At 37.8% G+C, this 209,087-nt stretch overlaps 2 protein-coding genes across 9 annotated transcripts; one reads left to right on the top strand and one right to left on the bottom strand.

Annotated features, from left to right (window-relative positions):
* Positions 1–65,362: 65,362 nt before the first annotated feature.
* NFAT5 (nuclear factor of activated T cells 5) lies at positions 65,363–182,757 on the top strand. Of its 8 annotated transcripts, none has more exons than XM_070500408.1 (16): positions 65,370–65,778; positions 67,519–67,572; positions 125,734–125,859; positions 139,194–139,255; positions 139,697–140,255; positions 144,741–144,933; positions 146,928–147,118; positions 150,019–150,191; positions 158,573–158,707; positions 158,833–158,885; positions 164,843–164,975; positions 169,514–169,594; positions 175,668–175,816; positions 176,846–179,345; positions 180,001–180,244; positions 180,676–182,757. In XM_070500408.1, the coding sequence occupies exons 5-15, from the start codon at positions 139,726–139,728 to the stop codon at positions 180,234–180,236; spliced, it is 4,374 nt and encodes a 1,457-aa protein (XP_070356509.1). In that variant the 5' UTR covers positions 65,370–65,778; positions 67,519–67,572; positions 125,734–125,859; positions 139,194–139,255; positions 139,697–139,725; the 3' UTR covers positions 180,237–180,244; positions 180,676–182,757. The 8 variants fall into 8 exon arrangements, with proteins under 8 accessions (XP_044617198.1, XP_044617199.1, XP_044617200.1 ...); XM_070500410.1 differs by having other exon boundaries at positions 65,408–65,778; positions 67,519–67,603; XM_044761263.2 differs by lacking the exon at positions 139,194–139,255 and having other exon boundaries at positions 65,363–65,778.
* A 9,820-nt stretch (positions 182,758–192,577) lies between these two features.
* NQO1 (NAD(P)H quinone dehydrogenase 1) lies at positions 192,578–208,784 on the bottom strand. The gene is made up of 6 exons (XM_014858475.3): positions 208,374–208,784; positions 202,822–202,986; positions 202,603–202,733; positions 195,381–195,494; positions 194,352–194,453; positions 192,578–193,458 (listed from the first exon to the last, which is right to left on the bottom strand). Exons 1-6 carry the CDS (start codon positions 208,378–208,380, stop codon positions 193,153–193,155), a joined length of 825 nt encoding a protein of 274 aa, XP_014713961.3. The 5' UTR covers positions 208,381–208,784; the 3' UTR covers positions 192,578–193,152.
* Between the last annotated feature and the right edge of the window lie 303 nt (positions 208,785–209,087).

The raw sequence follows: 209,087 nt of genomic DNA on the forward strand, positions 1-209,087 counted from the left end.
TCTGAGCAAGAGTTGCAGGAAGGAGGGAGCCACCGATGCCTCAGTCCACTCCCCATCTCCTAGTTGGGGGCGTCGGAACTTGGGCAACACAGGCCCCGTCAGCCTCCTCAGGCCTAGAGGAGGGGGGAGAAGACTGGAGAGTGGCTCCAGGGAAGCAAAGGGAGACTATCGATCCTCATGGACTTTACGTTTTGAGTGAGAAGACACACAGAAAAATAATTACAGAATGTGATAAACAGGCTGACATGAAAGAGGGCATCTTGGTGTCTGGGTGGGTGGGTGGAGGGGCACTTTAGATTTGGTGCCCGGGAAGGTCTTTCCACGGAGGACGTGCTGTTTAGCTGGGACCTAAAGGATAAGCCTGTAGGTGATGAAGGTGCCAGTTTCTGAGAAGGGAAAGCCTGGAGGAGAATCAGAGTTGGGGGAGGAAATCGTGAATTCCCTCTGGGACATATTAAAGACGGAACACATACAAACATTGAAAAATAACAACTCAAGGCTGAGTGAGAATCCACGGGGCCCAGAGGCTGAGCAGCAGAGACGACGGCTGCGGGCTGACACCCAGGGCCTGCCTCTTGGAAGCCGGGACGTGTGTGGACTGCGTCCTCCCTGGAGGTTATACCAAGTGCTGGCACAGCACACTGGCTCCGGGCCACCTGCCTGCTCACGGGTCTCCTTCCAGCCTTTAGTGGCCTTCTGCCACGTCCCAGGTCCTCCCCTTACAAAGGCAACAAGGGCCAGGGGAAGGGAGTGTCCTTTCTGAACACCAGATGTGACACATAGCCTTAAATAGGCAGGAGCTCCAATCCCATAGCTGCGGTGGCCACAGGGAGAAACGTGGGCTTGCCAACCATGAAGGGTCCCAAATCTTCTTAGAAAAGCCCCCAGCCTCATGATTAACACTGTGGTGCCCCGGAGCACCCCAAGGGACAAGCAGGCCCCGCATCCTGGCTGGGGCCAAATCAAGAAAGCAGGAGAGAACATCGAGTCTGCGACCAGCACGTTCTTCCTCAGCCGATGGGTCTTGTGACATCAGCCAGAGCCCACCTTCGGGTGTTTCTGGCCCATACAACTTGGCATATCTCTCTATTTTCTTCCATGGAGGTCTCTCCCCTCTGGCTCGCTGCCCAGCCAGTTGCCCAAAGGCTGGAAAACAAAGGCCCGCTGCCTTCCCTGGAGACCTGGGCTTAAGGGATGGGCCCTGGGCAGGCTGGGCGGATGCTCTGTTGATTTTTTTTCAAGTGCAGAGAATGTGACAGCCAATTCCTGTTGGAAACGGCCTTTGTTTTCTTTGGAGCACAAAGCACTTTTCCTTTCTCGTGATTGTTTCGGTTCAGGTCATGTTTAGGATGGAGATGATTCGCTAACCTAATTGCATGCCTTCCAGATCCGTGGGGCACAGATCCTCTCGCAACCTTGATAAAAACTGTGGCCCCTCTCGCTGAAGCATACATACATACACTGCACACGAATACCCCCAAGTGAAACGTTTGGTATTGACCCCAGCAGGTTAAGATGCCCGGGGTTAAGGAGAGTGAGCCCTTCCTCCCCTCCGCCCCGCAGCTTTCTTTCCAGTCTGCATCTTAAAATTCCCTTTCTTTAGCACTTCTCAGGGGCCAGCTTTTCTTGCCTGGCTCCTGCCTGAATTAATCCCATGTGTCTAGCCCGCTGAGGAACCGGGCCCCTCGCTGGCTTCGGGCTGCCTCTGGCTTGAAGGCTCCAGTCCAGTGGCGCTCCAGTTTGTCAGGCAGCAGAATATTCTAGTGGCATTCGTAAAACTTTAGTCTCATCTGTGCCTCTTTACTGGCCCCCCAAAGGGGCGAGGCAGCAAGAGTCTCAGCAGATTCTAGAAGAGGTGGCACAGCTTCGGAGGAGACCAGGGAGACAGGCGTTGCCCAGTTTTGTTAAATTCCAGGAGCGAGTCACTTTGCCAAAAATGCCAAAAATAAAAGGACTGTCTAGACACTTACATATTGGAAGCTCTAGCATGAAGAGAGACCATCCTGAAGATTATTAATTTATGCTTAAACGGTGAAACAATGGGGCTCATTTATTTAACAAACATGTATTGTGTACCTGCCATGTGCCCGGCAGGCTTCTAGGCACTAGGGGTACAGGGTGAGTAAGACAGACAAGGTCCCAGAGAATTTTAGGCAGTGTCAAGTGCAAGGAAGAATGGGGTGAAGAGACAGGTGTGATGGTGGTGGGGACATGATCAGAGAAGATCCCGGTGGGAAGATGGCATTGGAGCTGAAACCTGAATACCGAAAAGGAAGCGTCCATTTGGAGGAGGAGAGCTCCGGGGGGGGGGGGGGGTGGGGGGGGGGGGGGGGGTGGGGGGGGCGGGGAGGGGAACAGCTGTTGCAAAGGCCCTGAGGCTGGAACAAACTGGCCTGCTTGAGGAAAAGAAAAACACGCATGGCTAGTGCAGGCGGAGTCAGGGAGGGGGCCGGTGGGAGATGAGATGAGAGCGGTCGGCAGCGGATGGATCACACAGATCAAGGCGGGCTTTGCAGGAAAGACAGCAGAGGGTGTGGAGCGGGGGTCTCGTGTGATCGGATCTGCATTTTTAGAACTGGCCTCTGTGGAGAGAAGCGTGTTCTGGGAGAGCAAGAAGGGACGTGGGGGCTGGTGCGAGGCTGATCAGTGGTCCAGGTGAGTGGGCGATGGTGGCGCGCACCTCTGGGTGGTGGTACAGGTGGAGAGTCAAGGACCGTTTTCCAGACGAACACACTTGGTGCATAATATGTTACCATGCACGGCGGTTAAGACCACATGGAAACTTTGGTTTACTACGTTTTAGAAAGGCCAAAATGATGGTGCTCTTGCCAGTCCAAGGTTTCCTGTTTGCTCCCTTCCAGAAAAAACAATGACAAAAATACAAATTCCCCTTAAGAGAAAGTTGCTTGGCTTTCGCTGTCTCCACAGAATGTTAATCTCCTTGGCAGGCAGGAGAAGGGAAGGAGAGCCGATATGTATTAAGTGCCAACTGCATACCTTGATCTCATCTAATTCCACAATAACCCTGCAAGACTCCTGTTATTAGCCTCCTTTTTTTTTTTTTTGAGATGAGGAAACTCAAGTTCAGAGAGGTTAGGTAAATTGCCCAAGGTCACATAACTAACAAGTGACAGAGCAGGGATCCAAACCCTGATTCCAATTCTTTCCACATCCTCCCTGGCTGGCAAGACCAGGTGAGTGTGTTGAGAAGCCTTATTGACCCTGAGGCTCCCAGGGTTTTAGCTACTCCCTGGATGAAAACTGGTCTCGTGAGGGGTCTGCTGACTTTTCCAGATCATGGGGGTGTGCTGGGTGCAGTGATGTTTAAGAGTAGCATTTTAAGATGTTCCCTAATGGTCAGAAGATTTAATGAGGCCAAAGAATCTACTGGAGAAAGGAGTTTGGGTCTTGAGATAAACAGGCTTATTAACTGGCACTAAATCAATCGGAGTGAAATCAATTAGGGCCACCTGGAAGGGAGAACCTACCCCGCCCCCCCATCTGTCTTGACTCTTGAAATGAGAAATGGATGGTGGCTACTGGTATATCCTGGAGACAGGATCCTAACGACAAAGAAATTCTGTGCTGAAAATCCTGCTGCCCCTACTGCCTCACGGCCAGTTGGTTGGTGGGAGAGTCTGGAGGGTTCTAGAGGCCTCCAGTGTTTCCAGCAAGACCCCTGGCCCATGGCTCCAGCAGCCTCAGGATGTGTGTGTCCCCCAGGACTCCTCCAGGTCTTGGGCCTTTCAGAGTGACCCAGAAGGGAGTGGGCCTTACAGGTTCCACCTGGCCTCACTGCCCAGGATTGTCACAGAGAAAGGCTGGGGCAACATTCCCTGTGACTGTACGTAGGAAAAGCCAGCCCATCACACCCAGGGTCACACCCAGATGACAAAGAGGAACATGACACTGTGTTCCTCTTTGGTGCTTTCAGCTCTCAGATGGGTGTGCACACCTCCCACCAGACTGCCCACTCCATGGGGGGAGGACTGTCTTCTGTTTCGCCTCTCATTATTATTTTTTTTTGCCATACTTGAACGGATTAACTGAGATTGGCTTATGGAGATGGTCTGCGTCCTCCAGGATTTGACATCTCAGCTGGAGTTATAAGCCCATAAAGAGGAAACTGAGGCATTAAGAACAGTACGTTTTGGGATCAGATAGATTCCAGTGAAGAGAGTGAGGCCTTGGTTTCCTTGTCTGTAGAATGAGGGGACGAGGCACACGCGGAAGGTAGCTGTAAGGATTAACTGGGATTGTGGATGTAAGTGCTTGGCCGGCGTCCCGGCGCTTAACAGCCCTCAAAGCGAGTATGAAACACTTCTGCAACTACCACCAGTGCCTTGCATGGTACTTTGTGTTTCGATGAGAGCATATCATTCTCTTGACTGTGATGCACATCACAGCCCTATAATGTGTGTGTATACGTATCTTTAAAATAACTGAAATGTAAATTTTATGCAATAATAGCCTTACTATGTGTGATGAACTCTGATAGTTTCTATTCAATTTTGTTGAAAAAAATGCTGAAGGGGCACAGGGGAACTTTTTGGGGTGATGACTGTGTTCTATACTTTGATTAGGGTGGTGGCGTGGGTGTCTTTGTCAAAAATCGTTGAACTCTACGTTAAAACGAGTTCATTTTATTACATGTAAATTAGATCTCAATAGATTTGTAACCCTCTAAATTAATTTTTTATTGAGATACAATTCACATTCCATAAATTCACCCTTTTAAAGTGTACAAATCAGTGATTTTTAGTATATTCACAGAGCAACCATCACTACTCTCCAATTCCAGGGCATTTTCATCACTTCGAAAGGAAACTCTTTACCCATTAGCAGTCACTTCCCATCCCCCTAGTCCTAGTGCCGGGCAGCCACTAATTTACTCTCTGCTTCTATGCATTTGCTGGTTCTAGTTCTGTGGGGCCGAGAGAAGAGCCTTTGAAGCTAGACCAGTTCCTGGGCCTCTCCGGGAGGGGGCATACTCACCCCCAAGGAGTGGGGTTTCTCTAGTTGGTTCACCGTAGTGAATTCCAGGAGCATCAGAGACACTTGTAGGTGACTCACACCCTATGTCCCCACTTCTTCCTACACCCATTTCAGGCCCACCCCATCCTTTGGAAATGCTCCTTACTCACTCACTCACTCACTCCCCTGCTTGTGGAAGATGGACAATGATGCACCCAATAAAGGAGTCACGTATGGGCTCTCCAAGGTCAATGTGGCAAACCCATCACACACGTGCAGAGTAAATAGGGTTCAGGAATGTGTCCAGCAAGGTGGGGACTGGAAATGGATTTAGAACTGAGACAGGACAAGAGGAGTAAGTGAAGAGGTTGTTACTGGCTGCCTGGAGAAGGAGAGAGGGACCTGGAGGTGACTCATGCCACATGTCCCTGCCTCTTTCCTACATCAAGCTCCCCCCAGTCCTCTGGAAATGCTCCTTACTCACTTCACCCCCTACTGCCTTGGAAAGGTGTGGACAAGGAGACACCTGAGGAAGGGAGAAGGCAAGAAGTAAAGGACCTGCCTCTGCAAGGCCGGGAGGCAAGTGCCTCCCCCGGACCTCCACAGCTGGCTAATGACTGGCGGCGGTGGGTGAGATTGACCTAGACTGCAGTCGTCTGGAAACAGGTCTGATATGGAGGCTTGCAAAAGAGACCTGGAGGTGTTAGCAAGGGCCGCCTGGAGAGGCAAGAGAAAAAAGTCCTGCAGCTTTAGAAGCCTTCTTTTTCTAGCTCTCATCAACAGAAAGGAGGTAGGACTCTCGTGATGCCCAAGGAATGAATTCACACCCACAAGATAAAATGTCCAGAAGTGTTAAGGTGTGCAGCAGAGCATGGGTACCTCCGAGCCTGTTTATGTAACAAAGATATTGTGTGTGGTTGTCCGTAAAAGACCAAGTCTGGAAGGATTCTCACTAACCTGCCAATAATAACCTTCAGGAAAAGGAATTTCACTGTCTCCTATTAGATTTTTTTTTTTTATAATTGTATGCTATTTGTGTAATTTTTAAAAGATATATTTTTAATTTATTTTTAAATCTATTTGTAAATAGGTAATACAATCACACGGAAAATCTCCCTCCCATCCTTGTCCTTATCTGCAGGGACACCCCGTCCCCATGCCATAGTTCCTAATTTCTTATGTATCCTTCCAGAATTTCTTTACGCATATGTAAGTAAGTTTGTATAGAGATTCTTAATAAATTCTTTTTTGAGCTCTGTCTCTAGGAAGGAAATAGAATTTAAACCCAATGACTCTTTTTCTCTTTTTTAAAGGTTATTTAATTATTTATTTTAGATTTAAAAATTTTTCCTTCCTCTCTCCAAAGCCCCCCAGCACATAGTTATACAACTATTTTAGTCATGGGTCCTTCTAGTTGTGGCATGTGGGATGCCGCCTCAGCATGGCTTGATGAGTGGTGCTAGGTCCGCACCCAGGATCCAAATTGGTGAAACCCTGGGCCGCTGAAGTGGAGCGTGGGAACTCAAGCATGGGGCCGGCCCCACCCAATGACTCTTAAGGGCCCTGAAGACTTCCCATAATCAAACATACCTACAGTTGGCTAGCGGGCGTGAGTACAGCCCCTAAAAGGGGGGTGGGCTTTTAAACAGGAATTTTGTAAAACAATAACTGATAAACGCTCAATTATAAAGGGGCCAAGAAATGCAGTAAAAGGAAAATCACTGCAAATCTCTCTACCCGAAAATAACAATGATTAACATCAATTGAACATTATTCTGGACCAGTGATGGCCAACAGAACTTTCTGGGATGATGGAAACATTTTCTGCACTATTATAGTAACCACTAACTACATATGCCTTTTGAGTGCAGAAATGTGGCCAGTGTAACGGAGGACCTGAATTGTTTATTTTACTTTAATTAATTTTAACTTTAATATAGCCAGCCACATGTGTCTAGTGCCCGCTGTGAGGGACAGCACATCTTCTGTGCATATGTGTGAGTGGAGGGATGTGATGAGAGGCTGGGCATACAGGCCATTTGGGCATCCTAAGTGTGATTACTAATTGACCTAGGAATTCTTCTAGGGATTATCCTAAAGAAATGGTTATGAATTTGCTCAAAATCTGTCTCCGAGAGTATTTATTAACATAAAAAACTGGAACGTTGTAGGAAAATATTTACTGACATGGGAATATGTTCACAACTGTCCATTAAGTGAAAGGCAGATTACAAAGCAGGATGATTTCATTAAAATATAAATATAAATAGCCTGGAAAGATATGTGTCAAACTGCTCAGTGCCTGGCAGGCACTCAATAAAAATGTATTAAATAATGAGTAAATGTTAATAAGAGTTAGCACTGGGCGGTGAAATCGACTCATTTTATATTCTGCTCCCTTATTTATGTTTTCTAACTTTCTATGGTGGACACATATACCTTTGTAATAAGAAAAAACATTTATTGGAAAAAGAAGTACAGTTGCTGGGTCATAATATGTCACAGCTGGAAGGGACTTTGGAGACAAAGGCACACGTGGCTGGTTAATGGCAGCCACCCAGATTCCCGACTACACACAAACATCTTCCGGAGCCAAGGAGAAAAGATCGCTGGATTGTCTCCTGTTCTGGATTATCCATGGCCAGGACAAACTCTCTCAGTGTGGCAATTCAGGAGTGGATTTAGGGAGGGAAAAACAGAGGGTATTAATGTTCCTTGACAAGGTACAAAACATCACGAAAAATCTCACTAGCAGACTACAGGCATTGTAGTCTTTGCTCTCGCTGGGCTGCCTCCGAGAGTTGTGGCCTCCAATGTGACTCCAGTGGAAGTGCCCTGTGTGACTCCCTGTCCAGCCAGCATGTGGGAGAGCAGCCTCTGTCCCTTGCGGGAGGAAGTCTCCTGGGTGTCCCCTCATTTTGACTCTTCTTCAAAGCCTGTCCTTTTTCAAAATTCTTGACTGAATCACTAAGTTTCTACCTCAGATGTCCATTCTTTTTATCCCGCCTTTGCTGCTGGCGTTCATGCTCAACTTTGGAACTTTATTACGTGAACTGCACCTTATTATTTGAAATGATTATCGCCACCTCACAGCTCTTGGTTCCACAACTCAGGTCATTTTTCCACACTTCTTTTGCTCTAGTGGATACAGAAACATATAAAACGGTGATTATCCAAGAGAATGAGAACACATACCCACGAAAAGACTCGTACAAAAATGTGCACAGCTGCTTTATTCATAATAGCCAAAACAAGTACCAACCCAAATGCCCATCAAGAGGAGAACCGATAAACAAATTGTGGCACGTGCATTCAATGGAATCCTGCTCAGCAATAGAAAGGGATGAAATACTGATATGCACGGCACTTTGAGTGAACCTCAAATACATTATACTCAATGAAAGAAGCCAGAAAAAAAAAAAAAGAGTGCAAACTGTATAATTCCATTTATATGAAGTTTTAGAACAGGCAAAACTAACCTAAGGTGAAAAAAATTGGAACAGAGGTTGACCCTGGAGAGATGGCTGGAGGGTCGTGGATGAGAAAGGGCAGGACAGTGGGAGAAGGACTTACTCTACATCACGAAGGGGATGTGTGTTACACAGCTGTACCCACTTATTAAAATTATGTAGCCTAAGATTTGCACATTTTAATACATGTGACTTTTACCTGAAAAAAAAGGGGGAAGAGGTTGTAAGAAACTGTTAATGGAATAGAGTCGGAGTGGGCAGTGTGTAGAGGTCTAGACGAAACAAGAATGCCAGAGGGTTGGTCATTGCTGGCACTGGGAATTGGGTACATAATTCTCTTTGTATGTGTTTGAAATTTTCCACAATGAAAAGCTCTTAAAAAATATGAAACATTATCTGTCTATATTGTAGCTAGGGTCCCAGCAGGTAATTTGAGGAAAGTTTAATAAAAGGATCATTTATAACGGTGTATTTAGTGTAGAGAAACCACAAAGGCTGCACATAATGACTTCCTTCCAAAGAGTACAGTATGGAAAAGGTGGGGAGGGGTTAGAAAGAGTAACTCTACAGACAGGAAAGCGGACACAACCTCAGCCAGGTGGCCAAGGTCAACATCAACAGTCATAAGTCATGTTGATAGCATGTATCCTTGATATGATTGATGAAAATCACACTTTAACTCTGTGATCTTTCTCCCCCAAACCTATAACATCAGTCTAATCATGAGAAAAACATCAAATTCCAATAGAGGGCATCTTATAATGTACCAGAACAGTACTCCTCAAAACTGTCAAGGTCGTGCATCAAAGGACACAACCAACAGAGTGAAAAGACAACCTACAGAATGGGAGAGAATATTTGTAAATCATTTATCTGATAAGAGGTTAATATCTGGAATATATAAAGAATTCCTTTAACTCAACAACAAAAAAACAATCTGATTAAAACATGGACAAAGGACTTGAATAGACATTTCTCCAAAGAAGATATGTAAATGGCCAATAAGCACATGGAAAGATGTTCAACATCACTAATCATCAGAGAAATGCAAATCCAAACCACAATAAGATACCACCTCATACCCACTGGAATGACTATTATCAAAAAATCCAAAAATTTACAAGTGTTGGCAAGGATGTGGAAAACTGGAACTCTTTCACACTGTTGGTGGGAATGTAAAATGGTACAGCTACTATGGAAAACACAATGGCAGTTCCCCAGTTACTGTATGATCCAGCAATTCCACTTCTGGGTATATCTCCAAAAGAACTGAAAGCAGGGACTCTCAGAGATATTTGTACACCCGTGTTCACAACAGCCAAAAGGTGGAAGCAACCCAAGTGTCTCTTGAGGGATGAATGAATAAACAAAAAGTGGAAAATACATACAATAACATATTATTCAACCTTGAAAAGGAAGGAAATTCTGACACATGCTACAACATGGGTGAACCTTGAGGACATTATGTTAAGTGAAATAAGTCAGTCACAAAAAGACAAATGCTGTATGATTCCACATATCTGAGGTATCTAAAGTCGTCAAATTCACAGAAACAGAAAGCGGCTGGAGAGGGAAAAAGGGGAGTTGTTTAATGAGTGTAGAGTTTCAGTTTTGCAAGATGAAAACATTCTGGAGAGCTGTTGCACAACAATGTGAATGTACTTAACACTACTGACTATACACTTAAAAATGGTTAAGATGGTAAGTTTTATGTATATTTTACCATAATTGAAAATATTAACCCCCCAAATGGTTGAGATGGTAAATTCTATGTTGTGCATATTTTACCACAATTTATAAAACTGTCAGGATCATCAAAAACAAGGGAAGTCTGAGAAACCGTCACAGCCAAGAGGAGCCTAAGGAGATATGATGACTAAATGTAACATAGTATCCTGGATGGGAGATCCTGGAACACAAAAAGGACATTAGCTAAACTAAGGAAATCTGAATAAACGGTGGATGTCAGTTAATAATGACATATCAACATTCATGCATTAATTGTAACAATAGGGGAAACTGATAATGGGGTATATAAAACTCTGTATTTCTGTGTGTGTGCCTTTCGACCATCTTCACCCATTTTGCCCACCCCCACCTCCACCTCTGGCAGCCACCAATCTGTTCTCTGAATCTACGAGTTCGGTTTTGTTTGTTTCTTTTCTTATATTCCACATGTGAATGAGGTCATATATTATTTGTCTTTTGGTATTTCATGAAGAAATAGAAGATCCAAACAGACCGATTATTAGTAAGGAGACTGAATCAGTAATCAAAACCCTCCAACAAACAAAAGTCCAGGACCAGAGAGCTTCACTGGTGAATTCTACCAAACGTTTAAAGAAGAATTGATACCAGTCCTTCTAAAATTCTTCCAAAAAATAGAAGAGGAGGGAACACTTCCAAACACATTTTACGAGGCCAGCATTACTCTGATACCAAAACCAGACAGGGACACCACAAGAAAAGAAAATTACAGGCCAATATCCCTGATGAACATAGATGCAAAAATCCTCAACAAAATATTAGCAAACCAAATTCAACAAGGCATTAAAAGAATCATAGATCATGATCAAGTGGGAAGATCCCAGGCAGGCAAGGATGGTTCAACATAGGCAAATCAATCAATGTGATACACCACATTCATGAAACGAAGGATAAAAGTCATATTATCATTTCAATAGATGCAGAAAAAGCATTTGGCAAAATTTGTCATCCATTTATGATAAACACTCTGAACACAGTGGGTATAGAGGGAATGTAGCTCAACATAATAAAGGCCATATGTGACAAGCCCACAGCTAACATCATACTTAATGGTGAAAAGCTAAAAGCTTTTCCTCTAAGATCAGGAACAACACAAGGAAGCCCACTCTCACTGCTTTTATTCAACAGGGTATTGGAAGTCCTAGATAGAGCAATTAGGAAACTCTCTGTATTATCTGCATAATTTTTCTGTAGATCTAAAACCATTCTACAAAATAAGGTCTATTAAAAAAATAATAATATAGGCTCTGACCTCTAGGAATGTAATGGCTGAGGGCATGAACTTTGAGTTGGTCTCTTGGGTTCAAATGGCTCCACCGTGTCCTGGCAGAGGGCCGATGAGGGAGTGCAGTAACCTCTTGGCAGGACAATTTCTTCTTCTTCCAAAAAGTGGGAGTAATACTAGGACCTACCTCATGGGGGCGCTGTGAAGACTAAATTAGATGGTCTGTACAGAGTGCTCAGCACCACCGCTGGCTCATTGTTTAGATGCTGCTATTCCTATAAGAGTTATAGAAATCAAAGCGGATAGATAACACAGTGGTTGAGAGCGTGCATCTTGGAACCAGGTAGTCTGGATTCAAATCCTGGTTCCTCCAGTGTTGATTTATAAAATTGTGGGCCAGTCACTCGAACTGAGCCTCAGTGTCCTTAGCTATTAAAATAGGATGAATAAAGCCCACCCACAAGGCTGGCTGGGCAGACAGAATGAGCTCACGCATGCAAAGCCCCAGCACAGTGCGTGCACAGGGTAGACTTCTTCTGTGGCAGCTCCAGGAGGAAAGCAGATGTGCAGTAAGAATCCGGGGGAGGGGCCAAGAAAAGGGGCCTGCTCTGGCTTCTGGGCTGAGGCTGCCGATGGGCCTGCTTCACAGTCCTCCAAGGTCCCATGTGACCTCCTCCCCCACCCTGTGAGGTCTTCCCAGGTCCCCAGCGTTGGAACAAAGCCTCCATCTGCTGTTCTGCCACTGTTCTCTGTCTGAACTCTGATTAGGCTCTTATCTCGGCAGCTTTGCCCTGCTTGGCTGCCTGTCACATTCAATTCCATTCCAGGGCTTTCATCCTGCCCTGCCCCCATGTCCCTGAGTGAGGTTCTGGGACCTGAGGCCTGGTCTGTATCGCCCTTGGTTCCCACAATCCTGAGCACCCTGTCTGGAGCCCAGCAACTTCTCGGATCATGGCAGCTGAAGAGAATAAAATTATTCAGAAGCTAGCTCCTGGGCTGGATGTAGTTGATTTCAAGGCACTGAGAAACACTGGCATGATGGCCCCTTCAAAACTGCCTTCTCTCTCTGGATTCCCTCTAGCCCCGAATACTACCATTAGAACTCCATTGCTTTGGCCTCAGCCAAATTGGGATCTTATACCCGAAAAAATGCAACATTCTCTATCAGTCATAGCCTCGCAGGAAATAGAAGGCACACTCAGAAGGGTTTAACTGAAAAATAAGATAAAATAAGGAAATTAGTGACAGGACTATTTACAGTGATGTGGGCAGGATTAAAGGAACCAGCAGGGATGGTGAAGCACCCTGGGACTTGTGAGCCAGCCCGCTGTTAGCACCCTGGGGTGGAAGGGCCCAAGGAAGCCCAGTGAGAACTGAGCTGTGGAAGAGCCACCGAGAGGGAGATGGAGGCTGAAGAGATGCAGCCACTGCCCAGAGGCTGCCACCAGGATGAAGTATCTCCATCTTCCTCTCCTCTTGGCCTCAGATCTCCTGGCAGCACCCCCCACTGGCCAGACCCAAACTGAAGCCAGAGGGTAAGGGGGCCTGGGTGATGTGGTTCCCAGGGCTCAGCCTCCCAGGAACAGAGAGGGATAGAAGATGGATCTGGGGTGGGGGCAGGGGCGCAAACCGAGAACAATAAGCCTTCAGAGGTGACATATTGTAGTCTTAGCCATCATGTACGATTCAGTGCAAATAAAGCGTCAGATCCTTCAAGAAGGAGGAGAGGGGAAGGAGACTAGGGACCAGGGTCCTGAGAGTTAGAAAGAAAAGAGTCACTGACCGGTGCCTCCCTCCTCCTCTCTCCTCAAGACAAACCCTGCCTGTTTCCAGTGGTGCCTCTGGAATTTCCATGTGGATGGCAATCTGGGTGGATGGGAAACCACCGTGGTGTAGCAAGCAGTGGGACTTTACCTAGGTTTGAGTAGCTCGGGTGGTGCTGATGAAGTTATGGGGGCATTCAGTCTCTCCCCCATCTCTCCTACACAACGCTTTGTCATGACGGGACTTCTTGGAGCCTCAAAGATGCTGAAGCGCACCATGATCCTGAGCTCTGGGAGATGTAACCTGTGATCTGGGAGACGTCCTTGACCACTGGAAACCCCTCACCAAGCCCCCAGGGACCAGTGGGAACTCTAGGGGTTTGGTAGATTGTCATCAAATCTGGGTTTGGGAAGAAGAGGGAAAATGAGATCAGTGGCAAAGGCTGCTTTAGGGGCAGAAGAGGAGCACAGGGCCAGAGGAAGGGAGTCCTTCTGTGGAATGAGGCTCTCTTGGGCCGGGAAGGGCTGAATTGTCAAGGGCCTTGCTACTCAAAGTGGGATCCAGGGACCAGGAGTATCAGCATCACCAGCAAGCTTGTTGGAAACGAGGAGTCTCGGGCCACAGCCCATACCTACTGGATCAGGATTTGCATTTTCTCAAGATCTCTGGGTGATTCTCATGCATCAGATAGTTTGAGAAGCAGTGTTCTTGTCCACCTCGCTCAGGTGAGCCTGCCTGCTCATTTCCCCTCAGTACACCTGTGCTTTTTTCCCTCGGGGCCTTTTGCATTCAGAAAGTCATGCAACAAACGCTGAGTGACTAGTCCATGCCTAGCACTACAGGTAGAGAAATTAATAGCAGACAGAGAAGCAAATAGGAAACTTCCCCAGTGTGGGAAATGCTAAAATAAGGATGCTGTGTGGGGGGTGCCTATGGGCGGACTGAAGAAGGTCCCCCAACCTGTGGTGGGAGGAGTGGTTGGGGAACACACCTTGGAGCTGTGCACCTGCAATTTGCCCAAATTTCTTTTGCCGATCCCACCCTGCTCCTGACGTCAGCACTGCTTACTCAGCCTAAAATCCTCCGTCTCTGATTATCTCACTATTTGTGTGCTCAGGTTGCATTTTGTTATCTGAATTGTGCTCCTCTCGCTTCCTCCCATTATAACACTTAGTAGGCCTTGAATTCTAAATATGAGAGGATGAATGAATGAATGATATGGCACAGAGTATAAGTACACTAGGTAACAGTGAGACCCACTCCATTTTCCTATCCTCTGTCAACCAGCTTTGCAGACCCCCTTGTCCATCTCTTCCTGTCTGTATATGATTTTTGAAATATGACTGTTTATTTCCTCAATTATGGGTTCTTTAGAAGCAGCACGTAGAGCAAGCTGGGAGGCCTTGCATAAAGAAGTATGTTAAAAGCACAGATTCAAGTCGGACACCGAGGTTCAAATCCTGGCTCCTTTGTTGACTAGGTCAGTGACTTTGGGCGTGTTACTTTACCTCTCTGTGCCTCAGTTTCCTCATCGGCCAAGTGGGGATAAGAGGACCATGTTCACAGGGTGACTGGGGGTTTACATGAGTTGTTATCTGTAAGGTGCCTAGGACAGTGCTGGCACTTGGTAAGCGCTGTGAAAATGGTTGCTATCCTTGAGAACTTGCTATGTGCTGGGCCAATGATTCCTTTGCCTGGACTCAGGTAACCAGGAAAGCCAAGAACAGCCTCTGCAAATGGCGAACAGCGGGAGGCTGATCTTTCCCACATCAGAGAGTCCAAGCTAGAGGAGAAAGGTCTTTGTCCCCAGCAGGTGGCCACTGGGCTGTGGGCTTGCCTGGGACCATCACAGTCCAGTAACCACTTTCACGGGAACTAGAAAGACCTTCTTCTCCTTTTGTCCCCATTGAGGGCTTTGTGATTGCTTCTCTCGTCAGGGATCTCCCTGACCTCCTCCTCTTTGAAGCCCCTGGGGCTGGTGGCCTTTCCACTTCCTCTCACTGCTGACTGGAAGTCAGTGGATTGACTCCGGCAGGCAGATGGTGATACCCAGGCTTGGCTGGCATTGAAGCTATTTTGTGGAGCTCATATTTAGTGAGTTCGGAAGGCTGAAGGGCCAAAGTGTTTAACTTAGGCATCCTCTGGGCCTCGGTTAGATCTAGTGGAATAGGAATCAGAATGTGCATCTTTCTATCTGAGACAAAGTAGCGTCATGGGAAGGGAGCTTCTTACTCAAGGCCAATTCAAAGAAATTTGGCTAATTCTGTAGCTCTGAGATGTTCTTGGAAACTTGGGAGATTTTGCAGCATGGCTTTCTCGCCAGGTTGCCTCTGATCTGGAGGGAATAGAAGAGGTTTCTGCCTCCTGGCCCTGGGCCCAACTCAGCAGAAGGATGCACTCACTCTTGGGGAGCAAGGGGGCAAACAGTGCCACTGGCCAGCCTGGGACCTCATGGAGGAGCCACTGAGATGGCCGCCAGACCAGAGGTCAGGGGTGGAGCAAGTTAAGACTGCCACTTTCAGGGGCTAACTGTGGGATCACTAGGATAGTGCAAAGTTTCGGTAATGTTGGGGTTCCTAACAACCACCAGGAGATGTTGTCGTCTCAGCCAGTTGTCACCTCCAGCCCTTAGACGTAGTGCTGGATTGGTCATGTGAGTAGTTGGCACCCACCTACCCTCGACTCCTATTTACCATCCCATATTCTGTGAAGGAGCAATGACACCACAGTCTATCCTGTCCTTCATGGAAGACTCTCAGGAGTTTCTTTTCTTTCTAAAAATTTTTATTTTGAAATAATTTCAAATTTACAAAAAGCTGCAGACACAGTATAAAGAATTCCCATATACCCTTCACCCAGATCCACTGTTCACATTTTGCTGCGTTTGTTCTCTTTATTCTCATATATATGTGTTTATATATATAATATAATATATAAATATTTATATATAAATTTATAAAATATATATTTTATAATATGTTAAATATATTTCTATAATTTCGATAATATACAAATATATTAAATAAATTATATTTTATGTATTTATATAAATATTATACATAATATATAAAATATATTTATAATATATATAACATATATAAACACACATATGTGTGTATGCATATGTATATACAGAATTTTTTCTGAATCATTTGAAAGTAAGTTGTAGACACATTTACCCCTTAATACTTCAGTGTGTATTTCCTAAGAACAAATATGTTTTGTTATGTAACCACAAAATAATCATAAAATTCAGAAAAGTTAACATTCATCCACTATTATTACCTAATCTACAGTTCATATTCCAATTTTGCAGATTTCCAATGATATATTTTATAGCTATTTTTCCCTTGGCCAGGATCTAATCCAGGCTAAGCATTACATTTTGCCGTCAGGTGTCTTTAGCTGTCTTTAATCTAGAATTGTTCCTCAGTCTTTCTTTGTTGTTCATGTCCTCGGGACTTTTCTAGATGAAAATAAATCTGAAAGCATTCTCATGGCTGTGACTTCTCTAAATGCTAACTCAAAAAAAAAAAATCCTTTTCAGTTCCTTGCCTTTGAAGCCTCAAGACAGGTGGGTTTGACAACAGTCTATTTTGGTCATGCCTGGGCATATTGGCTTATCCATCTACATCAGTCTCAAATGATTCTCGGATTTGCTCTTGGGTACACAGTAGATACTTAATAAGTACTTGCTGATTTGCCAGGAGAGAAAGTGGATTTGACGACTGGATTAAATAACTCAAATGACATTCCAGGAAAGTTTTGCTGATGTAGATAGAGAGACAAAGCATTGGCTCTTCCAGAGGTGAATACCAAGGGCATCAATCCAAGGGCAGCGGGCAGGCTTGGAGTTCTTGATCTTATTTCTATTACATAGTGCACTAAGGCTCTCCTCAGATTCCCCGGCAGGACAGTCAGGAAGCTCCACTGCAGGTTGTTAAATCCACCAAGTGAGGGAGAAAATCATGGTGCTCTGAGATCCTACAAACTCTGACACATATTATTTGGCCTCCTGCCTGGGGTCTGTAAATTTGGATCATCTCAACAGGAACAACAGAGAATAGAGCTTTGAAGTCAACCTATCCATGGTAGGCAGCCTCCGGGATGGTCTCCAACCTTGCCTCCCCTCCCGCATAAATCAGGACTGGCCTATGTGAACAATAGGATATGGTGAAAGAGACAGTGTCTGACTCCTGAGGCTAAGTCCAAAAGATAATGCAGCTTCCACCTTGGTCTCTTGCCTAGCTTGTTTTAGAGAAAGCCAGCTACTTTGAGGACGCTCAGGCATCTGTGTGGGGAAGCCCATATGGAGAGGAACTGAGGCCCCCAGCCAACAGCCTGCACTAACTTGCCAGCTGTGAGTGATCCATCTTAGAAATGGATCCTCCAATCAACGTGATACACCACATCAACAAACTGAGGAATAAAAACCACATGATCATCTCAATAGATGCAGAGAAAGCATTTGACAAAATCCAACAGCCATTTATGATAAAAACTCTGAACAAAATGGGCATAGAAGGAAACTACCTCAACATAATAAAGGCCATATATGACAAACCCATAGCCAACATCATACTCAATGGGCAAAAACTGAGCGCCATCCCCCTGAAAACAGGAACGAGACAAGGATGCCCTCTGTCACCACTCTTATTTAACATAGTACTGGAGGTCCTGGCCAGAGCAATCAGGCAAGGAAAAGGAATAAAAGGAATCCAAATAGGGAGGGAAGAAGTGAAACTCTCGCTGTTTGCAGACGACATGATCTTATATATAGAAAACCCCAAAGAATCCATTGGAAAACTCTTAGAAGTAATCAGCAACTACAGCAAAGTTGCAGGGTACAAAATCAATTTGCATAAATCAGTAGCATTTCTATATTCTAACAACGAGCTAACAGAAAAAGAACTCAAGAACACAATACCATTCACAATCGCAACAAAAAGAATAAAATACCTCGGGGTAAATTTAACTAAGGAAGTGAAGGACCTATATAATGAAAATTACAAGGCCTTTCTGAGAGAACTGGATGACGACATAAGGAGATGGAAAGACATTCCATGTATATGGATTGGAAGAATAAACATAGTTAAAATGTCCGTTCTACCTAAAGCAATCTACAGATTCAACGCCATCCCAATCAGAATCCCAATGACATTCTTTACAGAATTAGAACAAAGAATCCTAAAATTCATATGGGGCAACAAAAGACCCCAAATTGCTAAAGCAATCCTGAGAAAAAAGAACAAAATGGGAGGCATCACAATCCCTGACTCCAAAACATACTACAAAGCTACAGTAATCAAAACAGCATGGTACTGGTACAAAAACAGGTGCACAGATCAATGGAACAGAATTGAAAGCCCAGAAAGAAAACCACACATCTATGGACAGCTAATCTTCCACAAAGGAGCTGAGGGCATACAATGGAGAAAAGAAAGTCTTTTCAACAAATGGTGCTGGGAAAACTGGAAAGCCACATGTAAAAGAATGAAAATTGACCATTCTTTTTCACCATTCACCAAAATAAACTCAAAATGGATCAAAGACCTAAAGGTGAGACCTGAAACCATAAGACTTCTAGAAGAAAACGCAGGCAGTACACTCTTTGACATCAGTATTAAAAGGATCTTTTCGGACACCATGTCTTCTCAGAGAAGGGAAACAATAGAAAGAATAAACAAATGGGACTTCATCAGATTAAAGAGCTTCTTCAAGGCAAATGAAAACAGGATTGAAACTAAAAAACAACCCAGTAACTGGGAAAAAATATTTGCAAGTCATATATCTGACAAAGGCTTAATCTCCATAATATATAAAGAACTCTCACAACTCAACAACAAAAAATCAAACAACCCAATCAAAGAATGGGCTGGAGACATGAATAGACATTTCTCCAAAGAAGATATACGGATGGCCAATAGGTACATGAAAAGATGCTCATCATCACTGATCATCAGGGAAATGCAAATCAAAACTACACTAAGATATCACCTTACACCCATTAGAATGACAAAAATATCTAAAACTAATAGTAACAAATGTTGGAGAGGTTGTGGAGAAAAAGGAACCCTCATACACTGCTGGTGGGAATGCAAACTGGTGCAGCCGCTATGGAAAACAGTATGGAGATTCCTCAAAAAATTAAAAGTAGAACTACCATATGATCCAGCCATTCCACTACTGGGTGTATATCCAAAGAGCTTGAAGTCAGCAATCCCAAAAGTCCTATGTACCCCAATGTTCATTGCAGCATTATTTACAATAGCCAAGACATGGAAGCAACCTAAGTGCCCATCAACAGATGAATGGATAAAGAAGATATATACAACGGAATACTACTCAGCTGTAAAACAGAACAAAATCATTCCATTTGCAATAACATGGATGGACCTTGAGGGAATTATGTTAAATGAAATAAGCCAGCGAGAGAAGGATAATCTGTGTATGACTCCACTCATATGAGGAATTTAAAAATGTGGACTAAGAGAACAGTTTAGTGGATACCAGGGGAAAGGTGGGGTGGGGGTGGGCACAAAGGGTGAAGTGGTGCACCTACAATACGAATGACAAACATTAATGTACAACTGAAATTTCACAAGATTGTAACCTATCGTTAACTCAATAAAAAAAAAAAAAGAAATGGATCCTCCAGGGGTCAGCCCAGTGGCATAGCAGTTAAATTCGCATACTCCACTTTGGCAGCCCAAGGTTCACAGTTTGGATCCTGGGTACAGACCTACACATTGCTCATCAAGCCATGCTGTGGTGGTGTCCTGTATACCAAATAGAGGAGATTGGCACAGATGTTAGCTCAATGACAATCTTCCTCAGGGAAAAAGAGGAAGATTGGCAACAGATGTTAGCTCAGGACCAATCTTCCTCACCAAAAAAAAGAAATGGATCCCCCAGCTCCAGCCATGCCTTCAGATGACTGCCATGTTGACCAGCATCTCACTGAAACCTCATGAAAGACCTGGAGGAGGAACTTCGTATTCAAGGTGCTCCCAAATTCCTGACCCACAAAATGTGAGAGATAAGAAATTATTATTGTTGGGGCTGGCCCCGTGGCCGAGTGGTTAAGTTCATGCACTCCACTTTGGTGGCCCAGGGTTTCGCCAGTTTGGATCCTGGGAGCGGACATGGCACCACTCATCAACCTATGTTGAGGCAGTGTCCCACATGCCACAACTGGAAGGACTCACAACTACAAATACACAACTATGTATCGGCGGGCTTTGGGGAGAAAAAGGAAAAATAAAATCTTGAAAAAAAATGAAATGATTATTGTTATTTTAAGCCATGAAGCTTTGGGGTAATTTTCTATGCAGGAGTAGATAATTGATACATCACTCCATTGAAAAGTACAAAGAAGCATATGACCTAGCTATTCTGCTCCTAGATATATACCCAAGAGAATTGAAAACATATGTCCAAACAAAAGCTTGTACACCACGTTTATTACAGCATTATTCACAAGAGCCAAAAAGTGGAAACAACCCAAATGTCGACCAACTGATGAATGAATAAATGAAATGTGGTATATCCATACAATGGAATATTATTCAGCCATGAAAAGTAATGAAGTACTGGTTCATGCTACAACAGGAAAGACCCTTGAAAACATTAGGCTAGGTTTAAGAAGCCAGACACAAAAGACCACATATTGTATGATTCCATTTATATGAAATGTCCAGAAGAGGGAAGTCTATAGAGACAGAAAGTGGTTGCCTAGGGCTGTGGGGCATGGGAGAATGAGAGGTGGCTGCTAACAGATACAGGGGTTCTTTTTAGAGCAGTGTTGAAAATGTTCTAAAACTGATTGTGGTGAAGGTTGCACCACACCGTGAATATACTAAGAGCCATTGAGCTGTATGCTTTAAATGGGTAAATTGCATGGTATGTGAATTATATCTCAATAAAGCTGTTATAAAAAATTATAAAGAGACAAACCATCCTGGCGACCTCATGGGGGTTTAGCTCCTGTTCTTTTTGATGAAGATATTAGTGTGTCTTTCACCAGTGCCTGGAGAAGGTCCTAAGAGACTTACCTGGCTACAAGGTGGGAAAAAATTGCTGGAATTGAAAGAAGGAGCAATGGGAATGATCTGTTAAAATAATTAAAGAATAATTCTAGGGGCCAGCCCTGTGTCTGAATTGTTAGGTTCACGTGCTCCATTTCAGCGGCCCAGGGTTTCGCTGGGTTGGATCCTGGGTGCAGACATGGCACTGCTCATCAGGCCATGCTGAGGCAGCGTCCCACATGCCACAACTAGAAGGACCCACAACTAAAATATACAACTATGTATGGGGAGTTTTGGGGAGAAAAAGCAGGAAAAAAAAGAAGATTGGCAACAGTTGTTAGCTCAGGTACCAATCTTTAAAAAAAAAAAAAAAGGAATAATTCTAACCTGCCAAATGCTGTACAATCAGAATCACAAATCATAATCCCAGCAAGATTAGATTTGGGAAAGGAAATTAATAATAGAGCCTGGATTCCTAATTAAGTCCTGGTGAGAATGTCATGTTTCCACCCTTTGAGAATGCCAGTCAGCCATTGTCAAGAGCAGTCTTCCTCCTCCACCTGCTGGAGCTTTAGCCCAGATGTGAAGCCCAGATTTTTTGTCAATCCAGATCACTGATGTTTTAGCCCAGAGCGTCTACTCTGAGCTCTCTGAAGTTACAGAATAGAAGTGGTCACTGCCTCCCTTTTGGCATATGCCTATGAATATGTTGGGCTACAAAAAGTTTGTAATCATTATTTTTTCAAACAAAATCTGGCTCTACTTATTCACATCTCCTTTTTCAAAATGTTCTTTAGAAATAGTTTTTTATTTTTCAAAATTAGCATTTATAGAGGCCAGCCTGGTGGTGTAGTGGTTGTATTTGCGCACTCTGTGTCGGCAGCTGGGGTTCACAGGTTCAGATCCTGGGCGTGGACCTACACACTGCTCATCAAGCCATGCTGTGGTGGCATCCCACATACAAAAAATAGAGGAAGGTTGGCATGGATGTTAGCTCAGGGCCAATCTTCCTCACCAAAAAAAAAAAGAAAGAAAGAAAGAAAAGAACTTATCATTTATAATTTTAGAGATCAAGGATAATCAAGATGACCTGTAATTATTTAGCATAAATAAAAGGAGGGTGCAATTAAGGTGGGGTTTTTAAAAAAATGATATAGTATTTAAGGTAAATCTGTCGATCATTTTACAGATGAGGAAAGTGAGACATTTAGTGACTTGCTCAAATTGATACGGGTAATACATACCATAATTGAGATTCTCAATCTAGAGTCCTAGTGTTACTGTTACTCAGTGTTGTTCTACCCACGTGCAATGGGATTGAATACAAGGGATTAAATATCTTATGAATGGCACCCATGCTGACTATACTCTACCACAAAGTATCAGACCTGAGATTTAATTACGCCACCCCATTGAAGCCTTGAATGCATAACAAATACACTCATGTGTGTTATAACCAATGTAACAAGATATATTCAAATTCTTGTATTTCTCAGCCTCAATGTTTATGTTCAAATGAAGAAATTTAAGATCATCTTAATTGATGAACTTGTACTCTGGGATCCAGAAGTCTGTTAGAATCCCTATTTATAAAACTGCTGAATAAACGGTGCCAAGAACTTACCCAAATCCCTCATTTGGCTGTTATTAGTGTCACCAGTAGGCTTTTTATTTTTATGTATGAAAAAATGCCTTGTTGTCATAAAAGTACGCTGAGGGATTTCTTTTGCTGGGATGGAAGTGAGGCAAGGAAGATTTTAAAGAGGTTATTAGTGATGTTCAGGGCTGGCACAGGGTCAGGCAAGTGCAAAATTTAAGGGAGTGCCCAAAACCACAGAAATCAAGATAAATGTGATTTTAATGGAATATTAAAAAAAATCAAAATTAATGCAAAAAAATCCCTGATGAACAAAACAGCAACATTTTAAGTAAAAGCAGGACCCAGCAGGGCTGGGATCAGGAGGTGGCAAGTGATGTGAGTTATGCCAGTGCAGAGTCAGATTCTGTCTGATTTAAAATTTTGATATTCATCATAGATTTTTTTGCGCTAATTTTATTTTTTAGAAAAACGTTGTAGTAAAATATTATTTATCTTGATTGCTGGATTTTTGGGCACCATTTTAAATGTTGCACTTGAGATGAGTGCCTCTCGTGCCTCACCCTAGCCCAGGCCCTGCAGATTGGCAGGAATCTTTCCAAGGAAAGAAAAGGTCCCAGACCACCCGCCCCAGACGTGCCTGGCTCTAGTGAGCTGAGCAACACGTGCGTCAGGAACAGGTCTTTCCCTGGTATCACAGATGGTGAGAGGAAGCTTTTTCAACTCTTTCTGTTACGACATGTTTACCTGATCATGGGACACATCCTGCAGCCTCTGCCCGGTGAGCAACTTTCCAGCAACTGACCCCACAGACCAATGGGAGAGGGGTCTTTCTGCCAAATCTTCACATTCCTAGGCAAAAAGCAAGATTTCTGAAAGTCCTAATGAAGACCCAAAGGATTGAAAGTACACATCATGCATTTAATAATATGTTTCAAATTGAATTCAATGTCTCTTCTGTGTAACCTGAATGTCCCCAGATGCTCCATGTTTCTGAGGTCACTTTTCCTCTAACCTCCAAGTGAGAGGTTTGAGCATCTCTGCATGAACCTTGGGATACTCCAGAGTGGGGAGAAGGACAGTTTCCCTGTCTCTGTCCTGCCCTGCTCTCAACTTCTGCTGCCGCGATTCTCTGTCACTGCTGGACTTCTCGCCCCTGCGGCTGTGGTCCTCTCTGGGCAACGCTTTTTGCCCTACACAGACACTTCTCTCCCTGTGCTCCCCAAGGCACCAACAAGGCGTTTTTGTGAAACAGGCTTTTCCTGAAGTTTTGTGGGAAACAGGGAAGGGCACTACCGCATAGTCCATGACAGGAAACTATTTAAAATTCAATAAAGACATTTTTGGATAAACGAAACCTAAAAGAATTCATCGCCAGCAGATCTGCACTGTAAAAAATGCTAAAGGAACGTTTTTCAGGTGAAAGGAAATGATACCAGACAGAAACTTGGATCTTCAGGAACGATGAAGAGCACTAGAAACAGTAAATGTAAGAATAAATATAAGAAAGCATTTTTGAAAATACTTCATTTCTTTAAAATACTTATGAATATTGAAAGCAAAAATTTTAATACTGTATTGCGAGGTTTACAACTTATTAGATGTAACACATAAAACATATTTTACCTGAAGTGGCACAATATTAATTCTAAATAGATTGTGAAATGTTAAGGATATATATTATAATTTCTACAGTGACCACTTTAAAAAATTGCAAAGAAGTATAACAAAAGGGCTGATAGATAAATGAAGGAAGATTTCTAAGAAAATATTCAATTAACCCAAAAGAAGGCAGGAGAGGGAGAAAAGAGGAACAAAAAAACAGGGGACAAAGAGAAAACAAACAGTAAAATGGTAAAATGACCTACATTCAACCATATCAATAATTACATTAAGAGTTAGTAGTCTAAAACACTTCAATTAAAAGACAGAAGTTGTCAGGATGGATAAAAAAATCATGACGCAACCACACTCTATCTACAAGAGACACACAAAAGCAGTTGATAGGAAATGAATGGAAAAAGATGTATCATGCAAGCAGCAAGCATAAGAAAGTTGACGTGGCTAAATTAATATGAAATAAAGTAGACTTTGAGATAGAGACTGTTATCAGAGATAAAGAGGGAAATCTCTTAATAATAAATATCACCAGGAAAGTGTAACAATCATACATAACAGAGTTTCAAAATACTTGAAGAAAAATTGACATAATTCAAGGGGGAAATACAGAAATCCACTACCATAGTTGGACATTTTAACACCCTTCTCTCAGCAATTATAAAGCAACTAGGCAAGAAATCAGTAAAGACTTAGAAGATTTGAACAATACCATCAGCCATCTTGATCTGATTGATATCTACAGAGCAATCTACCCAACAGAATACACATTATCTTCAAGTTCAAGTGCCCCTGATATATTCACCAAGGTAGATAAGATGCTGAGCCATAAAACAAGTCCCAATAAATTTAAAAGGGCTAAAATCATACAGAGAATTTTATCTGACCACAGTGGAATTAAATTACAAGTCAGTAACAATAATATACGTAGAAAAACCCAAATACTTGGAAGTTAAACAGTACAGATCTAAATAATTAGTCCAAGAAATCTCAGAGAATATTATAAAATATTTGGAACTGAATGAGTATAAAAATAAAACACACCAAACTTTGTGAGATGAAACAAAACAGTTCTTAGAGAGATATTTATAGCTTTAAAACCTAATACTAGAAAAAGAGGCTTAGGTTTCACTTTCAGAAGCCAGAAAAAGGAGAGCAAAGTAAACCTAAAGTAAATGATAGGGAGGAAATAATAAAGAGAAGAACAGAAATTATAAAATTGAAAGCAGATAAAAATAAATAAGTTTAACAAAGCCAAAAGTTGGTTATTTGAAAAGATCAACAAAATTGATTAATCCCCAGCTAGACTGACCCCTTTTCCCGTCTCTCCCCCAGATAAAAAGAGCCAAGAGACAAATTACCAATATAAGGAATAAAAGAAGGGATATCACTACAGATGCTAAAGACGTTAAAAGGCTAATAAGAGAATGTCATAACTTTATACTAATAAACTGGACAATGTGGATGAAATGGACAAATTCCTTGAAAACTACATCTTATCAAATGGACATAAGATAAATGAGAAAATCTGAATGTCCCTTTAGCTAGTAAATAAATTGAGTTCATTATCAAACACTTTCCTGCAAAGGAAACTCCAGGCTGAGATGGTTTACTGGTAAATTCTACCACATGTTTAAGAAAAACTATTACCAATGTTACAAAAATTCTTTCAGAAAATACACGTGAAAAGAATGCTTTCCACTTTGTTTTGTGAGGCCAGTATAACCCTGATGCCAAAACTTGAGAAGACATTAGAAAAGAAAGAAGAAAGAAAGAGAGAGGGAGACAGGGAGGGGGGAAGGGAGGGAAGGAGGGAGGAAGGAAGAAAGTTACAAATCAATGTCCTTTATAAACATAGATGCGAAAATCCATAACAAAGTATTAGCAAATAAAATCTGGCAATATAGAAAAAGGATAATACATCATAACCTGCGGATTTGTCTCAGGAATGCAAGGCTGGTCTAACACTTGAAAATCAATGTAATTTACCATATGAACAGAAAAGGGAGAAAAAAACACATAGGATCATCTTAAGTAGAAAAAATTTGACAAAATTTCAGTGTCTATTCATGACAAAAACTCTCAGTGTATTAGGAAGAGAAAAGAACTTCCACAGTCTGAAAAAGGGCATCTATGAAAAATCTAGAGCTAACATCATATTCAATGTTGAAAAATTGAATGCTTTCCCCTTAAAACTGGGAACAAGGCAAGTAGGTCTACTCCCCGCCTTTGTATTCAACGTTGTATTGGAGATCCTAGTCAGTACAATAAGACAAGAAACATAAAAACTCTAAAGGAAGAAGTAAAACTTCTATTTGCAGATGACATGATTTCTACATAGAAATACTAAGGAATCTACAACAGAGGTAACACTAAATCAAATTAGCAATTTCATAGGACACAGGGTTAGCATTTTTAAAATGAGTTGTGTTTTTATATACTAGCAGCAAACAATTGGAAAATGAAATCTAAAAAACCAATTCTATTTACAATAGTATCAAAAAATACAAAATGCTTAGAATAAGTTTAACAAAAGACAAGTTCTGTACACTGAAAACTGTAAATTAACGCTGAGAGGAATTCAAGAAGACCTAATAAATGGAGAGATATACCTTGTCATGGATTGGACGACTCAATATTGTTAAGATGTCAGTTCTACTCATATTGATATATAGATTCAACAAAGTCTCCTTCACAATCCTAGCAGACTTCTTAAAGTGACAAGCTGATTCTAAAATTTACGTGAAGGAGATAGGGTTTTCAAAGCAATCCTGAAAGAAAAGAAGAGGAAGAGGAGGAGGAGGAGGAAAAGAAGGAGGAGAAAGAAAGAAGAAAGTTAGAAGAACTCATATTTACTACTGACTTCAAGACTTACTGTAAAGCTACAGTAATCAAGACAGTGTGATTCTTTGTTGTTTTTTTTTTAATTTGAGGAAGATTAGCCCTGAGCTAACTGCTGCCAATCCTCCTCTTTTTGCTGAGGAAGACTGGCCCTGAGCTAATATCTGTGCCCATCTTCCTCTACTTTATATGTGGGACGCCTGCCACAACATGGCCTGTCAAGTGGTGCCATGTTCGTACCTGGGATCCAAACCAGCGAACCCCAGGACGCCAAAGCGGAACATGTGCATTTAACCACTGCGCCACTGGGCTGGCCCCAAGACAGTGTGATTCTATCATAAGGATCAACACATAGGTTAATGGAAGAGAATAAAGAGTTCAGAAATTCACTTATACAGTCATTTAATTTTTGACAAAGTTACAAAGCAACACAATGGGGAAAGGAAAGTCAACAAATGATGCTGGAACAACTGGATATCCATACAAAAAAAAAAGAACCTCAATCTTTATCTTTTACTATATACAAAAATTGAGATGGATCCTAGACCTAAATGTAGACATTAAAACTGTAAAGCTTCTATAGGAAAACCTAGGAGAATATCTTCATGATTTGGTGATAAGCAACGCTATTTTTAGACATTCAGGAAAATGAGTACACAGGCTATAGGCTGGGAGACATTATTTGTAAAGAAAGCCCTTAACTGACAAAGGACTGGTATTTGGGACTTAGAAAGAACGCCTATAACTCAAGAGCAAAAAAACCCCAAACAACCCAATAAAAAATGGCAAAAAGTTGAACAGATACTTCACAAAGGAAGATAGATGAATGGCCAGTAAGCATTTGAAAACGTGCTCAGTATCATTAGTTATCAGAGAAAAGCAAATTAAAACCACAATGAGTTTCCACTATATACCCACCAGAATAGCTTAAATTAAAAAGAGTGACAACACCAAATGTTGGCAAGGGTATGGAACAATATTAAGTTCCCTGCCTTGTTGGTGGGAGTGTAAAATCATACAACCACTTTGAAATGAAAGTCTGTCAGTTTCACACGAAACTAAACATGCCCCTGTGACCCAGTAATTTTGGTTTTAGATATTTACCCAAGAGAAATGAAAGCATGTCCACAAAAAGGCTAGTAGAAGAATAGTAGTAGCATTTTTTATTATAAAGCCCCAAACTGGAAACATCCCAGATGTCAGTCAACAGGAGGACAGATAAACAAATTGTGGTATATTCATGCAATGAAAAGAAACAAACTACTTATTCATGCAACACCATGAATGAATTTCAAAAACATTATGCTGAGTGAAAGAGGCCTTAGATAAAAGAGTACATACTGTATGATTGCATTCATATGAAGTCCTAAAGCAGGCAAAACTGATCTATGGGGGCCAGCCGGTGGCGCAGCGGTTAAGTGCACATGTTCCACTTCGGCGGCCTGGGGTTCCTTGGTTGGGATCCCGGGTACGGACATGGCACCGCTTGGCAAGCCATGCTGTGGCAGGCGTCCCACATAGAAAGTAGAGGAAGATGGGCACAGATGTTAGCTCAGGGCCAGTCTTCCTCAGCAAAAAGAGAAGGATTGGCAGCAGATGTTAGCTCAGGGCTAATCTTTCTTAAAAAAAAAAACAACCCAAAAAATTAATCTATGGTAAAAAAAAAAGAGAGAGAACAGAATGGTTGTGGGGGGAAATTGACTGGGAAGGGACATGAGGGAGCTTTCTGGATGATAATAACGTTTTATTTTTTGATAGGTTTGGGTTACATAGTATATGCATTTCTCAAACTCATTGAATGACACTGTTAATGTGCATACGTTTCACTTTATGTAAATTTTCCCTCAAAGAAAAATCCGTAAATAAATAGTAAACTTTTTTCAATGATAAGTATTCCGAAATATTTTGGGGTGAAATGTAATGCTAGGGAACGTGCAATTTACTTTGACATGCATGCAAAGGGGGAAAAAAGATGGATTTACGGATGGGTAGAGGGATGGTAAGAGATAAAACAAATATAATAAAAGGTCAATTTAGAATATAAGTGGTTTACATATAGATGTTCAATATACAATTATTTCAACTTTTCTTTATGTTTGAAATTTTCCAAAATAAACTGTTGGGGAAAAAAGTGAACACTACAAGTATCCAGATATGCTTGTAGCAGCACTGTTTGTGATAGCCCCCAAATGGCAACAACTTACACGTCCATCACCAGTAGAAGGGATAGGGGCCAGCGGCGTGGCTGAGTGGTTAAGTTCTCGCACTCAGCTTCGGCGGCCCAGGGTTTCACCGGTTTGGTTCGTATCCTGGGTGTGGACCTAGTGCTGCTCATCAAGCAGTGCTGAGGCGGCGTCCCACATAGCAGAACTAGAAGGACCTACAACTAGCATATACAACTACATATTGGGGGTCTTTGGGGAGAAGAAGGAAAAAAAAAAACCAGTAGAAGGGATAAATCAATTGTATTATAATCATATAATGGAATAGTCTATAGCAATGAGAATGAAAAATCTATGACTACGCAGCAATGTGGATGAACCTCACAAACACAATGTTGAATGAAAGAAGTCGGATACTAAAAGGCACGACCCATTTACATAATGTACAAAAAACAGGCAGAACTAGTCCCTGCTGTTCAAAGTCAGGATAGTGATTGATTGCCCCTGGGTGGAGTCATGTTTGGAAGAGAACCTGACAGGAGTCCTGGGGTACTTGACTTGAGTGCTGCTTATATGGGTATGTGAAAATTCATCAAGGGGTACACATTTCTCTCTTTATCTGTTATTACTTCAATAAAAAGTTCAAAAAATATTAATGTTAGACCTCAGTGTTCTTAAAACTGGTTTCTCAGCCCAGCTCCACCCCTAGGAATTCTTTGCCAGCCATCTTTCCCTCATCTCTCTTCTCACAGTTCCCAGGCTCTGACACACCTGTCTCCCTTACCTGCCAGGGAAAAACTCACTGCAGAGGAATTTCCTTCTCAACCGATACCCTGGTCCAGGTTTCAGCACTGATCCAACTGGAAAGGCTCATTAATGACTTTACCTAAACCAAGGAGCCATGCAGCCTCAAGATAAATTCCTTTACTTCTTGACAACAACAACAAAAATTGCTGCATTTTTTTAAAAGCAAAATCTGTCTTCCTTTTACATAGGTGTCTGCATCTTTCCCTTCTACCACCATGAGTTTATCCCTTCCCTTCTTTTCTCTTTAAAGAGGTGGCAGTAGCTTACTCCTTTCACCAAATCTGGGAAGCAATGACTTGAATAAGAGATTGTCCTGGTGCTTCAGCTCAGGCCCAAGGCTCCCTTGGCTGGTAAGTCAACCCACAGACTCCAGCAAAGTAGGGGGTGAGGGGTGGGGATGCGGTAGGGGTGGACGACTAGAGGAAGAGGAGGAGTGGCATGGTGAGGGGAGGGGAGTAGGGTACAAAAGAACAATGGGGCCCAATCCCTGCTCTTCCCAACCTTGCGATTGGGTGAGAAATCTAGATGAATACACATCTAAAGGAAACAAGAGAACTATTTAATTAAGCTTTTCTTCTTTTTATCTGATGGGTCACTTTTCAGTCCTCTTGTTACCTGCCCAGTCAGAAACATTTGACCCAGTTGATGTTTCCCTCTTCCTTGAGACTCTCTTCTGGGTTTCTTCTTACCTCACTGTCTGTTTCTTCTTGGTCTTCTCCTGCTGGTTCCCCCTCATCTCTTTGACCTCTAAATGTTGGAGTACTCCAGGAAATGGTCCTTTCACCTTATCCCTTTAGCTGCTTTCACTCTCTTCATGATTTCACTCAATTTTGTGGCTCAGAAAATACCGTCCACACCCTAATGACTTCCACATTTGTGTTCCAGCCAGATCTCTCCCTTGAACTCCAGAACTGTCTGTTTAACCACCTACTCACCGTCACCTAGATCTCTAGTAGACATCTTAGATTTATCATGTCCAATACGGAGCTCCGGATAGCCCTCCGCCAAACCTCTTCCTCCCACAGTTATCTCAGTAAATGGCAACTCCATTCTTCCAAATGCTCAGGCCCAAAACCTGGGTGTCATTCCTGACTCCTCTGTTTCTCTCATCTCCCACCTCCAATCTGTCAGGATATCCTTTTGACTTAACTTCAACAAGTTATGCATTGCTTATGACAGGGGTACTTCCTGAGAAATGCATCGTTAGCTAATTTTGTCATTGTGGGAACACCACAGAGTATACTTAAAGAAACCTAGATGGTATAGTCAACTGTACACCTAGGCTATATGGTACTAATCTTTCGGGACCACTCTTGTATATGTGGCCCGTTGTTGACTGAAACGTTGTTATGCCACACATGACTGTGCACTGAGAATCTCAGCATTCTCACTTCCTTCACTCCCTCTCTCCAAGCCACCACCGTTTCTCACTTGGATGACCAATAGCCTCCCAATCTTGTCCCCCTTCAGCCTGCTCTCAACACAACAACGAGAGTGATGCTATTATAATGCTAGTCTGCTCAAAAATCCCCAGTGCTTCCCATTTCACTCAGAACAAACAGCAACGTCCTTACAATGGCCGGCAAGGCACCACACAGTCTGGCCTCCTCTCCTGACCTCTCCCACCTCACTTCCAGCTGCTCTTGCCCTCACTTTCTATTCCAGCCATACTGGCCTCCTTGCCATTCCTTGAAAACACCAGGCATGCTCCTGCCTCTGTGCCTTTGCAGTTGCCCTCCTTTCTATATCAAATGCCCTTCCCCCTACATGGTGCATTCTCATGTCTATTAGATCTGAAGTCTAGTATCACCTTCTCCATGAGGCCTGCCCTGGCCCCTTGCCTAAAACTGTACATTTTCTCACATATTCTCAGTCTCTTTTCTCTGCCTTATTTCTCTCTTTAGCACTTATTGCCATGTAGTATACATAGATTTTCATGTATTTATATTCTTTAGTGTCTGTCTCCCTCCACGAGAATGTGAAGTCCATGAGGGCAGAGACTTTCATCTGTCTTGTTCACTGCTGAGTCTCCTAGAACAGGACCTGGCATATATGGCTGTGAATACTTGCTGCAGGAATGAATGATTATTTCAGAATGGCCTAAGAGGTGATAACAGATCAGAGGAAGTGTGTCAGCTAAGGGAAGGTGAGAGAGGGCTGCAGGTATCTGGAAGGAGAAGGAATGTTCTTCAGTCTTTGGAGAATGGGGAGTCCTTGGAAAAGTGAGAAGAAAGAGGACCATAACATAGTGATGAAGAGTACTGGCTTTGGAGTCAGCTGGCTTGAGTCCAAGTCCTGGCTCGGTCATTTACTAGCTGTGGTCAAGCCACCAAATTTCTCTGGGACTCAGTTTCCATATCTGTAAAATAGAGATGACCATTGCACCTAACTCATAGGGTTTTTTTTTTAGAATCTAATGAAATAACATATAAATAATGTTTAGCAAGGGCAGAGTACTTAGGAAGACTTTGCTCAAAAAGTGCTAGTTATTGCAGCGCTTAGAATACCTACAAACTGAGACTTCACGTCAGAGGCATTGTGGAGCGTCTCAAACAGCAGACTAAGAGATGGAATTAGTTGGTCTTGACTCAGGAGTAACAGCCCAAATGGGTACAACAGCTTCTTTCTCAGAACTCTCAGTCCCTGGACTCAACCAGCTGGGTGGAACCGAATTCCTGTCCTGCATTAGTTAAGGTGGCCCTGCTCAGAAGCAAAGAGGGAATCAGAATCAGGCACAAATGTGGCATCAGGCCTCCGCTGCGGACCCAGCAGCTCCCAGCCGCCTGTCGCTGATGCAATCAGAGCAAAGAGAAATGATTCACTTCGATCCTGCCATCGCCCTCAGGATTTTGGCCAAGTGCAGGTTTTGGGGTTGGTTGGTGGATTATTTTTTCCCTTCCTGAGTTGAAAGAGTAACTTTGTGTTTCAAAAAGGCACTTTCTTTATGCAGAGAAATCCTGTGGTGAGGGCTTGCTGGACCTGGTGTGGGATGAACCACCTTTGCTTATGTCTGGGGAGAGAATGAAATCTGGTGCCCCTATTTTTTTTCCCTCCCACCCAGTAAAGACGCAGAGCTGAAAGATGTCTTTCAGAAGGGCTGGAGACAAGGGAGGTGACTGGTAGGTAAAAGGACAAAGGACACTGCACAGGAGGCTGCCGGAGAAGTGGCTTCTTGTTTGGTAGCGTGGGTTTGTGGCGAGGAGGTCTGTGAAGCCCTCCCCCAGAGCACCCGGGACTGAACAGACAAATAAAACCTCTATTTGTTCATCTCTACCCTGGATTTAGATGGTGCTTTATGGCCGGGGTTACTGGGATCAGCTGAAACCCAGGCTGATGTTTATTCCTGGGATTGCAAAGACGGACAAATACCTCTCTGTCCTTCCATTTTCCGGGCCAAGAGGGCAGGAGACACTTTTAATCAAGCAGGCAGGCAGTGAAGAATGATTTTTCAGGTGCCCAGTGTGTCCTCAATGCTGAGCCACATAAATATAAATAGAAAAGGCACAAAATTCAGGCTCCAGCCCTAAACAGCACCTAAAATCCAGTTAGCAAAAGGTAGCTTGGTGGGCAAAACAAATGCAAGAGAAACCCTTAACATACAGTGGTGTGAGGGTCTCAGAATTAGTCTTAGGAGAGGTAAGAGAGGAGAGAGATGACTGGGAGTCAGGCGCTCTTGGGGAAGGGTTGGTGGAGAAAGTTCCTAAGACCATAAGCAACATGGTGACGGAAAACCTATTTGTTCTGTTGTCTGCTGTCGCCTGGCACTTAGCATAATGTCTGACACGGAGTGGGCATTCGGTAACTATTTGGGGAATGAATGAAGAAGGAGGGGGCTGATATTAGAAGGATAATTAGGTGAAGAAGACGGAGGAGGACATTCCAGCCTGAGGAAAGGCCCAGAGAATTGAGTCGGATGTCTTGGTGAGACTGGTTTAACCACAGCGAAGGGTGTGTAGTGAGGAGTAGTGGGAAATGAGGTTAGAGATGGGGCCAGATGACAGAGGGCTGGAAAGCCAGGCAGAGAAATTTAGAGATGAATGTTCCTTTATTCCTTCATCGAGCTTTGATGGAATGCTGACCATGTGCTAGGCGCAGGGAAGGTGGTGGAAAAATAAAGATGAATAAAAAGATATCACCATCTGTTGGGAACAGGATGAATATCTGCACTTTGTTGTAGTTACTATGAGAAAGATGGTATAGACAAAATATTTTGATGTTCTATTCTCAGTTTGTTTGGTTGCAAGAAACTGAGGCCATGTCAAACTTGCTCAAATTAATTGAGAATCTATTGAAAGGGGTCCCAGATGTTCAAGGCAAGGAAGTAGAGTTCAAGAGGGACACGAGGGGCTCGACCTGCTAAATCAGGCTGGTTCTCCTACCTTCCTCTCCCCAGCCAGTGCCTCGTAGATGGTCTCTCACCTCTGCCCCTTTCTCTATGTACACTTCACTCTCCTGCTTCATCCCTCTCTGACTAAGATTTTACTTGGTGCAAGTTTGACACCTCAACATGGCAGTACCCTCCCCCTCCAGGGCCAGCCATCCTTGGCTGCTCTCTGAGCCTTTTAGGTCAGAATATCAAGGAAAAAGATGCTGATTGGCTCAGTTCAGCCTATAGATGGATATCCCTGGGTCAGGTGATTACTCAGAACCAATTAGCTGTGGTCAGGAGGCAAATCATGTGATTAAAATATGGCTGTCTAAGACTACCAAGAATTTCAGATAAAGGACAATTCCAAATAAAGGGTGTGGGGTGGGAGGCAATAACAGATAAGCCTAATTCCTACAGGTTAACCATGCAGGGAGCAAATCTATTCGCGTGGTGGGGGTGGCATAGGGAGAAGGCTATCAGACTTAAGCAAGGCTTGACTTAAAGTTCTGATTTAGCCCCAGGGGTAAAAAAAGACATCCCTGCTGCGGATGAAAGCAGCATTTTAGAGCAATTAGACTGGCCCGTAGGAGGAATTAGAAAAGTCAAGAAACTGAAGGGACACAGACGATCACGAAAACTTTTGCCTAATCCAGAATGTAACTGTTTGGAGATAATGATTTAAAAAAAAAAAAGTAGACTAAATCATTTTAGGGCAGAGTCCTGCTTCTCATTTATTACTATAACCCTGGCCTCATAGTCAGGCTCAGAATAGAAGTTCACTACCCATTTGTTGGACTGAATTGAATTGTCCTAAAACCCAGACAAACAACGTACATATTGCTATTTGTATTCTGTTAGAGACAGAACCAGGACCAGGAACACAAAACAAAACAAACCAAAATATGATTTTTCTGATTCCTGATGCAGGCTCAGCTCACTGGCTGCAGACTTGGTGAGAAGCAAAAATGCCCCAGAAGGAGAGTCTGGGCCGAGCTGCCTGGCAGAAAACTAGATGAACAGATAGCACTGTGCCCAGTGGCTCAGAGGCAGATCAAAGCCAGCTTCCCCAGCACAGGCAGCAAGCATGGCAGGAATCCGGGGGGCCTCTCACCCAGTGCCCACCTCAACGCTCACATACTGAAAGCCACAACTTTAGCGGTCACACCTTTGAACACCGCCAGCACACAGGTGTTTGTGACAAATCTTTTATAGTCTAGTATGTAGCTCTCTACAGATTAGCAGCTGTGATAGCACTGGGCCATGTGATTTCTGGCCAGACCACATGGGTTCACAGCCCAGGTCTGCCGCTTGGGCAAGTAGCTTAACTATTTAACTACTTTGTGTCTCGGTTTCCTCATTTGTAAAACACAGATAATAAATTCCCTTAGAGGGTCGATGAGAAGATTAAATGAGATAATATATTCAAAGCAATGAAAACGGTGCCCAGCTCATAGTAAGCAATCACGATTACCATTATTGGTACCAAAAAACCAGACTGCAGAGAAAAGCTTCCCATCTGGAGGGCCCTGGAGATCATTTAAACTCACAGAGAGCAACCTGTTGGGAGCTATGATTTGGGCCTGCTGAACACCTGTCCCTCCTTTCTTTTGGGCAAAGACCCCTAATTGGTCCAGGAACAGCCATAGGACTAAGGGATTTCCTGGATGTGAAACTTTCACTGCAAACCAGGAGGAGTTGGTCACCCTATGTGAGCCCAAACAGAACTCATGTGAGGCCTCTGGCTCACACCCATGGTCTCATTTGACCCTGAAACAATCGAGGGAGGTAGCTAAGCAAGGTACATATGTCCTCCAGATCCCCATCTGCGCAATGCAAGGAGGCAGATCCTGTCGTTATTCTCGCTTTACAGACACCCACAAGCTCCTACAATGAGTGTGAGGGGGACAATCCGTTTATTCCACAACCCAATGGTACATTCCCTTAGCTCCCTGTGCAGGCGCAGCCTCATGTGATCAATAAGATTCAGGCCTCTCCCTCCTGCTTCCAACAGCTTCTCCATGGCCGTAGAATCTCATCTCTGCTTGGAGAGGGCAGGGCCCTCTGGGCAGCCAGGAGATAAGGAGTTTTTCCCTTAATCCCTCTTCTTTTGGTTGAAAGAAAGGGTACATTTGCAATCACATTCCATATAGTGAACTTGGACCTGGTCCATGTTTATAAATGTGGAACTTGTCTGCTGGCTTGGTACCTGTCTCCGCTATGAGGAAAAACGAAGGGGACCAACATTTGCTGACAGCCTCCTGGGTGCGGGGTCCCATGCTGTGCACTCCTATAACCCTCGTAATGCCCAACAAACTTCTGAGAGAAGGACTGGAGTCCCAGGCTCGTGCCCTTTCCGGGCCACCACCCTGCCAATCCAGGCATGCCAAGAGGGCATTTGGAATTGCCAGGTTGTCATTGCTCAAAGGGAGGGGCATGCGGCTCAGAATAGAGTGAAATAATAAGAGTTACAAATAGGCTCCCTCTGCATGCTGCTCGCCAGGTGTTGGTGGCTCTGTGGGTGGGTTACAGGGAGAGACAGGTCCACCCCCTCATGAAATCGTTCTCTGATGAGATGATACATGTTAAGTGAACTATAAACCTTTAAGAGCACATTCCATTCCCACTCATAAACATTAGGAATCAGTCCCTTTGGGAAAGCTGGTATTCTCAAGGCAATAGACCATGTTACTAGCCTAGTGGGGCCCCTGCTAGGATTTCCTCTAACCAGAAGTCTGAATTCTTGTAAAGGAGCCAAAATTAGAAAGAAAGTGAGGTTTGTGTTTTATTAATACTTTTAACCCTTGCACCTTGGGTTTCTCTGACCCCTTTTAACAGAGTGGCAGAAAGACAGTATCACATTGTGGTTACTAGCAGGATGGTTTTTTTGGTTAGATCTGAGTTCAAGTCCCAGCTCTGCCACTTCTCTAATGGGTGATGTGAGAGACAGGCTACTAACCTCTCTGGCCCTCAGATTTCCCCTCTGGGAATGAGGTTAACGAGACCGGGTCACGGGGCTATTGTAAGGATTAAAAAGGAAATGACACACACTCTCCATATGACCCAGCAATCCCACTCCTATATATTCACCCAAGAGAAATGAAAACGTCTGTTCACACAGAAGCCTGTATGTGTTATAGAAGTTCTATTCATAATTGCCCCAAACTGCAAACAACCCAAATGTCCTTCAACGGATGAATGGATAAACAAGCTGTGGTACATCCATCCGACAGAATACGCCTCACCAGTGACAGGGAATAAACTATTGACACACATACAACAATGACAGCGATGAATACAACAATGACAGCGATGAATCCCACGTGCCTTCTGCTGAGTGAAAGACATCAGACACAAAAGATTACATGTTGCATGATTCCACTTATATGACATTCCGGAAAAGGCAAAACTATAAGGACAGAGAACATATCAGGGGCTGGAGATGGGAGTGTAGATGGGGTTGCCAGGGGCTGCAGGTAGAGGATGACTACGTAGGGGCATGAAAGAATTTTTTAGGGGGCGCTGGAACTCTCCTGTATCTTGATTGTGGTAGTGACTACATGACTGGAGGCATTTGTCAAAACTCACAGAACTGTCCACTAAAAAGGGTGAATTTTCCAGTACGTGAGTTATGCCTCATTTAAACCTGACTTTAAAAAAACGTGAAAGCAAAGGAAAGGGCCTCACTTAGCGCCCCCAGGAAGAAAATACCTACAGACTCCTTTTCACTAAAGTGTTAGTAACAATGTGTTCTTCTCTCCAGCATTTTTACTTTTGGAAAAAGAGCCTGCAGGGGAGCCAAGTCATTAAGTTCGCGCCCTCTGCTTCCACAGCCTGGGGTTCACCAGTTCGGATCCCGGGCATGGAGATACGCACCGCTCATCAAGCCGTGCTGTGGCAGGTGTCCCACATAGAAGAACTAGGATGTACAATTGTGCACTGGGGCTTTGGGGAGAAAAAGAAAAAGAGGAAGATTGGCAACAGATGTTAGCTCTGGGCCAATCTTCCTCACCAGAAAAAGCATATTTAAAAAAAAAAAAAGAGCCTGCAACTTTTGTGGAAAAAGAAGAGTGGCAGTGTGTGTGTGCGCGCGCGTGTGTGTGTGTGTGTGTTTATTTGTGTATGTATAAAGAAACTCTGAAAAGCGACACAAGAAACTAATAACAGCAGTGACAGTGGGGGTTGGGTAGGAACTGGGCAGACAGGGGAACTGGAAGGGGAGACTTTTCAATATAACACGTGTGTGTGTATGTAATACTCTCACGTGGTTAAAAAGTATATAATGTATATAACGTTATGTATATTTACATATATAGATTATATGTATATACATATGTATGTATGTATATATAAATTGTATATATATATATACTTAATTTTTTATCCATAGGAATATATCACCTATAAAAATATTAAATTACAAAAAAAATCAAAAAGGCTCAAAAGAAAGGGAAATGCTGAATTCCTAGACATGACTCTCCGCTGGTGGAATCTGTGAGGGGGTGGCATTCTGTGCTGCCATGTCACATGAGCATCTGCTTACTCGGCCTTGGTGCCACCCACCCTGCTAATAAACCGAAGGCAAGACTTGGCTCCTTGAGTAGATGGGCTCCTGTTCTCAGGATTGAGGAGAATGGAGAACACCCACTTCCTCCCTCAGATATCTCTCCCATGTGCCTCCCAATGGCAGAAATTCCTTCTAGTCTTTCAGCTCACAATGGGAGTAGGACTTCACCTACAGATGCTCCCTGAAGGAGTAAGTACTATAGGCCTATAGTCACACTTGGGTGTAAATGTCTGCTAGACTCTTTCCTGGAGACATATTTTGGAAGAGGCAAGCAGACCACCTATATTTCAGGTGTCCGGGCTGTTTCAGGGCCCTGGGCACCTGAGATCTGGGGCAATGGAAAGACACAAGTTAATTACTTCTTGGTCTCGTGTTGTGTGGGAGCTCTAGGAAAGGCAGAGGGGTAGGGTCCTGCCGTGTTGGGGAGTACAGGCTTTAGAGTCTGAATTTGAATCTCGCCTCAGCCTCTTCCTAGCTGTGAGCCCTTGGCCAAGTATTTAACCTCTCTGTGCCTCAGTTTCCTCATTTTCAAAATGGGAATGCTAACAACACCTGTGTTGAATGAGCAGTCACAAGGGTGAAAGGAGTTCACGTGGTGAGCACAGATAGCACTGTGAATGACGCAGCTTAGGTGCTCAGCACTCAGGATCTCAGGCAGGTCTGCCTGGGCTGCCTCGAGGCTGCACATGTGGTTCAGGGGGAAAGGGTGGCAGACAGAGAAGAGCAGGGAGGTGGAACAATACCAAGAATGAAAGCAGAGCGGCGGGGCTGACTCATTGGATGACTCATTTCCTTGCCCAGGGATGTTCGGAGCATCCTCGAGCTGCTCCTTGCACTCCTCACACCCTCTGTTCCTCTTTTGTAGGGAAGGCCCAAGGAAGATGGGCCTGTCCCCAAGGAGAGCAGGGAGCAGAAGGTCGGACCTTCCGCTTCCTACCCAGGACCGAAGGAGCTGTCAGCTAGCTTGCAAATCATTTTTCAATCCATAAAATAGCAGTCCCCGTACCATGCAATCATTTTAAGAAAGAACAGTTTTTGCTCTGGAATATAGGAGAGATTCTAGACTCCTTTTGCCCTTCCCCAGATTATCACAGCCATATCTGCAACCCCCAGAACATTTGGAAAACAAAGGAAAGTGTAAAGAAGCTGAAAAAAATCACCCATAATCTTCTCATTTAGATTCAATCGCAGTAATGAGTTTGGTATTTTTCTATTCTATTCTTTTCTCCGCATTTTTTCATTGTATGGTCAAGTTTGTACTTACATCAGCACTGTTCAAGACACATATGTGAACCACAAATATGAGTTACATATGTAATTTTAAATGTTTTCGTAGCCTCATTCAAGAAAAATCAAAACAGCCAAAATTATTTTTAACAATATATTTTATTTAACCCAATAGATCCAAAATATTATTTCACCATATAATCAACATAAAAATTAATGAAATATTTTACATTCTTTTTGAGCATTTGAAATCTTTTTTTTTTTTTTTTCTATTCTATAGCGGATCTCAATTTGGACTACCCACATTTCCAGTACTCAATAGCCCCATGGGGCTAGAGGCTATGGTATCGGGCAGCACAGTTCTATACCATTTCTATCTTACTTTTGTTTTTGCTTAAATTGCTTCCTAGGTCTTTCCTCATATCATAAATTATCTTTTGAAAAAAGTAACATGTGTTTACTATCTAATTCCAAAGGTAATATATTTGCTTCTGTTTTGTTTGTCTTCACTCAGGGACAATTTGTGTTAGCCATTTGATATAATTACTTCTAGACTATTTTCTCAGCAGATATTCATATTGAAGAAAAATTGGATGCATACAATATGTTCTGTTTTATAACCACTCTTTTCACTTAACAATACACATTGTGAACATACAAACAATAATAATGACAGTGTCACCTTTGAGCCTCTACAGAGAGCCAGGCACATTCAAACACGTGTTCTCATCTCAGGAGTGGGAGAGGGAGCATTTCCATCCCTGGTTCTCAAAAGTGGAAAGAAAGGCTCAGAAAAATAAAGTGACTTTCATTATTGCAAAGTTGGGATTCAACCCAGATCTTCTGATTTTATCTCCAGAGCCTTTCATTTTCACCATATGGTCTCCTTCTGGAGGGAGGCAGGCAGGGGATCCAAGATATGCCAAAGAAGCAATTTACAAATTAACTTTTGGAGTAGGATTCTCAGTAAATTGAGACTGTCTCTACCCACAGGTTTGCCTAACAACTGCCATAATCACGCAGGTCAATCCCCTTCTTTCCTGCACACACATACCCCCAGGGCTGCTGTCTTCTTGTGGGAAGTCCTTCCCCTTCCAGGCTTCTTCTCTGTAACTTCCAAGAAAGAATCCTGAGAGTCTCTCTAAGTCAGAGTTTCTCAACCTCAGGACTATTGACATTTCAGCCAGATAATTCTTTGTTTGGGGAGGGGGTCGGGGGCTATTTGGTGCATTATAGGTTGTTTAGCAGCATCCCTGACCTCTGTCCACTAGATGCCAGTAGCACTCCCTGCCCCCCGCCCCCAGTTGTGACAATCAAAAGTGTCTCAGACGTTGCCAAATGTCCCCTGGGGGGGAAATATCACCCTTGGTTGAGAACCACTGCTCTAAGTATTATGAGATGGAGGCATCTTTCCTAAACTAGTCATTTGATGGACCCCAGAGAAGAAGTAGGACAATGACTTCCTATACAGACTGCCCTTTTACAAAGATAGGAACCTTTTCTCTCCACCAATGAGAGACAGTAGCTGCATCTAATAAGCACTTGATAAATGTGTGCACAATAAAGGATGCTGGTGAATTTTTTTGTTGTACTTTATATTAGGCTTTTCAAGACTGAGCTAAATGCACCCAAAATACATCCTAGATGATAGTTCCCTTTGCAGATCCTTTTCTCCTGGAGTTCTAATGCCTTTTCGATTCTGATGTTCAACGTGTTATTTTCCTCTGCCAAAGAGAATGATATGCAGTCCTAGCATTTGCATCCCTGACTATCATATTACATTTGGGTCGTGCACATATGCCCCATGCTAGATTGACAAATATTTCTATGAGGCAAAGGAAAGATCATTTTTAAGATTGCATCATGTGCCATCTTTTGAGCCTTCCAAAATCAACGGTTTTTCTAGTTTGGGGCATTTAGATTGCTTCCAATTTTTCTCATCTTAAATAACACTGCAGTGAACATCTTTGTGCACATATTTCTGCTGTACACTTTTTTTAATCAAGAAAATTGAGACCTCATCAATGGAATCTGAAAAAACAAATCCCTTCCTGCTTAACACATAGACTTCTTTGCCGAATTTTACACCAGGAAACTTCTTCTGTGGTTCAGAAAACAAACTTCCAATATTAACTGAACTAATAAAATTCCATTAAATTCAGCTCAAGTTGGCCTCCATCTTGAATATAATTAGAGTAGTGGCTTTGTAGACAAACTCATTGTCTGTCACTCCAACTCTTTGATGTTCAATGTCCTCATCTATTAAATGAGTACCAGTCTCAAAGAGTTTTTTCCTGGATTAAGTGAGATCATGCATGCAAAGTTCTTGGCACCTAAAAACAATAAAATATTTAAAAGTATAGTAAAATGTTAATGTTAGAATCTAGGTGGTGGGGGCCTGAGTGTTCCCAATGAAATTCTTTCAACCTGTCTATATATTTGAGAGTTTTCATAATAAAATGTTGGGAAAAGAAAACTTCATAAATAAATGTAATGTTAGTTGATACATTATTATTTACTAAACAGAGAATGGGGTAAATCTTAGAGAAAGTCAGGCGCAAGGTAAGTAGGTTGTACCAAGCTTGAAATGTAGAATCTGTTCCTTGGGTACCACATCAAATGTATTTAGATCTTCTCTGAGTGTAGAAAAGTGTGACCAGAACTGTGTGAACACTGGAAAGGACTGTTGGGTTTTATTTTACCATCTGGTTTCAGAATATAAACCAGAGTGTGGAAATAGCATATGCTGTAGAAGCGATTTATTTTTTTAAGTTTAAGAGATTAAAATATATATATAGTTTGTTTGCAAAGTTACTTTGAAACATTTAGGAAAAAAACACGTGCTTTGGAGTTAAACGCTTCTGCATTAGAATCCTTTCTCAGCCTCTTGGTAGTTGTGACATTTGGGTGAGTCACTTCTCCTCTTTGGGCCTCAGTTTCCTTGCCTGTAAAATGGAGATGATAATAGTACTCTCCTCACAGAGCTGTGAGGATTAAGTGAGAGCACACGAAAGTGCTTAATGCTGGGCTTGGCGCAGAGTGAAGGCTAATGCCCAGTGTCGTTTCCTCCCTCCTAAGGGGTAACGCTTACTGTTTGTTTTACCAGTAAATTATTCAGAATGCTGCTCTGCTAATGTAACCGAAGGGGATTTTTCTGTTGGGAAGGTCACACAGGGCTCAGGATCCTGAACTGCCCACAGGCCAGTGTTGAAAAACTCGGCATATTGTTGTTCCGATTTCCTCCTATTCAGAGCCCCTGCACGTGGTGACTGGCTTTATAATTCACCGAGATCCCTCCCAGAAATTTCACTTTGACCTTAAATGTGTGAAAATTCCATTCCTGGCAGGGGAACACATTGCTTTTGGAAAGAGAGCTGAACATATTTTGTGTTTTGAATCCTCTGCTATTGGTTAACATCAGAAGACCCAAAATGTGCGCCCGTCATCCGTGAACTACAGGCTTGCTATAACGTATTATGAAATTCCACAGCCCTGTGTTTCCTGGTGTTTACAGAACATACCCCTTTTCCCAGCCTTCACCACTGGCAACGCAAAACACATCCAAAATCACTCTCACTGTGTTCTCCAACAGTCATGGCCATGGCCTCCTCTTGGCATAGGAGAGAGGGAAAGAGGAGGGCTGGGGCTAGTCCATATGCAGCCTTTGTGCCAAGCAAAAGAGGTCCCCACCCTCCAGGCAGATACAGCCCTGCCAGAGTGCATGACCTGGGGAGAGAGGGTGGGCTCCCTCTTGCCCCCTGAGCTGAGTGCCCTTGTGTAAGGCACAGCCTCAGACCCTGGGGACAGCATGGAGTTTGGGGTTAGGTAGAGTCTGCTTTGAATCTAGTCCCAGACGTTGAGTAGCTGCAACCTTGAGCTGGTTACTTAACCTCTCTGGGCCTCAGTTTCCTCATTTGATCGTAATATCAATTTCATATGAGTGTTTGAAAGGTTAAATGAGATAAAATATTTAAAAACTGTTTGTGTTTGAATAAACCTAAAAGAAAATGCCTGGAAAGAGACATACTGAGCTATTAAAAGCAGTTCGAATTTAAGGGCACAATTACAAGGCCCTTTTTTGTTGTTTCTTTAAATACATCTGTTTTGTTTGAACTTGTTTTAATGCACCTTTATTACCTTTTTAAAAATAATATTATTTTGGAATAATTTAAGATTTATAGAAGACATGCAAAAATAATGCAGAGATTCCTTACAATCCTCACCCAATTTCCCCTATTGTTAACATCTTACCTAACTGTGAAACATTTGTCAAAACTAAGAAACAAATATTAGTGCATTACTACTATTAAACTCCAGACTTTATTTGGACTTCACTGGTTTTTCCACTAATGTCCTTTTTCTGTTCCAGGATCCCATGCCCACATTGCATTTAGGTGTATCACTGTTGAATTTATATACATATATGTTCCCTTATATTTGGGACAACAAAAGAATATATGTATATATCCATGTTGGGTTATACACATATTCTTCCATTGTTCCCAAATGTAGGAAGAAGAGATCAAGAGGTCTGAGAATGACTCTGCCATAAATAGCTGTGCAACTTTGAGCCAGATGCTTCCCCTCTCTGGGCCTTAGCTTCCTCGTCTATAAAATAAATGGGTAGGGCAAGAGATTACTAAGCTCCCTCTCTCATAGTCCAGGACCACTGTTTTTCAGGGGAGAAAAAATAAGGAAGTCAAAGTAGGATGCAAAAGTGCTTTTAAAACACAATTCTCAAAATATTAAAACAGATGCCTTAGCTCCAAGGAGTTCCCTTTGGCCTCATTAAGGAAGGAACAGTTAAAGATCTGATCACGTCTTCCAACTGGGGACTCCCGACTCCTGTGGCCACTGGGGATGGAGGTATTTTGTGACCTAACAGGTCTTTTCCATTTTTCTACTAGGATTTATTTTTATTGTAAAGGCTTGGAGTAGAACAGAGGGAGATTTTATCCAAATTCTTAGAGAAATAAGAAATGCAGAAAATCCTGATTCTCATTTTGCTTTATCTATTCACAACCTCCACATCTCTGCTGAGGAAGATAGGACCTGTGGGTGGTCTCCATTTTTCACTAGTTGGATTAGTCTTAAGCTCATGGCAACCTGCCCAAGCTGGGTCAGTTGAGTGAGCTTTAGATAGTAGAAGCCACATCTGACTTCCTTTACCCCAGACCATTGGCATGAACTTATTCAGAAGCGTGTCCATGGCAGGCAAGTCCTGTCTATGTTTGGCTAAAAGAGCAGGTAATATCGTCACATCCTCAGGGAAGCATTCCTCACCTACCCCTTAAAGATTAGGTCAGCCCCCGGTAAGTGCTTTCAAAGCATCAACATGTCCTCAGCACAGCAGTCAGCACACTTGTCATCATTTAAACAATTTGCTGTAATTTGATTAATGTCTGTCTTTCTCTGTGGTTCTCAATGGGGGCAATTTTGTCCCTAGGGGACATTTGGCAATGTCTGAAGGCACTTTTGGTTGTCATGTTGGGGAGGGTACTGCTGGCATTTAGTGAGTAGAGGCCAGGGATGTTGCTTGACATTCTAGAGTGCGCAGAACAGCTTCCACGATGAAGAATTATCCATCAAAATATCCATAATATTGAGAAACCCTGCTGTGGATTGCAAGTTCCACGAGGCCAGGGACTTTGTCCATTTTGTTCACCACTGACCGTAGGCCCTACACAGGGTTTGCCACAGAAAGGCATCTGGTGCATGGTTGATGACTAACACTTGTCTAGTCTATCTTCTGGGGCTGCGTTGGCATCAGATTGAACTTTGTTTCCCAGGGGCTAAACGCAGGGCGTAACATGTAGTAAATAAATGATTATGAATTAATCCATCCATCCATCCATCTGTCTATCCATCCATTCATGCCTGCATCCATCTATCCATCCATTCATTCATCCATCTATCCATCCATCCATCCATCCATCTATCCATTCATTCATCCATGAATGACCCAAGTGGGCCCTCATGCCAAGAACACTTCAGTAGTGGTCTCCTGACACCAGTTTTGGTTTCACTATTATCCAGCTATGTGATCTTATGAATTTTGCATATAGTTTTTAGACCAGCATTGTCCAATAGAATGTTCTACAATTGTGAAAATGTTACCTATCTGTGCAGTCCAATACAGTTGCCACTAGCCATATCTGGCTACTGAATACTTAAAATGTGGCTAGTCCTATTTTACTTAATTTAAATTTAAATAGCCACATGTGGCTAGTAGCTGCTATATTGGATAGCACAATTGGACTATATTGGACAGCACAATTCTAGATATTTTAGACGATTTTTATATTCAGTATCGTATCACATATGTAGTACCTATGTAAAAATAGTATTGTTGTATGAGTTTTTATATAAGTATATTTTTCACAGGTTTCTGCAACTTGGCTCTTTAATTCATTCTGCTTTTGACATCTATCGACTTAGATCTAGTTCATTCCTTTTATCTACTGCATAGTGCTTCATGGTATGACTATTACATGTTTTATTAGCCATTGTCCTACTGATGGACATTTTAGTTGTTTCTAACTATTACTATTAATTTATTTTTTTGCTGTTACAAACAATGCTGCAATGAACATCTTTGAATGTCTCCTTAAGCTTCCCCTTGGTAGCTCTCAAGAGTGGAATTGCTGGGTCATGGTGTATGCATAAGTTTAATGTCATTTGTTCCTGCCAAAATCATGTCCTAATTTTTTCACCTGTAAAATGAGAGGGATTCAGTCATTTCTAAGGTTTCTTCCTGCAGCTCCAAAACCCAAGCATTCTGAGACAATAGAGCTGAGAGACAGACTGTAAACTTTTGGCAATGATCTAGTATACACTGTGCTCAGTCAGATGCAGCGGAAACAGATAATATCCAGGGTCATGTGTTCCCAGTTGTTCCCTCTCTGGGTCCCTGGGAAGAGAAAGCTCCATAAAACACCAGATCAAATTTTCTTTTAATCCTCTAAGTAGTGAAGTGGATAAAAGTTTCTGACAGTGGAAAACTCCAATTATTCAATTATATTAAAATAAATCTGTCACTAGACTTGGAAACTCAAGCTTTGCTTGCTCAGATAGCTATAAAAGTAAAAAGGTTTCCATGCTACATACAATTTTTCTAACTTCCCCCATGTGATTATGATTTAGAGTCATTTTACCCACTCACACCTGCTGTTACCCAACTTGTGAAATCAATGCAATAAATGACAAAACAGATTGTAAGAGGAACCCTAGCTAATCCCAGTAAATACCTCATTTATACTAATTTTGAATGTGTTCATTGTCTCTGGGAAGTAACCACAATTCAGGATATCAGAATATGCACATGTCCAGGCAAATACATATTCTATTTCTTAGAAATAAAGATACAATAGACACTGACATCTTGTCCATGACTCATGTCTGCATGGTTCCAAGCTCATGAAAGGGACTTAATCCACTTATCTGAGTAGGGGAATATCGTTAGGACAATACGAGTCTTTCCATCACCTATTTAATCACAGATACTTAATACTGGGGAGTATATTAATAAGAATGTATATAAAAATGCATAAGATAGCTCACTGTTGATTCTACATTGACATTAACAACCTCTATCCCTTATCATAAGTTTGGAATTTTCCATTCCAGTTCATTGAATATATATATATATAATATATATATAATATTATATATATAATATTAAATAATATATATTCAATATATAATATATATATATAATATATAATGCTTGCTGGGGTTCCAATTTCAACTACTTCTTATGTGACCTTGAGCCACGTACCTGACCCTTTTGAGTCTTGCTTTTCTCATATTTATAATGCAGATAATAATAATACATATCTCTAGGTTCTTGTGACAATGACATGAGATAATAAAGTGCCTGGCAAGGGACCTAGAATATTGTAGGCACTGAGGAACTGACAGCTATCTTATCTCTTTATTGTTTGCACCTTAAACTTGATCCTGCTTAACAGATCTCAGTGGCTGAAAACAAAAATCCATGGAAAAAATGTTCAGTGATCAAATGAGTTTGGGAAACCCTGTCTATTCCAGTAAGCCAGATATCAAAAGTTTAAAAATCCAAGGTAAAAAGAGTTTAACCCAACATTTCCTAAACATATTTGATCACAAAACCCTTCTGTTACACTAACATCTATAAACATCCTAAACAAGTAATGTCCTATGTGGAACTCATTTTGGGTATTAGCTTAAGGTACGACTCCCTCAGAGCACACAGATGCATCTGAATTGGGCCCCTTCTGTGTCTTAATCCACACAAGAAAGCTTAGCTGGCTACTCCAAAATTTCTGATACTGTAAATTAGAATGTGTGTTGACAACCATATGCTAATTCTCAGGCAGTTTTGAGCACTCAACAGATCATCGGTCCTGTAGCAAAGAGCTTTCTTTAGTTGTTTTAGAGGTCGTCGTCCATGCATATGTGGGACAGAGCTTTGTGACCTTGGAGCAAATCTCTAATTTGGGATAAGACCCTCCTTTCCCATGGTCTGGCTTTTATGTCTGAGGTCTTTCAAATGTCCTTGGGACTAGTGTATGACTGAAGACACTGTTAACCAAGCCAAAGACAAGCCATAGACAGGGAGGAGATATTTGCAACATATAAAGCCAACAACAGATTTGTATCCAGAGTACATTAAAGACTCTAACAAAAGCCAAACAACCCAAATGAAAAAATAGGCAAAGGGAACAAATAGAAGAGGAACCTAAATAGTCAATCAATTTCTGAAAAATGTTCAAACTCACTAGTAATAGGAAAATACAAATTCAACCAATGAGACACATATATGTAGTAAAAATACAAAAAACGAGCATGGGATGATATCTTCCAACTTGAGAATATTGGTTTCTATGGGGAGGGAGAAAGGAGAAAAGGATGGGAATGGGACTTCAGTGTTACATATAATGTCTTACTTCTTTCTAAAAAATATGAAGAAATACGGGGAAATGTTGAATCTTTTAAACCTGTGTGGTGGATATATGGCATCTATTTCCTGTATATTTGAAATATTTCCTATTTTAAAATAAATGAAAGAAAAAAAACTTCACCTTGAGCTGATTTACATGAATGTGAAACTTTGTAAGATATCACCTTATAAAAATAGTTTCTTCAATTTTGAGTATTATGTTTATTTCATTTCTTTCATTTATTGATTTTGCTCTTTGATCAACAGACTTGTCTGGAATAATTTGTACACTGTAAACCCCAGAGACGTTGGTTGTTGTGGTTTAATTATTCTCTAGGGTCTAGAATCTAGATAGTTAGGCTTCGCTTAATAGTTGTTGCCTTTTTCCTTTTTTAAAAAACTGGTCATGGATTTAGATAAACCGGGCTAAATAAAGTTGCAAGTGACAGAAAAATCATCTCAAAGAGGCTTAAGATGAAATTTTATTTGGCCATGGAACTGAAGAGCTCTGGGTTGAGGGGGAGCTGGTCAGGCTTCATGTACCAATGGATCCAGGGTCTTAAATCAATTCCCTCTTTCTAGTTTTTCAGTATTACAAATAATGTTGCAATAAGCATGTCATTGCCTGCTTCTATACAAGAGTGAGTTTCTCAAATCTAGAAGTGGAATTGCCAGGTCTAAAGTATAGACATTTCTAACTTTACCAGATATTGTCAAGTTTCTTACCAAAGTGTTTTCTTTTTTTGTTTTTTATTTTGTCAATTTATACTTCCACCAGCACCAGCAGTGTATGAAAGTTCTCCTTTCCTTTCCTTTCATCCTTATTATACTTTAAGAACTAAAGAACTTTAAGGGGCCGGCCTGGTGGTGCAGCAGTTAAGTTCGCACGTTCCACTTCTCGGCGGCCCGGGCTTTGCCGGTTCAGATCCCGGTGTGGACATGGCACCGCTTGGCAAAAAACCATGCTGTGGTAGGCATACCACATATAAAGTAGAGGAAGATGGGCACGGATGTTAGCTCAGGGCCAGTCTTCCTCAGCAAGAGGAGGATTGGCAGTAGTTAGCTCAAGGCTAATCTTCCTCCAAAAAAAAAAAAGAACTTTAAGACTCTAAAATTTTTCTGCTCTTCAACCAGTGATCAAGGTCAACATCAACAGTCATAAATCATGTTGATATGATGTGATGAAAATGGCACTTTAACTCTGTGATCTTCCTCCCAAAAACCCATTGTCCCAGTCTAATTACAAGAAAAACATTAGACAAATTCCAATAGGGGGATATCCTACAATGTACCTGTCCAGTATTCCTTAAAACTGTCAAGCTCATCAAAGACAAGTAAGGTCTGAGAAACTGTCATAGCCAAGAGGAGCCAAAGGAGACATGACGACTAAATGTATCCCGGATAGGAGATCCTAGAACACAAAAAGGACATTAGGTAGACTAAGGAAATCTGATTTTTATTATTTCTCTCCTTCTGCTGACTTTGGGCTTTGTTTGTTTTCCTTTTTCTAATTCAGTTAGGTGTAATTTGAGATTGCTTATTTGGGATTTTTCTTGTTTGTTAAGGTGAGTCTATATTGCGATGAATTTCCCTCTTAATACAGCTTTTGCTGCATCCCATATGAGTTGGTATGGTATGTTATCATTTTCATTTGTCTCCAGATATTTTTTGATTTCTCCTTTAATTTCTTCAATGATCTATTGCTTGTTCAATAGCATGTTGTTTAGTCTCCACATCTTTGTCCCTTTCTCAGCTTTTTTCTTGTAATTAATTTCTAGCTTTATAGCATTATGATCAGAAAAGATGCTTGTTATTATTTCAATTTTTTAAAATTTATGGAGGCTTGCCTTGTTTCCCAACATATGGTCTATCCTTGAGAATGTTCCATGCGCACTTGAGAAGAATGTGTACTCTGCTGGTTTTGGATGGAGTGTTCTATATATGTCTATTAAGTCCAACTGGTTTAGCTTTTCATTTAATTCTGCTGTTTCCTTGTTGATTTTCTGTCTGGATGATCTATCCATTGATGTGAGTGTTGAGTCCCCTACTGTTATTGTGTTATTATTAATATCTTCTTTTAGGTTTGTTAATACTTGCTTTATGAACTTTGCTGCTCCTGTGTTGGGTGCATAGATATTTATAAGTGTCATTTGTTCTTGATGGAGTGTCTCTTTGATCATTATATACTGCCCTTCTTTGTCTCTCTTTACCTGCCTTATCTCTAGGTCTACTTTGCCTGATATAATTATTGCGATACCTGCTTTCTTTTGTTTACCATTAGCTTGCAGTATCGTCTTCCACCCCTTCACTCTGAGCCTGTGTTTGTCCTTGGAGCTGAGATGTGTTTCCTGGAGGCAGCAAATTGTTGGGTCTTGTTCTTTGTTTTTTTCCCTTGCTTTTTTCTCCCCAAATCCCCCCAGTACATAGTTGTATATTTTAGTTATGGGTCCTTCTAGTTGTGGCATGTGGGACGCCACCTCAACATGGCCTAAAGAGCAGTGCCATGTCCGTGCCCAGGATCCGAACCCAGGGCCGCCGAAGCAGAGTGTACGAACCCAACCACTCAGCCACAGGGCCAGCCCCTGGGTCTTGTTCTTTAATCCATCTTGCCACTCTGTGTCTTTTAATTGGAGAATTCAAACCATTTACGTTTAGGGTGATTACTGATGTATGAGGGCTTAATGCTGTCATTTTATCATTTGTTTTCCAGTTTTCCTGCATTTCCTTTGTTTCTTGTCCTGTGTATTTTGGTCTACCCATTGAATTATGAAGGTTTTTATGATGTTTCTTTGTTTTTTCCTTTTTTATTTTATTTTATTTATTTATTTATTTTTGAGGAAGATTAGCCCTAACTGCTGCCAATCCTCCTCTTTTTTGATGAGGAAGACTGGCCCTGAGCTAACATCCATGCCCATCTTCCTCCACTGTATATGTGGGATGCCTACCATAGCATGGCGTGCCAAGTGATACCATGTCCGCACACGGGATCCAAACCGGAGAACCCTGGGCCGCTGAAGTGGAATGTGTGCACTTAACCGCTGCGCCACTGGGCCAGCCCTCTTATTCATTTTTTGAGTCTCTCTTCTGCTTTTTTGTTTAGTGGTTACCCTAAACTAAGGAAATCTGCATAAACTGTGAACTTTAATAATGATGTGTCAGTATTGGTGTGTTAATTGTAACCAACATACCACACTGTTAACACTCAGGGAACCTGGGCATGAGGTATACGGAAACTGTATTATTTTCTTGAATTTTCTATAAATCTAAGAGCTTTGCCTATCTTAAACATTGGGTTGTTTGCTTTTGGAGAAAATGATTTGTTGAAATTTATATATATTTAGTGTATTAACCTTTTGTTGGGTAATCTATTAATCTTTTTGTTGTGCTGAATTGCAAATATCTTCAGTTTGTAGGTATTGTTTGATATTTTCTAGGGTATATTATGGTATGATATTAATATGGGCTGGCAGATATTTTTAATTTTAATGTACTCAGATGCTTTTCTTTACCCTTTTACTTTTGAATCTTGTTTAGAAAATCTTTCCCTATTCTGATGTCATAAACATATTCTACATTTTCTTCTAACAATTTTTACATGTTGCTTTTTACCTTTAAAATTTTTAATCCACATGGAATTCTTTTTATCTGTTGTAAGGTAAGGAACTGATTTATTTTTTTGTATAAGTAGCTAATTTTTTCAACACCATATATGGAGTTTTTCATCTTTTCTCACTGATTTATAAAGTAATTTCTATTTTATGCCAAGTTTGCATATGTATTTAAGCTGTTTCTGGGTTATCTATCCCTGTAATCTATTTGTCTATCTCTAAAACAAAAGTTGAATTCTTTTTAAACATACAGCTTTATGATAAATTTTTCCTATCTCATCTGGTAAGTCAAGTTCCCTCCTCCTTATCTTTTTTTCCTCAAAATTATCTTGGCTATTTTTAGCCCATTTGTTCTTTCATATGAAATTTAAGGTCATTTTATCAAGAGCCATAAAAAGTCCTCTTGGAATTTTGATTGGTATTGCAATGAATTTACAGACTAACTAATATTATAGACTAATGAACTTATAGACTAATACTGCATCCTTCTATTCATGAACATAGTATAGTCTCCATTTACCTAAGTCTTCTTTTATATCCTTCAATGATGTTTTGTAAATTTCTCAAATGTCTTGCCCATCTTTTGTCCATTTATTCATGGGTATCTCATAGTTTTTGTTGCTCATCATTAACAACACTATTGATTTTTGGGTGTTGTCTTTACCAGTAAGTCACTGAAGGATTTTAACGTTTTTCTTGGACTTCCTATGTAGACAACCATGTCAATTGCAAACAGCAAAGATTTTTCTGTCTTATTTTCCAATCCTTATTCCTCTTACTTATTTTTTTCTTATTGCATTGGGAGAACCTCTAGGATTATGTTTAATAGTAGCACACAGAGGGAAGCATCTTTATCTTGCTTCTTATTTTAATAAAATGCTTCTAATTTTTCGCCACTATGACATTTGCTGTAGGTTTGCTGTAGGTTTTTGATAGATAGTTGTCGCCCATTATCTATTTTATTAGAATCTGTTTTAATAGAGCCCCAGATTTTTAGCTGATCATATAGTTATCCGAAACCCATGCTACATTTTTCAGCCTCCCTTGCAGTTACTAGATGTGGTTATCTCTAAGCTTTGGCCAATTAGATGTAATTAGAGGTGGTTCTTACCCTTAAAGGAGAGAGGAATGCTCTTCCTTTTCATTTTCCTCCTCCTTTCAGTCGACTGCTATCCATTCTTGATAGCTGAGATAGAACAGCTGTCTTGAACCACAACATGGAAGGATGGCAGGAAATCAAAATAGAATATTTTGACAGCTTGGGGTTTTGATGATCTTGGAGCTGCCATATTAGCCAGAGATTGCCCACATTTACATGAGTAAGGAATAAATTCCTATCTTGTTTGAGCCATTGCTTTTGTTTTGTCTTAAGAGTTTTTTTTTTTAATCATGACTCAGTAATGAATATCATTCAATGCTTTTTCTGCATTGATAGAGATGACCATGATTTTGTCTTCTTTACAATGTTCTTTCCACCTCACCTACAACATTTATTTATCTCGTGATTTGTTTCTAACCAGGATAAGAAGATTGATTTTATTATTCTAAAATATAGATGAAGATGATATGTTTTCTGCCTAATTATCAATATTTTGAATGTTGGATGAGAATAAACTGATTAAGGCACACAGAACTCTAAGTACTTTCAACTTGGGATGAATTTCTGTAAATTGATTTGCCACAAAGTAAGACAAAAAGGAAAGACTATTTTTTCTTTATACATTTAAAAATATATTTGAAATGATGTATTATAAATAACGAAAATTTTAAAAAGAGAATCTATAAAGCTGCCATCTAAGTGCAAATATTCTTATTGTTACATACTTTCATTTCTTGTTCATATACTCTTGTTTTTTACTTATGATTGTAGTACAGAGACATTTTTTGCATTTTGAAAAATTACTTATTTTTAAAGTTTAGGTCCTCTAAGTCTCCATGTAAGAATAAACTACTGAACAACAATAACGAAAGTGCATAGAAGAAGTGTCCTTTCCCACTTGAGTCACAGAATAAAAGAACTTTTAGAACTGGAGGGAATTTTTAAATCCCACCTTTTGAAGGTTGATTTAAATACTTGTTTCTATAAGATAATTATTTGATAATAGGTTTGATAGCATGCTCTCAAATCATTAAATTCTCTAGGGGCCGGCCCCATGGTGCAGAGGTTAAGTGCGCACTTTGCGCTTCGGTGGCCTGGGGTTCGCCGGTTTGGATCCCGGGTGCGACATGGCACCACTTGGCACACCATGCTGTGGTAGGCGTCCCACATATAAAGTAGAGGAAGATGGGCATGGATGTTAGCTCAGGGCCAGCCTTCCTCAGCAAAAAGAGGAGGATTGGCAGCAGTTAGCTCAGGGCTAATCTTTTTCTTCTTCAAAAAAAAAATCATTATATTCTCATATTTAGGATAGCATTTCTGCTGTCCTATCTTTGTGGCAAACTCAGTTCTAGTAAAGCCTGAATTTTTTAACACTTCATCCATTACAATAACAATTACCGGTAACATTTGTGTTAAAATATTACACTTTATAAAGCACTTGCTCACAATTTAGCTCATTTCTCCTTATAATAATTCTGTGAATGACAAAGGTACTGTTATAAACCCATTTTAGAGGAGGAGGAGACTGAGGTTTCAGAGTGATTAAGAGGTTTATGCATTTAATAAGTGGCAGAGTGGAGACTCAAAATGAAATATTCTGCTTTTTCCACTGGCACCAGTAGCTTTTGAGCTCCGCCAGATCAGATAATGTCAGCATTTTTCCAGTTTAAAGTAGAAAAATAATTCATCAATGGGCCATACTTTCTCAATCATAAAGTTTTCCCTGATGTGTTTTTCTTAAATGGCTATCTCATGCTTGTCTGTTCTAGATGCTGGAATAGGATGGTATCTGATGTAGCATAAAGTTATATGTTTTGTGATTTTGTTTCCCTATCAGCATTTCTGCAGTGTTGTGCAGAGAGCTCAGATTTCCAGGTGTTGTATCACAGGAATATATTTTAAAATCATTGCAGTTTGTTATGCTAAGTCCTGGAACTTGCAAGCCGAACACATTTTAGGTCCCCAAATAATGGTAAAGAGCTACTATGGACTTGCCATTTCATGCATTGTTTCTCCTTACTGCTCATCAAAGTAAAACTTTTTGAGGGGTGTATCCAAAGGAAATCTTTAAGAAAAGACGAGCACAGATTGGCTTCAAGGATGTTCATCTTGGTGGTATTTACAAAGGTTTTCAAAAAAGGAAATAAACTAAATGCCAAAAGTAGGCGATTAATAAATTAGGATAGGGGCTGGCCCCGTGGCCGAGTGGTTAAGTTCACGTGCTCCGCTGCAGGCGGCCCAGAGTTTCGTTGGTTCGAATCCTGGACGTGGACATGGCACTGCTCATCAAACCACGCTGAGGTGGAGTCCCACATGCCACAACTAGAAGGACCCACAACAAAGAATATACAACTATGTACTGGGGGGCTTTGGGGAGCAAAAGGAAAAAAAAAATCTTAAAAAAATAAAAAATAAAATAAATAAATAGCATTTGTTGTTAAAAATAATAAATTAGGATATAGTCTATAATAGAATACTCCTCTACTATCACATATTATTAAGAATATGTATTGGGGGCCACCCCGTTGCCGAGTGGTTAAGTTTGCGTGCTCTGCTTTGGCAGCCCAGGGTTCACTGGTTCAGATCCTGGGCGCAGACATGGCACTGCTCATCAGGCCATGCTGAGGCAGGTCCCATGTGCCATGACTAGAAGGATCCACAACTAAAATATACAGCTATGTACTGCGGGGAGTTGAAGAGAACTAGCAGGAAAAAAAAAAAAAAAAAAGAAGATTGGTAACAGTTGTTAGCTCAGGTGCCAATCTTTAAAAACAAAAAAGAAAAGAATATGTATTGATGTGTACCACGTTCAGTTACATCAAGAAGGCAGGATGATGGTATACAGAGTGTAGTCAGTTTTTGTATATGTAATGCAAATACATATATAAAGTTCCAGAAAGACATATACTAAATGATCTTCTTTGTGTGGTGGTTTATGAGTTTTTGAATAATACTTTTTTGAATTATGTTCAAAACATGTTACCTGCTGCGTTCTGTCTACTGAGAGAGCAAAGGAAGAGGAAATGGCCGTGTACAGAGTTTAATTGAGACGTAAGAAGAATTTCCTGAAGGTAAGACCTTTAATCTGTGAAAATGGGAAGGGCTTAGGTGAAACAATTAGGTGAAGGGTGGTGGTCAGGGTGCTGACTCTGGAGGCTGAACTGCATGTACAATGGTGAAGAAGACTTACACGGAGAAAACGAAAGGCTTTCTAAGCTGGCTTCCTAGGATACAAATTGAGTTGATAATGATTCTGAGATGCAGTCAGTTAACAAGCATGCACTGGGGACAGAGTTCTGAGGAGAGAAAAGACATAGAAATTCAGATTTCAATTATTCATTGCTCAACTGTTACCAATTACTCGCTACAAATCCAGCATGGTGAGAAGTGTTCGGCTTTGCTCTTTACAAGTTTACAATTTAGTTGGAAAGATAAAAGATGAGGATATGAAATCATTTGAGAAGGACTGGAAACTAGAAAGAAAAACCAGGTAACAGTTCAATTAAAGAAGGGATCAGAATGGTTGGAATTAGTGAGAGCAGGCTTCCAGAAGACTGGAATTTAAAAGTTTAAGACAGTTTTAGGGAAGAGATGATAAATGTGAAGAGCATTTGACTAATGATTTGATATCTTACCTGTACCTGTTGTCATTTCATTTATGAGATGTACCTCTACTTTTCCAAAATTTGAGATTTTAAAAATGTGTTCCCTTTCCACAAAATATTTATCTCTTTTCCATTAAAAAAGGATTAGGTGAAACAAAATAGAAAAAAGATTAGAATTACAGAATTTCAGACGGGAAGGGTTACCTTTGCTATTATGAAGTCTGTGGCAGCTACTATAATTGTCTACCCAACATCTGTCCTCTCCCTCTTCCCTGCCATCTGACCCCTAATTGTGTTCAGAGCATCAATGCACCCATCTAAAAAACCCCACACATTTCCCAACCTTCCTTTCAACAGGGTGACCATGTGACACAGTCCTGGCCAATAAGATGTAAGCAGAAGCCACTGTGTGGGTCTTCCAGGTACCAGAGGTATCCCTTTTGCCCTTTACTCTTCCTTCCTCCTCTAGCCTAGAATGTAGACAGGATGCCTAGAGGTGCTGGCCATCGTGTAACCTGAGAACAAGGGCCACCTCTAAAGCTGGTGAGGGGGACGCCTGTGTGCCTGATGGCATTGTGGGACTGCAAGACTAGCCCTGGACTGCCTAATCTAGGCTCCTTGCATGAGAACAAGAAAACCTTTAAGCCACTGGTGTTTCTTACTAGCAGCCAAACACAATGCCTGCCTGATAGATAATCTAAGCCACTTATTTCGCAGAGAGGAGACAGAGACTCAAGAAAGTTCCATAAATCCGGGCAGGCTGTATCAAGTTAAAACTTTCTCCCTCTGGAATGACAGAAAACCCAACCCCAGGCCTCTTAAGCAAAAAAAAAAAAAAAGAATTTATCAATTCAGATAATTAAAGTCAGACGTGGCTTCCTCCAGAGACTCAAATGATTTTTTTCACGTTCTGGTTTTTCTCTCTCCCCATCTCTTGGCAATGCTTCCTCTGCTCGCTCCACTTCAGGCAGGCTCTTTCCTCTTTGTGGTAAGGTGGTGCCAGCAGCTCCAGCCTTACCCCACCCAGGATTAAGTCTGGAAGGAAAGCAAAAACTTCTCCCTGGAGGAAAACCACAATGCTCAGGAAAAGTGTGACTGCCTGCTGGGCATTCCAACAGTGGACATTCTCTGCTCAATAGGTGCTTAGAACCGGAACTTAGAACTCCGAATTCCAAGTCAGTTCACTTTCTACTTCATCAAATAGCCTCTGATAGACTTAAAATAGTTTATGTGACAGCCATGAGAAATACACATCTGTCAGCTATTTCCTTGGATCACATGATTACATGCTCCTTAAGTAGCTTTTGACCACTGACATAAATACTGTAGAGAAAATAGCAAGTCTATCGAAGAAATTAGAGCTCATTGGGCGCCATATCTAAAGATGGCCCCCAACACTGAAGACCAGGTCAGATTTGGGGCTTGGGGTTGACCTGCTCATGAGCAATGATACGAATTACATCTTCCTCTTTCCCTCTAGATGGAAACCTACTGGAGCAACTCTCTACAAGCTTTGTCTTTCGTGTTTTTCTCTTCCTCAATGTTTCTTCCTTAATTTACCTCTTCATATTCCTCTCACATACTCCAAAATATATTTATTTAATAACTACAAAAGGCAGACAATCTACTTGTTCCTTATGACTGCAGTCCAGGTGGTCAGGCCTGAGTTCAGAGTTCCCCTAGCCTGTTTTGTACTTGGTTTTTAAATGTTTTAGTCCTTGATCCAGGCCTTGCAGAGTAAACCTTAGGTCCATTATTACCCACGTCTTCTAAGAATGGGAGCTTTGCAAATTGATCCTCTTTAAAGACATGAGGGATGCTTTTTATTTCTACAAGGCTTTTTCCTTTTTTTTGGAAAAATTGTTGGCCTTTAGGGTTCTTGGGATTCTTCCACATTTAGTTATATGAAAGTGAGCATATCAAGACTTAAATGTTAATGCTCAAGTATGTTTGGAGGGAAAACTGGGAGTGCATGCTCATGTAGATTTGTTTCCTATCAATTTACTCTTTACTGAGTTTCAGCAAGTTATATTTACTTGAGTTTCCTACTGGTAAGAAGTAAATCTAGGATAATTTCTTCTCTGGTTAGAGTTTTTGCTGTTCCAGGTAACAAAGTATAAAGTCTCTTGCATGTTCCATGTTTAGTGGTGTTTGCTTCTCCGTTAAATATTTTTTTTGTAGGTTAAGCTATTGGACTCCAACGATGAAGAAACTATTGGTGGATGTTTCAAACCTCTGTCTCACTATCTCTTTTTCTTGAATATTCTGACTTTTCTCTCTCCCTCACTCTTATTTAAGCAGTCTCTGAGTTCTTTTGATTCTACTTCCACAATGTCTTACATATACACCTCTGTTTTTCCATTTTTCTTTGGGATCTACCCTTTAAGGCCTCATTGGCTGGGCTCTCTTTCCAGGCTCTCAGCTCTCAATTTACACTCCATACTGCTGCCTCTGTTACTTTCTTAAAATACAGCTCTGGGCAGGTCATTTCCCTCCTCAAAAACCTTCAATGGCTTCCCAGTGGCTATGGGATAAGCAACAAAATCCTTGGCATGATGTTTGAGGCCTTTTGCCTCTGCCCTTTTCTTACCTTTCCAGTTTCTTCTTCCATCCTGCCAATCTCTATACCTTATGTCAAATTTCTCCTAAAACATCAACAAATAACTTATTAAAGAGTTTGTTTCATTCTGCTAAAGTTATGTGCTCACAATCAATTATAAGTTATTTAAGGCAAGGATGTGTTTCATTTATTTTGACCTTCTCAGAGACTGTAAAAACAAGTGTTCCTAATTTTTAGAGAAAGACCCATGAACTGTAACTCACTGTCATGACTGCTTTACCAACAGTTTGAACAAAATGCTATGGGAACCTAGAGGAGAGAACAATTAATGCTGCTTGGAAGGGTTCAGGATGAATTCACAGATAAAGTCATATCTGAGCTGGACTTGGAAGGATAAGTAGGATTTTTGCAGAGAAAATGAAATAACTGAATGAATAAACAAATGAATATTCTCTCTCAGCCTCATATTTTATAATTAGATTCTAACACCTGTGGGCAGATACCTTGTCTGCCTCTTCTCATGTTTAGAGCAGCCTACATTTCCTTATTCAGCTGAAACAAATGCTTTTCAAGTGAAATAGTTATTTCTAAAGTCACTCTCGTTTATCCAATAACTTCAACTTAGCCCTTCAATTCTGGGGCTTAGTTGTGGATGACCAATTCAACTATGTTATCATTGCATCCTTAACCTAAGTATTTAGCCATAATCCTCAGCAAAGCTATAAAAAAGACACTCAGTGTTTCTTTGTCCATCTTGACAAAGTCCAGTGAAGCCCAGGTATTTCTTGAAATATTTGTACCAACACATAATAGCCATGATGCATCACAATGTAAACATTGTATGTCAGGACTTTGCTTCTTTCAACCATTGTAGGAAACTGGGCTTGAAGTGAAGTGATATCAGCTGTGAGGGAGAATAGGCAGGGAAGAGAGTGATGTGTGTTAGATGGCATTCCTTCCTCTTCCCTTCTATCAGCTCACTAAGAAACCAAGAGGATAATTTATTTCTAGATACCTGTACAGAACTCTAGCATAGCACCTGTCATAATGCATGTGTTTGTTGACAGGTCATCTCCCCCATCAGGCTGAGAGATGATTTCTTATATTCATCTTTGTACAATCTCTGCATTTTCCCCACCTTGCATATTTCCTGGAGCCAATTTGTGGAAAGATGGAAGAATGGATTTGCTCATATAGAGGAATTTTCATCTTTTCTGGGTTATGGATCTTTTTTTCAGAAATCTTATGGAAGTTGAAGACCTTCATCCCAGGGAAAAAGATGCATGTAGATACAAGCTTGCAAAAAATTGTGTGCAATTAAGGGAGATCACAGATGCCTTGAAACAAACCCATGGACCTCAGGTTAAAACTCTCTGAATTAAGAGAGAGGGTAGTAGGAAATTGTAAAACCACTTCTAATTCATAGTCTTGGCCAAATTAATATCAGCTGAGGTGGGGCTACGAGACTCAATAAATATTATGATTAGATGTAGAAAGAGCATTTTAGCAAATGTGAGGTGATGGTATCAAGGCCAGTGTGAATAAGGATTTGTGAGCAGTTTGTGTCAAGTCTAACCTGCTTACTGCTGGGATGACCTAGAGACATCGTTCTTCCTTTCTTGGTTTAATGGGCTCAGGGGTTTCTATTTTCCCATTAAAATTTCTTCTCCTTAATTTACCCTTTGAATTTCTCTGGCATTTACCTCCTTTCTCACTACTCAATAAGTCCCAATGATTCAAACTGATTGTACAGTATCTCAGGACTTGTGATTATTCTAGACCTTGAGAGACTGAACTGGTCTCTATAAGACTTAAGAAGAAAACTCTGACTCAGACTTTATGACCAAGTCATAAAGTACAGAAGTACTTCATCAAAGTGAATTAGATGCCTGGTTATCAGATTTAGGCACTTTGAAAAATGTAAGGCGTAAGAATGTTCTAAACTCGATGACAAACTTTTGAAACTAATTTTGCCTTCAGAAATATTTGCTAGAACATGTTCTAAGGGCAAAAATTGACTCATAAACATAATCAAATAAGACTTTGGTTACAATTTCAGCACAAATGCCATCACTGCTGTTTCCCACCACTATCAATTCTCCATTAATAAGGAGTGCTCCCAAGGTGGGGCAAAGATAATTTGCTGTCTAAACCTTTTTTTGTCCGTGATTTGAATCGCTCTGGAAATTTTCCTTTCAGATTTTGTGTTTGTTTAGCAGGTTCTTTATAATACACGTGTGATTAAAATTATTTTAACAGCCTTAATTGTATTGCAATGACAAAGATCCTGTAGATCTTGTGACAACACATTCCTCTGTTCTGTATGAGTTTATTTAATGCCTTTTCAGTGGGTGATATTTGAACCTCTTTCATTTAGAGTAGATCGAGCAACACAATACACTAAGTGCCAAAACAGGTCGAGGAGGGGTTAAAGAACACACTACCAACAGAAAAACTGCACTCTATTGCGTAATCTACACAACCTTCGAGTTGAATCTGGGTTCTTGTGAAATTTTAATCAAGTAACTTGGGAACATGATATGATGATTGGGAAGTAATGTAAAGGAATTCTACAGACTACTAAATCTGCTTTAGGTTTTGTTCTATAATCCTATTGTAATTTTCAACGGGAGGAAATTTCCAAATCTTACATGCTTGAAGTTTCACTTTTTACTATGCACAGAGAAAGTTTTATGAAAGTAGATGTTTGGGTGATGGGGTGGTTTTTAAAGTACAACACGAGACTATTTCAAATACCAAATAAAAGGGGAAGCAACTGAGACTTTAATGACCACAGAGGGAAATATCATTGGAACTAGGGGTAGCATGAAATTTCCTAAAGAAACAGCAATGCGATAATTATTTTTGGTAACCCTGAATATCATGCAGGTCATATCGTATTTTGTGATCAGAGCAGAGCAAACACTGTTTAATAATGAATTTGTGATTTTAGTCATTGAAATTTTAAGGACAAAATGAAAATCTAAGTCTCTATGGTATTGCAAAGCACAGTCATGAAAACCATCCATCTAAGTAGTTTTTCAAAAAAAATGTATGTCTGTAAAAGGACATGGGAGGAACCACTGAATTTTCAAATATCCATTTAAATATAAGTACTGCTTGACGCAGGGCCTGAAGGAGTGAGGCCTGAGCCCAAAGACTCCCAGTCTAGGGGAATTCACAGTCCATGTCAAGTAACACTTCTGGAGACCCGTCTTCACTTTGCTCTTACCTAATCGGGGAAAATCTGATTTTTAAAAAAGTCACAAAAGGGCAGAGAAGTGTTGAGGGAAAGGGGAAGGAAGAGGCCTTGCCAATTCTCGACTTGTTAATTAGGGTCAGACCAGTACTGGGGATTTCCTATACCCTAAGTTTGTTGAATGATTACATAGGTCTGGGGAAAAGGGATATGCTTAGAGTGATTCACCCAACTTTTTTAGTGTTGGGGTTCTGCCTGGTATGTTGCAATTTCCTCTTCTCACATTATGTATTGACTAATGGAGAGGGGAGGTCTCCAACAGGTGTCTACTCCAATTCAAAACCTTGGCCAAGGCCTTGGCCTGTTGGGTAAAGTGGGGTTTGAATCTTCCTCTCTCAAATGAGTGGGGCTCTCACCAGTTAGGAAGAGACTTCCCTTGGGACTTGTTACAACAGCATATAGTGGCCATGGAGATTTGAGTGTAGTTTCCTGTTCTGCTTTGCCATCTTGGGGTAGCTCTGAAAAGCTTTCTTACCTCTGACAGGAAGAAAATGTTCACAGGATTGATTAATTACTACACAGAATGCAGTGGATAATTGAGCAACCTAAACCAGATGTTCAGATGGAAAGATGGGTAGACTCTGATGACACAAGTTTAAATTCTAGGTCTGCAGGTAAAGCTTTGCAAAGGGACCCACCTCAGAGACACCTGCACTGGAGCCTCCTTTGCTGAGAGCTTCTTCCCCATCCCTGGCATGCCAAGTCTGGATGAATTATCCGGATTCCTGGGGAAAAGGCTCCATAAATTGTATATACATATAATATATATATGTATATTATATATATAGTACATCAGATTAACTTTTGTGATTTGTCACTATCTTTGTAGACAAAATAACAAAAACGAAACCAACTCAAATAGCTTAAAAACGTTGACCAGTGGCTGCTGGCATCAATATTCCACACGAGATTAAAATTATTTCCCAAGATGCATACCCTGTGCTCCAAATGATATTTTAATAACTTGATTAAAAATTTCTCAGAAGTCTATTAGAGTCAGGAAACGGTCTGCGGTGTAGGTGAGGATTTTCAGTTTTTGCAACGGAAACTTTTGGCCCCATAAACATAATAGCAAAAACTCAATTAAATGTGTTCTTCCTCCACCCTGGTCTAGTCCAAGGGCAAAAAACGAAAAACTGCTTGGAAGAGTGGTGTGTAGGTTTGCTTTTCCTCGTTTTTCCTCTAGAATAACCAGGGGGAGTCATACGATCCAATTTTTAAATAATCTTTTATCTCCCACTCTGAATAAACCCAGCCACTCCAGCACAGTCAGAAAGATTTTTTCCCCCAGCTTTTAAAGGATGGGGGAGGGAGGAGAGCGAGAAGGGAGAGGGTAAAGGAAGGGGGAGAAGGTACTTTAATTAAAAACAACCAATAACTCGAGGTTTTAGGATATGGGCTATCATTAAGAAACAAATGAGTTTGACAACTCTTTGTCCAACTCAATTTTGACATTGCTATGAAATCCCTAGAGGGGTGGTGACTGTCCAAGCGACGAAACTCCATTCCCATGCGAGACCCCAAGCCAGCCCTCCCCGGCCGAGCCCGGCTCTGGGGTCCTTCCCCTCTTCGCGCAGACACCTCGGCTCCGCCAGGTCTGTCTCCTCCTGCGCTGCGCTCGGCGCTGGGCCGGCCGCCTCGGGCCCAACGCCACCAGGTCGGCGCAAATACCTTTTCCCTCCCCGGGGCCCCAGGCGCGGACACCTCCCAGCCTCCCTCCCTCCCAGCCCGCGGGGCCCTTTCCCGGCTGGGGAACAGCAGCCGCGGCCGAGGCGGCAGGAAGCGAAGCCCTTGTTGATGCTGTTCCGTGGCGCGCCTCCCCGCCCTCCGCCGGCCGCCCCGGCTCTTCCCCGCTCTGAGGCGCCCCCCTCCGCGCCTGCGCAGTGCCCCGCGGGGGGCGGGGCTCAGAGTCCTGTCAGCGGCGGCGGCGGTGGCGGCGACCGTCAGTTCTCGCTGAGGAGAAGCACGAAACGGACCCGTTGGCTCTCCCCCCTCCCTTTCCCCGCCCTGAACCCCCCTCCTAGCTCGCCGGGAGTTAGTCCCCGTGGAGTTTCCCCTCCACCTCGCCGCCGTTTCCTCGGTCCTCCGTCCGGTGGAAGTCACTGCCCTCGAGGAGGAGGCAGCGGCAGCCGCCCTCGCCTCGCCGCCCCCGGTTCGGTGCCCGCGGTCCCGGAGAGGAGGTGCCGCCGCCACCGCCGCTCCCCCCCTCCCGCTGCCCTCGGGCCGGGCTGGGTCGAGCTGCGATGCCCTCGGACTTCATCTCATTGCTCAGCGCGGACCTAGACCTGGAGTCGCCCAAGTCCCTGTACTCGCGAGGTGAGTCAGGTTGGGGGCTGGGGCGTGGGGGCGGGGAGGCCGGGCCCGGGGAGCCCGCGGGGTTCGGGTCGGGGGGGCGGGAGGCGGCCTCTCCCGGGCCGGGATGGCCTGGCTCGGGGGGTGGGGAGCGGCCGACCGCGTCGGGTGATGGTGGAAGGGGCCGGGGAGGAGTGGCGGCCCCTCCCCCGCGCAGCCGCCGGCCTCGCGGGGCCCAGACGCCGTCGGCCCCCGGGTCCCTGCAGCACCGGTGGCTCCGAGCGTCCCTCGGCCTGTCCGGCCCCGCCGCACTCCCCGAGCCGCCGGCCCGGCCTCCCCCGCTCGGGGATCCCCCGGCCTGGGCCCCGCGCTGGGGCCGCAGCCATTGGTGCGCCGCGGCTCCTCTTTCCAGGACCATCCTCCCCAGCAAAGTTGCCCCCAAACTGGCGGCGTGGCCGGGGGCCGGTTCTGGGTGCAGGGTCACCATTTTCCTCCCCCTCCAGGTTGTTTGCGCGCCACCGTTTCTACCCTCGCTCCCTCCGGCCTAGTCCACTCCCTCCCCTGGTTGGGACGGCCCCCCTCGACCAGGCGTTCCTCCTCTCCTCGTCATCTTTCTGCTGGAAAGGGCCCGAATTTTCTTTTTTTCCTCTCTCTCCACCTCTGTGGCATGCTAATTACTTACTTCTCTCTCTGACAAAGATCGGGGTGCTCTCTCTGGATTAGTTTTATTCTTCTCCTGTCCCAGGGGTACCAGCTCAGGTTCAGACGCCGTCCTTTGAGAATTTTCTCTTTCGTTGCCGTTCCAGGGCTCGTGGCAGGGAGGGGACATCGGACAGAGATTCTGATTTTAAAACTCTTTTGGCCAAGGCCTGGAGGGGATTCCCGGGATCTAAAATATTGACACTCCAGCCGATCTCTATTGGGGTTAAATTCCTGTACTGGACGCCACAAGAATGTGTTAGAACAGGTTCCCTGTGCAAGGGAAGTCAAGTCGAAGCGTTCCCACTGCACTCTTCACGGCTGTTTAAAATACTGGGAGGGGGCAAAAGACATAACTGGGTTATTAGCTATTCATTTTACATGTTAAAAAAAAAAAAAGATGTGCCCGTGTGAACCTCCTTCTTGAGAAATTCAGCATTTCTTCAGTTTTTGACTGGATGTATCCATCCGCTGATTCCACCCCTTCCAGAAAGGGGGACTTCAGCTTCACGTTAGCATGTTTAAATTAAGTGAATCCGAGTGAGGTAGTTTACTGTGGAAGGTACTGGACTTTATAGACTGACGATTGAGTTTGTACACAGAGTCCTGCTTAAAGACTGTAGCCATTTGTCTGTTGCTCTAATGACTTTAGTTGGCAGTCACCACCCTGTAGGATGTTTTTCGGGCAACGTTACCTGAAGTAGTTTGGAAATACTGTAGTTTTGAGTGTCAGAACGAAGAGACGATATCAAGAGATGATTCTTAGAGGAGGGCTAATGTGGTACAATTGGGTCCTAAAAATAGTCAAGACATTAACACCATTTGTGCAGTAATCATGAGATAATTTTCCATGAAACAAATGCTTTATGAAAATCTAAGTTTAGCATAGATACCAATGTGGAGGCAATTCAGCCTTCTTTTGCAGAGAATATATTCACAAATATGGACTTTAGCTCTTAAAAATACGTGACAGTTATATAAGAGATGTATGCTATCCTAGGCTTTTTTTTTTTTTCAATAAATCATTCAGCATAAAAAGTACTTAATGCTTTTTGTGTTTTTCAGATTCTCTGAAGTTACACCCATCACAGAATTTTCATAGAGCTGGACTATTGGAAGGTCAGCAAAGTGCGATTTTAAAGCATATTGTGTGAGTATGCAAAGGCTTTCTCTGAAGTGAAGTTTAAATGAGAAAGTGGGAAACTTTGCAAACTCATACAATGTAGTTTTCTTCTAAAGAGCCTGATCCTTCTTTTAGAGCAGCTGAATGTTTTAGTGGATTTTGGGGCTGTGTTTGATGTGCTTGTTAGCTATTGTATCTGCTCTGAGAACCCTTGAAAAAAACCACAAAATCATTAAAAATCATGTGTTGGGTGTTTTACTTTAGAATTCCAGATCTTAATTCTAGCTTTTTACAAACAAACGGAATATGAAAAGGCTCAGACATTAAGATCGTGAATATAACTAAAAGAGTGACACCAACACATATTTAGTTTGAAAATTAAGAATTTAGAACTTTTATATGCTGAGGATTTCAAAATGGTATATTAATTATTTATTACAAAATCATTGATATCATTACTATTGCATTATTTTTTTAAGGTTAAGGAAAGCCAAGTAATAGAGATGATGACTGAGCTATGCTTAGAAAAAAGAGTTGTAGAAAGTTCTGGAAATGTTAATAGAATGTGTAGAGTAATTTAAACAGCTGACTTTTTAAAGCTTTATTTTGTGTTGTTTTTGGCGTCGTAAGATGAAAAAGAGTCTATTTGTGTTGTTTTTGTAGTTTTTGAAGTAATTTCACATGTCATCTTTGAATCTTGGAATTGGACGGCAAGACTATTAATTTCCCTGGTATAGAGATGAGTAATCTGAGGCTGAAATTAAGAGACTTAGAAAAAAAGTCACACAGTAGCAGAAACAGTGCTTTTTGTATTTTAGTTGATGCTCTCTACCCAAAACCAAGTTGCTGCTGTAAAAAGTACATGTAACAAGTAACTTAAACATTTTGTGATCTACTTAAAAAAAATCCCTAAATATTTAAGTTTGACTTGAGTCTCAGTGTTTGCCTCCCATTATAGTAGTCTGGTATATTGGGGAGAAAAGTGGGTTTTGTTATTGAGCTTAAGTTTGAATACCAGTTTAGCTACTTATTAGCTCTGTGACTTTGGGCAGGTGATTTTACCTCTCTAAACTTTAATATTCTTTCTATAAAAATGTATATAATCTTTTAAAGTTAGTGAGCTAATGTGTATGAAAAGGCCCTAGTGTAGTGTCTAGCTTAATAAATGTTAGTTTTTTCCTTTAGTATCACCTAAATTGTTTTAACAGTATAATTTAGAGCATATTAAAGGTTCTCAAGTTAATAATTGACTATATTTATGTTTACAAGAAGCCCATAGATATATATTAGTATGAAAATCAACTACAATTTGAGGTGAGGAATTTTTACAAGTGTTTCTTAGTGAAGCAGATTTCTGTTGTTTATTCATTTTGTTCAATTTACGACCATGTTGTAGAATCGTCTTTGTCTGTACAAACCTATCTATTTTTCTGGACAACAAACCAGAGAGTGTCATAATACTAAAGATTATCAGAGAGGAGAAAGATATGAAAAAAAAGACTTAATTTTTTAAATAAATATTTTCAACAAGTTGGTGGAAATGCAGACAACCAATTAATATGTATGTTTACATGTGTGTGCCTGACTACTTTTACTAATTTTTCCTTTTGGTTGAGAGAATACTGAATTATTTAAAGAAAGAACACCCTTTTACAGATTATGTATGAGATGTAAAATGTCTTAAGTATCACGTATGTCATATCCTTTTATATCTTTAATACAGGGTATCATAAGAAAGTTCTTTGCTTCTATAATGAAAACATTTAATCTATGCATCCTATTTCTATTTTTAACCTTTTATTATGGACATTTTAAAGAATATATAAAAGTAGAGAGAATAAAATAGTGAACTGCTATATGCCCGTCACCACACTTTAACAATTATCAATATATGTCTAATCTTGTTTCTTTATCCTCTGCTCTCCGCCAGGCTGTATTATTTTAAAACAAGTATCAGAAATCATATCATTTCATACATAAATAGTTCTGTATTATAGTGACATTTCTTATATTAATTTTTTAAGTACTCTATTTCATTCCAGGAAATACATATTCTAATTTATTTCAGCAAAGTCTCTCATGTCTCTCCCGCCCTCTTTATAGGACATAGTACAGCAGGAGGCTGCTACTTCTAGTGTATAGTGTACTTTGTAATCTATGTTAAAATTGTAGGCCATGCGGTCAGACTTAGGTTCAAATCCTTGTTCTGACATTTGTGTGTGGCCTCAGCTCAGTCATTTAATCTTTTTGTGCTTCACTTTTCTCACCTTTGAATGAGGGCAATAATAATATCTTCATCATAGGTTATTGTGAAGAATATTTGAGGCAAATTCATGTAAAGCATTTAACCTAGCACACAGTAAATAAATTTAAATAGCTCAATAAATGTTAGCTAAATTAAAAAATTTTAAACAACCAGCTAAATAGTGCTTACTGTGTGCCAGGAACTTTACAGATATGAACTCACTGAATTCTCATAACAACCCTTTGAGAGGATTATCATTATCCTCTTTCACAGGTGAGGAAGCTAAGGCATAGGGAGGATCAGTAACTTACCCAACGTCACACAGTTGGTAGGTTGTAGAGCCAAGATTCCGACTCAGGTAGTCTCACTTTAGAGTCTGTGTTCATAACTACTATGCTCTACTGACTCCCTGTATTATATGAAATATTGTCTAGTAATATTTGTGTATGTATGCTCTACATCAGTAGTCTAGATTTCCATCTAATAATTAAAAACTAAGCCAGGGTGAGAGGAATTTAATTATCGTCATACAATTTATTAAATTTTTCATAGAACGTACTTTTTGCAAATTTAAGTTCTTTGTTTATGACAACAAGGTTGGAAAACCTGCAGTTGGGTGTTATTAAGCTTTAAAAATAGATTCAAAAATCTGTTTACCATTCGGTTAAGTTTGCATGTATCCTACATATCAATGCTGGTCCTTGCTGCTACTACTACTATTTTTTTGTCTTAAGGAATAAGCAATTAGTGTTTTTTTTTAAGTTGAGGTGTAGTTCATATGTAACCTTATAATAGTTTCAGGTGTACAACGTAATGATTCGACATTTGTATATATTGGGAAATGATCATGACAGGAAGTCTGATTAACATCCATCACCAGACATGGTTCTGATATTACCTTTTTAATTAACGTGGTAATTGCCTGATGATGGGAAAACAATCCAGCTATTTAATGTAATGATACATAGGCATTAAAATAATGTTTCTGATGACCCCATGGTTAATATGAAACCCTTAATAAAATAAATAAATGAAAGAGGTACTGTTGTAATTATATTAAAAATAACTTGCATAGAAAAAATTCTGGACAAAAGTATATATTGTAAGTTTTTACTTTTTGATTCTATTTTTGCATTTTCCCTACTTCTTTAAAGAAGATTGTTTTGTATATATTAAAACAAATAAAATGGTTTACAGTTACAGGGTTCAAATTTGAAGGCTAAGATTCTTCTTTGGAGTACCTAGAGAAAAAGTTCAGTTACACAGAGGAAAAGGTAACCCTTTCTTAAACTTTCTGTATTGAAAAATATCGATTTTAGCCTATATTGTTTGCCATATAAAAAACTGAGATAAAAGTGAAACTAAATGAAAGTAAACAAATAAGATTAAGAGGTAATTCTAAAAATATAGGCGTGTGATAAGATCATAGAAAATCAAATAAAACAGGAAAAATAATATAAGCAAATTGGAAAAAATAGAATAATAAAAACAATGGATTAAAATTTTAAAATGCTTTTAAAAACATTAGTTAAGAGATTACATGATGGATCAAATTAAAGAATTAGTTAAACTGGCTGAACTCCAATATGATGTGATCTTGGTATGAATTAAACATTTAAGATTAGAAGATTTTTAAAAGAAAATATGAAATCTTACAATGAGTTAGGGGAAAATATACTACCTTTTTTTTTTTTCCTATGGTCAGTCTATTTGGTATGGTATAATGCGTAATTATACTTTATGGTTTACAAATGAAAATCCTAAAAACAGTAGGATTTTACTGGCTTGATGGAATAATTCTGATTTGCCGTTAGGCCTGATTGATTTCTCTTTGTAGGGTCTGTGTTTGTAAGATAGTTAGGCCGTTAACTCTTACATGATGAAATATATGAAGATATCTTACTGGAAAGGATTTTTGGAAAATATTTAACATTAAAAATAATCGTTCAATCCTTTTCTTGTTTAGTGTATGTTAATCTCTGTTGATCCCTACCCAGTAAACTAAAAATATCATTATGGAAATGAAGTTCAAACATATGATAAGTCATACATAGTTCATCCCAACTTTTTGCTTCTAGGATCAGTCTCTCTCTGATTTCCTACCATATCTTTTTGCGTTTCTTTGTAACCTCTGCTTTCATTATTTTTATTCAATACTAGAATTCTATTGTTATTACAATAAGAGGTAGAAATTCATATTTAATCCGATGTTTCTTGACCTGATCTTAATTCACTCTTGACTCTACTGTAATTATTCCAGGAGTCCTCTAAACTTTAAAGTGGTAGTATAGAAAAACATTTCTTATTTTGATCAACATTATATATAAAAAATTACTACTTTTATTAGAAAAAGTTGACTCATCAGATTATATTTTATATTAAGAATAACAAATAGTTAGAAAAAAATAAAAGAGTAAATTAATCTGAAGCATCAGTTGGGCCTGATTATGTAGTGGCAGAGGATAGTCTTGTTAACTTTAGAGAGGTAAAAAACATTCTTCAATAGAAATGTAGCTTATTAACTTATGTTAATTGTCTTTTCTTTTTGTTGCTAAGATTTTATTTCAAGTTATATAAAAGAAATTCATGTGTCTCTTGTTTACTGTTGTCTTAATAAAAATCAATGTTAAAAAAACTAACAAGGGATAACATACTAATTTTTTAAACATGTACTTGAATGAATAGGTAGAAATTTTCTTTATGGATTAAAGATGTGATAAAGGATCTATATTTTTGGTGATTTGAACTAAAGATGTTACATGAAATTTTTCAGTTTTATTTATTCTTAATAGCTATTGAAAAAATTTTTTCTCTTGCTTTTATTTTTAATATTTTCTTGATAAATAGTTGATGATTATTACTGCTGCCTAGCCATGAATGTTTATCACTTCTTTCCTGTTCAGATATGCTATGATTAGTCTTTTAGTAAGTTTGGTACTTGGTTTTGACAGTGAGACAAGAGCAGAAAAGTTTCTAATAGTGAGCTAAGTTGTTGATTACTCTTATCTTTATAAATGTAGTTTTAGTTTAAAAAAAATCTACTTAAAGCAATCTTTGTAGGACATATTAAAAGACACAATGTTAATACTTAAGGAATAATAAATTCTTAGTAATAATGTTAGTTATTACTAGTTAATAGTAATAGTACTTAGTTAATAAGTACTAAGTACTAAGTAATAGTACTTAGTAATAATGAAAACATTTTTTGAGCAATTTATGTGTACCAGCATTTTACAGATGTTTTTCGCATTTAATCCTCAGAAAAATCCTGTGAGATAACTATCGGTATCCCTATTTTATAAGTGAGCAAACTGAGGTATAGAGAGGTTCACTAATTTTCTCAAGGTCACATAGGTAGTGGAGGAGGCTGGAATTTGAAACTTGACAATTTTACCCCGGAGTTTTGAGCTTATAGTGACTCTCTTACGTTACAAACATTTGATAATTGGCATTTATAGTTTTGGCCCTGATAAGATTATACCACTGTTTAGATGGTATAAAAAGAGTACTTTGTATAGAATTTTTAAAGTTAAATTTAGCTTCCATAAAATAAGGAGAGAAGTTCTCTAAACCACACATAAAAATCAGTAAAGAATATGATGATGACCCTTTGGGGGAACATTTTAACGCTCAAAATTAGCAAATCATTGCCTGGCTCTGGTGGTGTCTTTGAGATTTAACTGAAGCACATGGTTGGTTTAACCACCTATGTCTTGAATGATGATGGTACTCAGAGTGGAAAGTAGGGAAAGGGTAAGCAAGCCATCACCTGAAAATTACTTTAGAAATGCAGGGTACCATGGGCTCTTGATTTCTTGGACGGTAGTTTTATGGAAGTCTAGAAATCATTGCACCTTATTTCTTTTGGTATGTTTCAGAGCCTAGTTAAATTTGTGCAGAGATGAGCAACAGAAAAAACAGTACTAATAGAGCCTCAGGAGTTAGTTGTTTCTTGCTATAGTTGGTCTTTGTTAACTTCCTGAAAGTTTTGTGTTAGGCATTGGAAAATAAGGATTTTAATTCTAGTTTGGTCTTGAGACCTCATGGAAAATCATGTACACATTCCTTTTCTTCAGCAGAGACATTATTATCAGTCTTGCTTACTTTAGAGTTATGTGGAAGAATAACTGAAATAATGTTAGAGGACTTTGAAAACTATTAAATGCTATATGAATGGTGATATTTTTCATAGGACCCTATTAATTTACTTTGGTTCTTCTTTCTACTGTCCCTCTCTCCCACTGTTTTTTAATCTTCTTCTACCTGTGTCTTCATGTTCTCATGGTACTCTCTACATTTTACTTGTTGATTCTGCTGTTACTTCTTGTATTCCTTCTCTCTTTCCCTCCTTTTTTAAAAAACAAACCATCTTTATAGAGGTACAGAGGTACACTCCTTTTTAAGTGTTCCATGAGTTTTTAACAAGCGTCTACATTTGTGTAATTGCCTCAGACAAGATAATGTTTCAGTCACCCCGTCAAGCTACCTGTTCGTCTTCTATAGTCAGTTCTGCCCATTCCAGTCCTTCAGGAAACTACTGGTGTTTTTCCTTACTGTAGATTAGTTTTGCCTCTTTTTAGAATTTCACTTAAATGGATTTATACAGCATGTACTGTTTTCTCTTTAACTTTTGTTGTTCAACCACTATAACCTTCTAAAAGGGAAAACTATTTTGTTTTTAAAGGACATAAAGGTAATAAGACATTTTTTATTCTTGTATATATTCCTGTGTTCTATAATGTAGCCAATTGTAGATTTTTAGGGATGCTTTTTGATGTTTATGTGCAAGTATAGGTAACTTAGCCGTGATTTTGTTATTTATTCATTCACTCAAAATGAATTTACACAGATCCTGACTACATATTGCTTGTAATTTAGTAGAAGAGATTGTATGTGAATAAACAGTGATAACATAGAGTTTTCAAGGGTTTCATAATTCAGTCTAGATTAGAGAATGAAGTTAATAATGTGGGTGACTTTTATTTGTTAATAGGAAAGTACTTTTATGCAGAGTATACCAGAGCTTATAGTTAGACCATATACTTGATAATTGTAAATTGAAGTTTAGAACTTTAAAATTTCTTTTTAAAATAGTTTAAAGGGTCATAGAGTTAAAGAGTATGTAGGGGGTATGAACTTATTTACTCTGATGGTTTCTGTAGGCTAAGCACAAAGGTAAAAACAAAATATGAGCTTACTGCCCCATGTAAGTGACTGTTGTCTTGTGTTTAACTGTATGTTGTGAACACTAATTCTGAATAAAATTCAAGTTTGCCTAGTAATCATACATACTGCACTGCTAGTTTGGATGACATTAAGATACTTTTGTTAGCAATGTGCTGAAACACTTAAATGTTTTTTGATGGGGGCCTGATTACACAATCTTAAGTATTTGTTTGAATTAAAGCATCCATTATAATCGTTTGGGTAGGTCAGTAAAATACCTTGTGTATAAGTGTGTCTTATAGCAATGAAGCACCCAGACATAGGCTTAAGCTAACAAGTAGCTGTCCTTCACAATGGAGTTGTAATTAGAAGCCTTAGAGAATTTGTTACTGTTTCTCTTTTTTCCAGTTTTTAAGCAGCAACTTGCCTATTGGGTTTTCATTCTGAAATGAAGATTTTACTTGGAAAAGTACTACTGTAAAATGGAATTAATGATCGTAAATTAATGTTCTCAAGTGTAAATATTCAATTTATAAATACTTAGATAATAGGTTATAAGGACTTTAGAAACACTACAAATTAAAAGTTTACTTGAATAAGCTTTTATAAAATTGTATGAACTCCAAGGGTTTTTTCATTTTTATTGTTCAATCATATTCTCTAGAATATTAGGTTAATGTAGAGTGAATGAACAGGAAATATAAACATATAGCATGAATTTTATAATTATTTTTTAAGAACTTTTCATTTTCTTATTTATTTTCATTTTCTTTCATTATCTTTATATTTACCTGTAATACTGAGTACAAGATAAAGATTTATGTATAATATTTGAATAATAGATTCTTTTGATAAAACGACTAATTCCTTTAAAAAATTCATTATTGCTTTTTTAGGGAAAAAACTGGGTAATGAGGTAGCTGAACAGAATGCCATTAGTTAACTAAATTACTACTCTATTACAGTAAACACAAATAACATCTTTACAGTGTAAAATATAGTAAATGAAACAATGGAATAACTTTCTTGATAATGTTTTTCAACCAAACTTCACAAGAATGGATAGAATCAGCACTATAAATTTTGCGCAGAAAAAAATTTAGTGCATACTAAATTGAAAACAGATGAACAGAAGAGTTGAAGAGTATGAAGAAGTGCTTTTCTTAGAAATTAAAAATGGTAAAGATAATCAGCAAATCAAAATTCCATGTGTTTATCAGTCTTGTGAATAAAGACTCAGTTTCAAAAACATGCATTATTTAATAGCTGTGTGATTTTAGGCAAGTTACTTAATCTTTGTGTGACTCAGTTTATTCTTCTATAAAGTGGGGATAGACTCAGATTTGTTATGAGGATTTGATGAGTTACTATTTCTAAAGCATTTAAATAGTGCTTGGCATGTAGTAAGCAGTGTATAAGTATTTATAAATAAATAAAATAATAATTCATATCTAGAGATAAATTACTTGGCAAACATACTTATCCAAGATGTAGCAAGGGACCAGGATTTTATTAGCATGAGCTTCTGAACACCCAAATCAGTTATTGCTAAATTTATATACTAAAGTTTAGGCATTCACAGCACTGTTATGCAGGAGTTATCTTCCTAAAATACAAATCTAATCCTATTGCTTGCTTAAAAATCCTTTAATCGTATCCATGGGCTTTAGAGTGAAATCCAGATTCTTAAAAACCTGGCTCTTGATTATCTTTTTTTAAATTGAGATAAAATTCATGTAATGTGTAGTTTATCATTTTAATCATTTTAAAGTGTATAATTCAGTGGTTTTTAGTGTATCCACAATGTTGTGCAACCAGCACCACTATATAATTCCAGAACATTTTCATCATCCCCAAAAGAACAGTTTACCCATATCGCAGTCACTCTCCATTCTGCCCCCCCAGCAACCGCTAATCTACTTTTTGTTTGTATGAATTTGCCTATTCTAGACATTTCATATAAAAAAAAGATCAAATAATATGTGGTCTTTTGTGACTGCTTTGTTTCACTTAGGATAATGTTGTCATGGTTCCTTCACATTGTAGCATGTATCAGTAATTCATTCGTTTTTATGGGTGAATAATACTTCATTAAATGGATATACAACATTTTGTTCATCCATTCATCAGTTGATGGGCATTTAGGTGGTGTTAGCTATTATGAACAATGCTGCTATAAACATTCATGTACAAGTTTTTGTGTGTACAGATGTTTTCATTTCTCTTGGATATATACCTAGGAGTGGAATTGCTGCATCATATGGTAACTCTATATTTAACTTTTTGAGGAACTGCCAAACTGCTTTTCACAGTGGCTGCACCATTTTACATTTTCAGCAGCAAAGTATGAGGGTTCTGATTTCTCCACATCCTTGCCAACATTTGTATTATTTGTTTTTTTGATTGTAGACATCCTAGTGGGTATGAAGTGGTCTCTTGTGGTTTTGATTTACATTTCCCTAATGACTAGTGATGTTGAGCATCTTTTCATGTGTTTGTTGGCCAGTAGGATATATTCTTTGGAGAAATGTCTATTCAAGGCTTTTGCCCATTTTTAATTTGGGTTACTTGTCTTTTTATTGTTGAATTGTGGGAGTTCTTTATATATTCTATATACAAGTCCTTTATCAGATATATGATATGTAGAAATTTTCTCCCATCCTGTGGGTTGTCTTTTCACTTTCTTGCTAGTGTCTTTTGATGCACAGATGTTTTAAATTTTGTTGAAGTCCACTTTATCTGTTTTTGTTGTTGTCGCTCATACTTTGTGTCATATTTAAGAAACTGTTGACTAATCCAAGGTCATGAAAATTTACACTTATATTTTCTTCTAAAAGTTTTTTTTTTTGAGGGAGATTAGTTCTGAGCTAACTACTGCCAATCCTCCTCTTTTTGCTGAGGAAGACTGGCCCTGTGCTAACATCTGTTCCCATCTTCCTCCACTTTATACATGGGATGCCTACCACAGCATAGCTTGCTGAGCGGTGTCGTGTCCACACCCGGGTTCCAAACTGGTGAAGCCCGGGCCACCAAAGCGAAATGTGTGAACCTAACCTCTGTGCCACCAGACTGGCCCCTTGATTACAGTAGCTTTGAAATAAGTTTTGAAATCGGGAAGGGTGAGTCTTCCAACTTTGTTCTTCTTTTAATAAGATGTTTTTGCTGTTCAGACTCCTTAGATTTTCCATTTGAGCTTTAGGATCAGCTTCTCAATTTCTGCAAAAAAGTGAGCTGTGATTTTAATAGAGATTGCATTGAATCTGTAGGTCAGTTTGAGGAGTGTTGCCATCTTAATAATATTAAGTCTTCCTGTCTGTGAACATCAGATGTCTTTCATTTTATTTAGGTTGTCTTTAATTTCTTTGACAATGTTTTGTGGTTTTCAAAGTATAAGTTTTACACTTCTTTTTAATCATTTTTTTAAATATTTTTTTTAATCGTTGTTTTTAAGGGTTAATAAAATTTTGGAAATAATTTGAGGAAAGTTCTTTCTAATCTTGGGACTGCTTTAGTCTTTTTTTTTTTTTTTTGAGGAAGATTAGCCCTGAGCTAACATCTGCTGCCAATCCTTCTCTTTTTGCTGAGGAAGACTGGCCCTGAGCTAACATCCGTGCCCATCTTCCTCTACTTTATGCGTAGGACACCTACCACAGCATGACTTGCCAAGTGTGTAGGTCTGCACTCGGCATCTGAACTGGTAAACCCTGGGCCACCGAAGTGGAATGTGCGAACTTAACCACTGCACCACCAGGCTTGCCCCGCAACAGGAGGGTTTTTTTCCTCTATTTGGGAGGATTATGTTTTGGGAGGTAGGTCTTAGTAAAGAAGGTTTTTCAAAAGTCTTTGCCCCACAGAACAGAATAACCCGTTAATATGAAGTGATTGTAGTACTGGAAATAGACCTTTTTACACATCAGCCGTACATAACGTAGCTTTCTGAACTCTTTTACTTACCGTACTTTCCCTGAAACTTTAGTTGAGTAAAGTGTTGGGTGAGTAAAGTGAGGATCATTCCTGTCAACCCCCCAACTCTACCAACAGCTATTAAATGAATCTTGTAATTTTTAACTGTCATATTCCAGGAGCAAACTTCACTTTAAAAATATAAGTCACTGCAAAGTAGGACTTACCAATATTATTCATAGATAGATTTTAAAGAAAATGTATGTCTTTTCACATGCAGAAACTGCATAGAAACTTTTTTAGCCTTTAATTTCTACAGGGTCCTAGAAGCAATGTAGCATCTAAAACACTTATTTGGGACTATCATACTTGTATTATTGGATTCATTGGTATAATACCAGTACTTTTAGAATGACTGTGTTAAGAATACTTCTTAAACATTATTTTTTCCAGCTAGGAGTTAGTCTTTGAATTATGAGATTTTTTTGTTTGTTTGTTTTTGATCATTTTACTCCTATGATTGACGTTCTATTTTTCTTCTCATTAAAAAAAATTTTTATTAAGATATAATTGACATATAACATTTTATTAGTTTTAGATGTGTAGCATACTGATTTGATATGTGTATGTACTGGGAATGATTACCACAATAAGTTTAGTTAACGTCCGTCACCGTACATAGTTCAATTTCTTCTCTTGCAATGAGAACTTTTAACATTTCCTCTCTTAGTAACTTGCAAATATACAATATTGTATTGTTAACTGTAGTCACCATGCTGTACATTACATCCCAGAACTTATTTATCTTATAACAGGAAGTTTGTACCTTTGACAACCTTCACACATTTTGCCCCACTCCCTACCCCCTCCCTGCCTCTGGCAACCACTAATTTGTATCTATGAGTTCTTTTTTTTTTAGATTCAACATGTAAGTGAGATCAATACAGTTTTGTCTTTCTTCATCTGACTTACTTCCTTTAGGATAATGCCCTCAAGGTCCATTCATATTATCACAAATGACAGAATTTCTTTCTTTTTTATGACTGAAAAATATTCCATTGTGTATATAAATACATATATATATATATTTTTTCTTTATCCATTCATCTGTTGATGGACATTTAGGTTGTTCCATATCTTGACCGTTGTAAGTAATGCTGCAGTGAATATGGTACAGATATCTTTTCAAGATAGTGATTTTGTTTCTTCGGATAAGTACCCAGAAGTGGAATTACTGGATCATGTGGTAGTTCTATTTTTAATTTTTTGGGGAACTGCCATATTGTTTTCCCTAGTGACTGCACCTGGTTGACATTCTTGGGGACAGGAATTTATTCTATTTAAATAAAAAGGTGTCAGTTAAAAGAGAAATATTTAGGTGATTGGCTGTAAACAAACATAATATGAATAGAGTCTGACTACTTTATTTTATTGATTAGGACAACTATTTCACTATATTTACTTTTTTTTTTTAGGATTTTATTTTTCCTTTTTTCTCCCCAAAGCCCCCTGGTACATAGTTGCATATTTTTAGTTGTGAGTCCTTCTAGTTGTGGCATGTGGGATGCTGCCTCAGCATGTCTTGATGAGCAGTGCCATGTCCGCGCCCAGGATCCGAACTGGCGAAACCCTAGGCCTCCTAAGCGGAGCATGCGAACTCAACCACTCGGCCATGGGGCCGGCCCCCTCTATATTTACTTTAATAGCAGCAAAATACTGCTTGTGCTGTTAAACATATTTGTTTAATGTATTTGTTTGAACATATTGGCTTTTTAGTATCTTTTTCGTAAATATTGCTAAACATAAATGTTTTAATATGAAAGCACTGATGCAGTAAAAATACAAAATATCAATAAGCACGTGAAACGATTTGCAGCATCATAAGTCATTAGGGAAATGCAAATCAAAACCACAGTGAGACACCACTTCACATGCACTAGCATGGCTATATTCAAAAAGACAGATAATAGCAGGTGTTGGCAAGGATGTAGAGAAATCACCTTATGTACTGTTGGTGGGAATGTAAAACTGTGTAGCCACTTTGGAAAATAATCTGCTAGTTCCTCAAAAAGTTTAACATAGAGTTTACCACATCACCCAGCAATCTCTCTTCTAGATATATACCCAAAAGAAATGAAAACATCTGTACACACAAAAATTTGTACATGAATGTTTATGGCAGCATTGTTCATAATAGTCAAAATATGGAAACAACCAAAACGTCCATCAACTGATGCGTGGATGGATAAACAAAATGTGGTACATCCATTTAATGGAGTATTATTCAGCCATAAAAAGGAATGAGTTACTGGTACTTGCTACAACATAGATGAACCTTGAAAACATGCTAAGTGAAAGAACCCCATCACAAAAGACCACATATTGTATGATTCCATTTATATGAGATGTACAGAATAGGTGAATATTTAGAGGCAGAAAGTAGGTTAATGAGTCCCAGGGGTGGCATGGGAGTTGGCGTAGGGAGAGTATAGTTAAAGAGTTTGGAGTTTCTTTTGGGGGTGATAAAATTATTCTAAGATTTATTGTGGTGATGGTTGCACAACTCTCTCTATATACTAAAAAGCCAAGTATCCATCAACAGATGAATAGATAATAAAACGTACTATGTACATACAATGGGATATTAGTCACCCTTAAAAAGGAATGAAATTCTGATACATCTTACAACATGGATGAACCTTGAAACATATGCTAAGTGAAATAAGCCAGATACAAAAGAACAAATATTGTATGATTCCATGAGGTATCTAGAATAAAGGCAGAAATTAGAATGGTAGTCACCAGGGACTGTGGGGAGAGGGGAGAGGAGAGTTATTGTTTAATGAGTACAGAGTTATGTTTGAGGTGATGAAAAAGTTCTGGAAATGAATGGTGATGATGGTTGCACAACATTGTGAATGAGCTTAATGCAGTTGAATTGTACACTTAAAAAAATGGATATGATGGTAAATTTTATGTTGTGTATATTTTACTACAAAAAAATATATGCTAAAAACCCCCCAAAAAGTAATTTAAAGAGTCTGAGATATACTAACTTTTTTTGTAAAGTTAACGAGACAATGTTAATTGTGTGGTGGCACGTGGCAAGGAGATTATTTTGATTTTCCTATTTAACAGAGTATATTTTAGTTGTCTAAATTATTTATGGTTTTCTTCCTTCTGTTTTCATAAAGTGTGAATTTCTCTTGCTTTCTATATGGGTCCCAAACTCTTTTGCTTTTAATGTAAATGGGATGACCTAGGCACCACTGAGTGTGCTACATCTTGGATAATCAGAAACAAAGTTCTGGGCCAGCCCAGTGTTGTAGTGTTTAAGTTTGCATGCTCTGCTTCAGCGGCCCAGGGTTCAAAGGTTTGGATCCTGAGCACGGACCTACACACTGCTCGTCAAGCCATGCTGTGGCAGCAACCCACATACAAAAAATAGAGGAAGATTGGCACAGATGTTAGCTCCGGGCCAATCATCCTCACCAAAAAGAAAAAAAAATTTTTGATGAGCCAGACTAGACTACCGATGACTTTGTGAAAAAGTCATGAAGTAGACACATTAACTTTGTTTAGATTGGAAAGTTTTTTGACTAGTATTGGCATGCATGGTTGATTCATTTTGTTGATTTCTGTAAAGCAAATGTTTATATTCAATAGTAGGAAGAGGATTATAGTTTTCTGATAAATGTCACAGAATTGTGGCAGTGAACCAGGAAGAAGAAAAGCTGCATTAGTGAAGTGAGACACACTTCTGTAGCTATGGAGCCTATAAACCCTACTAAGTCTCCAAAAGGTATTCTCTTTGTATTCTTTTTATTATTATTATTTTTTTTGAGGAAGGTTAGCCCTGAGCTAACATCTGCTGCCAATCCTCCTCTTTTTGCTGAGGAAGACTGGCCCTGAGCTAACATCCGTGCCCATCTTCCTCTACTTTCTATGTGGGATGCCTGCCACAGCATGGCTTGCCAAGCGGTGCCATGTCCACACCTGGGATCCGAACCGGTGAACCCCAGGCCGCCAAAGCGGAACATGCGAACTTAACTGCTGTGCCACCGGGCTTGCCCACTGTATTTCTATTATTAATTAGACACTAGTAGAGGTTAATGAGGACCTTGGAAAACTGCTAGATTAGTTGTATTCATCAGGGGGCTTGGGTAAGAGGCATTGTTGTGTAGTTTAGTATTTGTTTTATGTGAACATTAAAGTGTTATTTATTTTTGTTTAATTTGATTTATTACAGTTTTGAACTACTAAAATACTTTCTATTTAAAAGGATGTTTTCTTAGATTATTGCCACAGCTCGTTTTAAATTTATTTGAGAATAAATGAGAGAATATGAACATGATTCAATTTTGTAAAGTTAAATTAATCGTAACCAGTACTTGTATGTTTACTGGTAGATGCATATTAATCTGTACACAAGTAGATTTTATGAATACATACTATTTTAGGTATAAATTAATCACTTTGGTAATTTACAATAATTTTTGTAAAATGACTTGTGCTTTTACTGAGTAATAATTTCCTGATGGATACCTTGACTGGCCTGTAAGCTTAATATTTCTCTTAGTTATAGAAACTAACTTACTCCTAAGAATACTTATGATTAGATTTGTAATCAGGGTTCCTGTACTCCTTTGGTGGAATTATAGTGGACTGCTTGAGGTAGCAAAGCTTCAGAAGGGGCATGGTGGCTAATTCTAAAAATAGAAAGGTAACCTAGAGCTGAAAGATAGATACTGAGTAATTGTGCTCTCACCATACCTATTATTTGTGTGTAAGCCAAAAAGTGCATTTTTTCCTTAAATTTAGATATGTTTTGTTCTCTTATACACCTATATTAGGAAATATTTCTTCAACTTGCTAGGCATTTTCAGAAACGTCAGCTGTCAACCAGCATAGAAGCAAATTATGGAATCTCCCAAATCAAGTAGATTTAGAAGTGAAATGTAGCAGTCCTTTATTGTATGAGCAAAATGAAATAGAAAAAGCGAACTATGAGAAGTAAGCTGTTTTGGAAAAATCATTTTAGGTTGGACCCTTTAATATTGCCCGGAAGAGAGAACTATCCATTTGGAAATGCCAAATTAGGGGGAAACTGGTGGAGGAAATGTTCTAGGCCTTCTTCCATTAAGAACTATTTGAATATTCACCATTATGTGTCCAGTTCTGGAACAAAGACCAGAGCATTACCTGGAGGATCCTTCTCGGTATGTTGGATCTCTTCTTTTTCTACTTCCTTTTTAGTAGAGCATTGTCCATCTACTTGTCCATTAATTGCATATTGCAGAGATAATGGATTGTAGTAAACATAGCTCTTCATAAAAGGACTGGATGGTGTGTCCTGTGCAAAAAGTTCCATTTTAGCAATCCAAATGTGGATGTCTTATACTAGGATGGATAAGCATGTCCACATTTGGACTGCTGAAGTCCTTAAATGTAGATAAAACTTCAACTCAGAAATTCAAAGGTTAGAATTTGGTTAAAAAAAATATTTTTAACAGGAATAGACAGTAAAAAGCAATATCCCTAATTTTGGTATTTAACTAAGATTGGCTAGAAACTTCAGATTGCAGAGTCTCTACCTCAGTATGATTCAGATCACTCCTTTGAGTCCTCAGGGTAAGGCTTTTGAATTCCAAACTTGGGAATTAAAAGAGAAATCTCATTTTATTTATTTGTTTCTTTATATATTTAGATCAGTAGCAGAAAGTTATTTTCCTTGATACTTTGCTATTTTGTTTTCCAGTATCCTTTCTCTGTAAATTTTGTCTTCCATCATTGGTAATTCTTTGATACCCCAGGTGTCTAAAGAACTCCTTACTTCGGCATTTGTAGGTCTTAGTACAGATTTTAATAAGTGCTAAGTACCAAGTGACTAAATATGAGTATTCTGAATGAACTAATAAATGGACAAATCTTGTTTTAGGCAGTTAGGCTATGGTATACAACAAACTGGTTTCCTAATAATTTTATGTTTGAGTATGTATTTTAAAATGGCTTCCTTTGGGCCAAGGGTAAAAAGACATTGAGTCTTTCATTGCCTCACAGATGAGTTTTTTTCTAGCAACTTAGGTAATTACTCTCTATTGCCTGGCTCAATTTCTCCATTAAAATAAGGATCACAGAGAAGTTATGTTGTAGGACTTCTTCACTTTACAGGAAATCCAATTCTGAAGTCTAATGCCCAACTACAAATAATAGCCCACTTCGTGGAGCCAGTGTTCTTGTTCAACAGCAATGTTCTTGTGCTCTGGCCGTATAGAATTTTAAAACATTAAAGCAATTTGAAAAAACTTCTTATCTGTTTGCCATATTCTTTCCCATGATAATACGTAAATAACATGGAGAAGGCAGTGTGTATAATGTAGTTATAGATGTGGGTCTTGGAGCAAGACTGCCTGGGTTCCTAGTTCTGGTTATATTGTTCACTTGCTGTATGACAGCTTGGACAAGTTAATTGACATCCCTGTGCCTCGGTTTCCTCATCTTTAAAATGTTGTTGATAATAGAACTTACATCATAGGGTTGTGAGAATTAAATGATTTAATAATATGGGTAGGTACTTAGAATGGTGCCTGCCATAGGCTACATGAGTTGCTATTACTATTATTAGAATATAGTTCCTAAATATTTTTTTCGAAAGGGATAAAAAACATACTTTTATTCTAAGATCATTATTGCCGAAGAAAAAGTGGAAAACATCACATTAAAAAAAATTTTTTGTTGAGATTATGATAGTTTACAAACTTGTGAAATTTCAGTTGTACATTATTGTTTGTCAGTCGTGTTGTAGGTGCACCACTTCATGCTTTGTGCCCACCTTCCACCCCCTCATTCCCCTGGTAGCCACTAATCAAAACATCACATTTTAAATAAAGCAGAAAAAACATCAGTATTGGTCTTTTTGGCATTCTGTGTTTGTGGCCATTTTCCTTTGGGTGGTTTCTTGATTTATCTGGTTGTCGGAATAATAACAGTGCCAAAGGTTCTTTGGATTTGAAAACAAGAATTTGTGCCAGTGCAAGAGCAGCTAATGCTGCCAACCATCTCCTCTGTCTAGAGTGTCTGGTTTTTAAGGCTCAGTTTTCTTATTCTGGATGAATAAGATGAAGGGGAAAAGCTTTAGATTGTTGGTTTCAGGCTGGCTACCATGGAAAAAGTACTTCCTGTTGTATCTTATTTGCAATTCAGAGGTACCTATGTGGTAGGAGGAAAAAGTACAGAGTTTGTAATCAGGAAATATTTATTTAAATATCAGGTTTATGTTTTGCTAGTCATATTCTTTTTATCCTTTGTACTCATTATCTAACAGGGTTATTATGAAGTTTATCTGAAATAATGCTTCTCATTATGCTAGTGTTTTTAAACATTTGAATGTGAATCTACAATTTGTTCTGAGTATTTTGAGAAAAATTTGAATATATATATTTGAAAGAAAGAATGTTAGTTTTTCAGGATAAGCCATTCTTTTTAAAGGTGATTAAGATATTTTCAATAGAAAATTTTCAAAAATTGAAAGCTTAATTCTTTCAGATTATATAAAATTATACTTTTTATGCTTATTACAAAAACAAAGTTAGGCCATTGTGAAAAATATAAAGCATATAAAGTAGAAGGGGAAAATAATATGTAATTCTACCACACAGAGATAACCACTGTTTGCATTTTGACATGCAGTATGTCATTCTGTGCTTTTCTGTGCATATATAGACATTTTATATTTATTTTTTCTAAAATAGGATCATATTGTGAATTTTGTAACTTGCTTTTTTCTCTTAGTATATATTGATATACTGAGTTATCACTCTAGATTAATAGATGAAGCATAATTTAGCTTTATTTTTTATTGTAAAAACTTCAAACAATATAAAAAATATAAAGAATAAAGGAGGGGCCGGCCTGGTGGCTCAGCAGTTAAGTGCGCACGTTCCGCTTCCACAGCCTGGGGTTCGCTGGTTCGGATCCTGGGTGCAGACATGGCACCACTTGGCAAGCCATGCTGTAGTAGGTGTCCCACATATAAAGTAGAGGAAGATGGGCACGGATGTTAGCTCAGGGCCAGTCTTCCTCAGCAAAAAGAGGAGGATTGGCAGCAGATGTTAGCTCAGGGCTAATCTTCCTCAGAAAAAGAAAAAAGACTAAGGGAAAAATCACCCAAAAAACTACTGGGAAAAAAGCAAATACACATTTTAAAGGATTTTAATACCTGTTGCCTTGTTGCCTCCAAAAAGGTTTCACCAACTTATATCCATTAGCAGTACCAATTTCCAACACCAAGTCTAATCTTTAAAAAATTTTTACAATTTCATATGCTATGCTATTTTATTCTTTTAATTAGATGTTAAAATCTAATATTTTTTCATGTATATTGGCCACTTGTCTATCTTTTTGAATCATTTATTCTTATCCTTTGCTAAATTTTCTGTTGGAGTGTTCATTTTCCTTCTAATTGATTTAAAATTTCCCTAAAAAGTGAAATCATAATTATTTTCTTGTGGATGATATGTGTTCTTGGTTGTCATTGTCAAACATTATTATATATCTATAAGCTTAGTAGGACATTAATACTTATAAAATTGACAGTTTTGTCGTGTTTTAATCATCCTCTCAATTTATCCTTCTTAAAAATGCATTCTAGCTAACAAGATGAAAATGTTTAATAATAATAATATGTTGATACTTTATTGTATAACTAAGGTCTGTAGATATTATAGCTTTTAAAGGCAGATAATACCATTGATCAATATATTGTAAAATCTGAAGGTCTTTAGCTATTGAAATATTAAAGTTTCAATTATTTGGAATTTTTGAAATTCTATGCTTCTATCTTTTTTAAGGTATACATCATTGATATAAATAAATTTTCTTGTAGTTGTCAATAATTTCCTAAATTGTGATAGACTACCTCTTTGTTAGCCTCAGTGTTAGGTGCTTGCTGTTTCTGAGAGATACTGAGGCGCTTGTGGTAAAATATTAAGCATCTCCTCAACAGTGTATCATAATTTCAGTGTAGAATGTGATGAATTTTAGTGTAAACCCTCAAGCTGAAGTAATTGTGTTAATCTAAGTATACTATTCAGTTGTAGATTTCTTTAAAATGTTCTTTTCCGTTAGTCTCTGAAATTTTTCAACAGAGTAATTTACTTTTGGAATGTAGTAGTGTTTATGCTTGGGAGTTTGCAGCTGAGCAGAGAGGCATGGATATAAGAATGGATTCACATCCATTTCCTGCCTGGGTAATTTAGGAATGTAATCCATGCCAGGTTTAAATACACATTTTTTTTCTAGTTATATTAATGCCCAAAATGAATAAACTAGTTTTAGGTTTCCAGTGTGTTTTGAATATTTTAGATATGTACATACTCTTACTAAAGGTGAATAAATTAATTAAACAACAAAATCTTAGAATTTTATTGTAACTAGTCAAGTTAAAAAAAAGTGGCTTTTACTGAGTTCCTATCTCTATCTTTCTATAAGATGTTATCGTGAAGTATCTAAGAAGGAAACTGGAATGGCGTTTGCCATTGGAATAACTTTAATTCACCTCTAGTATTGCAGCACAGTTACATTTTTAACAAAGTAGTTTTGAGAAAACAGATAAAAAGAGTGTGATCCTAAAACCGGTGGGTATGTAGAATAGGATGAGGAAAAGGAAGCAAAGTAAAGGAAGAAAATGGTAAATTGAATTTTTGAGTTTATTATTATAAGAAACTATGCCATTTTTGTACTGTATAAGAATATAAGCTTATCAGAATTTTTAAAATATAAAAACTTGTACTTTAATCTGTTTTCACATTAGAACTTTTTTTCCAGATGCTGTCTCAGCTGTAACTGTTAGTAGGCTAAATTTATTCCAGTCTTCCTAGTTGTTTATTACCCTGTTAGCACTTGACTACTTTAATAGGTTCAGGAAAACCTACTACTTGTTTGTTGAAACTGCCAAGAGGTGGAATTGGAACTATTCTGCTTTTAGTACATCTTCCAAATTTGATTTCGTTTTGAGAAAAGTTCCTTTTAACTTTAATGGACTGACTTAACATGTTATAAGAAACCACAGGTAGGAATTTTTATATTATGAGAGAGTGGGCAAGTAGATGGCTTACATTAGTGTTGTAGTATACTTTGCACACAACTTCGTAGAGTACTTTGATATACATTATTTCATTTAATCTTTTTGACACCTGGGAGGTATAGTTGTCATTCTCGTCATCAGAAGGATAAAACCAAACCCCAAGTGATTAAGAGACTTGCTCAAGTTGACATTGTTAATCAGTAAAAGAGCTAGGTTCAAAAAAAGGAAAACGTATTCTAACTTCTGATCCATTCCTTTTTTCTGTAACTGCAGCCAAGATAATTTACTGACGGATGGTAGATATAATGGTAAAAGACAAAAATGTAATTCCTACCCTGACTGAGCTTACCTTCTAGTTGGGGAGACTAGTAAATAATCAGTTAAAAATAGTATGCTCACAGCAAAGAAGACCATCAACAAAACAAAAAGACAGCCCACCAACTGGGAGAAAATATTTGCAAATCATATATCTAACTAGGGGTTAATTTCCAAAATGTATATATATATATATATATATAGAACTCATACCACTCAACGACAAAAAAATGGACAACCTGATCAAAAAATGGGCAGAGAGGGCCAGCCCGGTGGCATAGTGGTTAAGTTTGCACACTCGGCTTCAGCGGCCTGAGGTTCGTGGATTCAGATCCCAGGCACGGACCTATACACCTCTCATCAAGCCATGCTGTGGCAGCGTCCCACATACAAAATAGAGGAAGATTGGCAACAGATGTTAGCTCAGGACCAATCTTCCTCACCAAAAAAAAAAAAAAGGATATGAATAAGACACTTTTCCGCAGAAGATGTACAGATGGCCAACAGGCACATGAAAAGATGTTCAACATCACTAATTATTAGGAAAATGAAAACTACAATGAGATATCACCTCACGCCCATCAGAATGGCTATAATTAATAAGACAAGAAATAACAAGTGTTGGAGAGGATGTGGAGAAAAGGTAACCTTCCTACACTGCTGGTGGGAATGCAAACTAGTACAGCCACTATGAAAAACAGTATGGAGATTTCTCAAAAATTCAAAAATAGAAATACCATATGATCCAGCTATCCCACTACTGGGTATTTATCCAAAGAACATGAAATCGACAATTCACAGACATTTATACATCCCTGTGTTCATCACATCATTATCCACAATAGCCAAGACGTGGAAGCAACCCAAGTGCCCATCAATGGATGTGAATAAAGAAGATGTAGTGTATGTGTGTGTGTGTATATATATATATATATACATATGGTAGAATACTACTCAGGCATAAAAAAAGACAAAATCGTGCCATTTGCAACAACATGAATGGACCTTGAGGATATTATGCTAAGCAAAATAAGTCAGACAGAGAAAGACAAATACTATATGATTTCACTCACATCTGGAAGATACACAAATACATGGATAAGGAGAACAGCTTAGTGGTTACCAGAGGAGAAGGTGGTGGGGAGAGGGTGAAAAGGATAAAGGGGCATGTATGTATGGTGATGGATAAAAACTAGACTATTGGTGGTGAACACGATGCAATCTATACAGAAATACATATGATATATAATTATATAATCTATAATACATATATTACATATATAATATTGTACACCTGAAATTACACAATGTTATAAACCAATATGACTTCAATAAAAAAAAATAGTATGCTAAGTGCTCTGAAAAGGAAAGTACAGATTGATGAGGTGGGACATGGGAGGATGCCAATGTGCCAGGGAATCAAGGAGGGCTTTTGAATCCAAACTAGTCCTGAAATCATAAAAATTAGTCAAGTAAAGGTGAAGGGGCGGTGTTCGAGGAAGAATGTTCCAGGCAGAAGGGAAGATTTGGAGGTGAGCAAGAGTTTAATATGTTAGAGAATTGAAAAAAATTCGGTATGGCTAGGTCATAGAGCTAGGGATTGGGGAAGGGTAGAGTAAGAGAAGGAAAAGTTATAGCTGTGAAAGATGTGGTAAACCAAGGCTGGGTATGATAAGAGCCTGAATTAATAGCAGCAGGGATGGAGAGAAGTGGACCACAAGTATCACAAAAAGCTGAATAAAGGTGATAGAAATATTATAGTCAACAAAAGATATTTTATGCAGTTATTACATATGTTTTCTTTGTACAGTAAAGGGCACAGGATCCTAATAGTTGAAAACAGATAACTCTGTACTATTCACCGTGATGAACCCTGGAGGTCAGCTTTGGCTATTAGATTCTTTTGCTACCATTTATAGCCTGGCTTCCCTATTCTGATATGTCTAGGTTAATCTTCCTCCAAGGTATTCTAAAGTAGGTCTTGGGTCTAAGGTTAATAAAGGATAAATAACTAAGTGAGGCTTACTCTTGCTTGACTTTATAACCTCTGTTGTCTAGAGAAGAAGGTGTTACGGAAAAGCCAGGGAGAAAGGGATGGAGGGGTGGGAATTATCATTTGTTGCTATAATGGTCTTTAGTTATTAATTTAATTTTTAAGCATAAATTTAAGTCAATACACTGAATATTAAGATATTTGGGAAGGTAGCCATTTATTCAGTGTATTTTGTGCCCAGTGCTTGAATTATGTAAAGAGGCTAACCATTGTTAATAAAACAGACAGACATAATTTCAACATAGTTTGGTAAGTGCTACTTTAAAGTAATTGTTTCATGCTGAAAATAAGGTAAAAGAAAATAATGAGTTCAGTTTTGGATATGTTGAAATTAAGATGCTTGTGGGATATTGAGTACCTACTATGCAACAAGCACTAATCTAGATGCTAGGGATACAGAAGTAAAGAAAACAAAGTCCCTGCCCTCACCAGTTTGTATTCTGGTGGTTGGAAACAGACAATAAACAAATAATTATCAAATGTCAGAGCGCAAGAACAGACAAATCCATAGAGATAGAAAGTAAATTAGTTGCCAGGGACTGAGGGGATGAGGGTACGGAATGACTGTGAATAGGTGTGGGGTTTCTTTTGGGGTTATGAAAATGTTCTGGAATTAGGTAGTGGTGATAACTGCAAAACTTTATGAATATACTCAAACCAGTGAAATTTTACAGTTTAAAAGGGTGACTTTATGTTATACGAATTATATCTCAATAAAAAAATATCAGGGAGTGAAAAAAACAAAGTGGGGTTAGGAAGGATAAGAAAGTGATGGGGACACTATTTTATATATGGTGGTTAGAGTGCCTCAAAGAAGTGGTGCCTCATTTGTATAGAGACCTGAAGGAAGTGAAGGAGTAAGCTATAGGGATATCTAGGGAAAGAATTTTCCAGATGGAGGAATGCAGAGTATAGAGGATTTGAGATTGGGAACGTGCTTGGAATGTTCAGGAAACAGTCATGAGGCCAGCGTGGCTGGAACATACTGAGTAAGGAGGAAAGTTGTAGGAGGTAAAGTGAAAGAGGTGTTGGGTGGTTAGATCACGTAAGGACTTTGGCTTTACTCTGAGATGGGAGCTGAGGAGTGATATCTGAATTAGGTTTTAAATGGATTATTCAGTCTACAGTGTAGATAATAAACTGTAGGAATGAAATAGTAGTAAATCAGTTAGGAGGCAATTGCGTTAATCCAGGTGAGACAATTAGACCAGATGGTAGTAGTGGAAGTAACAAGAAGTGACGGAATTCTGGATATATTTTGAAGGAAGAACAGACAGGATTTGCTTATGGATTGGATGTGGAGTGTAAGAGGAAAAGATGAGTGAAAGGTGATACCAAAATTTTTGAACTGAGCAACTGGAAGAGTGGAGTTCTCATTTAATGAGATGGCAAAGACTCTGGTGGGTGGGTAGGTGGAGGGATGTAAATCAAGAGATTGGTTTTGGGCATGTTAAGGATGAAATATCTATATAAGTATCCAAATGGAGATGTTAAGGAGATATTTATATCTCTGATTGGAACTAGAGGCAAACATTGATAGTCATCAACTTATAGATATCATTAGAGTTATGGTTGAAGTTGAAATTAACAATTAGGAGAGAAGAATGAGAAAGAAGGCAGCTGAGGGGGAAAAAACAAAAAACCAAAATATTTAAGGGCATGAAAAAAGGAGTAGACCAAAGAGGAGTAGATGAGGGAAGAAAAGAAACAGAACATAGTGGAGAGAGGAGTTTCCAGAAAGCAGGAGTAGTCAGTAGTGTCAGAAGTTGCAAATAAGTCAATTGGGATTTTATTGGTAACAGAGAAATTTTGATGGAGTAGTGGGAACACATGCCAAGTAGTAGATGACTGAGTAATAAATGTGAGTAAAGAAAGTGGAGGAGGCTAGCAAAGACAACTTCTGTTGTACTAAGTCTGGTTGTGAAGGGAATGGGAAGTGGAAGCTGGAAAGAGATACAATAGGAATAGGAATCTTGTGGAGTGAGGAAGTGGAAGATAAAGGACAGGAGATAATAAAAGAAAGTATTGGAGGGGAAAGGATAGAAAGGGGTTCTAGTACATAGGGTTGCTTCTTCTCTTGAGCCTAAAGGGACAGAGGTAAGGATAATTTGTATCTGGGAAAGGACATATGGGAAATTCATGCCCTATAGCCAGTTTTCTCTCTGGAGAAATAAACAGTCATTTGCCAAGAATGATAGATAGAAGGTAGTGCCTTTAAGAGAATCATTGTGAGGAATAAGGGGAGAAAGCTGAGGAGGAATACTTAAAAAAAAAAAAAGAAAAGAGGATTCCCTGAGCTGCTTTGAGGAAGATCATGAATTCATAGCGGTACTAGTCTTTGTGTTTTGATTTTGTCTATCAAAACTTGGAAGCTATGGTTCAGGACTGTTGAAGATGAGTGATTTCGGGTCATTGAGAATTGGGCATGATTAATAGGATTATAGTAGAAACACAGTTAAGGGCTGGGTAAAGGAATTCTTCAAGACACAACATCTTTTCCTTGAAGTTATCCTCCATTGATCTTTTGCATTTTGTACTTGTTTTCCCTATTAATACTGCCTTATAGTTAATCTATTAGAATTATATATGTGTACACATATATACTTACATTTAAAAAATATAGAAAGTACAAAACAAGGACAAATCACATGAAAGCCTGCTGTATCTAGATATGACCACTGTTAATATGTTGGTGATTATTCTCTCAGACATCTCTATATATGTATGCACGTGTACTTATTTGTAAATTTCTGCATAAGTGAACTTACACAGTACATCCTGTTTTCTTGTCTGCTTAGTGATATTATTAAATATAGGTCTATTATGATTTCTTTTTTTTATTGAGTTAATGATAGGTTACAATCTTGTGAAATTTCAGTTGTACATTAATCTTTGTCAGTCATGTTATAGGTTCACCACTTCACCCTTTGTGCCCACCCCCCACCCCACCTTTCCCCTGGTAGCCACTAATCTGTTCTCTTTGTCCACATTTTTAAATTCCTCATATGAGTGGAGTCATACAGAGATTATCCTTCTCTAACTGTCTTATTTCACTTAACATAATTCCCTTAAGGTCCGTCCATGTTATTGCAAATGGAATGATTTTGTTCTGTTTTACAGCTGAGTAGTATTCCGTTGTATATATATACCACATCATCTTTATCCATTCATCAGTTGATGGGCACTTAGATTGCTTCCATGTCTTGGCTATTGTAAATAATGCTGCAATGAACATTGGGGTACATAGGACTTTTGGAATTGCTGACTTCAAGCTCTTTGGATAGATATCCAGTAGTGGAATAGCTGGGTCATATGGTAGTTCTATTTTTAATTTTTTGAGGAATCTCCATACTGTTTTCCATAGCGGCTGCACCAGTTTGCATTCCCACCAGCAGTGTATGAGGGTTCCTTTTTCTCCACAACCTCTCCAACATTTGTTACTATTAGTTTTGGATGTTTTTGTCATTCTAATGGGTGTAAGGTGATATCTTAGTGTAGTTTTGATTTGCATTTCCCTGATGATCAGCGATGATGAGCATCTTTTCATGTGCCTATTGGCCATCCGTATATCTTCTTTGGAGAAATGTCTGTTCATGTCTCCAGCCCATTTTTTGATTGGGTTGTTTGATTTTTTTGTTGTTGAGTTGTGAGAGTTCTTTATATATTATGGAGATTAAGCCTTTGTCAGATATATGACTTGCAAATATTTTTTCCCAGTTACTGGGTTGTTTTTTAGTTTCAATCCTGTTTTCATTTGCCTTGAAGAAGCTCTTTAATCTGATGAAGTCCCATTTGTTTATTCTTTCTATTCTTTCCCTTCTCTGAGAAGGCATGGTGTCCGAAAAGATCCTTTTAATACTGATGTCAAAGAGTGTACTGCCTATGTTTTCTTCTAGAAGCCTTATGGTTTCAGGTCTCACCTTTAGGTCTTTGATCCATTTTGAGTTTATTTTGGTGAATGGTGAAAAAGAATGGTCAATTTTCATTCTTTTACATGTGGCTTTCCAGTTTTCCCAGCACCATTTGTTGAAAAGACTTTCTTTTCTCCATTGTATGCCTTCAGCTCCTTTGTGGAAGATTAGCTGTCCATAGATGTGTGGTTTTCTTTCTGGGCTTTCAGTTCTGTTCCATTGATCTGTACACCTGTTTTTGTACCAGTACCATGCTGTTTTGATCACTGTAGCTTTGTAGTATGTTTTGAAGTCAGGGATTGTGATGCCTCCCATTTTGTTCTTTTTTCTCAGGATTGCTTTAGCAATTCGGGGTCTTTTGTTGCCCCATATGAATTTTAGGATTCTTTGTTCTAATTCTGTAAAGAATGTCATTGGGATTCTGATTGGGATGGCGTTGAATCTGTAGATTGCTTTAGGTAGAACGGACATTTTAACTATGTTTATTCTTCCAATCCATATACATGGAATGTCTTTCCATCTCCTTATGTCGTCATCCAATTCTCTCAGAAAGGCCTTGTAATTTTCATTATATAGGTCCTTCACTTCCTTAGTTAAATTTACCCCGAGGTATTTTATTCTTTTTGTTGCGATTGTGAATGGTATTGTGTTCTTGAGTTCTTTTTCTGTTAGCTCATTATTAGAATATGGAAATGCTACTGATTTATGCAAATTAATTTTATACCCTGCAACTTTGCTGTAGTTGTTGATTACTTCTAAGAGTTTTCCAATGGATTCTTTGGGGTTTTCTATATATAAGATCATGTCGTCTGCAAACAGTGAGAGTTTCACTTCTTCCTTCCCTATTTGGATTCCTTTTATTCCTTTTTCTTGCCTGATTGCTCTGGCCAGGACCTCCAGTACTATGTTAAATAAGAGTGGTGACAGAGGGCATCCTTGTCTCATTCCTGTTTTCATGGGGATGGCGCTCAGTTTTTGCCCATTGAGTATGATGTTGGCTATGGGTTTGTCATATATGGCCTTTATTATGTTGAGGTAGTTTCCTTCTATGCCCATTTTGTTTAGAGTTTTTATCATAAATGGCTGTTGGATCTTGTCAAATGCTTTCTCTGCATCTATTGAGATGATCATGTGGTTTTTATTCTTCAGTTTGTTGATGTGGTGTATCACGTTGATTGATTTGCAAATGTTGAACCATCCCTGTGTCCCTGGTATGAATCCCACCTGATCATGATATATGATCCTTTTGATGAATTGCTGAATTCTGGTTGCCAAAATTTTGTTTAGAATTTTTGCGTCTATGTTCATCAGTGATATTGGTCTGTAGTTCTCTTTTTTCATAGTGTCCTTGTCAGGCTTTGATATCAGCGTGATGTTGGCCTCATAGAATGTGTTAGGAAGTGTTCCATCCTCCCTGATTTTTTGGAATAGCTTGAAAAGGATACGTATTAAATCCTCTCTGAAAGTTTGGTAGAATTTCCCAGGAAAGCCATCTGGTCCTTGGGTTTTATTCTTTAGGATGTTTTTGATTGCTGTTTCTATCTCTTTCCTTGTGATTGGTCTGTTCAAATTGTCTGCTTTTTCTTGAGTGAGTTTTGGGAGATTGCAGGAGTCCAAAAATTTATCCATTTCCTCTAGGTTATCCATTTTGTTGGCATAAAGTTTTTCATAGTATTCTCTTATAGTCCGTTGTATTTCTGCAGAGTCTGTTGTTATTTCTCCTCTTTCATTTCTGATTTTGTTTATTTGAGCTTTCTCCCTTCTTTTCTTTGTAAGTCCGGCTAGTGGTTTGTCAATTTTATTTATCTTCTCAAAGAACCAGCTCTTTGTTTCATTGATCCTTTCTACCGCCTTTTTCGTTTCAGTAGCATTTATTTCTGCTCTGATTTTTATTATTTCTCTCCTTCTGCTGACTTTGGGCTTTATTTGTTCTTCTTTCTCTAATTCAGTTAGGTGTAGTTTAAGATTGCTTATTTGGGATTTTTCTTGTTTGTTAAGATGTGCCTGTATTGCAGTGAATTTTCCTCTTAATACAGCTTTTGCTGTATCCCATATGAGTTGGTATGGCATGTTATAATTTTCATTTGTTTCCAGGTATTTTTTGATTTCTTCTTCAGTTTCTTCAGTGATCCATTGCTGGTTCAGTAGTGTATTGTTTAGTCTCCACATCCTTCTGCCTTTCTCAGCTTTTTTCTTGCAATTAATTTCTAGCCTTATAGCATTATGATTGGAGAAGATGCTTGTTATTATTTCAATATTTTTAAATTTGTAGAGGCTTGCCTTGTTTCCCAACATATGATCTATCCTTGAGAATGTTCCATGTGCACTTGAGAAGAATGTGTTTTCTGCTGTTTTAGGATGAAGTGATCTATATATGTCTATTAAGTCCAGTTGTTTTAGTTTTTCGTTTAGCTCCACTATTTCCTTGTTGATTTTCTGTCTGGATGATCTATCCATTGATGTGAGTGGGGTGTTGAGGTCCCCTACTATTATTGTGTTGCTTTTAACATCTTTCTTTGGGTCTGTTAATAGTTGCTTTATGAACTTTGGTGCTCCTATGTTGGGTGCATAGATACTTATAAGCATTATTTCTTCTTGATGAAGTGTCCCTTTGATCATTATATATTGTCCCTCTGTGTCTCTCTTTACCTGCCGTATTTTGAAATCCGTTTTGTCTGATATAAGAATTGCAACACCTGCTTTCTTTTGCTTGCTATTAGCTTGAAGTATTGTCCTCCAACCCTTCACTCTGAGCCTGTGTTTGTCCTTGGGGCTGAGGTGTGTTTCCTGGAGGCAACAAATTGTTGGATCTTCTTCTTTAATCCATTTTGCCACTCTATCCTTTTATTGGAGGGTTCAATCCATTTACATTGAGGGTGATTACTGATGCACGTGGACTTAATGCTGTCAATTTGTCACTTGTTATCTGGTTTTCCTGCGTTACCTTTGTTTCTCATCTTGTGTATTTTAGCCTACCCATTGACTACTGCAATTTCTTATGCTGGGTTTCTTAGATTTTTCCTTATTTATGTTTTGTGGCTCTGTTTTGTTTTTTAGTTTAGTGGCTACCCTGAAGTTTGTATTTAGAATCTCGTCTATAATATAGTCTATTCTCTGGTGGTCTCTTACTTACTTGTCCTAGACTGATTTGGTCCCTTTGCTCTTCCCCTCCTATATTATTATTTTCATTTCTTATTCCAACTCATGTTATGAGTTTGTAGTTAGAGTGATAAGATCGTCTTTGCTTTGGTAGTTTCCTTACCTTTATCCTAATGCTATAGTTGAATATTTGCTATCCTATTCTGGTTCTATCTATCTGTCTCCCTACTCTGTGATTTGTGACCCCTTTCTCCCTTTTTTCTTTTTTCAGGTATGAGAGCCTTCTTGAGGATTTCTTGTAGAGGAGGGCTTTTGGTTACAAATTCCCTTAATTTTTGTTTGTCTGGAAAAGATTTAATTTCTCCCTCATATCTGAAGGATATTTTTGCTGGACAGGGTATTCTTGGCTGAAGATTTTTATCTTCTAAAGTTTTGAATATGTCACTCCATTCTCTCCTAGCTTGTAAGGTTTCTGTAGAGAAATCCACTGAAAGTCTGATAGGAATTCCTTTGTAGGTTATTTTTTTCTGTTTTGCTTCCCTGAGTATTCTTTCTTTGTCTTTCATTTTTGCCATTTTTACTACTATACGTCTTGCAGTGGGTCTTTTTACGTTGACAAATCTAGGAGATCTGAAAGCTTCTTCCACACACATTTCTCCCTCAATCCCTAGATTTGGGAAGTTCTCTTCTATAATTTCATTAAGCACACTTTCTGCTCCATTTCCCTTTTCCATGTTCTCGGGAATTCCTATGATCCTTAAATTCTTTCTCCTCATTGAATCTGCTATCTCTCTGATATTTTCCTCATTCTTTTTAATTCTTAGTTCTCTTTCTTCCTCTGTCTGGAGCCATTCAGCTTGTCTATCTTCGGTTATGCTAATTTGCTCCTCTATGATGTCTACACGGGCATTCAGGGAATCCATATTCTGTTTTATCTGGTCCATTGTATTTTTCATCTCTAGTAATTGTTTGATTCTTCTTTATAATTTTAATCTCTTTTGTGAAGTAACTCCAGAACTCGTTGGCTTGTTTCTCTATCTTTCTCTCTACCTCATTGAGTTTTTTGATGATAGCTACTCTGAACTCATTTTCACTTAGTTTACCTATTTCCAAGTCTTCAGGACTTAATTCTGTGTTTTTGTTGTTTTCCTTCTGGTTTGGAGCTTTTATAAATTGCTGGATGGTAGAGGAGTGGTTTTTGTGCATGATGGTGGAATTCGGTTGCAGTTACAGCCTGTCGCCACTAGATGGGGGTCGAGAGCTGAGTTCTGAGCTCTCCACCTTCAGGCAAGGTGGCGGCGCCCAGCGCGGGTTGCGGGGCGGGGGGGGGGCAGTTTCTCTCACACGCCAATCCGGATTCGGCTCAGCTCTCATTCTCTGGTCTCCTGGGGCCCTGGCTTGATGGGGTCCCCGCACATGGAAGCTTTCCCCTGTCAGTGGGTTTCCACTGCACCAGCGGCAGGAGTCCTGGACTATCCCCTGGTCACGTGGCCCCTCCCCTCCCTCATGGCTGTGATCCTAGTCTCTAGGGGAGGTAGCAAAGTTCTCTCTTACCCCAGTCCAGCTCCTCCGAGGATGGCTACAGCCTCTCTGTTCTCTGTCTTCTTACTCTGTAGGTCTCTGACAGTCTCGGCATTAGGGGACATTGGTTGAAATTCAGTTTTTCCGTTTCTTTGGTTGTATTTTGGAGGGGAGAGAGTCCCGGGTCAGCTCACCCTGCCATTTTGCTCCATCTCCTCTCTATTATGATTATTTCTAATACCTGCAAAGTATTCCATAGTTTAAATAGTAAAATATACTTAAATCAGCCAATCCTTTAATGATGGATGATTATTTTATTTTTCAACTGTTATAAACATCACTGTAATGAATGCGGTGTATACATTTTTTTTTCTGTACTATTATGGTTATTTCCTGTGAGTTAATAATATACTTATGTAGCATTTACTCTATGATGAGTACTGTTCTAAGCACTTAAATTTGTCTTTTATTTCTAAATTTCTTCTGCTGTTAAATGTCAAGGTGAATCCTTCATACCTGCATCTTCTAGCTTTATCTTGAGAATGGAGTAACTAAAAAAAACAACCTGCATGTAATTAGTTAAGACCACACCTAAACCATCCTGTAATATATAACGTGTGGCAAACTGCTTAGGCTTTGGAGTCAGAACAGATCTGGATTCAAATCCTTGTTCTGCTACTTAGTTGTAGCACTCTACTAAACTTCAGCTTTCCAGTTTGTTAAATGAAAAGCATTTAAAGCATATGATCTTTTTTCCCATTGGAAGAATTTTATAACTAAGATGAAATAATAATTATTAAAAAAATTTTAGCTTATTAAAATCCTTCATGGTGCAATTAAATGTTATTTTCCTTTTCTAGGTTAAGGGAAATTAGAGAGAAATCTTAGTTATCTTTTGTTTGATAAACATTTATAAATGAACTATTGGCTGTTATTATAAATCATGTATTCAAAGAATATTTAATGGTAGGAGAAAATGTCCATGATTGAATGTTAAATTTTAAAAAAGGAAGATATATGGAGCTGGCCCTGTGGCACAGCAGTTAAGTGCACACATTCCACGGCCCTGGGTTCGCTGGTTCGGATCCTGGGTGCGGACATGGCACCGCTTGGCAAGCCATGCTGTGGTAGGTGTCCCACATATAAAGTAGAGGAAGATGGGCACGGATGTTAGCTCAGGGCCAGTCTTCCTCAGCAAAAGGAGGAGGATTGGTGGCAGATGTTAGCTCAGGGCTAATCTTCCTCAAAAAAAAAAAAAACACACAAAAAGGGAAGATATAAGACTACGATCCCAGTTAAAAAAAAAAAAGACTAGTAGGAAGTAGATCCTGAGAATTGGGATATTCTCCTTGTAAAAAATATTTTCAGAGGCCAACCCCATGGTGTAGTGGTTAAGTTTAGCACATTCTGCTTTGGCAGCCCAGGTTCACAGGTTCACATCCCCGGCATGGTCCTACACTGGTTGTCAGCCATGCTGTGGTGGTGACCCACATACAAAATAGAGGAGATTGGCACAGATGTTAGCTCAGGGCTAAACTTCCTCAGCAAAAAAATCAAATTTTCCATAATGTTACATCCTTTATATGTCCTTTTTGCCTATCAGTTTTATAATTTAATAAAATATAAAAATAATAAAGTAGGAATCTTCATGTATTAGAACATTGTAACTCTGAAACTTTTATGATACCATCTTTTAATTTTTTCTCACAGATTTTTATTTTCACTGCTTATATTTATTGTAGCCCTCTAAGTGCTCTTCAAGTTTTTCATTTATATCACGCATTGCAGGACTTAACGCAGAACATATTTCTCTATTGAGATCTGATTCTGTGATGTGTATAATTCTAGGATTATCGTTTCCTTTGCGTAATTCTAAATCAAAGAACTTGAGATTTGAGCAATTTACTTGTCAGTTCTAGCTATATAAGAAGCTTTTGGTGATAGACCTACCAGTTACAAATTTCCAATGACATTAATATTAATTAATGATATTAGTTATATTAATGGTAACTACATAAATTAATACTAATAGCTAAATTTTGTTTAATTCTTCTAAGAGCCTCAGTCATTGGATTCTTGGATCATGGAATTAATCCTCAGAACAACCCTGTAAAGTGTAGGTAGCATTATGACTCCTATTTTACAGAGAGGAAAACAGACTAAAAGTAACTTGTCCAGAAGTACATAGTAGCAAAGAGTGGAGCTGGGATTCAAATGGTACTCAATTTGGTACCAGAACCACCTGCAGCTTTCCCCGCATGATAAATTTCTCTCTCCTGGTTGTTGTGTGAGATTTGCTGACATAGTTTATATTTAAAGAATCTAGCACTGCATTTGGTACCCAATAGGTACCTTTTTTTTCCCCCTAATAGGAAGAGCAATCACTTTGAGTTAGGTGGCATATTCCACCTGGTGGTAAAGTGAGGAATTGTTTTTAAAAATTTCTTTATTGAGGTGAAGTTCACATAAATTAACTGTTTTAAAGTGAACAATTCACAGTGTTATGCAACCACCACCTCCATCTGTTTAGGTCAGAAACATTTGCATCACCCCCAAAGGAAACCATGTACCTGTTAAACGATTGTGACCTCTCTCTCTCCTCCCCAGCCCCAATCTAACCACCAGTTTATGTTCTTTCTTTTTGGAGTTACCTATTCTGGATATTTTATATAAGTGAAATCATACAAAATGTGACCTTTTGTGTCTAGCCTCTTTCACTTAGCATGATGTTTTCAAGATTTATCCACCTTGTAACATCTATTAGTACTTTATTCCTTTTTATGGGTAAATACTATTCCATTGTATGGATACCACAATTTGCTTATCTGTTCATTTTCTAATGGACATTTGGTTTGTTTCCACCTTTTGACTATTGTGAATAGTGCTACTAGTCACATACTACAAACATGCACGTACATGTATTTGTTTGAGTACCAGCTTTCAATTTTAAGTATAAGAAGTGAGTTTTTTGGTTTGTTTTTTAAAAGTAGCCTTTGGGGCTGGCCAGTGTCGCAGTGGTTAAGTGCGCATGTTCCGCTTCAGTGGCCCGGGGTTTGCCTGTTCGGATCCCTGGTGTGGACATGACACCACTTGGCAAGCCATGCTGTGGCAGGTGTCCCACATATAAAAGTGGAGGAAGATGGGCACAGATGTTAGCTCAGGGCCAGGCTTCCTCAACAAAAAGAGGAGTATTGGCCTCAGATGTTAGCTCAGGGCTGGTCTTCCTCAAAAAAAAAAAAAGTAGCATTTATTAGATTCTTTAAAATTCTATAAAAATATTAAGAAAAAAAGAAAATGGAAAAGTAGTATATTGTGAAGAATACTACTGTACCTAGTATTTGTATCCGTGTCATCTTGCAGGGAGCCTTACAAATATTAGATGCTTAGTAAATGTTAAAATTGAATTGTTGGTGTTTGAGAACCTGCTTTTTAATTCTGATGTTGCTGTCAACTATCTGATTGGGGGCAAATTTTTAATCTCTGGCCCTATATAGACATAGTTTCTGTATCTGTAACATAAGGAAATAGTAAACTCTTTAAAAATCAGATTAAGTTGTGTGAAAATCTATACCTTTTTTAAAATAGGAAATGTTTTGGTACTGCATCCTTATTTTACCCTCTGGAAGATCAGGTACTTACCAGCTCTTGACTGTTGTATACTCTTTCTTTCTCATTAAATTTGCCTCTGGAGAGGGATCAAGAAAGTTATGATCTTTATGATCAAGAAAGTTGAGACTACTGTTCTAGTCTTTAAGCTCTTGCAAAGTTTCTTCAGGAAAGATTCATCTTTTGTCTTCCCCTCCTCCTGTTTCATAAAAAGACTTCAATTATGTAACCCTTAATATGGAGATTGAAAACTCAGATATCTACAGGACTCAGACAGTGTAATGTAAATCAGTGAAATTGGCTGAGTGGTACTTGGAGTAACTGGGAAAGCACACTAAAAGAGGCCGTTCCAGTTTTCCTTGTGGGAATATACCTAATGTTGCCAGATCTTGTGATTCATCAAGAGAAGCTAGAAATCTGGATTTTTGTGTAAAATCCCATTATTAAATGTTGACAGCTAATTCAAAATGTTTTAGAACACTGTGCAAGCCAAACAGAACACTTGCGCACTCCAGATATTTAGTGAATAAAGTGCAAGACCTGCAGAAAGAAAAGCTGTGTATTTTAAAGTAAGATTAGAGTCATCTTGGAATGGACATGAGGTATTCAGCTGATTGCGTTTGGAATTAAAGAAATAATGCTTATGGAATAACTCAATAATACCTCCTCATTGCATACCCTTTTGGGAGCAGGAATTACGAGTTTTATTTCTGTTAGTAGCTCCAATTAATATCTCCAGAACTCAGTGGTTCCTGGTAATCTCTCAGTGAATGCATGTAATTTAAGCTGGTGTGCCTGTATCCTTAACAGAGTTTATAGGTTTATGGTAGAGATAATCACAGATTATAACCAGGTTCCGTGTAAACTTTTGGCATATTTTTGGTTGGGGAAACAGCGGCAGTACTGTGTTGTTAATGTGTGTTTAGCCCTTGTTTACTCTTACATCTATGTTTTTAGCCTTACTAGGGCGATAGTGATTATTCCTGTATTTTTTACTTTGTTTCCTTTCCCTAAAAAGTGAATTAATTTGAATAAGTAGAACTTCATTGTTATTGTTTATGTTTTTTAAAGATGCTGGCCACATCATTAGGTATTTCTCTTTTCTGAGTCCTTTTGTATGAGCTTTGAATTCTGTTTCATTCATCCAACTGTGTATCCCTCTATTCAATAAACATTATCTTGACTTTATCAAAGATGCCAAGGCCCTGCATGATCTGTCCTCTACCATCCCCACTAACCTTATCTCATGCTAGTAAGGGGAATCTCTTGATTACTATATTTAGACCATACTGTGCCCCTTTCAGTTACTCAAACATGCCTTGTCTTTTCCTGCCTAAGGAGTTTTGCACATCCTCTTCCCTCAGATTGTCTTGCTTATCTCTTTGCTCTTAGAGTTACTGATTCTTTCTTATCCTTAGGAAGCTCTCAGAGAGGCTTCCCTTACTATCTTCTCATAAAGTAATTCCCACATTATTCTTTATTACAGATTACTGTTTTGCTTTCTTCATAGCCTTCACCCCACTTTGAATTTTTAAAATGTATTTCCTTGTTTTCCTGTTTCTCTCATTACAGAAGAACTCCTTAAGGACAGGGACCTTATTCAATTTTGTATCCTTGGCTCACAGTAGATTACTTTTGAACGAATTCATTAATCAGTGTAAAAATCCTATTGTATGCCTACACTTTGCTGGATAGAGCATTCTAGGCATGATGTATACGTTATTGCTAGCGCTCACAACTTTATAAGGTAGGTAGATATTACTGCCATCTTGTAAATGAGACAACCAAGGCTGACTGTGGTAAGTCACTTGCCCAAAATTACACAGAAAATAGGTGATAGAGCTATAATGAAAGCCCAGTTCTGACTACCTTTGCTTCTTCATATGACGTGTTACCTACCTCTTATTTCTTCTAAAGAGTATTGGTATCCTGACACAAGGATCGTACTGGTTTGTGTAGTGATTGTAGACATTTCTAAGGAAGCTTGTGGTTTTCTCCTTCCTCCCTTACCCCGCTTCATGTAAAAGATTATGATAATATTTGAAAAGCCTAATAATCATCTGCTGTATATAGCGCCTCATAGTTTCGACTTTCTGATCAAGCCAAATGAGAATTCACGTACTTTTGTTTAATAATAATACTGATACCTTCTAGTATTAGAACTTTTATCCCCTGAGCCTTAATCCCTTAATTCTTCTATATGATATAATTGGCTCTTTAAACATTAATAGGTGTAGAAGGATTTCTACATGCCTCTTAAGCATCTGGTTTTAGGGCACAGCCACTGGCAAATAGAAATACTATCTGAATTGTCTTTTAGAGCACTTTGAAACCATCCCATTGAAGTACTTCAACTTTTTACGTCTTCATCTCAAAAATTTGTTTGAGTCTTCTCATTTCCTATTTTTGTTTTCTCTCGTGTCAGTGGAAGAAATGTCTAATCTTTTTCTAAGACACCCTCAATCTCCTAGACTTGATTCCATGCTATACTTTACCTTCCTTTAATATTTTTCAACTATCTTTTTTCATTCATGTTTTTGTTTCCTCATAGCAGTCAAACTGTGTTTAACTACAGTTTCTATGGAGGTACCTCTGCAACATGATATAGTTTCAAGAGAAATTATACTTAAAAAGTAAGTTAGAAAATGATTTCCTTATAGTTGTATAATCCTAAAACAATGCCCTAGAAAACTGTTTTATTCATTGCTATACTAATCTCAACTTCTTTCTCATCCAATTGCCCCTTAACTCTTTGTTAGCATCCAAGCATTCTCTAGGAAATTCAGTTATGGTTTCACAATTGTCTAATCTGATGGTGTTTTCTTAATTAAATCTCTTTTGTATGTCCTCTCTGGGATCTTCAAGCTTTTCCTCCTTACTGGTTGTTTTTCTGGTACTGTCAAGCATATGCAGTTTCTTCTTTCACACAGTGAAATAAAGTAAACCCTTTATTTGATCCTGTCTCCTTAAGTATCCTTTTCCTTCTCTTTGGAAGGACTTTGTCAAATAGTAGTCTATATTTCTGTTTACACTGCATTTACTTCCTCACTTCTATTTGGTCTTCAACTCTTTGCCTTCTGGTTTCTATCCCCATAACTCTCTTGATTCTTCTTTGGCAAAGGTATCAAGAAATACCTTTTGCCACATCAAATAAATGCATTCTTTCAAGTTTTTCCTTACTTTAACCAAATGAGGCATTTTCATTTTTTGGCAATCCACTCCCAAGACTGTTCTTTTTTTGACTCTGTACTCTCCAGGCTCTCTTCTGACTCTTCTTTAGCTTCCTTCCTGACTTCTTTTCTCATTCTGAGCCTTCTGCTTCATTCTCTGTATGATCTGTCAGCAATCTTGTGTATTCCCACAGCTTCTGTTTTCTTGCTCATTCATGTATTCATCAAATGAATGCCTGTTTGCGCCATACACTGCTGTTGCTGAGGAGATAGTGTGAATGAATGAGACTGACACAGCCACTGTCCTCATGACATGTATGGTCTAATAGGAAATACAGATAGGTGAACTGGGAATTGTGGAACAGTGTCTGTGATAGTATTCTGGTAGAGGACATACATATAGGGAGGTTACCTAACTAAGACTGGAGTGGTCAGGAAAAGCTTCTTGGGAAGAAGTAATGGTTGAAAGGTGCTGTGGGAAGGGCAGTGTTTCAGGCAGAAAAAGTAGCACTTGCAAAGAAATAAAGGTAATGGCATGCAAGGCTGAAGAATTGAAAATCATTGTATCTTGAGTGTGTGGAGGGAAAGAAGAGAATGGAGAAGGATAAAGCTGCAGACACTCATATAAATATTTGTTTAATAAATATTTGGTGCTTTGTTGTGTTATTTTATAGCTACACTCACATAATTATACATTTTAATAGCCTAGTTTTCACTCTTGCTGCTATGAACAATCAAAACTAGGTTTTAGAAGATATCTGAGTCTATGATAATTGCTTATTGCTATAGACTTGTGTTATGATGTGTTTATACTGGTTATATTACTAGATCTGACTCAAAATATTCGAAGAATCTTTTATTGATTATTCAAGACCTTGGCCTCATATCTCTGGTGTTTAATTATAATCATTCTCAGTAATGTATAACCTATTCTTATTCTCTAAATGTTTAACATATATTGCCTTATTCCAACTAGATTTTCAGTTCTTTGAGGGTATAGCCTACTATATCTTCAATTTCTTTTACATGTTCCTTTGTGCCTAGAGTACAAAGGGTACATCTGTCTGTGTCTGTGTGTACAGAGTATTTTTGTACTCTTACAAGATTAAAACTCATTTTTTTAAAACCTCAAAGGGTTTAACCAAGTATTTTTTACACAGGGCACATATGATATTTATAGAATATTTAATTAAGTAACCTGAAAAATCTTCAAATCTATTGAAGGTTGTCAAGTAGAACATGATTATATTAGTTCTTCATCTTCTCTGAGCAAAGAACATGTTGATATGGATTAAAATTACAATAGAATAACTTCTGCTTTTAGCCAAGATAGAGTAACAGTGAACAGATTTACCCTCTTGCCTGAAACAACTAAAAAGCCAGATAAAATATATGAAACAACGGTTCGCTTGACATTTAACGTCAGGCAAAGAAGGACAGTGATCCCTGAGGAAAAAAAATCAAGTGGCATGAGCCCTGCAAGTGCCCTGGCTTACTCCTTGGAGAAAGTTTCCAGGCTATGTTGCAGAAAGGGGGAATCCAAGTAGAACCCAGTGGTCTCGCTGAGTTGAGGAGATAGAGCTAGGAGTATGGGGAATCCAAGATAGCTAAAGTTCTCATCTCAGGGCAGAGTACCGGAAAGGAGGGGGATGTACTTAGAACTCCGGAGATCTGCAAAGGGTCTCCTTTGAGTATTTAGTTGAGTGGTGATCATAACATGCATGTGGGAAAACTACCCAAGACTGAGGAAAAAACTATCTGAAAGGATTAGAGGGAACAGTGCTCAGACCTCACAGACAACTGGAGTATGATGCTTGTTTGCACCAGGGAGAGTAGAAGACCTCTTAATTCAGAGGATATTGGGTAGTTTTAAGAAAGGTCTTGCCTCAGTAGTAAGGAAAAATTAAATCTGAACTAAACATACTCTGGTCATGCCTAACAAAGCTTAAAAAAGGCAAGAACCAAAAGGATCAAACTATTTCCAAGTAACTTAACCATATCCCAAAACAAAGCTCAAGAATATTTATAGGAATATTAAAATATCCAGCACACAACAAGGTAAAATTCTCAATGTTTGACATCCAATCAAAAATCACCATGGTACTAAAAGTTTACTTTATTTTATCAAAAATCACCAGTCATGGAAAGAGGCAGAAAGTTACAACACATAATGAGAAAAATCAGGTAAATTGAAACTCATCCAGAAATGACTTGTGGCTTTTTTTGTCTGTGCCCACTGGCATCTCAAGGTTATTGGCCTCTCCAACACCCAGTCTGGGATACATGAGACAAAAAGAAAACCCAGAGAACTCACTTCTGTATTGTTCCTGGGTCCCAGTATCCATAGCTGGTCTACCTTCTTTTCTCCACCTTTCAGTCTTATGTGTTTTTTTTTTTTTAAATACGTATATAATAATATCCAAGATTTTTAGCTGAACTTAGTGGGAGAAATAAGGAAAAGTGCATCTACTCCATCTTTCCAAAAGATAATGTCTCTGAGACTTATAGTTTTAGAGTGAAAACAAATATTCTTTGCCAGATCAATGGAATATCCATATGAAAAACAATGAACTTTGACTTCACCCTCTTAATACAGTAAAACCAGTTCCAGATGGATCGTAGTTATAAATGTGGAAGGTAAAGCAAAAAGACTTCTAGAAGAAAACATGGTAGAATAGCTCCGTGTCCTTGGGTTATGCAAAGATTTCTTAAACAGGACACAAAAATTACTAACCATAAATGAAAAGATAGTTAGATTGAACTTCACTAAAATTAAAAACTCCTGTTATTAATACCATTAAGGGAGTGGAAAGGCAAGCCACATATGGAAGAATACATTTACAATATGTATATTTGACAGAAGATTTGCATCTAGAATATATAACGAACTCCTACAAATTAATTCTTTTAAAAAAGGGGCAACCCTGTTAAAAAATGGGTAAAAGAACAGTCACTTCAGGAAAGAAGTTAACCACATGGCCAATAAGCATATGAAAAGGTGCTCAAAATCATTAGTTGACAGGGAAACGTAAATTAAAACCACAATGTGATACCACTCCACCTCCAGCACATGGCTTATAAAAAATAATAAAAACTTTTTTATGACTGAGCTTGTGGAGTAGCCAGAACTTTCATACACTGATGAGAGTGTGTATTGGTATGACCACTTGGGAAAACTGTTTCAGCAGTATCTACTGAAGTTGAGTATACATATACCTTATGACCCAGCAAGTTCACCTCTAGGTATATATCCAAGGGAAGTACATATTTGTACATGTAAGAATGTTCAAAACAGTATTTTTATAATAGGTAAAACTGTAAACAACTCAGTCATTTAACAACAGAATGGATTAACTGTAGAATATTAATATGACAGAATGATATATAGTAGAGCAAAAGAATTAACTTTTTGCAACAACATTGATAAATCGAACAGACATAATGCTAAGTGAGAGAAGCCAGGCATAAATGAGCATATCCTGTATGCTTCCTTTATATAAAGTTTAAAAACAGGCAGAACTATAATCTGTGGTGATAGAAGTCAGAAGATTGGTTACCTCTAGGGATGATGCCTGGGAAGAAGCATGAAGGATGCTTAATCACCTAATTGTTGGTGATGTGTGTGTTGTGTTCATTTTTTAAAATTCTTTAAGCTCAAGACTTAACATATGTATACTTTGCTATATGTATATGCTATGCTTTAATGAGAAGTTAAAACACAAAAGAAACAAACTATTCTGAAATTAGGACTTATAAGATTAATAATTATCCATTTTCACTTATGTATACTTTATAGTCAAAGCAGTTTTCACATATAGTAATACTATGATTATAAAGATAAAAGTACTTTGTAAACTCTAAATTGTATATTATCAGATGAAATCATCTGATAATCTGGTGAGATGATCTGGAGAACTACCATATGCTGTCAGTGGGTGAATTTTACCCATTGAGAGTCTTGTTTTTGCCCATAAGAGGTAATTCCGGATAATTTCTCTTAGGCTTAAAATAACAAGCACTGTGCTAATTTGTTTCATTATTTTAGGTATTATTCAAGTGTACATGTATCAAATATCTAAAATTATCTACCACTGTGTGAAATAGCAGTTGTCATTTTAGTCAGAAAAGATAAACAACGTTCATTTCATCTTTTTGATATGTAAGTATAATTGTTTCTCTTCAAGGTTTAAAAATTTAGGTAATCTGCAGAGGATAGTTCAGCTTTTTGTTGCAGTCCTTTTCTACTGTTCAGGGAAAAAAAAATAACTAGCAATACTTAAAGAGACAATAAACTCAGGCCACTACATTTGAGGCTGAATTTCATGCTTTAAAGTAATGGCTCTTAGCCCGAATCAGCTGTGGAGCTTTATAAAAATATACATTCTGTGATCCTACCTACTGTAAACCCTTATTCAGTAGATCTGTGATGGAATCCCAGGCATCTTCATTCAGAAATAAAGAATACATATTTTCGTCTGCAGTTCTGATATTCCTTGTTGATTACCATTCTCTTAACTTAAGAAGCAGAAGTAATGAGCTTGGTCATTTGTTTATTGACACTCATGGTAGACAAATATTTTTGATCTCTGCAAACAATCAACTTATGTCTAAAAGTATGAGGTTTGAACATTTCTGTTTATTGTTGATAATCTTTGTGTAGAGTAGAAAAGACAAAGCCTTGTTGATTTCTGTAGTATTGACTTGAAAGAGGAAAAAAATTCGTGTTACATGAATAGAAAAGAAGAAATTTGATAGGAAATAACTTTAAAAATCATTGAAAATTAAGACCCTAAATCACGAAAAGTAATTTTTGTTTGTTCATTAGGAAAATGGTGGTTTAGCTGATGCTGGGGTAGAAGCTGGAAGATGGGACATGGAGGGAATGGGGTATTTGGAGTAGGAAATACTGTAGAAAAAAGACATTTTTAGTTGAGGTGGTGGACATTCTGGTAATGATAGCAAGGAAAACAAGATGAGTTTTTGTTTGTTTTACTTTCCCCCAAGATTATGGGTATAAAAATGAATTTGTTCATTTGTTCATATATTCATTCATACATTCATTTATTAAGCATATTATTGAAGTGCCCATTATGTGCCAGACACAATAATAATATAGTAAATAAAACAGATGGAGTTCCTAACTTCAGTGGACTTTTTTTGTTTTTGTTTTTTTAAAGATTGGCACCTGAGCTAACAGCTGTTGCCAATCTTTTTTTTCTTTTTTCTTTTCTTCTTCTCCCCAAAGCTCCCCCAGTACATAGTTGTATATTCTAGTTGTGAGTCCTTCTAGTTGTGGCATGTGGGATGCCACCTCAGCATGGCCTGATGAGTGGTGCCATAACTGCACCTGGGATCCGAATCAGCAAAACCCCAGGCTGCCGAAGCAGAGCACGCAAACTTAACCACTCGCCCACCTGGCCAGCCCCTCAGTGTTCTTTCTAATTGCATAGACGGGAATGCTTGGGAAAGAATTTATCTTTCAGCCAGCTGTTCTGCTCAGGACCCAGCTTTAACCAGTCTTGGCTACGCTAAATCATAACCTAATTGGAACATAATTTCTTTGTGGATACTTTCACCACTTCTACCTCTATAATTCTATGCTTTTTATGTGAATTTTAGGTTAATCTCATGAAACTACATTCATTCCATTCATACTATTCTTGCCTTGCCCTCTTTATGTTTATTCTCTCCTACTTTCTTTTTTCACATATAACGTCTATGTCTTGATATGATTCCATTGGTTATTTACGTACTTGCCGTCTACCTCACTGGATTGTAAGCTGTTTGAAACTGATGCAGGTCACTTTAGTGTTTATGCACACAAAATGAATTAGTGGTGACAAAATTAGGTTTTTCTTCTTTTAGAAAATAAACTCCTGAGCTACCTTGTGATACAAGTTCTATGAGATTAGAAATAACACTGAAGTTATGAATTCCATTTATTTTATTTACAATATTATTGTGCCTGGCACATATGGACACTTCAATAGTGTGCTTTATGAATAAGCCAGAAAATCATCATTTAGTAACTGTCTTTTTAAGATCAAAAACAAAATAATATGCATAAAATAATATTAATTCTATTTAGTTCTTTTCATTTATAAATTATTACATACATTGATAACTACATGATTATTTTAGTTTTAAAAGGAATGGCTGTTAAATGTATGGTTATGTAATATGGTTAACTGTTCAGCAATGGAAAAGATCTCTATTCAGTATTGGTTTTGTAATCATTCAGCTAAATTATGTGTATATACATTATAAAGTTTTTTTTTTTTTTAAAGGATTTTTTTTTTTTAAAGATTTTATTATTTCCTTTTTCTCCCCAAAGCCCCCCGGTACATAGTTGCATATTCTCCGTTGTGGGTTCTTCTAGTTGTGGTATGTGGGACGCTGCCTCAGCGTGGTCTGATGAGCAGTGCCATGTCCGCGCCCAGGATTCGAACCAACGAAACACTGGGCCGCGTGCAGCGGAGCGCGCGAACTTAACCACTCGGCCACGGGGCCAGCCCCTACGTTATAAAGTTTTAAAATAAATGTATTTTGAGCTTTTTCTGCTGCTTATGTTCTTGAAATGAACTTATTTTAGTAATACTATGATTAAATGTGAGTTTAGTAAGGGTAGAAAATTATAAGACACTGGAGCCTGCTTCTCTTGTTAGCAAGCAAGCAACCAGTCACCATAATTTAAGTCCATTAGAATGGAAGTTCCATGATGCCGATTTTTGTCTGTTTTGTTACTGATGTATCCCCAGGACCTAGGACAGTTCTTGGCATACATTAGGCAGTCTGTAAATATTTGTTGAGTGAATGAGTACCTGAATAAATGAATGAATATTTATCGAATTGTGCTTCATTCTATAGTAGATACAATGTTATCACCTTACCACTGATATTTATTACCTCTTATATTTATTAGCAGTGTTTCTAAAATAATATGAAAATTAGAAATTTTCTAGAAGCTTATTTCACAACTTATAATTACCCCGTAGCCTTCCTTAGTATTTTGATAACCTCATCAGCAAACATTGAGTGCTTGTTGTAAGTAGAGTACTGCTAAACTGTAGTCGTTCAAAGAGGCTAGCAGTGGAGAGTTAGAAAATAGGCATAAAGATGATGCATAGCGATATGAGGATGTCAAAGATACAGTAGATATCAGAAATTAATATGTTCAGTGAAAAGTTTGATAATTAAGTTTATGTGCATTCAACGTTTTAAAGATATACATAGAAAAATATGGAAAGGAAACATAAATATGCTAGTGTTTTAATAGTTATCTTTGGATGATGAGGTCATGGGCAAATTTAATTTTTATATCTTACATATCTGTATTTTTAAAAGCAAGCAATAACTTTAAATATGTTAATAATTTTCTGTCCTGGTTCTAGGACAGATTTTGTGTGAAACACAAAAATAAAGAAGTCTGTGTGCCCAGCAACATCAGTTGCTAGACCTCTCTCCTATTTACATGTTCACTAGGATGCACCATAGGTACCTCAGCCTCATCATTTAAAACTGAATTCATCATCTTTCCAGATTTGCTCTTATTCGTATATATTCTCTATTATGGGAAATAGCACCACCTTCCATCAGTTTTCCCAATCTAGAATTCCTATGAGCTGCTTAGAACTCTTTTTTTTTTCACTCTCTCTGTTCCTCACAGCCAGTCATCCAATTAAGTTCATCAGTTTCCTAAACATTTTTAAATTCATATCCTGTTTGCCATTCTCATTGCCACTGCTTTGGTTCAGGACCTCGTTATTTCTTACTTAGACTGTTGTAAAAGCCTTCTTACTCATCTCCATCTCTAGGACCTAGTTTGCATATACCTGGAATAATGATCTTTCTCAAATACAAATCTGAGCTTATCATTTCTTTGCTTAAACCCTCAAAGGCTCCCTGTGTGCTGAGAGATAAAATCCTTACTGCTTAGCATGGTATAGAAGGCCTTTCATGTCTTGTCTCTCTGTACCTTTAGTAGCCTCATCTCATGTTACACCTCCATGTAACTCTCGTATTCTAACTTACTAAATTACTTCAAAAACTGAAATAACTGAAATAAAAATACTCTTTGATCAGGTTTGCTTTTACAATTTCTCCTCCTTCTTCACAAACCTGTCTGCTGAATATCCATTTCAGTGTTCAAGATTTACTTCAGGTATCACATCCTCTGTGCGGACTTCTCTGATCTTTCGCAGATAGTGTTAAGGATTCCCTCTTCTCCACTTACAAAGCACCCCGTACTTCTATTAAAACATATACCATACTGCGTTATTTTAAACTTAAGATTAATTTTATTTTCTCTTGACTGATCTTCATAAAAGTGATTTTCTTTTATATTTGTGTCCCTAGTTTAATAGTGTGGGAGCTAAGTGTGTGTTGAATGAATGTTTAATTGCTATTCTGTCAGGTTGAAAGTAATAGTAAAGAGGAGATGGCATAGCAAAAACTACTGAGCCTGTGAGTGTGGCAAATAAGGTGTCAAATAAGTAAATATGACGAAGAAATAACATGATATATTTTGTACCCCAGATTATCTTTCTGTACCAAAGTATTTGGTTTCATTTGTTTGAGTGATTTTAGGCAGAAAGGGTAGGAAAAGTGAGAGGGAGGACAATGTAGATGACCAGATATCTAAATGTGAAGACATGAAATAAGCTTGTTTCCTTTGATATATTCATTTCTTTGGAACTTGCAATTTAAAAAAGTAAAACTACTAGTTACAGAGCTGAATTTTTGGACTATGTAGTAATTAACTAAGAAATTTTTAGTGAAATGTGTGCTTTTATGTACTTTTGGAACAATCTTGAACTTATAAAACAGTTGTGAGTACAGTACAAAGAACTTTTTTTCTTTTTTCCTGAACCATTTGAGAGTAAGTTGCTGACATAATGCCCCATCACCTCCGAATACTTTAGTATGTATTTTCAACAAACGAGGATATTCTCCAACATAATCACAATATAAGCACCAAAATTTTAAAAAGTAACGTCAATACATTTTTTCCATCTAATTCTCAGACCTCATTCAGGTTTCTCCAGATGTCCCAATAATGTCCTGAAAAGCACAAGGATCTGGTTTAGAATCACATGTCCATTTAGTTGTCATGTCTTATTGTTTCCTTCAGTCTGAAATAGTTCCTTGGTCTTTCCTGGACTTTCATGGTTCTGATACTTTTGATTACAAGTCACTTATTTTGTGGGATGTTTCTCGATTTGGATTTGTATACTTCCTCGTGATTATATTCAAATTATGCATCTTTGGCAAGAATATAACAGAAATAATGATGTATTTGTATTGCATCCTCTCAGGTAACATACAAGTTTGATTTGTGTCATTGCTGATGATACTCAGTTTGATCACTTTTAAGGTAGTGTCTGTCAGCATTCTCCACTTTAAAGTTACTCTATTTCAGGGCTGACCCAGTGGCATAGTGGTTAAGTTCATGCACTCCACTTCAGTGGCCCAGGGTTCGCAGGTTCGAATCCTGGTTGGGACCTAGCACTGCTTATCAAGTCACGCTGTGGCGGCTTCCCACTTAAAATAGGGGAAGATTGGCACAGGTGTTAGCTCAGTGACAGTCTTCAATGTTAGCTCAGGGCCAGTCTTCCTCACACACAGAAGAAATTATAAAGTTACTCTATTTCTCCTTTGTAATTAATACATATTTTGTGGAAATGTACTTTGAAACTATATTCATATCTCATTTCTCATCACACTTTCAATTTATTCATTACTGTTTTATATCAGTAAGCACTCCTGTGTTTTCAGTAGATTATAATTTGTGACTATTATTACTTATTTTTATGTTCATATTATCTCATGTTTGGCCAATGAGAGCCTCTACAGGCTGGCTTCTGTGTCTTTTTGGCATGTCCCCCATAATTCTTTGAGTATTTCCTTACTTTTAGCAAAACAAGATATTCCAGGCTCATTTTGTACCTTCCCTGTCCTAGCCCTGATGTCAACCATTTCTCAAAGAAACCCTACCTACTCTTGGGGGAAAAGGGTATTTAGAAGCCAAGATCTGGATATGAGATGTGCTCATTTTGCATAAATATGCTTTTGGGGTGCTGTTGCTCACAGGACCTTTCAGAGGACAACGCTAGGGAATATATGTATATTTATATACACATACTCACACATACATACATTTGTGTCTTTATTTTTCTTTCTATTCATATTGACTATCATGAGTTCACACCGATGCCTCCAGTTGCAACTCAAAACCATACGGTTCCTTCTTGTTTTTCTTCCTTTCTATGTTTGTAACTCCCTTGTTTGACGTTGGGAAACTTGATTTCCTTTAATCTTAATATATTTACTTATTTGAGCAGTCTCCCTCTGTGTAACGAAGCTTCTGTTGCCACTGCCTCTCCCATTCTTGTTAATACCCTAATTACCCAACTTGGACTCCCGTATCTTGCCTCCAGGCTGTGGCTGCTGTCCTCCTACGTGAATACTCTTTTCAACCCACATGTACTGTGACACCCAGAGCTGCCCTCCTGCTTACCTGTGGACACCCTCCTTACACTGCATGAGTTCTGACTCCCCACATCCATCCTACATTCCTCACCCTGCTAGGATTTTGATACCTGCCTAAAGCTGCTGTTTGCTTCTGCTCCCTCAACTCCCATGGATGTCTTATTTATCCTGCTTGAACTCCAACATCCTATGCTGGGCTGCCCATCCATGGGAATGTCCTCTTCATCCTCCTCAGGTTCCAACGTCTTACATGAATGCCGTCTTCACCCTCCTTGGATTTCTAATCCCCATGCTGGGCTTCCTCACTCTGCACATGGGCATGTTCTACTTCCTGCTTAACCTTTGATACCCCAGCTACTATATGGATATCCTCCTTACTGCTTGGGTTCTAACACCCTATGCTGGGCACCCCCTGCATGGACACCTTTCTCACCCTGCTCAGGCTCTGCTTTCCTGTGCTGGCCACCCTCTGTCGCCTTCCCACTAGTGGGCTTGTGCTGTGATACCTTGTGCCATCCCCTTGAGGATACACTGCTCACCGTGCTCTGGCTCTGACACCCTATGCTGGGCTCTCCCCACTCCCTCCGATAGATACCATCCTCATTCTGCTTGGACTGCCCATCCCAGTGGAGGCTCTCACTTTGCCTGGTCTCTACCCCCCCCCCCCCAGCAAACTGTCCCCCTGTGCCTCAGGCTTACCTCTTGTATGAACACTCTCCTCATCCCACTTTCTTGGTCTCCATCCCAAGCTGGGTCATCCTTCCATTCCCTGCTCCCCCTGCCCCCATATATTCTTCAACCTGCCTGGGCTCTGACAGCACATACCAGGCTGCAGATATTTTCTTTACATTGCTTGGACTCTGTACCTGGATATCTCTTCTCTCTCCCTCTTCCTCCTCCCCATTAACACTTTCCTAACCGTGCTTGGGCTCTGAAACCCCTTGTCAGGCCTCACCGCCCCCACCGTAGATACCCTCCTCACCCCTTTTTGAGTTTGTCTAAACTACAATTTTTTGTTTTTGTTTTTCTCCCCAGAGCCCCAATACATAGTTGTATATCCTAGTTGTAGGTCATTCTGGTTCTATGTGGAATGCTGCCACAGCATGGCCTGATGAGCAGTGCATAGGTCTGCTCCCAGGATCCAAACTGGCAAACCCTGGCTGCCAAAGCGGAGTGCACAAACCCAACCACTCGGCCACGGGGCCGGCCTGTGAGCTCTACAGTTTTTTGTTTTTGTTTTAAAGATTTTGTTTTTCCTTTTTCTCCCCAAAGCCCCCTGGTACATAGTTGTATATTTTTAGTTGTGGGTCCCTCTAGTGTGGCATGAGGGATGCTGCCTCAGCATGGCTTGATGAGTGGTGCCATGATCTGGGCCAGCAAAACCTTGGGCTGCTGAAGCAGAGCGTGCGAACTTAACCACTCGGCCACAGGGCCAGCCCTGAACTCTACAGTTTTTAAAGCTCTATTGAAAAGTATTCTTGTAAGATCTTTGAAAATTGTAAATAAGCCATAAATGTTTTAGGTTGGGGCCAGCTCCATGGCTTAGTGGTTAAGTTCGGTGTGCTCTGCTTCCGTGGCCAGAGTTTGGTTCCTGGGCACAGACCTGCACTACTTGTTGGTGGCCATGCTGTTGTGGTGACCCACATACAAAAAGAGGAAGATTGACACAGATGTTAGCTGAGGGCAAATCTTCCTTAGCAAAAAAAAAAAAGTTATAGCTATAACTTTGAAAGTCTCGTTCCTTCTAGGACAAACTTAAGTAATTTCTTCAGAAAATAATATAAATAAATTAAGAATATAGATAATCAAAATGGTTGGTTGAATAGTATACTCCATTCTGTATTTCGTAAATGTTAAGAAGTTATTTAGAAAATAATTGTGAAGTTTTTACATGAAAAGTAATACCTACTAGAAAAAATATATGCTGTTCTATATTAAAATGATTGTGGAGCTCCAGTTAGTTTTCTTATTCTCCAAATTGATATAATTTATGTTGCTGTATATTATTTGAAATTACCTTAGAACACTAGGTCGTTTTAGGGAAACAATAATAAAATACAGTTAGGAAGAAGTGATATTATTATGTAAATATGTGACAGCAAACCAATAAACTGGCTTAAATTTAGATGAGAAAAATTTGTTAAAACAGAGCGTCACCTACCAGTTATTCTTGGACTTCATAATCTTTTAGAAACCAAATATCCAGTAGACCTGCAGCCAGAACATTTTTCCAATGGAGATGCCAAGTATGATGACTGTCAAGCCCGAAGTGTTTTTAACAGAATGAATGCTGTCTCTTTTCAATGCAGAACTATGCTGGCACAGTGGAGGTGCCAGGCATTTTGTTTTAGAATGTCTGACGTGAAACCATAGCCTTGGTATTCACCAGCTTATTGAGATAGTTAATAGAGAGATGGAAGAGTAAGGCAGTTCTCAAACTATTTGCGAGGACTTTTTGAAAATCTTCACTCTTTTGGGTGCTCAAGTAGCTTCGTATTTAGAGTTTTAAAAAAAGTAAAATCCCATTTTTGAAACAAGATATATTTATAAATGGATTTTTCAGTATTATGTTGTTTGCATCTGATATCAGGGAACATTCATTGTTTGAATAACTAATATCTGTGCTGAGTATCAATTCAATTTTTGTTAAATTTTTTAAGCATTCCCAATACAAAGTATCATCCTTTTTACCACAAATATTTCCACTTAGCTGCATGCTTGACAATTGAACAGAAACATCTTATTTACAGAATTTTTTTTCCCTTTTTATTTTTCATCTCTGCTTGGAGTTAAATCTGTAGTATTAGTTGCATACAACTTTTATTTATTTTTGTTACCTGGAAGTAATTAAGATAGTCTTCAGGAAAGTCATATAGTAGGTGGACTTTCTGACAATTTTGGTTTTTACTCACTAATCCTAAAGTAGTTGAACAGTGAGCGCTAACTATGAGGTCAGCAAGGGTGAGGTAAGGATAAAAATTCCAAAAAAGGAATAATAATTTTTTTAAAGATTTTTTTTTTTTAAATTTTTCCTTCTTCCCGAAGTCCCCCAGTACATAGTTGTATATTTTAGTTGTGGGTCCTTCTAGTTGTGGCATGTGGGATGCCGCCTCAGCATGGCTTGATGAGTGGTGATAGGTCCGTGCCCAGGATCCAGACCAGTGAAACCCTGGGCCCCTGAAGCAGAGCACACGAACCCAACCACTCAGCCATGGGGCCAGCCCCAGGAATAATAATTTACAGAGTCCTTTTTAACAGCCCTTTCAGGCTGTGTACCATCCATGCATATCCTTAGTTTTTATTGTATTTATTGATTTGATTAGGTTATATATTTTAGTAAAAAGAAGATCCATGAGCCTGCTGTCCAGCCCAAGTTATTTCTGCTCCTCCTTTGTCCTATCTCCTTGTCTCCCCATCAAAGGAAACCGCTGTCCTAGACTTTGTATCTATCATTCCTGTCTTTCATTTTATCACGTGTTTTTCGTTTTTTACCATTACATAAGCTTCAAATTCTTGATTGGTACAGCCTACCTCACACGATTGTTTTGAAATTAAGTGAGAATATGTACATAATGAGCTTTGCACAGTGACTAGCCCTGCTAAAATACTCAATAAATGGTAGCTGTAATTGCATTATTAATGTTGTTATTTTGCTGAGAGAAAATAACATGAAAAGCATGTCTTTTCTTAGCTGTTAACTTTGTTTTATCTCCCTGGACTCTTCCGGGGGAAATTGAGGGAATATGGGGGTTTGAAGTCTTTTCCTGGAACTGAGCAACGTGCAGAATGAAACAGTAGAGAATGGGATTGGGCCATCCGCAGTTAGGCAACAGAGTTCCCAATTGAAAAGGGAAAAAAAAAGCAAAGCTGCACTGTTAAGTTACCAGTTTTTCCCTTCTCTTTCATTACTTTACACCCTCAGGATGGGATTTCTGTCTACTTTGAGTTTGATAAGGTATAGTGAAACTCTCACCCCTTATTAGCCAGTGTTTAAGAATAAATGACTGAATTGACCCAGAAATAATCAGAGACATAAATGGATCAGAGTTTGTTGAATGACCAAGCAAACATGCCAGCCAGTCAGCCCATTTTTACGTTGTTCACCTTTCCACCCAACATTGGGAAGCATTAATTTTCTATCAATATCTGAAAATGATTTCATTCTTCCATTTCTTCCTTCTTCCTCATTGCCCTAGGCTCTGCACTATTGCACCAAGAGAAGACAAATTCTTGATCTGAGCTTCTTCCCCTTTCTGCCTAATTTCTTTTATCACACACTTGCATTAATAATTTATGTTAACAGAGTTATTTATTATATTACACTTGCCCTAGTTCTGCTACATAGATTCTTAAGCAGTGCACTTATGTTGGGATTTTGGTCAACTAAAATTCATAATGAACCATTAAGTTAAGTTGACTAAACATTGTGATTGCCCAAATTATTAGCAATGTTAATACAAAAAATGCATGACAATGGTCACCCCAATCCTAGCAGACAGAGAAAAGAATTCCTTAGAAAACAAAAGTAAAATCATGTATAAATATCTTTAAAAAGAGAGAGAAAGTGTGTGCATTTAAGTACATTGCACAAGAGCAGTTTTTATCAGCTGTTACATTAATCCTTATTAAATTTCACCTTATTCCTTTGGGCAACTATTCCAACCTTTCATGATTGGTGATGAATTATAGCATACGAGATATCCCTCTTAAGCCTGTCATTCACAAATTCAATATCTTTGTACAAGTTGTTGATATAGTAACCACCTCCCTCCAGGTTGAACCCATACATTTTTGGGTGCTATTGCTTAGCGTCATCTATTTTATTGTTTGTATTTCTTCATCTTGTTCCCTAGAACTTTTTAAGATTTTCATCAATTATTTTACTGAATTTAGGGTAACCATGCCTGTAGCATTTTCTTGATCCTCTAGTAGAAGAGCCTTAAAAAGCAAATTAGATTAGTTTGCAGCTTGACCTTCCTCATAATTTCATTTTTCACAAATAGAAGATATGTGAAGGGGCCGGCCCCGTGGCCGAGTGGTTAAGTTTGCATGCTCTGCTTTGGTGGCCCAGGGTTTCACCCATTCGGATCCTGGGCACAGACATGGCACCGCTCATCAGGCCACGGTGAGGTGGCATCCCCCATGCCACAGCTAGAAGGACCCACAACTAAAATACACAACTATGTACTGGAGGGCTTTGGGGAGAAAAAGGAAATAAATAAAAAATCTTAAAAAAAAAAAAAAAAAGAAACTATGTGAAGAGATATTTTTTGTCCGTGAAGTTTATTAGGAACGTTGAGAGACCTAACTTGCTCTTGTGCAATTCTCGCTTGTCCTTGTTCTACTTCTCTTTCTCTCTTTGTTAAAAAACAGTATTACCAATGTATAATTCACATATCATAAAATTCATCCATTTAAAGTGTGCACATTCAGTGGTTTTTTAATATATTTGCAATTGTGTAACCATCACCATAATCTAATTTTAGGACACATTTACCGCCCCAAGAAGAAACCTTGTAACATTGTCTCTCTGTAAAAAAAATCTAAAAGTGATTTTACTTTTGTTTTCTAATGAAGTCTTTCCTCAGGAAGCTGCCTTTCCATTATGGATTTCCCATTCTCTTTCTTCATATTCTATGTTTAGAAATCTAGAATTTCTTTCCTTCCTTATCTATCTAACTGATTTAAAAGATAACACAAGAAAAATAGATATGGTGGCTTAACATGAAATAGCTAGTACTTACTTAGGACTGTTTGTTTTCATGAATTTAAAGTACCTATGCTCTTTTTCAGGAGTTTTTTCATTGGCTAGTGGAGACTGTAAAAGTGTTTAATTTGGATTGAATTTAGGATCAAATGACAGTAGTGTAAACTGCGTAATTTATATACCTTTAATCTTTTTATGTCTTATGGGAAACAGATTTAAGAGAAAGACCAGTGTATGTGGTTGAGTTGAACAGTTATATCTTGGAAGGAAAATCTTTGAGGTAATAGGGTAAAAGAAGAGTTTAAATGAGCATTTAAGTCTTAGAGAAGTTGTTTAATGTTGCAGAGCCAACCCAGTTCTGTCTGAAATCAGAGCCTGTGCTGGTAAGGACGATATTAACTACTACTTCCCTTGGATAGATGAGATAAAACTTCTGACTTCTCGAATTTCTGAACACTTGAGTCACTTAATCAGAAAATACTTTGATGAAGGAGTGAATCCATGCTTCCCACTTCTTCCACTTGACCTTGTGTGTTACTTTGTTTTGAGGGATGGGGAGAGGGAGGGCTTGTGATATAATAAGTTCTGTATTTAGTTACTTTCCAATATATTTTTGTTAACATTGCTTTTGTACCTCTAATGTAGACTCAACTTTATACCCTTTTTTGGGAAAGATAGAGTGTTTCAGTCCACAAGGGTTTGTTTTGATTTGATTTATTTATTTTAATAATTAGAGGGGCCGGCCCTGTGGCCAAGTGGTTAAGTGCGCATGCTCTGCTTCAGCATCCAGGGTTTCCCTAGTTCAGATCCTGGGCGCCGACGTGGCGCTGCTCATCAGGTCATGTTGAGGCGGCGTCCCATGTAGCACAACCAGAGGCACTCACAACTAGAATATATAACTATGTACCAGGGGGCTTTGGGGAGAAGAAAGAAAAAAAAAGAAGAAGAGAAAGAAAGATTGGCAACAGTTGTTAGCGCAGGTGCCACTCTTTTAAAAAAATAATAATAATAATTAGTGAAGTGGAGAAATAGTTTTGACCAGCGAAGTGCTGTTAGTGATGGGGCTATTACTAGGATAAGTTTTTTTCCCTTGACATAAGTGTATTTTGGTAGATCTTTCATCTAAGTTAATTTCTATTTTCAAATCTCCTTTTTGTTTGGGGAAAAAAGGACTTGAGTGTACTTTTATGTATGAGGAACTCTTGTTTTTAACATGTATTGAGAAAAATAATTGTATTAAAATCAATATTTGATGATATGGCATTTCTGTTTTAATTGTGTTCTCCCTACTCTCCGCCTATATTATTTGAAAAATGGAAGTAATTTACGTAAGGCTATTGGCAACATTCTAACAAGCTGAAAATTTTCAGTCAGGGCATATTATATTCACACATTTGCCAAATGCTTTGAAGATGGAAATTTCAACTGTTAAGTAGTAGGGTTTTTCAAAAGAAACTTTTAAGTTAATTCTTTACTGTTAATGAAGATCATTTAATAGTACAACTTCTAATTTTAGCTTTCCTTCCTGACATTCTTCCTTATTCCTGTCCACATCAGTTAGGATATATACTTTAATGATTAACTGGGAGGATCAAGTATATATGAATTCAGTAGTAAGTTAATTAAAAATATTGTTTGTCACCGAGGATACAGTATCTTATAGTGCTACGTTTGTTTTTTGAATCAATCATGCAAATAATTAATAAACTTCTTTAATTGTTGGAATGTTGGGTTTCTTGGAATACTAGGCAAGTCCATTAAACTCTTGTGCCTCGGTTCTTTTTAAAATGGGCATATGATTGTAATTGGTCTTTTAAAGTTCCTTCCAACATTGATTCTACTACTTTTTGAAGATATTTTGAGAATTATTTCTGTCCCAAAACCATGCAGTAATAACTATAAAAGAATTTTTAAAATAGTAGATATAAATTTAATTTTGTGGACAATTAGAATTATAAAAAGACATTAAAAAAGATAATATTCTTTAATCTGGGATACAAAAGTAATCATAATGTAATATGGGCATTTATGTTCTCTGATTTAAGAGTATCCTATACTTGTGCCTTTGTAGAATTGGAGATGCCTCAGAGTAAGAAGTATTTGCTTGAGCAATGACATTCCTTTTTTAGCTTCTTTAGGAGGGAAAAATGCCTTATAATGGCAAATTAAAATATTTGCTAAAGGGGCTGGCCCTGTGGCCAAGTGGTTGGGTTTGCGCGCACCGCTTCGGGGCCCATGGTTTCGCTGGTTTGAGTCCTGGGCGCGGACATGGCACTGCTGGTTGGGCCATGCTGGGGCAGTGTCCCACGTGCTACGGCTAGAAGGACCCACAACTAAAAATACACAACTATGTACCAGAGGGCTTTGGGGAGAAAAAGGAAAAATAAAATCTGAAAAAAAAAAATTTGCTTAAAGGTGCTGGGTAAAAGAGCAGGGCTAGGCTAATGGTCTAATCGAAGAAGTCAATTTAAAGCTGATAGACACTAGTATATGCTAACTCATATGTAAAAGATGGTAAGTTACACTCTTATTATTACAGAGGAAGATACTGGAACATTTTGAGTTATTTGGCATTTCTTCTATTCTTTCCAATTTCATTCAGTTTTAAAATTTTATGACTTTTTCTGGAGACCATCTTAATCATAAGGAATAAAAGCCAAGAAGAATATAGGGCAGAACTAATGGAAAATGAATTCTTCAGTTCAATAAAATTATATAATAAAAGAAAAAAACATTTGCTGGTAATTCTTTACAACAGTAATTATATGAAGTTTTGTGTGTGTGTGAATAATACAGTTCTCCACGTGAGAGAAAAGACATTAATTTCGTGCTCATATATTAGGTTATTGCCTTACACTCTTTCAAAAATTTTTTCTCCCTCTCCAACAGAATCTGTCTATGATCTTCTCCCCAAGGAGTTACAGTTACCTCCATCTAGAGAAACATCTGTAGCATCAATGAGTCAGACAAGCGGTGGTGAGGCAGGTTCGCCTCCTCCAGCTGTAGTTGCTGCTGGTATGCATTTCATTTTACTTTATTAAAGAAAACTAGAGTATTATCTGGCCAACATGAACAGTGCTGGCAAAGTTCATATCAAAAAGAGTGTGATTTGAGGGTTTGTTTTAGGAGGTTTTAAAATATATACTTTTACTATTAAAATTTTTCAGTATAATTTTCTTGATATAATTATTATTTCTTAAAATTTCACATTGGCACATGTGTTAGTGCCATCTCCTTGAATGGACCTTGTCTTCAGCTATGGGAATGAGTTTAAAGCTCTTTTGTTGACTGCACATAAAAAAAGTTGAATACCAAGCTATGGATAGAAAATTACGTTTGAGTCTGTATTTAATAATTTTTTTAAGAAATTTGTTCAAAGGGAAAAATATTTTGTATAATATGAAGAAGGACTCAAGCACTTAAGTCTCTTTTCTGTTTGTAGCATGTTGTTATAACCTTTTCCCTACATTTAAAAACATATATGACTTTATACTTATTTTAAATTAAGTTGAAAGTAATGGAAGATTTGAATGTAATATTTATGTAAAGACATTGTCTTCTATCAATGAAAAAGTATGGAAAGTAATGTTTAAAATTTATCAAGTTTATTTTTACTCAGCTCTCAAATCATACACTTTATGATTGTATAAAATTGGTTCACATTTTGATTGAATTAGAATAAAAGATTGACAGACAAGCAATAGGAAAGTCTTGATTAGTGCTAACTTAATAAGAATGCTTTCAATAATATTAGGTTGCCCAACTGTAATTCTTTTTTTAGTTGGGTTTATAGACTGCTAAGTGTGTTTGGTTTAAAAAAAGGAAAAAAGTATATACATGCTCTGAAGTTTTATCTGTTCTATTAGAGGTTTCTTGTCTAATATGATACCTCTCATCTTTTAAAATGGTAAAGTCCATATCAGAGCATTGTTTTCGGTAAATTCTTTTCATTTCAAAAAGAACAGTGAAGCGGAAGGTTGTGATTTAAATGAGGATATTGGTACTGTAGTAGAACTTTGGGTATTTTTCTTATATGTGTTAACTTATGTACCATCAACCTTGTGTACCAATCTTTCACCTAAGCTGTATAGTGCAATATGCAGCCTTCCTGATTGAGGGCAGGAAAGCTTTAAACATGGCAAAGAAACTTAACAGCCCTGCTCACTGTTCATGTATTGCCAGACATTTTCTAACAGATTCTGTGGATTTAATTGTGAGCTTTTTAGTAATCAGATTGTTAAGATGACTTATTTTCTCTTTATATTCACTGGGTTCTAAAATGCCCCTCCCTGAATTTTTTTTCTGGAATTTAAAGTTTTAAATCTTGTTTAAAAATTGTATCAGATAATAAAATATAAAAAAGATTTTTTAATGAAATATTTCACTTTAAATCCACAGTTAGAAATTGACTAACTGATTTTTTTTGTATCTTTGAGATTGTTTTTTAAAGACATCTTGAATCTGTATAAAACTAAAAGTCTGTTTCTTCTGTGCTTTTTTACATCTGTTGACAGTAGATCCAGTTCCTTTTAAAAGCTGAAAGAATGTTAGCTAGGTTTGGAATAAGAACAACACTTCTTTTTAAGTATTACCAAACAATTTCAGAAGTTTTTATGTATAAACATTGAAAATTCTTGAATTTGAGTCACTAATGGAATGTTGATCCTCTCTCCCTCCATCCATGTATTTGAGAAAATCTTCTCCAGATAAATTAGATTGAAAGCTGTGAGTTGAAAAAATATGAAAATAAGAGAATTAACCAAAGGAAGTATTCTAGAGTAATAAATTCATGTTAGATTAAGAAGTTATTGACATTGTAAAGATAGTGAAAAGAATAAGGTTTTTCTTATATTCACACATGGAAAGTTTCTATGATCTAAAACCAAGTCTTTTGTAACTTTTTTTAATATAAGTTTAATAACAGAGATATAGTCTTATTCTAGGATTCTAATATCTTATTGATAGAGTAGTCTTTGTCATATAACATTATAGATAAGAGAGTTTAAGTTAAAAAATAATTATGCAGGGAGATCAGTTAGTATATATCATTAGAGTTGCTTTTTTATTTGACATATTAATATCCTTAGTGACCTAACTGTCAAAGAGAGATTTGGAGTAAATTACCAGTTATTCAATGTTTCCTGGCCAAAGGACTAGATGTCTAGGGAAAGGCACATTAATTTATACTTCTGAGAGGTTTTTTTTTTCAAAGCTATAGCATTTGCTGTTTAAATATGAAATGCGTAAAAATGATGACTCTTGATGTCAGAGTTTTGTCAGTTCTTCAGAGTTTTGAAGGAGCCGGATTGGCTGCTCTCAGATATGAGAGCCTGGTGGGAACAGACTTCTAGTTCTGCCGTAAAGGTTTGTGCTTCACAAGTTTTAAATCAATTTAAATTTTAAAATTTAGAGGCTGGGCATATAGGTGTTTATGTACATTCTTTATTATTTAATTATTTAAAATGTGTTTCTCAGATTCGCCAATCTAGATTTTTTTCCCTTTACATATTACTGAGGGAATGAGTAAACATGATGCTGCTAATCCACAATCCAGAATATTGGGTAAAAGAGTGTCTTTCAAACCTTTTTCTGCCTCTGCACTGTTCACACTTTTACATACTCCCATCAATAACGTCTTTTTATCCGGTAAGTCCCAGGGTTGCAGGTGGGGGAAAGAGGGCTTGCTTCTACACAACTCCTCCTCTCTCCGTGGGGCCAGGTATCAAAATCTGGGAGGTGTAGTTGAGAATCACCAGTCTGAAATATGTATTCCTCCCCATTTTTTAAAGGCCGCTGTTTTTGTCCAACTAGAAGGATAGTTAAGAATGTGAGGTTCAATATGTGAATAAATAAAAGTTTTAGAAATGTGGACTTTCTGAACAGTATTATGTAGGTTCCCAATAGTTAAGACAGAGGCCATTTTCCTAACACAAAAAAGGTGTCCTAGTGAATTGATGGTATTTTTTGGCAAAATAAGGAGTTGATAAAGAAGAAATGAGAATGGTGAAAGGATTCTTTTTGGATTTTTTGTGAATCCTATAGTATAGATTATAAAGAACTGAAATGCAAGTATTATGTAGGGAACTAAAACAAACAATTATTGCCAGAATTTGGAGTTTTTGAAAAGAGATATGGCAGGTATTTTTCTTAAATAGCAGCTTTATTGAGATATAATTCACATTCCAATAAAGTATTTTTTTAAATCTACTTATACATTTATAGTTTTTATTGGTAAATCCTTAGATTTACTTAATTTATTTAAAATAGAAAGTCTTTTACAGAAGTGAACAATAATCTTCCTTTTAAGAAATCAAATTATTGTTCTATCCTAGACTCTGTCTTCATTTTGGATATGGTATTATGTTTGTTAGTTTATATCAAAGTATGATTTTACTAAGGTGACTGTTTCAAGTTTATCTAAAATTTTTTGTTCTAATTCTTGAGATAAATGATGAATTAATCAAACTATAGGTTTTATAATTCAGCCAGAGAATCTTAAGAAAAACTAGTCAGTAATTCTTTTGTTGTTTGTTTTCATAAAATTATTTTGCCGTCAGTAGTTATATATTTGTACTCTTTTTGGAAGTAATACAGTCTCAGTACACTAATACTTCATAGCAGTTTTTAACATGTATAAGTATATACGTTAATAAAACATGTACAATAGAAATCTCTGTTGAATATCTCTGCTAGTTAGATCACTGGAGATTTTTAAGGCTATATTTTAAGTAAATACCTTTACATGAAGTGATCCATACAGTAAACTTTTCTGTTGGAAGAGACTTTTAAATAATACTTTGAATTCTATGCCACAGCAATTAATAAATCTCAGGTACCTAACAGTACTTTCTATACTGAAAGAACTTAATTGAGTGCCATTTACACTATAGGGGAGGACACTAGAGAACTAAATTAATGTCCTATAATAAAAAAACAGCTATGCTTTAATTCATTTCAGACATCATTAAGACCTAAATGAAAATCGTAGGGATTTCTAAACCATGCATAACAACAAAACTACAAAAATTGAGTTGGAGAGAATGTAAGTTATCATTTTTGAGTTCCTACTATGTGATTGGGAATGGTGCTTAGATAATTTGCGTATCATAATATCTCAGTCCTTCCAGGCACAAGATACCTCTCTTCTTTCCTACTGGAGTCTAATTTCTTTTCTCTTTGCCACTGTACTTTAAAGAATTTAGCATTGTGTGCTATCACTTCCATTAGGGAAACACAAGATCCTGGGCTAGGCAGTGTGTAGGCTATTGAGTTGAAAAAGCCATATCCCTTCTCGCCAAGTTATAGGATCTACAAAATGGGAATATGATTTCCAGAAGAATATTAATTCTTAGTAAAAGTGATTCACAGAAAACAGAATTGCATAGCCCATTGAATTTATTATAACTTATTAACTAGTCTTAGAAGGTATTTACAGTTGCTCAGTTTGGATTTTCTTGAGTTGACTAAATTTGAGGAGCAAATTTGCCTTTGATTACTCTCCTGGGTTAACTAGGTTAACGTATTTCAGAATTTTGGCCATTTATGTAGGATACTATTCCTAAGATTAAACCTAAAGCCAGTTAACGGGAAAGGCTGTATGTCAACTATGTATTATTGTTGTGAGCTAAAACGTGAGTTGATCTTAGTTATTCCATATGGCCATTTCTACACTTCCTAGAAAACTGGACCACTTCCAGAAGGAAGTTAGATCCTAGTTACAAACATGTTGCAAGTAAGTTTAAAAACTCTGTTATTCCTTCTGTCTTCTTACGAAAATTACATAGTAAATCTAAATACATACCTTTGTACATATAGAAATATGTATGTATAGATTTATGTTAACATCTGCATTATTAGAATGAAAAGCATAAGCAAACTTGGGCCATAATGGTTAATTCAGAAACAACTACTAATTCAGGAGGCTATCGATATTATAAATTATCATTGACAAAAAGTACACAGCCTATTATTGATTCATTCCTTAAACGTTTACCTTTTTATTGTCCTCTTAATAATTTTTAGCAACAACTTTTATAAATATTGTGATTTACGCACTTTCTGGTAAAAGAAGCACATTTTTATATTACCTGAGACTATAGAATAGCATTTTAAAACTGCTTACAGATTCTCAACCATTCGTAGACCAAATACGTATTTAAAATAGGCATGATTTCTATTTTTATGTTTTGTACAATTTCATATCAAGAAAATGATGCACAGAAGTGGGTTTACTTTTTTTATATCACCAATAAACTTGATAATATCATAGACAAAAAGTATTGTCATAAGTATTTTATAAATTATATAAATAATATTAATAAAGTTATATAAATAACACTTTAGCTGGGGCAGGAGTGAGGGGAATGAATTAGAGTAGGATACAACAGAAAACTTCACCTGTTTCTGTGACATTTTTTCTCTTAAAAATAAAATCATACATTGTAAAATGTTAGCTTTTGTTAAATATGGGCAGAGGGCACATGGCTGGTAGTTTCCAATTTTTCAGAATTTAAAAAACACCAGGTGGCAGATGATTAAAATAAGTTAAAATACCCAATGAACTATGCTCTTAAAAAGTAACAAAGGTGTGGGATATATTAGATACTTGATGAATTTATTTTTGACATAAGTAAGGGTACATTAACTTTTCATCCATGAATGCAAATATACGTCCATCAGCAGTATTTATTTAGCCCCCTGAGGTAAAATTCATTCTTCCCATGTCATTCCTTTGGAACAAAGTATTATTGTTAATTAAATTAAATCAGAAAGTGAATGAGAAGTCACCTCAAAGTACCAGGCTGGTACAGCTACAGTCTAGATAAAATACACATGTACACACATGCATATTATAGTTTTATTTCTATTTATTTTTCCCACTCGTGAAATATAATAAAATTAGCATGGGCTTTGGAATCATAAAGGCCTAATTTGAATCTGGTTGCTATTATTCATTTCTATCATATAGATAGAATCTTGTGGAAGTTAAATAGATTTCTAATAATATTACCCCTGTAACTAGACAATAATACCAACTTTTTCTTAAGGTCATTATGAAGTTAAAGATGTAAAATACTTAATGTTACCTGACAATTAGTGATCATTCAGTAAACATTGACCTCCCTCCTACATGTGTTTCTCCTTTCATGTGTTAGTAAGGTTTTTAAAAATAGATCTTATTTTTATAAAAATAAGTTTTTTCCATTCTTACCCAGTCTATTTTTTGCCTTACTTTGAAGTTTTGCATGTTAGTCAAGACATAGCCACACATGGGCCATGGGATTTACTTTCTGACTTATTCTTTCACATTGACACACCCTCTCAATAGGAATCCTTGTATGTAAAAGGAGCATTGATAGAGGAGGATGAGTCATAGGGAGAACAGACATTTCCCAAAGGGATGAGTCTGCAAAGTTGACTGGTTAAGAGTTTTTCCTAGAATTCTCTTCCTCTTCTTTTTTTTTTTTTTTTTTAAGATTTTATTTTTTTTCCTTTTTCTCCCCAAAGCCCCCTGGTACATAGTTGTATATTCTTCGTTGTGGGTCCTTCCAGTTGTGGCATGTGGGACGCTGCCTCAGCGTGGTCTGATGAGCAGTGCCATGTCAGCACCCAGGATTCGAACCAACGAAACACTGGGCCGCCTGCAGTGGAGTGCTCGAACTTAACCACTCGGCCACGGGGCCAGCCCCTCTCTTCCTCTTCTTTTGTTAAATGAAATGCTAAAATTGCACGATCAGTTCAAAACTTCTGGTAGAACAATTTATGACTTCTGTTTTTTGCCTAGACAATTTATTTTGTGTGTGATTGGATACACTCTAATCCAGACCCAGATGTAAAACCTGATTAATTAAATTAGAAGATTTTAATGATACAAATACTGTTTTGTTTTCCTTTTTTAGTCACCTCTAAAAAAAAGAAACGTGAAGACATTGGACTAGAGTTGGCAGTAGCACTTTTATTATTTAATCTAAACTATATTAAAGTGTATTACATGATAAAGCTTTGAAGTGACCTTCAAATATCATCTCTCAGATGCTTTTCTGTCTAATTCTTATTTAGTAGAGTGATAATCTCTGTTTTTGTCTTTAAGTAACACTACCTTTCAGCTCGTATAATTATTCCCTTTTGTGTTTAAATTAGTTGAGGTGGAGGATTCTTTCTGGGTTTTAATCTCTTTACCCGGTATTGACCAGTGATCCTACCCAATAGTACTTAAATCCCTAGATGATAGAAAGCATCTTTCTCTCCCAATAGGAAAGGGCTTAAAAACCAAATTGTATAATGTGTACCTAATACATATTTTACGCTGTGCTTAGACACTTTGGGTTGAATAAGACAAAAGATGTATTTAAAACATTACTCTAAGTGTCAGGACAGTTAGAAATTTTATAAGCATTTTATTTTTCAGGAAACATTCTTTAATAAATATTCTGTGAATATATTAATGTCACTCTAACAAGGTAAAAATAATTATTTTAGAAGAATTCAGATTAAAAACGGGAGAGAATTATTGTGTAGTATTAGAACCCTGACTGGCAATTTAATGGACTGAGGAATAAAGAGGTAGTCTCCAATAAATCAGTAACAAACCTTTCAGCTTCAGCAGTAGTGCTAATTATTTTTTAAAATAGAGCCTCAACCAATGTCAAGGATCAGACATTTTATGCACAGTAGCATATCTAATTGAAAAGTGTGAATTAGTAAGTTTTTTGAGGGGGGATGAGAAAGTAAGTATTTGAAAGTTGGTTTGGGAAATGAAAAGATTGTTTTGCTGCTAAAAAATTCATATTTCTTACTGCTTTGGGTGTGTTGGTCAGAGCATATCCTCTTCCATTCTTTAAGGGAATTTGGGTAAGGGCATAGCCTAGCCTAAAAACACCTGAGAGAGCATTCTGGCTTATGGATTAGATTGCATTAGTAAACAGGAGAACAAATTGGTGAATATGAGTTAAAAATTTTGGATAAGAAATTTCCCCACGTGCATTTATTTGAATGTTAATAATTTAATTTTTTAAAGTTTGTTTTAAAAACATTGCTTATTGTAGCATGTAAACTTAAGTTGGGTCGGAAAAGTACAAATGGGAAATTGAAACTGTTTTAAACATGTAAATTAAATGATCGACCCTACAATTTTTGTTTTTGGGTTTTCTTTCTTTTTTTTTCATAAAGTAATCGGGATTGCTTATTTTATATGCTGGGATGCTAGTTGTTTTTTCTATTAATACACTTAACTTGCATTCTAGCTTCGCCATTCAGAGACAGGCATCGTGTGGTGGGTTGTGTGACAGTGTCTGTCAATAGTGAAGACAAATAGTGCCAGAGACACTTAACCCATCCAATCTCACCCAGGGTATAGGTCGGTCTCGTTTTCAGACTTCTTCATAAGTCTTTTTTTCTTTCTTTCTTTCTTCCTTCCTTCCTTTCTTTTTTGTTTCTAAATAGTGGATTGATACTGATTGAAACTAAAACTTTTTGTAAAGTTTTAAACTTTACATTAATATTATAAGAAGAAGAAGAAAAGTAGAAAACGAAGGTTGGCATGTAAGGTGTTGACAAAGCAGGTTTGCAGCCACTTTGTGTGTTCTAGGTTTTTCAATCCCTTGGCAACATGAATGTTGGCCTTAAAATTTTTTTCTCTCAATATCTTTCTTCTTTCATCTGAAAGTATGTCCTTGTGTCTGGTGACTTTTATCAGACAAGATACTTAGATTTGATGTCATTGTTACCAGTAAGAAAAATGAAATACTTAAAAGAGAATAACTGAGATTGAACATTAAGTGTTTTAGACGAGAAATTGTTTCCAAACATCTTGTGTAGTTTTTTATGATTATTTTCTGAACAGTCAATAGTTTACTCCTTCTCCGTTCCACTATTGGTTCATTTAGCACATTTGCAAAATTTTATGGCTTTTGTTCCAATGGTTTTTTTAGGAAACTCAACTGACTTTGCACTGATGTTGAAAAGTTATAAAATATGTGCGTGTATTTAAATGCTAGGGATCACATTTTTATCTTGGAAGCTTAGTTAAATGTCATTTCTGTCATATATTTTAAATCAGTGAAAGGTAGTTATTTCTTTGAAGACTTTAAAGAATGTTTCTAATTTCAGAGCTTTCTATAAAAAGTTTAGTTAGTTCCATATGAAGTGTCATCTCTTTTTTGCAGTATTTTAAGCACTAAAATGAAATGGTAATTAAAAATAATTTCTAGTTCACAAATCTAAAACTAATAGCTGTTAAATTTAAAATTCAGTTTAAGCAAGGAATATATGAAATCTACACAGGTTTCTATATGTGGTACCATTTAAAAATCCATTTTAATCTCGTCAAATTAATAATGCTTGCAAATTCTAGGATATCCAGGTAGATATTATCTGCCACTCTTTTTATCCCAACTACTTTGAATGTTCATAGTGAACCTTAATGATTTCATCAATTCTTAAAAGAAGCCATATATGCCATTTAAGTTCACCATTATTACTGACATTTGGTCTAATAATTGGCTACTGCCAATAATAGAATTATTAGACTTAGGTATAGAATACTATAGATGTGATCCTTCCCTTCACTTATAAATTTTAGAATTATTCTTTTGAAATTATACATTTCCATTAGTAAATTGGAGAAATAGTCTATCAGTTTTCCCTTTGGTTTGCTGTTCTCTCTGTGGTCACAGAAAATGCTATGGAACAATAAAATTCTAGGTTCAAAAATTTTTTCATAAAAGAAAAAAATCAGTAAAAATTTATTCACGTTAGTTAGACGAGAAATAATTTTAAGAAAAAATTGAAGAAAAACTTCCCACTTTATGAGGGGATTGGTAAGGGATTTAAGAACAAATAAAATTATAAAGTTATAAAATAGAAACATATTACAACTGTTCTCAGTGAGAAAATAAAAGCAATTATTAAAACTTTTATGTTGGAGTTTTTGTATTTTTAATATGCAGCAGATAAACATAATCTCTACCTTCTTAATAGTGAAAAATAGAGACTCAAAACCAAAAAAAATGGAGGAGAGAGAGTTAGCATATTTTGTTCATAAGAACTTATAAATAAAAAAGAATGTATAGATGAGGCAGGATTGCATTAACATGTCAATTCTATAGAATGTCAATTAAGCTGTTTCTTGATGTTTAATGATAATAGTGACTGAAAAGTCTTTGTAGATATTTTAAGTACATTTACAGTATCCCAGGAATGTTCTTTAGTGCTTTTCTTGGAATGCTTGGAATTGACAAATTAGTGTTTAAAAATCTAAAATATTTTTGATGTTATTTTTATGCATTTGTTTTTTAATAGATAATATTAAGGACTTTTTTTCTTTGTAAACTTATGAATTAATTCACAAGTAGGTTGATTTGGCTTTAATATACTTTCAAGAAAGAAAATTATTAGCTCACTCTTTATAGAAACAGAGAATAGTCACCTCTAAACTCTTAAGTTACTTCTAAATCCTTTCCTGTATCAGATAATACTATTATAGTAATATATATTCTAAGCACTTTGAGTAGTAAATTTTCTTTTTAGACCTGATATGTCCATTATGGATACATTGGTACATTTATTTACCAATTTAACTTTAATATAACAACATGCATATCAAATATTGGCTTCCCATACATCAATTTAATTTAAAAAATTGAATTTTTACTACGTACAAGGAACTGTGTTAGGTGTTGGGAGGGTCTAAGATGAGAAAGATATTGTCCATGCTCTTAAAGGGCCTGTAGTTCTTATCCTCCACTTCACCACCCCACCTGGCATTACTAATGTGCTTAGGTGATGCCTTGCTAACCAGAATATAACATCTTTATGTGAAGGATTGTGTATGCCATTATCATCATCATCAGAGAACAATGATACTATTGTGAAAAACTTTATAGTTAAAAAAAATTGTCTTGGGGCCGGGCCCGTGGCCGAGTGGTTAAGTTCACGCGCTCCGCTGCAGGCGACCCAGTGTTTCGTCAGTTCGAGTCCTGGGCGCAGACGTGGCACTGCTCATTGAGCAACACGGAGGCGGCGTCCCACATGCCACAACTAGAAGGACCCACAACTAAGACTATACAGCTGTGTACCGGGGGGCTTTGGGGAGAAAAAAGGAAAAAAGTAAAATCTTTTACAAAAAATTGTCTTGTTATAGTCTTAAAATGAGTAGAATCTCTGTAATTTAGGATCAAAATGAGATAGACTTTAAAAAGTAATATTTTTAAATTAGAGGATACTTTACTGCTATCTTCTGACAGAGTTTATGTTTTCAGTTTCATAGTTTTGTGGTAATGAACTTTTTTATTTAATAAGTATATCCAGGAAACTGCAGGTAAAATATAAAAATTGTATGTTAGGTATCCAAGGAAAATGTGTAGAATATTTTGATTTCTGTAGGTTATGAGATCATAGTTTGGCACACCTGTCCCAGAACAAACTTTTATATATAATTATATCAATTGGATTTTGTAACCCTGATCATTTTGATAAGATGTGCAGGATAAAATCAGATAGACCTCAAAGAGCAATGTTAGGTTGTATCTTGCATATTAAATTCATAAATACCACATAACTTGCTTTTGAGTTCGTGATTGCTTTTTCACCTGTACTTTCCATCTGTGGTGGACTGGGATCCCTGAGATGTTAATATTCTGCATTCTCACGTTCATGGTACTTAAATTCAAAAAGAGTGGGTTGGGGAGAGCTGCTTTATAGAAATACAAGTTCACAGCATTCCTGCTGCATGTTTTGTGTGTTTCACTGCAAACATTGCATGCTGCATACTTGTATTTCTCTGGAAATTTGAAGAACATAAGCTCATACACAAAAATTTAGTTTCACTTTTGCCAATAGTTGGAACAGATGGAGGAATGTTAGACGTAATACCTTTCTTATTTTTTCTAAAATGAATTCTATAGTATTTTTCAAAAAATGAGAAAAAACTTGTTACTTAAACCCAAAGTGGCTACAAATCAGCTCCTAAACTGTCACTGACATTAGCATCTAGATTTTGTAGTTTTTACAAATCTTTTAAAATATTTATTTACTAAGAAAACATTGCATTAATGCATGATACAAAATTGATAAATTTTTCTTTAAATTGGAATGCAGTTTAAAGTGACTGAATTTTCCAATTTCAGCTACTGCATTTGACAAGGATACAAACTGGAAAATGGAACTGGTATCATCTAATTGCTCTAGGTTCTTTAACTTATGGTAGTTGTGAAAAATCTTTCCACGTGGCCTTGTGTAGATCACATTATTAATGGCTAATATTAATTGCCTTGACAGCAATGAAAAATTGTGGGTGAATTTAGTTCTTTCAAGTGATTTAAGTGTTTTGGTACATGTTTTCAATTTAAAAATAGATCTTTGGCAGTTGGCTTTTGATTATCTAAACATTGGCATTCTTACATTTCACTCTTTATATTATGATTGATATGAATCTTGCAATTCCAATAACTGCACATCACAGTTTTAATTTTTATCCTACTGCTTTAAAACAGTGGTGTTCTTGGCTTTAGGTAAAAAATACTTTTAGATTTAAGCGTATCTCTTAGTTATCTGTCACATGTTACCTATTTTTATTTTTTTGTGTGTATGTTTATAAACCTTTCCATATCTTATACAAGGTAAAATGTTCATTCTAAAATTTTAAGACTGACTACTTCCCACCTTAACATTCTTAGTGTGCCTCTGAGGTTATGCTGTTAAGGGTTAAAGTCATATTATTTTTCAATGAGCTATTCTGCCAGTTGCCACACATTTTTAAAAAATCTACTTAAATTATTTTGGCTAGGTGTAATAGATGAATGGTTTTATAAAAAATCTTTTTATAGGAACTAATTCTTGTGCTCTCCAGAGATTTTTTTTCTACTTAACTAATTTTTGTTAGACTTCATCTAAGAAAATTTACTGTTACTCGTATTAGGAAATTCCCTTAATAGTTAAAACCACGCAGGCCCTTTAAAAGAGGAAATGGACAGTGGTAACCAGTTGCTGAGTGTGTGATCAAGTACTTTATAAGAGAAATCCATTCAATAATCAGTCCTTACTCTACTTTTCATTCTGCATTAAGGATGGATTTATTTATTTTAGAGATCATGGTTTTGAACTGCCACTTCCAACTTCTGGAGATCCACACTGGTTAACTTGCTTGTCTTCTACAGCCCAGCATGTTCCAAATCAAACCTTTTTCACTTTTATTCTTCTAGATTTTACACAATCATAGTGACGGTACCAGTTCCATTTTGCCTACACTTCAGTTGATTATATATTTTTTCTATTTATTTCTCATTTTATAATTGATATCTGGAATAATCAGCGGCTCTTTTCTCATTTATTTTCTCATATTTTTATTCCAGGATTTGCCTCTGAAGCAGGGAGTGTCTGCATTAAAAATGACCTGTAGTTCTCTGCTTCATAGGTTAGAAACTTATTTTAATATTTTGTGGCTAAGCACAGTCCCACTTTTCAAATTTTATAATGAATTATTTAATTGGCATTGAATGTGGACCACAAGCATATATTTCATATTGGGGTTTTATTATTTTAAATGATTAAAAATTCAACAGAACATCCAGCTGAGGCAATAAAAGCTTTATTCTTGCTTTACAGCTTAAAACATTAGATTTAAAAAAATCTATCGATTATAACACAAGTAAATTAATGCTATTTGGGCATTTTTTAAAATTGCATTTCTTAGGCCTTGTATTGCTTTGAAGCATTTATATTCTAAAACAACCAAATTCCAACTATTCATTTTGGGGAAAAACAATCAGTTCACAAATCACGTTTTCAATGGGACTGCTAGCCAGCATAGGTGAAAACATGTATAGTGTATTTACTCTTAAATTGTACACCGCAGATGCTTCTTCAGCTCCCTCCTCTTCCTCCATGGGCGGTGCTTGCAGCTCCTTTACCACCTCTTCCAGCCCTACCATTTATTCTACCTCAGTCACCGACAGCAAGGCTATGCAAGTGGAGAGCTGCTCCTCAGCCTTGGGGGTAAGTAACAGAGGGGTAAGTGAAAAGCAGTTAACCAGTAACACAGTTCAGCAGCATCCATCAACACCGAAGAGGCACACAGTCTTGTACATCTCACCACCACCTGAGGACTTGCTGGATAACAGTCGGATGTCCTGCCAGGATGAGGGGTGTGGATTGGAATCTGAGCAGAGCTGCAGTATGTGGATGGAGGATTCCCCCTCCAACTTCAGTAACATGAGCACCAGTTCCTACAATGATAACACTGAGGTACCTCGTAAATCACGAAAACGAAATCCAAAGCAGAGGCCGGGGGTCAAACGACGAGATTGTGAAGAATCTAATATGGATATATTTGATGCCGACAGTGCCAAAGCACCTCACTATGTGCTTTCTCAGCTTACCACGGACAACAAAGGCAACTCAAAAGCAGGAAATGGGTTGGTATTCACATTTTTTTAAAGTTCTATCACCATTATGCAAAACAAAAAAAAATCATTCCCCACTTTTATTAATTGCTCAGTTAAGTTTGCATATAAAGCAAAGATGCTAATTTTATCATTGAAATATGTGAAAATTTTAACTTAAAATTACCAAGTTTCACTAGAGGAAAAATAAAATATCAACAGATTTTAACAGTAGGTATCTTATTATGAGTATGATTAAGTAGCAGAAAATGAAAATAATCTGTTTTGAAATAACTTTTAAATTTCAAATAGATTTTATTGTAAAAGTATTTTAAAGTATTTTTACTCCTAGAAATAACTAGCAACGTGATAGCTCTAGCTAAAACAACTCAAAACATTCACAAAAGGCTAGTTTGTGTTTTCTTTCACGTTGTCTCATATGGTTCAATCTATTCCCATTTTTGTGAGGATTTTTACACCTTATTTTTCTGTTTTATTTGATGAAAACAAAAAGCTAAATTCATAGTTTGATTCTCCTCATTTAGATTCATGTATTTATTTTAAGCTTTTTCATTGTGCCAATTCAGGATTTAAAAAAATATAGAGATATATATATATCACTAATTTTTTTCCTGTGATTCTAGGTTATGTATTTGAAGGGTGATAGAACAGGATCATGGTACACATTTGAGTTGTCATTCATGTCTGCCGGTTCACAACATTCACTAAATATATTTCAATAGCTACAGTAATATTCACTGCTATAGTACAGAATACTATGACATTTTCAACTTTTTAAATCCTTTAGTACTTTTATTGTAATATTTAATTGCTGGACTTTTTGATTAGATTTTCCTACAGTATATTCAACATAGTTTGATAAAATTTAACTCACTGGATTTTGAGAGATTACTTTTTTAGGAGGTGGGGTATGGTCCTTTAGTTGACCCAGCATCTCCTACAGTTTCAGGTTGTCACAAAAAGTGATAGAGAAGCTGTCAATTGGTTTACTACTTGATGACGTTGTTATCTTTTAAGTTAAAAATCTAGTTGAGTATTATAAAGAATATTTTTAATGTATATTAAACTTGTCCAGATATTCTCTCAGTACATTTTTAAAGTAATATCTATCTACCATTTAAGCAACAATTATTCTATACTACTTTCTTTTCTACTCTCATTTAAAACTCCTTTGGTGTGATATAGTTAAATAAAAATCATGCTTAAATGTTTTTCATTTTTAGAAAGTCCAGATTAGAAGATTATTTAAAAGAAAACAAGATAGACCCTTTCCTAAAATGTTACCATTGGCAGAGTCAGGAATTCTAGAACATTTTTGTAGAAATATTACCTATAGAATAATGGTCTGAAACACAGTAGCACAGATCTAAAAGTCTCATGTATATGATTAAACAGGTATGTGTTTATTTGGGCTTTAATGGAGAAAGTTTTTTTTGAGTTCCACAAGAGAGATTTTCAGTTTTATACTGAAATAAATGTTAAAGGTTCAAATGAAGAACAAGTAAAATTTTGACTTAGATTTAGTCAACACACATACATGATTTGCAGTTGCTATTTAAAGAGATATCTTGACCTACATCTTTTCTGCTTCTGCTTTTGTATGATAGATGTATCTTAGAAATGATTTGAGGTTACCCAGGGAAAGTATAATAACATTTGTCAAGACAAAATCTCTCATGAAATTATTCATGGAACAGAAACTCATCAAGCAGCAGAAGAATTGTCCAGCTTCTTAGGTAATGGAAAAATATTTGACACTAGCGTATGGAAATAATGGAAGAAGTTTAAATTTTGAATTTATAAGGACTATATCAAGGAAAGGATAAAAGCACATGTAAATATGTAGAAAAATAGGCCTTTGAAAACAATTATTAAGAAGATCTCAATCTAAAGTCTTATATTCTTCAACAAGAAAGATGTTAGAAACGTGAAAGAAATTTAGAAATGTTTTGAGAGATAAGGTATTTATAGCTGTAGATCTGATGTGCCGTGAATTTATAATTTATATAATTCTAAATTGTAGAAAATATATTCTCAAATATTTGCATACAGCAGTTTATTGGTCTTCAAGATGGAAATGGCATTTTTATATAATTAAAGTGTTATATAACAGTTGGAGTTTATTAAGAAAACAAAACCATGTTTTTAAAAAACTGCTCAGTATTTAAACATTCCTAGCTATATCATTCTTGAATTCTTTGATGAAATGTCCTGAGAATCAGTAGCCCTATGTCTCTTCTAGATATTCCTAGAAATTAAGATATGATGTCATCTGGATATGAAACCTATTTTAGGCATTTTATAGTGAAAATTATTTTTGACATAGGTAACCAGAAGGATATGTAGCACAAAGGAATTAGGATATCATTTTAAGACTTCTGAATAGAATATGCCAAGACAGTGGATTTTCCTTTTAGATGTCATTTAGAAGTAAAAGTCCATAAAATTAACTGTTGCTTTCTTGTTTTTTTCTGAAGCCATCATGCCCTAAAAATTAGTAATTTGAATGATTACTTTTCTAAGAATTAGTTGTTTTCAGTCTCACACATCTAGAGATCTAAATATGTATGTATTCCATTTTTATGCTTAAACCTAGAGAATAAAAATAGTTTTAAGAACTTTTTTAAGTATCATTTCAGAAATTTTTTAATTATATGTGCTATTCTTTTTTGAGCCATAATGTGTATACTTTCTCACGTCACTTGACAATCGTCATCCCAAATGAAATATTTTGTTTTGCTGAAATAGTAAAACTCATTATCATCTATTTATCCTCATAAATATCAGTTTGGCTAGCATAAGTGAATATTAAAATCATATCTTGACAAATTAATTGATATGATAAATTTTCCTTATATTTCAAGCCAGTGTTTCCTTTTCTATTATAAAATTAACAGATATTTATTACAAACATTTGAAAAATACAGAAAAATAGAAGAAAATAACCCATAATCTAGTCACTCAATACAACTGATATTAGCACTTTGCTATATTTTCTTTTAGTTCCTTTTGGTGCATATTTGGGGGATGTTTTTACATAGTAAAACATCAGTAAGTGAATATTTTTGCTTTGATTTTAAAATGAGTGAAAAACAGAATATCATTATAGAATTTCATATGTAAGGGACTACACATTGTGTTCAGGGAAAATGTTTGAATTTCTACCCAGAATGATAAAGAGAAAAATAGTGCTTATTGCCCATTATCCCAGCTTCAACTTGACACTTTTGTTTATAGGATTTATTCTTCCAGGGCCTTTTAAATGACTTACACAGGTAATCTTTGAATTAATTATGTCAAACACGAATGGCATTCCTTGGCCAGTTAGGGTCCAGTCTTTTTGATCTTACTATTGTAGAAGCGTCTTTTTTTCCTTTGCTGTCCTTTCTTTGTCTGTTTCTTCTTCCTATTTGCCTTCATCAACAAATATTTTTTCAGCACCTGCTGTTTAAAGAATTGTGCAAGGTTCAGGGAATATGGGGATGATTGAGCATAGTACTTGCCCTCAGAACCCTCATTCCTATCCAGTCAGTTTTATTTCATTCCTTTGCATCCCTTCTTTCCTTCATTCTTCTATCCCTTTCCTAGCCGTGGAGTTCACCCCAGTCCCTGGTATTTTCTATTTATTTTTATCACATATTTGCAGTGCTTCAGATTAAATGTGTTGACCTGAAGCCCTAACTACCATTTGAAATATTTTTCTTTGAATATACATTCCACATAGCAAATGTATGATAAACAAATAAACATTAGAAACACAACTTTTAAAAATAAATTACATTGCCTATCTGTAAAGCCCAGATTATAAATTTTTTACATGCTAAGGGCTTTAATTATTTAACTAATCACAAATAAAAATACTCTGAAAAATTACACTTCTGAGAAAGATTGGTTAGAGTAAAGCTAATTTCCCAATAATAATTGAATCACTGATTTTTTAATTATAATTGTTTGATATACTGAGAAAGATATCCAAAAGAATATGCTATATGTACTTTCAGTTGTTTTTTAAGGCCTTTTGTTTGTTTCTTTTTGCTACCCCCATTTTTCTTTGACTTTGCAAGATTGATTAGAAAATAATGATAGTTAATCTTGTAGCTTTATGTAACACTCACATATATATGTAATTTTAAAAGTTTATTTTGACTAAAATGCAATGTGAAAGGTTACAATGACATCATCTGTTCTCTTTCCTGTTATTCCCAGTTCATTGCATTCAGTCTTCCTCCTTTCCTCCTACCACACATATGCACTCTTTGTCTTCTCTGTCCAACTACTTTCTTTTATTTTTGCATCATATAGTTAAATTTTATTACAAAATTTTAAAAGATAATTTTGTTTATGCAATGTATCTTCCCTTAGGCTGTATTTATTCTATCAGTAAGATAATCAGTTGTTTTTAATGTTATTGCCCATTCTGTTTCTTCCTTTATCTTACATGACTTTTGTAGAGAACTGTTTTTGATACTTTTTCCATGTTGTGCTCTGACTTCTCAGAACATTGGAAAACCAAAAAGGAACTGGAGTAAAGAAGAGCCCTATGTTGTGTGGACAGTATCCTGTTAAATGTGAGGGAAAGGAGCTGAAGATAGTTGTACAACCTGAGACCCAGCACCGGGCTCGGTACCTGACTGAGGGTAGCCGTGGCTCAGTAAAGGATAGAACACAGCAAGGGTTTCCTACAGTAAAGGTACTTACTTCATTTTGCAATACGTGAAGAATTTTCTCCAGTTTTACTTATTACTTATTTTGTTTTTAACCAATAAATGCTGCCTGAAGTAGAAGGATAGAATTACTAGCTATATACAATAAAAATTAAAGTTAAAGTCTGACTGAACCATAGCCAAATAGTGCTAATTTGATATTTGAATTTTAGTTTAAATTAAAGGAGAGCTGTGTATGTGTTCTGATAAGTAAAATATCTGGAAATCATGAATTATCTTACCCTTATATTTGACATTGGTAGTGACTGTATTAGATTCTTCCCAAACTTTATATTTAAGAAGAAATTTTAAAGTGAATTCAAAGAAAAAGTATTGTAGAAATTATTATGGACTTGAAAAATAAGGTTTGTAAGATGGCTAAATTAGGAGTATTCAACTCAGAAAAGAATTGGTTGATAGGTAACTCAAGTCTTCAGTTTAAGAAATAGGATATCATCTGAGTCTTCATCTTTTCAGAACTTAGACCAACAGGAAAAAAAGAGGCTTAAATTTCAGCAACTGGGATACCTTGTTAGAAAGAATATTTCTCTTTGAAGACAAACCAAAGAAATTGGGATGGGGGATTTTTAACAAGTGTTCCTACCCCTGCAAAATACTAATTAGGGAGGAATTATGGCTAGTCACATGGTAGATTCTTGTTGGATAGTTTATGTAAATGCATTAATTGAACTGCCTTTCATATTATACTCTCATGAAATTGTACCAGAAACTTGGGATTGGGAAATTTACCTGTGACCTTTATAAGATTGGTTAATTGTCACATGTACAAATATCATTCCTACCCCTCCACTGCTCACCACACCAACCCATCCTCAATCTCCCAAACTCAGGATGGGTAATACGCAAGTGAGAAATTTAAGTTATGCTTTGTGTGAATATTGGTCTAACCAAATGTTTTGATAGTTTGGTCAGTATTTTTAGTCTAACTGCTGTGACTTTGTTATACTTCATATAAGTACTTGTCTGGTCAGAAGTATTATTAGATTAATTGCCTAACTGTGATGCTGTGTGAATTCCTGAACTTAAAAGTTTATTCATTCATTCATTCAACAAATATTGTGCCTCTCTATGTGCCAGACACTGTTCTAGATAACTGCTGACTAACAGTTTAGGTAAATTGCTTATTTGCCTCCTTATTGTATCATTTCACAGAGATACACCTATACTGGGATTAAAAAGATATATGAGGTTTTTTATGCACTTTGGTGTACATCGTGCAAGTTATTTTGTGATTTTCTGCATTCTATATTAGCAGCTTCAATGTTTAACTATAAACCTTACCAAGAATCAGCATTGGAAACATTTGTTTATTTATTTATTCTTCAGCATACAAATCATAATTTAATTTATGAAGAGTTGCTGGAGTCTTGTAGTGACCCATAGATCCTGGTTCAAACTTGCAATTTTTCAGAACCATAATCTTTTGGCTCAGGATTTCATGATGTTGTATGTATGTATCTAGTCTCTTAAAATGAGCTCTGTTTCCCTATTATTTATATAGCTGCCCTTCAAACACTTTTCTATTCAAATAGCTTTAAAAGAATAAAAATTTAGTATATGTACTCTTGTTTGATGATGATTAATGATACCACTAACAGTTTACTGAATTTTCCATTGGTGGTAGTGGTAAATTGTACATAACCTACATGATTCTTTGACAGTCCATAAATTTATAAATACCTAAAAGACTGTGTATTTATTCTCATCTAGTTGTACAAATTAATTATAAATAATTTATCATTAAACATCTAAAATTTTAATTAAAATGTGATTATTGCAGAATTAAAACTTAGCCAACTCTCTTTTATGAAAATATTTCATCTGTTTTTCTTGAGGATTTAAATTATTTCTTTATTGTAATCTAGTTGTAAATATAGGACTTGGTCTTAAATGTTTGATTTTACAATTAGATTATTTGACAGACTAATTACTGTTTATGTTCCATGTTATCTCACTCCAGCTGGAAGGCCATAATGAGCCAGTAGTGTTGCAAGTGTTTGTGGGCAATGACTCTGGTCGAGTGAAACCACATGGGTTTTATCAGGCCTGCAGGGTAACTGGGCGAAATACGACTCCCTGCAAAGAAGTGGACATTGAAGGCACTACTGTTATAGAAGTTGGCCTTGATCCGAGTAACAACATGACACTAGCGTAAGTACTTAGTAAAATTTTTTTGTTATACATTACACTTTTGCAGTAGGAGGAAAAATTTTTAGTTTCTAGTATATAAAAGAAGATTTTGAGTATTTTATTAAAATGTTTTAAACACTATAAACAAAAACATAGATTATTACAGAATAATAATGGGTTAAAATTAACCCTTCTGCCCTTTGCTGGAGAATTCCAATAGTGAAAGGCAGGGAAATAAAAACCAGGTGGAATGCTGGCTTTTTGGAAAATAACATAGACTTATTTTTTGGGATTAATAATATTAGCATTAAAAATAAAATTTACAATTTGATTTGGTTTCCTAAATGCCACTTTCTTAGTGTTTGCATTGGAAACTATTTGACAGAAACCATTCGTGGTGCCTTGATCCATCTTGATGTGAAAAAGCACATTGCTGGGTCTAAATGCACCTTCTATTTTATTTTCCTGTATTAAAAAAATTATGTCCTGGAACTATGTATTTTTCATCTTATGTGTTTTTAATGCCTGAAAAATATTAGAAGTATTAATGATTTAAACCTTTTGTTAAGGACCTTTAATCCTAAAGTTGAACCATAATAGCACCAAATATATTGATATGGGGTAGACCTATGTTGTAATTATTTGTATTAGATACCTAAAGACTTTTCTATACTTGGTTTTCAGTTTCCTTTTGAAAGCCATTTTGAATAGGCTGGTAAGAGGTTAACGGGAAAAGGGAAGTTTTGAAAAATATTTAATAAAGATTCACCTTTCAACTTTTGAAAATTATAAAAACAAATATATATAGTTGGAAGAAAGGAAGTTACTGATTATAAAAGTAGTGCTTAGTCATTATAAGTTGAAAATACAGAATAATAAAAAATAATAATAGGGCCGGCCCGGTGGGACAGCAAAGTTCACACATTCCACTTTGGCGGCCTGGGGTTCACTGGTTAGGATCCTGGGTGCAGACCTACGCACCACTTTTCAAGCCATGCTGTGGCAGACATCCCACATATAAAGTAGAGGAAGATGGGCATGGATGTTAGCTCAGGGCCAGTCTTCCTCAGCAAAAAAGAGGAAGATTGGCAGCAGATGCTAGCTCAGGGCTAATCTTCTGCAAAAAAAAATTAATAATAATAATAATAAAAGGCTAAAAAAAACATACTCCTTCAAAGCCAACTTCCCAGAAATAACCACTTTTTTTTTGCTGAGGAAGATTTGCCCTGAGCTAACATCTGTGCCGGTCTTCCTCTGTTTTGTATGTGGGTAGCCACCACAGCATGGCCACCCACAAGTGGTGTAGGTCCACGCCTAGAAACTGAACCCAGGCTGCCAAAGTGGAGCATACCGAACTTAGCCACTCAGCCACAGAGCCAGCCCAAAATAACCACTATTTTGATATTTATCTTTCCAGGCTTTTTTCTGATAAAATTGAGATAATACCGGGCTGGCCCTGTGGCCAAGTGATTAAGTTTGTGTGCTCTGCTTCAGTGGCCTAGGATTTGACCAGTTCGTATCCTGGGTATGGACCTAGCAGCACTTGTCAAGCCATGCTGAGGCGATGTCCCACATAGCAGAACTAGAAGGATCTACAACTAGAATATACAACTATGTACTGGGAGTCTTTGGGGAGAAGAAGAAAAAAAAATTGAGATAATACTGTAACCACTGATTTGTAGCCTGCTTTTCACTTATCTTGAGCATTTTCCCATAACATTGGATATTATCTTATGGCATGCATTTTAATGGCTATGTAGTGTTCCATTCTTTTGGGGACTGTTACAAATTTTTTTTAAAGTAAAATCCATTCCCTCTATTTTAATATTGGAATTAGTTGTAAAAAGAAAGAGGCTAAATTTATTTAGTTTTCTAAAATACAGCAAGGGCCAGCCCCAGTGGCCTAGTGGTTAAGTTGAGTGAGCTCTACTTCTGCAGCCCGGGTTTGGTTCCCGGGCCCTGACCTACACCACTTGTCAGTGGCCATGCTGTGACAGTGGCTCACATACAAAAAGAGGAAGATTGAATCTTCGTCAGCAAAACAAAAACAAAAACAAAAAACAGCAAAAGTATCCCTTGTAACCATTACTTATGTTCAGATTTGAAATAGTGACTTTACTTCCTTACTGTTTTTTCCATTATTATTATAAACAAAAGGTTGACAAGATTAGAAATTGAATATTCAGAATTTACCTTTCTGTACTTTTTGAATTTGGAACCTTATGATTATATTACATATTCAAAAAAATTATTAAAGAAGAAAATATTTTTAAGAAAGAAACTTCTTTGATTAAGAATATTGTACTATTGGTGCAGCCACTATGGAAAACAGTATGGAGATTCCTCAAAAAATTAAAAATAGAACTACCATAGGATCCAGCCATTCCACTAGTGGGTATCTATCCAAAGAGCTTGAAGTCAACAATTCCAAAAGTCCTATGCACCCCAATGTTCATTGCAGCATTGTTTACAATAGCCAAGACATGGAAGCAACCTAAGTGCCCATCAACAGATCAATGGATAAAGAAAATGTGGTACATATATACAATGGAATACTACTCAGCTGCAAGACAGAACAAAATCATTCCATTTGCAATAACATGGATAGACCTTGAGGGAATTATGTTAAGTGAAATAAGCCAGCTAGAGAAGGATAATCTGTGTATGACTCCACTCATATGAGGAATTTAAAAATGTGGACTAAGAGAACAGATTAATGGATACCAGGGGAAAGGTGAGGTGGGGGTGGGCACAAAGGGTGAAGTGGTGAACCTATAACACGAATGACAAACATTAATGTACAACTGAAATTTCACAAGATTGTAACCTATCATTAACTCAATAAAAATAAATAAATAAAAAAGAATATTTTACTATTTATACAACAGAAAATATCAGTTAATGTATTTTTTCTGTGTTAGGGTGGACTGCGTAGGGATACTGAAATTGAGGAATGCTGATGTGGAAGCCAGAATAGGAATTGCTGGTTCCAAGAAAAAAAGCACTCGTGCCAGATTGGTTTTTCGAGTTAATATCACAAGGAAAGATGGCTCCACTTTGACACTGCAGACACCTTCTTCTCCAATTTTATGTAGTAAGTAAGAAAATGTAAAGATTTTAAATACATGGAGTTTTTTCATTTTCTATTAATCTTTCAGATATCTCTAAATTTCAGATGTTTCACATACTGCAGCTTATGATCATGCAAAATTTGAAACACTTTAAAAGCTGTAGTCAGATTTTCTAGACTAAACTAAAGGTGGGTAATTTCACGTAAATATTCAAATAAATAAAGGTATGTAACATTTTGCAGTTTTCTATTCTCATCCTATACTGATTTAAAAAGTGATTTGGATAGTTACCAGAGGTAAATTGCAAAGCCAAAGAATTTTCCTGTCATCTTTATTGTGTGATAAATTGCTGTGATCCTAACTCTGTTTTGTGTTAGAACATAAACAGTAAAATAAGCAGAAGTTTGTAAATACACAGCAGTTGGAGTTCTGATTACGAAGTATATTATTATAGTATAGTGTTGGGAAGTGGAAAATGAAATTTTTATCTTGCTAACCTTGATGTAGAAAGTAAATGATGTGCATGTGTTTAAATTCAATCAGGTTGTTATATGTGCTTCGCCATATATTCTGGTTTCCCTCTAATGAGTATTATTACAAGTAATAAATAGGAAAACATTTCCTTTATATATCGCTTAAGAAGATTTTCATTCAGCGTAATTTTCGTCGGCCTTGTTTCTTTGTAAATTATACTTGAATTCAAAAGAGCAGAAGAGACCCGTCCCCTTCAGTTGAATTTCCTGTTGAGTTGTTAAGGGTATCAGTACCTTGCTACCCCTACGACAGTTACAGAGCCTTTGTTATTTAATTGTAGCTTAGTTTTGTCAAATTATTCATCTTTGGTAAATCTTATTTTTCCTTTTATTTCATCTCAGAAATGATTCTAGCTATACTTTAGCAAACACCTTAATTTTAAAAAGAAAGTATTAAACTTATCTTTCTGATCTCGAGAGAGCTCAATTCGATTTCTCATTAATTTGAGAAATTAATTTCTCATCAATTCTCGATTTTTCATTATGAAAAATTTGTTTTGATGCTAGTATTTCCTTGGGTTAATTCTGGGTAGTGTTGAATTATAAATAGTCTGCTTTTAAAGATCTATCTATCATGTCCATTCTATCACATTCAGATCGGGACAGAATAAATAATCTGTAGATGGCTCATTGAGTTCTAAAGCTTTTCTAATTGAGGTATTCCAATGCTGAATTTACTATAACTCATGATATGTCCCAACCTGAATGTTATTAGAATGGAATTCCAGTTTTAGTTGGACATGTGCAGTTCTTTTACATGATCTAATACTTTGAGTGTGATCATAGCCACTCTCTGAAGGCCAGAGCCAGGAGATGTTAGATAATTCAGATCATATTGCTTTAGCAGGGACTGGGAAATGGTTGCTAACTTTATTGTTCGCTCCTTTCATTAGTTTGTTCTTTCATTTTTTTGTTTCCTATCTCATTAAGATATTGCTAAAGTATAAGTATGTCCAGCTAATGATGGTAGAAAATACACAAAAAAATAGAAAACATGATTTTTCTGAAAATTTTCATCTATAATTATTATTATTGTTAATTATCACCATTAATGATAATATATGCCCACACTGCAAAAAAGTGTATCTCCCCGAGAGGCTGTGTCTGAGGTGGATATGATAGCCCTAAGAAGCAGCAGTATACAGTGATGGGCATATTTAGCTAATAATAAAAGTTACCATATTTTGAACTGTGACTATATGCTAGCGATTTTGTTAACCACTTTATAAGCATTATATCATTTAACTCTCACCATCAGTTTATATGGATTCCCTTCTACAGTTGTTGAAACTGAGACCTAGAGAGATCAAACTTCCTCGAGGTCACATACTAGTAAATAACAAGACCAGGATTCAGAGCCTCTGCTTTTAGCCACTATGCTATATTGCCACCACGGTCACTTAAATTGCAGTGCTGAAATAAAGTTTGAACAGTTTATTTCATCCTAGCCATAGCTTCTGGGTGGTTAGAACTATGGTTACAGTATGCAATTATGTTAGAGAACTGTTTCCTCTTCCTAGGAGGTTTGTGTTGTATAATTTAGACTTTCTATGAATTTAGAAAGTGGATCTCAATATATATTAGGGGATTTTACTTGAATACTTCTATTACCCCTTCCATTTCCTTTTGTAGATGTTGTTTACCAGGAGGTGAAGGATATATATTTTTATTCCTTTAGTTGACTATTTGGCATTTATCTTGCCATCTGCCTACAGAAACTGTATTAGATAAACATGGGCAGTACTTTCTTTTAAAGAAAGGGGTACCTTTGCAGTAGTAGTCCCCATGCCTCTTTTGGAAAAGGAAGTGCTAGAATAATAATTAATTTGCAAATAAGTTAACGTAATAAAGAGTTTTCATATTTGTTTCTTAGTAATGTTACTATTTTCATAGAATTTTATACAAACTGATTTTTTTAAACATTGTGTAACTAGCTTAAAATATTTCTAATAGTAATTTCTGTGAATGTCAATTAGATCTAATCATTTAGGCAAGAGTCTAAGCCTCTTGATCTGCACACTCCTCCTAATGGGTTAATGATTTGGTTTTTAAAAAATCTATTGTTCTGTGTAATGAATGCCATCATTCTATGTTCAAAATGTAATTTTACTTTATATTCATGAGTTTTCATTAAATATACTACCCAGAGGGCTGTAGGTTGGTCAGACAATCTTGCTTTATTGTTTAACTGATAACAAAATGAAATATTTTAAAATTTTTTATTTTTAATTATTTTTGCTTAAATATTAGACTAGATGAACAGGAAGAGGTATTAACTTTAATATTACTTTTCATAGTAGTATGTTATCTCTATGTTGTACTCTATGGTTTATAAAGTTCTTTCTTGTATGTTTAGGTCTTAGGAAGTTAATAAATAGATGTTCACTTTGTAGTAGGAGTTAGACACATAGGAGTTAGAGAAATTGAGATGAAAATACCAATTTTACTACTTATAAAAGTGTTAGAAAAAGGACTGGCTGCTTCAGTCCAGAGGAGGATATGTCTATCCACTCAGTCAAAGCAGCCCTCCACAATTGCAGGCCTCTCCCCATCTGGCAGTCAACAGTCTAAAACGTATGCTTTGTGCAGGTACGCAGATGCCAAAGAGGGAGGGAAGAAACTGGGCTAATCATGCCCAAGTGCTGCTTCTGGCTCCTCAGTAGTTAAGTCATTCTTCCTCTGTAGTGACTATTGCTGTAATGGAGTTTCCCACTAATCATTGTGCATTATCCCATTTGATCCTGACAACAACTCTGTGATGCTAATAGACTAGAAATGATTAGTTTCACTTTTTATGTAACAGGAGAGGTAGGAAATCTTGTTTGTTCAAGGTAGGACATGGCGCATGAAAGAGATATCTGATTTTATTTGTCCATTGTTTTGAGCTGGTATGTACTGTAGAGTATAGGAAGGATTTTATTTTGTTTCTTTGTTTCAATTTGATCATCATTTTATTTCTGTTCCTCATTTTATTTGACCTATTTTAAAAAAGTGTGATATATACTACTAAAATTTTTCATGTTCGTGAGATTAGTCAGCAAATTTGGCAGGCAGTAATATTGTGCTTCTCAATCCTGGCTATCTGTTAGAGTCTCCTGTGGTGCGTTTCAAAAAAAAAAAGGGGAGGCTGGAGTCATGGCCAAGTAGTTAAGTTCGCGTGCTCCTCTTTGGTGGCCTGGGGTTCGCCAGTTTGGTTCCTAGGCATGGACCTACATACCACTTGTCAAGCTATGCTGTGGCGGCATCCCACATAAAAGAAGTAGAATGACCTGCAACTAGAATATACAACTATGTACTGGGGCTGTGGGGAGAAAAACTAAAAAAAAAGAGGAAGATTGGCAACAGATGTTGGCTCAGGGCCAATATTCCTCACCAAAAAGCATACTTTAAAAAAAAAAAAAAAAGATGTGCCACTTCATCAGTGGATCTTAAGAATGTTCTGGGAAAGCTTCATAGTTAATTTAATGGATAGTTACAATGTGCCCAACTCTGGAAACAAAGATATGATAGCTTAAGGAGTTTACAGTCTAGCAGACTAGAGGGGAAAACAGATAAGCAAACTTCCTATTATAGTATAAAATGATATAAAGGCTATAGTAGATGCATGAATAGGGTACAGTGGAAACAGAAAACAACGTCTCAACATCTAACCCAGACTACTTGGAGATGGTAAAACTTGTGCTATGTCTTGAAGGACAAATAGAAGTAAACCAGGCAGAACAGGGTTTAGATGAAGATCGTTCTGGGCAGAGGGAACAGTGTACAATATATTCCATGAAAGGGTGTGTTTCTTTTAGGAGAATTAAAAAAAGATTGATGTGTTTGGAACAGAAAGATACCTACAAAGAAGTGATAAGATTTGAGGCTAGTAGAGCTAGGCAAGATCTCTTTCATAAAGAGAGCTGTGTGTTGAGCTAAAGAATTTAAATTTTATCCTGACCACTTTAGGGAGTCTGAGGGTTGAACTTAGGCTTTGGGGTACGGGGTATGAGGGGAAAGGAAAAGTAAACACATAAATAATACACAGTGGAACAAAGGACCCCAAAAATCTTTTTATTTAAAAAATTAAAAATAAGTATATTCCATTATTGGTTTCTGGTTTGTGTTTATTTCCATGAATATAACTTTTTGGCAGGTTTGAGCAGTTAGAGTAGCATGAAGAGTGAAAAGAAAGTAGGTTAGTAAGAAGGTTAGGATTGGAATGGGAGGTAGAAGGAAACAGGAAGATGAGAGGGAGGGAGGTAGGAAAGAAAGAGAGGCCAAAAGGTAATAGAGGTGGAAGGGAGGAGAGGAAACAAATACTTGATCTTCCATCTGGAGACATTCAGTGGAAAGAAGGCCCAATATCAGAATTTATGTTGTGCCTTGTGACCGTAAAAAAAATCCTGCCTCTACTTGTTGGTTTAACAATGGCCATTGGATCCATTGTCTATCTTTTTGTTTGTTTTTAAGGGGATGGAACAATCATCCTCTTTTACATTTTTGACATCTTTAGATTTCTCCAGACAATGCAGGTATATATAGTTTTTTGTTTTGGTATATTGTTTATATTATTTGGCTATACTATGTCAAATTAAGGATATCAGTTTTCATACTTTTTTAGTATTTACCTTCCTGTAGTAATTTTTTTAATATGGCAAAATTAATCATAGCTTTCTTCAATATAATGTGTATTAGATTTTATCTTATAATGCTTATTGTATTAAATCTGACTGAATTTAACAAGTTTCTACTTATCTTCTTCCTATCTATCCCACAACTTTAGGAAAAATATAATATCATTGAGTAAACTTTCCTTCTCTTCACAGACACTATTAAAAAGCCTTACTAATTCATTTGACAGGTTGAAATATTTGCTTTGTTAAGTATTCAGATATTCATTAATTTTTTTCAGCTTTATTTTTGAGACCACTATTTGAAAAGCATCTAAAAGCACATTGTTTTTATAATACCAGAAAGGTGGCCACTTTTTTTCGTTAGACTTTTTTTAAGCAGTGTAATCACTTTCAAGAGTCAGCTTACTAATTACTTAAAGATTAAAAAAAAAAAACAGTTAATGCTTAATAATCCTAACTTTAGTTCTGTTTAGTATGGAGTCTGTCTTGTTAGGTAACCATTAATAGGAAAACCTTTTTAATAGGAAAACCTTTTAAGGTCAAAAGTTAAAAGTTAAATTATGTTGAATAGTAACAGACTAATTCTTTGTGTGATGTAAATACAAATATATAGAAGATAAATACACATTGTACCTTCAGAGAGGCCTCATTTGGCCATTTTATGCCTTTAATAAATACAAGGGAAAAATGGAATAGGAAAAGAAAGTTTTGATAATCATTAGTGAAGTGGGATTTCCACATGGTATTTGAAAATGGGGGGAAAGATTATAGATTTTCCATTCATTTTGTTAATACAATGTATTCATATAATTTTGCACCTCTTTTTTTCTAATCAAAATAATATTTACCGTGTTTTTCTTGAATGTCCATTAAAAACAAGTATCTAGTTACTCCAAAATGTTATAAATTAGTTCAGTTAATTTTTTATTTAAAAAAGGGTGTATAATTGCCAGTGTATGACCAATAACTGTTTCCATTCTGTTCATGCATTAACCCTGTGGGTTCTAGACAGTGTATATGTATATACATTTACAGTTTCTTTTAAACTCTCAGCCATTGCTGAAAAGATCATGTGCTATTTAAATATTTAATGAGGATAGGATACTAACTTTTTTGTATCAATAAGTGAGGCTAAATGATTCTGCAGTAACAAAGAATCAAAAAAAAAAACTCAGTGGCTTACAACAGCTGTTTTACTTCTCTGCTTTTTTTTTCCTTGATGAGGAAAATTGGCCCTGAGCTAACATCTGTTGCCAATCTTCGTCTTTTTTTTTTCTCCTCAAAGCCCCAGTACATAGTTGTATATCCTAGTTGCAAGTCCTTCTAGTTTTTCTATGTGGGATGCTGCCACAACATGGCTTGATGAGCGATGTGTAGGTCTGCGTACAGAATCCAAACCAGCAAACCCCGGGCCGCTGAAACAGAGCACACGAGCTTAACCACTATGCCACAGGGCTGGCCCTGTCCTTCACTTTATGATAGTATTGGCTGTGATTTGGAAGCAGGTTCATTCTCTTCACTCTGGGATCCAGGCTGAAGAAGCTGCCTGGGATATTTTATATGCAATATTGCTATTTTTGTAGTGGAGGAAAAAGGAGATGGTGGAACTGTGTGAGGCTCTTAAAGCTTTTGTTTGAAACTGGCACATTACTTCAGCTTGCATTTCATTATCCAAACAAGTCACATGATCAGTTCTCATGTGAGTGGAGCAAGAATTACAGCCTTTCTACAAAGGAAGGGCCTAGGGAAAGAAGAGCCGTGAATATTTTGACAATAACAATTTCCCACACTACATTTTTGTAAAGATAAAATTAACTATTAAATATGTAAGTATCTAAGGGGAAACAACTTAAACTTTTCCTAAAGTTTAGTGGAATATCTCATTACTTTCTAGTTGATGAGTTATATAAACCATATTTAAGTTTACTTTTGCAGTATGTATGTTGGAAGCGTTTACTAAAACAATAAATAGTGTCATCTATGACAAAGTGCTTAGCCTTAAGAGGAGCAGTTTTTTGATTACTTAAAAGTTGTTTATTCGCATACACCAGTATCCCAGAGAGTATGCTGGTAGAAACTAGTCCTTAGGTATCAGTAAGAAGAATGTTTCCGGAGTCACATATGTTGGGGAAACTGTATACTGTACCCACATCTTGGATATTTACAGTGTACATCAGAATATGAAATGCTTGGAGATATCCTTTTGTTCATTTAGCTTTACTTAACCTCATATGTCTCAGATTTACTTGCCTTTGGAACCTGTTTTGCTAAGCAATACCTGCTAAATTTTCTTAAAGAAATCCTGGCTTGAGGAAGTTGGTAGGCTAATTACAATTTATTCATTAGATCTGGCTTCTCAGTACTTCTCAACCTCTTTGTTAATTTTAGTAGTGGTTAGTTAATCTTTGTAATTGAAAAACAAGTGCATTCTGTTTTTTAACTTCAGGGTATCCCAGTTCAGGGAGATCTCCCTGGTAGAAAGAATTATTCTGAATCAGATTCAATCTGTTTTCAGGTGGTCTTTTGGTATGGGGCCTCTGATTCCTGGGTCTGGTTCCTTAAAGAAGCCGTCAGTACCACTCAGGCACTCATTGCCTCAGAAGTATTGTAATGGCATAGCATAGCTGAAATTTTTAAGGTCAGGATTGTGGGACAAGCTTGTTTTTAAATTGAATTTAAAAAAAAGATTATTAAGACAAAAACACAACTGAGTTCATATTTTAAAACTTTTTATTATTATTAATGTAATGAGAAGACAAAGATGACATAATAAATTAAAACCTTATCTTAGGGGGCTGGCCCCATGGCCAAGTGGTTAAGTTCACGTGCTCTGCTTCAGCGGCCCAGGGTTTCACTGGTTCAAATCCTGGGTGTGGACCTAGCACCACTCATCAGGCCGTGCTCAGGCAGAGTCCCACATACTACAACGAAGGACCCACACCTGAAATGTATACAACTATGTACTGGGGGAGAAGAAGGAAAAATAAAATCTTAAAAAAAACCCAACCTTATCTTAGACATTACTACATCCCTATAAAATCTTACAATAGTTATTAAAAATTAATATGGACTTTTCTGTTTTTTCTCTACTTTCTGTTAGGGTAAAAGTGAAGTTGCAGAATAGACGAAGTCAAATTCAAAACTTCAGGGGTAAACAAAGACAGCTTATAGAACTGGATAATAATTGAGACTTGATTTTAAATAAGAAATAAGTATTATTGGTTCTTTTTATGTAATGCTTATGTATACCCACAGCTCAGCCAGCAGGAGTGCCAGAAATCTTAAAGAAAAGCTTGCATAGCTGTTCAGTGAAAGGAGAGGAAGAAGTATTTTTAATTGGCAAGAACTTTCTGAAAGGAACTAAAGTTATTTTCCAAGAAAATGTTTCTGGTAAGTAGGCATAATACTGGTATAGAGATTGTCGCATATTTCACTTTATTATAAAGATATAGTCATAGCTAAAAAGTAAAACTTTTTTCAGAATTTTAATAAGCCACTGTTTTTATTTCAATCAGATGAAAACTCTTGGAAGTCAGAAGCTGAAATTGACATGGAATTATTTCATCAGGTATAATTTAAGCCTTTTTATAGTTTGTTGTTTACTCTGAGAAATTGTTTTCTTCTGAAATTTTCCTGAATCAACAGATTAACTGTCTTCTTTATCTGGGATTGATGTAAGTCATTTTAAGTTTCTTTCTTGAGTTTCTTTAATTGAGATAGGATTATTCCACTGATGCTAGAAATGACAGTTCTCTATTTAAAAAGTTAAGAACATAGCAAATTACCATTGTTAATAAATGAACATTTCTTTCCTAATATTTATTTGCTCTGAGGATTTGGATTATTTTAGCCTACTGTTGAGTTAAACCAAAGGGAAACTTACTGTTTGAGTACCTGCTATGTGCCAGGTGTTTATGTTTTGTTACCTTTTTGCATTCAGAAGCACTGTTTGTTACACTTGTATTAAAGAATCTATTTGTAGGACCTCAACATGTATTGTTTTTCAAATAACAAGGAAAAAGAGCTTGAAAACAAGGGTAAAGAACTGGCTTAAGAATTAATGTGTGGAGCAGATAGGACCAAATTCATAGAAGTTGAGACCAGCAGAAGAAAATGACAGACTTATGAGCAAATCAGATAGAAGACATAGGCACAAGAGTTGTATGTGTGGGAGTAGATCAGAGAGACAGAAGAGAGAAACAGGAACAAACTAATGTGTAAAATACCCAAAGCCTAAAATTTAGCATAAAATGCTGATGGGAATAGAAAAGAGCACATGAAAGCAAGCAAAGAGATGGAAGAGGCAAAAATTAGAGAATCTATAACCAATTTATCAAAAGAGTTTGTAATTCCTTTGTGTTTTTTTGGTTAATTTTTTATTCCTTTGTGTTCTAAAAAAAATCTAACAAGATTTAAAACATTATATATCCAATATGTTATATCCAATGTATTGCCAAACTCGTAGCTAAGGGCACAGTGCTCCCTAAAATTGCCCTCACTTCAGACACTAGCTGCAAGTTCAGGGATCTCCTGGCCAGTCTCACTTTTGAACAGTTGACTTCAAATTCAAGGGTTCCCACTACCCCCTCAGATTTGCTAGAACAATTCACAAAACTCAGGAAAGCACTATACTTAACAATTTCAGTTTTGTTATAGCAAAAGAACACAAATCAGAACCAGCCAAAGGGAGAGATGCATAGAGCATAAGGTCCCGAAGGTGAAGCTTCTGTGGTCCTCAAAGATGCCTTACCCTTCTAAGCACATCAGGATGTGACAATATGCAGAGTATTGCCAATCAGGAAGCTCACCCAAGCTGTTGGCGTCCAGAGTTTTTATTCAGGCTTGATTACGTACTGCCCATGCAGCTAACCTTTAGTAGGCAGTTCCACTACAGGTCAAAACTGATAAAACATGTTCCAAAGGCCCTTTTATAAATCACATAGTTAGACTGTCCAGTGACCAAAGCCTCCAAACAAAGATACTACTATCAAACAGGACATTTTAGGGGCCTAGAGATCACCTCCTAGTAGCTAAGGGCAAAGACTAGATCTCACTTTGGGTAAAGTTAATTCTTTACTACATAGTATCCTGTAAAGTGGAGCTTCCTGTATACTTTGACAAATGCTATGTAGAAAGTTTTCCTCTAGCCTTATGCTACTACATGCTGTCAAAAAGAGAATGGGACTCAACAGTCATTTCTTTGTCATATATACCATTGGGCAATCTCTGCTAGACTAGTCTTAACTGAAGTTCTAGTACCTGCTTTGTCACTAACAATCTGTGTTACCTAAGTAAGACAAGTTACTTTTGTGCCCCAGTTTTCTAATATATAAAATAAGCTCTTTTACTGGATTATTTGAGGCTCCTTCTAACTTTGACATTTTACGATTTCTTATATAACTTGTTGATCAGACCATTTCCACTTTGCATGAACCAACAGTGGCTTCTTCTGTGGGACTTCTAGAGGTTAGAGGCAATATATTATGACTCCTCTGTGTTCCTCATAATATTAAGCACTTAATAGATACTCATGAAAAACTTGTTAGTTCATTTTATTCACTTTGAAGACAAAGAGGACTCTGGGGTCTGCGGTCCCTTGTTCTTTCTGAGGGCACATCAAGCCCTGAACTCAACCAGCTTCTTATATGCCTATAGTTTTCGTCCTGACTGAAGCTTAATTTATCCGTGCAATACTTTTTTGTACCATGAACGTATTTTGGTTTTTGATGAGTTGATTAGATTGATATAAACTCCTTTGCTGGTAGTACTCTACTTGAATTGTTATTCCTTACCTTATGATGTAGTTTTATAGAAACCTTGTGATGCAGTTTTATAGATAATAAAACTAGTTCTGGAGACTGAGAGACTTGCCTTATAAATTATACAAAATATTAATAAAATAGCCCCAACAAATTATAATCTTAACTTGATGTTTCTTATAGAACTTAATATCAAGAAGTCTTTGTCTCCTTGTCCTTACTCCTCTTCTCTCTCTCCCTCTTCCTCTCTCTTTTCTTCTTTACCTTTGAAGCATGGGGTAGTTATATTTTTAAGACATGTTTTTTCAGAGCCGTTATGCCAGCTACAGTAGATTAAAGAAGAATAATCATAAAAATAAGACATGTAGTGGAATGGAAAGGAATTATGTCCTTATTTGGTGGCTATAACTAGAGGTCCTGGGGTTTTTGCAAGCAAGTATGTAAAAAGCTAAGTCATAATATGATCTTTCATTGATTCTGTGGCTCTGCTGTTCATTTTAAAATTTTTATCTTTTACAGAGAGAGCTTTTGTCTTTTTTTTTTTTCCCTAAGGGCCTTTCTGGGAATTATTTTAGAGTGGAATCAGAGTTGAAATATAGAGTTGATCCTAGAGATTAAAGAAAAGAACACAAAAATGAAACATTTACAGGGAAGAGTGATTAGAAAATATATTAAAAGAAACTTTGGGTGTGGTCAGTAAAGAAATATCCAGCCTATACAAAAAGTTGAAAGGGGCTCTACAATATTAAAAAATGCCCAGAAGATGATAGAGTAAAGACCATGTAAAGATAACTTTGCAAATTGCAGTTATGAATAATTGTGATAGCTATTCATTTACAACCCCAAAATCGACTCATCAGGTATTAAACTTTTCCTATTATATAAAAATTCAGATTAACAAAGTCTGGGAAAACAATTCTTTGTTTAAATTTGGCTCTTCTAGTCAAGGCTATAATATGTCTCATGCTCATATATACCAAATGTGATAGGCACATGGTCATTATATCTACTCCTGTTTTAACGACTTTAGATGAGTTCTATAGGACCTTAATTGCCTATTAAATATATATAAAATATATCTTAAAGATCAAACTCCCCCCCCTTTAAGATAAGTTAATTTTTAAAGAAAGCAAGAGAGTTTAGCAGCTTGAAGTGTGGTGGTGATTTAAAAAGGGAACTAGGAGCTAACAACAGGTATATTAGAAACTAGGAAGAGGTATACAGTTTGATTTAAGAATTAGTTGTTTTACAAAACATGGTACAGGCATTAGTGTATTAAAAATGGAAAATTGTATAGATTGTCATTTCTCAAACTTCAGTCTTCTGGATTCTTTCTGTTGCATTTTTTAGTGTTAAGAATAAAAAAATTAGAAGTTGGAGCTTTGGAGAAGATGGAATTTTCAGTATAAATATGGAAAGAAAGTTCTTGAAAGAAATGCCAAAAAAGATCCGCAGAATTTGTGGGAACCACTAGACTAAACAAAGGCTTGAGAGTTTAGAAATTATTCAGATTGGGTATATTAGGAATTTTGTTATGTGTCTTCAATTATATATATTCAAAAATATATATTATATATATATAATATATATAAATCCCCAATTGCAAAATGAATATGGCAATGATAAATTATTTCTTAGGAGAGTGAAAAATCTCTAGCACCATTGCTTGTAAGCTCTGAAAAAGCTTATCTGATTATCTGCTAGGAAAAAGAAATCGTTATTTTGAATCCCCACAGACTTTTCGAAGACGTTAAAATTCAAATATTCTTCTCTTTTTACCCAAGAGAACATTGTACCTACTCTAAAGGCCTCCCAGCCCTTTGTATGTTTTGTCTGTATTGTACTCCTAGCTCAGTAGTAGTTAATGGCTCTTAATTTGTAAGAATAGTATTTAAAAACAACTTTCTATCACTATTCACTATTTACTTAGTTTTTAAGTCAAATCACTTTTAGAATTTGTAGATTCAGATTGAGGAAGTATGAAGAATTAGTATCAAAATAGGTTCATTTGGTTTTTAAAAGGTTTCAAATTAGGTTTGCTTAAATATGCTCTCCAAAGCAAGTGGGATAAAAGTTTTTTGATAAAGTGTGCATCTGACTTTTAGATATTAATTCAGTTACTAATTACCAAAAAACAAGTTTTCATTCAGAACAACAATTTCAATTATAGAGTTTGTCAACTAATTTTAAGACTGGAAGGATACTTCACAAGTCCATATATTCAACCATTTCCTTAACTATTTGTGACATAGTTGCATTGTTTAAACAAAAGAGTAAAAATGAGGGTAGATAAGATATAACAACTATTTCTTAGAAGTTAGACCAGTGCAGGTACATTTTTGGATGACCTCATGTGCAATTGAGTGTGCGCTTTCAGATATTTGCACCCCCAATACCTGTGAATGTACACAAAGTTATACGTGTTTTTCTACCTGGCATTATTTTTTTTGAGATGACTAACTGGGCTTAGGAGGCATTCTGTTAATGCTATAAGTCAGAAGCTATTTCTTTATTTATAATATGAATATTTCAGAGAGTGTTTTAAGATGGCTTAGAAACAAATTAAGTGCTCAGAAATTGAAACCTTGACCTTGGCCTCATTTGTCACATATTCTATTCAAGTGAGTCCACCAACTGTAGGCTAACTAAATAAAAAATATCATCAAACTGACTTCACCCTCAGCTGTCAGCATTGGCCTTTTGCATATCACATCCTTAGTACAAAAACAGAATCACTGCCCCCTTGATGTTCCTTCCTGTTACTATAATGTACTAGGGAAGAAGAAAGTCAGTCAAATGTGGTTCACAGGATCTTCCAAGAAGATGTAGTCCTGGTGAGTAAGTGCTAGTGAAGCATTTATGAACTCTTCCCTTTTCTTATAAGGATGCTTCTACTGCTATTCTGACAAAAAATAACTTTGATTTACTGGGGTTTGGGTAAAATGAACCCTATTTGACTTTAAAGGAGAATTAAAATCATTAGGAAGCAGTGGCCTACATTGTGAAATGTATCTCACAATGTACAGAGCATATGGTAACTGACATTGTGCTTGGAGGGCATATTTTTTTCCTCAAAATTTATTCATTCTTTTATTCAACAATATGTTTGAATGTATTTTGTGTAAGTTGCTTAACCGTGGAGATAGAGTAAAGAACAGAACATCCTGGGTGCTCACAGAGGTTACATTCTTGTGGTTGGAGAGACGAAAAACAAGCAGATAATCACAGTAATTTCAGGTGGTGATAAATGCTATTTTAGAAATAAATGAGATTATGTGATTAGGTCGGGGAGGGGTGCTACTTAAAATAGGATGGTCAAAGAAGGCTTCTCTGAGGAGGTAATATTTGAATAAGACCTGAAAATGGGTAAGGAACTAGCCATTTGAAGAGTGAAGGAAGAATATCCCAGTGGGAGAGAACAGCCAGTTGTAAAGGCTCTGAGGTAAAAATGAAGTTAGTATGTTAAAAGAATGGACTGAGAAGGTCAATGTGGCTGGAGTGTAACAAGGTGGGAGAGAAGGGAATGAGATAAAATTGACAAGACAGGGACCATGTAGGCCATTGTAAAACATTTGGATTATACCTTAAAAGCAATTTTAAGATTAGTGTCCTCATGCCTGTGAACCTGAGCTTTAACTTTTTTTTTCCTAGTTAGACTTTTTAAACTTTATAGCTAACAAGAAATGTACTTAATTATGATTTTTTATTTCAAAATTTTATTTTAAATATTGCTTCTTTCTGACTCTTGTAATTTTCTTTAAATTAGAATCATCTTATTGTGAAGGTTCCCCCATATCATGACCAACATATAACTTTGCCAGTATCGGTGGGAATATACGTAGTGACCAATGCTGGAAGATCTCATGATGTTCAGCCATTCACTTACACTCCAGACCCAGGTATGTCAAAATAAGAAATTCTAAACTAAAATGAATAATTAATTTCCAGTTCTTTGGAAGGATATGAAGATGACCAGCCAACCAAAAAGGAAAAGTTGTGTACTAAGATGAATTGATACTAGTATTTTTTGGAGATGGCTTTATTTCCTAAGAAGATGGCCACCAAATACTGCTTTTATTCTTATGTTAAGAGAATCATTTCTGCCTTATGCTCTAATAATAAAAGAAAAGCTAAGAATGCTCTGAAGTCAGACTCTCCAGAGTTATCATACAGCTTATTCCTTAGTTAGAATTACCAGACATTGAGTACCTCTTATGTGCAGAAAGGTGAAAGTGACGACTTTGAGAAGCTGCTAATAGTTTACTCTGGCTAGCTTATAGGATGCATTTTGGTCGAGGTGAGAGAGAAGCTTGGAGTGATGAGAGAGTTACATGCCTGTAACACTTTCTAATTTGTATAATCAAAAACACCAAAGACTGCTAGTGAATAAATATTTAAAAAATAAGCATTTAGTTAAAATAGATGCTGTAGAAACCAGAGCAATAAAAGCAATTGAAATGTTAAAAGTTTAGAACATCTCTGGGAAAGAAGTATCTTACAAGTTCTTTGCCTGCATTCATTTAGTTGCCTGAAGAAGAGAAGCCTTTTCCTGGGAGAAGTAGGGAGAACATTTTGGAAATGGAAACTCTTCACATGTTCCATTGACCTTGGCTTGGTTTCTGCCATGCTTATTATTAGTCAGTTTATTCCAGTCTCAGGCATACTTCAGAATTAGCAATTCCTCCATATCTGTAAATTTATTAATGTGTTATTCCCAAATAGTTCAGGACTCAGTGAGGTACAAAGACTATAAAGAAGTTAGAGAAAGAAAGCCCTGGCAATAAAAAGTGATGGAAACAGTAGCTAGGACAGAGTTATAACTAGTCGTTTGTTTTTTTTTTTAAAGATTGGCACCTGAGCTAACAATTGCTACCAATCTTTTTTTTTTCCTGCTTTTTTCTCCCCAAATCCCCTCAGAATATAGTTGTATATTTTAGTTGTAGGTCCTTCTAGTTGTGGCCTGTGGGACGCTGCCTCAACATGGCCTAATGATTGGTGCTATGTCCACACCCAGGATCCAAACCCTGGGCTGCCAAAGTGGAGCTCGCGAACTTAACCACTCGGCCACAGGGTCGGTCCCTAAGTAGTCTTGATCATTACTTTCTATCACTTAGTGTATCTGTTCCTTTTTTTAAAAATCATGTCTGAATTTCACATTGGTTATTTTCCACCAGTTTGCTACAAAAGTATGACCCAGTGTGGCACTAATAAACTCCTCTTAGTATTTGTATCAGAATAAAAAGATCACAAGTAGAAATTTCAGACAGAAAAAGGCAAAATTTAGAAATAATATACTGGCTTCAACAAAAATAGTAAAGAGAAGGTTGGTTTATACTCAAAGACCAAATATTTGATTGTTTTCTTGGTAGGAAAGCCTCAAAAATCCAAGAAAGTTTGATTTAAAACTAATGGTAATTAAAGCATTATAGTAACTCTTAGTTACTAAATATTGGCATTTAATATTTTGCATGAGGAGGAGCTTGCCCGTGTGGGGAGAAAGATGGCATAATTAATACATAAGAACTTTTTTCCTGATGAGCTTTTATATAGTTTGTATGGGAAGGGAAGAGGGAGGTATATGTGTGTGTCAGGGAATAGCCTTAAAGTTTTTGCTATTCTGAAGATACTGAGGTTTTGTTCTTACTCGTTTGTTTTTATGGATTAATTAAAAAGAACTTCAGGACTTTGAAGTACTTAGCATCTGCTTTAAGAATCCTCATTTCTTAGTGATGAATGCTGATTATTAGAAATTGCCCTTTGATAAATTGCCAAATAAAACAGCTTTTAAGTCTTCTTCTTTAAATCCTGTACTAATGGGCTATATTTGGCCACATTTAGGCAATCAACATATGCTTATTCTTTTAAGTTTTTTCCCCTTGGATTTTGTATGTCATAGATAGCAATTGCTCTCAGAAACTCTTAAGTGAATAAATACATAGTAAGCAAACTTTGTAATAAGATCCAATGTTCTGCCTTTATGATGTAGCTAATTAAAGAATCTTCCCATAATTTCACATTTTTGTATTTTATAAAATGTAATCATCATTTCAAATTTACATGAGAGACAATGTGATTTCAGGAAAACTTGGCTATAGAAAATTTGCACTCTCTTTATCATAAACTAGGGGCTAGCCTGGTGGCTCAGCGGTTAAGTTCGCACGTTCCGCTTCTCTGCAGCACGGGGTTCGCAGGTTCGGATCCCAGGTGCAGCTGTGGCACCGCTTGGCACGCCATGCTGTGGTAGGCATTCTGTATATAAAGTAGAGGAAGATGGGCATGGATGTTAGCTCAGGGCCAGGCTTCCTCAGCAAAAAAAAAAGGAGGACTGGCAGTAGTTAGCTCAGGGCTAATCTTCCTCAAAAAAAAAAAACCCAAAAAACAAAAAAAACATAAACTAGTTGCTGTTGTGATTCATCTGGAGACTGATTAAATATTTGAATATTCAATGGTCTGTGATTATAACACCTAAAACTAGACCCACCCTAATACTCTCAAGTCAGAGTAGAAATGACAACTGTTACATCATTTGTCTATTTAAAAGTTATAAATAAAACTTAAAAAATCATTAAATAAAATGTATCCTATCCTCTTGATTTGACCAAGATACCTTCATAACAGTCTGGAAGGCGAGATCTGAATTTAGGATTTTCAGACTGCTTGGAATTCCAAGCTGGAATATGGCAACAGGAGGAAAGAGGATGCCCAGCCTGCCACCCTTCTTTTCCTGCTGCTGGCTCCATCCTACACCTGGAGGGCCTCGATGCACCAACCAGTGCTTCCAAGCTCTGTCCACCCTGTAGGCCTAAGATTTGCACACATAGTCTGGAGTAGTTGTGCAGGAAACTTTGAGATCTTGGGTACTTGGTACACGGTCTTAAAACTAGGATCCAGGCAAGAGTTCAAGTGAGCATAAACTGGCTCTGCACATTCTGCCAGACACAAGCCCCTCTAACACCCTCTGAGTCTATGCTGCCAAGAATACATCACATGTGCATGCTCTCAGGCACTTAGATACTTTGCAGAGTCATAAAACCTTTGTTTCATTGCCACTTAGTCACTGAAGCTTTGCTTAACCATTAAAACACCTTTAGGGTTTTTTTTACTTCAGTCTAAGACACAAAAATCACATTATGTATTTTTTGCAGTTACTCTGTAGTGATTCCTGTGAGAAATGTGGGATATAATACTTATTCGTATTTTTTTGTTGCTCTAAAAACAAATGACTAAAACTTGATTTAAAAGTAGAAATGTAAAGTTTTTTCAAAGATTAGTTTCTATTTTTAAATCTGTACTTGTTAGAATTAATGTTATGCTTAAAAATTATCCATGGATTCCTTTTCCATTCAATTCCCTAAATATCATTTGTTGGACCTCCTGTGCAGCATGCTGAGATAAATCATTTAACTTTATTCTTAGGAGGTATGTACATTTTGTCTCTTTACTCAAAATTAACTATCTCTTTATAGTCTCTTTGTAACTATCATTTCATATTGTCATGTCAAGAATAAGAAATTGAAAATAAGCTGACTCATTTCCCATTTTGAATAAGTTAGGGAATATAGAATAAATATATTGCAAAATAGAAATTAAAATCTATTTAGACAAAATTATATAGTCATTTAAAGCAAGAACCTGTTTATTTGGAGTTTATTTAACTTTATTATTCAGAACTGATCTCTATTCTTAGGCTCATTAAATTTAAAGTTGTCATAGTACATATAGAGTCATACATCACTTTTAACAACAGGGATATGTCCTCAGAAATGTATCATTAGGCAATTTTGACATTGTGCAAAGAAAGTACTAATCTTATGGGACTATTGTCATATACAATACATTGATCGGTTGTTGACAAAAACGTTATGCAGTACATGACTATAATTGCTATGACTAGATATTACACCCCAGCAATTCTCCATTAATAATAGCAAAGATTACTTTTTCCAATGCTTTACAGAAAGAATAATCATAATGTTATAGATTCTGTATGTTCATTACAGTTTTTTTAATATAGCTGAATTAATTAATGTTTCTGAAGCAGTATTTAATAAGTCATTTATGTAAGTGAATGGTGAATTTTTTTCATGCTAGTGTTAACAGTACATTTGATAAGTTTAAAAAGTCATATTAATCTTCTACTCAGGTATCATCAATGTGTGTACTGTTACCAGAAGGATTATTTTTAAAGTTTGCTGTTGTTTTTGTTTTGTTTAGATAAGTGAGCATATGCTTCTGCCTACTTGGAGATTGGTAAATTTTAGAGCATAGACTGGTGGTTATAAAAACTCATCTCAACCTAGGATTTCTTCTGAACAAATAATTTAATGGTGCTTTGTGAGAAAATGTTACAATTCAAGAATTTCAGGATCCTTATTTTGTTAGGATGAGTAAGTTTAAATAAATACATTAATCTTTTTTTGTTTGTTTTTAATAACAGCAGCTAGTGCTTTGAATGTAAATGTGAAGAAGGAAATATCTAGTCCAGCGAGACCTTGCTCTTTTGAAGAGGCCATGAAAGGTACTAAGTTGATTCTTCTCAAAAATTGTAAATAGGTGATTCTATATATTTTCTCTAGCAAACCTTACTCTTTTGTTTTCTCTTATGTGCTTGGAACACTTAGCAGGGTATCTTAAATATTGTAAAGTAAATATTTGTTTAACTTTACTGAAGGCAGAAACTTATTTCCCAACTTAGTATTTCCCTTCATTCACCATATAAACAACTTTTCTGTGACATATATTAGAATGGAGGAGTTTTGTTTTGTTTTTCACTCCACAATATTAAAAATCTTAAAAGTATATATAAAGTACAATCATGTATATAAAGTAGAGTCTATGAAGCTTCTTGCTACCAATAAGATTAGTACTTGACATTGAGACTAAAGAGACCAAAATATGAACTATAGGCACTTGAAAAAGTTGCTTTAGGTTCTTTAGTTATCATTCTTTCTTCTGAGTTAAATCAAATTAAATTTAAAAATTAAAAATACTTATATTTTTTAAGGGTCATAAAATACTTAATAAATTTTATCTAACACAGTAGATTTTTTTCTATTGTCAGTAGTAAAATTCAGCATTCACATATGTAACTTGCCATTATAATTTCTGACCATGAACACTTTCCAGAGTAAATTCATAAGGAATTATGCACAAGTAAGTAAACTGCTAAGATGATCTGATTCAACTACAGGAAAATTTACAAATCTGTGCTATGGATAACCATAGCTAGTGTTTGTTGAACATACATTAAGTGCTAGGTAATATGCCACACTCTTTATTGGCATTATCTCATTTAATCTTCCAAACTCTATGGAGTAGGTGTTTATTATTCTTATTTCATAAATGAGAAAGCCAAGGTTCCAGAGAGCTTAAATAATTTTCCCAAGGTCACTTAGCTAGGATTAAAAAAGGATAGATTGAGCTTCATTGTGTGAGGTAACACATCTAAGCAAAATAATTCAAACCATGTTTATTAGATGAATAATACCATAATTAATTAATCATCAAAGAAAGTCAGGGACATTTGTGGTCTATCCTTTGCTAACTTTGAAGCGTCTTTGTTTTTCTCCAAAAATTCCTTGATGCTCATTTCATAGAGTATCGAGCTGGTGGAATACTAATATAATCTAGTGTGAAACTTCTCATAGAAGATTATGAATTGAAGATTGAAAGGTTTTAAATGCAGTGTTTAATTTTTAGTAATGAAATGATTTAGTCATTTGATCAGAATCTTACAAGCCTAAAAACATGGATAAGAAACAAACACACATATTATTCTTTTTCACAGTTCAGACCTTCTTATTTTGACAATTTTATCAACTGAAATCATGGGAAAAATAATTTTGTGAAGATATAAAATTAAATTGAATACTAAACTATCTGATCAGTTAAAGTTTTTTTGTTATTTTAAATACAGTATCATTAATTGGAGATTCCTGATCAGTTAAACATAACAATAGCTTTTAGAACCATGAATTTTCCTTGACAAATGGCTTATTTTATGATTCCTTGAAATCAGAGCTTTAGTATAACACCAGCATTCCATCTGGGAGATTTAATTTGGTATACTCCAATGATGAAGACTGAGCAACATAAATGACTTTTAAATTTGTGTTATGGCAATAATCCTCCAAGTAACATTCTTATAAGTAGCCATTAATTACAATAAGATTTAGAACTTGATACCCAAATACGATATTATGGCCAGATAGCGAAAGATTTCACTCTGAAGTAAGTTTCTAATTCCTTGGAGAGGGTTTGGGAGAGTGAGAAGTAAGGAAGAGATACTAAGTCCAGTGCGAACGCATCATGATTCTTTTTTCAGTGTTAGCCGATTGTATATATATCCTAACACAAAAGTAATGCAAATTAAATAAGATAAAGTGTAAAATGTAAACTATTCTTAATAGTTTCTTGGGAATATTTATAGAAAGTTTTCTATAGGTTCAGGTAGATGTGAGTGCAAACTCTAGATTGCTCAAAGACTCTGTGATGCAGGGTTAAAGTATTGATATGCATTCTCTCAGTTTCAGCTTTATACAGAGTGGTTAATTGGATGAGTGTGAAAACTAGTTGAGAGCATTACTTTTCTCTAACTGGTTGCAGCTATGCGGAAAGGTTTAGAAGCTTAGAGGAACCATAGAGAAAATCTAGTTCAATCTCGTTTTACAGATGAACAAAACAAGGTTTAGAGAAGTTAAGTGATTTGCTCAAGGTCACACAGCTAGTAACTGACAGAGGTTGCAACTTAAATTTCGCCCAAAACTCTATATTCTTTTGACTTTATTATTTCCTCTCCTATAAATCTTAATTCATATTTTAACCAAATATATTTGTACTTGACCTAAATGCTGCTTGCTGACAACAAACTATAGTAAAGTTTCAAAAGTTGTTATTATTTGGCACAGATAGGAGAGAACAGTGTTTAAAAGTTGTTTGGCATAAACTATCAATACCAATATTCTTCACAAATTCAAATTGATAATGGGATGGTTAAATATGTCTATCTTATTTACCTTTTGGATTTTCTGAATTGGCTTAAAAGCTCTCCCCCAACCCCCTAGGTAGTACATAGTCTTTACCTGTTTGTATTTTTTTCTTTGTTTACTAAAATGTAATTTCCAGGTAGTAGGGCTTTATCCATCTTATTCATCACTGGATCCCCAGAACCTAGAACAGTGCCTAGAACTTTGTAAGGGCTCAGTAAATACATGGTGAAAATGTAGGAAGAAAAGATACGGTAACATCTCTTAATCCGTGTAATATTGTTTACAAGTTCATTAAGATACAGTTGTGGGTGCTAGGACAAGACAGTGTAAACTCACTTTTCCCTGTTCCTCCTTTCTAAATCTACTACCTACCTTGGAAATCTTTGAAATATAGAAAGAAGAAAGTGGACTGGCTAGGGACCTCGGAACTTGAAGAACAACATCATGAGTTTCCTGGGTTTTCTTTTTATCTCCCGTTTTCTGAAGTGTGCATCAGAGAGGCCTGCAACTTAAAAGTGGTAACTGGCGTAGACAAAAAATAAATCAATAAATAAGCATGAAAATCTGCTCTCTTTGGCCAAAAGGCCAGGAAAGGGAAAGCCTAGTAAAGATTTAGTAGGATGACTTGTACCTAGTAACAACAGCTGAGCCACTAGCCGAGTTTGGGGACCAACCCATATCCCACCCACACCTGCAGTAACAACAGCAGGACTTGAGAGAGTCAACTCACCCTATGCCCCACACCTGCCAAATAGCAGTGGGCCTAATCTGCCAACAGTGGGACCCAGGAGGGCCAAAACACAGACCTCACACATGCCAGCAAGAGCAGGTCAGTCTATCTGTAGGAGCAGCAACAGCAGAACCCAGGGGGCCAACCCATGCCCTATACCCCACACCAGGCAGCAGCACACAGGCCCCTCCACCTGCACTGGTGGTGCCAGCAGGCCTTGTGTCTCCCTATCCTTCCCCCAACAGCAGAGAGAGACCCAGACCTGGCAGCTCCTGGCTCTCCACCTAAGAGCAGAGGAAGATCCAGACCAAGTATCTCCCAATCCTCCATCCAGTGACAGAAGGCAATCCAGTGGCAGAAGGTGAACCAGACCCGGAGTCTCCCAAACCTCCACCCGGTGGCAGAAGGCAGCCCACATAGGTGCTTCCCTACCTCAAGCAGTACCAGCAGAGATAGAATGGAAACCCCATTAGTACCAGAAGACTAGAGAATATACCAGGAGAAATATTTTCCCTCTTGTAGGCGCAGTACCCTTCACCCTCACCTAATGGACACCAGGCAGCCCAGGGAAGCACCTTCCACTCCTGTAGGCCACACCAGCAGGATTTCAGCTGAAGCTCATGCAGAACTAGAACAACAAGCAGACCAGAATAGGCCTCAGAAAAGTAAATTGTCATTGGCCATGGAAAGACTTTGTGCATATGGCTATAGGAAGATTTGTATCTTTGTGTGGGCATTAGACAAAATATCCTTCTCTTGTTTGTCTGCACCAGTAGACATACCTATTTGTCAGTGGTCTCCTTAGGAGGAGTAAAAGACTCTAACTCAACTTATTCCACCTATTTTCACTTTCCAGAAGGGAAAAAAACTATGATAATAAGAATTATTCTCTAAATAAATGTGGGGGAAAATGGTATATAGATCTGATAATCAGTAACTGTGTAGGTGATACATTTATTTGTCAGTGGATATTTATATGCAGTTTCTAATTGAACTGTAATATAAACTTGTCTTTAGATATTGAAAAATTTTAGACCAGAAATACTGTTAATGAAAATATGTGGCACTGCACTCACTATAAGATTAACCAAACAATCTACAACAAACTAAATTGACTATGATAAAGGTAAAGTAAGATTAATTCATTCATTTCTTCATTCATTCAACAAATATTTATTGATTACCTGCTATGCATCAGGCAACGACAACAAAATCTCTGCCTTCATGGAGCTCGTATTCTAATAGAATTCAAAAGCAAGAATAGCAGTTGGATATTATAGGATTAACTTAAAGCAACACTAATGGCCTTTCAAATTGTCCTGTGAGACAGGCCTAGAATACTTTCAAATGCCTGCCCTGTGCATGATCTGAAGTTTTGTCTCAGTCAAAATTGGACTGTGAGTTGAACTGTAGTGATATTGGTAGAATCTAGGTGAAAATAGGCCCAGAGTATTCATGAGTAAATAATCCATTTCTCAGAGTAATAAAGCATAGAATATCAAAAGTTAAATAAGCACTTTCCCTCCCTCAATATAATCAATTTCCGCAGGCACTGTTTCTAGCCAACTGGCTGTGAGACAAGTTGAAGTAAGACCATAAAATTTCAAATTCTTTTAAATTAAAATATTTACAAAGGTAGCTATCCTACTCATATCATGCACCACTTAAAAATCCTTTTTGTATCCATGATTTCTTCTCAGTATCAAATTAAGAAATTTAACAGCTATGCCTTCTGTGGAGTCTATGTTTCTCTCCAGAGAGTCTCAAAGAAGTGGTAAACTTTTAGATCAAAATTTGGCTATGTGCTCAATTCAGAAGACCATGATTAGTGATATCAGTAGGCTCCACTAAGTGCCAATGGCAGACTCAAATAGACAAAGAAAAGAAATCAAGGGGAAAAAGAAGATAGAATGAAGTAGTAGAACCTACCTAATCTCTTATATAACTACTCCTGAAAACGGGAGTAGATGAAAGTGGAAAACGTTTGCTGATTTCCCTTTGGAAATTTAATTGGTAAATTTAAAATAGTCCTTAAATTTCTGAAAAGAAAAATTTTTAAGTTCTATCTAAAAGAGAAACGTGTTCATGTGTCAACTTGGCAAATTTAAGTTTTCGAAGACTAATTTAGAAAAGCAAAATCTATTTGGTTACTTGGTGGTGTTTTCTAATGAGAAGCTTGAGTTTTGTTGAGGAGAGAAATGTTCAGTCAATCCTATGGCTCTTAAAAAGTTTTGACTTTATCATGCTAGGTAGCTATATGCTAAGAGGAGAATGTAACAGTTGTAATTGAATAGCCTTAACTTCCTGGAGATTTCCAAGCTGTTCCTGTAATATATCCTAGTCGTGTTGAGCAGTGTAATTCATGGCACCCTGGAAGAGTCCTGGGGGGTATAGCTTAATAATCTAACTGCTTAAGCTTGTTGATATTTAACCTCCAGTCTCAGGCTCATACCAGGAGTCCTCGAGCCATGCTGCTTCCAAAATGAGAGGGCACTTTTTTTTTTAAAGATTTTATTTTTCCTTTTTCTCCCCAAAGCCCCCCGGTACATAGTTGTATATTTTGTGGGTCCTTCTAGTTGTGGCATGTGGGACGCTACCTCAGCATGGCTTGATGAGCGGTGCCATGTCCGCGCCCAGAATCTGAACTGGCGAAACCCTGGGCCACCGAAGCAGAGTACACGAACTTAACCACTCGGCCATGGAGCCGGCCCCCAAAAAAGAGAGGGCACATTTTGATCAACCAGTTTTGTATCTCATGCTACCATCATAGCATCAAAAAATAGACATTTAAATCTTGACAAATAGTCAACACACTAAAGAATGAAATAGTTGATGATTTTAAACTTTTCTTTCTTTTGTGTGTGTCTGTGCAGCAATGAAGACTACTGGATGTAACTTAGATAAGGTAAATATTCTTCCTAATGCTCTGATCACTCCGCTCATATCCAGCAGTATGATTAAGAGTGAAGATGTTACTCCAATGGAAGTAACAGCAGAAAAAAGATCTTCTCCTATTTTTAAGGTGAGCTACATTGATAATGAACCACATCTTAAACTCAAATAGAAAAATTGCTATATTTTGAGTGGTTTGATTTCTTTTCCCCATGTTTATGCTTTTTACTTCCCCTCTTTCCTTCAGGTTTGTTCCTCTTTGGATGCACTTAAATTTTGCTTTCAGAGTGAATGCTTTTATACTCCAATAAAATAGCTTGGAAAGTGACTTTCGGTATACATTTTGACGAGGGAGGAATTAATGTTAGCTAGATCTGTGGGATGTGGGGTCTTAATGAAAGTACTGGTTTAGCATTTTCAGAATGAGACATTTTTATTTCTTTTCCCCAGTCTTTTCCTATAGCTCTCTTTCTCTTTTTGACTTGTTTTCCCCCCTATGCCCCCTGTTTTTACCCGTAACTACATCCCCTATTTCTCCCCTGTTACTAATGATCCACAAAATGGAGATTTTTTTTTAATTTGCTATTAATTCATCAACCATGGGATTAATGTGTTCTTACTGACCTAAGCATATCAATAGCTAATGATTCTTCTACTTCCTTATTTGACTGTCTTTGCTTATAATACTTATTAAGGGGGCGGCTCTGTGGCCGAGTGGTTAAGTTCGCACCCTCTGCTGTGGCGGCCCAGGGTTCGGATCCTGGACGCAGACATGGCACCGCTCGTCAGGCCACGTTGAGGCGGCGTCCCACATCCTACAACTAGAACGACCTGCAACTAAGATATACAACTGTGTACAGGGGGGTTTTGGGGAGATGAAGCAGAAAAAAAAAAAAAGATTAGCAACAGTTGTTAGCCCAGGTGCCAATCCTTAAAAAAAAAAAAAAAGTAACATAATGCTTATTAAAAAAATATCCTGGTGACAATCAGACATCATGTTATCACTGAAAATCATAGTCTTATACCTGTTTTCCAAATAATAATATAGAGTGGAAAATTGGTCCTGTATATGTTTTTAGAATAGTAGTTTTTGAGGATAAATATATGAGCTCATTTAATCTTTATATGTACATATTATTTGGGAATTTTTATTTTTTAGACTACAAAGACAGTTGGATCAACTCAACCAACATTAGAAAATATCTCTAACATAGCAGGAAATGGGTCTTTTTCATCATCGTCATCATCTTCCCACTTACCTTCTGAAAATGAAAAGCAGCAGCAGATTCAGCCCAAGGCATACAATCCAGAGACCCTGACGACTATCCAAACACAGGACATTTCACAACCTGGTACCTTTCCAGCAGTGTCTGCTTCTAGTCAGCTGCCCAGCAGTGATGCACTACTGCAGCAGGCTACACAGTTTCAGACAAGAGAAGCGCAATCTAGAGAGGTATTACAGTCAGATGGTACAGTGGTTAATTTGTCACACCTGACTGAGGCATCGCAGCAACAGCAGCAGTCACCACTACAAGAACAAGCACAGACTCTACAGCAGCAGATCTCATCAAATATTTTCCCATCAGCAAATAGTGTGAGTCAACTGCAGAGTACGATTCAGCAGTTGCAAGCAGGAAGTTTTACAGGCAGTACTGCTAGTGGCAGCAGTGGAAATGTTGACTTGGTCCAACAAGTTTTAGAGGCACAACAACAGTTATCTTCAGTTTTATTTTCTGCTCCAGATGGTAATGACAATGTTCAGGAACAGCTTAGTGCAGACATTTTTCAACAAGTCAGTCAAATTCAAAATAGCGTAAGCCCTGGAATGTTTTCCTCAACAGAACCAGCAGTCCATACCAGACCAGATAATTTAATAGCTGGAAGAGCTGAAAGTGTTCACCCACAGACCGAAAACACATTATCTAATCAGCAACAACAACAGCAGCAACAGCAAGTGATGGAATCATCAGCTGCAATGGTGATGGAGATGCAACAGAGTATCTGCCAGGCAGCTGCCCAGATTCAGTCAGAGTTATTTCCTTCAACTGCTTCAGCAAATGGAAACCTTCAGCAATCTCCAGTTTACCAGCAGACTTCTCATATGATGAGTGCATTATCTACCAATGAGGACATGCAAATGCAATGTGAATTGTTTTCTTCTCCTCCTGCAGTTTCTGGAAATGAAACTGCTACAACCACCACACAGCAGGTTGCAACCCCTGGCACTACCATGTTTCAGACATCAAGTTCAGGAGACAGAGAAGAAACTGGAGTACAAGCAAAACAGATTCAGAACAGTGTCTTTCAGACCATGGTCCAAATGCAACATAGTGGAGACAATCAGCCTCAAGTTAACCTTTTTTCCTCTACAAAGAGTATGATGAGTGTTCAGAATACTGGTGGCCAACAACAAGGTAATGGTTTATTCCAGCAAAGTAATGAGATGATGTCACTCCAATCTGGGAATTTTTTGCAGCAGTCTTCTCATTCACAAGCTCAGCTTTTTCATCCTCAAAATCCTATTGCTGATGCTCAGAACCTTTCCCAGGAAACTCAAGGTTCTATTTTTCATAGTCCAAGTCCTATTGTCCACAGTCAGAATTCTACAACTTCCTCTGAACAAATGCAGCCTCCAATGTTTCACTCTCAAAGTACCATGGCTGTGCTACAGGGCTCTTCTGTTCCTCAAGACCAGCAGTCAGCCAACATATTTCTTTCCCAGAGTCCAATGAATAATCTCCAAACTAACACGGTAGCCCAAGAAGAACAGATTTCATTTTTTGCAGCTCAGAACTCAATTTCTCCACTTCAGTCAACATCAAATACTGAACAGCAAGCTGCATTCCAACAACAGTCTCCAATATCACACATCCAGACCCCTATGCTCTCCCAAGAACAGGCACAACCCTCCCAGCAAGGTCTTTTTCAGCCTCAGGTGTCCCTGGGCTCCCTTCCTCCTAATCCAATGCCTCAAAACCAACAAGGAGCAATTTTCCAGTCACAGCACTCAATAGTTGCCATCCAGAGTAACTCTCCATCCCAGGAGCAGCAGCAACAGCAGCAGCAACAGCAGCAGCAACAGCAGCAACAACAGCAGAGCATTTTATTCAGTAATCAGAATACGATGGCTACAATGGCATCTCAAAAGCAACCACCACCAAATATGATATTCAACCCAAGTCAAAATCCAATGGCTAATCAGGAGCAACAGAACCAGTCAATTTTTCACCAACAAAATAATATGACCCCAATGAATCAAGAGCAGCAGCCCATGCAATTTCAGAACCAGCCCACAGTTTCCTCACTTCAGAACCCAGGTCCTACCCAATCTGAATCATCACAGACCTCCTTGTTCCATAGCTCTCCTCAGATTCAGTTGGTCCAAGGGTCATCGAGTTCTCAAGAACAGCAAGTAACACTCTTCCTCTCTCCAGCATCCATGTCTGCATTGCAGACCAGTATAAACCAACAAGACATGCAACAGTCTCCTCTTTATTCCCCTCAGAACAACATGCCAGGAATCCAAGGGGCCACATCTTCACCTCAACCACAGGCTACTTTATTTCACAACACTACAGGAGGCACAATGAACCAATTACAGAATTCTCCTGGCTCATCTCAACAGACTTCAGGAATGTTCTTATTTGGCATTCAAAATAGTAAGAAACTCCTTCTAATTTCTCATTTCTTAAATGTTATTGGTTGAAATGGTCAGATGATTATTATTATTAGAAGGAAACAAAACACAGTGGTTTTAAGAGCACAAATTATAGTTAGAACTCAGTCCAAGTCCCAGCTTTACCACTTACAGACTATGAGATCTTAGGCAAGTTATTTGACACACATAAGCTTCAATTTCCACATCTAAAGTGGTGGTAATATTACATACTTGACAAGGATATTGGGAGGATTAAATGTGGTGATGTATGTAAATGTATGTGTTTACCATTTTAAGCTATAAACTTGAAAGGAAAATGAAGTAAGAATGACAGAAAATATCTCAGCCAATTAAAGTAAGCAGTTTCCAAGGAGGCAGAAACCCATTTTTAATGTTTATATATCAAGGAAATTATATAGGACTTATGATGATAACTAAGCAAAGTTGTATTTTTATACTGCTTAGAGGAAACCTAAGGTGAATTCCAGTACTGTTTGGTGAAAACCTTTTTGGGGGGCTGTCAAGTGCCTCACTTTTAGTTCTATACTGAGTGAACACAATAATGAATTTCCTCCAGCAACTAATAAATATCTTTTTACAATTCTTAACAGAAAGTAACTAATCAGGTAGCTTCTCTATTTTAAATGTCTCTGCAGACTGTAGTCAGCTTTTAACTTCTGGACCAGCTACATTGCCAGATCAGTTGATGGCCATAAGTCAGCCAGGCCAACCACAAAATGAGGGCCAGCCACCTGTGACGACACTTCTTTCTCAGCAAATGCCAGAGAATTCTCCACTGGCAACCTCTATAAACGCCAACCAGAACATTGAAAAGATGGATTTGCTTGTTTCATTGCAAAATCAAGGGAACAACTTGACTGGTTCCTTTTAACTGGATGTGTAAGTATTGCATTTTGGTTTCTTATTGAAAAGCATCAGTAAATTTTATTATTCTTAACAGATTTGAGTTAGGTAATAACACTGTTTAGACTCTGATCTTTTAAAGTGTGGCTTTCTCACAAGATGGTACTTTTCTACTCTGAATGATAATTTATAGTCATATTGTTAATACCGGGCATGCCTTCTGGCTCTAAGCTTCTTTGCCTTGGAATGACAGAATGTCTGATGAATGTACTATATATTGGATATAATTATATCTCATTTCTCCCTGCCTCAAGAAGTAAATGTTGAGTCAGAAAAGTCTGTGGAAGTATAAATATGATAAAGTAACATTTATAATACTGTAATATACTTTGGGATCATTCAGGGTGACAGGAACTTTATTAATGCTTTCTCTCCCTAGTGAGTTATATTAAACTTTTTTTTTTTAGAATTCCATGAAGAAAATCCTGATTCCAAGATGTCCTGAGATCTTGTGATTTCATGAGGATTTATTGAACTGTTACTTTAAAAACAAAACAAAATATGAAAAACTGTGATTGAGTAAATGGATAGATTTTACTCTGACTGCAAAAGAGCACACCTATCCTGCCTGTTGCAGTGATTAGCCACCGTTGTTAACATCTTCATATTTTATGTTCCTAATAACAGTGATGACTGAGAATCTATTTGAGTTTCCAGCTGACAGGATTAATTGTTGCTATTTTCCTAGGCACTGTTTCTCTAAAAGTTCAGTTTAAATTCAAAAGCTGGACTGCTCAGTTATTATTGCTATTAAGAAATAATTCATATTATCATGTTTACTTTTGTTCTTCACTGTTTTCTTTCCTACATTGTTCTAGTCAAGTTAGCCTTTTGAAAAACGAAAGTTCAAATAGTAACTAAGGCTGTGATTTTTCAACATAAAAAGCACGGCTATTGGCCAAAGTGAAGGAAATCTTTTTTCAGTTTTTATGGATAAACTGAAGGGGGTAGCATTTTGACAAGTAAGCTGTATTAAGAGCTCTACACAGATAAGAGGCCTCTTTGTTTATCACAAAGGCAGACAACACACTTATAAACTGGGAACAGCTGGAATGCTATTGATTTTATTTTTTAGAGAGTTGTTAATTCTCTGTATTTCTGTTAAGGGGTTTAGCCATAACTGTGCATAGAAAAATAATCATCTTGCTCTATAAAAAATGAGGGGGATAATATATGGCAAATTATGTTCTGATGTTCTCCTACAATAGTTTAAACTGACAGTAATTTGAGTCTGTTTTCTTCTTAACCCAATCTTGGGCCAATGTTCCCTTTTTATATTCATCTATATTATTCTTCCCTTCCTTTTCACTTTATTTTAGACAACTGGTAATATACTACTAGCTTTGTGACCCTGTAGCCACTTAAATAAAAAGGCCACTTTGATCTGGGGTAACCCAGTAACTCCTGCAGCACAAGTGGGAACAGAGGGGTGGGGCACCCTTTCAGGAATGAGGGGAGCTGATTCCTGAGAAACAAGAAGCAATGCATTTTTTTTCCGTGAACGGTGCTGTTCTGAAGTCTTCAGATTTTTCCCTCTAATAAGAAAGTATAAATTTTAAGTTAAAAAAAGGCAAAGTAAAATTTCTTGAAACATCACTTCTCTCTAAGCTGCAGTGAGTGTAATTCACTTGTCACCTCAGTGCTTTACAGTTTGAAGTGGTCACTTATCTGATGGTTCCCACAAGCCTTAGGCTTTACAGGGTCATATCATTGACTTAAAATGAAGAATTAACTTGTGTTACATCTATAGAGAGCAAAATAACACACTCCAGAACTTGCAGTTGTAGCATTAGTTACACAGTTTTGGGTGTTCTTGCCACCCATGGGATGCCTGCTTCTCACTACAACCTGTTGTCTGGACACATGCTTATGTCTTCTTTTCCTTTCGGCATGTAGAAAGCTGTTAATACAGTTTAAGGCCAAATTGTGTGTGGCTTCTATATGTAGATAAGATGTTTTGGTATTCTTGTCCGTTTCATTTATTTTTTAAGTGTACAAAAAATAGCCTGTTAATTGTTTGTTGAAGGCTACTTTTCTCTTTGTTCTTTTACTTTTGTTTTTCTATCCTATGTATTTAGTTGAACTTTGTGGAATTGTGGTGTTGGTTTTGTTCATACAGCCAGATTTTTCCCCCTTTTCGTGATGGTCTTCCTTGATTCTTTGTGTTCTTCTAATTTGTTTTTTCTTCTTGTTCTCATATATTCTTCCCTCCACCCCCAGCCCTTTCTTTCTTTCTCTCTCTGATTGAGAGGCATTGAATTACGTTTTCAGTAGTACAGGCTTCTTGCCGATATGAAGGGAACTTTTCAGAAAGAGACCTACTCTGGGTCATTTAATTTTGAATACAGTTTTCAATCGTTCAAGTTTTGGATGGTTTATATCTAATGTGTGTTTCATTTTTTTGGAAAGCTATATTTTGTATTTAGGAAATGGTATACTATTTTGCTATTTGTACTGAGTGAGTACATTGGCATAAATATAGAAATTTATATATATACATATATATAAACTATTCTTTTTTTGCCACACGTTTTTGTGGTAAATTTGTGAGTTTGTCTGATGTTCTACCACAACGTGGCGTCTGATAACAGTGAGGGGGGGTTTGTTATGTCTTTATGAGTATTTAAGCATCTTTTGAAACAAATGACCTGTTCATCTGTGGCCATTCCATCAGGCAGTTCCTTGATGTTATTAGTGGGCTAAAGGCAGCTTACTGTGTGTTTGCTGGATCTTTCACTCAGCAAAATGTTAGAGTAAGGAAACCCATCTAGGCAGTTGTGTCAAATGGTGTTTCACAAGAATGAGCCATTCAGTCTTTGCTCACTATATATTTAATATTTTATTATTGTTGTTATTATTAATTGGCTTTCTGTATTCTATGCCTTTTATTTATAAAGACACTAAAAAAAAAAACCATGTTTGTAATTTTAATAATGTTTTCCCCATCTTGTAATATCCAGAGCTACTTTATAAATTCTCTGAACCAAAAGCATTTTTCTCAGTATCTCTCTTCTCTCCCAACCCCTATCAGGAGAAATTACCCAGTATAGTTCAGGTTATGAGAAGGACCAGCCACACAATCCAGTGCTTCAGTTTTAAAATGCAAAACTGTAACTACAGAGGGTCAAAACTAATGTCAGAAAGCTTGCCCAGCAGCTATAAAAATAAGAAGTAGAAATAAAATGCTGAAGTTTATTTCTGAGTTTTCTGAATTTTTTTCTCAGAGATTCTACAGAAGACTCAGGAAGTCTATTTGTTGACCAAGTTCCAATTAGAATGTTTGTTAACGCTGCTCCACGGATGAAGCGGGGGCAAGAAGACTGGCTTGTGTGCTGGCTTCTGTTCTGTTATGTAGCAAGAGGTTTATCGTTTTTTAAATGCTGATTGCCAATGCCAAGTCACCAGGGACCAATTTTCTGTTTTATAATATCTAAGTTTAGAACAGAACATACACCTGAACTGTAGTGGTTTGATTGGATGGAGGCAGAAAACCCAATTTTTATTTTCAAAAATTTTGTGGTTATTTATACAAGGGCTGTGCTATGCTACTATATTCTTATTAAATAATGATCGATTTTGTTTTTTTAACATTGTTAAATGCTCCTTACCCCTAAAGGTCAATGTTAAGTACAGCATTCTGAATACACCATTTGGTTACAAAAAGTATTTATCTTCTTATTGAAGAGTTAGCTCAATGGTCAGTGGTTGATACTTGTGCTGATAATGTGGTTTTCCAGATTGCTGTTATAAGTTATAGGTACATATAGCAGAGAATCTGTGAGCCAGCAAAGGCCTTGGAAACAACAATTTATTAAATTTATATATGGCAGAATGACATAAATAAACTATGAACCACATTTTATTCCTTCATATCATTACCTTCAATTGTTCTTGCTTTTTGCAGTTCACATTAATGCTTGGAGCTTATCTCTGTGTCTGTGTGAGTGTGTGTGTATGTGTGTTTTATTCCTTATTGTCATTCCATTATATATCCACACCAACATGGGAGAAGATAATTATAAGTCATATTTTGCTTCTGAGCTTTATCATGTTACCTTTGTAATTAGAGTATCATGTTGTTCTTTAGCCAATACAAATCTGTTTTCACCAATCTCCCTAGAACAGGATTTTTGTTTTGTTTTGTTTTGTTTTTCTAGAACAGGTTTTGAAAGGGCTTAGTTTATTATAGAAGCAGTATTAATGAGGGACCATCCTTCTGTCCTTCCTTCCTTCTTTTGTAATATTGTATATGGTGTAGTTGGGAATTTCAGTGTAGTGCATTTGTTGCCCATCAGAACCTCAGTTAATCTGCCTAGGAAAAATAGTGTCAAAGAAAATGAGAAAGAAGTTATGTCTGAATCCCTCTAGAACTAAGAACTACGATACTAAGTCCTTTTGACCATTTAAGCTGTTGTAGACACATGTTTTGGAAGAGTGATATCTGTTTAGACATATCAACAGTTAAAGACCAGAATTAAATGCTTTAATAATGAAAATCTCTAATTCAACATGGTTTGTAAATATATTCTCTAGGAGTAATTTGAGAACTTTTCATCTTTCTGGTGAAAATTTCTGTCCTAATCTTTGTTTCCTAGTTGATTTTTCTTCTAATTAACTGAAAATTATATGAGATCTATTAGCTTTACTCTGCTTCATGATCACAGGCTTCCTCCCTAACCGAGACAGCCGTGTTATATCTGCATGCCTTTGGCTATATGGTGGGCCTTAATGAAAGAGAAACTGTAGAGTTCAGCAGCTTTATTAAAAAAATAACCCAGAGTATCCACCCTAGTAAGTGGGCGAGTAGAATCTTATAACATGTTAAAAAGGGGTTTTCTTCTCTGCTTCTGTGTGTCACTAGAGCTAAACATGGAGATAATATTCATAATGTAGTAAATATCAAAACAGTACCTATAGTATCATTTGTGAATTGTCCAGTGATCTAATTACTTCATAAGTCCCCATTTATTTTCATGCCATTCTAGACTCATTTATTAATAAAATTGTTTTTACTCAACTTTCTCTTTCAGGAAAAAATTTTAATTTAGTATTTTATATCTAGATTAAATGCTTATGGAAAAGTGCCTTTTTACCATGATAGTGCCCCTTTCTTGTAATTTCAGTTTTTACTATTGCCAAAAACACATAAATTATTTTATTAGGTCCCAACTTTCAATTTTTCCATTTAGTCATTCTTTTCTCCATTTCTCGATCACCATAGAAAACTTTATGTTTCTAACTCCCTTTGGCATAAGAGTAAGAGAAAAGATGCATTACTAGAATTGTTCCTTTGAGGGAGAGTAAGTAAAAGATCACAGAATTAGTAGTTTAGGGTTTATATAAATTAACTGAATTTGTCTTCATCTCAACCAACCAACAATAGTCTTATCTGAATGCTAATGAAAATTTTACTACCTTTGGGACTTCATGCACACAAATGTGTTTAGTTAAATTTCAGGAAAGAAGTGTTTAAATTATCTTCTATGATCTTAATTAGATGGTGAAAATAAATCTCTAATGCATAGTTTAGGAAAACCCTGGTAATGTCAGTTTTTCTAACTGGACAGGGCCAAGTAATTCATTATAGTGCCCTTCTTGCCCATCTGAACTTCAGCAATCTGCCTATGAAAAATTGTATCAAAGGAAATGAAAAAGTTATGTCTAAATCCCTCCAGAACTAAGTTATCTTAGTTAATAGTTCTTTTAACCAGATACAGTTGAATTGAGTGTCCCTCTGGTATTTGTTAATTTTGCCTATGTTCCAGCTTCTTACCACAGTGATGTGGCCTGAAGAAAGGGCCATGAGCAACAGGTCAGGATAGTAGGAGCTTTGAGATAGAGCTGCTTTCCCCACATATTTCCATGACTGGTAGCAGCACTGAAGACTGCAAACCTTTATGCAATACTCTCAATACCCCATTGATATTATGCACTTTAATCATTCCAAAGAAGCAAGAATGCTGTATAGTGATGATTCCTTCTTAATGAATAATCCTAACTATTTAGAATATTTACATCCCTTTTTATTTTCAATAGCCAGCTTGGTATAAGTGTTATGAGAATATTTTCTAAAAGGACTGTATAGTAGGACTTAAGGCTTCAATGTAATTGACTATAAGGGGAAATGATTACACTTCAGCAAACCATTTTAGAAGCATTAAAATATTTAGTTCACCTTGCTAATCTGTATGTTAGAGAGTTAATTAAAACCAGCCCTCTTCCTATATATTTTGTGTCATGTACATAAGAATATTATAGTATATAGTTTTCTACATATATAGGATCTATAAACCAGTGGTTCTTAAAGCATAGTCCTCAGCTCACCAGCCAACATCAGTATCACCTGGAAACTATTTAGAAATGCAAATTTGGGGGCCCTAGCCTAGACATACTGAATCAGAAACTCTGCAGTGGGGCCCAGCAATCTGTTTTAACAGCCCCTCCAGGTGATTCTGATGCATGCTAAAGTGTGAGAACCTCTGGTGTAAACTATATACAGTAAGGTCTAGAAAGTTTTTTTTCACTCATACAGACACAGTTATACATTGTTCTTTACGTAAATTCAGCTTAACCTGGTTATCCATAATCATTTATTGGCAATGATAATTTATTCTCAGTGCTGCCTATAGAAGTATAGTATATTTTATGTACATATACAGTTAGTCTAGTTATTGATAATTCAGTAAACTTAGTTTGGCATTTTCCTACCACTTACTAAAAAGTTTACATTGCATGACTGATTTAAATATATAGGTGCAATGTTTTATATTTCTTTTAATTATCATGACATTTAAGTAGCTACCATAATTGACGGGTGCTAAAGTCTCCTGTTTACCCATAAAATGGGTATGTTGTGGGCAGTGATAATACAAGCTCTCTTTTCATTGCCTCTTCTTTTACCAGCAGACCACTGTTTTGGTCTGGCTAGACCAACTCTCAGAACAAAATTATTTATCATTCCTTGTATTTACATTTGTATCTGAGATATTAAACAAGATGGCTGGCCAGGTCAACAAAGCACCTTATTTAATTTCTTTTTTTAATACTTAAAACTTCTTTAAAAGTAGCTTGCTTTGTATGAGAACTGATGCAGTAGAGATATAGCTATGCTTGGAACTTATTCTTCAGACAGGAGTTACTTACTAAAATAAGTATCAAACAAGACAATGCATCATATAATTTGGGCATTTCTCCCTTCTCAGTTGTATGCATCATGGTAAATATAAACTAACCACAACAGAAGTAGATTTATTTATGCATTTTAATCTTCCTGTGTAATACAATACCTCCATAATTGTTCTCATCTTCCTCCCACTGTTTACTCATTACCGATTAAATAACTCATGAAAGAAAAATGAACATTTCAAAATAAAAATCATTGTATACTCACTTTATAAAAATTGCCACTACTGTCTTTACTTAAGACTAGCGGTGGAATGTAAGTGGCTTACTCTACAAACTTTGGTGCTGGCAAATACACAGGCAAACTGTTGGGAGATGTTCTAGCTACATTCCTCCTTTCTTGTTCCCTTTCCCCTCTTCCCCACTGTATGGCATAATATATTTCTGTACCCAAAGCATTCTACCACAATTCTATTCGACTGCAACTTGTAATATTTCCTTTAAAAGCCCCGTGTTTACCCATATCATCCCTGCTTTTTTTTTCGCAGAAGTAATTTGAGATAGTTTGTAAGGATTGCTTATTAATATTATTTTAGCTAATGAACCTCAGGACAACATACATACACACACACAGCCACACGCACAGCCACACACACACCATCTCAGATGTTTGAGAGTGAGTTTGGAATCAGAATAATGTGCCCAAGAAAGAACTGTCCTGCACTGAAGTGTTTATGGATCCAGTAGCTACAAACTGATTCCAATGGCATTGAACTGAGTTCTTTTGATCTAATGAATGTATCTGCTCACCTTGTTCCCTTCCTTCTAATTGATAAGCTCCAAATAGTTCCTGCTCCTTTTCACAGCTTTTACTGAGTTTCGTTCACTTCTTTTACTTAGTCTTTTAATACATATACTACAAATATTTCATTAACCTATTCTCAAGTGGTTTAGCTACCATTCTGCCATTGAAATTTTTTAATTTAATTTTGTTTGCTTGAGCACACTGATCAACCACTGAACTGCCTTCTTCCATTGTCCTGCAATGACATGAGGGTTACATTTTTGTGCATAAGGCTTTCCTAGTTGGGATTTCAGAGCACTGACACCAGATGTTTTCAGTTTGTTTTCTGGGGGAATTTCATTTGCATCTATGTTTTTAGCTATCTGTGATAACTTGTTAAATATTAAAAAGATATTTTGCTTCTATTGGAACATTTGTATACTCGCAACTATATTTCTGTAAACAGCTGCAGTCAAAAATAAAACAATGAAAGTTTTCATTTTGCGGTGGGTAACTGTCTTTTTTCTCTCAAACTTTGTGGATAAATTTGTATACATGAATGTCACTTCTGAGCAGCATAAGTATGTGGCTGAAATTATAAGACCATTAGGAAAAGTTATGAAATATAGGAATATTTTTGAGTAGTAACTTTATGCCTACCATTTTGCCAGGCAGACTACAGAGTCACTTAGCGTGACAGAATTTTGTTTGTTTTGCTTAGTTTAAATGTTTCATGTTTAGTAAGACAGTACATACACATAGTAGCAAATCATGCAGCATGGTGGTGCTTTTGATGAAGACCAGGCCTCCCCAGCCCTCAGTCCCACATTGCGAGGCAATCTCTTCCTGTTCTGGCAGTTATTGCCACGTATATAAATTTATTTTTACCAGAATATGTGGTACAAAAAACATATCACTAGTGGTACTCAAAACATGTGCATTAGAAAAAGATATGATGTGTCCACTTACTGGACTGTGGGGAAATAGGAGTCAAATGAAACATAAATATTAAATAATTACTAATACAGATGATACATGGATATGATGAGTATGACATAGAAATAACTGAAGCTTGAGAAGCACTGCTTTAGCCACTATGCTTATGCCTTCTTATCAAAGATGGTGTCTGTTGATTCTATGAAAGTGACTGAATTTTTATCATATCCAAATGTATACATCTAAATGAATTGTCACTTTAGGAGGCCACATATATATTTCAACAATGCTGCCATTGTTCTAAGTATGTTTAAAAGTTGTCTTTTGGCATGTGTTGACTTCAACAGGGCTGGAAAGGAGTAATAACCCAACGCAATTTAGTAAGTATAAACATCAAAAAGACTTTGGTCTAAAAAACAGCATATGTGGGCAAAAGACTGATCTGAAGATGGGACTATAAGTGGCTGTCAGAAAAGCTGATGCAGTCCTGGGTTACGTAATTTAAGTTACAGTGTCCAGGACAAGGGAGGTAGTTGTCCTGCTTTGCTCCAAGCTAGTAAGAGCACTGTCATCTTGTAAGGAGAAAACAAATTCTCAGCAGCCATTTAATCAGGCCTGTAACACAACTGTAACCTCATTTATCCCTGCTTAGGACATAACAGGGACTCCAGAAGTATAAAAGCAACTGCAGTTTCTCAAGAGCAACACTTCATGATCTTGCTCTCACGCAGAGGTATTGATTGCTGCTCTTGTGCTCTATTTCATGGTGCCATCGTCCCTGATTCTAAGGAGGCAATATAATACAGGATTTAAAAGCATAAACTCTTGAGTTTTCCTGCTTGGGGGAGTTCTGGCTCCCCCACCCACTATTTAACCTCTCCATTCCTCAATGTCCTTATCTATAGAGTGGAAACAAACATAGAACCCTCCTCTTAAGGTTGTTGCGAGAATTAAGTAAATTAACCCATGCAAAATTACTTAGTTCCTGGCACACAGGAAGTGCCTAATAAGAGTTACTTTGTATTAGCATTACTAGTCCTGATACTAGTCTGCTCTTCTGTCTCTTGTGCACTGGATGCCATATCTTTTTGCTTTTTCAAAGACATGTTCCTTTAATAGGTCCTCTTTCTCCAGCATCAAAAATCTTTTCACTATGAGAGTTGTTCCCACTGGCTTATATATTGCTACAATGTAATTTATCTCTTAAAAAATCAGATAAATAACTTTCTCTGACCACACATTCCCCTACACACTATTTCCACTTTCTCTCCCTCCATTCTGTCTTGAATCCATTCCATTCAGGCTTTCATCACACCACTCTACTGAAATAGCTCGTGTCAAAATCACTAATAACCTCCCGTGGGAATATCCAAAGGTCAGTTCTCAAGCCTGTCTTACTTGCTTAACAGTATCAACACACTGGATCCCTCCCTCCTCGAAACACTTTCTTCACTTGGCTTTTGGGACACTGCACTCGGCTCTCCTGCTTCACTGGCCACTCTTTCATTCTCATCTCCTTGACCTCCTAACACTGGAGAGCCCTAGAAGTCAATCATCAGCTGTCTTCTCTGCTTTACTCAATTCCTAAGCCATCTCTTATTGATCTCAACTCCTAAGAAGATTCCCAAATGTGCATCTCCAGCCAAAACTTCTCCCTTAACTCCAGGTTCCTGTTATCCAACTGCCTGACAGCTTAACTATGCTTTCTTAATAGGCTCAAACATAACATGTCTGCGGTCAGATTTTGACTCCACCCTTCCCACCACACACTCCACCAGATTCTTCCTTACCTTAGCAAATAGAATCTCCATTCTTCCAATTGCTTAAGCCAAAATACCTCTGAGGTTTTTTATCTGACCTAGGTCCAATCCATCATCAAATCCTGTTACTCTATCTTTGAAATATACTCAGAATCCCACCACTTCTCAACATATCTATTGCTGCCCCAAAGCATTTGTTCCCTAGATTGTCACAAGTTTCCCAACGATTCTCCCTGCTTCCATCATTGTCCTTTATACTTGATTTCTCACATACCAGCCAGAGTTAAACATGTCAGATTGGTACACCTCTGTTCAGAACCCTCCAGTGACTTCCCAGCTTACATTCTTACAGTGTTTATAAGGTTCTTTGTGATCTGATTCCAGCTGTACCTCTGACCTATCTGCCTCTTCCTTTCTCTGCTTTAGTCACAGAAACTTCCTTTCTCTTCCTCAAACATACTAAACATGCTCCTTCCACAGCTGTTTGCACTCATCACTCCTGCCTGCACGGCTCTTCCTTCAGATATCTACATGTCTCACTCTCTATCGGGTCTTGGCTCAAAAGTAGCGTTACTGGAGAGGTCTTTCTTGACCACCCTGTGTCAAACCAAACTCCTGTAGCCCTCTCTGTTTTTTCCCTCCTAGCATTTATCACCCCCTGACATTTGTTCATCTGTTATTCACTAGAATTACAAACTCCATAAGGGCAGGCACTGTTTGTTCCTTACTGTATTCCCAGTGCCTAGAAGAGTGGCCCATTGATTGGATAAATCAGATAAATCAAAATAAATACTGCCCCTTGGCATTTCTTCACTGCATTGTTTTTATTGATTTCTACACTACTCTCTTTCCTGCCTTTCTGTAAATGTCTTTTAAATTCCCTGAGAGGATCCTAATAGGTCGTTCCATTACCATTCAGTATGAAGCGGCCCTGTTGGGCAAGCTCTCAAGCCAAGTCACCTTATAGGCTTCTGGCCTTAATTTATTACTGAATCCTCTGATCCTAATCTTCCCTAGTAGATGCCACTTTTGCCTGAATGCCTCCATCACTAGCTTCGCTGATGCCACAAGTGTGGGTCTTTTTTGCAGAAATGGATTTTAGTTGATTTGGAACTTTTAGAAATTTACTCAAAATTGTAGTGAGGATGAAGGCAACAGAAAATATTTTCTGATGGAAGCACCCAGCCATCTGCCACTGTGGATACTGTAGAGCGAAGAAACACCCAGTGCCATTTGACATCTGGCAAATGAGGTTCTTCGGCCTGCATGTCCGCAGGTAGGTGCAATGCTGTTCCCAGTTCAGGGAACCTTGCTTGCGTCATTTCTCGTTTCCTCCCTGTGCACACAAGAGGGCAGTCTTTCATCATACTTGATGAATTATACCAGCAGTGGGTAGAGGAGCACTTCAACAAATTAAATGGGAAGTTAGATCAGTCTGCAAAAATTGTTGACCAAAGTTAATAAAACTCTAAGCTTACAATTTTATCCCAAAAGTCGTGGAACCAAAACACATCCTTAAAAGTTGTCAGTGTAGCAATGATACAGAAAAAAACCTTTCCAGATGGTTATATAGGTAGAATATAGTACTGTTTGTGGAAGGCTGATTTTAAGTATTGGGGGTACTGTTTCCTTTCTTGAATTCACTCACTGTAACAGATATAGTATACAGATATGTAGGTTTATTTCTGCAGACATTAAATTAGAAGATTGAGGTAAAGAAGAGACCTTTATTAGGCTTGTCATTTCAAGGTATGTGTGTGTACTGTATACAAACAACAAAAGTTGAAGGAAGAGTACCACTCATATCAGGCATATTAGTCACTGTGTAGCCATTACAACAAATACATACCATAAACAAGCATAGACTACTAACTACTAAACAAGTCCCTTAGGTCAGATTCAGTCATTTCTTTCTCTGGGCAAGTCCCTTCTTCCATAAACCACAGAGGTAATTAACAGAAAAATAGAGCATTGAAGAGTTGGATGCTGTCCAGCCAGATTTAGCTCTAAAAATTTATCCTTAAAAAGAGGAATTAAATTGCGTACAGGACCTTAAGTCCTAAGTGGCCTCTTGAGCCTAAGCAGATTTTGCCACAATAACAACCATAACAATCAATTACGTCAAATAAAACTATCCAAAAATGTATGATTATAGCCTATTCTCTCAATTCATTCCTTGTGGAAAAAGAACACAAATCTTAAAAACTAAAGCAAGTCAAGGAGGCCTGAAGAAGAAACATAGATCTGGCTACATTTTAGAAAGAAATCAAGCCCTGTGAATTTTATTTTCTGGCTTTGATCTGGTCATCAGTTGGGATGGACTTGCCCAAGTGATGGCCCACAGAAAGGCCAAATTTCGAGTTTTTCTGCTTCTCCTGCACCTCCTTTTTCAATAAGAATCCTGCCTGGAAGTCTAGGTCAAAGAGGCTACTTGGAGAAAAATACAGTGGAGTCTCATTCCAAATATTCTCCAGGCGTTTCTTCCATCCTTCCAGGATCTGAATTCGGGTATCCTTGGGAAGGTACAGAACGCTATATGTCAGTTGAGGTTCTAAGACTTGGAAGCCACAGAAATGCAGAGTGCCACTCTGGGGATACACAAAGCACAGAGGTGAGTCAGAACAAACCCTATACAGCGTGTACCATATACAAACAACAGAGGTTAATCCCAATAACACACTCCAATGTGGAGCCTGAGGCACCCTGGAAAGTCAGTTCATAGTTATAGACCTTCTCTGCTCTCTATACCTGGCTGTTACCTCTTCTAGCTTATTCAGCTGTAATCTTCTTTAAATGAATGAGACCTTGAAGCTGTGCCAGTCTGGGATCCTCTGCCAAAAGTGCCGGAAGTGCTACTACACGAGGGAGAGTTTCAGCTTCTTGGCAGCTGACTCTTGCCGAGGTATGCAGATGTGCATTTCTCGGCCTCTCCATAGAACTAGACGAGTCTTAAATGATTATCACTTATTCTCCAATGTTAATATTAATTCTCCAGTATTACAGGTGGCCACCTCATTTGCTCTTCTTTCCAACCCTCTTCCTTAGAAGAGATCATCTTGAGGGTTTGGTGACCACCAAAAGCCTACTTCAGACCTCAGTTTTATTAGCTGGAGTGAAGCATTTCTTAAATTTTCATGGGCTCTATAGTCTATGAGACTGTAGCAGCAAGCTGGAGAAGGACAGGAAGCCTGGAGAAAGATGTCGGTCATCTGGAGAGAATCAGAGCCTGTGGCGATACAAATCCAGGGGTCATCTGCACTAGGCCTTGGTTAGCAGAGAGTGGTGTTTGGACCTGTGCACACATGAGCTTTTCTATAAGCATAGGGGCCTGGGAAGAAAGGTAAGTCTTAAAGGAAGCTCCCTAGGTTTCTGAATCATTACAATGCTTTCATCCTACACCTCAGGTCTGTTTTCAGCTGAGGATTTGGACCCCATAGAAAGCTCACTTAATCCCCCTGTAGGTTCAGTGAAAACGTGGTACCTGAATTGGCCAGAGAAGTATATTAATGTCCCCATGGATACCCTGGGGGGAGTACATGGGGCCGCTGCCCCCAGTGGTGATGGAAAGGACTGCCTTCTTGTTCTGTAAAAGAAAAGTCATTATCTTCCACATCTCCTTGGTAACAGGAAGTTAATGAACAGCCCCAGAGAAAAGAACACACAAGTCCACCCTGTTTTTATTTAACTGAATACACTGGCTGCTCTGAGCCATGCCAGATGACTGCAGAAGTACCAGCCTGGAAGATGATCCCCAGACAGGTAGCCAGGGACAAGCCCAGGATTCTGTGTTCCTGGGTGTAGCAAATCCAGTGAAGGTTATCATGGAAATGCAAAATCAGTGTTGACTGCTGGTGCCTAGGTGGAGTAATTTGTTTCTTGTTTTTATCTGTCTCCCACAGTGCTAGGCATGTATCTAGGCATGTCATCTAGAAGGTATCAAAATATTTCTTGTGGGGACAGCCTAGTGGCGTAGTGGTTAAGTTTGCACACACTGCTTCAGCAGCCCAAGGTTCGCGGGTTCAGATCTCAGGCACAGACCCATACACTGCTCATCAAGCCATGCTATGGCAGCATCCCACATTCAAAATAGAGGAAGATTGGCACAGATGTTAACTCAATGACAATCTTCCTCACCAAAAAAAAAAGATGTATCTTGTGTGGTACTTGGGTCTCTGAAAAACAAAGACAGACTTTCTTTTTTAATTTTTATTATGGAAAATTTCAAACTTACACAAAGAAGAGAAAATAGTATGATGCATCCATCAGCTTTAACTCTCAGTATTTTGCCATGTGAGTTTTATCTAATTCCCTCGCCCCTATTTTTCCTGGAGTATTTTAAAGCAAATCCTAAACATCATGTCAAAATATCTATAAAACCTTTAGTAAGCATCTCTCACAAAGGGACCTGGAGCCTGATCTTAGGATCTAATTGTCCTCAAAACTCTGCCTCAGGACAGAATCTACCCAAAGTTCAGCTGTTAGAAAAAGCAGAACAGAACCATCTACCTACCTGGAAAGGCCCCTTCTCGTACAGGGCAGCAAATGAGTAGGCAAACTCCCCTACAAGCACTCGATCAAACCAGCCTTTCAGGATGGCAGGGACTCCAAACCACTGCAGGGGGAACTGTGGGACAGAGGACAAGAGGTCAGATTGGCAGCTCCTAGCACAGAGGGCAGCTCAGCTGCTGATCATGATGTCACTGATGGGCCCTTTCTTCAGGCCTTTGTTGTTCCTTCTGGAGGAGTTAGCACATGAAAGAAAACAAAATTATTGTCTTTGGTCAGTCAACTCAACACTCCTGCTTCTACCTAAAGATACAAATATTGGATGGGCCTGAAGAAATCCACATGAAAATAAGATTTGTTTCTATGAAATAACCTTTGGCAGCAAAGTCGAAACAGCAAGGATTGCAGACAAAGTTTGCCTCAGTGTGTGATGCCTAAATCAATATTTTCCCAAGAGCTTGCTTTAGTAGATATGGTATAAAAAATATGAAACACGACTCAGAGTGAAGGGATGGAAGACAATACTCCAAGCTAATGGCAAACAAAAGAAAGCAAGTGTTGCCATACTTCCATAAAACAAATGGACATCAGGATAAAAGAGGTAATGAGAGACAAGGAGGGGCAGTATATAATGATAAAAAGGACACTCCACCAAGAAGACATAACACACATATATATGCACCCAACACAGGAGCACCAAAGTACATAAAGCAATTATTAACAAATGTAGAAGGAGATATTAACACAATAATAGTAGGGGATCCCAACACCCCACTTAGATCAATGAATAGATATCCAGACAAAGTCAACAAGGTAATAGTGGACTTAAAGGAAAAACTAGACCAGATAGGCTTTATAGACATATATAGAACACTCCATCCAAAAACAGCAGAATTCACATTCTCAAGTGCACACAGAACATTCTCAAGATTGACCATATGTTGGGAAATAAGGCAAGCCTCGATAAATTTAAGATTGAAATCATATGAAGCATCTTTTCTGACCACAATGTTATGAAACTAGAAATCAACTACAAGAAAAAAGCTGGGAAAGGGACAAAGATGTGGAGACTAAACAACATGCTACTGAGCAACCAATGTGTCACTGAAGAAATTAAAGGAGAAATCAAAAAATATCTGGAGACAAAATGAAAACACACCACACTAATTCATATGGGATGCAGCTAAAGCGGCCCTAAAATTCATAGCAATACAAGACCACCTTAACAAGAAAAATCTCAAATAAGCAATCTTAAATTACACCTAAGAGAATTAGAAAAAGAAGGACAAACAAAGCCCAAAGTCAGCAGAAGGAGAGAAATAATAAAAATTGGAGCAGAAATAAATGAAATTAAAACAAACAAACAAAAAAAACAGTAGAAAGGATCAATGAAACAAAGAGCTGGTTCTTTGAGAAGATAAACAAAATTGACAAACCCTTAGCCAGACTCACAAAGGAAAAAAGAGAGAAGCCTCAAAGAAATAAAATTTGAAATGAAAGAAGAGAAATTACAATGAATACTACATAAATACAAAGGATTATAAGAATACCATGAAAACTATATGCCAAAAAATTGGACAATCTAGAAGAAATGGATAAATTCTTAGACTCATACAACCTCCAAAAACTGAATCAAGAAGAAAGAGAGAATCTAAATAGACTAATCACAAGTAAAGAGATTGAAACAGTAATCAAAAACCTTCCAATAAATGAAAGTCCAGGAACAGATTGCTTCTCTGGAGAATTCTACCAAACATTCAAAGAAGATTTAATACTATCCTTCTCAAACTATTCCAAAAAATTGAGGAAGACAGAACACTTCCTAACACATTCTACGAGGCCAACACCACCATGATACCAAAGCCAGACAAGGACAACACAAAGAAAGAAAATTACGGGCAAATATCACTGATGAATATAGATGCAAAAATCCTCAACAAAATATTGGCAAACCAAATACAGCAATACATTAAAAGGATCATACATCATGATCAAGTAGGATTTATACCAGGGACACAGGGATGGTTCAACATCTGCAAATCAATCAATGTGATAGACCACATTAACAAAATGAGGAATAAAAACCACATGATCATCTAAATAGACACAGAGAAAGCATTTGATAAGATCCAACAGCCATTTATGATAAAAACTCTCAATAAAATGAGTATAGACGGAAAGTACCTCGATATAAAAGCCATATATGACAAACCCACAGCCAACATCATAGTCAATGGGGAGAAACTGAAAATCATCCCTCTGAGAAGAGGAACAAGACAAGGGTGCCCATTCTCACACCGCACTGGCGGTTTTGGCCAGAGCAATTAGGCAGGGAAAAGAAAGAAAAGGAACCCAAAGAGGCAATGAAGTGAAACTCTCGCTGTTTGCAGAAAACATGATTTTACATATAGAAAACACTAAAGAATCCATCGGAAAACTATTAGAAATAATCAACATCTACAGCAAAGTTGCAGGGTACAAAATCAACTTACAAAAATCAGTTCCATTTCTATACTCTAACAACAAACTAACAGAACGAAAACTAAAAAATACAATCCCATTTACAATTGCAACAAAAAGAATAAAATATCTAGGAATAAATTTAACCAAAGAGGTGAAAGACCTATCTAATGGAAACTATAAGACATTACTGGAAGAAATCGATGATGACATAAAGAAATGGAAAGATAGTCCATGCACATGAATTTGAAGAATAAACATAGTAAAAATGTCCATACTACCTAAAGCAATCTGCAGATTCAATGCAATCCCAATCAGAATCCCAATGACATTCTTCACAGAAATAGGACAAAGAATCCTAAAATTCATATGGGACAACAAAAGACCCTGAATACCTAAAGCAATCCTGAGAAAAAAGAGCAAAGCTGGAGGCATCACAATCCCTGACTACAAAATATACTACAAAGCTATAGTAATCAAAACAGCATGGTACTGGCACAAAAAAAGACACACATCATTAGAACAGAACTGAAAGCCCAGAAATAAAACCACATATCTACAGCCAGCTACTCTTCAACAAAGGAGCTAAGAACATATGATGGAGAAAGGAAGGTCTCTTCAATAAATGGTGCTGGGAAAACTGGACAGGCACATGCAAAAGAATGAAAGAAGACCATTATCTTTCGCCATACAAAAAAATTATCTCAAAATGGATCAAAGATTTGAACATAAGACCTGAAACCTTAAAACTCCTAGAAGAAAATATACGCAGTACACTCTTTGACATCGGTCTTAGAAGGATCTTTTCAAATAACATGTCTACTTGGACAAGGAAAACAAAAGAAAAAATAAACAAGTGGGACTTCATCAGACTAAAGAGCTTCTACAAGGCAAAAGAAACCAGGATCAAAATGAAAAGCCAACCCATCAACTGGGAGAAAATATTTGCAATTCATATATCCTACAAGGGGTTAATCTCCCAAATATATAAAGAACTCACGACTCAATGACCAAAAAAACACAAACAACCTAATCAAAACATGGGCAGATGATATGAACAGACATTTTTCCAAATACAAATCAAAACTACATTAAGGGGGCCGGCCCGGTGGCACAGAGTTAAGTGCGCACGTTCTGCTTAGGTGGCTCAGGGTTCACCGGTTTGGATCCCAGGTGCGGACGTGGCACCGTTTGTCAGTCCATGCTGTGGCAGGCATCCCACGTATAAAGTAGAAGATGGGCACAGATGTTAGCTCAGGGCCAGTCTTCCTCAGCAAAAAGAGGAGGGTTGGCAGCAGATGTTAGCTCAGGGCTAATCTTCCTCAAAAAAAAAAAAAAAAAGCTACACTAAGATACTACCTACACCCATTATAATAGCTATAATCACCAAGAAAAAAAAAATAACAAATGTTGGAGAGTGTGGAGAAAAGGGAACCCTCATACACTGGTGATGGGAATGCAAACTGGTGCAGCCACTGTGGAAAACAGTATGGAGATGTCTCAAAAAATTGAAAACAGAAATACTATATGACCCAGCTATCCCACTACTGGGTATTTATCCAAAGAACTTGAAATCAACAATTGAAAGAGACTCATGCACCCCTATGTTCACTGCAGCATTATTCACTATAGCCAAGACCTGGAAGCAACCCAAGGGCCCATCAACTGAGGACTGGATAAAGAAGATGTGGTGTATATATATGTGTGTATATACACACACACACACACACACACACACACACAAAACAGAATACTACTCAGCCATAAAAAAGGAAAATCATCCCATTCACAACAAAACGGATGGACGTTGAGGGTATTAAGTGAAATAAGCCAGACAGAGAAAGACAAACACCATATGATTTCACTCATTTATGGAAGATACACACACCAACAAAGAGAACTGTTTAGTGGTTAGCAAAGGGAAGGGGGGTGGAGGGTGGGCTTCAGGGGTGAAGAGATGCATTTATATGGTGAGCGACAAACAATAATGTACAAATGAAATTTCACAATGTTATAAACTATATGACCTCAATTAAAAAAAAAGAAACACAAACCTTATGCTCACAGATATAAAATCTTATCATTTAGAACAGAACCACTCAAATATCCAAACAAACAATCAGTGTGACATAGGGTTATCAGGGAATTCCCATGAGAAAGTCCAATAATTGGGCCTCTTGTCCTGATAAAGGCAGAGTAAGCACCTCACCAAATTTCTTATTTTCTTTGACTCATGATTTAAAGATGATGACAATTAGAACATGCCCGGAGGAAAAAGACTAGGACAGAGAAGGGATTTGTAGGACTCGTGAGCTCTCTCTTGAAAGGGCTGCTGACCTACAGAAATGGGGTTAAGGAAGCAGGCTTTTAGAACAGGAAGAACATACGATTGAGAGCGAGGTTTGAGTTCTCATCCTGAATCTGCCACTAACTTGACGCACGACTTTTTCCACACAAGCCCCACACCTTCCCTAAGTTTCCTCTGCCTCAGCTGTACAAAGACGGGCTCGACTGGGCCTGGTGGTTCTCAAATTCTCACATTATGACCCTCCAATAGTGAGGGGCCAGATCTGCAGCTTTTAGGATAAACGTGTAGGTTATATAGGCGAGTAGATTGGGTCCCCTTTGAATGTTCTCTAGTCAGAGCTGAAAACAGAATTGGTGGGCTTGCGGAGCATTAAAAGTTTACTCTCCCTCAAGTTGTTTGCAGAAGTGAGAAAAGTGGGTAGGGGGCTAGCCCATATGGCATCTCCTTCCTCAAGGAGAATTAAAGCACTCCTTCCTCAGGACACTTTATTTCCATGTTACAGACTATCATACATAGTACACTCATTTTGCTAGAATAAGACTTTTCCTGTCATCTGTAGGGGAACTGTTATGATAAATGTACCAACCTGAAGTGTTTACACTGCCCTTCGATGTATTGCTATTTTGCAGTGCGCAACTGTTACCCGGGCCCCTGGCCCTGTAAGACATTAACAACAATGCTAAGCAGAACAAGCCTAGGGGAGGGGCTGGCCTGGTGGTGTAGAGGTTGGGTTTGTGTGCTCCGCTTCAGGTTCATGGGTTCAGATCCCAGGCACAGACCTAGGACCGCTCATCAAGCCATGCAGTGGCAGCGTCACAAATAAATTGGAGGAAGACTGGCACAGAAGTTAGCTCAGCGTCAATCTTCCTCAAGCAACAAGAGGAAGATTGGCAACAGATGTTAGCTCAGGGCCAATCTTCCTCACACAAACACACACACATACACACACACACAAATAGAACAAGCCTAATGCATTCTCTTTAGCTTACAGGAAACCACAATGAGAGGAATGAGGAGATAGCTGAGACATGTAGTCGAAACCAGTTAAAATTGGTTGATGGCAACATGGCACTCTGACTTGACCTGACACAGACCCCACAGCTCATTGTAATACATTACCATGCTACATAACACACCCACCAGCACCATGAAAGTTTACAATTGCCATGGCAACGGCAGGATATAACAAAATAAGGAAAGAGAAGAGGTGGCCCCCCTGCTCCCCAGAAAAGCCTGCCCATTTCCCTGAATAACTATGAATATTCCTTCCCTTCTTATTCAGACCCCTTAAAACAGCTGCCTAATCGCCCCAGGAGCTGAGAAGCTGATTTGTGAACATAGTTCCTACTTCTCCATTCTTCAGCCATCGAATAAAAGCTTGTGCTGTTGAACAGTCACCTGTGGTTCCTTTCAAATCCCTGACACTGATGAGGAAGGAACCCTCCGAGGAAGGGAGGGATTGTGGGCCCCTCCCCGGAGCTCCTCCAAATGTGGGTCGGAGTCCCACGGGAGTGAGGTGAAATTGGTAACACAACCTGCTCAGTGGTACTGATAGTAAAGAAAACTTACGTATCAAATAGAAGCTGAATTTAAAGGCCACCAAGGTCCTTTCCAATTCTAAAATTTGGTGATTCTGAGATGCAGAACTAAAAGCTGCTACTGCTGCTGTCTTGGCTGCACTAGGACAAGACGCAGTAGTAAACATGGACGGAGAAGGCATCCTTTGGGGCACTAACGCTGTGTGGCTTTGAGTCATAGCAACAGGTAGAATAAGGGACTTCAAAGGTTGGATTCTTTGCAGCTGATGGAATAATTCCAAAAGCCACAGCTGGTATCACCCTTCTTGTGAAGTTTCCAGCGTCATGTTCTTTTCACATTCAATATCAAAGCGCTGGTCGGAATTGGTAGAAGCAAAGTCATGGAGTAGAGTCTGGCATTTTCAGGAAAGATGACAAGGGGTACACACAGTTCCAGTACTGACTGCTAACTCGTAAGGCAGCCTCCGGGAGAAGAAGGCTGGTGTGCTGCTGGAATACATTAAGCAGGGCAATGCACCCTTCAGCTGGGAAGCTCCAACAGCAGAGAAGTCTCTCTCACACGCAGCACTCGACAAACTATTCAGGATGCTTACAGAGAGAGGGAAAACTGCAAACTTTGAGAGGTTCCACAAGGAATCACTAATTGAAGAAAAGATGAAACACACTGGGAAAAAAAGCTCAAGGCTCCCATGTCGTCTTTGTAGACACATTCATATTTTCAGAGTAATAGACAGATTGTATAAATCTACGAAATCTATAAATCTGTCTAATGCTGCACCTTTGAAGTGATCACTGTGCTTTGGAGAGAATGCAGTCAGGTGGGTAAGTGACTTTTCTATGACCACATAGCTAATTAAGTGATAGGTCTAGGACAATAAGAACTCAAGTCTCCTGACACCCCATCTGATGTCCTACCACACCTGAAAGATCACAAGGTCTGCAGCCTCCAGCTTCTTTTGTTCAGCCACAATATCGGGGCTCAGACGGCCTTCTTTATAAGCTAGGGTAGACTCCACAGCATACTGAAAGTTCTCAGGGTCCTTCAGTTTACCTGCAGAGAGGAAAAGGAGGCTGGGGCCAGAGAACCCCCAGGGGAGCAGTTCCACAAGGACCTAATTAAAGGGGAGAGCTGCTCCTACCTGAGATGTCCTTCCTGGAGATGAGGGGGTTGAAGTTCATGGCATACAGGTCTGACTCGGCGACCTGCCATCCCTTCCTCTTCAGAGTCTCCACAGCAGCCTCCTTCATGGCATAGTTGAAGGATGTCCTCTCTGAGTGGGCCAGTACGATCAGGGCTTTTCTGGCTGTTTAGACACACATAACGCACACGGAGAAAGTCAGTTACCAACCAGCAAAGTTTCGGCTACAGGGAGCTGAGCCAGGATCCACGATGGAAGAGGCGACTCAGTTAGACCTCAGGTTATGCAATCCATCCACTGCAGCCAGAAAGATATTTTCTCCTTAAAAGTAGCAATGAACAAAAGAGCCATTTTAAACTCTCTGGGAAAACAGTGGCTAACTAGTCAATGGTGTGGGCATACTTAATCAGCCATCTGCATGAAAATACAGTTTTCCCCTTAGAAAACTAAGCAAGGGTGTGAGAAGTCAGTATGGTGATTACCCTTCATGGGGCGAGCAACTGAAAGAGCACAGAAGGGGCTTCTGGGGTGCTGGCAATGTTCTCTTTCTTCATCTGGGTGCTCATCACACAAGTGTGTGTTTGGTTTGTGAAAATTCACTTAGAACATGTGCACTGTTCAGTGTGTCTAGTGTATTCAATAAAAGCTATTGTTATTAACTAACCCACTGACACACCACATACAGCAATAGTTTACTGGCAGATTAAAGATCTAATTTTTTAAAAATGAAACTATTAGAATAGTATGGAAGGAAAGGGAGAATTTGTCTAACCTCACGACAGAGAACAGTTTTTAAGAAAGACTAGAGATTCAGAAAGCATTAAAGAAAAGCTTGAGAAATAAAGCCACGTAAAAATGAAAAACGTGTCTTTACCCACGGCACCATAAACAAAGTCAAAAGACAGTCAACTAGGAGAAGTTATCCGCAACTCTTATCTCAAAGAGTTAAAATCCCAAAAAATGCTTACAAATAAGTCGAAGACAGATGATGCAAAAGAAAAATAAGTCAAGGATCTGAACACACTATTTGCAGAGGAGGAAATGCAAATCACAACAAACAAACGAGAAGGTGCCCCGCCTGGCCTGTCAGAAAAAGCAAATTAAAATGAGATGTCATTATTACCCAACAGATTGGCAAAACAATTGAAGACAAGTAACGCTGAGGGCTAAGAAGACTCAGGAGGACCGGCACCTTGCCAGTGGGAATATGAATTGCCTCAGCAGGGAAAGTAATCAGGCTGAATCTTTTAAAATTCTGAAGGCACATAAATCTTTGATCTAGCTGTCCAACTCTGGGGAATCTGTTCTACAGACTGAAAGCATCAGGACATAGGGATCTAGGAGCAAGGAGGAGTCCTGTACCATTCCTTCCACTGGTAAAAGTCAGGTATAAGCTGACTGTCAATTTATGGGGAGCAGTGGAATAAACTATGGTACATACACACTACAGAATATTATGCTGTTAACAAGAATGAGTCACCCAGAAAGATACCCAGGATATATTGTTAAATTGATAAAAAGAAGCGAATGTGAATCCATTTTTACAAAACAGAAAGAAACTACATATATGTAGGTAGATTTGCAGTATATTGGTATGAGGGGGAAAAGAAGTGGATTGATCACATGAAACAACCGTTTCCTTGGGTAAGAGACGGCGAGGGGGTAGAGGCAGAGGGGAAGACGCACTCTTTCTTGGACTTCCTCGGTATTAGTAAGGTTGTTAGAATGAGCATCCTTCACTTTTGCAGTAACAGCATACGGCGGGCACTTACTGTGTGCCAGGCGCTGCTCTAAGGGCTTTGCATTCTTCTCAATTGTCACGAAAACGCCATGCGGTAAATACAATTAGTATCCTCACAGTATGGAGGAGAAAACTGAGGCAGAGAAAAGTTACACAAGTGACCCAAGTTTCCAAAGCAAGTGGTGAAGCCGGAATCATCTACAACTATACAGACCTAGAGAAACCCCCGCCACAGTGTGCAGGGCGTGGGGCGGAACCAGAGAAAGTTGCTCACCGCCGCCATCTCTCCCACTAACTGGACCCCTACTTCACACCTCACTCACTCAACTGTGGCGCTGTGGGTGGAGCTGGAGAAGGCACCTGCACCGCTCTGTGCAGTTAGAAGAAAATTAACTAGACAGCCACACTGAAGCCTTCAGTCCTCGTCTCGGTTTTATCATTAACCACGCCTGCCATGGGCAGCGCCCTTGGGTGAACTTCAGCCAGGCATGAGCTTCAGGCCCCTGCACGCCAAAAACGAGGCTCTCCAGGCTCAGTCCAGCCTGGCGTTTCAGACTCTGTAAAGTCAGATTTGGTGGAATATGACTTTCATGAGGATTTAAGTGCTATGGAGGTGATTTTTCTGCTTTGGATGGCCTGGGAAAAGGAAAGGAATTCCTGAGGCTGCCTCAACCAATTCCCACACCTTTCTTATCAACTCATGAACTTACACGCTTGGGAGCAATGAGGGCACGTTGACGCTGCCATGCACTTTCCTTGCGAGTGACCTTTGCATCAGGCACAGCAATGCTTACTGAACACTGCTTCGTCTGTTTTTACTCTCTTGGCTTACTCCTTATCGAGACATACATGTATTTTTCATTCCTTATCAATCTTAACAAGCATTTCCTAAGTAGTAAAAACTAAAGGCACATCCCAGAAAATCTTGAGAAAGTGAGGATATCCACCCCTGCTTTCACGGAGCCCCCCATGTACCAGCTTTGGGCACGCCTGTGACCTTCAAACATAAGAAAACTAAGGATGCAAACAGAAGAAAATATTTGCCAGAAATATAACCAACAGAGTTCAAGACCTGGAATATATAGATTCCTAAAAACAACCCAGTAGAAAAAGGATCCCAGGCTATGAATAGGCAGTAACAGAACATTCACTTGCACTTAACAGAACACTCACGCTATTTGCCGGAAGTAAAGGCTCAATCAGGATATTTGTGACCCAAACGGCATACTTCCAAGTCACTCGTTTCCAGGTCATTTTTCATGGACAAACCTGAGTTTCTGGACTTGGAACGTTCAGTTTGCCTTCCTGCCACTTAACTAGCTGCATGACAAATCTGACTTTCTCAGAATTTACCCTAAGAAAGACAATAGGACACATACACAAATAACTAATGGCATTGGCCTGATGGGAGAGGCAAGCGACAGAGTTCCACAGAGGAAAGCTGTTCACTTCAGGCCTGGCCAGTTAGGAGCAGCCTTCAGCAGCAGCTGCCATTTGAGCCGAGTTTTGAGAGACAAATGGGATTATGATCAGTACCTCTGGTTTAACATTCATTTCTGCTGGTCATGCACGTCATTTATCTAATAGAAGTGACCATCTCTAACCAAGCTGAGCACATCGTTGTCAATGCATCTCTCTCCCTGCACTGGTTCACTTCCAGATCCCGGTCCCTACAAAACATGCTCCAGTTCACCCTCACTTCTGCGTGTCCTGTAAGCCCTCCTTGCTTCCCCACCAGCCTATGTCTTCCATCTCCACCCAAGTCCACACCAGCCACCTGCCTTCCCCTCTGAAACGCTCATGTTCTCACTAACCCATCCTCCCAGCCTCTCCACCGCAGATCATGGAGCACCTGCTATGCAGCAAGCACTGCTCTGGACATTTGGGATCCATCAGTGGACAAAGCAGAGGCGAACCTTTCCCTTCATGGAGAGTACATTCTGCTGGCCGAAGCATCCTGACTGTCTCTTGGGAGCTGACCTCTCGCCTCATATGTTGCTCTGACATCCCTACAATTCTCTGCCTTCAACCTCAGGCCGTTCTGAAACCAAGAGTTTTCACTAACCTTCCGGACTAAACCGTCCTCTGGCGACCTGCAGGTTCCCTGACGACCAACATAGAACTTAATGACAAAACACATAACGCTGGCGGTGAGAGAAGCAGACTGCGGTATGTCACTCTAATGAAAGCATGTCTGGGTATCTTTAACGGTTAAAGATATAGTACCCACATGATCATTTGGCAGGAAGAATATGCAATCAAGGAGAACCTATTCGAAATACAACAAGGGCGGGCCCTGAAATCAGTTCGTGCATTCTGCTTCTGCCCCCTGGGCTCAGTGGATTCCTCAAGGCAGGCAGGCGAGTCAGACATGTCTGTTAGTTGCAAGCAAACACTGCTTCAGTTAACCTCAAGATGTGGTTAGCTGGGTACAGCTAATACCAGTCATACAAGATTCAAATCTTACAATTTTCTCTCATACTCACTCTCCCACCTTTTTTTGTCTAAGTAACATCCTCTAACATGCATACAGGAAGCCTTGTCAGCAAATGTGCACTCTCCCAGATGCTTCTGCCCTAGGCTTCTAGAAACTCTGGGTGGAGTTCTAACCCCCAGCTCAGTGCTTTTCTCAGAGATTCTTACTGTAGTTTGTCAACTGCAGCAGCAGTGTCTTCCTCCCACTTCCTTTCAGCAAGATGGGATTCTGTGTGTGTGTTTTCAGACAGGAGAACTAGGTTTCTTTTCTTTTTCTTTTCTTTTTTTTTTTGAGGAAGATAGCCCTGAGCTCACATCTGCTGCCAATCCTTCTCTGCTTTGCTAAGGAAGACTGGCCTTGAGCTAACATCTGTGCCCATCTTCCTCTACTTTATACGTGGGACGCGTACCACAGCATGGCTTGCCAAGCAGTGCCATGTCCACACCCAGGATCCCAACCGGCGAACCCTGGCCTGCTGAAGCGGAATGTCCAAACTTAACCACTGCGCCACTGGGCTGGCCCGCAGAACTAGGTTTAGAGGGAAGGAAATCACAAAAGGTAGAGTTCTGCCCTAGTTGAGGAAACAGCTCACTTAAGTTTTAGCATCCTCCAACCTCCGAGTAAGGCTCCCTGGAAAACAGAGCTCCCTGCCCCTGCAGGTGTTGCAGTGGGTCCAGGATGCCTAACAGGTCCTTCACACATCCGATAAAGGTGTGGTCACCTCTAAGGTCCCCTCAGGTTGATGGAGGAGAGGGGAGGCTCTGTCACTCGAAATGGACCCGTACCAGATTGGGTTTGCCCAGTCCAGTCCAAGGGTCACAACTGAAAATGTCTCCTGGGCCAGGCAGCCTGGGACTGGGTCTGGTCTCTGTCAAAACAAAGGGAGCAGCTTCCCCAGCTCCAGCCCACCCATCGCCATATCTTTCAATTTTCCTGCAGAAACTGGGACTCCACATTTTTAAGTGATATCGTCTATGTTTATTTTAAATGTTAGCAGTTTATTCCAAAGTGTCTTAAATATTACTAAAGCCAAACAAGGTGCGCCAGTGGGCCAGATTTGGCCTCTGAGGGCCGGTTTCCGACCTGTTTTGGAGGAAATTTTTGCTTCCAAGGTCAAGTCTCTACTCAACCCTCTCCCCTCCCCGAGTTTGTGGGGGTGGGGTAGAAACAGGAGCTCCCCGTCTCCTGGGGTCCCATCAGGGCGCATCCCAGGGCACCAATGCCTTCACTTTTCCAGTTTGAGTCCAGGAAGAACACTCAGGGCGCAGCCCCCACAATCGCCTGCACAACTTCAGTGGCTGGAGGCTGCGGAGCTCCGCGAGCGGGGGCACTTACCAGCCATGGCTCCGGCGGGGCGCTGATTGGCTGGACGACTGGTGGCCGGGTTGTCGCCTGTGCAGCCCGCAAAGCTCCGGGTACTTTATACCCTGCACGGCCAATTGAGCCTGGGACGCGGGGAAGCCCGTGGGAGGGGCGTGGGGAGCGCAAGGGCGGAGCCGGCCACCCGGGCGCTGGGGCGCAGGGCGCAGCACGTTGGCTGCAGTTTCAGGAAGGAGGCGGAATCAGGGGCCTGGAGTAGAGACCTTTGATAGTAGGGGTGGGGCATACGAGAGGCCCCATGGGTCTACCTGGGGATACGAGAAGGAAGTTTCCGATGGCGTTCAAGGCTTCAGTAGGGCGCGCCCCTCGTGCCTCGCCTAGCGGGGGGAAATCGCCTAGGCATGAACGGGGAGGGCAAAGGGGGGAGGGGTGCGGAAGACTGTTGTCATTTAAGCTCAGAATTGCTGAGTCACTGTGACTCGGGACTTGATTTTGAGGGCTGAGGAGAACAATTCCCAGACGACCTGGAAGGCTTGCTCCCGGGAAAGTGAATATGTTTCTTCCTTTGCAAGGTTCAGATTCTGCTCTTGTGGGGTCCCACAGAACGCGCTTCCCTGGGTGCAAATGCCTGCTCCTCCTAAGCTAGGAAATAAATGTTTTTGATCCCCAAGACCTAGTCCAAGGCTGATCTGGGGGATAGCGGTACATAGGCGAGAAGCATTTAAAGAA

Source organism: Equus asinus, chromosome 28 (assembly GCF_041296235.1).
Source record: "Equus asinus isolate D_3611 breed Donkey chromosome 28, EquAss-T2T_v2, whole genome shotgun sequence".
Classification (NCBI taxonomy): Eukaryota; Metazoa; Chordata; class Mammalia; order Perissodactyla; family Equidae; genus Equus; species Equus asinus.

Coding starts and splice junctions, on each gene's coding strand:
- NFAT5 (XM_044761263.2), top strand. CDS start 65,706: ATGCCCTCGGACTTCATCTCATTGCTCAGCGCGGACCTAGACCTGGAG. Junction 147,119..150,018: donor AGTAACAACATGACACTAGC/GTAAGTACTTAG, acceptor TTTCTGTGTTAG/GGTGGACTGCGTAGGGATAC. Junction 175,817..176,845: donor GATCTTCTCCTATTTTTAAG/GTGAGCTACATT, acceptor TTTATTTTTTAG/ACTACAAAGACAGTTGGATC.
- NQO1 (XM_014858475.3), bottom strand. Junction 195,495..202,602: donor CAGACCTTGTGATCTTTCAG/GTGTGGTAGGAC, acceptor TCTGTCCCACAG/TTCCCCCTGCAGTGGTTTGG. Junction 193,459..194,351: donor TACTTCTCTGGCCAATTCAG/GTACCACGTTTT, acceptor GTGTATCCCCAG/AGTGGCACTCTGCATTTCTG.